The sequence below is a fragment of the Equus przewalskii genome, chromosome 18, assembly GCF_037783145.1.
Source record: "Equus przewalskii isolate Varuska chromosome 18, EquPr2, whole genome shotgun sequence".
NCBI lineage: Eukaryota > Metazoa > Chordata > Mammalia > Perissodactyla > Equidae > Equus > Equus przewalskii.
This window is the reverse complement of record NC_091848.1, coordinates 54979976-55247795: the sequence shown is the minus strand read 5'-3', so window position 1 is coordinate 55247795 and position 267820 is coordinate 54979976. Positions and strand designations below refer to the sequence as shown.

Below are 267820 nucleotides of genomic sequence, written 5' to 3'. Positions count from 1 at the left end.
AAACTCATGAGAAGTGGGAAGAAGAGAGACTGATGAAGAAGAGTTTATTGACTTTCATTAAGAAATATAGAAATAAAGTGACACTCATTTTTTTTGTTTTCATTGACTGTGGAAGATAGAAAGAGGCTCAAAAAATCTAGAGTGCACAGAACACAACCAACCAAATCTCCCTCATTATGTACCAACATAAGCTTTCCACATACAACCTACGAAGTGCAAAAAGAATGATAAAACGTTAAAAAAAAAAGATAACTGAAGGAAGGAGGTGGGAAGGTAAGAAGGAGAAATAGTATTCAAGCTCCACATGAGTTCAATTACTCATTCTTTCAATACAGATTTTAACACAATCTGTATTAAATAACAAGGGTTATGTGCAAGAAGTTGAGCTGGGTTAAATTCTCATGAGTGTAAGAATGAAATGAGGCCACAAAGGGAAGCAAGTAGGGCAGAAAGACAGAGCCTAGAGCTGCTGCCTTCTTGACAGAATGGTCGGACTCAGTCAGGGTGTCAATGTTCCACCAAAAAATAAAGGGAAAATCCTCCTTAACCTTACTTCTTCCTTCAGAATCTTTCCATTGTTTTCAGCTATGCTACTCGTTTTCACTTCTCCACATTTATCTCTTGTTTCCACCCTCATGTTTCTGTGGTATCCATGGAGTTCTGATACAGAGAATTCACTTGAACCAGCTTTGTATTTGATGTGTAACCAGTTCCATGGAAAACTACCAGGAGAGCTTTACTGTCCCAATGTTGGACTCCTTCCATAGATTCTCTGAGACAACTTATAAAAGTGGCTTGGGTTCCATTCCATATATGGAGAACAGGGTTTCCTGTCTCGATTCAATTAAGCAAATGCCTGTGTTTTGGCAAGGAAAAAAGACAAGCATTAATCATTTCCAGCTTATCCATATCAGGATGTTTACTCCCAAAAGACAAAGATTCAATTCATATCTTTTTTATTAGGACTTCCAGGTATTTTTCTCAATGTAGAAGATTCTAGAAAACTAGAAAAGATTCTTTGTAGACACATCCTTGCTCAGAAGAATAGCAGGGAGGCTGTAGCCGAAGAACACCTTGACCATGCTCGCGGATAACCGGCTGTTTGCACTGGTCTGCTGTGACTAGAGTCCATTCGTTATAGTGAATCAAGTTTGACAGTGGTCTCTGACGCTTCTGGCTGCTTTTGCCCTGCTCCCATCTCCACCCTTCCAAAGGTAGTAGGTTGTTGTCAGGGTTGGATCTGATCTGCGGCCATATTGAAATCCACCCTCTTCTCTCCCGCCTGAGCTCTGTTCCTCCATCCTGCAGGATTGCACCTAACTTTTTGCTTACCTGGGTTTCATGGGCTTAGATTTGACTCTCAATTCTTGCCCCAGTAGCTGCTACAGTTGGCTTGGTGGCCACTGCAACAGAGTTCCCTCTTACACTCTGTTTCAGCAACTGTATGAGCCGAGCTGAGGCTAGCACCCAGGCCGCAGCAGAACCATCTAGGTAGCGGCGGGCCTGGGCCACTTGGAGAAGAGATAAAGCCGAAGAAACAGAGTGGAAAACATGAAAATTCACGAGTCAATATGTCTTTAGACATACTGTCATTTTGTCTTCAATAGAAGACAGGGGCCCATGCTTGTGAAGGGCTGCACTTGTCACCAGTGACTTCCAATATATATATACCTCCCTGGCCACCCCAGCCACTAAAGGCTGTAGGTGGCAGCTGGGTATGCTTTTTTTCCTAGCCAGTTCTGACCACCAGTAAGAATCTTTAAGAGGACTGTGACATTTGAAATTACTTGCTAGCATTTCTGATTTGCAGACTCTATTTTCAGAAGGTTAGTTCACTTTCTTTTTTGGTGAGGAAGATTTGCCCTGAGCTAACATCTGTTGCCAATCTTCCTCTATTTTTTGCTCGAGGAAGATTAGCCCTGAGCTAATGTCTGTGCCCATCTTCCTCTATTTCATATGTGGGATGCTGCCACAGCATGGCTGACGAGTGGTGTAGGTCTGTGCCCAGGATCCGAACCCATAAACTTGGGCCACTGAAGTGGATAACATCGAACCTAACCACTATGCCATGGGGCTGGCCCCAGTTAACTCACGTTTTAATTAAACTAGTTTGGCTCCCATTTGGATAGTGATGGGGTACCTTGATTATGTTCTGGAACTAGGCATAATCTTTGGTAAACATTAGATTGACATATTTTCTTATCTATTAATTTTTTTCATAAAAATTTCTTTTTTAAACAAGCAATGCAACAAAACTTACTTAAAAGAAAATATTTAAAGTAATATGTATTTTAAAAGAAAAAATATGTGTACCTTAGTTACTAATCCATAACTGTTGATAAACACAGTTTAATCTGACTTTAGCTTTATTCTTAGATTTTGACTGAGTATTTCCTTTTATCTCACTCCAAATCTTTTCATAAAGTTGATACATAGAATTCTGGGCTCGTACAAGTTAGTCTGGTATTAAAAGCCGTTGTAGTTTCTCAGGACTGGCATGACACATCAACTTCCAAATAAGAGATTTTCTTGACTACCATCATTCATAACTTTGTGCTAAACAGTTCTTTCCTTTGTGTAACAGAATAACTAAAAAAGAGAAAAACATGAACAGCATTCTATGCTGATAGTACAAAAGCTTAACAGTTTTTGATATAATCACATGGAAGTGACTTTTGTCGCTAGTCTTAAATAAATGATAAATAACTAATTTCCATCAATTTATTAGTTGGAAGCTGGTAACCATATGTTACTCAAGACTGAAACATTATACAGATCTTTCTCCCTTGTTTTATCTCATTGTGTTCCTGAAACTATATTCTCAAGTTGACTGTGTGGATTCAAACAATACTTACGTATCATAGGATTGGATCTACGTCCAGAAAGAAAAAAAAACCTCACAAAAAATGCCAAATTCTTGCTCCACCCAGGCCACCCAAGTGGTTAGGACCTATCCTTGACTTCTACTGCATATGAGTATGTCTAGCCATACAGCCTTGGGCTTTTACAAAGAATTTCCAGACCAGTTGGTAAGATTTGTTGCTGAATGTAATGGATATAGCTTACATTTATAATTTGTAGGGTTTTTTTTTTTGAGGAAGATTAGCCCTGAGATAACATCTGCCGCCAATCCTCCTCTTTTTGCTGAGGAAGACAGGCCCTGAGCTAACATCTGTGTCCATCTTCCTCTACTTTATATGTGGGAGGCCTGCCACAGCACGGCTGGAGAAGCGATGCATAGGTCCGCACCCGGGATCTGAACCGGCGAACCCTAGGCCACCGAAGTGGAACTTGCAAACTTAACTGCTGCGCTACTGGGCCAGCCCCTAGAACTTATAGTTTTAACATTTACAAACAAAAAAAGGGTATTTTTTATTCACGGGAAGAGAAACTTCTCATGCAAGGATCTCAGGAATACGGAGCGATATTCATGGAGGCAGAAGCGGTTGGTTCTATTGCCCTTGTACCTTGCGTTGAGTACCTAAGGTCCTGTGCCCCATCAATCTGTTCTAGTTTACAGATAGCCACAGGAACTTGGCATTGTCAAAAATCAATATTCTAGTTCCCTTGAGGCGTCCTCTGGATTTCCTTTTGATCACATCCTTTAGTTACTTGTCTCCTTTTTCTGTTGTCTCCTCCTTCACTCCAATCTGGGACCACAGTTGAGAAGAAGTCTCATTTCCCCACAGCACTAGCACACGCTGCTCTGGGATTCCTCTCGGTGGAATGCTGGAGGATATTTGGAGACAAGATCCCTGGCGTGAGGGGTTGGTATCCCCAAAATAAACAGTGGCGGCAATGGGGTAACTCCAATGGTGTTAATGCCTTATTTCCTTTTTCTAAAAGAAAATAATTTATTTATTTAAAATATTAAAAAGATCACTCATGAGCATTTTTTTCTCATATAGAATCAGTGAATATAACTGATAGGAAGTAAAGAAATACAATCAAATCCAAGAAATAATGGCAGGCATGTCTTATTCTACAGCAAATGTTCATACTTAACAAAAAATATAAAAAACAAAAAAAAGAGAAACCCTCCCAAAATGAAGGGGTTCAATTTCTAGCTATGCTTTTCTGTATCACGCTCCTTCCTCTTCCTGCTGTGAACGACAGCAAGGTGAATAGTTGGCTTATGGGTTAGGGTGTCTGGCTTGTTTGTATGGCAACTTGCCTTTTTTTTTTTTTTTCAGGACTAGCTAGAGGAAATGAGCTGTTGGTGGGGTGTACCAAGGATATGAACAATTTAGCTCACGTGCTTTAGTTTTCCTTTCCAACAAATAATAAATGGAAAAGGAAGCTGAGTTTGTGAGTAAATGTAATGTGTGAATAAACATGTCTATGATATCAATCCTGCACTTACACTACTCCTGTCATGTCTGTGTTGATGGTCCCAGTGGACAAAGTGGTTGGAATTGAAGGCCACCCAGTTCAGGGATTAGTTCTAGTCGTGGTCCCAATTATTATTGTTGCTGTTGTTATAAAAACCGAGTTGTAATCCTCAGAGTCGAATGTTTTGATCCGTGTTATGTCAAGACAGCTAAGGCGGTCAAATTCCCCATATCAAGCAGCCATTTGGCAGCCATGATCATTATCACTCTCAGTGTAAACTAACTTCTACATACTCTGAGTAGATAGCTATGGGCTTTTAGATGGCTAAGCGAGCCTCACTTTAACTGAGGAAAGAAAAGAAAAAAAAGTTAATTTATCTACTGATTTCTTTCCAGGTTTTACTGAAAGTCAGGGCCTGATCTTAGTCAGTTTCCTGGAGTTTACAGGGAGCCTGCTTCTTTGCTGCAGTACTGAGCGTTCATTACCTTAAAGCAGCAAAAAGGACATCGGCTTCCTTATCAGCTTCTCAGTTCCTGGATTTGCTGTTTTTAGAATAGGAAAGCAGTAGCTGCCCAGAATCCACAATCTGAAGAGCTGCTGGAAAAATAGATCTTTCTTGTTTCTTGGAATCAGAGGGAGATATTTCTTGGCTTGCTGGTGCACAATTTTAGTTGTCTTCATATCTGTTCATACCAGTGAAAAAAATGGTTCATTCATTTCTTCTAGTATGTTCATGTATGTCTTTATGTGTGTGTGTGTGTGTGTGTGCGTAGCTGGGTGTATTTTCAGATCACGGTCGTCAGCATATTTTTGGAACATTAATTCTAAAGATGATTTCTGAACGTTGCACTGGTCTTACAGTATTTCCCTTCTTGAAGCTCCATAATACCTATTATTATATTAAAGACTCTAGAAAGTCCCCAAGAAGAGACATTTAACCTCGGTTTGACCCAGGATTTCCCCAACTTCATTTGCCCATGAAGTCCTTTTTCAGATAATGATTAATAGTATCTCAGTTCTGTAAATGTGTTTAGGAAATGCTGAACTAGATGATTTTTTTCGAAGGATTTTGATGGCTACAACAGCCTGTTATACAGAGACACACAGAGGAATGTGAAGACGTAGGCTGACGCCGGTTTCAAAGTTTCGACCGGGTTCTTTAAGCTTGGCTTAGCCAGTTTGACTTCTCCAAGCTGTGATCTCCCGAAGCGCTGCGAGACCATTAGACTCCGTGAAATTCTTTCTGTGCAAGTGGCAGCTGATAAACGGGCTTACTAAGATTTAAAAAAAAAACAAAACTTAACTGGAACGTTCCTTTTCCTGAAGTAAACTGCCAAGCCAATTTTATTAGGCAAATCCACAAAGCTATTTTCTGTTTCTTCTACCATTTGATACTTGGTGAAGCTGGGATCAAAAATATACAGGTTTTTTCCAGGAACATATGCTCATCCCAGGAAAAAAAAATAGAAATGAAGAAAAGTGTTCCTTAGGTATCTGAGGATTCCAATCCCTGGTGGTATTTGCTGAGGGCAAAAAGCAACATTTAACATGACAAGTGCTTTTGGTGCCTGAGATTACTCAGTGAACAGCAATTTGAGTCGGTTTTGATCAAAACTAAGGACAAAGCTTCCGAATTTTTTTGATCTTTGCCTGATGTTGAGAAAAAAAGGGTAGAGGAAAGGACAGAGTTATTAATTAACTTCTGTAAAAGGCATTTTGTTTGATTAATGGTTCAGAGTTAGGTTTAAATTAGGGCCAGGTGTACTGGATAATTAAGTACTTAGTCAGATTATTACCAGGAGATCCTGCCAGGAAATTTATTAACTTATAGGCTACTTCTGAGCCTATTTTCCTCCATCTTCCCCTTCCCTGTTTTTAAATATATGTTTTATAACTGACTTTTTAAAAACATAGCTATGACTTCAAGAAACAACAAAAAACAAACATCAACGAACTAGTCTATTGGGATAAGGCTGAAATCTTGATCAAGGACCCAACGTAAATAATTTTAGCGTGCTTGACGGTGAAAGCACAGATATATTCCAGGTTGTGCTGCACGTCTAGAGCTGTCTGACTTACTAAACAGAGACCGTCACACAGCAGTGACTTAGAATAGTCTGGATTAAATCAAAAGGCACAGACCGGTGATCTAGATAATAAAAAAATTCTCCTTTCTCCCCCTTATTTGTCATTTCGGGCAAAAATTTTATCTGGAGATCAGCTAGATAAGGATAACTATTGCCTTAAAAAACAATTTTCTTTTAAATTTTTATTGTAGAAATGTTTTAGCAAACAATAGTAGAAAAAAATAGTATAATGAGCTCCCACATACTAATCCGTTAAAACTTATCAACTTTTCCCAATCTTGTGATTTCTTTCCATTCCTCCTTTTTTCTCTTGAGTATTTCAAAGCAAATCCCAGAAATCACATCATTTCGCAGCATGCCTCTCTAACTGATAAAGCTTATTTCATAACAAGCATGCCATTACTCAATCCGACAAAATTGAAAATAATTTCTTAATGTCATCTAATACCTAAGTCCATATAAATATCCTCTGTTATCCTCGCAAGTTCTCCCCCGATCTAGCTGTCCATCCAGGAAGGAGAAGATCAATAAAGGGGATAAGTGGAGAGCATCTGTGCTCTTTTTTCAGTCCAAAGCTCCAACTTAAATCCATCATTCCCAAGTTCCCCTCTTTCTGAATTCTGCTGCACTACTTAGAGCCGTGTTTCAATATCCATGAAGTGAGAGCAAGGCCAAGCTATTTTGGTGACAAGCTGGAGATGGAATTCTAGAATTCATTCCTCCTTGAGCCTCCCTCCCAAGCCCTCGAGAGGCACTCGAGCAGGAAGTGGACTTAGCTGTTAGTTAAAAAGCAGGATTTCCTCAGAGGGAGTTAAGTATTTTCTTTTCATTAAGATGATATATCTGTTTACCTTTTCAAGTAATCTATGGTAGCCTTAGTTGTAGCGGGGTCACTAGTTCATACCTTCAATAAACACTTATTTAGTGCCAGCTGTGTGCAAGGCATTGTGCTAGTAAGGAAAATACAGGCTATAAAACAAAGACCATTGTACAGAAAATAAAACAAAGTACAGTGGGAATTCAGAAGCAAACTATTTTTTACTTCGATTGATGACAGACAAAAGGAGCATTTGACCTGAACCTTAAAAGACTTCTAGAACTTAAACAATTGGAGAGGAAGAAAGGCCATTTTGGGTGGAAGGAAGAGAGGGAGCAAGGCTACCAAGGTCGGAAAAGCAACACATGCTAAGCAAATAGTAAGCAGATCCGTCTCATGCATAGGACACGCTTCGTGTCAAACATAAGGAAATATGGTGCCTCGCTGTGCAGATAGGTGTAGCTGTTATGTAATCACCCAGTAAGCAGAGATTCCAGGAACTGCTATCAGCCACTGCTGCCAGGAACGACTAATCAGGCAGCATGTTTAGAATGTCAAGATGATGATTGTTAATATGTGACCAACCAAGAAAACTGATGCACGGTAGAGGCATCCAGTCCAGTGGCATCTAATAATTAATCCAACCGGATAATATTTTACCTCCGAATCCAGCTGAGTGCTCGGGTCAATAGGCAAACGCTGTTTACTGTTCATGCAAGGAGAATTCCTTGGCAGCTTTGGGGGGCTTGAGAAATGCAGGCTCCATTAAGTGAAGCTTCTCTGGCTGTGGGGCTGGAGCTTCCTTAGGTCTTTCCTGTGGCAACCTCATATGATCTTTTGGTTTCCTTCCTACAGGTGAAATGCTGAAACTACGTCATTAACCTAGAAATATCAAAATCCTCCTGACCCCACCCCCACACTTGCGATTGCTGTTATCTTTCAGCTAAAGAATAGAGTCACATGCTGGTAACACAGCATGTTTGCGTTTGCTCTGCTGCATTTGTCACGCAGCTAAAATGCCCGGATCAGATTGTGACTTCATATCAGACTAGTCCAAGGTCCTAGTCCAGGCCGTCTCTTTTATGCGGCCTGAGAAAAAGCCTCTTCTCTTCTTCCCCAATGTTAGCTAGAAAGGCACTTTAACTAACTTTTATCGTGTGTTTATTATGTGCAAGGTACTGTGTCAGGTGTCTCCCAAGGATCATCTGATTTAATCTTCATAACAACTCTCCGACAGAGGTTAATATCATTATCTCCATTTCAGAGATGAGGAAACTGGCTTAGAGAGGATTAGTAACTTAAACCAGGTGACACAGCTAAAGTGGCAGGACTGGTTTTTGAGCCTGCTGGTCTGTTATGGCAAGCCACAGAGCCCTGAGCAGGGGTAGAGGCCTGTGAGCTGTGATGGGAAGCCTGTGGGAAGAGCCCATTGCCTCCCGCTGCTCCCTGCCTCTTCAATTTCCACCCTGCTCTTCTTCTTGCTTCCTTATTTATTGCCATTTCTTACCTCAACTCATCTCCCTGTTCCTTGTATATCACTTAAAAAAATTTATATATTAATTTATTTTCTCTTTCACTTATTGATTTATGTCTAGAGTGCCAGGCCTTGTCTGCTAGAAAATGACAAGGAGAGCTAGCAAGTGAATGAATGAACACAGCACAATACAATGAATGCTGGATTAGGGTTGCTCAAAGAAGAAAAAAATCAAAATTTGATGCCTGGGAGAGGGTGTGTGACTTGTGTGCTGAAAGAAGAATTGGACAGGCAAAGAAGTGGGAAGAGCTTTCCAGGCAGAGATGCTAACGTTTGTATAGTCACTGAGTTGGGGCAACAGCCAGACCCAGCTGAGACCTGCCGTCCGTTGGGGAAGGCCGGAATGAACGCAGAGCACTTCCAGGGAGGGTTGAGAGATGAGGCCGGAGAGAAAGGCAGGGGCCAGACCAGGATGCACTTGTGTACTAAGTTAAGAGTTCAAATGTCAGCCTGAAAGTTATAGGAGATCATTGAAAGGTGTTAAGCTAGGGAAACACATGATTTTGTATTTTAAAAATAGCATTCTGGCTGTAATTGTCATTTGCATAGCCAATTTCTATGCCTGGAAAAGGAGACTCGAGTTTGCACGAAGACTGTCTACAACCTGCCTGGAGAGATGTCACATCCCTTCATCACCCTGCGAGCTTCTCTGACGGAGGAGCCGAGTCTGCCATCCTAACTCCTGACCTCGGAGGTCCTGTTCAGCCAGTCGCGAGGCACGATTTGTAGGCTGGTCGACGAGATGGGGTTTGTGGTAACCCCCGGCTGCCAGGCAGAAGGTGCTCAGGCTTCACACAGCCATTCAAATCCCACTTCCTCTCAGGACTGCCCCCACCCACATTCTCACGTCTCTCTAGGTTCCGGGCTACCGAATCCTACAATCATCTTTTGTGTTTTTCTTTTCTCTATTGTTAATCCTGAAGTCTGGGGGCATCCAGGTGGGCTGCTCTGCAGAGGGCAAGTCAAGTGAGGCAAGTGGGAGGATGTGTTGTCTGGTCAGGAGCAGCTGGTGGCATCACATGAGTCGCATCCAACAATCTGGGTGCCAACCATACAACCAACATACAACCAGCATACAACCAACATACAACCAACATACAACCATGGTCTGCTTGGAGCCAGGATGGCGGAGCATTTTTGCTCCCAGACCCCTTCAAATACTCGGGCAGCACTATACCTCATCATATATTTTGAAGTTGGCACCTACCGTTTTTCATTCTATGCTTAAGTAGTTGCAAATGTAATTTCCAATGTGGTGTACATATGGACATTTTACACTGCTATGGTTATAACAGTCTATCTGAAGCTGATGACAATCTAACTTCAAATGCATATGAAAGCTCTGCATTTTTACACTCCCCTCCCCACATTTTATGTTTTTGATGTCACAATTTACATCTTTTATGTTGTGTATCCATTAACAAATTATTGTGGTTATAGTTTTTTTAACACTTTTGTCTTTTAACCTTTATACTAGAGTTATAAGTGATTTAACCCTCTACCATTGCAGTGTTGGAGTATTCTGAATTTAACTACATATTTACCTTGACCAGTGTGTTGCATATTTTCACGTTACTAATTAGCATCCTTTCTTTTCGGCTTGAAGAACTCTAACGTTTCTTGTAAGGCTGATCTAGTGGTGCTGAACTTCAGCTTTTGCTTGTTTGGGAAACTCTTTACCTCTTCTTCAGTTCTGAAGGACACCTTGGCCAGGTAGAGTGTTGTTGGTCAGCAGCTTTTTTTCTCTGAGCACTTTGAATACCTCACGTCACTCCCTTCTGGCCTGTAAAGTGTCTGCTGAGAAATCTGCTGATGGTCTTATGAGGGTTCCCTTGTAGCTAACAAACTGTTTTTCCCTTGCTGCTAAGATTCTCTCCTTTCTTTTAACTTTTGACAACTTAATTATAATGTGTCTTGGCATGGGTCTCTTTAGATTCACCTTATTTGGCACTTTTTGGGCTTCTTGGATCTGGGTGTTTGTTTCTTTCCCAAGGTTAGGAAAGTCTTCAGCCATTATTTCATTGAATAAGCTTTCTGCCCCTTTCTCTCCTTTTTCTCCTTCTGGGAGAAGAGTGTATTGATTGGTTGATTGGTTGATGTTGTTTCTCTTTTTCGTTCTTTTTTTCTTTTTGCTCCTCTGACTCGATGACTTCCGCTCCCCTGTCTTTGAATGCATTGATCCTTTCTTCCGCTGACCTGGTCTGCTGTTTGCTGTAGAACCTCTCTATTCGGTTTTTCAGTCCAGTTATTGTATTCTTCAGCTCTATGTTATCTGTTTGGTATATTTTTATATTTTCTATGTCTTTGCTGAAATTCTTTGTTGAGGCATGCTCTCCCGACCTAGGTGAGCATCTTTATGACTGCCATTTTGACTCTCTGTTGGGTAAATCTCTGTTTCATTAGATCTCTTTCTGGAGATTTATCTTGTGTTTTTGCTTGAACATATTCCCTTGTTTTTTATTTTCCTTGACTCTCTGTTGGTTTCTGTGCACTAGATAAAACAGTCACTTCTCCCAGTTTTGACAGACCTGTGTTATATAGGAGATGAACCTTGTCAATCAGCCTGGCCTGAGCCCCTGGTTGTCTCTCAAATTTTTGTGATTGTCCAAGCTGCCATCTTTGTTCTTGTGGCTCCCAGAGCTGAGAATGTGCCAAGACCCTTCAGCATCGTCCCCTCGTGGGCTAGCAGAGTTAGGTGATTTGGGGGCTGGTCCTTTGGGTGGCAGCTGTAAAAGGTGGGGTGCTAGATGTGTGGACAAGCTCCTTCTGGGGAGTAACTGGTGACTTTTTCTTGTTTAAGGGAGAAGGAGGGAGAAGGTGGGGAAAGTGCCCACCAGCTTTTTAGGGCTCCAGATGGCAGTCTGCACGTAGATGCATGCTAATTAGAAGCTGGACCCTCAGGCAGCAGCTTGTGAAATATGCAGAAAAATCTTTTTCCATGAAAGACTAGGAGATGGGTATTTTTGCCTATTCCTTTTGCCATGAGCCCTAAGGGAACACCCACTCTGAGCACTCATGGTCCATGAAGAGCTGCTGCTTTGTTTGCTACAGTCTGTGGGACTCAAGCCCTGATGGCTTTCAGAGCTAGGAGCTTTGAGGGCCTGTATCTCAGGTGGTGGTTACAAAAGTTGGGGGACTAGATGTGTGGTCCAAACCCTTCTCTCTTCAGGGAGAAGCCAGGAGTAGGAGGCTCCCTCTTGATGGTATGGCACTGCACTGTGCGTGGGATTTATGGTGAGACTAAGTCTCAGACATTCCAACCCGTTTCCAGGTGGGTATTTTCTCTGTTACCCAATGGGTAGGAGTCACTCAGGTAGTTTCTGGATTTTTCTCAGGGTAATGGCTCTGTATGTAGCTTGTACATTCAGTGCATCCATGGGAGGAGAAAAGTGTGGGAGCCTCCTATGTCACCATTTTGGTCCCTCCCTCTGTCTGATGTAATTTTGTTAGCGTCTTAAACTTATATTTCAATTCCACTCTCCCTTCTTAATTTTACCCTAATATATTATCTTATTTTTGAAAGCCTTTTCTTAATTACCTTATCACACTTTTCTGTTACAAAAATATATACTGGAACTTAAATTATTTTTTAAATTTCCTATTACTACAAGACTTATATGCAAAAAATAAATAGCATACAAGTGACCAAAATAAAAATAATTTGAAACGTAATCATTTAATATAAAAGTAAAATCTTGTTGGAAATGCATCTCTTGTGGAGCTGGGTGGCTGCTATTTTTTCCTCAATTGGCCCCATGTCTGTAGATGATTGTGACCATTTTCTAGAATGAGATGGAGTTCAGCACTCACTTAATTACTATTTTTCATTTTCATAAATGTAAGTATTGAGAACATTTGTTTATATAAAAATAAATGGCAGTGGAAGGAGTTTCATGACAGCTGGGTAGAGCAGTGGGAAATGCGCAGTGTTGGGAGTCATGGCCCCTACTTCTGTTTTTGACATAAAAATGACATTTTTTTGGCAAATCACTTGCCAGGTCTTGGTTTCCTCATCTATAAAATTAGAGAGGTGGCCTAGAAGAGTTTTAAGTCTCTTTATAGCTCTATCATTCTATAATATGAAAAACGGCAGATTAGCTCTATTTAGGCATTATTAAGTAGGAAACATATGTATAAATAAATATAAATAAACGGAATTGATATAAATATGAGGCCAATACTTGCTTTCAAGATGATTATAATCAAACTGGGTAGCAAGTAACACTAATTCAGTGGGGAATACATCAAGATTGCATGTGGTTTGAGTGTTAAGTGCTGTGATACAGGCAAGATCAGTTACATTAAATGTTCAGAGATGGGCCTATTAGTGGGAGCTGAGCTTCATGGAGAAGGTGCAGTCTGAAGAGGACTCTGATGGTCCACATGGTAGAACAACATACAAGAAAGCCTAGAGGAGCCATAGACCACAGAAGCATGGTCTGGCCCTGGCGAGGTGGCTGGGGTGCACATTGCCTGCTATGGGGAAGAGGGACTGAGGTAATAGGCTTAGTACAGCCAGGTTGCTAAAGCCCCTGGGAAGCAGTTAGAGGCAATTCACAGTCAATCCTAATTATTCATGGTAAATATGTTCTGTAAAGTCACCACAAACACTGGATTAGCTCATACTGAACCATTGCTTCTAAGGGAAATGCAGCGTTAAGTTTCTGTGAGCCTCTGGTCACAACATTTTCTTCAACTGACCAATACATAATTTTATTTTATGTGTATTTCTGTTTAAAGCCATCATATTTAATATCCATTGTTGATTCATCTAGACTGAACTCATGGCCAACAACATTATAGCTCAGGCCTGGACAGAGATGTGGAACACGTGTGCTTTCTCCAAAAGGTACACCACAAGCTTCTCGTGCTTAGGAACTCTAGACAGCACTTCAGCACTACACTGGGGGGGCATTTTAAACAGGAAAATCGCCAACAAACAGCACAAAAATGTGAAGAACATAGCAGTAAACAGAACACAAAACGGACACTTGTTTATAGTCTGACAGCTAAGACGAGAAGGCAGAGCGTCACATTGTTCGAACTTAGCTGGGAACAAGCATGATGGGCAACTCTAGTTCATTACTGCTCTGAGCGTGTCTGTGCATGATCTTGAAAGTGCCTGAATATTTTAAATATTTTGGGATTACAAATAAATTTTAGCGAGTAGGTAAATTTGCAAATATAGAATCTGCAAATAATGACAATCAACTACGTTTTGATGAGGTAGGCGTAGTCAGCCAGTAATGAGACCTGAGCAGAGGAATGATGCGATGAGTAATATTTAGGAAGCTCATTCAGTTATTCACTCACTCAATCACCAAACGTTGAAGGAGCCCCCTCATTAAAGCAGGAGGCTTGTGGAGGGAAATTGGTCCCTCTTTTTCCTCATGACAGCTGTGTGCTTCAGCTGTCATTGTCATTATGCTCAGAATGATGACAACTGTGTTCTTGAAAATTAAGAATAAAATAAAACAAATCCAAAATACTAGATTTACTCCTGCGGGCAGATCACAGAAAGTTTCCCGATTCCACAGATCTTGTTGATTCTTACTTGGATTGGTTCTGAAAAGTTTAGTAACAATATTCTGTTTGTTGAGCTCAGGTATTCACACTGCCCAGCACAGTAACTTTGGTTAAGCAGCAAAGAACTTAACTGTTAACCTTCCCTTGGCACATGCATGGCTGCTTTAATTATCTGTTTTTATTTTCTATGCTTTTTGAAGATAACTCCCCTTGCCTTTAAGGCAAGAAGTACGTCACGTCTAGATTTGTTAATGCATAGCATCCTCCTGACGCTGCTTGGGAGGACCTGACAGTTCTCCTGGGTCTGTTACTACTGTGCTGACTCCCTGCACCCCAACAAGCTTCTGCTCTTACTTGGGGGGGGGGTGTCATAGACCAGATGGATGTTAATTTTGACTCAAGTAAATTCATCAAGTAATCACCCCTCCCTACGTGTCAGGCATTGTGCTAGACCTGGGGATGAGAAAGATGGATAAAGCTCCTGTCTTCAGAGAGCTGGTGATTGTCAAAACCTACAGAATTCTCCAGACATTAAAATGCTACTGAACACTTCAAGCTGCAGGTGCTTACCTCTTAGCACAAATGTAAAATGTGGGGCGAGAAAAGGCCGCCTGTCTTCTTTGGAGGAATGTCTATCCAAGTTCTTAGCCCATTTTAAAATCAGGTTATTAGTTTTTTGTTGTTGAGTTGTGGAAGTTCCTTATATATTTTGGAGATTAACTTCTTATCAGATATACGGCTTGAAAATATTTTTTCCCATTGCATAAATTTCTTTTTCACTCTGTTGATTGTTGTCTTTGCTGTGTGGATGCTTTTTAGTTTGATGTAGTCCTAGTTGTTTATTTTTGTTTTGTTGCCTGTGATTTGGTGTCACATCCATGAAATCGTTGTCAAGATCAATGTCAAGAAGCTATTCCCTTGTTTTCTTCTAGGAGTTTTACAGTTTCAGGTCTTACATTTAAATCTTTAGTCCATTTTGAGTTGACTTTTTGTGTATGGTGTGAGATAAGAGTCCAATCTCCTTCCTTTGCAGGGGGATATCCAGTTTTCCTAACACCATTTGTTGAAGAGACTATCCTGTCTCCATTGTGTATTCTTGGCTCCCTGGTTGAGGATTAGTTGACTGCATATGATTGGATTTGTAGCCGGGCTCTCTATTCTGTTCCATTGGTCTATTTTTCTGTCTTTATGCCAGTAACATACTGTTTTCATCACTGTAGCTTTGTATTTTGAAATCAGGAAGTGTGATGCCTCCAGCTTTGCTTTTCTTTTTAAATATTGATTTGGTTATTTGTGATCCTTTGTGATTCCATCTGAATTTTAGAATTTTTCTTTCTATTTTTGTAAAAAATGCCATTGGGATTTAATGTAAATCAATACCACAATGAGATATCATCTCACACCTGTCAAGATAGTTATTATCAAACAAAAAACCAAAAACAAAGACAAGAAGTGTGGCAAGGATGTAGAGAAATTGGAGCACTTGCACACTGTTGGGCAGAATGCAAAATGGTGCAGCTGCTATGGAAAACAGTATGGAGGTTCCTCAAAAAATTAAAAATAGAACTACCATATGATCCAGCAATATCACTTCTGGATATTTATCCAAAATAATTGAAATCAGGATCTCGAAGAGATATTAGCATTCCCATGTTCATTGCAGCACTATTCACAATAGACAGAATGTGGAAACAACCTAAATGTCCATTGATAGATGAATGGATAAAGAAAATATTGTATATACATATAATGGAATACTATTCAACCTTAAAAAAGAAGGAAATTCTGCAATATGCAACAACATGGATGAACCTTGAGGACATTATGCTAAGTGAAAGATGCCAGTCATGGAAGGACAGATACTACATGATTCCACTTATATGAGGTGTATAAAATAATCAGATTCATAGAATTGAAGAGCGGTGGTTGCCAGGGGTTGGGAGGGAGGTAGAAATGGGGAATTACTAATCAACAGCCATAAGTTTCAGTTAAGCAAGATGAGTAAGTTCTAGAGATCTGATGTACAACATTGTACCTATAGTCAACAATACTGTCTGGTACACAAAATTCATTAAGAGGGTAAGTCTCATGTTAAGTGTTCTTGCTACAATAAAGTAAAATTAAAAAAAGACAAGGAGAAGAAGACTGCTCAGCTGAGCCTCTGCTTTCAGATGCCTCTGAAAAGCTTTCACACTCACTGTGCGAAAAGGGCTTTCAGAGTTAATCCTTTAGGAGGAGAGGGAAGTCAGAAATCAAGTTCTGGAGGAAATGGGACTCAGGATAAGTATCTTTCCTGAAGAAGTTTTCCCGCTTCCCTCTTTTTATTCATTTATTTTTTTCTTCTCCAAAACGTTTAGCCCAGGAAAACACTCTGATTGTCTACTTTATACTATGAACGCTTTCTTGTTAGGCAATAAACAGCAAGCTCAGTGCATCAACAAGTAATGCAAATTTTCGCGCAGAAGCATAAACAGCAGTAAAACGCTTCAGGTTGGCTTCTCTTGAGGGCTGCCTCTCCGGAAAGAGCGTGACTGGGGAGTGTTCCATGTAGCATTTCACTTGCAGGTACATGCTCAGGGTTATTCTGTCCTTGGTTAGCTGGAGATTAAATTCTCATGTCTTTTCTTGGCTTGTATTACCAGACAACATGGTCTTTGTTTTGATAAATACCTAAGCCCATAAGGATTATTCTAGGAAGACCATGATACCAGTATATTTGAGGCGGTATCTCGTGCAGAGAAGTTTAAATCAAAGAAAATTTGTTCAAGTGGAGAATTCTGTAAATAGAACATTGTGGGTATTGTTGAGAAATGAGTCCAACAGGCTGTTTTAGTCATATGCCTCTTCATGTAGTTGCTGAAAGCAATATGAAATCATTTGGTCCCATCTCTGGAATGTGATGGGGCCTGTCTGCAGCAGGAAAGAGAAGGTAGCTGCCTGTGGGTGTGGCGAGGGGCGAAGGGGTCCACCCACTCAAAGGGTGAGTCTTTCTGGCCCTGAAGTCCCATCTTTCCAGTACTAGGAGTAGAACACTAGGCACTTGAAGGACAGTCAAATAGAAATTTCCTGCTTGGTGAAGTTGCAATAATAGTGATTTCTCTCATAGGATTGTTGCATATGTTAAATGAGCTCATCTATATAAAGTACTTTGTACGTGTGTCTATCTAAGCTGATGCTTTTATTATAATAATGCTTCTATGAACATCAGCCCTTGCACTTCTCGTCAGGATCTGAAGAATTTACTGGTCAAACCTCACTTCCTCTTAAGTGATGCCTCTTTTGTTTTTAAACAGGTTTATTGAAGTATAATTGATATACAAAACTGTACATACTTCATGTAGAAATTTGATGAGCTGGACATATGCACAGACTTGTGAAACCAAAGTGCTTGGTTCTTTGTTTTGACTGAGCCCCACCGTTGGTACAAGTCACTGGCTAAGCTCACACATGGGTGCAGCTGTGTCCAGCTGAGTAATATGGGTGTCCCATATTTTTCACTCTTGATGACTAGATGAAACAAGATCAACATGGAGCAATTCGAAGCCTGATAAACCATATCCCATTCCAAGAGATGTATTTGAAGCCTAATCAATCATACCCCATTTCCAAGAGACGTATTTGAAGCCTAGTCAATCATACTCTATTTCCAAGAGATGTATTTTGACTAACAAACTCCTTCCTAGGGTGTGAGTAAGCTTGGTCGTGTTTTTCCTCCAAGTCCATAACCAAGATCAGATAAAGGATGAGGATGTGATGATGTCTGGAGTGGGCAGGAAGGGGAATCTCGGGCTTGGGACCATGGGTGAAAGACTGACTCTTGGGAGGAGTGGCCCCATGGGTGCCAAGCTCTAGGCGCCTCCAGGACCAGGCTGAGGCGGGTGGCGGGAGGAGTGTGTGGGAGTGTACTTTGAGGAGGGCAGGTGAGTGGTGGATGTGTCACTGAAATTCCCCAGCAGGCTGCCTGTGGCAATCTGGCTGTGGGGCAGGTTGCCCATGCCGGAGGAGGAGAGATGTCAGGACTAGTTTGGAAGGCGGCAAATTAAAAAAGATTTATATTTTTGGCCAGTTTGATCTCTCCGCATCCAGTTTCTCCCATTTATTCCAGTTCAGCCCAGTATCCCTCCTCTCAGTCTCGGCTTCCCCTTCTGGGCGGTGAAATTAAAAAGAGACAGAAAAGGGAAGATGGGGAAAAGGGACAGAGCATTTCCTTCCTTTTCCTGGTGGAAAAGTAGATCAGACTTCTGGACCGCTTATTTCTACCTTCTGTTTTATCTTTACCACTTGCCCAAACCAGGTCTTTTAAAACCTATTCCTAGGAATGCTTACGGTCTTTTGTAATTTTTTTCAAATTGACTTTCTATGAAGAAATGGCCACTTTCCCTAATGGCTAATAGAAATAGTATCCTTTCAAAAGTCAACATTTTAGCCTCTTCTATGTGAGGTTAACAAGTTACCATTGGGTGAAAGTTTTATACTTACTTGAAAATCACAAGTGGTTCCCTTCAGTATGTCAACACAGGAGTCTGATATTTTAAAGAAAGGGTCCCAAAGAGTCTCTTGGGTTTTATAAAGGCAGCGTCTCTTGGCGTCCCCTCTTGGTAGGCAGTTGTCTTAGGAAAACCAGTTGGGATTTAAATGATAAATTAGAAAAGAAAAATAGATGTAACCGTGTGTGTCCCTCGGGCTGAAGTGGCTCAGACCACGTGTAGTCCCCAGCGGGTTATGGAAATTCTCTTAGGGCACTGGAGTGGTCGATCACCTGGAGGAAATTCAAAGAAACACATCAAATGGTGGGCACCAGGCTCTGGGGGCCATGCCTGTTGACAACAGAGAAGTACAGCGGGTTCAGAGAACATACCTGAGTCAGCTAGGTACTTACTAAGGATACTTTCTGTCAACTTGGAGAGAAGGATGAGCTGAACTCTCAGGAAAGACGCCAGACACAGAGAGCATGCTCAGCTCACTCTTGGCGGATGCACACAGGCATTCTCTGTGCCTACCGCCTGCAAAGCCCCCTTCCCAGCTCTTCTCCTCTCCCACTCCCTCACCACTCGTGAATGACTTCCATGTGGGCAGAGGTTTTGTCCGTCTTGTTCACGATTGAAACCCCCGGACTTAGAACAGTGCCTGGTTCCCAGTGAGCACTCAATAAATTACATATTTTTGAATTAATAAATGGATACATTTAAACTGGGGGGAATATTGAAGTTGTCGAATGACACAGTTAGGATCTAAAGAGATCTGCTGGAATAATAAGCTGAATCTACCAAGATGAAATTTAATAGGAAAAATTGGACAAACCTGCCCTTAAGTTAAAGAATCAACTATACAAGGTCTCCAAATGGGGAGCTATAACTTGGTGATATCTTATGTGAAAAATTTAGTTGACAGTAAACACAATATAAATTAGCAGTGTGCTCTGACTGCAATAAAAATTTAATATGATCACAGACCATGTTAATTAAGATATGATATCTAGAATAGAGAAGGTGACAGTACTTTTCTTTATGCTGACCAGGTGGTATTGGAGTACTATGTTCTATTCTGTATACTACACTCAAAAGAAATGTAAGTAAATGAGTATATTTAATGGAGACCAGCCAGAGAATGAGGGGATTTGGAATGTGAGGACTAACTGATAATATTGAGGACATTTTTAGTTAGCCCAACAAAAGGTTCCATGAGCTTCAATCTTCAAATATTTGAGGAGCTATTCGACGAAGAGGTATTAGATTTGTTCTCTGTGCTATCAGGGGCTAAAATTAGGGCAACTGGGCAAAGGTTTCGGGAAGATGGATTTTATCGTACTGCAAAGAAGGATTTCTAAATTTGTCTGAGCTCCAGGGAGCCTCGGCGGGAAGTGAATCTTCTGTATTTGGAAGTATCCAAACTGAGGCTGCACACAGTCTGCATGAGGCCTTGTGTGCCTGGCTGAACCCAGGGATCTACAAGACATCTTCACTAGGAGATGTGTGGGAGGGGAATCTGCCAGGAGCGGCGAGATGCTTCACCGATCTCAGGGCCAGCCCTACGCTGGAACTCTTGCCATGGACCACGCAGCTGGGCGGCACGTTAAAAGTATTCTAATTTGTCTGGCCTGGCTCTGGGACACCTGAATAATATAACTCAGATCACCTGGCATTTGTAAGTGGGTGCAATCATTCCTTTAACAACTATTTATCGGGCACTGGCTCTGTGCTAGGTACTTGCTGGGGGTTGGGATAGAATAATGAACAAGGTTAGGAACCGGAAGGCAGAGTGCTCACAGGAGCTCTGCACCACCAGTCCAACAGTGCAGCCTGGAGGCTCCACTCTCAGGCTTCACTGAGCGTTTGGTTCACTTCCTTGTGTACTCTAATCTCTATGCTCATTGGTGCTCCAGACAGACCGGCGTTTCCTCGAGGGCAAGGATTCTCATTGTCTTTGAATTTTCACAGAATCACAAAGCACAGAGCTTGGCACAACAGTAGGTATTCAATAAATGCTTGTGTAAACAAAACGAGCCATAGAGATCACTTCTTGGCGAATGAGTTAAGAACCAGAGCAACCCTAAGAAAGACCAGTGGAGGGATGGGGGCTTAAAAACTGGAGGAATCATTAAGAAGTCTCCTTCTAGGCCTTGGGGAGGGGAACTGGAGTGGGTTGGGGGTGCGTAGGGGCTGACAAGGCCAGATTGGCTGAAGGATGATGGTGTCTGAGCCACAGAGCCACCAGATGGGCCTCCACAAAGAAGCTGGTCTTTGCTAAGGGATCTCAGCAGCTTCAGGAATCACCTAGTCAGATGCATCATTCAGTGCCACACGGCGCACACGGTGATGGGTTGTGGAAGCTTTGGAACTTGCCAGTTTGTGTCATCCAGAGAGGAGCGGGAGGTAGTCCCAGGGCAGCCAGAAGCTCCAGGTTAAGTGGGGCAGGAGCCTTCCTTATTGCAGGGGAGGCGTTGGGCTCCAAGGCCCAGACCAGGGCATGAGAGGAGCCCACGATCAGAGGGCAGAGGCTGACTAAGAAGAGCGTTCGGGAGACGTTGAGGAGCCCACCGGATCCAGGAGCCAGGGCTTCTTGGGCAAAGAGTCTGCGTGGTTTGGTGTAGCCCCCAGAAGAGAGGATTGTGGTGAGGAGAGGGCCGGGCTGGGCCAGGCTGACGCAGGTGGACGCCATCACATTTGAACCAACAGTCTGTGCTTTGTGTCTTAATCCATCCGTACAGTTTGAATTTTGTTTTCTTTTCGTACGGTTCTCAGTAAAAATTCCTTTTGCGAAAGCCCAGACTTCCCGAGTCTTTTCATCAGAGCGTGGAGCTAAGAGCACAGCTCTGGGCTGCGGAGGTGGAGGGTGCAGTCAGACTGTTGGCTCTGCCGCTGACTTGCTGGGCGCCTCTGAGCAAGTCTCTGCCTTCCTAGGCTTCAGCTTTCTGGTTGTAAAGCGGAGGTGATGTAGGGTTTACCTCAGTGGATTAAATGTGAGGATTAAACGAGGTAATTTCTGTAAAGCTCTGAACACAGTATTTGAGTTCCTTCCATGTTAGCTCTGCGTTTATCAAATGCGACCCAGAGGAGGAGGAAGCCGCACTGCGGCGTTTTTGTCTCCAAGCTTCAAGGGAGACATCTTCACGTTTGAGAAGAAAGAAGGACAAGGTGTGCTTTGGGCATGTTGCGTTTAACAAGTCAGTGGGGAATCTGGGTTGAACTACAGCTAAGGGTCTAAAATTCAGGAGACAGGACAAGGCTGAAGATTTGAATTTGTGTGTCAAAATGCAGAGGTGGTGGGTAAATGAGAATGACCCAGAAGAGCGTTTAAAATGAGAGGGGAGGCAGCGTTTCCAGGGGAGTGTCTTCCATGTTCAAGGGTTACCAGAAGAAAATGGTTGTGAAGAGGATCAGAGGGAGCAGCCAGAGTGGGTGGGAAAACAGGAGAGAGGGATGTTGAGGAAGTCAAGGGGGTATGAACACGGAAGGAGGGCCAAGGAAGGTAAGTCAAGTGCACCGGGACGGGAGGCGGCCATCAGATCTGGCAATTACAGTATCACTGCTTTCTTTGGTCAGGGCAGGCAGTGGGACAGTGGTGGCCAAAGACCCAGCTGCTGTAGGTTGAGAAATTAAAGGGTATATTCATACTCTCGTATGGGCAAAAGCAGATCGCAAAGTCATATGTCTAGAAAGACCCATTTTTATTAAAAAATGAAAAGAAATGAAAGAAATCTTTGCACCAGTGATGGTCTTTGAGGCATAATAATTTCTTTGGTAATACCAACTGCTGACTGTGCAGAATGGAGCCCAAGCTTCCCCGACTCTTCCTTCAGTTTCGGGCCGCTCCTGCCAGCTTCTGCCTTGCAGACATTGCACCCAGTTTTCCATCTGCTCCAATCTCCAGGGCCGAACTCCGCTTCCTGTGCCTGCTTTTCGGTGCTCTCCAAAGCCGGAGCAATTACGCAGCCCTGGCCTTCCTGGGACAGACTGTTTCGAAACCCACTCCACCTCCACCCATCCAGCCTGACTCCTGGGACACACATCCCAGCAGGAGGTGGTGCTCACACCAGCCGCTCGGGGGGGGGGGGGGGGGGGCGGGGGGGGGGGCTGAGGCAAGGGGACCACCCAGGAGTCGCATGATGGAGACATAGGTATTTCTAAGGAAGCCTTGCTGGTTAGCAAATTGAAGCCCCAGCGAAATCGGACTCTCCTAAGGTTACCATAGGAGACGTTCCCACAAAATCACTTCCCGCTTTCCCACGCTGAGTCACGTCCTGGTTTCAGTTTCTCAAGCCAGATAACAACTACTGTCGATGACACAAAGCCGTGATATCACTGATTAGAGAGTTTTATACACTTGAAAACGAATTTTATTTTTAAGCCCAGTTATGAGAGAAGAAGCCAGCCCTGAGTTTTGGGAACCAATGTTTCTGCTCACCTCATGCCTTCACAGCACCCCACTGGTCTGCGTGGCTTTGGACAAATTCTGAACATTTCCTTGCCTTGGATTCTTATCTGTGAAAGTGAATGAAGACACCAACCTCAGCTATTTGTTGTGAGAAATTCATGTCATCATGGTGCACAGGGCCAGCACGGTTCATTGCTTTTTTGTAAGTTTTCTCCAACTCTCTCTCATCCTATCCCTAGAAAGTGCCTTAGCTTTTTCCTGACTGAGAAGTTCCATTCCATGAAAAGGGAAACGTCTGAGAACATACAGCCATTTAGGTGAATTGTAATCTCCACCTCAAAGTGTGCCTTTACTGCCAACCTTTCTCCTCCCCTGTAACTCTGAGCTCAGCCTGCTCGATTCTGTGGGGTACAATATGTTTGAAATATTAACCAGTGTTATTTTTTTCCTCAGGTCCTTCCTTTCCTCTCTTTGCCTCTTCCTCGCCCCCATAAAAATAGCTAGCCCATAGTCACTGTCTCAGGACAGGGGGACGACTTTGGGATTTTGTTTTCCCCTTAGGGATTAGGGGAAGAGAGAGACCCAGACAGAGGCGCCCTGAAGAGTAAGGAGCAGAACTTCTCACTGCCCACCTCCCTCCCCGCTAAGGATTCCTTGGGCTGTCAGAATAGAAACGGATGCAAAAAGAGCGGTGGGGGAGGGAGTGAGACAGGAGAGAAACGGCTCTGTAGTCTTATTCTAGCCAGATGGGACTTTGGAAGCCGCTTAGAGCTTCTCACACCGCGCTGTGGGGAGGGGTGTGGTCAGTGGTACCTTAGCACCCGCAAGTGGCCCAGAAAGAGTCTCTGCAGGGAATCACGCAGGTAGAAACAAAGGACATTTCTGCAGGCGCCCAGATGAACTGCCACCAAGGACAAGATGTGACAATGGAAGAGTCAGCAGATGCCAATGTGGAGAGATGAATTTGAGGTTCAAATGCAAGTGCTCCTTCAATTTCCCACCCCTGCTACAGACACATACAGACACGCAGACACACACACACACACACACACTCCAGCCTCACATGTACACATCAACCATATACGTATACAGTCTCAAGCAATGGCTACAGCTTCTCTTTGTTTCTGGCTCCTTCTGGATGACCTTCCTCTGTGTCCCAGTTCCCACTTGTTCCAGTTCCTGCTGGACCAGGTGGCCCAGCTCCTGGGCTCTGGTACCATCACCTCTTAAGGAGATGGAAGAAGAATGCTGTGAAAATGGCAATAAGAAATAGGGAGATAACTAGCTCATGTCTGGACCCAATGAGGGGAAAAACCACCCAAAATGGAAAGTGCCACAGGGGAAGTAGGATGCTCAGGGAGGGCCCTGGTTTTGGTCAGAGCAGGAAGGTGAACAAAACTGTAGCCTTCAGGGTCCAGTCAGGAGAAGAGAGCCCACACCAGGTAGCTTGTTTTCTTGTTTTATTTGAAGAACTGGTTGCAAAAGTATTGGAAGAGCTGAAAAGCCCAACAGGTGCAGTGAAGAAACTCAGAGATTAGCCAGCGCTGGTCCTTAGTGCAGATCTGGCTGGAGAGCCAGGAGGAGGAGGTGACGTCTCGCATCTGAGAGAAGACTAATCAGCTCACTGTGACTGCGTCTAGTTGGATCCTTTGTCAACAGCAACACAGCAAACCTCAGCAAAGAGCGTACAGACAAAGATAAGATGGAGAAGCACCGAGCTAGTCAGAAGCTCTGAGGTCAAGACTTAGCTCTGATGTCTACTAGATAAATGTATATAATTATTAGATAAATTAATCTTCACAATGACCCTATGAGGGAGGTAATAGTATCCTCCCCACTTTACAGATGAGGAAAGTGAGCTTAGAGAGTTTAGCACCTTGCCAAAGTTACAAGGTTGTGATTGACAGAGCCAGAACTCGAATCCAGCTCGGCCTCCACCGTGGTTACCTACCGCCTCCCTTGTACATAAAAGAGCTCAACACGGAGGCTGAGTTAACCGAGTTAACAGAGAGGCACCACCAGGCCCTGGAGAGCCAAAGGCTTCAATTGCTGACTCCAAAGCCGGTGACATATAGAGAATTCCATTTGGAGAACAAGACCTATTATGTCCATTGATTATCAATTCTGTGCTTTCAGGTGCTAGGAACAGGGAAGTTAACAAATTATGATGGAGAGGGATGTCACGTGACTGTAGCATCTGTGACTCTGGGCAAATGAAAGCTTTGCCTCTTGAGTCTGCATTTACTATGAACACCTTGCCAATCTCCTTGGGATTAATAACCCACAATGGACCTCTTTTTGTCTAAACCACTAAAGTAAGTTCTTTCCTACCATATGTGAGGTATTCATGAGTAACACCATCAAAAGAGAGTATAAGAATATAAATATTTGGTTCCTTTAAAGGTTCGTTTCCAAGCTTTTTAAGTGATCTGTAAGGTTAATTAAAAAAAATTACAAAAAGATTTAACTCTGCCATCTAGATAAATATATATATTTGTTAGATAAATATACATGCATATATATATATACCTTTACTATATATATATTTAAATCTTCAGCACATTACTTTGCTTTTCTGTACCTCAGTTTGTCAACTATAAAATGGGGATAAAAATGTCCTACCACACCTATATGCTAGAGTTTTGTGAAACTCAAACTGCATCTGCTCATTTGATTTTTAATATAAAAACATGAAAAACATGCATTCCAGAGAAGATAACCTCAACTCTCTATTGTAGATTTTGTTCAGTAAAAATGTAATAATGTAATAATGTTCAGTCAAATGTAAATAATGTCTGTTCAGTGGAACCTAAAGGTTATTGTTTATGGCCCTTTTGGACACTAACCAGTTTTGTGTCTAATCAAGAAATCTGATAAATTGCCATAAATCTAATAAAAAAAAGCAAGTCAGTCATATCACTTTCTGTAATATCCTATAATAATTCCCCTTTCATCCAGAGTAAGATCTAAGTCTTTACCGTGGCCTAAAGATTCCCTGTCACCTTGACCTGCCACACTTCTTTGCATCACTGCCCTTAGACTCTGCTCCCGCCACCGTGGCCTCCTAGTGGATCCTCTGTAAACCCAGCACCCAAACACCAGTTCTACTTTAGGGCCTTTGCACTGGCTGTCCCCTCTGCCTAGACGTCCCTTCCAAATGAATTCCTCACCTTCTTACAGTCCTCGTTCAAATCTTACCCTCACAATGAGGCCCATTGGAGCACTTATTTAAAATTGCAATGCCCTCGGCACTGAGTCACTCCCTTACCCTCTTCTTTTTCTATTTCTGTCACCATGGAACTCATCATCTCTTAACATTCTGTATAATTTATTTATTTGTCTGTTTAGTGTCTATCCAAACAGTCCATAAGTTCCATGTGGACTTTGTGTCTCCAGTAAAAAGAAACATTCCTGGAATGTAGCAGTTACTCAATGACGATGACTAAACGTGAAGGTTGACACACGATGTTGGGATTCTGTCTAATAACTCAGAGGAAAGGAAGGTCTTCAGACATCTTGGATGCATAAGAATGTCCTCTCATGGTGGGAAATGTTCACTTCTCAAATACACGTGGTAGATCAGTGCTATGTGTGGTGATGTGTAAGTGACAGAACTTGGAGTCTCTGGCCTTTATCGGGTCCTGGAGCAGTTCCATGCGCCTGTGGACCTCAGGTCAATCCCTCAGAAAGATGTCTGGCAGAAGACTTAGCCAGAAACTTCTGCCTGCATTATGCCTGGGCGCTTGGCGAGAATGAAAACTCACATCCCCTGGGGGTGGGGCTGATGAATCTGCATTTTGATTTAGCACCCCTGTGACTGTTTCAACAGGGTCCACAGTTAAAGAAAACTGCCTAATTTATGTACAAATCAAGGCCACTAGTTTTCACAGGAAATTCATATCCTGCCAGGGTTTTTTTTTTTTTATTGAGGTCATATTGGCTTATAACATTATATAAATTTCAGGTGTACATTATTATATTTCAGCTCTTTATAGACTGCATCATGTTCACCAGCAGTAGTCTAGTTTCCGTCTGTCACCATACAAATGTGCCTCTTTACCCCTTTCACCATCCCCCCACCCCCTTCCCCGCTGGTAATCACCAATCTGTTCTCTGTATCTATGTGTTTGTTTGTGGTTGTTTTTTATCTTTCATTTATGAGTGAAATCATATGGTATTTGCCTTTCTTCATCTGACTTATTTCGCTTAGCATAATGCTCTCAAGGTCTGTACATGGCAAGATTTTGTCTTTTTTATGTCTGAGTTGTATTCTGTTGTAGATATACACCACATCTTCTTTATCCATTAATCCATTGAAGGACATTTAGGTTGTTTGAAAGTCTTGGCTATTGTGAATAATGCTGCAATGAAAATAGGGGTGCATATATCATTTTGAGTTAGTGTTTTCCTGTTTTTTTGGATAAATACCCAGACGTAGAATAGCTGTATCATGTGGTATTTCTATTTTTAATTTTCTGAGGAATCTCCACACTGTTTTCCTGCCAGGGTTTTAAAGACATGGCTCAAGGTTGCTCCATTCCCAGAAGGGGGTGGGATGGGCTTCCCTGGGCAGTGAGGGGTGTTGGGGGACCAACTGTGTGACTCCCAGTTTCCAGGAAGCTCTCTTCACAACCTTTCCTCACAGATGGATTTCAAAAAGCAATTAATTATCAGGATGAATTCAGTTCTGGGCCTTCCATGGCCAATTTTTAGCACACAATTTCATCTCCATCTTGTCAAAAGAAATTCTGAGGAAAACCTGAGAGATTCAGAACAGAAGGTCCAGTGACAGGAGTTATTTTGGCCATATGAAGTGTCTTCAGATCCTGATTCTGAGCCAGTAAGGACTCCTACGGTCATACCTCGGAGATCTTGCAGGCGTGGTTCCAGACAACCACAATAAAGCAAATATTGCAATAAAGCAAGTCACATGAATTTTTTGGTTTCCCAAAACCAAAGTTAGTTCTACACTATACTATAAACTCTTAATTATACAATAGCATTGTGTCTAAAAAAAGTACATATCTTAATTAAAAAATACTTTATTGCTAAAATTGCTAACCATTTTCTGAGCCTTCAGTGGGTCATGATCTTTTTGCTGGTGGAGGGTCCTGTCTTAAAGTTGATGGCTGTCAACTGATCAGGGTGGTGGTTGCTGAGGGTTGAGGGGGCTGTGGCAATTTCTTAAAACAAGACAACAATGAAGTTAGCTGCATTGATTGACTCTTCCTTTCACGAACGATTTCTCTGTAGCATGTGATGCTGTTAGATAGCATTTTACCCATGGTAGGACTTCTTTCAAAATTGGAGGCAATCCTCTCAAACCCTGCTGCTGCTTTATCAACTAAGTTCATGTAATATTCTAAATCCTTTGTTGTCATTTCAACTATCTTCACAGCATCTTCACCAGTAGAGCCCACCTCAAGAAATCACTTTCTTTCCTCATCCCTAAGAAGCACCTCCTCATCCACTAAAGTTTTATCGCGAGATTGCAGCAATTTAGTTACACCTTCAGGCTCCACTTCTAATTCTAGTTCTCTTGCTATTTCCACTGTATCTGCAGCAGCTTCCTCCACTGAAGCCCTGAACCCCACAGAGTCGTCCATGAGAGCTGGGATCAACTTCTTCCAAACTCCTGTTAATGTCGATATTTTGACCTCTTCGCATGGATCACAAATGTTTTTAAAGACAGCTAGAATAGTGAATCCTTTCCAGAAGGTTTTCAATTTACTCTGCCAGGATCCAATAGAGCAATCACTATCTATGGCAGCCATAGTTTTATGAAATATATTTCTTAAATAATAAGACTTGAAAGTCGAAATTGTTCCTTGATCCTGGAGCTGCAGAATGGATGTTGTCTTAGCAGGCATGAAAACAACATTAATCTTGTTGTACATCTCCATGAGAGCTCTGGGGTGACTCGGTGCATTGTCATTGAGCGGTAACATTTTGAAAGGAATCTTTTTTTCTGAGCAGTAGGTCTCAACAGTGGGCTTAAAATATTCAGTAAACCATGTTGTAAACATATGTGCTGTCATCCAGGCTTTGCTGTTCCATTTATAGAGCACAGGCAGAGTAGGTTTAGCATAATTCTTAAGGGTCCTAGGATTTTCACAATGGTAAATGAGCATTAGCTTCACCTTAACATCACCAGCCTCTTTATCCCCTAATAGGAGAGTCAGCCTGTCCTTTGAAGGTTTGAAGCCAGACCTTGACTTCTCCTCTCTAGCTATGAAAGTCTTAGATGGCATCTTCTTCCAACGTAAGGCTGTTTTGTGTACATTGAAAATCTGTTGTTCAGTGAGACACCTTCATTAATTATCTTAGCTAGATCTTCTGGACAACTTGCTGCAGCTTCTGCGTGAGCACTTGCTGATTCACGTTGAACTTTTGTGTTATGGAGATGGCTTCTTTCCTTAAACTCCATGAACCAACCTCTGCTGGCTTCAAACTTTTCTTCTGCAGCTTCCTCACCTCACTTCTCTCACAGAGTAGAAGAGAGTTAGGGCCTTGCTCTAGATTAGGCTTTGGCTTAAGGGAACGTTGTGGCTGTTTTGCTCTTCTGTCCAGACCACTAAAACGCTCCCCTATATCAGCAATATGGCTTTTTCTCTTTCTTATCATTCGTATGTTCATCGAAATAGCACTTTCAATTTCCTTCAAGAACTTTTCCTTTGTGTTCACAACTTGGCTAATTGTTTGGCTTAACAGGCCCAGCTTGGCCTGTCTTGGCTTTCAACATGCCTTCCTCACTGAGCTTAATCATATCTAGCTTTTGATTTAAAGTGACAGACATGTGGCTCTTCCTTTCACTTGAACACTTAGAGGCCATTGTAGGGTTATTAATTGGCCTAATTTACATATTTTTGTGTCTCAGGGAATAGGGAGGCCTGAGGAGAGGCAGAGAGATGGGGGAATGGCCGATCAGTGGAGCAGTCAGAACACACACAACGTTTACCGATTAAGGTCGCTGTCTTATATGGGCATGGTTCATGGTGCCCCAAAACAGTTACGATTGTAACATCAAAGATCACCATAACAAATATAATAAAAATGAGAAAGTTAGAAATATTGTGAGAACTACCAAAATGTGACACAGAGAACAAAGTGAACACTGTTGGAAAAATGGTGCTGATAGACTTGCTGGATGCAGGGTTGCCACGAACCTACAATTTGTAAAAAAACACTATCTATAAAGTGCAATAAAGTGAAGCACCAGAAAATGAGGTATGCCTGTCCTCTTCTGCGATCGCCCAGGGTTCTTGTTTCACTCCTCGCAACTTCATCTCCATGCCTCCACCCCCCTCCCAATTTCTCAGTTAAGGGGCAAAGGTTGTTTCCGACATTTTCTGCTCCACACTCCTGCATATCTTGAATGTCTTTTGGCTTTGTTGTCTTTTTCTCACACTCTTATTTTAAAGGAAAAAGTCATGTAAATATTCTTCAGCTATAATCTTACTTTCTTTAATGGGATCCTGGAAGAGCTCACTAATCCACTCTCAACATCCATGAAGCTTTCCTCATTGTGCATCTTCTCTCTCTTCCCTCCATTCTATTTCTTTTCCCCTTTTCCTCCCTCCTCTGAACTGTCCTGGTTAGACATTTTCTTCTCCTCTATTTCCACTTGTCTCTCTGGATTTGAACCTCATTTTCCCCCCAGTGCCTTAGACTCAGATTGTTGAGGCAAATCTTTAGAGATCATCTGCTTCAAGACTCACATTTAAGGTAAATATGCTGAAGCCCAGAGAGGTAACATGATTTGCCCAAAGTCCACAGCAAGACAGAGGTAGGAATGAGCCCCATCCTCTGCTCCCACATCAGGGACCCTTCCCTTTGGGTTCTCTTTTCTTCTGTTTCCCAAAGGCAGAGCTTTCAAATTACCAGCTCAGGGGCCACATTTAACTCACGGACAAGTTTTCTTTGACCTGTGTATACATAAAAAAGAGATTTATTTGTTAATATTTAAAAATAGAGGATTTCAGATAAGATCTGGAGGTAGACAGTGTAGTGGTTAAGAGCATGACTCCCAGAGCCGAGAGCCCCAGGTCGGATCCCAGGTAGACGTCTTACTCACTGGTGACCGTGGAAGAGTTCATGGACCAAATCACCCTTCATTTTCTTCCTTTATAAAGTGGGGTCAACAATGGTCCTTACCTCATTGAGTTGTTAGAGGAACAAACAGTGATGTAAGTAGAGTGCTTACAACAGTGCCTGGCACTTGGCGAGTGCTGTTTGTGTCTGTTGTCACCTACTTTTTATCATTATTGTCATGCTGTTGTGTGTCTCACCCAGGGCCAGGACGGTTTGCCCATTGGTGTGACCTTCCTGGCCCCTGTGGGCAGCGCCCCTGCGGGCAGCGCCCCTGCTCACCTGTGTACACACTCTCCATCCTCTAAGCACCAAACCCCTGATTCTGGGTTCTCCAACAAGGCCTTTTAGGAACAGTGAAATTTTGCAAACTCATTCTTATTTGAAGGAACAACCTGTCTGAATTTTAAAAAGTATGGATTAATCTAATATCAAAAAAGAAGAGGGGCGGGCCTCATGGCCTAGTGGTTAAGTTTAGCATGTTCCACTTCAGTGGCCCAGGTTCAGTTCCAGGGCATGGATCTACATCATTTGCCAGCAGCCATGCTGTGGCAGTGACCCACATACAAAACAGAGGAAGATTGGCACAGATGTTAGCTCAGGGCGAATCTTCCTCAGCTTAAAAAAAAAAAAAAAGAGTAGAAGAAGAAGAAATGCAACTGTATTACTTTAGATACATAGAATAATGCTGTAGTCAGTGGATGCTGAGCTGGGCTACTGATGCCAGAACAGTGTGTTTCAAATTGCAGGTGTAGACTCAGTGGAAAGGGAAGTCAATTCAGGAAGGGGTGACTAGAATTTTAAAAAATGAAATAAAATAGATATACTGTATTATGTTCTACATAATAAAGGCAAAAACTGTTTTGTGAAACCCTTTCCAATTGCATATTCATGCGTTTATTGGGATAGGATGTAAAATGGATTTCCCACTGTGAGTCTTCATCAAAAAGTTAAAAAGCTGCCATGCTGGAGAATCTCGTATTTTAAGAACTAGACAGGAATAATTCCTAGCTGACTGCTAACTGATCGAATGGGATACTTTCTTTGAATTCTTCCCTTTTGAGAAGGCTCTTCTTTATGCTACCTATTTGCCTAACAAACCACTTGGTCAAATGTTCAGGGAGAACTCCGTTATCAGAGGATTGCCTAAGAGGCTTGCCATCCAGCAGATTTGCTGAATTAATCTAATTGTAACAAATTCTCAACAGTAATAATAACCTTGTACAATAAATGCCTTTCCTGGTGCTTGTTCACGCACACGAGGAAAGTTCAAGACGATGCATAGCTAAATGTCGTTAGGATGGTGGAGAGATTTGGCTGTTAACAATTCTTTATTCTACCATTGGGAGCAATTTCCTCATCCTGTCTCACTCAGCACTCACTGAGGCCCATACTGTGGCTACCTGGCAACAAATCCCCTAAACAGAACTCTCGCTGAACTTTCATGACACCCCCTATTCTTCCTTGTCACTCTCAGGCTGTCCTTAACATTCACTGCAACTTGATCTCACTTTCATAGACAGAGCAAAGGACGTCCTGAAGAACTGTTGAGAGTGGAACACGAGGCTGCTTTAAGATTCCACCCCTCGGGAGGCTCTCCATCAGATAAAACAGATTAGCCAGCTAGCCCCCAAACATGTACTTCTTTCATGGGAATATACTAGTATGCTGGTATATTCTACCTATTACAAAACACATACAAGAGCAGAAGTAAAAAAGGATGAGATGAAATAAGTCATATCTAAAAAAATTTTAAGTGCTAGAAATAATTGTCTTGCCAATAATAATAATATTTTTGTGGTTGAACGTCTTTATCATTTTAAAACAATAATAATATTTTTGTGGTTGAACGTCTTTATCATTTTAAAACAATGTGATATTGAGAATCAAAGTTCTAGTTCCATGGTTAGCTCATTTCAATACTTGGTTTCAGTGGCGTAATGTTATAGGTGAAATAGATACTTCAGGTCGATGTATGGACCCAAATGAAGGAGAATGACATTCGCTCTTATTGCTTCGTGTAATGCTCACTTCTAAATCTCGCACATTCATTATGCTAAAGTTTTATTGAAATCCAGTTTGTAATATCTATCTTCCCTTCTGACAATCAGTTAGCCTTGTAAAACTCATCAAAATGGGTTTGATATCTAGTGAAACACTTCATTTGGAGGATTTTTATCTGGGTTAAATAATTCTGTTCTCATGTTTTAAAGGGTGTAGATATGAAAGATATGTAGATATATAGACATACATCATCTATAACAACACAGGCTCATAATGGTGAAAATATTTCTTAATATGCACTTTCAAAATCTTGTTTTTTTTTGAAAATCAGTCACTTCCTCATCCTCATCTCAGATTATTTTAAATCAATTCTCAGGCAACATATCATTTTATCTATACATATTTCAGTATGTACCTCTACAAATCACTAATATGATGCTAAACACATAAAAATTAACAGTGCATTTAAAATATTACTGAAGCATCCCTTTTAATTTGAAGAGACAGGTTTTGTTTACTTGGTTATTTAAAAAATTACCTGTAAGGGTGCTTTCTACTGATAGCCACATGTCATTAAAGGAAAGTGCAGCAAATGTGGATCACTTGTCTTTTGTAGAAGAAAAACAGGTATTTCATCAGTAAGTTTGATATCTTTTAAGTACTTTGCTCTGGAATAACCAGGAGAATTTCATGAAGTACAAAAGATTTCCATGGTTACTCTCCAGCTCATCACAAAGTGTCGCAGAGATTTTGTTTCTGTAAAGTCAGCCGCATCAAGGACATTCTGTAGCACTTCGTGTGCTTCTGTTTCATCTTTGCTGTAATTGCTTGTCTCTGAAGGATAGAGTGCATACATTTCATGTGATCTGCTTTCTCCGTAATCTACTCCGGAATTGTTATTACTTTTGATTGCATTCAAAGCTTCCACTCCATCAACGGCTAGCTTAAACTATTTTCATATATACATTAGTGAAGTAATTTACTCAATAGAATAAGTCTTTGAATACATTTTTCCTTTACTTGTTCACAAGAAAATCAGTGCTTCATATATACCATTATTGGAAAAAATCTAGGATATACCATAAGCATAGACGTGTGAAAAACAAATACACTTCATCCAATTGTATAGCAAACTTCCCATACTGGGTAATACACATTTCTTCAAATCTGCAATGTTTTTCTATCTTCTAATAGCATTTTTGACAAAAGAACATATTTTAATTTGTAGCCATATTATTTCCTATGTATTTTCTCAACTGTTTTTACTGCAGGAGGACAATGTTTCCCAATGGTATGTGGTTTTTCTTTTGTCCTTATGTAAGAAATTTAATATGTATTACATATTTAGTGAAATATTGTAAAGCCTGGGTAAACTATCGCGTGGTATTTTGAACCACTACTAAAAAGACTGTGGACATTTGTCTTCATGTTCTGCACGCTTAGTGCGTGTCTTAGTAGCTACGATGGCTTTCAAACTATCATTAATTAATATTTCACAGTCCAATATCTACTTAGAGCAATATTAACCTTTAAAGAAAGTGGATAGAAGTGTATATTTCATAGAGTCTTCTTGATAATTTTGAATTATTTGGAGCAAATTCTTGTTAGGTTGAATTGCCATTGTTTTTACTTCTTAATAAAGCTAACAAATAACTTACTTGGAATAAAAGTGGAAAGTCTAACATTGTCTTATTGCCTTACATTATTTGAGGCAACCCATTTAAAATTTTTCCATAACTGTATTATGGAATTTTGCAAACACGTGCCAAATAGAGAGAAGACTATAATGAGCCTGATCTGCTTAGCACCCCATTTCGGTAATCACCACTGCGTAGTTTAATTTATTTCATCTGTATGTCCTCACTCACCTTGTCCTCTAATTGTTTTAAATCAGTTCTCAGACAACATATCATTTTATCAATATATTTCAGTATGTACCTCTAAAAATGACTGCAATACTAAACACACAAAAATTAACAATACATTTTACGTACTATTAAATACTCAATGTTCAAATTTCTTGTATGGTTTGTAATTTTATTTTTATTTTTGAAGATAAAGCAATGGGTTGAGGATGTGTTTTGGGAGTAGACTCTACTGTACTGTCTGTTTGTTTGGGTGAATGTGGGAGAAAAGAGAGAGGAAGAGTTTAAAGATGAAACTCAATTTTCTGGGTGGGTAGGGGTGTGGTACATTGAAATGAGGAAGAATGTAGAAGCAGTTAGGATGAGAAAATAAAGAGTTCAGTTTAAGACATGCAGAAATATCAAGCTGGCATTTGATGAAGAAATCTGGAACTCAAAAGGGGTGTGGATTAGAGACATAAATTTTGGAATAGATGTAGCATAGGTAATATTTAAAACTATGAGAATAAGGGAGAGGAATCAAGGACAGACTGACTCAAGGAGAGGAAGAAAATAAGAGAGCTCAGAACTAAGACTGGCCAATCCTAATGTCCTTAAAGAGAATGAGAAGAAGGGATCAGAGACAGTAGAAAAATTGAGAGTGTAGTGAGGTGGAGACCAAGAGAGAGAGGTTCAAAAAAGCAGTAGGAGGTCAACAGTGTCGGATGCTGCTGAGATGTTTCACACAACGAGGATCAAAAAACCCCTCAACCAGGTTGAGACCCCGCTCCTCCACTTGCAAACTTTCTGTTGTTCAGAGAGTCACCTAACATATTTGAGTCTCAATTCCATCATCTGTAAAATGATGCTTATGAACGGTGGTGTTGGACGGTGGGTCAGGAGGGAACGGGCATTCCATCAAGCGCTGTAAGGTGGTTGTGTGGAGGAGAGGCTGGAACAGATGATTTCCCACCAGCTCTAAAAATCTAGGAGGTCTGAGAATACAGATGATATTTAACCTCACAGGGCAGACGAAGGGATTTTCTGAGTCACTCTGTAAACTACTAAGTGCTCGGTAAATATAAGGTATTATTTCTGTTTACTGAGACTCTAAGTGTCAAAGAGAATTTTTGTTGGATACTTGTTGTGGCAGCTGTGCTTTAAGGCAGACATGACCATGATGGGGATTCCGTGCTGAAGAAGCTGGAGCCGGGACTGTCGGGGCTGTGATCCCGAGTGTTAGAGCATTGGCACCTTAGGAGATTAGAGGTCCCCGAGGCTTTGAGATTCCCTGCTGCTGGTGCTATTAAGTGATAGCCACTGGGAAATTTTGCCTTGTCCTCATACCGCAGAACCATCTGGAAATGATGAATAATCCAAGGCCCCCAGTACGGCGGTGAGCTCAGGACCCCATACAACCATCCCCTCAGCATAATTCTCAGACCCCCCACCCCTGTCCCTGTTATTTAATGCTGTGTAGGGAGATGGAGGAAAGCAGAGGAAGATCCCCATTCTCCGGGTCCTTGCTGTGGAGACGGCACTGAGGCTCCAGCTCCAGAGCCGGTTCATGCCTCGTGCTGGGAGGAATCATCAGGTCCTCTGGAAGCAATCCCTGCATTAGGGAAGAGACTCAGGGCTCTCCTGGGTCAGGAACTCAGTTGAGCTTGCTTCTCAAGTGCAGAAACCTGACTCTGGGTCCTCACACAGAACCTCGAACGCATGCAGTGAATGCTCAATAAATGCTGTTAACAAAACAAAACAAAACCAACGGCCATTCACGCTGTATGCATTACTGGGAGGCAAGGCCAGCCTCTGTCATTGTCCTCTGGTGTTGGCTCCGTGGGATGATTTTGAGGCTGCTGTCCATGATCCCCCTGCCCCATTACTACCTTTCTGGATGATTACAGTTCTGCTTTTGGAATCCCACCCGTTAATAGGCCTTGCTCTCTGTCAAAATGCAAGTGTGCCCAGGAGAGCGAAATCGCATCATCAGATTCTGTCTCACTGCATTTGAGTTCTTTGGATCTCTCCTGTTGCATTTTGACTAGGAATGTGGAGAAGAGAGAAAGTGGCAGTGATGGTGTCGGGGGAAAACTACTCGGAGAATGTTAGCTACAAAATATCTGATTGTACAGACTGCACAGCTGTGCCTAGAGCTGGTCCCGATTGGTAGCTTGACAAGGTAAGTATCCAAGGAAGAGGCGTATTCCCTCTCGCACATTTTTTCTTCTACATTCATCCCTTTACGCCTCACCGTGAATATATTCTATGAGCCGAATGCCATGTGCACAGGCAGGCACATGTTGTTACATCTAGATGCATAAAGACGATGCAGGTAACATTGTTTAGTCTCGTCTTACAGTTCCAGTTCCATGCAGTTGATTGATTAGCACAGTAACATGAGCAAACACCAAGCCCCAGAGCTTCAGGTGACACATTCGATTAACAGCATTCAGGCAGGCAAAGAAAGATAAGCATTCTGGGACCAGGCAGTTGCAAGTTACAGATTAATGAATGTTAATTTCTGGTTTCAGAGATTTTCCTATTTATTCTATAACACTGGGATCAACATTCATTATCTCAGAAGGGCCTGGGTGCAGGCCTGCCAGGCAAGACATCAATCTAAAGCAAGCTTTTGCATGCGCTTGATATGCATGCCAGACTGGATAGAATTACCAAGCTTAATCTGACCTCTAGTGGCACTTCGTATTAATGAGCACATTGAAATCCACTTCGAAGCTTTGCTGTGGGAATCCTGCCATCATTTCACCTTAAAACGGCAAGAAACCTTAGAGATGATCAGCTTGGTAAGCGCCCCACCTGCTGTCCCATTCTACAGGTGAGGAGCCTGAGGCCTGGAGGTGCTGGGTGGTTTGATCAAGTTTGAAGAGCTAATTGATGGAAGAATCACTAATGACGGAATCCAAGCTTTCAGATTTCTGTGCTGTTGTGACAGTGCCATCAGAGAAAAACTAATATGCAAATATGTTAAAATGTTGATAAGGACACACTTGGATATATAGAAATAGTGGCTTTCTGAATACCAGGAGTCAAAAGCATCAAAACATTTTTGGCTCAAAAGTTGAATATTTTAGCTTAAAGTATGTTTTTGGAGTTAACTGAGTCAAATTTACTGACTTCAGTGGCCATAATTAAATGGTGAGTTTCTCTGATGTTTTTCTCTTTGAATCAGCCGTTTAGAACCATCATGACAATAATCAACAAATGGGACAATTTTAAGGATTCAATCAGACAAACATTCATTCATCCAATTCAATACTCAGTTCCAAATTTGGGGAATGTTCAAACAAGGACAAGAGATGAACCTGTGCGTACTCAGTTCCAGAGGCTTTGATCAAAAGAACTCAGGCTTCAAGTCTGAGCAGACCCAGGTCAGAATTGGGTTGACCTCTGCAGTAATTTCTATTGTCGCTGTAACACATTACCACAAACTGAGTGGCTTAAAACAACACAAATTTATTCTCCTACTTTTCTGGATGTTAGAAGTCCAAAATGAGTCTTAAGGGGCAACAAGATGTCAGCAGGGCTGGTTCCTTTTGGAGGCCCAGGGGAGATTCCATTTCTTGCCTCCACTTCTGGAGGCTGCTGGCATTCCTTGGCTCCTGGCTGCCTCACGCTGGTCTCTGCGTCCGTGGTCCTATCACCTTCTCCTCTTCTATAGTCAAACTTCCCTCCTATGAGGACACATGTGCTTGTATTTAGAGGATCCCTGGATAATCTAGGACACTCTTCCCATCTCAAGATCTTTAATTTAATCTCATGCATGAAGCCTCTTTTGCCATACGAAATAATGGTCACAGGTTCTACGGATTCGGGGGCCACTATTCAGCCTGTCACTCCTCTTACTTGCTGTGTGATCCTGGTCTAATCATCTTAACCTCCCTTATAGAACTGGTTGCGAGGATTAAAATAGAGAACAGATAAAACATATCTAGCAAGCTGCCTGGTACGCAATAGATAATCAGCAATGTTCCCTACTTGTCCCTTAGTTTAATCAACAGATGGCATCTCTAACAGCAGATTATGCACATAACAGAGGAGTCACCTTTGGTGTCGTCCAGAATCTGGTTTTGGGAAGCAGGATTATCACCTGGTGGATGAGGGGACACCACAAGCCCCGGAAATGCGGTGCTGGATTCTCAGTCCTGGGCGTCCCAGGAGATGGGCTCCTCTCTCCGGGCTCCTGAATGGCCCATCTGGCATTCTGATTTTGCAAACTTGGTTCCTTTCTTCATCCTATTGCCTTTCTCCTAGTTTGCATTGGTAATTGCATAGATTCATTGCTGGTAATAGATTTGTCTTTTAAAGTGATTATGTCCTATGACAATCAATTACACAAGGCTACCAGATCACGCATAAAGTGGGTGCTGAATGGAACGATCATTGCATTCAAGCTTACCCTGTTGTAGGGTCTCTGCCACAGGCTTGGTCTACCTGGGAGAGACTCTTTAAAAGTGTGCTCTTGTATTTGGCTCTCCAGGTTTTTCTTTCCTCTTTTTAATCATTCCTTCAACACAGACTTAGAGATGGTGGATGTCAAAGAACTCAGCTTCTTTGATGGGATGTGATTCACCGAGAGTGACTCTGGAAGCCTTCCTCTGGAAATCTCCCTTGGTGACGCCATATGTGACCTGGCTGCCATCGAGCTGAACGGGGCCTTCAGAACTGGTCTTCTCGGGCAGCACAGGCTTCACAATTGTTAAGTTTCATGCCTTCAGATGGGTAAACACTCTGCAGTCTTCACAGTGGTAATACCTACCACTTTGTAGGCTCCTGCGTGTACGGTTCCAGACAATTCTGTGACCCATCAGCTCTCTGAAGGCATTTCTCCAGGGCAGAAACTGACATCTGGAAAAAAAAAAAAGTAAAGAAAGAAAGGCTGATATCTATTGCTCCTTTAAAAGATTTTTCTCCTGAATCAAAACCTCATGTCTCATCTCAGAGTCCTGTGGGCCTTGCTGCATGCGGCTGCCTTTATCCTGTGACGGCCCTTCCTTTCTCGGTGTGGCAGATTTGCATCAGAGTTGTCTGCTGATGGCTCTGGACTTAAGTGGTTTTATGACTGTAGGCAAATTACTGAAAGTACCTAGAGCCTCTTCATAGAATGAGAGAAGTGGAACTGGATGGTTTGCAAAAATATGCTTGCTCAAACATTCTGTGATTCTATACTTTAATAATTCTCTCAGTGGAAGAGGTAACTTTTTGCTGATGGAAAAAAAAGCCCTAATAAACATGGGGAAGGAGGAAAGGGCTAGAAAGGCAAGTGAAGTGATCTAGAGAGAAAGGAGAGGAGGAGCAGCTCGTAGAATCTGCACTGGGACTCTGGCCCGGGACTGAGTTCTTTGGTCCATATCTCTCGTCTTTCCTTTGCTCTGCTTTAGTTTTCTCAGATGGTCATTAAGATTTCCTCAGCTCAACAGTTCTTTGGTTCCCTATTACTGCTTCTCCGTTTGACTTCTGTGCAGGCGAGATCCCAGAGAGCACTCAGAGCCACACTTATGTGTTAGCAACAGCTTCTACTTGTGTCAGTTCTCTGTTTTATTTTTGTGTGTGTTGCAGTGCAGCAAAAATTGCTGGCACGATCAAAAGACTCTAAAGTAGCGTTTTAAATATGAAATACTGTCAACACCACCAATTTTACCTCTACTGCTAAATCAACATGTTCAGAATGTGCAAATCTAGCCCTGGGCAGAACGCATACCTCAAGGTATTGGATTTCCACAGCTAAGTGGACACTCTGCCTCGTGAGAGGCAGGAGGGTTTTCCAGGCACCAAAGCCTGAGCCGACCTGCTGTTACAGACCCAGAGAAAAGCCCGTGCTGACCGCGGATTACGAAGTCAGGGCTGCAGATGACGCTCCATCCACTAGATGGAGGCAGAGGAGCACAGAAAAAAACCGACTTGGGCTGTTAATCAAGTTGACCGCGTAGACGCTAAGGGGGAAGCTGATCTGTCATTAGGTAAGATCCACAGGTAAAATTTATGGATTCCGTACCCTCAAACGCTAGCGAAAAACATTGGCTTGAGGCATAAGGCTGTTTGTAAGACCTTTTGATTTTCTGGAAAAATTCTGCTCCTCCACCGCCGTCAAACAGCAGGTTCTCCCTTTGCCCGGTTCTGGCATGTTTCAGCTGTTTACGGCTACGCACGGGCTTCGTTTTCAGCCCAGGCCAGCCCTGGTCCCGAGGCCGTGCCGCAGCAGGAAGGATGGCGCGCCGCGCGCAGCTGCGTGTGATCCGCAGAGGGGAGGTCGGATACCGAGGGGCATTGGCAGCTTCTCAGGGGGGATGTTTCTGCCTCTTACCACGAGAAACGTGAGGAATTCATCCAATAGGAAAAGGACTTGGATGCTGGGTCAGGCAACAAATGACCATGATATTGGAATATCGACCAAGACTAAATTCAGGTGGTCGCTCACAGTTGGTGAGACACTTAAGCACTGACTAGTATCCCAGCTTACTTCCCTTCTTCCCCTGACTCCCCCTCTCTCTTCCTCTCTTTTCCTTCCATCCGTCTCTCCCGCTCCTCTCCCTCTCTCCGGCTCCCTTGCTCTCTCTCTTCCTCCTTCCCCTTCTCTCCTTTAGTGAATCTTGGTACCCTTCCTGCTTTGGCGTCTCTAACAGTTTTCTCCCCGGCTTCACCTTGCGCAGGATTCTTCTACTCTGTCCTTGTGCGGAACTCCGCCTGGTCATGGGAGCCTTCGTACCCAAGCCTCCATCCTCTGCTAGGAGGCTATAGTCCTAGGAACACGAACAGCTCATCTAAGTAAAACTGACCACTGCCATGTCTTGCCCATGTGCCTCTGCACCTAGAGTGCATCTCCTAATGTGGGCCATTGTCTGGGTCACACCTGAGCCCTTTAGTGAAGTGTCCAGTCAAATAAATACCCCACCCAGGAGGGGGCGGAGAGGAGGAGGCAGAGTCTGAGACATAGCCTCAGGTGAGACTTCTCCAAAAGACAATTTTTTTTGAGTGCCTTCTCTTTTATTTAAAAAATGTGTGTAAGCTTGTATTGTACTAATATGCATCCATGTTTGTTTTAATATATTAAAATGTATTAAGTGACTTTATTATTTAACAAAATTGCTCCAGGGAATGCATCATGTTTATTCTGTGACTTTGAGTCCTTCTGGCCACGTTGATGATTACCCCTGGCATTTGAACTTCCCGGTTAAGTTTAGGCAGGAGCAGTGGTAAAGATGGTCGGTGTTGGAGTCAGACGGAACAGGGTTTATCCCAGCTACTATAGTTCACTGGTTGTGTACCCTTAGGCACAAATAGCCCTTTCTCAGCCTCATATTTTCCCATCCATAAATAGGAATAATTGTGACTACATGGGATTACTGTGGGGATTAAAAAAGTGGGCTGGCCCGGTGGCACAGTGGTTAAGTGCGCATGTTCCGCTTCCGCGGCCTGGGGTTCGCCAGTTCGGATCCCAGGTGTGGACATGGCACCGCTTGGCAAGCCATGCTGTGGTTGGTGTCCCACATACAAAGTAGAGGAAGATGAGCATGGATGTTAGCTCAGGGCCAGTCTTCCTCAGCAAAAAGAGGAGGACTGGCAGTAGTTAGCTCAGGACTAATCTTCCTCAAAAAAAAAAAAAAGAGAATGTGCACAAAAGGACAGAGTATTTAAAGCACTTAGTCTAGTACCAGATGCACAGTGAGCACATTTAACAAACATTCTCCATCGTTATTGTAAGCCATTCAGATACATTAAATCACCCATTTCTCCTCATTTGCTGCATGTGAACTTAGTCTTGTCAATAGTGTCAGGTTAAAATACGGCTTCTTGTAATGCAAAGCCAACATGGAAAATATCAGAGGTTAGATCATATTGTTCTGTATGGTTTGTGCCTCTTTCCGTAAAGCAACCTACAAAAATAAAACATCTTCAGTTTAGAAAAAAGGAGTGGAGTGGGATGAGGACAGGGCTTGTGTTTTACTCCTGTAGCTAAGCTGTTTGGCTCTGGAATGATGGGTGATTTAGCAGTTGGCAGCTAATTGATGCCATAAGCTTTATAGAAACCTGGGCAAAACAGCATTTCAAGGAAGACAGACAGTCGGACTTGGTTCTGGCTCTGGAACTTGGTTTTTAAGTTTGGTTTCTAATCTCTTACAGTGATGATATTCCCTTGATCACTCTTTGCTCCCAACAAAGCAGGGAGGAAACCCTGGAGGGTTCAGGGACCAGCTCATCTTCATGTTGGCTCCGTAGATTTTGGGAGAGGATCTGAGATATGGTCATCTTAAATGATCTCTTGAGTAGAACTTTTATTAACATAAGGGAAGGAGGGAAATGTGTTTTGGTTCTGACCTGGTTCCAGTTTGTGCAACTAGAGTAGAGTAGTGTGAGTAGAGATAGGCTGCCGATGTCAAACACAAATGCCACATAGGTACCTACTAGGTTGAAGGCATTGCCTTGGATTCTCTGGGATATAGAGAAAGCTCACCTCCTGGCCTGGGACTCAAAAATACCTTACATTTGAGTGGGAGAAACAGCATATACCCCTGCAATGCTCTATTTAATACAATCGCCGATGTGAACTCCTTTAGCACAAGGACTCTCTTAGTCAAATAGTTCAACAAACATAAAGTATATACAAGGTCTGAAGCAATGTGGAGTGGATTTGATTGAGCAAGGTGTGGCTCTTGCACCTAAAGGTCTCCTAGTTTAGTTGGAGGGAGACATATCTAAACAGATGATTGCGCTGCAGCCTCTGCAGGGCGGGGCTGGCTCTGCCTGAGGGCCTCTGTGCAGGCCTCGCATCTTGGTGGAGTCACGTCTTTGGAAGACTTGTGGTTGTTTTAAGCAGAGTGGATTGGAAGAGGTCTGGTACCGCTGAGGGTTGGGCCTGGAGATAGAAAGGAAAAGGTGATTGCTTAAGCTGTTTGAAACTTTGGAATCTAAAGGAAAGCTTGTGGTCTCTGCGACCCACTGGGTAAAGAATTCCGGGAGGGGGAGAAGTCCGTGATGATTCCAAGGCAGACAGCTGGGTGGGTGCCCAGTAGAATGGTGGTTTCATGGCCACGGAAGAAGAAGAAAAAGAGAGCAAAGAGTGCTCAGCTAATTAAAAGTAAGATAAGTTTAGGGTTTATAGTTAACTTTGAGATGTAATTTCTAGGTACATATTAAGGAATTTATTGGTGGCTAAGGCTATTGGGGAATTATTACTAGATCTTTACTCTCAATATCCACTAACAATCCCTACCATGTTTAAATTTGTAAAATTGAAGTATACTTGGGTAGGGTGATCGTAATATGTGAGGAGGCAAGTTGGATTGAATAAAGGGATTTTGCAACATTCACTAACAGAGACATAAATCAAGGAGACGTGGAAATGCTAATGGAACAAGCAAAGCGAGAGAAGCTAAAGATAATTAAAGTGGTGTGCCCCCAGAAGACTTTTGTGACAGGAATCATTAATTTCCCCAAATATTCTTGACATTATTTCTTGAAAGTCTCTCAGATCTGTCTCCTTGTCTTCAATCATGTTTCTAGGATTTAGTTCAAGTTTTCTTCTTCATCTTCTGGGTCGGTAGGAGACGACTAACTTTCCTCTTTGCTGTCAGTGGCAGCCTGCCCTCCGCACCCTTACCTGAGTGGTCCGTCTGAAGGACATGTTACCCCAGCACGCTCTCTGTTTCAACTCATCCAATGGCTGTCTTTCTTCTCTAGAGTCTAATATTTGTACTTTCCACAGCAGATTTGGGCCCTTGAGAGTTATATACACATCCATTTCCCCACACGAAGGTATGTACTTTTTGAGGCCAGGGATCATGGCGCATTCGTTTCTGTATTTCCTGAGTCTGGTGCCATATCTCTCTCATATTAGGTCTCAATAAATATGGGTTTGTTATGGACTTAATTGTGTTTCCACAAAAGTCATATGTTGAAGCTCTAACCTCTAATGGGACCGTATCTGGAGACAGGGCATTGAAGGAGGTAATGAAAGCTAAGTGAGGTCACGTGTTTGGGGCCCTAATCCGACAGGACTAGTGCCCTTATAAGAACAGAAAGAGACACCAGAACTCTCACTCCGTGCACATACACAGGGAAGGGGCCACGTGAGGGCACAGTGGGAAGCTGTTGTCTGCAAGCCAAGAAGAGGAATCTCAGGAGACACTGAGCCTGCTGGCACGTTGACTGTGGCCTGTGAGCCTCCAGAACTGGAAGAAAATAGATCGTGTGAGCCACTGGTCTGTGGTGGATTGTCATGGCGGCCTGAGCTGACTATTACAGGGCTGAATTAGGCAGATGTGGTGGCGGGGCGCTAGTGGCCATTGCCCATGAACGGTCAATGGCAATCCCTCTAGGGTTCTTGGTGTTGCAGACTTTCTCAAAGCGGTGTGAAAAAACAGAGCAGCAAGAAAGTACGTCTGTGGCTGTGGACTGGAGGCTGATAATAGAGCTTTATCCCCCAGTAAACGTCCAAGACAACATTCAAGTATTTTAAAGAAATGTACTCTATAAGAGAGGCATTTTATTTCTCCTGTAACCCTACTTTTTCTACACAAACTGCTGGGATGTGATAATGACCCAGGGGAAGCTGACGTTGTTAGAAGAAAGAGCAAAAGAAGAATTGCTGGGAATCTGAGAATGTGTCTGTATGTGTCAAGACTCCCAGGGTTTTATAAGCTCATGAATCGAGCCCGTGGCACCCCGATTTTGATTTAAGATTATCCACTGAGGAGCAAATTTTGTTTGAACTTTGCTTAAACCTTCCTGAGCAGAGAGATCTTTCAGATGTGCACTGTGAACTTCCCTGGACGGCAACATGGGACGCTGGGGGAGGGATGTTTCACATAATTTACTGCATATGTCGGCTGGACGCACATCGCTGCTCACTGCACAGCGGAGCGGTGTGGAGAAAGGTGCTGCTGGCGATCTGGACTCTGTTTTCTGTTTGCTTGCTGCTCCACAGTTGTTCTGGGAATTAAAATAGAAAGAAAATCAGAGAATTACAATGTAAAAAACAAGGATAAGGGGCTTCATTAAGCTGCTTCACAAACAGTGAGCCCTCAAACCAAAAATTCTCGGGAAGTGTCAGAGCTGAGTCTTACTCTCACAGCTGCCATAAGTTTTAACTTCTGTATTTCCTCATCTAGTTGATTTCATCGCCGTGGTCAAATTGCGCGCGTGGGTCTGTGATGGAGCTCTCCTCTATAGTGGTGTTTGTGATGTAGCTCTCCTTGTTAGGAGAACAATAATTCTTGAGCTTTGCAATGATTTATAATTTTCAGAGTGCTTGTCCATCTTCTCTGTCATTTGCTTTGCGCATTGGCCACCTCAGGTTTCCGGTTGATGTGAGGAGAGGACTTGTTTTCTTGAATTCACCTCCCATTGCTGCACGGCCAGGCATGCTCCACATTTATTCACCAACGATTCATCCCATGATTGTGGTCGGTTTTAGGGAAGTGAAAATTCTGGGCATCTTTCAGATAAAAGACCAAACATACTCCATAGAGATGTTTTTTTTATAAGCACCTGAACTGTAGGGAACTCAGATAATCGAGAAACCACGTGGTTTAATACTGGCCCTTTTATTTTGTTTCATGATTTAGTCAATTGTTGAATTTTGCTTTGATTTCTGACGTGGACTGGGTATCATCTCTGTCAGAACAACTGAATGTTAAGACTCAGGCGCCACAAGGGTGTTGAGTCTCTTGTCAATTAGAAATTCTCAGAAAAAATTCAACCCATGTGATTATTTTGTATGATATATAATTGAGAAGTTTGTACAAAAAACAAGAATTAGTATTAGACCCTTTTTATGGTTCACGGAATTACAATAAATAGTGGGGATGCTATCAGTTTTTTAATACAATTCCATCTTAGTTTACTGCTTTTTTGCTTGAAATTTAGCCTAAATTTGAAAGCTGTTTCATTAGATAGGGCTGTGGGTCATAACATTATGCACAGATGACATCATTATCAGGACTTAGCCTATCCCTGAGAGTGCAAAATAATTTATTTTTCCGTAATTTTACATATTATCTGCAAGAGGAGAAGTACGGGAAAAAATAGAAAATGGTTACCAGCCATTAAATGAATTTTGTTGCCCAGAATTTTGTTTAATGCTAGGGGGAAAAAAAACCCAACCGTGAGTTAATTGAATTCTATAAATCAATTACAAATGTGATCAATATCATTAGTAGGACTATGTCTATGGTGTTATAGCAATTTATGAGCACTTCTGCAATCCATGTTTCTTATCTCCATTAACAATGCCTACATGTTCTGATGGTTGCATAGACAAATATTTGAAGAAAAGAGGGAAAAAAAGTGTCATTGCTTTAACTGCCGCTTGCACTTCTTGCCTAATTACACTTAAAGTTCAATCATTCCATGAAAGAAGCTAAAAATAGCCGACCTAAAAGGTGCATGGATCTCAAACTCACACAAAGGAAGAAAAGGGTAAGGCTGCTTCTGCCAGGTGGTGGCCACCAGATGGCAGTGCACCACAAGGAATCGGGGGAGACGCTCTTCTGGCCCAGAAATCTGGCAGGAACGCCAACTATCTGGTCTACGCTAGAGATATGGATGAAGATCTGAAAGTGTTCAAGGATTTCAAATCTTGCAGAAAACCTGGGAAAAACAGCCTCTTGCCAGCTGCAAATGCTTGATTGCGGAGATTGAATCTTGGATGATTCTAAATGGAACATTTATTATCAGATGCAGATGTCAGAACCAGCCGCAGCCCAGCCCGGGGCATGTTGTGGGGCTCTGAGGGGGCCTCAGCTTCTCATCTTCTATATCCTCTCCTCTCGTGAGGGGAATCTCATCAACTCCAGTGCTTCCAGTCTCCTCTACACCGCTGATGATGACCCACAGACCCATCCACTGCTCGAACACCTGCCCTTCGGTGTTTCAGAGACATCATCAATTCCCCTGGTGCATAACTTAACTTTATTACCTGCTCCGCCAGCTAACTCCTTTTATACTGTTGGCCAGTTCGTCCTCCAAACTAGTCCCTAAAACTTGAAATCGGAGTTCTTTTCAAACGCTTCTCCCTCTCTCACACTCGATGTCCCTTCAGTGGTTGGGCTTGTTGAGTCTCTCCACCTCCAGGTTTTTTACTACTCTGCCCACTTTTACGGTGTCTTGGTCCCGACCCGTGGTCCTGCACAGAACTTCTGAAATAATCCCTGGGAATCCATTTCGCCCCCTTCCTGTCCATTCTCTGCTGCTAGAGCGACCTTTGTAAATGCAGATCGGATGGTAACACTTTTGGCCTTGCTCTGATCTCTGTCCCTCTCTGCTCACTCTCTGTGGGCCAGTACACTGACTCACTTTCCATTCCTGCTTCATTCTTATCAACCTCCCAGCCTTGGACTGTGGTGCTACCACCATTTGGGATGCTATTTCTCTCCTCCTTCTCTAAGCAGTATCTTATCTCTCAAACCTCACCTCAAACATCACTTGCTCCGGAGGCGTCCCTGACCCAGAAGATGGGGTTAGGCCTTCCTGTTGATGGTTTGCTGCTGCCCCTTGTTGTACTTATCCACTTATAGTCACCTGTTCATGGTTTCCTACTATCAGCACTGTGAGGAAAGAGCCCGACTGTCTTGTCCATCAGTGTATCTCCTGTGCCTGGAACAGTGCCTGGGGTATGGTTGTCATTCAGCACCTATTTGGAGAATGGATGACATTATGAATGGAAATATTTGTGAGAATTGAATGAATGAGTTAACAGACATAATTTAATTCTTTTTAATGGTGGCCATTTTAGTAGAGTATTTTGGGTGGAATAGGGATGGAGTGGGCATGCTTCAAGACTCTCCTGTGAAGGGAGGATGTGGGGCATGGTTAGAAAACTCCAACTCTATTTCTCCTGGAGTGTGCCCAGGTCCATGATCCTCCTCCAGCACTGGGGGAGGTCTTACTAGATCCTAATCCAGGGGGCGGGGGAGACAGGAGGAGGCTCTTGAGAGCAAATGTGTGGTTGGCCCATGATTTTATCTTACGGGACTTAAGTCAATTGTGTTAAGAATAATGATGGGATAAAGAAGGGCCCTTTGCCTCTTTTCTCACAAGAATTTAGGGGAGGAATGTAGTTTATTTAGAAAGTCTAGAGTAGCACCTTCCAATAGAACTTGCTGTGTTAATGGAAATATTTTGTATCTGTACATCCACTATGGTAGCCACTACTCATATGTGGCCTTTGAACCCTTGAAATGTATTCAATGCAAATTAGAAACTGGATTTTTGATTCTGTTCAGTTTAAGTGAATCTGTATCTAAATTTTAACTAATTTATATGTAAATTTAAATAGTCATGTGTGGCTAATGACTCCTGGATCAGACTGTATTAGATGGGTCTAGAGGATGCGGGTTTTGCTGACATGAAGACAGCTGAATGTGTCCCGTGTTCGGTACTGGAGTGCCATGCCTTACAAAGATCTGAGTTATGGATTTGAGTTGCTTTTATTTATACTGATGCTCCCTTTCCAACAAGCATTAAAATAAAATCTTTCTGGAGAAGAAGTAAGATGTGGATGTTTTCTCAATAAGAAAATGTAAGGGGCTATTTGACAAGCCTGGCTTCCTCTCATTCTTTGAGTTTGCTATCATCTTCTAATTCAGTGTGGTGGCTTTCATTTCCCATCAGATAAAAACATGTGCCTCAAACCTATTCCAAAAGTCAGTTTCAGAAGGCAGTGGGTTGAGCTATCCTCCCGGGATACCAAATAGTCTTCGAAACAAAGCAGCACCCTGCTGCTTCTAGAATTCCAGTGTCTTGTTAGTGTTGATGTCGGACCACTTGATGCTTTTAGGACATGCTTCATGACATCAAAGCACTGTACAAAACTGAACTCGTGTTTCTAACACTTGTTCAAGTCCGCTCGATTGGTGAGAACAGCTCTTGTTACTTAATCTTTTTATGTAGAGTACGTGGAAAGTCCATAACCTTTTCCTGTGTGCACAGAGACCATGCAAGAAATTCCAGCCTGTGTTTTCATGGCTCACCAGGGTAAGTGGGCAAGGCTGCACAGGGCTGGAGCAGGCTGGCTCAGGGGCTTTGAATGATGCAGGCCCTGCCCATCTCTGATGAGAGCTGAGGCAATTGTTAGCCCAGCACAGCTGTCATCCGTTTGTTGCACTGCAATTGGGAAGCTCTGTGGATGTGGTGCTCGTGAGGTCCAGGACACTGCTTCCTAAAATTTAATGTACACATGAGCTGCCTGGGCATCTCGTTAAAAATTCAGATTCCCAGTCAGTCGCTCTGTGACTGGGCCTGAGATCTTGCATTTCTAACAAGCTCCCAAGTGGTGCTAATGCTGCTGTTCCACACACTTCACTTTGAGCTGTAAGGTGCTGGAGCATAAATTTGATTTACACTTTGATCAGTTTTACATTGAGAAGTATTCCTCCATCCCTATGAAACTAATTCTTAAATTCTGCCAACTGTGATACTGTGTCATCAGTCTGTAAGAGAGGATGAAAACATTGACTCAAGCTCTTTCCTGGGGCTGGAAAAATGGCTCAGTACATACTGATGGCTAGTTGGTGGCCACGTGTTCACATTATGTTTGGAAAACAGTAGACAGGTAAGAGTAGCATGCTCAAACATAGGGTTCAACAAACACAGGGTTCACCAGCTTGTGTCCAAGCCACCTCTGACGCTCAGATTGGAGGAGCTGTGGCAATAACTGGACCAGGAAATGGGAGGCCTGTGTTCTGGAGTTAATTCTCCCCAACTGGCTAACTGACTGTACAGGTTAGAAAGCCTGTGTCCTCATAACCACATGCAGGTGACAAATGAGCCTGGGTTGTCCAGGACTGTCAATCTTTTCTTCAGCTCTCAGTAGGATCTGTAAACTTATGACCTTAAACCATAACTTTCCAGTTAATGATAATCTCTTTATTGCTTATACAGTAAAACAAATAAGAAAAAAGTCAAGGGCCATGCATTTGCACAGGTAAATGTGGACATTTGAGTCAGTGTACACTTGTGGGCGTTTAAACAAGAAAATCGGGAAAGAAGGTGATCAGTGAGGCATAAGTATGAACCGTCCAGAATCTCCCTACTCTCAGATTTAAAAATAAATTCTAGGGCCCATGAGGACTTTCACTTTTTAGCATTTTTTTCTCTTCCCGTCTCCCTCCCCTTAAATGAAAGAAAATGATTATTTTGGTCATTGATGTATAATTAAACAATTTTTGTTTTGGAAGCTAAGAAATTGCTGCATCTCCCACTTTATATCAGTCTCTGCTTTGGTAAAACCTTGTCACAGTTGACATTAGGATGCTCTAGATTTGAAGTAGCTGCTAGATTCCGGTCAATTACTTATCATTCTCTGACAAATTTTTCAGATAACATAAAACCAATTAATCCAAGCCTGATTGGCCTTTGACAGAGGTTTTCTTTTAAAGATAACACAGCTTAAATTTATATAGCTCCTTCCCCTAAGGAATTCAGACGGCTCATTCTTTCCTTACTAAATAATAATTGCATTATCATTTCTTAAAACTTGCTCCTCTGTTGCCTTCCTGAGCTTGGTTCACAGCTGTGTCCCAACGAGGGTCTCCTGCATCAGAAACTCCGGGGGGGGCGGGGGAGGGGGGTCAGTGTGCGTTTTAACAAGACCTGCAGGCCACTCTGAAGCCCGCTCCCTTCTGATGTTTGAGAAGCATGCTCTACTCCATCGCTTCCCACTGGGCTGCCTAAGCAGAAACCTGGAAGGAATTCTTTCTAATTCTTTCCCCTTACCTCCCATATTAAATTCATTTGCTCAAAACTCAACCTTCAAACATAGCCTTCAAAAATCCCTTTTTCCTCTCCATTTCCACATCCACTGCCTTGGGTCAAGTCCTCCTAACTTTTCTCATGGCCCATGGCAGCGGCCTCCAAGCAGATATCTCTGCTTCTGTCTCGCCTCTCCAGTCCAGGCTCCATGCTGTCACAGAGTAACTGTAACACACACGTGGGGCTGTGCTTTTCATGGCAAGGTCACTATGTATCCCCAAGTCCAAGCCTGTGGGCATAGCTTATGGGTCCTTTCTCCACCAACTCTTCCTAACCTTGCCAGTCGTATTTTAATATCCCTTCAATCCTGCCCATCGCTTGTATCCCAGGTTCTAATTACTTCAGGCTACTTCAGATTTCCAAATACAACATGTTCTTTTATTTGTCATGCATTTTCACGTTGTTCTCTCTGCTTCACTTTCTTTGTCTACTTGGCATCCTCCTAATGACTCTTCAAGATCCATTGCACAGGTCACCTTCTTTCTGGAACTTGATATCGCTTCCTCCTGTCCATCTTTCTCAGCATAATTAATTCCTTCTTATCTGTATTCCCAAGGGACCATGTACATAGTTCTATTACCGTGCTTAACATGGAATGAAATTTATGAATCTATGAGTCTGTTTTCCTCAAGACTTTAAAATCTCCGAGGGTAAGGATCTGTTTTATTCATCTTTGTATCTCCTGTTTTTGGCACTTAGTAAAATACTGTATAGTTGTGTGTTGAATTGGATGTGTCAGACCTTGTCCTTTTTCCCTCTAATATGTGAGGCAGACACTGCCACCTCCGTGTTATACAAGAGGGGAAAGTTCTTGTCCCAGAGCCACAAGCAGGCCCAGCAATGGCCTCGGGAGGGATCAGGAGTAATCAGTGCTGAAAAACTGACCTCGGTGCTGAGGACAATCGCAGCTCCAACCGCTCCCCTGAGATGGCCTTTGATCTCCCGCCCCACTTGCCTGAGAGCTTCTTGAGGACAAGGACCATGTCTCTTTTATCTTTGTGTCCCCAGATCCTAATAGTATTAGTTTTCAGTTTTCTGTTGTTGCTGTAACAAATTACCACAAGTTTAGTGGCTTGAAACAACACAAATTTTTTATCTTATAGTTCTGGAGGTCAGAGGTCTGAATCGGGGTTAACTAGGCTAAAATCAAGCTGTTGGCAGGGTGGAGCTCGTTTTTGGAAGCTCTAGGGGAGCATTCGCATTCTTAACTTTTCCAGCTTCTAGAAGTCCCCACATTCCTTGGCTTGTGCTGTCCATCCATCTTCAAGGCCAGCATTGGCCCATTGAGTCTTTCTCACACCGCATCACTTTTACACTTTCTTCACTGCCTTCTTTTTCCGTTTATAAGGATCCTTGTGATTATATGGGACCTATCCAGATAATTCAAGATAATCTTTCCATCTCCCGGTCAGCTGGTTCTCAACCTTAATTCCATCTGCAACCTAAATTCTCCTTTGCCATTTAACCAAATATATTCACAGGTTCTGGAAATTAGGACCTGGACATCTTTTTTTGGTGTGTGTGTGTGTGTGTGGCAATATTTCACCCACTACAATGCTGTAGGGTCTTAGGAGATACATAGAATTTGAAGAATGAATGGACAGAGTCTACTGTGAGTTTGGCCTGGCTTCAACCCTCAGGGCTGTCAGAACAACTGTGATTGGGGAGCGGTTGGGGGGTGGTAAGGGAGAAATTCGCTGTGAGAGTGGAGGGCTTCAGCTACAGGGCCTGCTGGTGATATTGCTATTAGGGGCCAGTGTAGCAGACTGACTCTAAGGTGACCCCCAGTGAACCCACATCTTGATGTTCACAGATTTGTGTAATACTCCCCCCTTTACTGTGGGCAGGACCTGTGATTTGCTTCTAAGCAATTGAATGTGGCAAAGAAGATGGGATGTCACTATCATGATTAGGTTACTTATATGACAAAGGTGATAGGATGTCACTCCCGTGACTGTGTTACATTACATGACTTTGGTCTTGGTAGATTGGTGATGGAAACTCTCCTGTGGGCTTCATGAAGTCAGTAGCCATGTTGGAGAAGCCCATCTTGCAAGTGGCCTCTGGAAGTGACAGATAGCCTTCAGGACCTGAGGGTGACCTCCAGCCAATAGCAGCAAAAAGCCAGGGCCCTCACTGATACAGCCAGAAGGAAGTGAATCCTGTCAACAACGTGAATGAATTTGGAAGCAGATTCTGCCCCAGCTGAGCTTCCAGATGAACGTGTAGCCCAGCCAACAGATTGATTTCAGCCTTGTAAGACCCCAAGCAGAGGACCCAGCTGAGCTGTGCCCAGACTCCTGAGCCACCGAAACCATGAAATAATATACGTGTGTTGTTTTAAGCAGCCAAGTTTGTTTTAACTTGTATACGGCAAAAGAAAACTCCTGCAGGCAGTTTGGGAATTGCAGAAGAGATGGAGATGGAGCTGCTCAGCCCGTGCTTGTCGGGGAAAGAGTTCCTGACTGTCAGTTTACCTTATTTCACAGCTGGAAAAAAATGAAGAAAAGCCAGTTGAAACCCATTTCTCTTTATCCAGTGGTCAGTGGGAAAGATAGGAAGAGAATGTATTCTTCTGGCGTCCGCTGGGCTTCCCTCCAGCCCTTCCTAAGGCCACCAATTGGAATTGAAACTCATGGAAAGGGACTTTGCTTCATTACTGCTCCCAGCAGTGCTCTGACAGAGGCTTCTTGCGGGCTTCTTGAGCTTCCCTTTTCTTTCAGACAGAATCCCAGAGAGGTTCCACCTGTCTAAAATCATAGTAAAGATTCAGGGAAATAGCTGGGCCTGGATGAATAACACTCATTATGCGTAGCAGTTAACTTATTAAAATTGTGTGGGCCAGCCCCGTGGCCGAGTGGTTAAGTTCGTGCGCTCCGCTGCAGGCGGCCCAGTGTTTCATTGGTTCGAATCCTGGGCGTGGACATGGCACTGCTCATCAAACCACACTGAGGCAGTGTCCCACATGCCACAACTAGAAGGACCCACAACGAAGAATATACAACTATGTACCGGGGGGCTTTGGGGAGAAAAAGGAAAAAAATTAAAAAAAAAAAGTTAAAAAAAAAATTGTGTGCTGAGCTCACTGAATATACAGTTTAATACCCCTGTCCTCTAGCTGCAAAGATCAGTCAAAAATCAGCTTGGAATTTTCCAAAAAAAAAGTATTTGAAGAGACTATTTTAAATTCATTAATAATATTTATCATTATTATCTAATGATCGATTGTTAGACATGTAAATGACTTTAAAATCCTTCTGCTCAGCCGCCCTCCTCATTTCACAGTTGGGATTGTTCAGTGCAAAAAGATTAATTGTCCCTCATGGTTACACAGCTAATTCTTACTAGAATCTAGTTTCCAAGCTCAGAGTGTCGTATTGTTTTTACATATAAACTCTAGAATCAGGATTTATGGAAGACAGTGACAGTCTCCAAAGTCCGTACTCCTGCCTTAAACAGAACCAAATATACATCCAAAGCACCCCAGACACGTCATGGTTTCTCTTTACAAAGAAGTCCGTGGAGGGATAACATTCTTTGGTGCCTCAGCTTCGATTTCCGTTGATGTTTGCTGGCATTTTGAATACTAATATCCTTGTCTTCCTTGGTTAGGTGTCGATTATGGTCTGAAGTGTAGTGCCATTTTTTCCCAGGCTTGTGCACTCTTATTTTGGACTGAGGGATCAAGGACACGGGGCTTGGGGTCATACCGTCTTTGCCCTGGGTTGGAACACCAGGTTGGGATTTGAAGCAAGGCTAAAAGGGGTTCTTTTCTGTGGGTCGGGCATCCAGACAGGCTTCAGCGTGGACTTGCTCCACGGCAGCGTGAAGGTTGTGAGTGTGGTGCGTGGGTGACGAGCTGCTAGGTCGCTAGATGCTGGCTCAGGAAGGGGCAGGGGTGAGGTTCTGGCATAGCTGCCTTCCAAGCCAAACACAGCCTCGCAGAATGCTAGAGCTGGAAGACACTTGGAAATTTATCTTGTTCAACCACACGTTTTACAGATAAGGAGGCTCAGGCTTAGAAAGATGACCTGTCCAAGAACAACTGCTAGTTAGTGGCAGGCTTAGACCTTGGAAGCCTTAAGTGTCATAACTATTATTTGTTTGTTTGTTTTTATTTCCTCCCTTTACTACTTCAGCGTTTTTTATCCCCCCCACTCAGTTATTGACACAACACGCAGACACACACATCTTCGCTCCTCCACCAAATTACTGGAGTTGGTGGGGGTGCTGATATCCAAGGTCCAAATCCACAAGAATGTTTGGAACGCTTCTCATGGCAGTAGAGTGGTAAAGCAGGAAGATCTCTGGATTCGCGGTTAGAAGACCAGGGTTTGTCTTCAGTTCTCACGGGCTCCTAAATACAGGAGAATCAGCTTTTCTGAGTCTTGGTGCCTTCATCTATAAAATTCAGACAGAGAGTTAAAGGTGACAATGGTGGCGGCTTGGCAGCTCTCCGGGTGAGGCTGGGACGGTGGGGGCCAGCGGTGATGTTGCTGGGAGTTTGGCTGCCTTGAGAGCTGCCTGAGAAAGTGCCTTGTGTATTCCAAAATGCTCTACGAACGTATCATATTATTATTACTCCCACATACTGGGCACCATGGTGCATGCGGGAGAAATATTGCCTGAAATATAGTCCTTCCTCCAATAAGGTTACACTAAAGTTATAACCTCAAGGTATAACAGGGTAGCGTATGCTGAACGGCAGGTCAATGGCGAGGACAAATATTTAAAAGTGAGGTGACTGAAATGGGGCAGTGGGTGAGACCTCGTGGAATTACGGCTTGAGCTGGGTAATGAAGGAAACATGGCAGACGGTAAGGGACCGTTGCAGGCAGGAGGAACACGTGGAGCCAAGGCATGGAAAGTTTAAGGAGGATGAATATACACAAGAGGAAACATGTGAGAAACCTATGTTCAAGGGTAGGATTACGTCATTGTGCATATTTACATCCAAGCCTCGCACCTCATTATGGAGGCAATAGGGACCCATGGGGGGTGTTTGAGCAGATTAACGTGTCTACTGTAGTGGTTTAGGAGCCTCCCTTTTGCAGGGGTGCAGGTGGCTTATAGAAGGTGGTACAGGCAGAGAGGGCTGCTGATTCCTTCTCTTCCTCAGCACCTCAGGGCATTTGTGCTGCTGACCTTTTATACTGACACTTAGGAAAGGGTGGAGATTACACTAGGCTCCTCCTGTAAATGATTTCTGGAACACCTCCACCTCCCGTCCCTGTGTAGCCTGTAAGTCCTGCTCCTTACTAAACTGCACAGAACCACGAGGCTGATTGCCTTGTCTTAGTTTTGAGCCAAATGACTTTAATGACTAGCAATTGCATTACAGAATGACTGACATAAAAAAGGTCACTTTTTGTCAAGATGGAAGGTAAGGAGATAGAATTTTGAGCCATCAAAAGAAAAAAGGGGAGGAGACCAGTTCAGGTCATCACATCCATTCCTCACAGAGCAGGGTTTTGCTCTCCTCTGTGCGTTTACTGTGCTTTATACACTCTCATTTACCTGTCTGAGCAATGGCTATTGTACCACTTCTGGTGGACGATTTTTCAATAGGTTAATTGTTTCACTTAGCAGTGTTGACATTTTTCTGCTTTCAACCAAAATATTCACGTAATAAAAAACTCGATAATATTCCTGGTGCCCGTTATGTAAAAAGCGCTATTTGAGTGAATATGAAAGTGATGTTTTCATTTTGGGTGCTACCAGCTTAAAAGCTACAATCGATGAGAATACATCATTTATATTTTGAACTTTCTTCTTTCAAAAGCACACTAGTCACCAATCCGGGATCGAATAGGGAGAAAAAGAATTAGTGTGCTTCCAATCATTGAGGTGACAAATGAATCTAAACTTAATGGGGCAGGAGAAGAATAACTCAGTGGGATTTTATTTTTATTCAAATGAAAAAATAAAGATAGAGCTTCATTTTCCGTATAATTAAAGAGCATTTTGAGTTGGAGAACCCTGCTCTGTGATTCATTTAACACCCCTCCTCCCTTTAGGAATCATCAAGGTCTCTGGCTTAGATTTAATAATGACACCTTCACAAAGACAGGGAACTTTTGAAATCAGAAAATTTCTTGAATTACATTCACATTCAATGGACTTCCTTTATTCTATATTACTTTAATTTCTTCCATCAGATTGATCATTCTTTCTAGTCCTTTCTTGTCCATCAGTTTATCAGCGTAAGTGTCTTAGTTGCTTCATGTGAAAAGTGAGGTCAAAGCTACCAATTCTCCTTTCAAAGATGTTGTTGGGGAAAAGTGGTTAAATGAGAAGGAAGATCATATAATTTCAAAGTGCTCTGCAAATTCTTAATAACAAAAATTAATTCATGTAACTCTGCCCCTGACAAAATGCTTTGTCAGCTGAGAACAATTCTAAATGTTAAGAAATGAAGCCTAGGGGGCCAGCCTGGTGGCGTAGTGGTTAAGTTTGTGTGCCCCACTTTGGCGGCCCAGCGTTCACTGCTTCGGATCCTGGACGTGGACCTAGCACCACTCATCAAGCCATGCTGTGGCAGCACCCCACGTAGAAGAACTAGAAGGACTTAGGACTAGGATATTCAACTATGTACTGGGACTTTGTGGGGGGTGGGGAAGGAAGATTGGCAACAGATGTTAGCTCAAGGCCAATCTTCCTCACCAAAAAAAAAAAAAAGAAAGAAAGAAAGAAAAAAGAGCATATCTTTTTTAAAAGAAGAAATGAAACCTATGAGAGGAGAGATTATTATTTTTTATTGTTTTCTGATGCTTGTGTGACCTTGAGCAAGTCACTGAACTTCTCTGACAAGCTTCACATCTGGACCTTTCATGGGCGTGTGTATAAAGCCCCAATTCTGGTGTGCTGACCTCCATAGACCCCAAATACCTGCCTCTCGACATTCCTGTACCAAAGAGATATGAAAATGAGCAAGTTAAAAGATAGTTTCATTGCACTATTTGTGCCCTGATTTGGCATCTCAGACGGGCACCATACCCATACCCTTCTCAGACCTAGAGAGAGGAGCAGTAATGTCGTGTCTCCACCTGCTGACACGGTTTTGCTTCCCTTGCCTTGAGACCGGGGCTCCGAGCCCAGCCGGCCACCGATAGCACCGCAGGCTGTGCACCGTGACTTCCCACATTTGCACTCCTTGGGCAGCTCTTCTGTGGCCATCTGTGGCCTTGGTTCTGGCATCAGGCGGCAGGATGTGGTGGTGGCAGCAGGACAGGGAAGATCCTGAGCGCCCCAGATCTCTGAAAGGGGAAACACACTGCTTGGGGGCTTCCTACCGTGAGCCTTGTGTTTACCACAAAGTTGTGAAGAGCCGAAGAAGAACCGTAGGTCAAAATACTTTCAAACCATTAACTGCTATGGAGAGGTCACATTGACTAAGGGTCTAATTTCAGCGACAATCTTCTGATTTTCCTTTTAAGTTTTTATTCATTAGATTTGAAATGAAGCAGAAGTAACCTTTGTACCTCAGTGAGTGTTGACACCACCCTCTCTGGCTTCCTTAACATTCCAGAGGATGACTCTGATATCGCCTTATAGATAGTTCCAGGCCAGTCCAGGGAGAAGCTCAGAGCAATATTTGGCAATGGGGAGCCTTAGAAAATGTGCCAGGACTGTAATCTACCAAAATGGAAATCAGAGAAGAGTTTCCTCGGGTTCTAGGGAGAAATGGTAAAACACTCGTTTTACCATAGTGAGCATTCAGCCCTGGGGAGCCCCAGTTTGGAAATCTTTTTCTGAGCTTCATAGTTCTTTTGCTTCACTGCTTAGCAAAAAAGAGAGACATCAATATGCCATCAGCAGTTTCTAAGGAGCAGAGAAAAGCATGAACAGAATTCCAAAAAAATATTTTTTTTGGTGGGAACTTTTTAGAGGCATTCTGAGAGAATAAGTGTCTTGGAAAGAACTGATTGTTCCAAGGTTACAGTTTGGGAAGCGGAGACAGGAGCTGGGAAGAGAAGACCCCTAATTCAAATGCTGAGGACCAAATGGACTGAGAATAAACCGGAAGGACTGCTGTTGTTCCAGTTCAGAAATTCATTTATTTTCAAGTAAAGTGTTGGCCAAGTACATCCTTAAGTACAAAATCCTTAAGTACAAAATCCTTAAGTACAATATTTTAAGCTTCAAAACAAAGCAAAACACAAAGCATACTCAAAGAAATTATTTTCTGTGATGGTACAGGAAGGTGATGTATATTTAAAAGTTTTTAATGGTGTATTTATTTCAGATTTTTCAACTGCTCTGTAGCCTCTGGCTGCTGAGAACCTATTGGAAAATCTTTGTGACCTATGCTAGTAAATCTCTGCTAGCTTGCCTATCATGTGTCGTATAAATAAGGCCGTGCAGATGGCTGGAATATTAGAGCTGGCTGTTGCTTGCCTCAGGAATGGTGTTGGAGAGCAGGGTATGTAGACTTATGAAGCATGTTTGTAAAGACTTAAACACTAACAAGAAAGATATGGCACTTGCCCCTATCAGCTGGTCACAGGTGTGTCTCTTTAGTGGCTCCCTTGACCTGCTGGCCATCTACCAAAGCTTTTTTTTTTCCCTAACCCAAGCCAACTCCTCAAATTCTACATCAAGCAGAAGGAGAAGTTGAGTTAAGACTGTGAATCCCCCACAGTTTTCTCCAGTATTTGCTTCCCTCATCGAGGTCCCTTGTATCTAAAGAATTTACAGACAACCGCACAAGGAAAGCCAAAAGTGAGGTAAGTGATGGATCTGACACGGGATTAGCACACATCCTTCCTTTCCACCCATCCAATCTCGAACTGTCTTTCAAAGGTGTCCTAGTCAACATTTTCGGGGCAGCCTTTCCAAGATCACTCAAGAAACTCCTGAATTTTTCCTCCTCTGAATTCTTATCATATCAAGAATCTACCCCATACTACTAGGACTGGTTGAGTCATGACCTTCCTAATCTCTGGTAGGCATATATTAAGTAATCGTATATCTCAGTTTGAAATTATAAACTCTGTGAAGACAAGGACATCTTATTCTTGTCTTCTATCTCTGCACGTTGCAGGCATGCAATAAATGCACTTGGATGCTGGTAAATACTGCTGAAGCAGAGAAAGGCCTCAAAGAATCTCACTAAGTAGTGGGGACATTTAATACATATTAAATATCATAGCACTATGAAAATGAGGGAAACATTTCTCAGATTCTAACAGAATCTCTGACTTTTCTGTCTTATTTTTGATCAATATTTCCTCTTGCTGAAAGTAGCAAGCACATTGTTGGGCTAGACATGATTCTTCCATTTAAAAGCAACTGTTCTGAATCAAGAAAAACAAAATTAAATAAACCTGAGAAGAGAATGAGCGATAGTAACAGGCTCAGCACCCCTTTGTTAGCGGATTAAAGCATTAATCATCCTATTATCTGCTATTTTGAGCTTTGCTAAATTTGCTGGAGGTCGATAGGAATTAGTTGCAATTAAAGAACTTTAGAACTTTCCCTCTGATATCACCCACTGTTTTGGATTGAAAGAAGATGGATGATGATAACATGGTCCCGATAGTCTAATTGCAGTTTCTTTCCGTTTTTGCTCAGAAATTGTAGAAAAGGTCACTTTGGATTTAAAAAATTAAGAGCTTCATTGTCAAAAAGTATCATTTAATGCATATAATTACTATTTTAGGTTTTCAAGAAGGTCTAAGGACAGACATTTTATTTTAATACTCGCTATTCAATTGCATTAGTGACATTTGCTAATAACCTAAGTTACCTACTGTGGTGGTGAGTTTTGGGTTGTACAGTTCGGCATTTTGACATGGGATGCCAGTGCTGTGTATAATGCACATAAAGAGAGCAAGAATCGATAAACATGTCATTTAAAAAATGTTAAAAACCTGAAATATTTCCCAATAACTCCATTAGGAAAGACAAAATGTAATGGTTGGTAGCAGTTTCTTCTTGACAGGCTGCCCAATCGACTGGTTTGAAGAATTGCGAGTTCATACTTAAAAAGTTGGGAGAGTCCTGGCAGATTCAGGTTGGCAGGTAAACTAATTCTGCAAAGTGGTAGACATGGGTAAGGTTAATTGCTGAAGCTTCCAGATAAGGTCCTTCGGAGCTGTGCTTCCTTACCTGGTGCATTGATTAAAAACAAAAATTTCAGTATTCTTTCAGCCTTTAGAGAACTACTTTGTATGATTAAAAAAATAGTGGGTAGTTAATTATTCAGTCTTTGATATTTTTCCATTATTCCTCAAACATCCTTCCTGGGCAGTGAGATGAAAGCTCAGTGTCTCATCACCAGATGTCAGGTTTATTTGTGCATATTACTAAAGCACTTAATGGCCAGTTTATTTTGTTATTTGGGGAAAGAAGAAAGATGCTCCAGTCTTGGAGCTTTGCTCTGCTCCAGTGTGGTGCTTTGGCTCAAAGGACGTGGTCTAGAGCCTCATGTAGAGATGAATCTACGCATTTTGCAGGGTGGGCTTTCAGGAGCGCACATTAAAAAAGTTGCTGTATTTTTCTGATTATGAAAGTAACAATGTTCATCATGGAAAATTCGAGTTGAAAGGGAAGAATAAATTCCTGGAAATCTCATCATATGAAGAAAACTATTAACATTTAATTTTATTTTTTCACTTTTTCTGTGCAGAGCTTTTTTGTACACATTCATCTGTTTGTTCAGTTTCAGACATTTTTTTCCAGCTTAACATTATAACCTAAGAAAGTTCCTATGTTAACTCAGATTATTAACAGATATGTGGGTTCTATTGAGTGGGTGTTCCATAGTTTGCCTAGCCATTATCATATGGTTAAATACTTGAATTTTTCAACTGAAAACATTTTCACTTTTTAAGTGAAAAGTTTTCAATTTTTCACTATTTTAGTGGAGCTGCAATAGAAATCTTTGTGAACATGGCTTTTCTTTTGGGTATTTTGGAGTATTCTTTTAGAGTTGATTTGCTAGAGTAGAATTTTTAGTCAGTTGGTATGGTAGTATAATGAATGATAAAATGGAAGTTTTGGCCAAGATAACAAAGTACAAGAAATAATATATTCCATAGGAGATATCAGACAAGGTGCTAAATTTTAAAGAGATTATTAAAAGCCAGTTACATTTGTCTTAATTCTCTTATAATATCAAGAGTATAAAAGGGTCACGGTTTGAATATTAGAGGGAATTTTGGGTGTAAGCTTTCTTTGCTGTCAGTCTCTCTTCCCCTCCAAGGAAATGAATGGGGTGTGCTTGCCCCTCACCTCACCTTAGATAATTTAATAAAGCCCTTATCGGTTTGAATGACAGGTTAGACCAGTTTCTGACTCAAACCTGAGAGATCTAAGAAGTGAGTGACTCTCTGGCTAAATGCTGTGATGAGGGCACAAAGGAGAAATTGCCAAATGCGACAATTTGAACTCCCAAAGTTTGTCCAGGAAAGGCTGTGTGAGGGTTTCTCATGGGCCACATGTTGGCAGTTACATGAGAGAAAGCCAATGTAGCTTCCTCTTTGGCCCTGTCCAACAAAGCTGTTTGACACTGTAACAGATTCCTGGAGGCTGGAAAGGTAAGTGACACGCTTGCATAAAGATGCATTTGCTATTGTTGAGGATACTGCAGGTCTCTGAAAACCTTGAAAGAGAAAGGAGGAAGAGGGAAAACAGATATGGCGGCATAAGAAGAAAAAACTTTAAATTTTGGATATGTTAGGTTTAAGGTACCTGTGAGACATCCAGATGGAAATGCCTTGCAGGCCGTGGCGTGCACAGGTTGGAGCTCAGAGAGGCCTTGGCTAGAGATGTGGATATTGGCTCAGTCACAGGCGGAAGAATGTTGGAGGCTTGAGATGGTCTAATGAGGGTGGAGAGTGAGGTGAGAAGAGGGTCAAAGGCAGAACCCTGGCTTATGTCAGCATGGAAGAGGATGAGAAACTAACAAAGGAGACTGAGAGAAAAAGAGAGAGACCCAAGGTGATCCAGGACCAGCAGTGTCATCGAAGCCAAGGTGGGAGAGATTCCAAACAGGGCGTGGTCATTAAGGAGGCCAAGTAGATTGGATTTTAAGATTAAATTATTTTTGGCAAGTAGTGGGACACTGGTAATTGTATCTGGCTAAGCCTCATGGTAATGAGGGAGATAAGGGCATGAACCGAAATGAGTTGAAGAGTGAATGGTAGAGAAAGGGAGATTTTGAGTGAAGACCATTCTTTCTAGCATCTTGATTGTGAAAGGAAGGACAGATACATTCTAGTGAGAGAAAAGCTTAAAAGATCAAGAGAAAGACCTGAGCAGGTGTGTATGTCATGGGGAAGGTGTCAGCGGAGTGCAGAAGCAAAATACAGGGGAGAGAAGGATTAGCTAATGGGCCCAGATCCCAGAGAAGACCAGGGGAGATTAGATTAAGAGTCTCCAGGCCCTCTGAATTGGAAACTGTTAAACAATTTAAGGTACAGAAAGCAAGGAATGCTATGCATTCTAAAAAAGAATGATATCGTTCTTCAGCGCTGATATGGGCCAGTCTCGAATACATATTGTGAATGCAAAAAGCAGGGTAAATAGTGTATTTAGTATGCTACCAGAGCTACGACAAATGGCTGTGCAGATTGTGTACCAATATGTGAATGTCCCTCTGGAACTGTGCATCATGCGATCCTCTAGGTCACATCCCTCTGGTGTGAGAGAGCACCTCACATTACCTTTGCTGGAAGACACTTTTCAAGATTCTCCATATTCCTGTGTTCTGGTCAATATTCATAAGAGTAATCTAATCTTTCAATCATTTAAATTCCCACTTATCTATTTATTAAAGGATATTCACCAATCAGACTGATGGATCAGATTCTTTGTTTTGCTTGATAACTCTTTTTTTAAGTTGAACATTAATAAAATGGCCTTCCAATGATAATTTGCTTCTTTGTGTCCCTTGTTCACAGGACATGAATGTGTCAGCATGCTGATATGAGTGTTTCTGCCTGATGGTTGAGCCTCTCCCATTGATAAATTGTCATTCTGGTGTATAATATCGGTCTGTAAGAACTTGATTAATGAGACCCCACCCCCCCAGAGTCAGACCTACTTCAGTGTGCTAACGAAACCATACATCTCTCCCTGTTCCCGCAAGTTAGAGGCCAGTTCCTAGACTGTGGGGAACAGTAAGCCCAGTTTTACTTGTGCAGGCTCATTGCAGGCAGTCATCTGGGCTTTCCTGTTGATGCTGTTAAAGAAAAAAATATTCAGGACATTTTTTGAAGATGGTTTGGAAGACTTTATTCAAGTGGGGACTACCTTGGGAGGTGTAGGGACCACTGCAAGGGGATTTTGCAGTTGGGGAGAGAGATTGAATTCAACCCCAAATATAGCATGAGCAAGTGGGAATTTATAGCCAAAGAGCAAGGTAGGGGGTCGATGGATGGAAAATTACTAAATGGAAACCTCAGAAGTAAAGGGGGATCCTTGCTGAACTGACCTAACAGGATTCTTGTTGAAGGCAGGCCAGGGTGATCAGATATCACCTAGGGGATGATGAGGATGAGGAACCCAAGAAGATACTGAGGGTGAGCAGATGCTGAGGTTGGAAGATTCTGGCTAAAGTGACTTGGCAGGATTTCTGCCAAAATTGGACAATGGAAGAGACTAAAATACAAAGACTAAAATACAAGACTAAAAGTCAGGGTCTGTTTGAACCAGAGCTCAGAGGAGCCGAGTAGAGTTTGGTCAAGGAGAGAATCTTTTTCACTGTCCTTTTGTTATGTGGGCCATTGTCTATTCAAATGCAGTGACTTTTTGGTCTCAGTCTTCTCTGTAAATAAACAGGGAAAGTCACGTGCCTTGGGGAGTGTGGGGCAGTGGAGAGGTGTGAATGTGTGGAATGGGAAAGAGACTGAATTGGGACACAGCAAAGATTGTTGAACCTTGTTAAGGATGTAGCTAGGGTCTCCCGGTTGGCTAAGTACTGTTACACTTTTCAAGTTCTACATCCCAGGAACCTTTCAGTTCCAGGCAAACCAGGACCATTGGTCACCTTAGATGCAGCTGACATTGGAAACTAAAAATTTAGAGAAAAGCGAATCTGTAGGATTCAGTGATTTCTTCTAGAAGGGTTCAGAGCCAGAGAGTGGAGCCAAGAAGATGGGTGTTTGGGTTGATCCCACATCACAGGGAGGTTGCTAGAAAAAGATGCCCAATCAGGGATGTTGAGAGAGTTGAAATGATCTAGATGGGGCAGGGCAGGAGGTGAGGTCAGGTTGGCCACGTCTGGGTGATCTCATGAGTCTGCATCTCCTGAGCGTAGTCTCCTGTCCTGTGCTGCAGGGAGACAACACTGACTGCAGAGTAGCAGACCCTCCTAATTGGGTAATCTCATTTCTCCATCAGTTAAAGTATGAAACAGTGCTCTGGCAAGAGAATTTAGACCGGCAAGCGCAGGGGTCCCTCAAGAAAGAAGCACACCAAACAAGAGCCCTCCTTACATCATCCTTTAAGGTTCTGTTAAATCATGGAATGTGGGAACTTGAAGGTTCGACCTCAGCATTCATCTGGTCCACTTACTTCCTTGGATGTCTGGGAAGGTTAAAATAGTGTTGCCAACACAAGTGAGTATGTAAGGATTCATTGACATTTTCTCTATAACTGTGAGAGTGATTGAAGCAATCACTGAGAAGTTCAATTTGGTGAAGAAGAGAACAGAAATAGCCACAACTAAAACTGTTAGCCAGGTTATTGCAGGTGTCTTGATGAGATTGCTCGAGCGCTTGCTTACATTTTGATCCACGGCTAAGATAAGAGCAGACTGGAGAAGAGTTAGATTGATTCTACATACTCTATAGGCTGAGATTCATGCCAATCCTGTGGCTACCGATAAAAGAATGATCAATATTTTAAAAAGTAAGCTTGTTGCTCAATATGGAATAGTCTTTTGATCAGTGTGTCTAAAATAGCAGTCTGAGTTGTTATTAAATTCAATCTAGAGGCAATTATTAAGTGTCTATAATTGTGAGCTAATACGTAGATGCTGTCGGACAAAAATTAACAATTCACTTGGCCTGCATGGGTTAGTCGTGTGGTAGGCAGAATAATGCCCTTCTCCCCAAACCCCTCAGAGGATGCCCATGTCGTCATCTCAGGAACCTGTGAGTATGTTATGTTTCATGGCAAGGGGAAATTAAGGTTGTAGATGGACTTAAGTTTTCTAATCAGCTGACTTTAAAATAGGCAGATTATCCCGGATTACTTGGGTGGGCCCTAATGTCATCACAAGGTTTCTTAAAAGATGGAAGAGGAAGGCAGAAGTCACTGTCAAAGTGATGCAATATGAGAAAGCCACTGCCGGCTGAAGGGTGGAAGGGAGTCACTAACCAAGGAATGCAAGAAGGTTCTAGCAGCTGGAAAAGGCAAGGAAATAGATTCTCCCCTACTGCCTTCGGAAGGGAATGCAGCCCTGCTGACACCTTGTCTTTAACCCAGTGAGACTCATTTCGGTCTGACCCCCAGAGCTGTGAGATAATAGATTTGTGTTGTATTAAGCCGCTAAGTGTGTAGTAATTTGTTCCAGCAGCGATAGGAAACTAATGTAGCAAATAACATAAAGAACTGAAGGGTGTCATAGAGACAACGTGGAGTGGTGGCGCTGTGGCAATCCAGAGAGTGCCCCCCAACCATGGCTGCTGTTTAGCTCCAACCAATTTCTTAGAGAGAATATAGGCTAACAGTTGCCGAATTTTTCCATTTTTCAAAAGAAGGTGAAGATACAGATTTCTATGTGAAAGTTAGTGTTTTTATTTAATTACTCGCAAGTAATTCAAATAATAAAAACAAATTTGCACATGTACACAAATAGATGTATATGACGATGCTCATCACAGTATTATTTGTGACAGCAAAGAATGAGAAACAAACTAAATGTCTCAAATATGGGTATAAGTAAATAAATGTAAATATAGATGATAAAAATGCATTCTTTAGTCAAAAGCAATGAACTATATATTCTAAACTTGTTAGGTAAAAATGTAAAATGGAATGAGATATGTAGCATGCCACTTCATTTATTAGTATAAAAATATGCTCATAAAAATAATATATAGTTTAAGGGGACTGATCTGTACAAATAAAGAGAGGAATGTGATCAAGAATGATAGCAGCGTGCGTGCAAAAAGCCAGGATGAAAGAGATAATAATAAAGGGGGAATGTGCATGGCTGATGATGACCATGTGCTGCGAACTGAGGCGCCCCCCTCAACTTTGATCACTGTGTCGGCCGGAGCAGAGAAGACTGTGCTCAGGTTACACCCCTGGCTTCACACTGGGGATACAAAGGTAACCAGACTATAGCTCATCCCTGCAAAAGTTTAGTAGAGAATGGGGAAGAAAGATGTATAAATGAGTCAGAATAAAAACAATGCAGTTATAAAAAATGAATATTAATTCATTTGCTCATTCATTCATTTATGTATTCAACATTCATTCAATTATTTATTAAGCGCCTGTTGCACTCTGAACAGTTTGTTTAATCATAGCGTGTCTATGTAGTATAGGATTTGGTTGTAAGATAATAAGAGCTGTGTTTAATGTTGTTTTTAAATTCCACCCAGCTTCAACCCCAAGAGGAAGTCCAATAATAGTGGCATGACAGTTGGCCTTTCTGAGTCTTGGCTCCCTCCTTGGCACAAAGGACATTACTCCTATTCTAACTCTGTGTAGGACTGTGTGAGAAAGTAAGTGGGAAAGCTCTTGTGTAGGGTGAAGCGTTCTGTAGATGGGAGACACCTGTACTGGGCTTCTTTCTCCTTCCAGCATGGCGCTCCTCTGTACCTGCACTTCTCTCACTGGTCCCTGCCATTACCTGGTCCAGGCCCTCATTGCTGGTGCCCAGGTCACTGCCATGGGCACTCATGCTCCTGCCCCATTGCCCTTCAGTCTGGCTTGTGATTTAAGCCAGATAGATATTCCTAAAACACCAACTTTATGAGTAGGTCATAAACTCACAGAGGAAGGATTTCGATGGCTTCCTCAATCTTGTGCACATTGCAGGAATCCCAGAAGGCTCACCTTGGAAATTTCGTCTTTGTGTATGCTTCCAACCTTTCCATTAAAGTTTTCTAAACTGCCTGCTGTGGTGAGGATGTGGTCACAGTTTTCCTTTGTTCTAGACAATTCCTGTATCCGTGTTTCACCAATTGAAGCAATCTTCTCCCCTACAGGCAGTTATGAAGATTCATTTGTGGAAAAAGTTTTCCTGGAATAGAAGTATTCATTCTGTGATGTTTCCCAGAAAAAAATTTATTCCCGATAATGGGCCTCAGAGTGTCTGAGTAATTCCCACTGACACACATCTGCTCCATAAAGAGACGTCTCTTTGGAATCAGTGGGGTTTTAGAACCACTCATCAAAGGAAGTATGAAAATCTGGTTGGGGGCAAATTTTCACTTTGGAGACAAATACTTCTATCAGAATAATAAAACAATCCGTATGTTGCGATTTATTAGCTCTTATTGACAACTTAAAACCATGAGCTTCTGATGAAATGAAACATCCACCTAAAAGTTATGTGAAATGGCTCTGTTTCCTAGTTGGAGCTCTTGAGTCTCTGTGGTGTTAAAGCGATGCAGGGTTATGGGAGGATGCCAGCTATAAACTGAAGCTGTTTCCTGCGGGGAATACATTTTGCAATAACTCCCATTCCACTGAAGTTCTTTGCAAACCAAGAAAGAGCTGAATTCCTCGTATTTACTTTTTATTGTATGAAAATTGCTATTGCATTGCAAGTGTTATAGATGTTTGGGAAAGAAGAATGGGGCATTATTAGAAACATATCCCTGGGGCCTAATTTAGCATTACTAGTAGGAGATGAAAGAAATGGCTTCATACTGAAAAAGCCATGTCTGAGAAATATGATCAGTAACATGCTACTAAAACTAAAGGTTGGACTGATTAGAATCAGCGGGAGTTTGGCTACATAAAAACGACATTATTAGAATTTGTGGAAAGAAGGGAACCAGGAAGTAGCTGTATTGATAAGGTAGGTTGTACTGGGATATTCCATCTGCTGAAGGGTGAAAAAAGGGTTAATAGGCCCCTTGCAGAGTTGTTACACGTCAATTTATTTTCTAAAGGACTCAGTGTGCTTTACGAAGTGTAAATATGACTCATGGACTTCTGGGGCATTCTGCAGATGGGAACTATTATAAAGAGGAGCAAAATCACTAAAGTTTTGACTCACTTATGGATGGAGAAAGTTGAAAGTGAAGTTTGGACTTGAATCCAAGTTTTCTTTTTTTTCCTGGAAACTATTTTCTTGGCAATGTGAGGTCTGAAATATTTTTTGTACAAACTGGGAATTCACTTCACAAAGCCTTTTTTTTTTTTGGTGATCCCAGCTCAGGGCCAATCTTCTTCTATTTTTTGTATGTGGGATGCGGCCACAGTGTGATTTGATGAATGGTGTATAGGTCCACGCCCGGCATCCGAACACACAAATCCCAGGCTGCAGAAGCAGAGTTCGTGAACTTAACCTCTCTGCCACCAGGCCGGCCCCAAAACATTTAAATTATAGTCTTGATGGTCTTTCTATGTTTGTTCTGACAACGTAAATTATTTTTATCTCCAGATAGTTGGAAGGAAAAAGAAATTAACCTAAGTGATTAGGACAATAAAATATGATTTGATTTTTGGGATCATACCTTTTAGAATCTGGGTTAATTAAAAAATATTTTTGTTATTTGAATTAGTCTTTTAATTACCAAAAAAAGTAAATCATGCACAGAATAAAATGCATGATTAGTTTAAAATGGAAAGTGAATCTCTCTCTCCCTGACTCCTGTCGCCATGCCCCAGAGGTTAACTATTAACTTTCTTTCCTACGCCTTCTACGCTCCTGTGACATCATTTGACTGTGGGTATGCAAGAATTTGTGACAGCGATTCCATATCGCTTGGATTATACAAACGGAACGATTATGTGCATCCTGGTTTACGCATACCTGCCTTTTTCACTTCCCAGAATATCTTGGTCATCTTATCTTCCCAAATCAGTGCATTTATACTTATCTCTTTTGAAACAGTGGCACGTTGTTCTATTTTGTTTTCACTGTGACTATTTAATCAGTTCGCTAGTGTAAACATTTAGGTCATCCCTCCTGCTGTGTGTGTGTGTGTGTGTGCACGCCTAAACATGCATGCCTGCTAAAACAAACAGTGCCACGGTTATCTACTTGTATCTATGTTTGCACACTCATATGAGGAAAAATTCCTGCATGCAGGATTGCTTGGCCAAATGGAGAACATATAGATTATATTTTACCAGATATTTCCAAATTGTCCTTACAGAGGATGTGTCAGCATCTGCTCTCTATCAGAAGTGCAGGAAATTAACTGCTTGCCAAATCCTTCAATGGAATTGTGTATTATCACACTATCTGATAGTGAACGATGGTATCCCATTGCTGTATATAGTATATCTGTAATAAACAGTGCGGTTGGGGACATTTCTCTGTGTTTGTTTTCTTTTTAAGTTCTTTTTCTCTGAAATGCTCATTCATGTCCTTGGACTAATTTTCTAATAGGTTATTTAACAATTTTTTTTATTATTAAGGAAACATTGGTTTATAACATTATATAGATTTCAGGTGTACATCATTATAATATGACTTTAGTGTACATTAGATTGTGTTCACCACCAAAAGTCTAGTTTCTATTTATCACCATACAAATGATCCCCTTTACCCATTGTTCACCCCTGAACCCCCATCCCCTCTGGTAACCACCAATCTATTCTCTGTATCTGTGTGTTTGTTTGTTGTTGTTTTTCTTATTAATTTGTCAGACCTTTTTATATATTGAAGAAATCATTCATCACTCTCTCATATGCTTGGAAAATACTTTTTCCTAGTTTGTTCTTTGCATTTTGACTTTGTAATGACTGTGTTTTGCACAATGAATTTAAAAATTTTATGTACCAATATTGATCAAATTCTTTTAGGGTTTCTAAAGTTTGTTCGATGTTCAGAAAGTTTTTCCTCACTCTAAGTTTATAAAAATATTCACTCACATTTTATTCTAGTTCTTTTGTATTTTAAAAAACTAGAATATTCTTTTTATATTTAAATCTTTGATCCATCTAGAATATATTTGGTAGTAAGGAATAAGGTAGGAAATTATTTTAATTCTTTTTTCCCAAATGACTAGTTTGTTGTCTTAGCTTACTTATTGAATAATTTATCATTTCTCTAATGAAGTAACGTTCCATGTTTATTAGAAATAAAATTCCTATGTACATTTAGCTTTACTTTCATACTATCTCTTCTGTCATATTTTTCTCTGCTAGCACCAAATAATTTAAATCACAGTTGCTTTAAAGCATGGCAACTATCTCGTGGGGCTAGTTCCCCTTCCTTCATGGAACTGTCCTAGGTAAACAGCTGGTTCATTTTTCTAGATGACCTTGATCATCATTAAGAGACATTGCAGAACATTCAGTTGGATTACATTGATTAATTTGAGGAAGAAATTACTGTTTTGCAATATTGAATTTTCTTCATATTAATCTCGTAAGGTTCTTGCTATTTTTAGTTTTTTCTCTTTTTTGCTATCATAAATGGAGTATTTTCTTTTACTATATTTTGAATTTTGTATTGCATTTAAAAATCAGATTGGTCTGCAGTGATGCATGTCTGTGTATAAACTGCGATCTGTTTATCTAACCTAGTTTTATAGCTGTATTATTCTTTGTAATAAGAGTTTGAAAATTTGCCTTCCTTTCCATGATCTAGATTCTTTAGCTTCAGAATTATGTTTCTTGAAGGTACAATAAAATTCACACTATGTGGCCAATAATTTCATCCACATTTCAAATGTATGTGCACAGTATAGAGCAATGAATCCTCCTATAATTCAGTTTCTGTGTTTCTGTCCCATATTTTACATTTTATTTATCTTAAATAGTTTAATTTTTTAAAAAATTTGTTTTTATTGGATTTTTGAAGGAATTAGCTTTTGGATATATTCGTTTGCCTAATCTGTCCTTTACCTATTTCACTTTTATTATTTTCTTCCTTTAATTTTCCTTAAGTTTTTTTGTTCCTGTTCTAACTTTTTGGTTGAGTTATTAATTATTTTTAGTTTTCCTTGTTTGGTAATACATTTTAGACTGTGATTGTCCTAGTAGCACACGCTGTTAAGTGGATTTTATAGGTCCTGATGTGTAGGGCATTTACAACTGTTATTTGCCAGATATGCTACAATCTAAAATTCTGATTTTTTAAAAAAGATTTTCAAGTGGTTGGCGTTTTCTTTCTTTTTTGTTACCTGTTACTTTTATTGTATTATGGCCAGCGAATACTTTCTATACTATTTACACTTTGTGTAGGTTATTATCGCCTTCTCTGTGGCTTAATATGTGATCAGTTATAGTACATGTTCCATGGGCCCCGGAAAAAAGATGCATTCTGTTTTTGGGAGATATAGACTTCAGTGAACCATTCATTCGTTCACTCAATAAATAATTTATAAATGAGCATGTATTCATTTTAAATGTAAGCATTTCTGTGTGCCACCTTCCATTCCAGGCACTGGGACGGTGCAGTGAACACCACAAAATAAATCTCTGCGTTTGCGGGGCTTTCATTCTGGTAAAGGAGACAGAAAGTAACCCAGCAAACAAATGTAGATCATTTTCATTATTGTCAGATGCTTTGGAGAGAAGCGAGTCAGGAGAGGAGATGGGGATGACGAGGCTGAGGAGGTGGGAGGGCGCGATGCTAGGGTCCTCAGCCAAGGCCTCCCAGCGAGGTGAGAGGTGACGTTTGGGCGGGAACTCCCAGGAAGCGAGCAAGGGAGCAAGTCGTGAGAGGACAGCACCTTGGCAGCGGAGCAGGACTGGCGGTGATCAGAGCAGGGTCCTGCAGGAGAGCAGCGCGGGCCGTGTGAGCCGCGGGGAGCGAGTGGGGAGGACCGTGGCAGGAGGGAGGTCGGGGTGGCGGCAGCAGCCGCCGGAACGTCGTTTGGAAGCCACTGGAGATTTTCGGACCAAGGCGTGACACAGTCTTATTTACGTTTTTAAAATGTCACTCTGGCAATGACCTATTGAGTCTGCTCTATTATGATATTCAAATATTCTACGTATCTTTACTTACATGCTTTTGTCCACTTGACTGGTCAAAGGTTCAGCGAGTTGAGGGGGAGACTCCTACCACTGGGCTTCCTTTGTGCCTTTCTGTTCTGCATGCCATGCTTTCTTTACATGCTTTGTCGCTCGGTTGTTAGGGATAGCAGTTTCAAGTAGATCACATCTTCATTGTGGATTGTGGCTTTATTGTTTTTAAGATCTCTTCTTTTTCCTGTGGAATAATTTTTTCCTTGAGTTCACCCGTTAGGTGTTAATTTTGTTGGCATTTGCTTGGTCTTCCTTTGTATATCCCCCTTCTTTGTTTTTAAAAAACATTCTGAGTCATATATATTTTTTAAAGTTTATGTTTTTTATACAAATGGTTGGATTTAAAAATCCAATCTATGTTTTCTTCTGTTAAATGATCTGCTTTTGCTTTGTGGTTTTTTTTTTTTCATTTTATCATTAGGAAGATTTCTAATCTGTGTTGAAGTGTTTGCTGGTGATCTAAATTTGCATTTGTGTTAAGTCAATTTCTTGACTTTCCATGGTTTGTATCGAATCATCACTGAAATTTGTCGAAATTGACGCACTCACACTTCACCACCACTTCTCCTCTTAATAATCTACCTCCTTTAAAAATATCTATGTTCTGCTCTACAATTCTAATCCCCTCAGTCATTTAGACATTTCCAGTTTCTTCTTTCCACAGCAAATTTCCTGAGCTCTTTGTTTTAATTATTTTTTGTTTTTACTCAAATAGGTTTTTCAAAACATTTCAAGAAAGCCTCAGAAGCTTTTTATATCTATTGTATTCTTGCTTTTCTGATAAGGTCTGTCTGTTGCCTTTATTTTTAAATAACTCTTGGCTACAGGTACAATTTTGGGGTCCAATTTATTTCCCGTAACAGTTTATAGACATTGCTGTAGAGAATTTGAAAAAATTTTTCTCTAATACATCTTCTTCATCAATATTAATGTAAGTACCAAGAGCCTCCATGTGACTCTTCCCAATCTATTATCTTCTCTCTAATTACAGCATCTTTTCATCTTCTTGATTCTGTTCTCTCTGACTATATTTTCAAAAGCATCTTCTAATTTTAGCTGCTTCTTATGTGGTTTTCATTTCTGTAATGATTTTATTTTATTTTTTGCTTCCATTTATCATCTGTCAAATTACCTCATTCTCTCTCCTATTTTTTTTGGTCTTCTTTGAGCTCTTTTTTTCCCCCAGAGTCTAAGTTATCTTTATTTGGAATTTATTTTCTTTGAAATTTTCTTCTGTGAATTTCTTTGTAATGCCTCTTGTGATGTTTAGTTTCCAACTAACTTTTGCTTCTTATATTTTTCTCCATCTTCCCTGTAGTACCTTAGCATAGAACTGGTGCTGGTTCCTTCGGTCTCTTGTTCATCTCTGAGTGAGTCCTCCGGGGCCTGGGCCACCTGCTTGCCTGGCAGAGGTGGGGGAGGGGTGGGAGGAATGACCTGACCTGGGGTTGCAGTCTCACACGCTTTCTTACCAAAACCCTCTGCCATCTTCCCTCTTGTGTGTCTACGCTTAGTCTGTGTGCTTCTCTTTCTGGGGAAAGGGGATCCTTGTGGGCTGTGGGGAGGGTGTGAATGTCTGAGTCCTCCTTGTGAATACAGCATGCCTCTAACTGCTCATCTGACTTCCACCAGCAGTAGAACTGCAATTGCCCTTTGCCCTCTCCTGCTCTCTGCCCCTCCTCTGGCCTGCTTCCCCCGGTAGGAGGCGCCATCATTGTTTTTGGCAGCGATTCTTCCTAATTTAAGGTGCATTCCCAGTTTCCTTCCAGATGATGCTTTCTTCACATTTTGCTGCTTTCCGTGTGCTTTGGGGAGGATGGTAAACAAAAAACCATTCACTCTTCTATCTTTAATTGGAAATCCCCACACCAGCGGTTTATAGTTTTCTCAGTTTAAACAAAGCTCATTATAAATGTTTTAAAGCATTCATAGTGACCTGATTGTGTGAAAAATTTATCAAAATATAAATCCACTAGGGAATCAGCAAAATCACTGAGAAAACCAGGGTTTTCCAGCTGGCAATAGTGTCCATGCAAGTTCATATTCCTAAATCATTTATTATTGAATCATTAACTCATAAAACAGTGGGTTGGAATGTATAAAAGCAAAATTTGGGATCAGGCTGGAAAGTTGTAATTTTAGTCTGACTAGTTTTCGGATTATTTATTAGGGGATGAGGGAGTCATTAACGTCTTTACCAAGGAAGTCATTTGCTTAGAACTCTGTTTAAGAAGATGGATTGGAGAGAAAAGAGGGAGCAGGTAACAGAGAGGAGACTGGTTAAGAGGCTCTTGCAGTCATGCTTTTGGAATTTGCATCATGTTTCTCACTCACTACTTCAGATTTGCCCATCTTGAATTAAATAGAGCGTAAAAAGAAGGAAATATTATCTATATTTTGGCAGACTGCCTAGTGTAAATGACATTTCTCATGGTGGCCCTTCTTGCCCGTTACTAAAATACTACAAGTTCTAATTTTTAGTCAGATTCAGTTAGTAACTACCTGAGATACGTGTAGACTCTGAACCAAGATGGTGACATAGGGATCTCCTGAATTTCCCTCCTCCGGTCAACATGCTGAATACGTAGCTACATATGGAGCAATTCCCTTGGGGAGAAAGAAACTAGTGGAAAGACTCCTACATTTTGGGAGACTCAGTGAACACACACATCAAAATGGGTAGCAGAGGCTGAGACATACTCTTTCCTTAAACCTCACCCCCAGCACCACACAGTCAGGAGGGAACTTCCAACTGCCAAATTCTCCCTGAGGAGTGAAGGGTTAAACCACACATATCCCCCAATTTTTAAGGCTGCCACTTGGGAGACAGGCTCCCAAATCACCTAGCTCTGAAAGCCAGCAGTGCTTGTGTTCATGAGTCCCACAGGACTATAGCAAACAAAGAAGCAGTTGTTAAGAGACATGCAAACACTCACTGTGGCTGTCCTCCCAGGGTTCAGTGCAGAGAAAGCAGGCAAAAATGCCCATTGCATATTGCCAATATACCAGGGTTTATTGTGGCATAATAATAATAATAATAATATAATAATAATTATTATTATTATGTGTAAATTATGGCATCAAAAACATAAAATGTGGGAGGGGGAGTGTAAAAATGTAGAGCTTTTGTATGCATTTGAAGTTAAGCGTTATCAGCTTAAAATAGACTGTTTTAGCTATAAGGTGTTTTATGTAAGCCTCACGGTAATTGCAATGCAAAAGCCTATAGTAGATACACAAAATATAAAGGAATCAAAGCATGCTACCACAGATCATCAAATCACAAAGGAAGAGAGAAAGAGAAGAAGAAAGGCACAAAGGCACTACAAAACAGCCAGAAAACAAGAAACAAAATGGCAATAGTAAGTCCAACCTATCAATATTTACTTTAAATATAAGCAGACTAAATTCTCCAATCAAAATATATGGACTGACTAAATGGATAAAAAGCAAGACCCAACTAAATGTTGCCTGCAAAGAGGCTCACTTCAACTTTTAGAACACACAGACTGAAAGTGAAGGGATGGGAAAAGATATTCCATGCAAATGGGAACTGAAGGAAAGCTGGGGTAGCTATGCTTATTTAAGACAACTTTAAAGCAAAGACTGTAACAAGAGCCTAAGGAGATCATTATATAATGATAAAGGGGTCAATTCATTAAGAGTGTATAACATTGTAAATACTAATGCACCAACATCAGAGCACCTCAATAAGGCAAATACTAACAGAGCTGAAGGAAGAAATAGACAGCAATACAACAATAGTAGGGACTTCAAATACCCCACTCAACAATGGATAGATCATGCAGAGAGAAAATCTATAAGGAAACATTTGGCTTAGAGTGCACGTTAGACCAGGTGGTCCTAACAAACATATACAGACATATACATTTCATCCAACAGAAGCAAAATACACATTCTTCTCAAGTGCACATGGAACGTTCTCCAGGATAGATCATCTATTAGGCCATAGAACAAGTCTTAATAAATTTAAGAAGGTTGAAATCATATCATGAATCTTTTCTGACCACATGCTATGAAACTAGAAATCAATCACAGGAGGAAAACTGGAAGATTCACAAATATGTGGGGATTAAACAACATATTCTTGAACTACCAGTGGATCAAAACAAAAACCAAAGGGGTAATAAATATCCTCAGACAAATGAAAATGGAAATACAACATACTGAAATGTATGCTCTACCACAAAACAGTTCTAAGGGGGAAGTTTACAGTGATAAACAGCTACCTTAAGAAAAAAGAAAGATCTAAATAAACTGTCTAACCCTACACCTTAACGAACTAGAAAAGGAAGAACAAACTGAGCCCAAAGTTAGTAGAAGGAAGGAAATAACAAAGATTAGAGTAGAAGTAAGTGAAATAGAGACTGAAATACATATAACGATACATTTATTAGTGATATATGCCTACTTTGGAGAAAGCACTGTGAGATATTGTGGGGAAGAAATAGGAAGCAGAATACTGTTTTACCCTTGAGAAGCTTACATTGTTTAGTACAGTGGGCAGAATCATGGGCCCCCAAAGATGTCCATGTCCTAATCCCCTGGAATCTGTGAATAGATTACTTTACATGGCAAAGGGACTTTCCAGATTTGATTAAGGTTAAGGACTTTGAGATGGAGAAATTAGCCTGAATCATCCGGGTGGGTCCAAAGTAACCACATGAATCCTCAAATGGAGAACCGTCCCTGGCTCTGCTCAGAAAACATGTGATGATGGAGGAAGGGTCAGAGACATAGGATATTTCTGGCTTTGAAGGAAAGGTGTCACAAGTCAAGGAATGTGAGTGGCCTCTAGAACTGGAAAAGGCAAGAAAATGAATTCTCCCCTAGAGATTTTAGAAAGGATTGACTCAATTTTAGCCCAGTGAGAGCCATGTTAGAGTTCTGATCTATAGAACTGCTGGATAATAAATTTGAGTTGTTTTAAGCCACTAAGTTTATGATAATTTGTTATGGCAGCAACAGAAAACTATACCTGTAAGAACAAAAAGTCTAATGCATGTATATTAGAATTGTGGCACAGAATATGGCACTTCTCATATTTTGCCATTCAATTTGGAGCAAAATATGGGACATGTCATGTAGACATGATCAAAACCCTCTAAGAGCTGAGAGCAAAAGAGGGATTAAGGAAGACTTCAAGAAGGAGGGGGCATTTGATCTGGGTTTTTGAGGTTGAGTAGAATTTGGAGAAGTGGAGATGGGGAAGACAGATTCCAAGCAGAGGGAATGTGATTAACAAAGGCAAGCAAGTATCAAAACACGTACTGCGTTTGGGAAAATGATGGATAGATCAGTCTTGTGGCATGAGTGATTAGATTAATATTGCTAGACTATTTCTTTTTACTATTGAATATTTTTATTGAATCACAAATTTATAAAATATTCAGAAAGCAATGATATAGAGAAGTTTAGGTTGGAACCAGGTTGTGAAAAGTTTTGACTATTATTTTTATTTAACATATATTAAAAATAATGTATGCAAATATTAAAAATATGTTGCTTTTTAAAAAAAATGTAGAACCTTGGTCAAAGGTCACTTTAAAAAAAATTGGCTGGGGAAGAAAGGGGAGAAAGATTAACTGGCAGGAGAATAGTTAGGAGGCCACTGAAGCTGTCTAAATGGGGTGGTGGCATCACCCGATGAAATACAGCACAGATACCAGTGAATTTTTGCACCCATTTTCCGGAGTATTTCTTTCAAGGACTATTACTCTATAGGCAAGCTGCCCTATCTTGTGGACCTTTGGGCATATGTGATGTGCAAGACAAATACGCTTAACGTAAAATCACATTGACAAGCAATTTAACTACCTTGAAACACATGACTTCAATGACTGGCAAACGAAGTTGGTAAATCCCTTTCCCCCAAGCTCACATAGTTCTGATCTTCAGAGCCTGCCTGCCTCGTTTGGTTGGATGGGAGGAGAGTCTCCTACGCTTTCCACCTTCGTCGGTGTGGTCGTAATCCTTCTTGATGCTCTACTAAGCTCCCTGTGACAGGTCTGCTTCTGCCTTTATGAGATCCATTACCTGTGTCACCCGATGCTGCTGCCTCAGCTGTGGGCATCTTGTACTGCACAGATCTTGAAAACATGCCTGTTTCCCCAGGAGGAGTAGACATAATTTCTTTGAGTTTACTTTTGCTCTCTGCACCTTTCTTCTTACCAACTGTCTCCTGCTCTTCCTCCTAGCATCTCCTGTTTTCTGTGGAGCTCTTTCTTCACCAACCATTCCCCAGACTTCTTTCTTTAGGCCAGTTCTCACAAGGAACAGTCTTCTGCTTTATTTTCTGGTGCTGTTCTAGACGTGATTGGAGTGATGATTGATTGGATTAGCATGAAAGGGAGGAGTAAACAGAGGATAAAGATGGTTGGGATTTTCCAGCCCGGGAATGGGTGCCTGGGAGAATGAGATTTGCTAACAGATGATGAAAAGTAAGGAGGAACTGGCTTGGGTGGCCAGGGTTTGGTTTATTGGACATATTAAACCTGAGGCTGTAAATGCCTCATTTCAGTGGAGCTGTATAGTGGACATTTGGAAATAGCAGTCTGGCTTGTTAAAATTTGCTGGTAGATACGTAGAGAAGATAATTTTAGAGATGAAATATAGGAAGAGAGTGAGTTTGAGAGGATACATGGAGAAGGAAAGAGGACCAAGGAAAGAAAAACGTCATGGGCAGGTTGCTTTTTCATGATCTTTGACTATCTTCTTTCCCTTCTACTGGCAAGTAGTCTAGTCGACTCACTGAGGGTGTCCTCCTGGCCAACTTTGAGCAATGAGAAGTCACCATTCTTACTTTCAGACCTGCTGCCCTTTTCATTGGCCTGGGATACGGGGATTTGACAAACCTATTCTCCAGTGGACTATCTCATTCAGTGCCATTTTGCCAATAGAGTTAAAAGTCCCCAACCTGAGCTGCATATCCCAAGTAGATATTTTGCCTTTACATCATTGCAAAGTTCCTCCAAGTTAACCCAGAGAGGGAAAACCCAAGCGCTCTTTCTCTTCTGAGTCTGCAGCAACGAGCAGCAATGGCAGTGTAGTCTTTGTGATGAAAAAAATGCTCTGCACCACGTTGGTGTGCTCTGGGACTACTTCAATGCTTCCAAATAGCTTGTGCTCTAATATATTTCTTTATAGTATTGGCTATCTCAGCTGCACCCATGTGAAAAGCTTTTAATTTGGTTAAATTTATGCTAGGAGCTGTTGGAAATTGGAGCTTTGTAGGGGTTCCTCTTCTTTTCTCATTGTAATTCTCATGCGAATTTCTCCCCTGCAAAGTTATGCAGCTCTCCATCTGGCCATACTCATAAGCCATCTTCCTCATAGAACTTTGATAAAATGCATCAGCTTCCTTGGAATTAGATTAGCATCTCCATCTGAGAGCTTTCCAGGCTCTTCCTGCTGACAGGAGATGAAAGCCTCATAAATAAAGATGCTGCTTTGTTTGCCTCTGTGTTGGGATGGACCTTGTGAAGAGGAAGACAATTAGCTCTAAACATCTTTTCATTCGATGCTACAGATATTCTCTTCTTCCATGGCTTGACACTAACGCCATCTCTTCCTGTGTTATCTACTGTGGAGATTGTACAGTAGCACTGGATGGTTATATATCAGCCTTCTAACTAGCATTTGCTTCTTTTAACTACTCCAGACTTTTAACTACTAACTTCTAACTACTTCTCACTGGAGTATGAGGGTTCTTTGTGTTTCATTATCAATTACCATCCTTCTAAATAAGGTAATAAATTAATTTATTTTCTCCTTAGATTTTTCATATCCAAAAATAGTCAATAGTAATTGACAGTCTATTGGGAATAAAACACCATCATAAAGTCTGCGTATGTTAGACTGGAAGTAGATACTTAAATCTGTGTCTTTATTTAGCATAGATTAATAATTTGTAGGTGACTTTCAAGCACATGGACAATTCTGGGACACAAGATTCAGACTTAGGATCCACTGTCTTGAGATGTCACTGAATAAAGTTTTGAGACGAGTCTTGACTTTGTCAATGTGATGTTTGTGATTATTCTAGTTTTGTATTAAAATGATTTTGAGGAAGGTGAACTTTTTGTTATCATTATTACTATAATCATGATAAAGTTATTGGTCATAATAATTTACGTTATTTAAGAATAAGGTGGGTAGGATCTGGAAGAGGACTGTGGCTGTAACATTTCAAGAAATAGCAGAGTCACTGTCTCTGCAGTCAAAGTTGAAGAGATTTAGGGAGAGAAGGAGAGGTATGCGATATCAAGAACAGAAGGATGAAGGACATCACAAAGAAGAGTTTTGGCTGGAGCGTAACTCCCTGGTACCTTAGAAAAATAGCTGTGATTGAAGGATGAGGATGAAGACAGCTTAGTAATAATCAGACTGATTCAAGAAGGAGCTGATGGAGAGCATGTGAAAATGGCACTAGAAATAATTTTGTCATTGAAGCATATTCAAACTTCTCACATGGCGATAATATGAAATTTTAAAGTTTTTCTGAAAATAGAGATTTAAATATGACATTTGTCTCATTCATATTCTCAAGACTGATGTCTCTTTCAAGTTACTTTCTACTTTTCAATAACTCACATTTATCTTACACACCTTTTAAAAACAATTTTTAAACAAATTTTAACAGGAAATAGCTTATCTTATTTTCTAAAGTATGGAGAAATTTATTATGCATTGCCTTTATATATGAGGACTTCCCAAAGTTTAACTCTATTTCAGGGAAAACCAACTGCCTAAGAAGGTAGTTGAAATTTCAGGCCATCTTTGGTTAACAGTTTATGCCTGAGTTATGCTGCCTAGTGGTGGAAAACCAAGAGTAAGTTTTCTTAAAATACTAGCTATGATTTCAGAAAATTGTCACTCTAATCGTGTTTTTATTATGGGAAAGAATCCTAATTGCAACAGAAATGAAAAAAATGGACAAGAGCCATATGGAACTTTACCCATTTGCTGCCAAGAAATTGTCTTCCATTTTAAAAGCCAAGACATTGGAGATATACGGCAGGATGTAATCCTCTGTATACAACGGTGCGTCTGATTGAGTGACAGCGATGGGAAAGATGGAATGAGATGTTTGTTTTTAAGAAATTATTTAAATGTACCGGTTGTGAATTGAATTATCTTAAATGGATTTTCTGATCATATGATTTTTTTTATTTACTTTTGTTAGCTTTAGATTTCCATTCATGAGCACACTTCAAGTTGGCGCTTGTTAACTTTTACAGGATTGTGTATGTGAGTGTGTGTGGTGGAGGAGGGAGTTCTTGTTTAAACTGGAGAAAGCAGAGTGATTTTATATTTTGTAAGATATTTAAAACATATATGAAATTAAGATGAAATAACTCGGCTGTAGTAACTTATATTGGCTTGAAATCACAGCATGAAACTGAGTATTAGAATCAAATAAATTTGAGTCTTATTAAATTTAATATGCCAACTCCTGACATGAAAATTAAGATTGAGGGACAGAGAAAGAATTGGGAAACAGCTCCCTGTGAGACGTGGTATTTAGAGTGTAATAAGGCCAGTGGGTAGGGAACTCTGGGCAGGAGGGCTCCGTGTTAGCTCTGAGGGGGGCGCATCTTCTCATGTTAGAAAATGGAGGCTGAAAAGAAGTCATGGAGCAAACTCACAGTTTTCCTGAGAAACAGAAGACCTGATTAGCTGCAGTCTGACCTAGTTCATAGATTTGTTCAATAATTGGTGGTGGTTGTGTTTTTGTTTGTCCAGAAGAGTACACCTACCATAATCGTCCAGCTCTGGTTCAGGTGGGAGGTTGCTGTAAGAGGGAGAGCCTGCGTATGTGGAGAAGCAAGAGAAAGTCTGAGTCAGTGTGGGGAAGTTTGGGCATGCTTTCAAGAAATAGAACCAGACAACTTACAAATGCAGAGTAGAGGAAAAAGAAACACAACTTTAATTTTGCAAGGTGGCCTGTATATTTGTTTGGAAGCTTAACATCTGTTATCATCTGGTTGTGGCCATCCCTGTTGCTGTGGCCCTTCTGCTGTCACTCTGTCACTTTCATAGGTCTTTGGGAATTTATCACCCATTTTGATGGCATTCTTTTTCTCTATAGTGGTCCTGTTATTGGTGCACTGGGTTCCTGTTGTCCCCCAGGATAGAAATCAAGAGAGACAACAAACAGGAGCAGAAGAGTAAAAGTTTCTTGGCTTGTGCACAGGACAGGCACAAGGGAGGCAGTGCAGAAAGGAAAAGGGCAGGTGACCGGCTCATTAACAAGCAGGATTTTGGGCTTTTATCAGGCAAAGGCTGAGGAGCGGGGCCTTGTCACGGCATGTGGAGACTGGGTTGTGCTTGTGCTTGCGCTGTTGTTCAACATGCCACCACATGCGTTGCATCTATCATTAGCATGCTAGCTCTCCACCCCTGGGTGCAATTTTTACTATGGTAATGGCGCTGAGGTCACCTTCAGTCAACTCCTGGGTGCTAGGGCGCATGCGCAAGCCCTGGAAAGGCCGGAAGCTGCAGAATGTGGATTTTGGCGGCCTCTGTCTGATTGTCCTGGCTTGTCGATTGGTTAGAAGCCTTACCTTGTTAGGCCAGGGGCCTTGTGGACCACCACGTCTCCTTAGGCGGGTTCCTTTCTCAGTCTTTGCTTTTCCTCCTATCCTCAAACAGTTTAGGATAGGCACTCCCCCATCTGTCTTGTATTTCCTTCTTTAGAGTCTAATAAAGGGCCTCATTCTTTGTTTCTTATGAAGTCCCTTGGGTTAAAACTCTTTTATTTAGCTCACTCTTTCAGTTTCTGACAGCTTCTCAGGGGGGTGTGGTTTGTCTTAAGATAACTTGAGGGATGCTGTATAATTCAGCGCCCCAAATCATCTCTTGCAGTATGTGGTTGCAGATGACCCCAAATGGGTATGGAGCACCCGGGCGCTCTTACCTTGCAAGGAGATCCCTGCCCGTCAGGCTAGAACTTCCGGGATGAACGTGGGTAGATTAGCTCTCCACGGTGCCTGGGGGCAGAGCGTCTACCACCCCAATGGACAAATGAAGTGCTGCAAATGATTGAGCCTTAGATAGGTTTGCTGGGCTGGTTGTTTTCCAAGTCGAATTCTCCTTTTCTCTCTCTTCCTCAGTTCATGGGTAAACGAATGAATGTGTGTTTGTGTGGGTGACTCACACATCTTCATGTAGAAGTTTATAGAAATGAATTTCTGTGAGATTATTTTTTTAAGCACGAGACGACATCAAAGAAAAAGAAACACTCTTTAACTGTTGACTGATTTTCGCCACTTATTATGTGAGGAAGGAAATGTCAATAACTTAAAAGAAATTTTAAGATCAATGTGTTTGAGCTTTTCTTGTTTTAAAATTCTTTGTAGAAACTTGTCAAAAAGATTATGCAATGGAAACAAGGAAGCTGAAGCTTTTCAGGGCACTGGGGAAATGTCTTTGTTTTCCCTGATGATACGAAAGTGGAGTCTTATTCTAGGGAGACCCACAGCTGGAGGTGCCGCCCGTGTTGGTTTCGTGCAGTTATTGCTAGTTTAGGAACTACTGCTCTGATTGACATGGAAACACAGACTGGGCCACTGTGTATTCATGAGAGCCATGGTGGAATAATTGGTGAGGCAAAGGTGGTAAAGGAACCAATTGTTGGGGTCGCTCAGGCCTAAACAGACTTTCTGCTGAGGTTACCTGAATGCCTTAATTTTTCCTTTGTTCCAGTTGTATAAATCTGGTCTTAGAATGCGGTGGAAGGCCAGCTTGTCAGATTGTGACTTTATTCTGTGCCTTGAAAAACCACGGGTGTTTTAGAAAGTTAATTGGCTCTCTCCAGCAGGACGCCACTCAAGTTCGGGAACACAGTGTATTGGGGACAAGTTACCCTGAGGATGGACATGGTTTCATTCCTGTTTCATTAGCTTTGCTGCAGAGAAGATGATGGATAAACTTAGTTATTTGCTGCTTTTCTTAGTAAGAGTTTTATCCATTTCTTGTCAATGTAGAAGGATATGGGATCCTAAATGTGATTGCTGAGATGTGTCATTTTCAGTAGCTCAGGGATCTCCCTGAAGTAAACTAATGGCATCTGCTTTCAACGTGCGTGTCTACAAAACTACAATGAGAGGGAAATGTGTGAACCTTCGCAGCCCAGACACTGCTGCTTTCGAAAGAATTGTTGCTCCGAATCTTGAAATATTTTCCTCCTGGTCACTGTGTATGCTTTTATGTGTGCATGTGTGTCTGCTCCGATGTATTCACCTAGTCAGGAATTCTGAATGCAAGAACTTTGCCTTAGAACTTTTGCTTTCTTGATTGGATTAAGATGTAGGACTGAGTTAGTATTTTAAAACAAGCTACAAGTTGTGTCTACGTGATTAATGTGAAATGAAAAATTTAGCCTAGTATCCTATTAACACACACACATTGTTTATGGAAATTAGAAAATATATACTTCCATTTTGAGAAATATTTTTTACCTCAAAGCAATTTCAAAAATTGATCTTTTTCTCTCCTTTGCCATTCTAAATATGCCTTATTAAACAGTGACTTTTTTTGTGATGTGACACTCCCATTCAAAATGAAATAAGATGAAATGAAATGAAATAAAATAAAATAAAATTCAAAGGTACCCAACCTTTCTTTTCTGGTAAGCAGCGTCTGTGGTGGAAGTTGCACTGGAATGAATCTGAGGACAGCAGTTCTGTGGGTTGGAGTTGATGCCACTTAAGATTTTTGGCCTTGGTTCCTCTCTTACAAAACTAAGGCCATCCAGGAATAATCTCCATGGTCCCTCCCCAGGCCCCTCTAGCTCTAACACTCTATTTTGCTTTCTCTCCTGTGCACACGCCACCATCTAACATTCCCTTGGGAATGATACTTCAGCGTGTAGCTCTGACTTCAAATAGTATTCAAGAGAGAGAAAACTCTGAGACAGCAGATCCAGCATTTTCAAATTTTAAGGCTAAACTGAGAAGAAAAGAATTCATCCAGAGAAGGGTATCAATTCCACGTGACTAAATCTTAGCACTTTCCACAAACCTCCATTAGGGAGGGGATTGACATCATGAAGATTTTCCCATCTCTAATGGCTGTGGTTGAGTCTTGATTGTACAATATTTTGACTCGCACGTCAGAGTTCCTCAATGCCTCCGTCTATGTCCATGGGTAGCTCTCTAAATACAGCAGCTGTGCCATCTGTTTCAAATATTATTTCAGCCCTCGCTGTTTTGGGATAAATTTCATAAAGTGTATTGCATACACACACATTTAATTGAACAAACGAGAAGCCTTTCCAGTTTAAAAAGCTTCCTAAATGACAAGAAGTGTCCAATTTCCATTCAAATGGTTACTCCGGGGCTTTAAAATGTGTGAATTCATCTAACAGAGGCTGGTGGTGTATTTTGAGGCAGATGGCTTGATTCTGGGAAGAAAAAAACTTAAGTGGATTTTACTATCAATCTTATTTTTTTTGGCAAAAGACTGACATAATAAAGATGTGTGTATTACTGAGAATGCTTTTTAATAATGATTCTACCTTATGTTTTCCCCCAAGAATATGGTTAACTGACTAGGAAAATCTATTTAGAGATTTTATGTCTATCCATAATGATCAGCTTAGGAAAAAAAAAGAAGCCCAATAACAAAATTGCTGAAATACAAAAGGAAAATCCCTCTCTACAGCTTTCTACAGGAGTCCAAGAGGAAAGGAATGCTGGTTTATCTGATATTTCCCCTGCTAAAAAGTGGTTGTGGCGTCAAGAAGTTGAAGATTTTGAAGCAAAGAGAAAGGATTTCATTTCTTGTGAGAATGTCTAGAGAGGAGTATCTTCAGTGGGTGTTACAGGTGTCTTGTCCAAAGCCCTTTGTATATTTTATACCAGCAGTTTTAAATCTGAGTCATTGGAATAATTTGCAGTCACTATTGCTGTGCAATTTCAAATTTAGAGTCATGTTAGCACGTGTCAAAATTGTGTCAAAAGTTCTGTGCTCTAAAGGTCTTTTCAAGTCTTGCCTGCTTTATGGAACATTATAATTTACCCCCCAAATCCGCTCTCTTTTTCTTCCATTTGTAGTTTGCAGAACTGACTGAACACTTTTGTTAGTTCCTGATTAGTTAAAACCAAACATATGTCTTATCCCTCTTGGATATGATTGTTCAGCAACCTAAGCCTAAGCCAATCAACCCATTTCTTCCTTTGGCACCAATTATGGGTTTTGGGATGGGATGGGTTTTGGGATGGGACTTAAGTTGTCCCAATCAGTCAAGAAGAAAAAGCATTTCTTTGATAGCTTGGAAAAGGTGCTCTCTCTCTTCCAGGGGACATGGACAGAGAAGCATTTAGCCTTTATCGCTCCTGACAACTTCCTGGAATCATGAGGAGAACCGACCTTAGGATGAAGTGAACAATGTGGCTAGCAGAGTGACAAGTAGAAAGAATCTGCATCTTTGATGACCTAATTGAGCCTTTGGGTCCACTGCCCTGAATTCTGCCATGCCTCTGGACTGCCCCTTATGTTGATCAATGCTCATTGTTAGAACAGTTCTTATGGTTCATGCCAGTTGAGTCAGGCTTTTTGACACTTGAAGCTAAAAGCATCCGAACAGATACACCTGAGGATGTGGCTTAGGGGGAGGCCACGCCAGGCTTAGTTGTGTATGTCATGAGACCTTCTCCCAGACATGGGAGGTCGGTCCTATCTCCCTGCTCTGAAACTACTGTATTGGTTTTGATATGAAGGACGTTAGCTGGAGGAAAATAATGCTACGGAATGATGTAATTAAGGTGGGTTACTGGAGTCTATGTAGTAGAACCTAAAGCTTCCATATATTCTGTGATTGACTGAAGGTGGCAATTTCCTCACTAAGCCAGTGGTTCTCAAAGTATGGTCCCCAGAGTGTCCTGACTTCTGGTTTCCTCCCCAACATACATAGAAATTGTCACTCTTCTCTTCATAACAAGAAAAAAGCTGAACCAACTGAATCAACAAGTCTTCTTAGACCCATCAGAGAATTGAGGTGACAGAAACCACCGCCTAGAAAACTACAGAGATGGGCAAACACAGAGAATCACAGATTGCTAGGAGTACAGGCTGCTGGAGCCGGCAATGGGTAGAAACACATGTAACTGAGAAACTGCTGAAGGGGAATGTGGACAAGCTTAAAAGTTAAAAACTCCTGGGGACCCAGTCTTAGGGGAAATCCTCACATTTTTATGAGATTTATCAGTAAGAAACCCACCAAGTTCTTACCAAGTGAAGGTCAGAGAAAATTCCCTTGTGCTGTGGGCGAGGGCAAAAGTAGCCATTTTAAAAGATGCCCAGAGTGTTCAGCAGAGCAAAGACCTGTCCTCAAGGGAAACAGCTTTACAAGAGCCTCCTTAGACATGGAGGAAGGCAGTGAGGCAAGTGGGCTCCCTGTGGACTATATGCCTCATTAAGGGGAGAACAAAGGCTAATCGTTCTGCAAGTCATGACTCAAGGATTCAGGTCTGTTTAAACAAATGGAGATTTAATCATAAGATTATGCCATATGTAAGATTATGTCTTACACCTTAACAACACATCAATAGGGCTCCTGTATACCAACAGTGAATTACAACAGAGAGCTGAAAGACACAGGTTCTATCTATGAAGGAGTTTCTAGGGAAACTCAAAGAAAACAGGGGAGACAGAAGCAAGGTCCCTAGAGGAAACTGAAGCCTCTGACAGCTACAGCTACAGCAAACATTAAACGTAGCCTAACTCCTAGTTGGATCAACATAAAGCCTCACACTACAGGCCTATACAGCTCAGTTCCCGTGTTCCAGTACATCATGTCCAGCTTTCAACAGAAAGTTACAAGGCGTCCCAAGAGGCAAGACAAAACGCAGCCTGAAGTCAAAGTAATCATCAGAACCAGACTCAGAAATTTTGGAGTTACTGAGGTGTAATCCCAGGATGAACAGCTTCTGCATCTTTGGGGAACCTAGTAGAAATGCAGATTCTTGGGTCCTCCCTAAACCTATTGAATCAGAAACTCTGGGTGCGGGTGGGCAGTAGCCTGTGCCGTAACAAGCACACAGGTGACTGTGTTTGAAGACCGCTGCCTTAAGCATATCAAGCAGATGTGAAATTTGTAAACTCTTACGTGTCCTTAGGTTTCTCAGAAATAGAATAATACATGTTATCATGGTAACAAGGTGATTCAGATGTAAGGAACCCACTGAAGACAGTGTTTCTGAGTTTGGCTTTTGGTGTTGTCAAGCAGTATCATTGCTGATGAATTGTTTTGGATGATTGCATGTGGTTTGGAGTTACGCCAATTGCGTGTGTTTCTGTGAGGCTTTATCCCCTGTCCTGGGAACCTTATCGCCAGTGGACAACCTGGTGATGGGTGTTTAAGTCTGGATGGGGTGTGCAGGACCTTGGGGAGTTTCTCTGGGTGGGGTTGTCAGGCCCTGTGGCCCTGGAGGATTTTACCTACGTTGGTTTTTATGAAGTGGGTTTAAAAAAGGCAGAGGGTGTTAATATAGGTCCTTCTGAAAGCAAACTGTGTTTTCATCTCACTCTCTGCTCATTCAGTGCTCAGCTGCCCTCTGGCCTGATTGCAGTTATGCCGTCTCCCGACGGTCCGTTGTTATGCGTAATTATGATTGCTTTGAACTTCCCTGAACCTCTGATGTCAAAGGCATTCTTTTAGGTTTTGAGCACAGTTTTCTATCCTAGGTTGCCCCTTACATGGTGGCATATCACTGCATTCCTGCTCACATACTGGAAGCCTCTCTCCTCTTAGTGCCTCCTGTTGAGTGATGATAAATGCTTTCTGTCCAGCCCAGGAAGAACCATAACTTGCTGCTACTTGCAGAAGCCTCCTAATTTTACGTTGGAGAAAGCCAAAGTCTGGGGAGGAATGGCAATTTACTTCATTCATTCGTTTGTAAATACTTATTGAGCACCTATAATGTGCCAGGCACTGTCATAATGGCAAAGACATGATTAGAATAAAGGAATCATAATTCCTATGCCAGGGCTCCTGTCACTGGCCTGCTTCTTAAAAGACATTTGAATAAAACAGAAAACAGAAACAAGGAACTAAATAAAAAGCAATGAAATAAAAATAAATAAGAAAGGAAAAAAGAAAAATAACAAAGAGAAAAAGTCCTTTGGGAGCTAAGTGCCTTCTGGATGACTAGGCACATACATTTACATTTCTGTCCCTAAAGTTCCATTGGAATGCGTGAATAAATATAAAAATAAGAAAAACAACGTAATGTAATGGAACAGCACTAAGAAACATGAAGGGTGATACCAGCAGAAATTTTGGAAGATAGAAAGCAGATGGGATTGGATCAATGGAATAAGCTAACAGAACTGATAAATGCAGCCAATACAAATGAAAGAGGATAGTAATGGAGGAAGAAGGAAGGTTTTTTTCTTTCAAACAGAACTTTGGAAAAGCCCCGAGATCATAATCTTTAGGAGCTAGGGCCGAGAATCATCTGTTGGATGCTTAATAGGAAGACCAATGAAACTAGGACATTCCAAGCACCTAGAAAAGGCATACCCACGCAGCTCCAGCAGAACTGACACAAACAGTTTGAGAACTTATATAGGTGTGGATGGATTTGGCCACTGGGGATGGGCAGGGGACTTTTGAGGTGAGTAACGGAGCTAAAAAGAGAAGTTGGGGGGCTGGCCAGTGGCGCAGTGGTTAAGTTCGCACGTTCCGCTTCTTGGCAGCCCAGGGTTTGTTGGTTCAGATCCCGGGTGCTGGCATGGCATGGCTTGGCATGCCATGCTGTGGTAGGCGTCTCATGTATAAAGTAGAGGAAGATGGGCATGGATGTTAGCTCAGGGCCAGTCTTCCTCAGCAAAAAGAGGAGGATTGGCAGTAGTTAGCTCAGGGCTAATCTTCCTCAAAAGTAAAAAGAAAAAGAGAAGTTGGATAGGGCTCCCATGTAATATTAGCTACCAACAGAGTAAACCTTCCCACATCCTGATGGCAAGCTCCTACCCACCCTATCAGAGAGGAATCTGATGACAGACCCAGCTCACTCACCATAGCCATGGCTTCTGTCACTTGCAATCAAATTCACTATCAAGGGAGTGCCACCTGTATTACTCATCCTAAACTGTCACTTGTAAGTGAACAATTAAGAATCTCTAGATATTTAAGGAAAAATAACAGCATAAAAATGAGTTACCAAACTGAGCAAATCGAAGTAATTCTTGAGGAAATTGAATTATTGGAGAAATATAGAAAAGATGATTAAAACAACTTTGTCAGTATCTTCAGAGAGGTTTGGGGGACACTGTATTCAGATAGCTAGAACAGGTTGCTAAGAAAAACTGAAGTAGAAGAGAGAGTTTATAGAAATTGAAAACCCCCTACATGATTGTTGAAATAAATGGAACAGGGCAACAGATGATGTAGAATGTAAAGTTCTTAATTCCCCGAAGCTTCTTCATATGTATGGAAAAGACCAGTCACTCTAGAGCTAATTTTTATTCAGAAAATGGCCACTTGAATGGACACAAATGACCCACTGCCCAGGTGAAAGAGGATACCATGAACTTCGTTGGCTGACAAAAGCTGTCTTCAATCTGACTTTGGAATGCTGAGTTGATTACTGGAGAAGAGATGGGAATATTTAGTTGGGGAAGAAGGGATTACCCAAGAGGAAAGGTCAACGCTTTCCCTTTTGAGGGTCAATGTTGTTAGCACCTCTCTGACTGACCAGGTCTGTGAAAAGTCTGGTGGCATAAAGGACATCAAGGTTCCCAGTGAGGAATTCACCATCGGAGAAGGTAGAATCTGGACAGGTGAGCAAGGGTGAACATTCAAGTGAAATATTAACTTGAGGAGGGTTGGGTGTGGGATGTCATGCGGCTGGGACCAGAAACACCCGTGAACCCAGACACCCTGGAAGATTGGTTGTGGTAGCAAAGGATGATTAAGCTTGAATATGAGCTGGAAGACCTATCTTGGAGTTTAAGTCTAGGGCATCAGTGAAACTCATGCAGGGACCTGCACCTCTGCAGGCATGACTGCAGTGCTGGACACAATGCAAGAACAGAAAAGTGGCCCTGTGTGTCAGTGACAGAAACAACAGTATGAGCAGACTCATCATACTCAAATTTTCTCTATCAGCTGGTTGACAAAAGGACTAAGACTTTAGACTAGAGTGAACTTTTTCTATTGTTGTGAAATTTAGGGAAAAGAAGGACTACCTCAAGAAAGGGTTAGATAGGTGTCAGGTAAAGAGCAATTGAAAAATATAAAAGATGTCACTAAATTTATACTCCACAACTGCTGAAGCAAATCATACTAATTATCTAAAAATCTTAATAAAAAAACTGAATAGTAGAATAGATGTGGTTGAAAACCAAATCAGTTTTATGGAAGATCAAGCCAAGAAATTTTCTTAGAATGTAGTGCAAAAAGACACAGATGAAAACCGAGAAAGAAGTTTGGAAGTATATCATTCAGTATATGAGGTGTAAATATTCACAAGACATGTAAGATGTTCAGAAATCCCAATATCTTCCTAGTAAAACACCTGTAAGGAGAAACTCGAGAGAATGGAAGGAATGATATAATCAACGTAATAATAGAAGAATACTTTTTCCCTAGCTGAGAGAAGATATTAATCTTTTGATTAAAAAAACAAAAATAGAAAATAAGTTTTGGCAAAGATGTGGAGAAATTGGAGTACTTGTTCCTTTCTAATGGGAATGTAGAATGGTGGAATGACTATGGAAAATGGTATGACACTTTCTCAAAAGATGAAATGTAGAATTACTGTATGATCCAGCGATTCCACTTCAGGGTATATATCCCAAAGCCATGAAAGCAAGGTCTTGAATAGATATTTGTACACCCATGTTCATGGCAGCATTGTTCACAATAACTGAAAGGTAGATACAACCCAAATGTCCATTGACAAATAAATAGATAAACAGAATATAGCATATACACAAAATGGAATATTATTCACACTTCAAAAGGAAGCAACTTCTGACACATGCTACAACATAGATGAACTTTGCGGATATTATGCATCATTTTACTTGTGTGAGGTACCTGTGGTAATCAAATTCATAGAGACAGAAAGTAGAAGGGTGGTTGCCAGGCACTGGGGGAAGAGGGTAGTGGAGAGTCAGTGTTTAATGGGCACAGAGCTTTATTTGGGGAGATGAAAATGTTCTGGAGATGGATGATGGTGATGGTTGCACAAGGCAGCACAAAGGAGAGTCATGGTGGAACGATTAAGAATGTGGCCTGCATTTGAGTCCTGATGCCACCACTTATTAGTTCTGTGCCCTTGGACAAGTCACTTAATCTCTCTGTACCTCAGTTTCCTCATCTGTAAAATATGGTGTATAATAGTAACTACCTCATGTGATTGTTTTGAGGACTTTATTATTAATGAGAACAGCATGTAGAAATAATACAAGTCTATGGCCTAACTTGGAAACATCTATTAAAATTTAAAATGTACTTACCCTTTGATCTATCAATTCCACTTTCCCAGAGTCAATATTCAATAAAAACTAGTTGTCTAGTTAAAGAAAAAAAAGGACAGTGAACACAGAAAAACAATATTGCAAAAAGGAACTTAGGACTATCAGGATGAAATTTATGCAATACTAGGAGAAAGACAAAATCTTATAATTTTATGGAAATAAAAGAGAGGTTACCTACTAAAGAAGGAAAATCAGAATATTAGTTTTTTGCAACCCCTAATGCTACAAAAATATGGAGCAGTATCTATAAAGTCCTGAAGGATTTGAATCTTGGATTCTCCATTAGGCCAGCCGTTATTCAAGTGTGAGTGCAAAATAAAGACAATTTTAAACATGGGAAGTTGATCCTCTCTGAAAAAATAAATTACTATAGGATGTTCTCTAGCAAAATGCAAAAGGAAATAAAGAAAGAGAAGACTTGGAATATGAGTGGGGAGTAAAGTAACCAACATGACAGCAGCAAGCCTGAATAGTCGTGAGCTGTTCACACAAACTAGGTGTGAGTTTAGTGCAGTTGTTGAGAAAGAGCCCCTAGGACAGAAGAAGCTTAAGAAGAGTTGCTTTAAGGATTAATTTAAGTCATTTGGGAGATTTCCGGTAATAAAAACTTACTCTCTATAAGCACACATCTAAAGGCTGATGTATCTTAAGAATATAAGCCAAGAAAAACTATTATAAATTAAAAATTAAGCTGAAAAGGGAAAATTGGTTGTATAATAAATAAAAAATGTAGTAATCAAAACCCCAAGAACATATAGTGAGACAATGTGCTATTATTAGTAGCTAATCTTATTTGAGGACTTATTACATGCCAGATATTTTGCCAGATGGGTGCTATTATTGTCTCCATTTATCGATGAGGTGACTGAGCATAGAGAGATGAAGCAATTTACCCTGAGTCATCAGCTGGCAAGGGGCAGAGCCAGGCAATCTCACTTCATAACTATGCTCCTTTATTTTTTTTTTTAGTGAGGAAGATTTGCCCTGTGGTATCATCTGTTGCCAATCCTCTTCTTTTTTTTGCTTGAGGAAGATTGTCGCTGAGCTAACATCTGTGCCAGTCCTCCTCTATTTTGTATGTGGGATGCCTCCACAGCATGGTTGTTGAGTGGAGTAGGTCTCCGACCAGATCTGAACCTAGGAACCTGGACCACCAAAGTGGAGAGCCAGGAACTTTAACCACTCGGCCACAGGGCTGGCCCCATAGCCACGATCTTAATCACTATACTAAATATTATGTCCTTGACCCCTTATTGGAGTATAAATTGTTCAACAATGACTCCATAACAAAGAAAAAACAACACCATTTTGTACACTTTGCAGGCATTTTTCCAACATGTGTCAGATATGTTTCTTATACTCTGTGAACCCTGGAGTACCAGTAACCTATTGCAACAAAATTCTCTGGAACAAACCACCTCATATGTGACAACATGGAAGAAACTTGAGGACATTATGCTAAATGAAATAAGCCAGTCACAGAAGGAAAAATATTGCACAATTCCGCTTACATGAGGGATCTAAAATAGTCAAATTCGTAGAGTCAGAGAAGGGAATGGTGGTTGCCAGGGCCTGAGAGGAGGTCCAAGTGGGGAATTACTAATCAACAGACACAAAGTTTCAATTAAACAAAATGAATAAGCTCTAGAGACATACTGTACAACATTGTGCCCGCGGTCAATAATAATATATTGTGCACTTAAAAATTTGTTGAGGGCAAATTCATGTTAGAAGTTCTCACAGCAATACAATACGTGAACAAACCTCGTGACTTGAAACAGCTATTACTTGCTGTCATGGCTGTGTGGATCACTTAGGGGTTTGCTCTAGCCTGGGCCTAGCTGGGGTGGGTTGGCTAAGTTCCATTTGTCTTTCATCCCCCTCTTGGGACGAGAGGCTAGCCTGGACACGTCCTTTCCATTGTATGGTAGAAGCACAAGAGGGCAAGCCCAAACATGCAGCTGCTTTTCAAGCCTTTGGTCCCATCACATCTGTTAACATTCCATTAACCAACCCACATGGCTGTGAGGGAGACAGGAAAGTCATATGGCAAAGGACGTGAATACAGGGAGGGGCAATGAGTTAGGGCCAATAATGCTACGTAGCATTGCCAATCGCCAATCTACTTGTCTCATAGTTGTTACTTGCGGGAAAAAATCATATAGGCAAACCATATATGAAGATTTGCAAGAGAATGGGCTTGTTGAGGAAAACGTAGATGTTACAATCACATTAGTACCTCCAGGGGCTGAAAAGAGAATCTGTAAAATGCCACACTCTTAAAAATGTTGGATAAAATTATTACTATTCATTCATTCAAAGAGAGCCTTCCTTAACCAGTATGACCCTTGGGGGATGAGAGGCCCTGATCCTGCTTCCAGTTTAGTACTGAAACTATTGTCTGCGGCAACTGAGGGAGAAGGTGAGGAGGGGCAAAGAGTTAAAATATCTAAGGCAGATATATCTTTACCTGTATCTCTATCTCTGTATCTGTATATGTATCTATATCTGTATCTATAGATCTCAATATTTCTATCTCTGTGTCTATATTTGCCTTAGATATTATATATATATATCTCCTATCCTTAATTATTAAAAAATAAAATGATGAATGCATAATTGTGAGTGGGATGTCCTTTTTTCTGATTCTAGGTAGGGGTGTGGGAAGAACTTTACAAGTAGTGGAAACAGCACTTGATGGAATAGTCTGGAAGCTGGCTTTTTGCCCTAAGTCTGCCACTAATAAAAGATAAAACCCAGAACAAATTCCATAGCTTTTCTGAGTGACAATTTTCTTATCATTAAAATTGGGCTGGAGGATCTCTAAGATTCTTTTCAACCCTAAGGATTTAAGAAGGAAATTAAAAAAAATGGAAATATGACAACAGTATAGATGGGAATTCATTGAAATGCATTTTGTAAAATTAGGAGCAGCAGCTGATTTATAGGAAGCAATAACATGTTCTCTAAAATGATTAATTATAATTGAACTGTTACTATTGATATAGGGATGGCTAGATCTTATGAATAAAATTGTAAGGCTCATTCCAAACTGGTGTGTTTTTCAAACAAAAAGGAACAGTAAGTTTCTTTAAATTTTTTTAAATCAGTACTAGATAAATTACGAAGAGAAAAAACTAAAGGTTATAAAGCATATACTAGGTTATAAGTCGCTGACTAGTCTCTGATTTGCAGTGAAATACTAAAAGTTAGAAAATAAGAAATGTCAGTGGCCTTGTCCTAGGATGTGTCCTTTCTAGTTGACAATACTTCCTGTGTTGTATTATGGCAGAGCATAGTTACATTCGGTCCATCAACTTAGAGGCTGTCGTCGTGTTCCAAACATCTCCACCTTCCCCTGAGAAGTAGTTATGAATCCACAATCCACTAATGTACATGAATATACATTCCACTAGTGTATGTGAATTTGCATTATAGATTAGGTTTATGTATACAGAATGACTCACTTCACCAACTAGGAGTAGCAATATATCACATCGTCTTTGTTATGCCAATTAATCATTCAAGCAACAACATGTCCTTAGCAGCAGGAAGTCCAGTATCTCCCATTTGAGGGCTTCTCCTTCCCTACTATCCCGTGTTGTTCAGGTGGCTTTCTCAGACCAAAGGCTGTCAATCGTATTTCCAAGATAACTGCAAGTTTACATTGGCCATCTACGTATGGCTTCTCATTGCCATATGGTGTCACTATAGAAGGTTGGTCCTATCCAGTTCCATAGATGCTTGTCACTTGGGAATGATTCTTTTCTAGTCTAAGTCCTGACATTGGCTTCCCTGCGTACTTGGGTTCAGTGTGTAGAGAGAGTGCCTGGTTAAGATTCTGAGTTCTGGAGGCTTGTACGCTGGATTCGAATTTTGCCTTTGCTTCTTTTGAGCTGTGTGACCTAAGCTGAGTTCTCTAACTTTCAGAGCTTCAGGTTCCTCATCTATAAAGTAAAGATAATAGAGTTTATCTCATAGAGTTGTGAAAATGAAATGAGACAACACATAACAAGCAGAGTACCTGGCGCCTACGAGATTTGTAGAAAATATATGTTCCTGCTATCATCTTGATGATGACTCCTAGTGTTAGTAATATAGTAATCATTTCCGAAAGTGTGGCAATATTGCAAGGTTGCTGTGATGCAGAGCTTGTGATTCCATTATTTCCTCTTGGAGGAACCTGGGCTCCCTATACAAGTTAGTCTACTTCACCGAGAGCTCTGCAAACCAGAGCAATTGACCTCCTGGTTGAGTGCTTCTCTAAGAAACATGGGCAAAGTTGTGAACAGGCAATTCATGGAAGAGTAAATTTGAGTGGCCGATACATATAATCTGACTAGTCCTCAGCAAAGTTCAAATTAAGATAAAAATGAGATAACTTTCTATATGCAACAGATCTACAAAAATACACTTCCAGTGGCATCAGTCTGTGGGGGTATGAAGCAAAGGTGACCCTCGTGTGTTGTAGATGAGAGGGAAAATCATCACAACCAGTGTGGCTCACACTGTCTCTAAGTAGCAGGCACTGGAAAATAAACTGTGATTTATTTATAAAATAGAATGCTACAAAGTTTTAAAGTGAATGAAGAGTGTGTGTGTGAACATGGATGCATCTGAAAAACGTAACGATGAGTTAAAAAAAAGTTGCTAAAGGCTACTAGAGTATACCATTTACGTACGTTTCTTAAAACACACAAACATGTACACAAATGTATGTAATAAAAATATGAAGACATGCAGGCTAAAGATACATCCCAACTTTAGGATGTTAACTACTTCTAGGGAATGAAGGGGTGGAAAAGATACAACGAGGGGTAATGGTTTTCTATGTAATGCTTTGTTTCCTTTGAAATTTTAAGACAACGTGGTAACACACTAACATCTGTTACCTATGTGTGATGGGTTCATAGGTGTCTATGAAATCACTTTTTGCTCCTTTCTGTAAACATAAATATTTAATAATATGACATAAGATAAAGAAAGTTAGAGGGAAAATAATAGCTCATTTAGCCTTTGGGATAATTAGAAAACATTTGTAGAAGAATAAAATTAGATTTTTACTTTACGTCATATACAAAAGAAAATTCCCTATGGGTTAAATTTTAAGTGAAGAGAAAATAGATCAGATGATACTGTAGGTGATTATTTGTCTGATCTTAGGTAGGGAAAATTACCTTTAAGCATAGTGACAAAAGAAATCTAGACGAAAGAAATTTAAACAAAAGGAAAAGATTAATACATTTTTCTACAAAGAATTTAAATTTCCTTTACTCTTCAAACCATAAACAAAATATATATGATGAACTAAATTGATATTCTTAACATGTAAAGGATTTGGAGAAACAAAAGATATGAAATCCTCTCAGGACAAAAATATAATAATGACATGAACAATTTGCAAAAAATAAATACACATGAACAACATGTGAAAATGTTCGACAACACAGTTATCAATTTATTGCCTCAGCTCTGAATTCACCCTTCAGTAACTGCTCTGCAATAATGGACCGTGTTGTGTACACATTTCTCTTTACAATGAGCACAATGTTAAGCTTTGTCAATAGGACAAAATGTCACAGGAAAGACATTGTTAGAGTGAGGGATCTTCTCTTACTGGTGTGCTGTGTTTTGTTTTTTCTTGCTAATGTTGCATGAGGAGTCAGCTGTACAGGAGTGTGGGGACATCCAGTGGGCTATGCCCTAGGTGTGTGCCCACAGAGCACACTCCCTCAGCCATCTGGCTGCTTCAGCCTAGACTTGGTGACCACATTCCTGTGGTTCTCCTGATGAGGGCACTACACAGGTCTAGGTTGAGCCTGCAGAGGTGCCCCGAGTCCCACTGCCTGCCCAATCCCCAGCCACGGCTCATCTGTATTCTGGAGGGTTGCTTCTCATGGCTTTCCCAGACCAGGTAGCACGTGGTCCAGGCCTGTGGCCACAGTGGCACTTTGGTACTCCTTCTCATACTTGCCCGCCCACCAGCCTTGGCTCACCTGTACACCAGAGGACTGTTTCCAGGTTGCTAGGTGACTGAGGACCAGCTCCAGCTTGGCTAACCCTGTGAACTTCTCTGTGGATTTTTAATGGACCCAATAAATTTTGTGTTTCATGGCAAAGAATTTAGTATGAAATATTGTCCTTTCTTTGACTTTTATAAACATTCCCAGATGATAGTGTGTCCCATACGTGTCATACAACAGAAAGAAAGGACTTGATTCTACAAATCTTTAGTAATTTTAACTTAGGACGTTTTTAGAACCAAGATTTAAGATCTTATAATGAGAAAACATAAATGCTACTGGTAATCTTCACTTGAAGTCCTGCTTACTCATTTGTATTCTAACTGTAATAAGCAGATATTGACTGCAGTTGATATCAACAATCAAGATTTACTGATCTGAGCTAAATATCACCTAAAATAATGTTAAGGTCAATATGTGTCAGAGAGACCATTGATCTTGTATGAAGACTAACAGGTCATCAATATCTCCATTATTGCACCCATGTATTATAAAAATTCTATTATAAATTTTAGTTTTCAGGAAGTATGTAGTTCATTTGAAAGAGAACGAGAAGATTATTTAAGACCTGTTATAGTTATGGGCGTGGAGACAGAACAAGAGTGTAGTTCAGTGGAACTTCGTGAATTCTTTCCTAAAACCATTTCTCCAGCTTACTTGCATTTTGGTGACTGGACTTTTAAGTGGGGTGTGGCTAGAGCTAGGGTGGTTCTGTCATCATTATAAAAGGGCTAAAGAAGTGGAAAGGGGATGGGTTCAAGAATAAAGATCTCAGAGCAGAAGTGGAAAGAGGAGCAGAGTTGAGAGGAGTCATTTAGATTTTCACTTTACTAACACTTTGCTATTCTGCATAGCTCTGTTATGCATGGTTCTACTGTAGTTAGCAGGATAATGTCACGATGTGCACATCAGAAGCAGAAACATTAGAGGATGTCATGAAAACAAATTCATATTTTTTATGATAGAGAAAAAATTGATACATGTGAACTAAAACAAGGTTTTGATAGTACAAATTCTTTTTGTAAAACAGTACAAATTCTCTTTTTTTGGCTTAAACAGGACTGACTACTGGTTAGAGACGAGCAAGAAGCATCAGCACTAAATCATAGCAAAGAAGGACCTGGGTAAGCTCAGAACAAAAATTTGTTGGAACCTTCCTTCAGTCGTCCTAGTGAACTGCTAGACCTGCCAGGAGCTCCCAGCGCCAGATACCGGAAAATGTGCTTGATTTCATTGCCAGGGCGATCCTTCTAAAGGGAGCGATTCTAGCTGGAGGCTCCCAGCGCCAGATACCGGAAAATGTGCTTGATTTCATTGCCAGGGCGATCCTTCTAAAGGGAGCGATTCTAGCTGGAGGCTCCCAGCGCCAGATACCGGAAAATGTGCTTGATTTCATTGCCAGGGCGATCCTTCTAAAGGGAGCGATTCTAGCTGGAGGCTCCCAGCGCCAGATACCGGAAAATGTGCTTGATTTCATTGCCAGGGCGATCCTTCTAAAGGGAGCGATTCTAGCTGGAGGCTCCCTACAGAGAGGCTAATAAGATACTTTACAGTGGTCTGGTCTATTTGGCAGCAATTAGGAAATCATTAATTCTTTCAACAGATTAATATTAAAGTAATTGTGGACGTACATAGCTGATATATATGTCTATAGTGTCATCACTGAATGAAGGAGAAACCTATGGGGATTATTAAAAATACATCAATAACTGTTACAAGTCAATAAGAAAATATAAAGTCCCAAGAGAATAAAAAGGCAAATACTTTTACAGTTAATTCATAAAAGAAGAAATACAAATTTCAACATGTGTTAAAATGTTCCCTTCAGTAATAATCAAAGAAAAGCTAATTAGCATCATTACTGAGATTTTTAAGGAGCCTTCCAAATTTTAAGAATACAAAAAATTACGTAGTGTTGCTAAGAATTTGTGGAAAATGGGCTTTTTCATACAATCTGTTAAGTGAAATATTTATCAAAGCCTAAAAAAACCAAACAAAACTATTGAGCATACCATTCTATTTCTAGGAATTTATCCCAATTGAATAACAAGAAACATAGACTTTTAAATACAAGATGGCTTACTGTAGTGTTATGTAAAAGGATAAAGAAATTTAAGTGGCCTAAATGTCCAACAATTGTTGGAAGAGGAATCCACCATGGGCCCCGAGCATCCACTCCTCCACGTTCTGCAAAGTGCGCCAGATCGAAAGGCTTATATGTCTTGTGATATTGAGCAGTTTCTGTAGCTAGTCACACGAGCAACTAAGTAGGTCAAGGTGACCATAGCCTGACTACCGTGGGACAGCATGTTCCTTGAGAGGAGGGGACAAGCTTATCTGCTGCTGGTTACAATGACTGCTGCTTGTCAGAAAGCCCTGGACCTTTGGCTCTGGGTTCTTCTCCTATAACACAACCTTTTGTGTGTGCAGGTATCAGCTATATGACACATCTTTGTGGCACTTGGACGAAAAGGAACCAACGCAAATATACTGATGCGCCTGCTGCCTGCTGTGCTGTGAGTGAGAAAGTCTGTTTCCTCTGACCTGGGAGTCTTGTGTCTTCTACTAGCATCCGTGAAACAGTAACAGGCTAACTTGTTAGCTTACAGGTCAGGTAAAATCTCAGATCCTTCCTGGTTCTTGACACAATAGGGAATTTTTTTTTAGCAAATTCTGGTCTGTGCCAGTGATAGAGTACTGTCCTGGTCAGTGTGGATTGCTGTAACAAAATACCACAGAGTGGGTAGTTCAAACAACAAATGTTTACTTATCACAGTTCTGGAGGCCCTGGCAGATTCAGGGTCTTGTGAGGACCCTCTTCCTCGGGTGTAGACTGCTGCCTTCTTATTGTATCCTTACATGGAGGAGAAAGAGAGAGAGCTCTGGTCCTTTTATTAGGGCACTAATCCTATGGGATCTCCCCTTTATGACCTCATGTAAACCTGATTACCTCCCAAAGGTCCCACCTTCAAATAGCATTGCACTGGGGATTAGGTCTTCAACATACGAATTTTGGGAGGAATACAAACATTCAGTCCATAGCGAGAATTAAGCCACCATGGAAAGTTATGTTCTCAAAAAATCATCAATACATGAAAATGCTCATGATGTATTGATTAGAGGAAAAATAAATTGCCCAACAGTACAGTTTGATATATTTTTTAAAAAGTGTATGCTCAGAAAAATTTCTGGAAGTGGGCATGTGAAAAGATGAGTGTAAGATCATCTTGAAAATGATTGCATCATTTCTTAGTTCATTGTTCCTAAACTTTAGCATCTGTCAGGATCATGTAGAAGGCTCTTAAATATAGCGTGCTCGGTGTCACCCCTACAAATTCGGAGTCAATGGGTCTGGGTGGGGCCTGAGAATGTGGATTTCTAACAAGTTCCCAGGTGCTGCTGCTGCTTGTCAGGGAACCCCACTTTAAGAACCACTCTCCTAGTCCACGTGGCAGTTTAGTGCAGTAGTTATGAGCATGGACTCTGGAGCCGCCTTCCTTGGCTTTGCATTTGATCCTGCCACTCCCTAGTTATGGGACTTAAAGCAAATTTTAAACTCTGTGCCTCATTTTCTGATCTGAAAAATAGCAGTTAACCCATAGTATTAAACTATAAAAAGCTTAGCACAATGCCTATGATATTATAAGTGCTCTTATGTTTTTATGTTATTGTCTAGAAATTATAAATCTGTTAATACTAAGAATTTTACTATTGGCCCCACCAAATTCTGTGTGTGCAGGGAAAAGAGTGTGAGGAATTAGAATCAGGCAGACTGTGCAGACGGTCACCTACAAGCTTTAGTTTCCTCGTCTATAACAAGGGGCTCTAATTTCTCTCCGGCATTACTTTTGGAAGGATTACAGGTGATCACACGTATAAAATACCCGGCAAGTAACCTAAGTCAGTTAATATTAATCGTCTTAGTTCCCACACCTCTCCTGACTAAGTCTCACTCATTTAATTAACAAAAATTAGTGCCTGCTTTATTCCGTCCTTCTTACTGCTTTAGCTTCAGGATTACATCTTTTCACAGGACCTAAATGGCCCGCTCTCTCGAAACTTACATTGTATTGGGGGAAAATTTAAGATTTAGGCCTAAAAGCTAGAAAGACAGAATGTTGTAATGGAAAAGCAACATCAGGGGTGAGAAAATCTGATTTTTTTGCTATTCTGCTACTAATGTAATGTTTGGTGTGAGCAAGTCATTTATCTGTGCCTCATTAGTAAGATGAGAAGGTTCCGCAATATGTTTCTAAGATCCTTTAAACTCTAACATTCTTTCAGTCTAAAACTTCTAAAGCTTTATAAATTAGGTGTTGAAAAGTGAAGTGCTTTGTGGGCCCCCTAGGTAATAGAAATGTGTAAAATGGCAGGCTAGCTACAGAGAATGGTGGAGACTGGCAATTTGGGGAACTCATGCCTGCCTGAAGACATTTACATTAGAATTGTTTTTAAAACATTTGCTTGTCAAATAACACACACTGGCAGGCTGGATTCTGTAACAATTGGTCTAAGGATAGTCTCACTTAGCCATTCAGGGCATCATACCCCTCCACGCTTCAGTTTTCCTATTTTCACAGTAGACCCAACAACTGTTAATCTTAAAAAGAATTTAAAAACTTTTGAAATAATTATCTTCTAAATGCTTTTAGTTAGAATAAGGAGAAAGAATGAAATTCTGCTTTTAAATATGAAAATGGGTTAATTCTGTAAAACAGAATATACTAGGGCTGTCACAAACCATTCAATTGTTTGCACTACTCATTTCAGCGTAACTGAAATAACAGTGCATGTCGAGCAGATAGATCAGCTCTAGGCAAAGAATTAAAATCTGACTGTAAAGAGTCAGCTTGTACCTGGAGGTTTGAGGTGTGTCGGGGGGTGTTCTGCACTCGCGTGTGATTCACTGATGGTTGAGAAGCACATTAATCACATTGTCTGTGGGAAACAATAAAGAATGGAAGTGTTTTACATGTGTATACACATTACAACACTGAATTCCTTGAAGAAAGGATATCCTTTGGAAGAAGGTTTGCTGAAAATGTCAGGGATCATGAAAAGAAATAATAAAATAAAAGATCTTGCTTCTGATTAAAAGAGAAACTGTCCTAATAATTTTCTGATATGTTACTTTCCTAGACTTACGATTTTGGAAAATGAGAACAGAGATAGAGTATTTACTTGCATTCTTGCTTTGATTTAACTGAGAATGTTCGGTTAGGTTTTCATGAAGGAAAGTGAATTGGAGAGTGAGAATTTCCAATGAATTTTGGATATACAAAATACAGATTACTCAGGAGAAAAAAAAGTTTACTTTGAAACCATCTAAAAGGAAGAAGCCTTCAAATTGCCCTCCTTCCCTCCCCCACTGTTCCTCAGGCACCACTGATGGGTTCTCTGCCATTATAGGTTAGTTAGTCTGCATTTTCTGGAATTGTATATAAGGGGAATCATACAATAATACTCTTTTTTGTCTGACTTCTTTCACTTAATATAATTACTTTGATTTATTCGTCATTTTGCCTCTCTCAATAGTCCATTTCTTTATACTGATAAGTAGTAATTTGTTGTATGGATATGCTAAATTTATTTGCCATTTAGTTTCCTTAAAGTTTTTGCCTATTACAAATGAAGCTGCTATGATCATTTCTTTGCACTTAAAAAAATGAAATACTTGTTATAAATCTAACAAAATATGTACAAGAGCTACATAAGGAAAACTACAAAACTCTGATGAAAGAATCAAAGAACTAAATGGAGAGATATTCTATGTTCATGGATAGGAAGATCCAATATTGTCAAGATGTCAGTTCTTCTCAACTTGGTCTGTATATTCAATGCAATCCCAATCGCAATCCCAGCAAGTTTTTTTTGTGGATATTGACAAACTGACTCTAAAGTTTATGTGGAGGAGTAAAAGACCCAGAATAGCCAGCACAGTATTGAAGGAGAAGCGGGTTGGAGGGCTGACATTACCCAACATTAAGACTTAGTGTGAAGCTACAGTAATGAAGACAATGTGGTATTGGCAAAAGAATAGACAAATAGATCAACGAGAGAGAGAATAGAGAGCCCAGAAATAGACCCACATAAATATAATCACTGATCTTTGACAAAGGAGCAAAGGCAATACAATGGAGCAAAAAGACTCTCTTTGACAAATGGTGCTGGAACAACTGGACATCCATGTGCAAAAAAAAAAAAAAAAGAATCTAGACATAGACCTTACAACCTTCATGAAAATTAACTCAAAATGAATAACAGACCTAAATGTAAAACGCAAAACTATAGAACTCCTAGAAGATGACATAGGCGAAAACCTAGATGACCTTGGGTATGGTCGATGGCTTTTTAGATAAAACATCATAGCACAATCCATGAAAAGGGAGAGAATAGATGAAAAGAAAAATAAACAATTAATATACACAGGCTCTGTTTTATTTGTTGTACTTATAATAATCCTATAATTGACAACAACCCCTAAATAATCCCCATTTAATAAGAGAGAAGGCTGAAGTGTAAACAGGTGAAATGACTGTGCAATCTCGGTAGGATGTATAAGAGAAGCAATTTTCACTCTCCTTGGTCTGATGCCAAACCCCTTGCTTTTAGCACTAGACCAATGTGTGTCCGTATGAAATGGAAGCAATGAGAGTGGCTGGCTGAAGTCTGTTTGGCAGAGCCAGGCGGGGCAGTTCAGAGATAGTGTAGGGTTCTCTCAAGAACCTACAAACGACTCCATGAAACAGAAAGCCAACCTTTGAAATCTACAATGCCCAGCTTCTATCAAATAAGAACTTTCTGACCCTTGTTTCCCGTGCCTTCCCTGCTCCAGCTTTAGAGAGGCCAGATGCAGTCTAGTGAAACAGGATGAGGAAGCAGAGGAGCAAGGTGGGGAATAAAGATGAAGGTCCCAACTCAGCTCTGCCCCTGAAGCGGCCCTTAGAGGGGGGAGGGAGGAGTTTGACTCAGACCATAGAGTGCAAGTGATGCCATTATATTAGACAGCACTTTCTGTTGTCTAAAAGTCACTAGAAAAGCTGTAGATCTTAGCAAAGGTATCATCTAGGGGTGGAGAAGATCAAGTCAAGGGGTTAGTGGTGGGAAAAATTAAATTTGTCCTATTTTTTCTGAGTTTATCTCATTTAATAAACTGGTACATTCATATTATTTCCTGTTACAGAAGTCTGAAAAATCAGGATACACCTTCAAAAGATTCAGAGATTCAGGGGCCAGCCCGGTGGCACAGTGATTAAGCTCACACATTACACTTTGGCGGCCCGAGGTTCGCTGGTTTGGATCCCGCGTGTGGACATGGCACCGCTTGTCAAGCCATGCTGTGGTAGGCATCCCACACATAAAGTAGAGGAAGATGGACACGGATCTTAGCTCAGGGCCAGTCTTTCCCAACAAAAAGACAAGGATTGGTGGCAAATGTTAGCTCTGGGCTAATCTTCCTCAAAAAACAAAATAAAAAAGATCCAGAGATTCAATTTGGTTTAGATGAGTATACAGATTATTTCATAATGAAGGAAAAAAAAATCTAAGATTCCAGCCTCCTCAAGTTCTATAAGCCCCTAAGTCTTAAGCCTTACTCCTCTGTGAACTTGTATCTACTGAGTGTTTCACTTTTGGCGGGAGCTTCTTTGCTGGTGCTTGCTATCTGTGCGGTGCTCTTTTTTTGTGTTCCTGTTGTCTGTTCCATGATTTTATGGAAGATCAAGTAAATCTAATAAATATTAAAAGTAAATTTAGAGAGTTGAGGTCAAGTATTTCTCTCTTCCTTGAATAGCAATGCTTTATAAAAACGTATTTGATAATATTTTGAACTTTTCTCCTTGTATTGCTTCCATAGCTAAAGTCTGGGTAACACCTTGATTGCTTTTCTCTAAAATGGCACTGCCCGAGAGAATTTGTACTGTTATGAAAATGTTCTATATTTGTGCTAATATGGTCACCATTTGCCACATATGGCTATGGAGCATTAAAATATGGCTGTGTGATTGAGGAATTGTTTAATTTTAAATTAAACTAAATTTAATTTGAATTTAAATAGCCATATGTGGCTAGTGGACACTGAGTTGAATAGCACAGCTCGAGAAAATACTTTCTTAAAATTGAATAAACCTTGGCTCCCACACAACCCCTTGTGAACTTCTCATTTAGTTGCACTTATTCATTTCACTCTAAAGAATATCACAGAGAGTATATTTCTTTCTTTTTCTTGAAGGTAACAGGTAGGCAAGGCTCAGCTTGGGGTAGAAGTACTTTGGTAAAAGCTCAATATTTCAGGCCAAAGTGTCCGTTCGTCTCCAGTACTGTCTGGCTTTGAAGTGTTGCTGCCAGTGGCACTAAATGAAGCCCAAGTTCCATGCTTTGGAGATGGTACTGATGAACATTAGCACACACTAATGTGGCGCACACAGTGTGGAGCAAACAGCCGCAGGCGTTGAGGTGTCTGCTTAGCCGTCTTCCTCAGGATCCCTGCAGATCCTTGAGTATCCTCTTAAAGACTCTACTGTCTGTTCTAAGAGCTGCAACAGCTGCATCTTTCCATCCGGTGCAATCAGCAAGGTTCAGGAGCTGCAAGGCCAGACTGCATTCATATTTCTTTCACAGTGCTGTGTACATCAGTCGTACTTAAACCAGCCTTCTCAAGAGTGAGCATCTCTTTTTTTAAACGTTAGTTTCTATTTTGGCTGTTTGAGATCAGGAACTAGTAAGTTTTCACGTGAGTGAATTTTTTTCATTATTTATAATCCTTTTTAATGCAGTGCTTTAAGGTATACTAGTATTTCTACTTTAAAACCCAATTTTCAAGAGTTTCTGTTTTTTCTTCTTAACTCCTTTGAAAACAAGACAATGATTTTAAATTAAAATAAATTTTTTAGCTCACAGTATTGTCTTTTTTTCAGATGTAATATGCACCTTGGACTGTGGATAGGAGTATGAGAAAAAATGTCTACATATACGCACATAACTTATTATATATATCACACATACACACACAAATCAACTCTACCCAGTAAGTGAAAGCAACAGCCCCATTACAGTGCATCTGTGTGCTTACATGCATGTGTAAATATACAATATAGACTTGTAGCTTTGCTTCGTAGATGACATAAAATTGGGCAAAACCCTTTAGATGACAGAGAACTGAACTCACTAAAATTTATTCAGTTTCGGTATATATTTTCTTGGAGGTCGTATATTCAAATTCTCCATACAGTGCCAAAGTCTCGTTGACAATAGGTGTGATTGGTTGTTTTTGCTCCGTCACATGGGCGTTTCCAGCGATAGGGAGCCCACTGCTTCCCCAGGTAGCCCTTTCTTTTGTCAGCTAGCTATTGTTTTTAGAAAAGTGTCAATATAAGAGTTGGGTCTCCCTCCTTATATCATCTATTTCTTGGTTCTATTTTTGACCATTTTGATAAGCATTTTTTATTTAAAAGATATGCATATACCAGATCAAAAAATCTTGTCTATGCGAATGGATAAACGTATCTCAAACAAATGAAAATTCATGTAAAGTTCTAGAATTCTTAGTGACCAAAACGTCTGCAGACAATATAAATGAAGGTTATACTTTGTACTAAGTAAAATTCCATTTATGAAAATCTTAATTTGTAACAAGGATAAAATGGAGGACTTTGATCAATTCTCATATTTTTTTCCATCTACACATGGCTTTAGTATTTTTCTAAATAGCATGTTGTTTTATTGCACTAAAATGTAAATCAATTTATAAAAACTCAATTCACTCAATTTTCCTTATGTATTAAGTAAGTCATTAATTTAGTTTATATCACAAGTCAGCCTGCTGACTTCTATAAAGCACTAGCAAATGTTCCACATGTTCTCTAGCGGATGTTGGTGAGAAAAAATGACTTCTCATTCTGTGTTGAAACTTGAAGTTTTTTCAAGTTGGAACTTGAACTCAAAGAGTTTTTCTGAAAGATACTTTTAATTAAAGGCATACAATGACCACTGATGTTTGTAGCAAAATCAATAATTTTAAAACTATGCCAAAACTATTTATATGCATTGGTTTGATTATGACTTTTTATTTTTTAAAATTCATGGAGATATCACTTATCTTAAAAATCTAGAAAACATCTGAATGAGCAAATACGTATGATGACATCCACTTAAATTATATATGTATTTTTCTACTAGTGCTTCCTGCTAAGGGGAAATTGTTGCACAACTTTATTTAAAACTGTGCTACGTACTAAGAAACTATTAGAACTAATAAACAAGTTCCCCAAGCTTAAAGAATGCAAGATCAATATGCAAAAATCAATTGTCTTTCCATACAGTGGCAATGAACAAACAAAAAATGAAATTAAGAAAGCAAATCTATTTATAATAGCATCAAAAAGAATAAAATACTTGCAAATTAATTTAACAAAAGAAGTGAAGACTATACTCTGAAAACTATAAAATGTTCAAAGAAATTAAAGAAGATTCAAATAAATGGATAGACATCCCCTGTTCATGGATCAAGAGATTTACTGTTGTTAAGATGACAATAGTCCCCAAATTGATCTACAGAGTCAATGCAATCTCTATCAAGATCCCAGCTGACTTCTTTGCAGAAATTGACAAGCTAATCCTAAAATACATAGGGAAATTCAAGGGGCCCCGAATAGCCAAAACGATCTTAAGAAAGGAGAACAAAGTTGGAAGACTCACACTTCCCAATTTCAAGACTGACTGCAAAGCTGCAAGAATCCAGAGGGTGTGGTACTGGCATAAGCATTTTCGACAAGTGTACCAAGATGATTTAATGGAGCAAGAATAGTCTTTTCAACAAATGGGCTGGGATAACTAGACATCCACATGCAAAAACAAGCAAACAAACAAAAAAACCCGAAATGAGATAGGGCTGCTATCTCATATCATATACAAAAACTTAACTAAAAATAGTTCAAGATCTAAATGTAAGAGATAAGACTATAAAACTCTTAGAAGAAAACGTAAATGTAAATCTTTGTGACCTTGCATTAGGCAATGGTTTATTAGATCTGACACAAAAAATTATAAGCAATAGAAGAAAAAATATATAAACTGGACATCATAAAAATTAAAACCTTTTCTACTTCAAAGGACATAGTTCAGAAACTGAGGGGCTTGGCCCCATGGCCGAGTGGTTAAGTTCGCTTGCTCCTCTTCGGCAGCCCAGGGTTTCTCAGGTTCGGATCCTGGGTGCACACATGGCACCGCTCGTTAGGCCATACTGAAGCGGCAGCCCACATGCTGCAACTAGAAGGACCCACAACTAAAATACACAACTATGTACGGGGGGATTTGGGGAGAAAAAGCAGAAAAAAAAAGAAGATTGGCAACAGTTGTTAGCTGGGGTGCCAATCTTTAAAAAAAAAAATTTAAAAAAAAGAAAATGAAAAGATAACCCATACACTGAGATAAATATATTAGGAAATTATATATCTCCTAAGATACTTGTATCCATAATGTATAAAGAACTCAAAATAAGAGAGAACTCAATTAAAAAATGACCAAAGAGTTTGAAAAGACGTTTCTCCAAAGGTATGCAAATGGACAATAATGATATGAAAATATGCTCAATGTCATTAGTTATTAGGGAAATGTAAATCAAAACCACAATGTGTTAGCACTTCACACTCAGAAGGATGGCTAACATAAAAAAGACAGTAACAAATATTGTCTAGGATGTGGAGAAATTGGAACTCCCATTTACTGCTGGTGATGTTGTCAAATGGTGCAGCCATTTTGGAAAACAGTTTGACAGTTCCTTAAAATATTCAACAAAGAATTAACATATTGCCCAGCAATTCCATCCCTAGGTATATACCCCAAATAAATTAAAACACACGTCCACACATGAACTTGTACAGTCTGTTCATAGCAACATCAGATATAATACCAAAAAGTGGGAACAACCCAAATGTCTATCAACTGATGAATGCATAAAGAAAATCTGGTATATCCATGCAATGGAATATTATTCAATGATGAAAATGAATCAAGTATGAAACATGCTAAACATGAATGAAACTTGAAAACATTATGCTAAGTGAAAGATGTCAGTCATAGACTACAGATTGTCATGTTCCATTAGTAAGAAATGTCTAGAATAGGCTATTTTACAGAGATAGTAAATAGATTAGTGGCTCCTAGGGGCTGGGGGAGGGAAGAATGGGGAGTGGGTGCTAATGGGTAGAGTTTCATTTAGGATGATGAAAACATTCTAAAATTAGATAGTGATGGTGGTTGCACACCTCTGGATATAATCAAACCCACTCTAAGATATACTTTAAACCATACTTTAAAAGGATAAATTGTATGGTATGTAAGTTGTATCTCAATACATCTGTTATAAAAAACAAAAGAGAATTGTATTTTGTTTAAAACAGGTAAAAGATGTAGTCCCCTTTGAGAAGGATCTCAGTAGAGAAGACTGCTGAAAACAGGCAATAAATTATGAAATAATGAGACTTCATAATATGGTAATAATGTGTTTCTATTTAGAGAGGGCTAAGGAAGAGTGTAAATAGAGTGGAGAAAAATTAATTCTTTTTCCTGATTAAAGGGGAAATGGTCATGTATATTGAAGAGGATCCATTCCAGTTGATCTTCTTAGCATCCTTTTGTTATGACCTCAGAAGGGAAAGGGAGGAAAAGGAGCAAGTGAACTGAAGAAGCTTTCTATTACGTGTACAAGTTTTAAGCTTTTCCATAAAGTCACAAGCATTAAGCTAAAAAATGAGTAACTGACAGTAAACTGAGTGTAAGCTGAAGATTTTTCTTAGGGTTCAATAAAGTAAATCAAGTACTAAATTAAATGATGATTATAAACAATTGTAACTTAAGGAGACAAATTTAAGCCAATGTAAAACTAATATGAGACAAAAAATTGGAAACCAATATTCCTCATCAAATAGATGCAAAAATTCTTGACAAAATATTAGCAAATAAAATCCAAAAATATACGCAATGCACAATACATCATGGGTTTATTTTAAGAAAGCAAGTTTAGTTTAACATTGAAAACCAATCAGTGTAAGACAACACATTAACAGAAAAAAGATAAAATTTTTCATTTCAATATGTGTAAAAAAACTTCTGACAAAATCCAACACCAAGTCATCATACAAACACTCAGTAAGTGGGAGTAGAATGAAACTTCCTTAATTTATAAAGATTAAGATAAACTGTGAAAAAGCTACAGCTGACACATACTTCATGGCAAAACCTTGCAGACCTTGCCCTAAGATCAGCAACAAGAAGAGGATGCCCACTCTCTTGCAATAAAGAAAGAAAAGAAATTTAGAAAACATCCAGATTAGAAAGGAAGTAGTAAAATCATATTTATTTTATGATGACATCATGTATGTAAAAACTCCCCAGGAACCTCCAGAACAACCGCTAGAAATAATACGTGAATTTATGTGGGTCTCAGGGTGAAAGGTCAGCATGAAAATTCCACTATATTTCTATATACTAGCAACAAACAGTTGGAAAATTAATTTAAAAAATATATTTCTAATAGCATCAAATTACATGAAATATTTAGGAAAAATTTAACAAAATATATGTGTATCCATGAAAGCTACTCCAAGACATTGCTGAGAGAAATGGAAGAAGAGCTAAATAACGGAATGGTAGACCACATTAACATCACAAAAGAGCTTTCTTTTTTTTTTGGTAGAAGTGGACAAATGATGCTAATACTTAAGTGAAAATGCAAAAGTCTTGGAATCGCCAAAAAAATTTAAAAAGAGAACAAAGTTGGAGGATATATACTACCTGATTTTAAAATTTATGCTAAAACTATAGTTATCAAGGCAGTGTGGTATTTCAGAAAAAGATAGACATGTAGCCGATGGAATAGGACAGAAAGCCCAGAAATAGACCCTCACTTATGAGGTCAAAGTGTCAAGGTGATTCAGTGTGGGAAAAGTATGGTCTTTTCAACTACTGGATATCCATAAGGAAAAAAAATGAGCCCTACACATTTCCTTATACTGTGCACAAAAATTAACGCAAAATGGATCATATATGTAAATGTAAAAGTTAAAACTACAGTATTTTGGAGGAATAAACAGGAGAAAATCTTCATGATCTTGGGGTATACAATATTTCTTACCAGGACACAAAAAGACCACTAGTCATAAACGAACAAAATAACTGATAAACTGGATTTCATCAAATTAAAAAACTTTTGGTTTTTGAAAGATACCTTTAAGAAAATGTAAACCCAAAGCACAGACTGGGAAAAAAAATATTTGAATACATTTATATGACAAAGAACTAAATATCTGGGCTCTAACAAACATTTGCTACTTGATAATGAATGTATAAACAACACAACAAAATTTGGCAAAATGTTTGAATACACACTTCACAAAATAGATATACAAATGACCAATAAGCATATAAAGGGATGCTGAGCATAATTAGTCACCAGGATAATGCAATGAAAACCCCAATGAGCCATAACTATATACTCCTGCGATGATCAAAGGATTTCTTTACATGTTGGCAGAGCGGTAGAGCAATTGGAAGTCACCTTCATTGCTTGTGGGAGCATAGAAATGTATTATTTTGGGAAATATTTTGTCAGATTCTTGTAAAATGAAACATACACTGAACATATGACCCAGCAAGCCCACTCCTGGCTATTTAACCAAGAGAAAAGAAAACATATGTCCGCACAAAGATCCGCACCGCAGTGATCAGGGCAGCTTGAATCAAACAGCGCCAAACCGAAAACACCCAAATGTCAACAGGTAAATGGCTAAACAAATCACGGTAAATTCATACAGTTGAAGAGTACTCAACAACAGAAAGAGCTAACTAATAACACATGCAACAACATAAGTGAATCTCGAAGAGTCATACTGGGTAAAAGAATTCAGACACACGAGTATAGACTGGATAATTCCATTTACATTAAATTTTAGAACAGACAAAACTAATTTGTAGTGACAGCAGATCAGTGTTTTCCTGGGACCAGGGAACTCAGTACCAAGGGTTAATAGTAAATGGTTTGGGGTGCTAGAAATGTTCCATGTCTTCGTTGTGGCAGTGGTGGTTACCTAAGCATACTCATTTGTCAAAGTTCATTATCATTACAATTAAAATGGGTGAATTTTTATCATAGCTAAATTGTACTTCAGTAAAGATTAAAAATAAGGGCAAGTGTTCCATCTTTGACCTAAAGAACTTACAAAACGTTCATTTTGATTCCATGATTTGGATGAAATTATTAAGCCGTTATTGGAATTAATCGATTTTCTGCTTGTAGCATGCTATAAGACTGAGATACAATTGGCATCATTTAACTATTTACAATGTTTTACAGTTAATGGAGCCAGCCCACTAACAGCTATCATTTCACATTTCATAGGTTTACAAAAATAAGTGAAATTAATTTATAAGCCTAATCTTGATCTTAATGAAAAGTTATGCTTGATAGAGTTGTGCAGCTGTACATGTTAAACTATGGTCTTTGAGCAATTTTTCTTAAAATAGCTATTATCTTTTGGAGTAGATGCTGATGATTCTTCAGCAGATTCTGACATCCTCTGGATTTCATGGAGTCAATGAAATCACCATGGTTCCAAATGCAGATGGTAAACACCGGCAAGCATGTTACAAATTACATGTATATCATCAGTTTTCTTGTGAAATGGAACTTCAGTGCTTATTTATTTTTTTTGAGGAAGATTAGCCCCGAGCTAACATCTGCTGCCAATCCTCCTCTCTTTTCTGAGAAAGACTGGCCCTGAGCTAACATCCATGCCCATCTTCCTCTACTTTATATGTGGGATGCCTACCACAGCATGGCTTGCCAAGCGGTGCCATGTCCTCACCTGGGATCTGAACCTGTGAACCCTGGGGCCACTGAAGCAGAATGTGTGCACTTAACTGCTGTGCCACCAGAATGACCCCCTTCAGTGCTTATTTTTAAAAATAAACATGCGCTTGTGCCTTTTTAGCCATTATCAATGAAGTATTAAAATACTTCACTGGAAAACAAATTAAGAAGCATTACAAACACCAAAATAAGTAAGCATGCAATAAACCTCCAACCCACTGTGGTGCAGTGTTCAGACGGCTCTCTATGCAGCAGAAGAGCTCAGACTCTGCTTCCCACACATATATCATGTGCACCTAGCCTCTCACGTTTCCCAGAGATGGTGCCATATAGTGGCAACATCTTGCATTTGTCCAGGTCAAGTCCAGGGCCAGGTCTAAGGGTACGTGACAAGTGCATTTGCACACGGCCTGCTCTCTGAAGAGCCCCATGCTTGTTAAAAATGCTGGGGTTGCCCTCTTGAAATTCTTAATAATTTTATCTTTGAAACTGTGTTTTGTAAGTGAGATCTGAGGGGATAATAAAGCACGTATATGAGCAGTGGAGTAGTAAACAAAATGAGATTAAAAAAAATAAAAGCAATACATTTCTAAACGTGGCAGAAAATTCTGATATAGTTTTCCTCCTGACAAATAAAAATGGCAAGCAATAGGATATATTGGAGTGTATGAGGAAGCCATTTGGTATAAACCTAATTCGGCCTGACTTTGTTTTTTCCAAAAGGGCCTGACTGTGGCTCTTGAGCACACATTGCATATCTGCTTAGACATTTCCTATGGCCAGAACAAAGGCCCTTGAGATAAAGGTGCAACTTCCCCCCACATTAGCATTTCCTTAAGGATAAGCATCTTTCCTTAGGCTAGGAACTGATTGCTGCACTCACCTTTGACCACCCAGCTCACCTGTGACCACTCAGCTGGAGACAACAGACTGCCACCCTGCTGCGTTCACTGAGACAGAAGACCTACTTGCTATTTCCATCAATCGCTGTGCTGACAGAGCAGTCTTGCGACTATTGTAAAAGGGACATTTCAATCCTATGTGAAACATCCTCTCTGGGGGTATATAACCAGTCTGTGCACCCCACTTCTTTGGTGCCATTTCTTCCTTCGGGAAGAAAGGCCCTGGGTTATAATCCTCAGATTTAAGCTTAGAATAAACTCACCCAAATTTTCATTTATAGATTGGTTATGGATTATTTTCGTCCACACTCCTAATCGTGACCACTAAAGGCTTTCATTTCCGTAGACTGAGGCACAGTACCAAGAGTATTTTTAAATTCTGGTACTGCTGTTTCTCCCAGTTCTAAAGTGTCTTCGTTGTTTTGGGGGTATAGCTGTTCTGGGGATTGTAAAGCAGTGTTTTAATATTTAATTTGCCACCCATCATTTACTCTATAAAAGGGTTGCCATGTTGGAAACAAGCTGGCCACTTTTTCAGAAAGAATATTTGTTCCTAGACCATCATTTTTTATCAAAATTGATGATTTTAAATTGTAAAAGCAGCACACATTTATTGTGAAAAAAAGAATACAGAAATAGATGAGACATAAAAATTGAAAAGTCATGCTCTTACCCCTCTTTACCCCATAATTCTGTTCCTAGATGAGCCACAATTATCCTTTTGGAATACATCTCTGTGTGTGTCTCTTCCTGTCCTGTAACTTGCTTTTTAAACCTCAACAACATATTGCAGCTATCCTCCCATGTCAATGTATGTGTATCTACTGTATTTTTATGACTATATTACATTTTTTATACCAACCCCAAATTGATTATTTCAAAATTTTCAAAACTTAAATAACTTGCTATGAACTGATTTTTTTTTAACATTTATCATTTATAATATTAAGGACATAAAGTGAAATAGAAATCCTAAGGATGTGAAGTAGCTATATGTCGTTGTGAATTATTAGCTCTATTATGACAAGCATCCACCCTACTTGTGCATCCTATTGAGAAGCGCATCTTTCTTTACCGCCAGGTGAGAATTACTGCTTTAGGCTAGTCCACCACATCTGAAAACAAAGGTTCTGCTGCATTGTTCTTAACACTAAGAATGATAATGAGAGTGATAATCACGAGTTTACTTTGATGGTTGCAAATGCCTGTCCTTAAAACCTGGCCCCTGCTTCCCTCATTCTTGAATTAGTGCCTCGGGACCAAAGATCAGAGACTCCCCTGCAGAGTTGCCTTAACGATGTTCAGTGGGTAGTAGGAAAAGCTTAGTTTTCTGTGCCTAAGGCTTCTCACTTTTCCGAGAAGTAAGATCAGAAGGATTGCAGCCTGAAAGGTGTTCTTCCTTAAGACTCCTGTGCGGCTCTAATTCCGCACATGCTGAAGCTCTCATTAAGGCTGGTGTTGTGGTGCATGCCCAGAAGGAGAGGATTGACACTTATTTTGATCAACCAGGTTGACAGGTTGGATTTTGTCTTTTGTGATGGTGTTGCTTTAACATTCAGCACAGTGTCTTCCAGATGCTTCCTGCCAGCACTCTTTTGAAGACTGCAGATCTATCTGGTGGGCGCTGGCTTTGTGCTTCCTTTGACCACTGCCCCATCCTTCCCCCTTCCCATTCTGGGTTGAGTCATTATCTCTAGTCCTACTTTGTATCAAAGAGATCTAAGAAGACTTTAGTTCTGTCTGGGCACTAGGTCTGCTTTTTCTGACATCAGTTTGAAATCTCGATAACTTTGCAAGCTTTCCTCCCTCCCCAACACATCAATCTGGGTGTTGATTCCATTTCTGCTAAGGAATCATCTTCTTTCTGTCACTTCTGTCAACTCTTTTCCTTAGCCTTTCTCTGCAGTCTGTTTTTGTTCTGGAAATTTTAATCAGTATCAAATAAAAACAGAACGAGACTTGGGTAAGGAGAGCCTTTATTGTAAGCAGAGAGGGACTTCTGCAGTAGGGAAGGGAGACAATTGCCAAAGGAAGGATGCTGGGCCGTGAGCTCTGCAAGCATCTCAAGGGTTGGTTAGCCAGAAAAGGGCTTTGCCTTTAGAAGGAGTCCACAAGGCTAGGAAGAACCAGGCTAGGGAAATTGAATGAGCCAGTGTGGCTGTGAAGATGATACCAGCTCAACACAATGTTGACATAAGGGAAGCCATGTTGTAGAAAAGAAATCATATTGTAACTTTGAGTGACCTCTGATTGACTAGTCCAGATAAGCTCTGTAGATTTTATGGCCCCTTCGAGCTGCTTTAAGATGATAACTTTGTTCTTTTGAGTTCTCTAGGGATGCGATGACCCCAGGGCATAGAGCCTGTGCTAATAGCCATCATCAATGACAACTGAAAGATCAGGGTGTAGGGCGTTGCTCCATTCTCTGATGCATATCCAGTAAAACAAAAGACTATCAGGAACTGGGACCAGATGTCTGCTCCACCCAGAGACCAACCACCTCCCCTGCCCAGAGACCAGCCCAGTATATAACTGGCCTGTAGTCTTTGTTCTGTAAGATAGTTCTTTCAGACTTGAGTTGGCCATCTTCCCTCTTGCTAGAAAGCTGTAATAAAGAAACCCTTTCTCTCCTACTACCTTGCCTCCTGACTATTGGCATGTCTTGCAGCAAGCAGATGACCCTCCTTGGGCGGTAACAAAGAGACAGTAGATCAGAGAATGTCTCACTTTGAGATTGGTTTGTTCTCAGGAGGGGCCCTTAAGAGAGGGTTCTGTGCTGGCTCAGGCTGAGGGTGGATCAAAAGCCAGTGGCCTGGAGAAAGGAAACAATCAATATTTGGTCAACAAGCATTTTGTTCTGACTTATCAGTGGGGATGAAATAGCTGCTCATTTATGAGGCAAAGAATGGGAATTTGGAAGGTCTCTGTCCACCCTTGTCATAGGTAGACAAGGGAGACAACTGTGAGTCTGATGCAACTCATGACAAACAAATGGCAAGCAATAGGGTATATTGGAGTATATGAGGAAGCCATTTGGTGTAAACCCAATTTGGCCTAACCTTATTTTTCCAAAAGAGCCTGATGTGGCTGTTGATCATGCATTGTATATCTGCTTTAAGCATTTGCTGTGTCCCAAAGACAAGAACAAATGACCTTAAGATAAAGGTGCAACTTCCCCAACTTTGGCACTTCCTTAAGGATAAGCATCTCTCCCTAGGCTACGAACTGTTTGCTGTGCTTACTTGTGACCACCCAGGTCGAGACAACAGACCTGCCACCTTGCTGTGTCCATCAAGACAGCCGATCTACTACCTACTGTGTCCATCAATCTCTGTGCCGACAGAGCAGTCTTGTGACTACTATAAAAGGGACATTTCAATCATACATGATACATGCTCTTTGACAGTATATAACCACTCTGTACACCCCACTTCTTTGGTGCCCTTCCTTCCTTCGAGAAGGAAGGCCCTGGGCTAAGCTAGTCCTCAATCATATGAGAAAAGGTGCTTCTTTGCAATAAGACATTTTCTGGAACACTAAATGTAGAGGCATTTCTTTAACTGCTGCTGGTTTCCAGAATCACAGAGTTTAGGTAAAATTCTGCATTGTCATCAGTTATCCTCATGTCTTTTTCCCTAGTCTGACTTCTTTTCAGAAATGTGCTTTCTGACTCCTTTGTGTCTGTATTTTAGATCCACTGAGTTTGTCTTATCTCTCAGCTCTTGTCTTACACAATTTTTTTCCTTTAAAAATTGTATTGCTATTATTAAAAAATATTTTTAACTCAAAAAACTAAAAATCTAAAAAGAATAGAAGTCTATGGTAAAAATGAAAATACCACTTTACCTCGTATCTCTAAATATGTTCCCTTCTCTAAACCAATCCCATATATGTGAGAACATGGAAAAATAAAATTAACTGTGAAAAATTATCTTATATTGTAATATTGTTCTGTGATGTTAAATATTTTCATTAAGCAAAATGAGCATTTGGCTCTCTGGAATCCAGGGGTAACTGAATAAAGGCTCCTCAGGATCCAGAGCTCCTGTGAGGGTCTCTGAAATTCGCCCTCTGGGTTCAGGCTGGGCTTTCCTCTGCACTGGTTTCGTCTCACCTAATGATGAAAAAGACGGCCTTTTGCAGTCCTAGCCTGCATTCCACTTGATGAAAGACTCTGGATATTTTTCTCCAGTTAAATTCTGGGCTTTGATCTCATCGTCCCCACGTGAGCCATGTTTTGATCGCTGAACTGTCAATCTGACTGCCCAGGTCTCTGTCAAGAGCTGGGAGTGAGGTGGGCTTCATGGGAGCCGTATCAACCAGTGTTTGATGGGTGCCTTTCAAGTGACAACTGAGAGCAAAGAGCTGGGAATGAGAAGGGCAGGCTGGTAATCCTTTTTGTTTTTTTGTATATATACATGATTAAGTGAAAGTTTTAAATACATACCATTTTGGGGAAAAAATAATTTTTATATAAAAATGAAATACATGCTGACGATACCAGCAGTCTTTAAGAAGTTGTAGTGAAAAGTGATTGACCTTGCGTACTTACTCCCTTTAGATCCACTATCCAGAGACAACGTTTTTTACTCTTTTACTTGCTTATTCTGTTAGTTCCTCCTATATCTTTTATTAATATGCTAATGCAAGCACTTCTTTGTTTATCAGTCTAAACAGTGTCTATTAATTCCCTGAGAGCTCAGCACTACATAGTGCTGGATCTCACTCACTTGATGAGCTGTTACTTTGTGTCAAATTGATAAACAGTATATATTACGATGACTATATAAATATTTTTATTGAAAAATCCTATACTATTATAACATTTCTTTTCCTGTGTGGTTTGTGCTTTTTCGCTGGGGTTCGCAGTTACTTTTTCATCTTACGCTCATTGCCGTGGGCTCACAATGAAGCCTATGTTTCTCTGGATCCTCATTACATCTGGTACATCACTTCAGCCGTGTTTTCCCATGGTCCTGGGGTCCTCACCTGCCCTTTTCCAGTCTGCACCATTGAACTCCGTGAGCACTGCACAACCGCCAGCCAGGAAGTTTTATTTTTCCCTAGGTTAGATCCACTATTTCCTTGTCCTTCTTGGTATTGTTTCTCCTTTTGCAGAAGACACATTTTAAGTAACTTCTTAAGAAAAGTTGGGTGGGAGGTACATTTTCTGAGTCTGTTTTCGCCTGCTCCTTTATGTCATCAATAGTTTGGATAGGCGTAGAGGTCTGGGCTTCAGATCGTTTTTCCTCATAACCCTGGAGGAGTTACTTCCTAGCGGTGGCTCTCTAGCCTTCAGTGCTGCTGTTGAAAATACTGCTGCCGTTTTCTTGCCAGTTCTTTGTGGATGGTCTGTTTTTCCTCTGGATTCGTTTAAAACCTCTTTTTACTTGGTGTTCTAATATTTCACATATATTTGCTTAGGTTTGGGTCAATTTTCATTCCTTTGCAGTGTCCTTGATGGGTCCTTCAGTTCTAAATATTATTTCTGTAATAACTTCCTCTTCTCTCTGTCTTTTTAAATTTTCTGTCCCTGAAAATCTTGTTGATGGAATATTAGGTTTTCTGCATTAATCCTCTATGTCTGTAATCAGAGGAGATGGTATCTTATATCTCTTTTTCTTACTGTTTGATTTCAGGGAGATTTCTTCAATTTCATTGTCACTTTATTTATGAATTTATAGTTTGGGTGATGGTATTTTTTATTTCTAAGAAATGGGAAAACATTTTTGTAATATTTATATTTATGATTGCCTTATCTGGAAACATTAATATTTTTAAAAATTGTGTATTTATTTTGTTCTTCTTTGTTCCCTGAGTTAACTCTGTTTCTGTTTCTTGGAGTCGGTTTTTCCTCTGTTGGTTTGTTTCTGTCTCACTTTTTATTTATTTATTTATTTTATTTTTTAATGATTTTATTTTTTTCCTTTTTCTCCCCAAAGCCCCCCAGTACATAGTTGTATATTCTTCGTTGTTGGTCCTTCTAGTTGTGGCATGTGGGACGCTGCCTCAGCGTGGTTTGATGAGCAGTGCCATGTCCATGCCCAGGATTCGAACCAACGAAACACTGGGCTGCCTGCAGCGGAGTGCACAAACTTAACCACTCGGCCACAGGGCCAGCCCCTCACTTTTTTATAAAGCAGGTTTTCCTTGAAAGCTTGGTAATGTGGGGACCTGGAATTGGCCACCCCAAGATATGTCTCTTTGGCATGAGGATTATTTGGGGCTGGTTACTTTTAATAAAAAGCAGACAGGAAAGCAACTGAGGGGTGGAACTTGCTTGCCCTTTGTTAGGAGACATTTACATTGTAAGGGAAATCTCCATCTGTAAAGGTGCCTCCCTCTCTGTACCAGGAAGAAGAGGGGGATGACTTTATTTCTAGAAACTCTTAATCAATGCCAAAGGCAAGGACTTAAATCTGCATTTGTTTACTGTACTTGTGTGGTAATCTGCCATGATCCGCACCCCCTCCACCCCCAACATCCTCCTTTGTCTTTAGCTGGATATGATATTTAAGGTGGGGGCTTCAGCCATTTTGGTGAGTTGCTCAGCTTGCCTGACCTCTCCCATGTATACATGTTATAAAGCTTTGTTTAATTTTCTCCTGCTATTCTGTCTCATGTGAATTTAATTCGTTCTCTGGCCAGAAGAACCCAGAGAGGGTAGAGGAAATGTCTTCCTCCCCTACAGTAACTTTTGTTTGTCCTTATTTACAGATGAAACAATAAAAAGCTGATACTTGTCCACTGTAGGTGGATTAGGTTTTCTGCTGGTGGCTTCATTTCAGAGGACTGAGGGGCCATTTGGCTGTGGGACTCTGCACATGCCATGATGTCTCTGGAGCTTTTCTTTTATTTTTAAAGATTTTATTTTTCCTTTTTCTCCCCAAAGACCCCCGGTACGTAGTTGTGTATTTTTAGTTGTGGGTCCTTCTAGTTGTGGCACGTGGGATGCCGCCTCAGCGTGGCTTGATGCATGGTGCCATGTCTGCACCCAGGATTCGAACTGGTGAAACCCTGGGCCACCAAAGCAGAGCATGTGAACTTAACCACTTGGCCACAGGTCCAGCCCTCTGGAGCTTTTCAATTTCTTTAGGGAGGAACATTTTGGTTCATTTCCTGGGAGAAGTGTAGCTGATAAGTTGGAGCTTTAGGTGTCAGATCAACTCTTTTATATGCAAACTTTCAATTTATCTCCCAGTTCTCAGCCTCACTTCTTACCTTTGCCTTCCTAAGTACTTGACATTTCTGAATGGCCAACCTCTTGGGATTCTGCAGGGAAAGTGGTTTCCTCTCACCCATGTGTCCTTCTCTGAGTGCTCCAGGCTACATTGCCTCTGTCCTTGATCCCTGGTTGTATACCTCCACCCATGCCTCATGTTCTAGAGGTTTCTTGGAGTCTATTCTCTATTGATACTCCTTCCTTAACCTCACTCTCTCAATTAACGTTTATACCTTTTTACTTCCTATACCTTCATTTACTGGGGTCTTGGGAGAGAAAGGAGATAATGGTGGTCAATCTTAAATCAAATGTGTCTTCGTGTAATTCTAAACATGAAGTTTTCGGTGTTTCAAAGCTTTGTCCTTGAGCATCAACAATCTACCTGGTCTAGTTGAAAACTCAATCATCGTGATGCTTTTTAAATATATCCATTCAGGAATTCACAGCAAAAATTTGCAAATGAAAGCTGTCATCTATTCATTTTACTCAAAATATATGTAAAAATCTACACTTTATATTTAACATTAATATCATTCGACATCCTGTGTTGACATTCCCTAAATTAACAACATTCTTGAGCCTGAGACATTTTGCTGCTCACGTTTTCCTTACAGTGTTCTCATTACAAGGTTCTCATTATGTAGGAGGCAAGGTACTGAGAGTGAGATGTCTTCAACTGGGATAAGTCTTTTTACTGTACTATTTAAGTTTTGTGATTTGGATATATTATTCAGCATCATTTAGCTTCAGTTTCCTGGAGAGGTTGGATTAAAAAAGTCATTTTTAAAGTCCTTTTCTCACTAGAATTTCATATTTCTCTAATTCTAAGTAAGATAAGATATTTAGCTTGCATTCTACAGATTAGTCAAATGTCAAGAATTCTGCCAAGGTCTGGCACACAGTGAGTGTTACATAAATTTTCCTGAATGAAAACAATTGGAATTGGAATTTATATTCACTCATTCAGTCCATCAATGAACAAGTATTTACAGAGTGCTTCCTCCTGCCAGGCACAACTCTAGATTGGGAATGAAGCATGAGAGCATGAGATTCTGCCCTCATGCAGCCTACATTCCAGAGGGAAAAGACAAGTAATAAAAAAGAAAGAAAATATGCATTCAAAATAATTGAGATAGGTCCTTAAGAGGACTAAATAAGGTAAGAAAGCTTTGGTGGATGGTTGTGCTATTTGAGATAGAATGTTCAGAAAAAGCATCTCTTATGAGGTGATATCTGAGCTGAGCCTCCAAGGAGGACAAGGAGCCTGCTAAGTAGACCTGAGAAAGAATGTTACAGGTGGAGGAAAGATTAGTGCAAAGGCCTTAAGGCAGAAACATTTAGAGTTTTGAGAAATGGATCTAGTGATGAAGGAGAGGTTGGAAAGGTATTGTCGATGAAAATAATCCATAACCAATCTATAAATGAAAATTTGGGAGAGTTTATTCTGAGCTGAAATCTGAGGAAGGAAGAAAGGGCACCAAAGACGTGAGGTACGCAGAGTGGTTATATCCCCCCAAAGAGGATGCTTTACATATGATTGAAATGTCCCTCCCACAATAGTCACAAGATTGCCCTGTTGGCACAGCGCTTGATGGACACAGCAGGTAGTGGGTCTGCCATCTCATCGGGCGCAGCAGGAAGCAAGTCTGTTGTCTCAAGCTGGGTGGTCACAGGTGAGCGCAGCAATCAGTTCCTAACCTAAGGAAAGATGCTTAATCCTTAAGGAAATGCCAACATTGGGAGGGGGAGGGAAGTTGCACCTTTATTTCAAGGGCCTTTGTTCTTACCATAGGGAATGTCTAAAGCAGGTATACAATGCGTGCTCAACGGCCATGGTCAGGGCCTTTAGGGAAAACAAAGTCAGGCCAAATTAGGTTTATACCAAACGGCTTCCTCATATACTCCAATATATCCTACTGCTTGCCATTTCTATTTGTCAGTATGCAGGAGATAGAGTATGAGAATCTTCTACACCAAAGTAAGGACTTTTAGATTTTAATCTAGGTTTAATGTGACTCATGAGACTTTTAAGGTATGCAATGATCTGAACTGATTTATACTACAAGAAATTATAACCCTCTGTCTGCTGTGTCAAGAATGGACCCAACCACTCTACATTACAACCTATTCTCACCTGGCAATCGCATTGCCTTTGTTTGCTTAATTTTCCTCTCTAGTACTTATTACCATCTGATATACCATACACATTTAATTTTTATTTATTGTGTGCTGTTCCCACTGGAATGTAAGTACTATAAGGATTGGGATTTTTGTCATTTTTGTATCTCCAGCAGATAGAAAAGTCCTTAGCACATAGTATGCTTTTAATAAATATTATTGACTTAATCAATGGATTTTTCAGGGAGAGAGGTAGAGCTTAGACAATAAGATCAGATAGAAAGCTACAATAAGAATCTATGTGGGATATATATGGTGTTTTAGGTAAGAATTGTAGGAATGGAGATGGAGAGAAGTAGAAAAATTCAAACTTTATTCTGGAGGTATAATGGATACTATTTGCTGCTGGGTTGAATACAAGAAAATTGGGAAATATGAAGACATAGGAATGGCTTCCTGGGTTTTTACCTAGCAACTGCATAGGATTATGGTATCATTTTCTGAAATCAGAAAGTTGAGGGCAGAAGCATGTTTTGGGGAAGAAGTTAGTGGGAATCAAGATGCTCATTTGATAGCTACATGGAAATGTCGAGTACACAATTGGCTATATGTATCTGGTACTCAAATAAAAGGTCTTTGTGACGTATAAATTTGATAGCCCTCAGCATAAAGGTGGCAAAAAAGCAACAACTATTGATGAAATTACACATAGTGAGAGTATAGACTGAGAAAGGTAGAGGGCTCAGGAGTAAGAAATGAGTCATTCATATTTACTGGTGAGGCCATCAGAGGAGATGAAGAAGGAAGCTTGGATGTAACGAGACTGGGCAGAGCTCTGTCATGGAAGGAGATCAAGGAAGGTGAGTCAAGAAAGGCATGAACAGCCCTGTTGAATATACCTAAGAGGCAATGAGATGAAGACATAGAAGTGTCCATTGGTTCTTGACAAGAGCAAATGAACTGGAGTGCTTTGAATGACAGCCACACTAGAAATGACTGAAAGAGAATCAGAAATGAGGAAGAAGACAATTTTTATTGTGAATAGGACCAAGAAATACGGCAATAGGTAAAGGGGAATATGTTGATCCAGGAAAGAGGGAGACTTACCATGGGAGTAAATTCTTCAGCTGATAGCGGATGATGGGAAGGTACTATGTGGACACAAAATAATTGTTTTGAAGAGATGATGTTTTTATGTGTCCCATTAATCAAGGCTATTTAATTACATTATTTCTCAAGCTATCTTTAACTTTAACGGTTCCAATGTCACAAGGTCGACTTTTCTCCATACGCAAAATGAGCTATGGCAATTATCTGAATCTCAGGCACTGTGATTTACTGTCACAATGGAGCTTTGCCTAGAATCTTGGCTTTTCTGGGTACTGGCCACATGACTCTCTGAGCCTGTTTTTATTCTTCTATTGAATGGGAACAATAATATTTACTATTCAGGGTTTTTGTGGACATGAAGTGAGAGAATGTCAGTATATGGATTGACTTGAATTATTTGTGTCTGTACCAAATGATAAAATAGACATTTGATGAAATATATATGACAGTAGCTAGTTGGTCCTAGTGCAGTTGTTGTTTTTATGCTCTAAAACAGTGCTAAATAAAAAATGCCTTGAAGGAAGAAATTACATTTTCCCCATCTTTGTATCCTCAGTACAAAGCAGTGTACATGGCTAAGAGTTGGTGCTGAGCACATGTCTGTTGAATTAAATCAAAAAAAAAAAAAAAAAGAATGAAACACAAAGCAACTCCCTGCAAATTGTAGAGCAAGGCAGAATTAGGTCTGACTATGTTCACTTTGGCTTTGTAGTTCTGCCCTTGATACCGTGGCATGTGGAACGGTTTCCTTACTAAGGATCCATTTGGCACTTGAATTAAAAGAGCTGCTTAGGAACTCCTGTGTATAGTTTTCTTTCATATCTGCCTGAAGTCACACCACAGTGTTTTAGCTTCTAATTTCCTTAACTGTTTCCTCGTTAGTCATCCATGCCTGGACACAATAATTCGTTGCAATTTTACCGATAATCATGTTTTGATACGAGCATTTCATTTCAGTCCTGAAAGTTTGTTAAAAAAGGCTTTGGGTTTGATTCTTACATGTTTTACTCCTTCATCACATGTTCCAAATGAATCCACTGTGTTCATGAGGACATGAAGCTCCACGAAACATGACCCCAAAAGCACCTGCCATTGCCTCGACTTGTTGGAATTAGGTCTGAAAAACGTCTGCAGATTTTGGTCTAGTTGTATATCTCTGTGTGCTCGTCTGTCTTATTTTGTCATTAACTCTCCTTTCTTGCACCTGCTGTGCTCTCTTCATGGTTTCTCCTGTGTGAAGTCTGGGGTAGTTTAAGAATACAAAATGGGAGCTTCAGCAGTTACGCTTTCCTCGATCTGTAGGTACGGGTCTGTAGTTTCACTGTGTCCTGAGCAGGGAGATACGTGGACCTCTATTAACAAATTAGACTTTAAATTAGATTATTTAGATTTAAGAGCAAGTATCTCTTCATTTGAGTGGAAACAATTGAAATTAATGGGACAAAATAGATAAGTTCAGCATTTATCTGTTGCCCATTGAAATGTTTCTGCCTTTAATAAAATCAGGTTTTAAAAAAATGCAATTTTCTCTAAAAACCAGAAAAGGGACTTTTACTGCCTATTAGAGAATATTGACATATCTATAAAAATTATTACAGAATTTAGTGGGGTTAAATTATGTATTAAAAGATGAAAATATAAATCCTGGATCTATTTCAAATCCTGGTGTCAGATCACCAGAGTTCATTAGGTCGGAATTGGTTTTCAGAGAATTTTATACACATGGGACCGGGAGTGGCTCTCTCTTTATGTATCAGATTTATGAGGCTGTATAGTAATAGGCAATATATATTGTTTAATTTCCCTCCTGAGGGTAAGTCCTGAGTAAAAAATCTGAATTGCCTGCCCAGTCTCCAAAAACCAACACAACCAACGAATTCTTCAAATTCTAGAAAGATTTAATGCAGCATCAATTTAAAATAGTGAAAAATGAAAACAGTGTCAATAGTCAAAATAGGGAAGGAATGAGGCGAACTATTATGTAGTCACTAAGAGAATGTATAATGAGATATTTGTAATAAACTGGGGGAAAGCTTGTGTTGCATATTAGATATGAAGAGCAGTCACAATGTTATATATAGAAGAGCTCAACTAACTAAAGCATATGCAGAGAGAATAGATCAGACGGAAATTCCCCAACAGTCGTCAGTGATTATGCCTGATGATTTAAAGTTTTTCTTTATAACTTTATATGCTTGATTTTTCTACAATGGACAGGTGTTACTTTTATTGTCAGGAAAAACGTGAAATAAAGTTGCATTATCAATAGCTCAGTGTAGTGACGATGATCTGTCCTCCCACAGTGGTGACTTGTGATTGCTTCGTGATGTGGTGTCTTCCTGTCTGAAAGTATGTCTTGTGTTCTTTAAACCCTTTGATCCTATTCACTTTGAAAGCAGTATGACCTTGCAAGCCTGGGGTTTGCAGCTTTCTTAGATGAATGATCTTTAGACGTGATTTTTTTTTTTTAATCAGGTGAATTTTGTAAAATGCTATTTTCCCTTTGTATCTAGAAATATATTTGTGCTAAGAGTTTAACCACAAGCCAAGAATGAAGTAATTTGGTCTGGCAGTTACTAAGCTCTTGATAAATGTCTGACATCATTAAGTTGAATTTGCCTTTTAGTTTCATTCTGAAAATGGCCTAACTTTTCTTGCAAAAGTGAACTTCATCTTTAGCTGAGATTGAGACCGTGTACTACCTGGCAAAATTGTAGTAGAGCCCAACTACTTCCAAAAAGGATTTGGTACAGAATTACTGAATATATTACTGAGCTTCCTCCGGAAAGCCCTAAAATATATACTGACCTATTGAATCTTTATTACATAGTAATCACTATTTCATTCCTCAAACTTTGGGACATTTATGCATTCATGCATTCAACAAACATTTAACGAGCACCTATCATGTGAGAGATGCTATGGCAGCACTAGAGCCGATATTCCAAGGTATTTAGTTATATTAAGATTCTAGTCCATTAGCTAAAAAAACAGAATACAAGAGAAATACATATTTTGATTTATATGCAAATATATTTAGCTCCACGAAGGCAGGGATTTTTGTGTTTTGTTTTCTCCAGCTCCTAGAATAGTCCCTGGTAAATAGAAAATGTTCACAAGTATTTGCTAAATAGATGAATAAACGAAGTGAACTGATACGGAGCTCTAAAAGGCATATGGATAACAAGAAGGGGACATTTTGTCAAAAGACCTGAAAGTGGGAGATAGGTAAGATAAATTGGAAGGGTGGTCACCACTGACTTGTGTCTAATTCCCCAGGAGAATGGAGAACAGCAAGTCCACCTCCGTCTGTGCTGCCAGTGTGTTCTCTCGTTGCTTTCTCTTAGTGCACTGCTCCCCATGTCTCCCGATCTTTCCACATGGCAGAGATGGACTGTGTTCGTGTGGAGAATTCATTCCCACCCTTATACACCAGCTTTGTACAAAGGGGTGCTGTCTGTGGCTCTTGGCCTCCCCAGGAACTTAGTGTGAAAACTAGTCTCTCTATTTCTGCTTGCTCTCCATTCTCTTTGAGAATTAGACACAGCCAATGTTTTTAAAAAATTAGGTCTTAAGTTCCATAACAGACTGGAAGACAAAGAAGTCTTTTGATTAATTAAAAACACTGGTATCCAGCAATCCCATTCTCTGGTATTTACCCAAGAGAGATGGAATCATATGTCCACAGAAAAATTTGTAAGAGAATATTCACAGCAGCTCTCTTCATAACAGCTAAAGGTGGAAGCAATCCAAATGGACGACAAGAGAAGGGATTAACAATTGAGGCGTACTCATACATATAATATTATATGGTAATAAAGAGGAATGAACTACTACGTGCAACAGTAGGTTTCTCAACAATATTATGTTAAGCAAAAAAGTCAAATGCATAAGTACATAGTGTTTGGCATAAAATTATCCCATTGATATGAAATTCTAGAACAAGTAAAACTAACAGGGTGATAGAAATAGGCAAGTTATTGCCTGATGGTGGAAAGCAAGGAAAAAAATGATTGGAAGGGGCAGATGGGAATTTTCAGGGGTGACAGAAGTGTTCTATGTCTTGTTTGGGGTGACGTGTATACAATTGTCAAAACTTTCTGAAATAAACACTTGTCTGAGTATTTTGTTTATGTAAATTTACCTTAATTTTAAAAAATACAAAAACAGGTAAGTTACTTTGAGAATTAAAATGTAGGACAATTAAGCTCAAGTAATAAGTATTTACCAAGCATCTCTGTCTCAGCTGCCGTTCCAGGGGCTGGAAACGTCAACATGAGTAAGAAAGAGTACCTCCCTGATGAGTTCACCGTTTAGAAAGGAGAACAGATGGAGAAAAATGGACAGCAGGGGTAGATGCAGATGTTGAGAAACTGACAAATATTTTATTTACACGAACTTTTCAGAAGGATAATGTGTTTCCAGAATATATCTAGGCATGAACTGGATTACATTTTTAAATTGTATTATATAATAATCATCTTAGGTAAAGACTGTTGTGTGAAGAATATTCAGTCTGCCAAATCCTGCAGTTATGCCATGGTAGACAACCTCCAACATGGCCCCCGATTGTATTCCCGACCTTGTCCAGACCCCTTCCACAATGTGCTAGGTTTGATCTTTCCCCCAGTAACATATGGCAGAAGTGAGGGTAAGTTATTTCTAAAATTAGGGTATAAAAATGGCCGTGGCTTTTGTAGAGGGTCCTCTTTCTCTCTCTTCAATCGCTTTGGGAGAGGCCAGCTGGTGCGTGTGAAAATACTCAGGCAGCCGTAGAGAGGCCCATGTGGAGAGAAATAGAGACTTGTGGCCGACAGTCAGCAAGGAAATGGGGCCTTCCTACAACCACATGACTTAGCTTGGAGGCACATCCTCACCTAATCAGGCCTTCAGATGAAACTGCAGCCCTGGCTGATTTCTTGACTATACCTCCTGGGAGACCTTGAGCCAGACCACCCAGCTAAGCTACTCCTGAATTTCTAACCCACAGAAATTATGAAGTAATACGTATTTATTGTTTCAAGCTGCCAAATTCTGAGATAATTTGTTATATAGTATAAGTAACCAATACATGTGATCTTTCTAAAATGTAGAAGACACGAGTTCCTGGCTTAGTGAATTATTTCAGACTACAAATTGATCATCTCAATTTCTCAGTTTCAGTGAAACACTAATTAGTTAATAATCGTTCAAGACCCAAAAGATTTCTGAAAATTTTGTACTGTTTAATTCGCAATTTGTAGTCATAGTTTACTGAAAAAATTTAGCCTTTTGAATGAAAACTTATGGCATATACCAATCTAGCTACCAAACTAAAACATGCAAAATCATGATTTAATAAAATTTAATTGCTTCTCAAGTATGAAAGGTCAATTTTATATTATTGAATTTACTAATGAAAAAGTCAATGAAAATTAAAATGAATTCAAATTATTATTCACAAGTAATCTTCACTTTGAACTTCAAAATACATAATATAGTTTCAAGTCATTAGAGCTTAGAGACCACAACTTAATTAAAAAAAAACTGTATGGGTGATTTAGGTTGATTTTTAGATTAAGACAACAGAATATGAAGTTTGAGAGTAATTGAGATTATTGCTCTGTCACTTTGAGATGACCAGCCTTTACTCTTTCTTGAATCTTTAGATTTTACAATTATCCCACCCATGAAGGATGTTATTAGCGTAGTCTAAACACATTTCTGCATTAAGGAAACAGACCATGGTGGCTGTCAGTGGAGGAGCGTGGTCTCAAAGCATAAAGAGACCCCCTTTTCCCTCCAGCTAAGCAGAAACTAAAGAGGATGGGGATCCTTGCCTAAGAATTCCTACCAGGGCTTCCCTCTCAAGTTAGGGCAGCTAAAGGAAAGGTTGGAAAGACTTGAGTGGGCAATGGGATCATTTCTTATTTCTGGGAGGCTGGAAGGGGGTTTTGGAAAGCTACTAAGATAATGTGAAGTTTGGTGTTATTCCTTGTTTGGTTCCAGACCAGTGGTTCTTAAACATTAGTGTGCCTTCAGATTACATGGAGGGCTTGTTAAAACACAGCCTGCTGAGCCTCATTCCTAGAGATTCGTAGTTAGTTCCTTGGTGATTCTCTTACTGCCGATCCAGGGACCACATCTTGAGAACTGCTGATAGATTGATTTGTTTCTGTTTGTCTTCGGGAGAGCTGGGTTTGTGTTTGTGTGGTTGACAGGAGGGAGCTCAACTATATTTATCACACTCTGTGGTAGCTCAATAGGGCCTTGAAAGTGACTTTTGGCCAATGAAATGTGGGTATAGTGTTAAAGGCCACCTCCAGGTCTCACCCTTTAATGGTCCCATGTGATCTTCCATATTCTTGTCACTTTTTGGTCAGCTGAATGCAAAGGATTAGTGGAGGCCTGTGAGAAAACCTTTCATACTCTCTTCTGTTAACTACTCTCTTTTGAAAAAGACTATGGGACCTAAACTGACCACTGTGAACTATGTGTCATTTGACTACCAAGTCATGAATTTGGCTTGGGCAACAGAGCTGTCTCATCATGTAGAAGTGGGTGTATGAGATCAGGCTCAAGCATGTCTTGAGAGCATATGAATGGCATGAGCATGTGGCTAAGAGGCTCAAGCCCTACTCTTACTTTATTTCTGCCTGTCCCTTGCCACATACCTATGGCCTCACAGGGTGTTCTCTATGACTGGTTGACAGAAAGGGAAAATATATTTGGCCTTGTTTACAGACACTTCTGCATAATATGCTGATGCAACTGAAAATCAACTACCCAACACTAATGTCCCCTATCTCTGCGGGCAGAACTTTGAACGCTTTGTTTTACTTGCTTGAAAAGGGGGATAGCCAAAAGTATGTATCTAAAGTGATCATGGGCAGTTGGTTAACAGTTTGGGTAGATGGTCAAGAACTTAGAAATCAGGGGATTGGAGGACTGGTGACAAAAAGATCTGGGGAAAGAGTATGTGGTTAGGGGACTGTGACGGTTAATTTTAAGTATCAACCTGATTGGGCCATTCTGGGTGTGTCTGTGAGAGTGTTTCTGGAAGAGATTAATATTTGAATTGGTAGACTGAGTCAAGTAAAGTGTCCTCCTCAATTTGAATGGGCCTTATCCAATCCATTGGAGGCCTGAATAGAACAAAAGGGAGTAAGCGAGAAATTGTTGTCTCTGTGCAACTCTTTTCCAGCTGGGACATTGATCTTTTCCTGCACTTAGACTATGGCTAACACCACTGGCTCTTCTGATTCTCAGACCTTCAGACTTAGACTGGAACTAAATCACCAGCTTTTCTGGGTCTCCAGCTTGTAGACCGTGTATTGGTGGAACTTGTGAGCTTCCATAATCATGTGAGTCAATTCCTTATAATAAATCTCTTTCTACCTCCATATATATATACATTTTCTATATATATAGATATAGATATACAATATCTATCTATATATATCTTATCGGTTCTGTTTCTCTGCAGAACCCTGAAAAATACAGGGACATAGAAATGATTTATGTCAAATATGAGTGCTCACCAAAAGGAAACCCTGCAGGTAAGACTTTTGATTATCAGGCTTTTGATGGTCTATTGATACATGGCACTCAGCCTCTTTTCTAGCCATCTTGTTCTTGCTCCATGGGCTAATGAAACTGCCTATGGCTGCAGGGATGGAAGTTATTATTCCTGGGCTCAAAATTATGAGCTTACTTTTACCAAGACCAAACTGGCTATCATCACTGCTGAGTATCTAGCCTGCCAGTAACAGGGTCCATTTTTGAGCTCCTGATAATGCAGCTTTGCCTGTGGGGACCATCTAACCACCAGGTGGCATATTGATCACATTGGGCCTCTTCCATCATGGTGGGAGCACAATTTGTCCTCACAGGAAAAGATACTTCTTCTGCTTTTTTTGTTCTCGATGTTTCTTCTACTATCATCATCCAGGACTAACTGAATGCCACAAGATAGCCCACATAATCTCACTTTTGACTAAGAAAGCTATTGTACAATAAAAGAATAGAGGCAATGGGAGGAGTGATGTCAGCATCATGGTGGAGTGAGCTGTCCTATAAAATTTCCCCTCTAAGATACAACAAAAAGGACATTCATATTCCAACAGAACATCCACATAACTCAAAAGATACCTGAGAGAACCATGCAGCCATACGTCAGAAGGTGGAGATGCTGCAGTCCTCCCCATCTGAGGAAGTGGAATGATGTACGAGAAAGCTTCTCTTCCTCCCCAAAGGGTAGTAACTCAGAGATTGAGTGTGGCTTCTGAGAGGAAAGGAGGAAGGGGGCAGTGGCAGGAACACCATAGATGTTCAAGGTCCCTTACAGCCCAGGGGAAAGCTCAAATTCTAGGTAGCAATTGTGGGGATGTGTTCATCAAGCCAAAACACCAGGAGAACAGATAGTGAGAGCAGAATGAGAAGCCCCCCAAGATCATGCAGGAGAAAGAAAGCACCCCTCCCCATGCCCAGAGCCCCAGTGCAGCACCTGGGAGCTGTGCTGTGGATTGAGATGGGCTCAGAATACACAGCTCTTGACCCCCATCCAGTGGTGACAGGTGGACATGGTGGTCAAATACTACCACGATGCAGAAGCACCAAGCCACATTGTCTAGCAATATGAAAAAATATATTAAATTTCCAGACCAGAAGGAAAATGACAAGTACCCAAAAATCATTCCTGAAGACACAGAAATCTACAACCTAAATGACAGAGAATTAAAAATAGCTATTATTTAAAAATGCAACAAGTTAAAAGAAAATGCAGATAGACAGTTCAAAGATTTCAGGAGCTACTTCACAGAAGAGATTGAAACTATAAAGCAGAAACAATCAGAAATATTGGAGATGAAAAACACAATGGATGAGCTAAAGAAAAATATGGATTCCCTGAACAATAGAGCTGATATCATGATGGAACAGATCAGCAATATTGAGGACAGAAATATAGAAATGCTTTAGATGAAGGAGGAGAGAGAACTAAGACTAAAAAGAAATGAAGAAATTCTCTGAGAAATATCTGACTCAATTAGGAAATACAACATAAGCATTATAGGTATTCAGAGGGAGAAGAGAAGGAGAATGGAGCAGAAAGCTTGTTCAAAGAAATAATAGTGGAGAACTTCCCAAACCTGGAGAAGGAGATAGAAATCCAAGTGAAACAGGCCAACAGATCTCCTAACTATATCAATGTAAAACGACCTACTGCAAGGCATAAGTAGTGAAGCTGACAAAAGTCAATGACAAAGAAAAAATACTAAGGATAGCAAGGCAGAAAAAAATAACTCACAAAGGAACCCCTATCAGGCTTTCAGCAGATTTCTCAGGAGAAACCTTACAGGCTAGGGAAGAGTGGAATGATAAATTCAAATCTTTGAACGACAAAGGATTCAGCCAAGAATACTCTACCCAGCAAAAATATCCTTCAGATATGATGGAGAAATAAAAACTTTCCCAGATAAACAAAAGCTAAGGGAGTTCACTGCCACAAGACCCCCCACAAGAAATCCTCAGGAAGTCTCCCATACCTGAAAAAAAAGAAGAAAGGGGTTACAAAGCATGGAGTAAGGAGATAAATACATAAACAAATCAGAAAATTGTAGCTATCCATCAGAACAGGTTAGCAAACCCTCAAGTATAACATTAAAGATAAAGGGAAGGAAAACACTGAAAACAAAGATAATCTTGTCAATTTAACCACAAACTAACAACACAATATGGAATAAGATGTGACTAAAACAACTTAGGAGGGGAAGAGGAGGGGACTGAATCAGCTTAGTCTAAGGAAATAAGAGGCCATCAGAAAATGGACGATCTCATCTATGAGATTTTGCATACAAACCTCATGGTACCACTAAACAAGAGAGTAGGACAGAGACACAAATAATAAATAAGGAGAAAACTAAGAAAACCAGCATACAAAACTACCTAACTGAATTGGTAGTCCGAAATACATGGGACGAGAAACAAAGGAAATGCAGAAGGACTGGCAAACGTGTGATAAAATGGCAACATTAAGCCCTCATATATCAATAATCACTCTAAATGTAAATGGATTGAATTCTCCAGTAAAAAGACAGAGTGGTGAGATGGATTAAAGAACAAGACCCAACAATATACTGCCTCTAGGAAACACATCTCAGCTCCAACAACAAACACAGGCTCAGAGTAAAGGGTTGAAATATGATACTCCAAACTAATGGCAAACAAAAGAAAGCAGGTGTTGCAATACTTATATCCATCAAAATAGAGTTCAAGATAAAACAGGTAAAGAGAGACAAAGAGAGAAGGTATATAATGATCAAAGGGACACTCCACTAAGAAGACATAACACTTATAAATATCTATGCACCTGACACAGGAGCACCAATGTACATAAAGCAACTATTAACAAGCCTAAAAGGAGACATTAACAACAACACAATAATAATAGGGGACCTCAACACTCCATTCACATCAATGGATAGATCATCTAGGTAGAAAGTCAACAAGGAAACAGGAGAATTAAATGACAAAGTAGATCAGATGGAAGACACATCCTTAAGATAAACTTCAACAAATTTACGAAGATTGAAATAATAACAAGCACTTTTCTGACTATATGCTATGAAACTATTAAATATAGGAAAAAAGCTGAGAAAGGGACAAAGATGTGGAGACTAAACAACATGCTATTGAACAACCAATGGATCATTGAAGAAATTAAAGGAGAAATAAAAAAATGTCTGGAGACAAATGAAAATGAAAACATACCATTCCAACTCATATGGGATGCAGCAAAAGCAATACTAAAAGGGAAATTGATCACAGTACAGGCTCACCTTAACAAACAAGAAAAGTCCCAAATAAACAATCTCAAACTATAACTAACAGAATTAGCAAAAGAAGAACAAACAAAAGCCCAAAGTCAGCAGAAGGTAGGAAATAATAAAAATCAGAGCAGACATAAATGAAATTGAAACAAAAAAGACAGTAGAAAGGATGAATGAAACAAAGAGCTGGTTCTTTGAGAAGATAAACTAAATTGACAAACCCTTAGTCAGACTCACTAAGAAAAAAGGAGAGAAAGCTCAAATAAATAAAATTAGAAGTGAAAGAGAGAAATTACAACAGATACCATAGAAATACAAAGGATTATAAGAGAATACTATGAGAAGCTATATGCCAACAAATTAGACAATATAGAAGAAACAGAAAAATTCTTAGACTCTTACAACCTCCCAAAGCTGAATCAGGAAGAAATAGCTAATCTGAATAGACCAATCACGAGTAAAGAGACTGAAACATTGTTCAAAAACTTCCCAAAAGACAAAAGTCCAGGACTAGATGGCTTCCCTGGAGAATTCTCCCAAACATTCAAAGATGATTTAACTCCTATCCTTCTCCAAATATTCCAAAAAATTAGGAAAGATGGAACACTTCCTAACACATTATATGAAGCCAACATCACCCTGATACCAAAACCTGACAAGGACAACACAAAAAAAGGAAAACTACAGGCCAATTTTGCTGATGAACATAGATGCAAAAATCCTCAACAAAATATTGACATATTGAATACAGCAATACATCAGAAAGATGATACATCATGATCAAGTGGGATATACCAGGGACACAGGGATGGTTCAACATCTGCAAATCAATCAATGTGATACACCGCAATAACAAAATTAGGACTAAAAACCACATGATCCTCTCAATGAGATGCATTTCTCAGATGCAAAGAAAGCATTGGACAAGATCCAACATCCCTTTCTGATAAAAACTCCTAACAAATGAGAATAGAAGGAAAGTACGTCAAAGTACTAAAGGCCATATATGACAAACCCACAGCCAACATCATAATCAATGGGGAAAAACTGAAAGCCAGCCCTCTGAGAACAGGAACAAGACAAGGCTGCCCACTCTCACCACTCTTATTCAACATTGTACTGGAGGTTTTGGCCAGAGCAATTAGGCAAGAAAAAGGAATAAAGAGAATCCAAATAGGAAATGAAGGAGTGAAACTATTGTTGTTTGTAGATGACATGATTTTATATATAGAAAAACCCTAAAGAATCCATCAGAAGATTATTAGAAATAATCAACAACTACACCAAAGTTGCAGGGTACAAAATCAACTTATAAAAATCAGTTGTATTTCTATACTCTAATCACAAACTAACAGAAAGAGAACTCAAGAATACAATCCCATTTACAATCACAACAAAAAGAATAAAATATCTAGGAGTAAATTTAACCAAGGAGGTGAAAGACTTATACAATGAAAACTATAAGACATTAATGAAGGAAATCAATGATGACATAAAGAGACAGAAAGATATTCCATGCACATGGATTGGAAGAATAATCATAGTTAAAATGTCCCTACTACCCAAAGAAATCCACAGATTCAAAGCAATCCCAATGGGAATCCCAATGACATTCTTCACAGAAATGGTACAAAGAATCCTAAAATTCATATGGGACAATAAATGACTACAAATAGCTAAAGGAATCCTGAGAAAAAAGAACAAAGCTGGAGGCATCACAATCCCTGACTTCAAAATGTACTACAAAGCTATAGTAATCAAACAGCATCGTACTGGTGAAAAATAGGCACACAGATCAATGGAACAGAAGTGAAAGTCCAAAAACAAAACCACACATCTATGGACAGCTAATCTTTGATGAAGGTGCTAAGAACATACCATGGAGGAAAGATACTCTCTTCAATAAATGGTGTTTATTTACATCATTTAATGAATGGGAAAACTGGGCAGCCACATGCAAAAGAATGAAAGGAGACCATTATCTTACGCCATGCTCAAAAACAAACTCAAAATGGATGAAAGACTTGAAGGTAAGACCTGAAACCATAAAACTTCTGGAAGAAAATATAGGTAGTACATTCTTTGATGTGGATCTTAAAAGGATCTTTTCAAATACCATGTCTTCTTGGACAGGGGAGACAAAAGAAAAAATAAGTAAGTGAGACTTCATTAGACTAAAGAGCTTCTGCAAGGCAAAGGAAACCAAGATCAAAACAAAAAGACAACCCACCAATTGGGGGAAAATATTTGCAAATCATATATCTGACAAGGGATTGATCTCCATAATATGTAAGGAACTCACACAAGTGAACAACGAAAAGCAAACAACTTGATCAAAAAATGGGCAGAGGATGTGAACAGACGTTTCTCCAAAGAAGATATACAGATGGCCCATAGGCACATGAAAAGATGTTCAACATCACTAATCATCAGGGAAATGCAAATCACTACTACACTAAAATATCATCTTATACCTGTTAAAATGGCTATAATCACCAAGACAAATAATAACAAATGTTGGAGAGGTTGTGGAGAAAAGAGAACCCTCATACACTGCTGGTGGGAATGCAAACTGGTGCAGCCACTATGGAAAACAGTATGGAGATTTCTCTAAAAACTAAAAATAGAAATACCATATGACCCAGCCATCCCACTACTGGCTATCTATCCAAAGAACTTGAAATCAACAATCCAAAGAGATTTATGCACCCCTATGTTCATTGCAGCATTATTCACAATAGCCGAGACATGGAAGCAACCCAAGTGCCTATGGACTGATGATTGGATAAAGAAGATGTGGTGTGTGTGTGTGTATATATATATATATATATATATATATATGCAATGGAATACTACTCAGCCATAAAAAAGACAAAATCATCCCATTTGCAACAACATGGATGGACCTGGAGTGTATTATGTTAAGTGAAATAAGCCATACAGAGAAAGACAAACTACATGATTTCACCCATATCTGGAAGATAAACAAATACACGGCCAAAGAGAATAGTTCAGTGGTTAACAGGGGGAAGGGCGCTGGGGTTATCAGGGGAAGCAGGGCTGCTGCTGACAACTGTGGTGAGGAAGAGCATGTGGAACCAAGCGATTCTTCTAGGTATCTCTTGGTACTTCCACAATCAGTGGTACAGTTAATGGATGGCTATAGTACCTTTCAGTCAAGCTCAAAAGATGACAGAGAAAGCTGATCTTCGAGAGCATGGACCTGGATCCTTGGGTATGTATATAAAATAAAAGGGACAGATTAGATGCTTCCTAGGTTCATTTTCACCTTTAAGTCTCTGTAACCCCCAAGCAGAAGGCCCCTCAATGCTTCTGATCCCAGGTCATTGTCGTTACTCAGGGCATCAGGGTCGCTGGGATGTGTTTCTTTTGTTGAAACTCTGTCTTGTTTCTTCCACTTCTTTTGACTTTAACAAGCAATCGGCTAGTTCAAATGGGAATCAGATGTAAAAATATAAGGTAAATTACATGGGAAAGGTATTACAATGAATGAGGATCTTGAGTGTTAAAATTTGAAGTGAATTACATGGTAAATCATCTCTATATACTGTCTTGTCATTTGAATTAACTTGAATGGACTTTATTAACTGGTCTCTCAATAGGCTGCTTCTCTAAAGATCTTTCCAGGTTAGTAGATCACTCATTAATAGTCATGTTTGGGCCTGCCTGTCTTTGCTTGCTGGGCCTCAGACGAACTCTGTTGTTACCTAAATGCTGACTTAGTGGTTTCTAAGAAGTTTCCCCAATATCTACCAAATAAAATCCCTTTGCAAGATAATATGATCTATCTGTAAAAAAATGTATGTGCTTCCCTCTTGCGTGTCTTTCCAGCTGATTTGCCTCTGGACAGTAGCACGCTCTTTTTTGATGGCTACTGTATGACCTGCCCTTGTCAGTCTGCCCTTTCCTTTTGAGCTCCTTTTTCTGTCAGGCTTTTCTATTTCCTTTCGTCCTTGATCCCAGTGATTACGGAGCTGAGCTTCCCCCTCACTTATTTTATTCACAGGGAGCTGAGCCTCCCTGGTGACATAATCCAGGGAATCCTAACACATTTTTTATATGCACAGTAATTTTTTTAAAGATTTGTACCTGAGCTAACATCTGTTGCCAGTCTTGTTCTTTTTTTCTTTGTCCTCTTCCCTCCCCAAAGCCCCCCAGTACATAGTTGTATATTCTAGTTGTAGCTCCTTCTGGTTGTGCCGTGAGGGACACCGCCGCAGTATGGTCTGATGAGCGGCATGCACAGTACTTTATAGCTTTTAAACAATTTAACCACATAAAGAATAATTACGCTTAAAAGGCAATTATATATTCTATTCAAATTCACACGTTTTTAAGAGAAGATTTTACTACATTTCCCTTTTCCCTGAACAGCTGTTGTTAAGATTGTTCCAAGAGACCAAAATACAGCATATTTTCTCTTTTAATTGTAGGTAGGCAAAGTCATTTTTGTCTTCAGTTTCTTACAGATTTTGTTTTCTTTCCTGAGAAGTTTTTAGGATACCCTAGAAAGTGGTAGTATAGCGACTTAGAACAAAAATATTTTCTGAATATGACCCTTTGTTCTGTAACTCCCCATTCAGGCAGTTTCAAATTTGCTGACTTGTATGAGGATAGTTATTGTACCTATATATTGGATTAACTTTCTTGGTTTTCCATGTCTGAGGCAGCAGCCCTGCTAATGATGGAGCTTGTCCTGCAGTCAGTCTATTGGCAGCTCCGGATCAAGGATGGTTAAACTCAGGGCTGAGGGCTTTCACTAGTGGGTGAAGTTTCAAAAATCTCTGGATTAGTCTGGGGCTCTGCACAAAAGCCACATATCTGGACACGGAAAGTGAAAAATTGAAACAATTTATGGATCTTGATAATTCCAATAAATATTCTAACATTTACCTCGATTATCTTGAATTTACAAGAAAGTGTGTTCTTATGTTTGAATTAGTGTGAAACTGCCTCAGTGTTTTATTCTAATTTACATGTCCAGATATACCTTTTGGGTAATAACAATAGTGATGGTTCCATGATGTCCCAGGTACTTTGGTAATTTTCATATATTATTTCTAACCCTCATATCAACTCCACAAACTGGGCGCTGTTATTGCATTTTTACCTATGAGGAAAGTAAACTCATAGAGGTTACAGGATTTATGAAGAGCTTGAAGTAGTAATTTTCTTTGAAGATAATTGGCAAAGTGATGAAAGAAAGCAATATATGTTATTAAGTCTCAGGAAATGCATAAATGCTGGCAACATTATTTATCAGTTTGAAAAGACTAGAAGTAAGGTCTTTGTGCCTCAAGTAAAGTCTTCACTCCTCTTGCTTGGCCATCATATGATGGTGATTTTGGTCTCTGCCTTCCTTTCTTTGTTGACTTTAGATCATTATTTCTATGCTTGTTTTTTCTCTTATTTTTTAAAGTTTAATTTTATTTTCCAAATTTTCAAATGACTAAGTTGAAAGCAAAGGCTTAAAAGAAGAAAGATTTTGTGCTCCATGTAAAACAGCATATGTTAAAATACCAAGTTACATCCTCCTTCTAAGGCAATAATTTGCACAACCATGCTATATTTGAATGCATTAACTCGCTACAATTTTGATAGAGGCAGCCTGTGTGCGCAAATCCCTCGAATACTGATGGGATAGTGATTATACTCTGAAAAGAGAAGAGTCTGAATACAAATTTTAGAGGGCCAGAAAGTGTTTAATGTCTCATTGTTTGCATCGAGATTCTAAATCACATTCAAGTCAATGACTCTGATCTTCATATCAATGCACAAATGGAACAGAAGAGAAAAGCCAGGAAAGCGATTTTCTGAGTGAAACACTGATTTTGTTCTCCTGTTACCAGCAAGAGACCATTTGGGATATTTAAGCCTGAGGTTGAGTGCTTCGCATTTGTTAGAGCTCCTCAATGTTTGAGATGGGTTTTCCCTTCAGGGAGCCTATCCATTTGGACAAGTGCTACATCAGATCAAAAGACATGGGAAGAGGTATTTTGCGCACAGATTGAATTTTTTTCTGGCAAAATAACATAGCCTTTTAGCACAACATTGTCTATTCTCTCCTGAGTCTCCCTTTTTTTTTTTGATAGTTGGAGTCTGTTTTCCAGTAAGTGTCAGGCTTTTTTCATGTGGCAAATTGGCTAGCAGCCACCTGGAGATGGTTGGAAATGAAAGCTGGAGATATGGGATTTAGTTTCTCAGGTCCAGCTGGTATTGTTTTCCAGTTTATGAACTGTTGTTCAAATTGCTTATTGAGTTGAAATTATTATTTCTCTAATTTTTGTGTTATTTACTATTTGAGAAACAAATGTAAATCTTTTTAAACTTTTGGTTAGATTGATATTTTGTTAAAAACGTCATGAAACTACTAAAAAAAATCCTATCTGTAGTTTTTATCTCTTTCAGTTGAAAGAAAGGCAGTGTCATCAGCACGTTAAGGCTATCCTCACTTCAGAATGGTTGAAGGGAGGTATGGTACACCCAGACTGCTATTTTAACTGGAATGGAAGGTTAATCCAGCCCTGGAAAGCAATGGTCATATGCTATTTCTGCATGCTGATACTGATCCATTTTAGGTGAACATTGTTTACAGCAGCCTTGAACATGAATCTGGGCCCGTGTTCCATGGTGACCCAATCCCAGGTAGTTGGAGATGGCACCAGGAAGAGGGCCACTTTGGGGGAAGATTAGGGAATGGAGAAAATGAGGGAAAAAGTGTTCTATCTGCTTTCCTCCACCAAAGCATCTAGGAGAATTCCTGGCGTGACTGGTCAAGTTTTCCCCTGTTGTCATTAGCAATAGCCATCAATCATGGCTAATCGTCTACTTCCAAAATGAAAAGAGAGCTGGCCAAGGTGCGGTTGGAACTACTGCTGCTGCATCCCTGGGGATGTCACTGGAAACTTTGCAAATTCCTGTTTCCAAACTACTGTCTTCTGACACAACATAATGGAAAATTGGAGCAATTATTCAGATAATATGTGCAAACAGTACATTTTCACCTTAGGTTTATTGAAGAAAAATCTCCATCTCTTAGTTACAGTGTTTCCTGACTTTTAGCACTTCTTGCTAGAAGCATTAGCTTTTCTGAAACTACTTAATTTATGTTTGAATCCCTCTACATCTTGCCTTCTACAGTGCCTGGAATCATTAGTTGCTGGATAACCATTCATTATTTTTAAAGCTAATTATTCTCTTTGTAAATATGCAGCAGTATAGCATAGCAGTTAGGAGAATGGGATCTGGTGTCATACTGCTTGCGTTCAAATATTACCCCCTCCACCTGATGGCTGTGTGGCTTTGAACAAGTGACTCATCTCTCTGGGGACTCATTTCTTCATCTGTAAAATGGGGATGATAGTATGACCAATCTCAAGAGCTGATATTCAGGTGATATATACCTGTGTACCATTTCTTAAAGCACTGACATGGTTCCACACTGATTGGTAAATAGGGGCAGCCCCCAGCCCCCTAAATGCCTCCCCTTACCCCACTGCCTCAGTACACCTTTGCTCTCCTCAGCCGTTCTGCAAGGGCTTCTTTGCTCAGTAGGTGGCTCCAGGATCCTGGCCCAGTGCTATGTCCAGCATCTGTCCTCACAGGTCAGTGCCCATGTTGTGCCTGTTGATAAATGCTTTTAATATCACCCTCTTTATAGAGTAGTTGTGAGGATTAAATTAATTGATATTTGTTGATATATTTAGAATAGTAGCGGATACCCATTAGCACTGTCCAAAGTGCTATCATAAATAGATGGTGAATTTTAGAACTTATTCATCTTGCATAACTGAAACTTTATACTCATTGAACAGTAACTCCCTATTTCCTTCTTGCCCCAGCTCCTGGTAGCCACCATTCTACTCGCTGCTTCTATGAGTTTGGCTATTTTAGGTAAGTGGAATCATGGAGCATTTGTCCTTCGGTGACTGGCTCATTTCACTTAGCATAATGTCTTCAAGGTTCATCTATGTTGTTGCATGCTGCAGAACTTCCTTCTTTTTTAAGGCTGAATAATTTTCCATTGTTTGCTTATACTGCATTTTCTTTATCCCTTCATCTGTTGATGGACAATTAGGTTGTTTCCACATCTTGACTATTGTGATTAGTACTGCAATGAACGTGAGAGTGCTGTTGTCTCTTTGATGTTCTGATTTCATTTCTTTTGGATAAATATCCAGAAGTGGGGTTGCTGAAACATATGGTAGTTCTATTTTTAATTTTTGGAGACATCTCCATCTTTCCATAATGGCTGTACCATTTTGCATTCTTACCAATAACGGGTGGGATTCCAATTTCTCTATATCCTTGCCAACACTTATCTTTTTGCTAATAGCCATCCTGACAGGTGTGAAATGGTATCTCATCGTGGTTTTGATTTGTATTTCCCTGATGGTTAGTGATGTTAAACATCTTTTCATATACCTGTTTGTCTTCTTTGAACAAATGTTTATTCAAGTCCTTTGCCCATTTTAAAAATCAGGTTATTAGTTTTTTTGCTGTTGAGTTGTAGGAGTTCCTTGTGTATTTTTGAAATTAATCCCTTATCAATATGACTTGCAAATATTTTCTCCCTTTCCATAGATTACCTTTTCACTCTTTTGATTGTTATTTTTTTGGCTGTACAGAAGCTTTTTAATTCCCCTTGTCATTTTTTTCTTTTGCTACCTGAGCTTTTGATGTCATATCTGTGAAATTATTTTTATGAACAATGTCGTGAAGGTTTTTGTCTATGTTTTCTTCTAGGAGTTTTACTATTTAAGGTTTTACTGAAATTTAATCTATTTTGAGTTGATTTTTATGTATGGTGTAAGATACGGTCCAATTTCACTCTTTTGCATGTGAATTTCCAGTTTTCCTAACACCATTTGTTGAAGAGACTGTCCTTTCCCCTTTATGTATTTTTGGCTCCCTTGTTGAAGATTGGTTGACTGCATATGCATGAGTTTATTTCTGGGCTCTCTATTCTGTTTCATTGGTCTATATGTCTATCTTCTTGCCGGGACCATACTGTTTTAGTTACTGTAGCTTTATAATATATTTTGAAATCAGGAAGGGTGATAACCCCAACTGTCTTCTTTCTCAAGATTGTTTTAACTATTCAGGTGCTTTGTGGTTTCAGATGAGTTTTAGAATTGTCTTACATTTCTGCGAAAAATGCCCCTGGGAGTTTGATAGGAATTGCATCTCTAGATTGCTTTGAGTAGTATGGATATTTTAACAATATTAAACCTTCTAATCCACGAACACAGATGCATTTCTGTTTATTTGTGTCTTTAATTTCTTTCATCAGTGTTTTGTAGTTTTCAATGTACAAGTCTTCTTAGTTAAGTTTATTCCTAATTATTTTCTTTTTGGTGCTATTGTAAATGGGATTGTGTTCTTAATTTCCTTTTCAGATAGTTCATTTTAGTGTATAAAATGCAACTGATTTTTGTATGTTGATTTTGTATCCTTCAACTTTACTGAATTTGTTTATTTTAATAGTTTTTTAATAGAGTTTTTAGTAGGTTCTACATATAAGATCATGTCATCTGCAAACAAGAGACAATTTTACTTCTTACTTTCCAATTTTGATTCCTTTTTCTTGCCGAATTTCTCTGACTGAGACTTCTAGTACTATATTTAATAGAAGTGGCAAGAATGGACATCCTTCCCTTTTTCCTGATCTTGTATGAAAAGCTTTAAGTTTTCACTGTTGAGTATGATATTTAGCTGTGAGCTTTCCATATATTGCCTTTGTTATATTGAGGTAACTTCTTTCCTTTCCTAGTTTGTTGAGAGTTTTTATCATGAAAGGATGTTGAATTTTGTCAAATGCTGTTTCTGCATCTATTGAGATGGCATCAAATGATTTTTATCTTTCATTCTGTTAAGGTAGTATATCATATTAACTGATTTTTGTATGTTGAACCATCCTTTGCAGGGATAAATCTCACCTGGTCATGGTATATGCTCCTTTAAATGTGCTGTTGAATTCAGTTTGCTAGTATTTTATTGAGAATTTTTGAATCTATATTCATCAGAGATATTGGCCTGTAGTTTTCTTTTCTTGTGAAGTCTTGTCTTTGTCTGGCTTTAGTAACAGGGTAATGCTGGCCTCATAAAATGAGTTTGGAAGTGTTTCCTCCTCTTCTATTTTTTGTAAGAGTTTGAGAAAGATGGGGATTAATTCATCTTTAATGTTTGGTAGAATTCACCAGGGAAGCCATCTCATCCTGGGCTTTTCTTTCTTGGGAGGTTTTTGATTACCAGTTCAATCTCCATATTAGTTATAGGTCTGTTTAGACTTTCTGGTTCTTTATGATTTAGTCTTGGAAGGTTTTATGTCTAGGAATTTATCCATTTCTTCTAAGTTATCCTGATTGTTGGAGTATAATTTTTCATAATTAGTCTCTTATGATCCTTTTTATTTCTGTGGCACCAGTTATAATGTCCCCTCTTTCATTTTGGATTTTCTTTGTTTGAATTGTCTCTTTTGTTGGTAAGTCTAGCTAAAGGGTTGTCAATTTTGTTTATCTTTTCAAAAAACTAACTTATGTTGATTTTTTCTATTTTTTAAAAAATTATCTATTTCATTAATTTCTGCTCTTATCATTATTTCCTTCCTTCTGATAACTTTGGGCTTAGTTTGTTCTTCTTTTTATAGTTCCTTGAGGTATAAAGCTAAGTTGTTTATTTGAGATCTTTCTTCTTACTTAACGTAGGAATTTACGACTGTAAACTTCCCTCTTAGTACTGCTTTTTGCTGCATACCATGAGTATGCCAAGATATTTTCTAATTTCTCTTTTGATTTCTTATTTTACCCATTGATTGTTCAAAAGCATGCTGTTCAATTTCCAAATATGTGTGAATTTTCCAATTTTTTCTCCTGCTATTGATTTTTAGTTTCATTTTCATTGTGGTTGTAAAAGACACTTGTGTGATTTCAATCTTCTTAAATTTGTTAAGGCTTGTTTTGTGACCTAACATGATTTATCCTGGAGAATGTTCCATGTGTGCTTGAGAAGCATGAGAATTCTACTGCTGTTGGGTGGAATGTTCTATATAGGTCTGCCATTCATTTATTCTTTTATTCATTTAATGAACAAAAATATGTCAATTACCTTCAGGCACTGTTCTAGATATTTGGAAGAAATCCATGAACAAACCGGACAAAGATTTATGCTTTCATGGAACTTGCTTTCTAGTTAGGAGAGACTGAAAATAAGGAATAAACACGAAAAATAAGTAATATAGAGTATGTCTGAAAGTGGTACATGTGTTGACTCTTAACTCTCCAAAAGACTATGAGAAAACCTGTTGATCAAGCAAAGTTAAGTTTATTTGACTTACTGCAGTAAAGGAGAATACTACTTTGTTAGAGTTTTAAATTAAAAATCAATAGTAGAAGAAAAAATTGGAAAATTCACACATATTTGGAAGTTAAACAGCATGCTTTTGAACAACCAATGGGTAACAGAAGAAATCTAAAGAGAAATTAGAAAACATCTTGAGACAAATGAAAAAGCGTCTCAAAAAGTGGCAGATTAGTAAAGGGTGTTTTTAATGTTTCGCACCTGGGATCAAACTGCTTAAGATGTGTCTTTCAAGGTGGGAATGCACTGGGATTGGGCAGAGTTCGTAATATAATAATTAGGATTGGTGGAGAGATTCTTCAAAAATAAACTCTTCTTTGATAAACGTAAAAAATCTGTTGCCTGATGGGAGAGATAATTGCCTAGATGAGTAAACTGGCTTAATCAGTTGCGTTTCCTGAAGCAAAGAGTGAAGTTAATTATTGGATTACAGTGTTATCTTCTGCATCAAAAATGTTCTGTGTTATGTTCATATTGGGGCTTCAGGTCTCAGTCCTGATAGGTCAGCTCTGTGGATGCAGATGTCTCAAATCTCAAATGTTCTGGAGAAAAGAAAATGGGAAACATCAGGATAAAGTGATTGAGATGCCAGGGAGGAGGCAAGTTGTAGTATTAAATTGGGTGGTCGTCATTGGCCTCGTAGTGAAAGTAAAATTTGATTAAAGACCTGTAGAAGATGAGGGAGTTAGCCAAGTTGGATATCTGGTTTATTTGTCTACTTTATTATATTTCTGTAGATTTAGCCTGGGTCAAAGTTTAATCTAAGCTGAGTACTATTTATAGTGGTTAAAAATCCTATACAATCCTTAGTGTTCCCAAAACATTTCTAATGAAAATATGTTTTGGGTTTGAATTTTCTGTAAATTCCCTCAATATAGAGCCTTATTCCAATTGGAGAAAGCTGATTTAAACGTAGGTAAGCAACAGTCTCAAAGAAGGATGAGGTATTAAATTTAGACTTCGTCATGGGATCACTTTTAAAATTCTTTTCTCTTTTTGCATCTACCTTTTAGTTAGCCAAAGTGTGTTCTAAATCTGAAAAGAAGCCATTTTTTATTCTTCTAACCTGCCTTCATTTTTCTCCATTAACAATATCCCACTGGAAACATCCATTCAAACAACCAAGTGTTCATTTTTGCTTTTGTTTAACAAAACACTATACCCTCCAATTTTGTTTTGTCCCCATAACATTCTTAGAAATTAGTTTGAACTTTTGCATTTTAAGAACCATTATTTCATGCTGTGGGTAATTTTTCATCTTTTTCAATCTTACAATATTGGTGACCACTTAGCAGGAAGATTTGCATTGTTCCCAACTAGTATCGTGGGAAAATCTACCCTGAAATGGATCCATTTAATTTTATCAATAGCTAATGTAAGCCAAGCGGATACTTTTTGTTCTTTCCATAAGCCACTATATTCAAAAAGAAAATAATTGGAAATGAATTATTCTCATTTATAATTCAGCAAGAGACCTTTTTAAGTTTTTCTTTCCTTTTCACAATAAAGAATAGTTGTCATAGCAAAGCTAAAAACCAACACACTGCAATCCAGTGTTTTTATCTTTGAGCCATAAATGGACTTTTCTTTATTGGATAGATTACTGAAACATAGATGCACTCTTTCCACCAACCAGATGTTATTAAGGCACACTGTGTAACACTGAGATTTCAAATGAAAGAGACAACACATATATTAAATCACATCAGATGTGGGCTGAAGAATTTGGCTTCTGACTTCATTCTTCCTGTAGATATAACTGTATGAATTCATCCGAAGCCCACAAAACAGTCTTATTTGTCTCCCAATAGAGTATGAGTTAAAATTAGAGCAGGTGCCAATCTGCTAATTTGCACTGCTGAACACACAGTGGGCACTCATTAAATAATTTGTTAAGTGTTTGATTAATTGACCTCCGTTCTTACAGTTGGGGAAGAGGCAAGTGATACAGCATCTTGATTTTGTCCTTGGCTCTGCCACATGCGTTTATGCCATTTAGTTTTCCATTACCATGTACCTCCTAACCTCATGTATCCTTGTGAGCCTGGGCTTGAGGTCAGAAATGAAGAAAATTTCATTGTCACATGGAAACATGCATTTTCAGACTTTTTCAATTCTCCTTAACCACTAGGTCTATATTTTATTGATATTATAATGTCTAAATTCATACTTTTTATTGTCTAGTAAAATTTTATCTAAATGTTTTCCTTTTGGCCACTATCTGTCTTACATTTGTTTTGGTTCTCATATATGTAACTACCACTGATTGGAATCTTTCTAAGTCTCACAATAGCCCTATCATTACTTGAATTTTCCAAATAAGGAAGCTGGGAATTAAAGATGGAAAGTCAGTTGCCCAGTTTCATGAATAAAGCTATTATTTTTTCAAATACTCTTTATGTCAGAAGACTTGACCTGAGTTGACGCTGCTAATATGATTGTCCTTGTTCATCCAATTGCCAACCATGTTGCCTCCAAGCTCCTCAGCGACAGTGGGGCCTTTCATCTGAATGGGGATTTAGATATCAGAGGAGGACCACTTTTATTTCATTTTTCTTTGGTGGCCTAACTTAGTTTCTCCTTTCCAATCAAGAGGCATATCTTACATTAGAAAACAAGAATCAATAAACTTGAGTAACAGAGTCTCCTCATGTCCTCAGGGTTTGTAGAACCCACACCTAGGAGAGGACTCAGAATCCTTAGTGCTTCCTAAAAGATTGTCCACTGGAATTTAGTCTGTACACTGCTAGGCTAGATCTCTGGGCTTGTACAGCCAGAAACCAGAATGCTCTGAACTCACACATGCTTGTCATGGTCTAACCTCTCAGAAGCTCTCTCTAAAAGATACAGCAACCCCAGGCATCAGCCCAGTCAACATCTGTTGGTAAAACGGTTGGGTAGAATCTGTGACCTGTTGCTAGCTAGTTCTGCGTAAGCTGTCTGCAGCAAAGAGGCTCGAGTGAGAGCTCCTCTGGGTAATCCAAAGAAATAAAAGCCCATATTAATTTTGTTGCTTGTGTACGCCAACAAAAAGGGAACTATTATGAAATTCCACATAATTCTAACTACTTGTTAGGTTAAAATAAAATCTGTCATCTTATACATTCCTTGGCCAGTTATTCCAACAAGTAAAACAGTTGCCATGCATCTTGGAAAAGAAGATTAATACTTTTACAAGTCGTATATTCCATATTTACTTGCGTTCTATTTTCTACTGATTACTTTTTCTTTTTGTTTTTTGCTTGAGGAAGATTAGCCCTGAGCTAACATCTGTGCCAGTCCTCCTCTATTTTATATGTAGGTTGCTGCCACAGCATGGCTGATGAGTGGTGTTGGTCCACGCCTGGGATCTAATCCAGCAAACCCAGGCTGCTGAAGCTGAGCGTGCAAACTTAACCACTAGGTTATGGGGCCAGCCCCTCCAATGATTTCTTTGTTCAACTTTACCCTTGTGCCCCTGGGGCAATTCTAATGTATGTTGTTTTGAGAAACCGTCATAAACTTCTGGCATTAAAATCACTTACAGAAATATGAGTGCTGCATATTCAAGTTCTGTATGGCTACAAGTTCTAGCCCAGTAATTACTAACGCTAGCCTTCCTATTAGGAACTTTACAGTGAGAGTAAAGAAAAGTAAACAAAATACATTTTCATGTCAGAAATGGATTTTACACTTGTTCATGGTTAAGCGACAATGAATAAAAAATACATGGGCAGAAATAACATTACTTTATTTGCATTTAAGAAATTCAATTATTGCCCAATGTGTCCATCCTTATTGCAAATTTTTCCTCAAGGTTCCTGAGTTCCAGGTTATCTGGGCCAGCTCAGGACAAAGTGATAAAGTAGATGAAATTTGCCTTCACTTCGAATTTCTCCTTCTTCTGCTCTTAGGCTTTTTGCCATAATTATTCTTTTAATCTATGCTTATTCCTTTATTGAATTTACGCTGTGGTGTGATTAAGTTCTTGTATAACTTTTCTGGCATATTTTCATTTCGACTCTTCTCTCTGAAGATGTTACTGGAGACTCTGCCTCCAATTCCAGGAAATACTGGGATTCTGATATAGTATCTGTTATGTAGCTTCACTGGATATATTTTAGTATTCATTTCAAACTTTCTCTAATTTCTTAAAGGAAATGTATAGTATTAGCTTCAGTTTCTCTCCTAATATTCTCTTCTCATTCCAGATTACACTATGACTAAATGCATATTTATTTACTTTAAATTAAAAGAATATGATACCTTCCTGTATATCAGCACCTCAATCAGCATTTTTCTCATCTCCCTTCACATTTCACCTTAAAATAAATAGCCTCTTTCTTTTGTAAACTTTGGTTACGCCCCTTTTTGTTACATTTGTACAAATCTGTTATTTTTTAAGCACTTTTGGGTGAGAAACTGCATATTCTATAAAAAGAAAGGCCTCTAAGTATAAGAACTTGAATAATCTCTTAATGGTCAATAGCACATTAATAATAATGATAAAACATAATATTTATATATTTTTTTGTTTGTTTGTTTGTTTGTTTTTTTGGAGGAAGATTAGCCCTCAGCTAACTACTGCCAGTCCTCCTCTTTTTGCTGAGGAAGCCTGGCTCTGAGCTAACATCCGTGCCCATCTTCCTCTAGTTTATACGTGGGACGCCTACCACAGCATGGCTGCCAAGCGGTGCCATGTCCGCACCCGGGATCCGAACCAGCGAACCCCGGGCCGCCGAGAAGCGGAACGTGCGAACTTAACCGCTGTGCCACCGGGCCGGCCCCATAATATTTATATTTTTAAGGGAGGACATAGATATCAAAAATAAATTTTGATAGGGATAAAAATAAAGATGCCATTATGCAAAGAGACACATTTAAGTTAGGAAAAAAAACATTGAATTTTGAATGCTTTCCATCTTCTCAAATGATGACTACCATCGCATTATTGGTATGAGAACTCAGCAATTTGGGAAAAAAAAATTGCCCCTCTTTCTCTGTGCTTTAATTAGAAGGGGCAAATAAGGTAAGCATTCCACTGAAATACAATGAAGTTCTTTTCCTTTCAAAATGCTTACATGGTGGTGCCCACTTTGATTTCATCGCGGTTTCTCAGTCTCAACCGTCAGGCATGGATTTGTTGCTCTGATCATTAATATTGAGGTACAACCATCAATACACAGGCTTACTTCTAAAAATAGGATCAATTTATTCTCAAAAATTATGGAAGATAAAATGCTACATATGATAGCAGTCTCTGCTTCTCTCTCCAGCTTTACACACCCCCCCACACACATAGTCACACCAATGAGACCCTGAGAATGTGGTAAAGCCCCAAGTTCACTATAAGATGGAAATGATAGCCCAAGTGTACCAAGAAACAGGCTTTTGAAGGGAAGAGGCAATACCTGCATGCCACAGCTCTTAAGCAAACTGAGAATGTATTTGCACTATGTCCACATGCACTTATGTCAGAGGTCTGCTGTGACTTATTTTAAGAAGGATTGAAGCTCTGAAGCTGAAACTGTTTCTTTTTTAAGAACTCAGCTTCCTTTGAATTTTCTCCTCTCAACTTACACAAAGTCATTGTTCTATCCCGTATTCTCAGGTGATGTATTCCTCACTCTCTGCACACAGTGTCTCCATGTAGGTGTCACACCATCTACATGGACTCACATCCCAATCCCCCTGCCTCTGCCTGCCCCAGCTTCTCCACAGGTGACTCACTGATCTCGCCACGTACAGGCCCTTGGCGTTTCAGATCTATAATTTACCCCGTTTGCCTCAGATTGCTCAATCCCTAGATACCATGCTTACCTTCCCAGATGGTTCCTTGATCAAAACATGTTGCAGGGGGCTGGCCTGGTGGTGCAGTGGTTATGTTGGTGCTCTGCTTCGGCAGCCTGGGGTTTGCAGGTTCGTATCTCAGGTGTGAACCTACACACTGCATGTCAAGCTGTGCTGCGGTGGTGTCCCACATACAAAAATTAGAGGGAGATTGACACAATGTTAGCTCAGTGACAACCTTCCTCAAGCAAAAAGAGGGAGATTGGCAACAGATGGTAGCTCAGGGCCAATCTTCCTCACAAAAAACAAAACAAAACAAAATGTGTTGTAATTAGGAAAGAATTTAGGGATTTCCAACCTACCCATTCCAGTTTGACTGGGTCTTTTCGTTGCATCACCCTCCTTCCTGTTCTGACTGAGGATACTGTCATTGAGCCGTTCTTGCTGCAAAACTCGTCTGGAACATCTGCCGTTTCCCTGTTGACTTGGACTCTCACATGGCTTTTACATCTCACTTGCTTCTAACAGAGAACGGGTCTGTTGTACCTGATTTCCGGAATCCGGGATCACTCTATGTGCCTCAATTTACAGTACTGGGCTTCTGCACTGATCGCCATTTCACATTTTGTGATAAAATCCTGCATCTTCTCCAAAGACCCTGTAAGTTCTGAGAGACTTGCTTCCTTCCTGGGGTTGGAGGCCAGCTCCTAACACCCTGCAGACGTCCCTAACACCCAATGCCAATCTGGATTTTAGAATATCAATACCTCCTGGATTCTCTCTGTGCTGTTTTTCACCCACCTATTGTCACATTTCATACTCCTTGGAAACTGAGTGCTTACTAATTACGCCAATTGTGCTTGAGATTGCATGATCCCTTGGCCACCAAGCCCTGCTTTCTCAGACTCTGCCAGCCTCAAAGCTTGTTCCTCGCTTTGTGGGTTTTGTGTCAGGTCCCATCACCACCATTTCTCACTTGACTGTCTTCCTGTGAGTAAACAGCTATATCACGCCAGTCAGGTGTTAGATATGGAACACACGCCTTAGCTCATATGTTGAAACCATGATTATATTTCATAGCAATTTGAATGTATTACTGAGATAGAGATGGACTTCTTTTTATGAAACTCATCAAAGAATAGAATCATTGAAAAAGCCCACTTAGCTCTTCCCTGCTGCTGTTGTCTCACCCTCTTAATCCACAACTGTGCTTTCCTGAGTCCCCCATCTCTGATAATGCCCAGTGTCAGCGGCTACCATTCTTCACCAAAGTCAAAGATGCATATTTGCTGGGTGGGCAAGGCCTTGAACTCTTCCTGGAATGAAAATTTGATTCAGAAACATCTTTATCCTTCATTCAGAACAGGAGAACTGTCCATCTTCCTGAGCATCGTCTCAGTCTGTCTTGTTACTCAGCTCTCTTTCTTTAAATTCAAGTCTACAGTTGTAGATTTTTAGCTGCCTAAGTTACTGTATAAGTTGGAGGAAAGTTATCCCAATAAAAGAAAACTTTTCCAGAAGGATACAGCAATCTCCTCTTCAGGAAGCCCTGAGAATATGCTGGCAGAGGGAATTGGATGGAGTGTTAGTCTATTGACTGCTTCGTTTTTTTGTACAAGGAATGTTATTTTTCATAATTTTGAAAAATGTATTCATGAAAATGACCTAAGATGCATTTATTAGGTTGACAAAGTCTGTAATATGTTCCAATTATCCCAAATTATTATAATTATATTATATATGTATATGATAATTATATTTATTTAAAATATTATATATAATTTCAATATTATAAAAAGATTAAAAATTTAAAAAACTTGTAAAAACTAGTATCATTGAAATATGGTACCAGAAAATATAAAAGTATGTCTTAAGATGATACAGAAGCAAACTCATTTCTGGAATTAGAAGCTTGATCCTCTGTTTACAATGGCTATGTGTGTATTGCCACCATAATGGGTTCTAAGTCAAGGTTGCTTTTTATAAAACTGAGCATTTGTGGGATTCATGTGTTGATATCTAGACATATCTATGAATTACTTTCTATTCTGAATTATTTCTATTCTCTGCTACATTACACATATTAACAGCAATCTTCTAAAAGCATATTCAAGAAAATGCTATCTTAATTTTTCATCTGTTAGGTGACTGTTGAGGAAACATAATGAATTAAAGTTATAGAGTTTACTAGTTTATCAATATATTAGTAATTATAAAATTAATTGTATAGAATTTGTCAATCTATGGATATATCAGTAGTTGTGAAATTAAAAATATTTAATGGTTCTACCATGTGTTAAGTTTTACCATGTGTTGGATGTTTTGACTGTATGAACTGGGTCCATCCCCACAACCACACTATGAGGCAGATAATGACTTTAATTATTTTACAGATGAGGAAACCAAGATTTAGAGCAGTTACAGATCTTGACCAGATCATTCAGATAATGGGAGGGGACCTGGGACTTTGCCTGACTCTCCTGTTTTTCACATTGTTTACGTCATTACTGAAACGGTCCAAACACAGAGCCAAGGACTAAAGCTCCATGGCAGCCTAGTAACATTGAGGACATCTACACATCACCATGTCATGTCAGAAATCTGCAGACAGGATCCAATCCTGGTTAAGAATGTAACAGAAGTGATTTATGATTCAATACCACTATCAAGTAGATGAAGTGAGAACTACACAAAGGTATGAGATAGAATAGCCAATGACACTCTACACTAGACCTCATGAAACTTTCACTCCAGATCAGCATGTCAACCAACGAACAGCACAGTTCACAGGGGCTGCCGTGTTAAAAGCAGCAGAAACTACACTCCTACCAGCCATTGGAGGAGAATAGAGTGGGGAGCACAGGGATGGGTCTGTTTGTCAGCTCACCACCCACCCCACCCCAGGGGGAGTCTAAGATAAAGCCCACTAAATGGAGAAAACACAGTAACTGCTAATGTATTCCCCATTATTAAGGCCATTAAAGAGATGTAAAAAGCACAACAGCTAACCACATTCATAAATAGTAAACTAGCCTTCGAGAGGCAGTAAGAGCTTAGTCTCATAAGTAACTGGATGTACATTAATTTAATTTTATTGTAAAGAGAAATAAAACAATATGAAACAGTGATCACCATTTCAGGAAAGATTTATTTTACATATATGCCTGCAGAGAGAAGGAAAGCTGTTTGCTTTTGGTGATCTTCCAGCCCCTGCTTCATTCTTGATCATGAGGGGGCTGCATACCTTCCATATGTCCATAGTGGATTAGCCCTGGTGTGGCCATCCTCTGCTTTTGTGTGTGCAGCCAGAATCGAATGACTTTTGTGGGAAAATGGCGGTGAGTGTGGTGTTTGTGATAAAGCTATTATGCACCAGACCTCTGGGTCAAAGAGTCTGATCCAAGAACTGTGCCTGATGCCCAAGTTATTATTTCTCTCCTATTACACATGAATGGACCCCTTTCTTTTTCCAGCTTTTTTGAGATATAATTGCCATATAACATTGTGTAAGTTTAAGATGTACAACGTGATGATTTAATATACATGTATGTTATGAGCTGATTGCCACAATAAGGTTAGTTAACACGCATCACTTCACATAGTTACCATTTTTTGCGTGTGTTTCGTGAGAACTTTTAAGACCTACTCTCTTAGTATCTTTCAGGCATATCATACAGTATTGTTAACTACAGTCACCATGCTGTACATTAGATCTCCAGAACTTATTCATCTTATAACTGGAAGTTTGTACCCTTTGACCAATATCTCTCCATTCCCCCCAACCCCCACCCCTTGGCCACTGGCAACCACCAATCTAATCTCTGTTTCTATGAGTTCAATTTTATTAGTTTAATTTTTTTTTAGATTCTTCAGATAAGTGAGATCATATAGCATTTGTCTTTTTCTGTCTGACATTTTACATAGCTTAATGCTTCTGAGTTCATCCATGCTGTTGCAAATGGCAGGTTTCCTTCTTTTTTATGGCTGAATGATATCCCATTGCGCGCGTGTGTGTGTGTGTTTATGTATATATATATATACACACACACACACATGCACACCATATTTTCTTTATCCATTATCCACTGATGGGGACTTGGGTTGTTTCCGTGTCTTGGCTGTTGTGAATGGTGCTGCAATGAATGTGGGGGTGCAGATATCTCTTTGAAATAGTAATTTCATTTCCTTTGGGTATAAACCTAGAACTGGAATTGCTGGATCATATTTTAGTGCTATTTTTATTATTTTGAGGAACATCCATACTGTTTTCCATAGTGGCTGCACTAATTTACATTCCTACCAACAGTGTACAAGGGTTCCCTTTTTCCACATCCTCACCAACACTTGTTATCTTTTTGATAACAGCCATTCTAAAAGGTGTGAGGTAATAGCTCATTGTGATTTTGATTGGCACTTGTCTGTTGATTAGTGATGCTGAGCATCTTTTCATGTACTTCTTGGCCATTTGTATGTCTTATTTGGAAAAACATCTATTCAGGTCCTTTGTGAATGGGCCCCTTTCTAAGAAAACATGCCTTTCATAGGAATTTGGTTTTCTGAATTCCTGACTGACACAGGTCAGTACCTACGTTGTATCCCAGTTGAGGAAATCACTTTCCCATTAAGAGTGATTGAGAAGTTCATCTAATATATTGATAAAAGATAACTTCAGCTTGAGTTTTAGCCTACTGGGGTCTATTTATATCAGGATTTTTAGAAGTAAAAGAAAATTTTTAAACTTAAAACTAACTCAAGCTACCCAGGAAATAACAGTTTTACCTATACGCAGACCACCATGTATAGACAATCCCAGAGCAAAATCCAACACACCAAACCTGAGGTCAAGAAGGGCTGTGGAGAGGAAGCTGTGGCTAGTGGAATGCCACTGGTCTGACTTTTTCTTATACCAGAAAATACTCAGCCACAAACTCAATCACAGAAAAAGAGTTCACAAAAGGCTGGTATAAAGTAATTGCCTATTTTTAGAATTGTTTGGTCATAATTTTCAAAATGATCAACTCCAAAACACAATTTCTTGATTTGGCCTTGCTGAAACTCATTTTTGATGGAAATATGCAAATTACATGTATTCTGTAACACGCATTTTTAAACTTGTACAAACGAGAGTCTTGCTTCTTGCTCAGGAGATGATAAACGTATTGTCACTATCTTATTATTGCTCAAGACATTGCTGCAGCTCTCATTAGCCACATCCTTTGGGGAATTTCCTCCTGAAAAACTTCAGCAGAGGTCATTCTCTTTTTTTTCTTTGAGCTTTATTGAAGTATAATTGAAAAATAAAGTTGTAAGATATTTGAAGTGCACTTTGTGGTGATTTGATGTACATATACACTGTGAAAGGATGCCCCCCGTTGAGTTGATTAACACACCCATCACCAGCAGTTATTCTTTGGTGGATCCTGCGCTTCTGAGGAGGGGATCAGATAATTTATATGGATGGGTGTGGTGTTTTGTGTAGTTTGTAAATTAGCTCTGAAAACGAATTTCCGAAATGAATTCTAATCAAGGTTTGAATAACAACTTTCATCACAATAAGTAGGTAGTTCTCAAATGTATGAAATTCTCTGGAGGACAGAGCTCACTGGGAAACATATTTCAGCATGGCCTTGTTCAAAATTTACTTACTTAAAATCATTCAGTTTAGCAGGACACCAAAAGCTATGCATTGAGCTGAGAGTGTCTAATTTTAACTTTCAAACTCCCCCTAGTGTAGAAGTAGCCATCGCTTGCTTAAGGATGGAGTCTGTCTCCTGGATTAATTTCTATAACCCTGGAGACAAATGTTAGAAAGCACTATCTTTTGTGCTTATAGTGACTAAAGCACAACCCAAATTACAAGTAGTATTATCAGTGTACCAAAAATGCTGCAGGAATTGCTTTATGACAGTAAACTTTGTCTTCTACGAAAACGACTCTAAGCGCTCCTTACTTCCCAGAAAAGGAAGTGAGATTTATTCTCGGTTGAAAATTAGCCAGAAAAATGTTGCTGCTTCCAAACTATAGGTAGGAATTGAAACACTTTGATAATACATTTTTAAAATGTTTACCCATTAAAAAGTTCTAAAGTGCTTTTTAAAGAGCAGTAGAATTAGAATATCCTAAACCACACAAATTGAGGGGTAAGAACAGCGTCAAAATAACAGACACAAATGAGCTGTTTATGAGGATAAAAGCTAATGCCTGCTTTGCAGAACGTCTAGAAATGCTCAGATTCTTTACCCAAATGCACTGGGTTTCCCAAGGGGGAAGCTTCACATGACCTCTGAAAACCAGTGCTCTGGGTCACCCTGCAGTCCTTTCCGTGGGCATCCTCTTCAGTTGGCTTGTTGTGGAGGAGCTCCTGTGGGCTCTAGAGCCAAAAGCCTGGGCCAGTTAGGCTTACTAAGGCCCAGTCTACTGTCCATAGTGCGTACCCGTGTCTCAGAGGGATTTGCTGACGCTGATAATGCTGACACGAACTTTCTCATAGAGGTCCAACTGGGGGGGAAGGAAATTTACTTTTTATTCTTCCTTTTAGGGTACTCCATTCTAAGACTGGAGCAAGAACTCGAGGGCTGGACCAAAGAGCAATTTGAGCGAGATGCTGGCAGTGCTCAGCATCACCCTGCCATCCTCTTCCTGGCGCAGTAGCCTTGCACCAAATGTGTGCGCCCAGCTCTTGCTTTTCTAAGGATGAGTTGCTTTTTGCCCCTGAAAGTACTTTTCAGTCCCCTGGGCAAATAAACCTAGGCTGTTACGTGTTACCAGTTATCCAGAGCAGATGTGCCCAATCCTAGGATGGGTGAAACCTAGCCTGCACGTGCTAAGATCCCTGATATAGCGTTTTCACTAATGACCTAGTCTTTACTGACCAGGACTTTGTAACATTGAGAGGTTGTTGTCACTGTAATAATGAGATATCATTCTCTGACAAATTTTGCTTTAACTACTTAAGGATACAAGTCAGAGAAATTGTAATAAAAATCATAATAACTATTACACTAGCATTTTACTAAGTCCTACCATGTGCCACACATTATTCTATATTGTATTTTACATTGATTAACTCTTTTAGTCTTCTCAATAACCCTTTAAGATAAGTGCCATTATTTCTCCCATTTTACTGATGACACTAGGCACACAGAAGTTAAGAAGCTTGCCAGAGGCCACGCCGACTGGATTTAGAGCCTCAGAATCTGATGACTAGGGAGAAAGGGGAAGGAAGAGCAGTGAAATTTTATCTTCATTATATCTGTTCTCTCTTCCTAATTTCAAAAGTAATTACACGGGATAAAAGACTATTTCTCTGGCCTTCAAAGGTAAATCCACCAAAGCAGCGGCCGTGCCTATTTTCTCTCTTCAGGCTATTGCTGGCACCTAGTCTGTGCCTAGTGCAAAACAGACACTCAATAAATATTCATGGGACAAGTGAATGAATGATCTACAAAACTTTCAGTTGTTTTTTTTTTGTGTGAACTTCATTCTATTTCTTCTCTTTCCAATTTCGGTGCTCACTTTAACCTGACCAGAGAATTACTGAACAGGGTCTGGGTTACAGCAATTCAACACTTCTTGTCAATAATTTACACAACCTTCAGTTGGCTGTAATTGTCCACAGAAGAATTGGGGCTCATTTCGGAGATGAAATTAAGACGGTGTTTTCCTTACAGCGTCATCAAGATTTCTCTGAGATGTGTTATGAGGAGCAGACTGAAATCTGGAGTCTGACTCTAGATGGGTGAGCCACAGCTTCACAACATCTGAGAGGTCTTTCACTGTGTACTATTTTATTAATTATCCCTGGCAATATGAATAATTAAACAAAATAATCTCTGGTTGTATGTGCCAAAGTTGACAACACTGATGGAGCTATGCAAGTTATATATGATGAGCTCTGTAAGTTAACTTACAAAGCTACTTAATGAGTAACACGTATGGAGTCCATGCGAGTGTGTGGCTCCTGAACCAAACCAAGGCCACATGGAAGGAAATATATTTCAGTTCAGGTCTTTGTAGTTGCTAAAAGTTTATTTGGTTATTAATCCTATAATTCCTCATATTTTCGTACCTTTTGACCATTTTTACCTTCTTGGTTCTTATGAGACAGCGTGCTAGCCATCTTCATTAAAGGACTAATGAAATACCTTCATTTCACAGAATGCTTTCTTTTAAACTCCTTGATAATGTTGGGTCTAGGCTAAGCCACCCCAAAATATCCCACAATAGCATATTTATTGATTGATTATTTTGAATTAAAGTTACATGAGAAGCAAAAAAGGGCTTTCAGACCCTCCTGTCTCTGTTCCCCTGAAAGCAGGAAATGAATCTCCCACGTGAAAGTGCTCTTCCTGCATCCTTATCTCCAGAGCTGGGGAATCGGCCGAGAACCCTGTGTAAACAAGCCTTACTAATTTACTACCTCAAGCCCAAACTCTGCTTAAATTCCTCACTAATTACTACCTCAATCCAAGTCCCTTTGTCCCGTCATTCTTCACAAATTTATTGTTTCTCTGTGTAAAAGATGCATATCCTGCCTGCTTTGTTTACTCTCTGAGCATCATTTCTCTATGATCTCCAAAATGTAGGTATTAAACTGGATTTTTCTCCTGTTAATCTGGTCTTGTGTGAATTTCATTGTTAATCCAGCCAGAAGAACACAAGTAGGGTAGTAGAAAGGGGAGTCTCCTCCCCGGCAATAGCATTCTGGAATTTAAAAACATCCATTCATAAATTATTCTTATAATTGGACCTTGATCAATTTCCTTAAACTTAGGGTACCCTCTTCTCCATGGGCAAATGAAAGGATAGTCTTGACCCACTTTTCAGAGGAGCCAATAAAAATGATTACTTGAGCCTTCTTTATGGAGTAAAGTCATGCATCGCTTGATGACTGGGATACATTCTGAGAATGCAACGTTAGGTGATTTCGTCGTTGTGTGAACATCATAGAGTGTACCTACACAAACTTAGATGGCATAGCCCATTACACACCTAGGCTGTATGGCACTAATCTTAAGGGACCACGGTTGTATATACAGCCCGTTGTTGACCAAAATGTCATTATGCGGCTCATGACTGTACTTTCAAAAATATAATTGCTCTGAATATAGGAAAAACTAATCATAAATTTAAAAAAATGTTTAGAAATAGCAGATGAATAATCGAGGATGAAAACAGGGACTTGCTAATACTGAATAAAGCAAAAGAACATATTTTTTCCAGTTTTACTAGTTTAAGTAAAGCCTATTTAATTATGAAAATCTATTTAATCAGCGGTGGAGTCATTTCATTTTAGTGAGTGTCTAATTGTAGGGGAGCTATGCCACACAGTCATGCCCTCCTTCTGTTGTGCTCAGCGCAAGACCACCTTTAATGAAACGTGACAAGGGAGCAGTTCCCTTGATTAAAGCACTTTAATAAATAAATAAGTAGCCAGATGAATTTACCAGCTAGGGAGCAAAAGGAGCAAATGGAGCTGTAAACCCTATGAGAATAGTTTTATCGTTTTCAAGATCTTTTATGGATTATTTAAATTGTGCTTGTCTAATTACAATAGTTTATAATGTTCCATTTTGTTTAATAGCATTCGCTTTGATTATATCATTATCATAGTTAGCAAGTTGCTTTAATACCTACCTTACAGTATCTTTCCAGTAATGTGAAGGATAATTGAAGGTATGTGAATGTGCTTTCCTTTTCTGTCCCTGGAAAGAGACCATAATAGTCAGAGTTTGGAGAAGTTTCATTTGTAGAAAATTTGTATTTCGTAGTCCCTACCCACTTAACAACATTTCAGATTTATTTATTAGCAGTTTAATTTGCACATTCACCCATTCTAACTGCCCCCTCACAAATTTTAGTAATCTCATTCAGTGTTGGCAGGATAGCAGCAGCGAGATAAATTTTCTGATTTTCGTTCTTTTTGGGTAGATCCACAGCTCTGTAGAGCCAGTTGAAGAAAATTTCAGTCTTCTCATAGGCCAAAATTTGGAGAAACTTCTGATTTTATGGTGCATCTTAGTCCTCCAGCTCTGATTTCAGAGGGTATAACCGGAGAGGTCCCTCACCCTCTGTCTGGCTTTGTGTGGTACCTTGGGCCTACTGTCCATTTATGCACGTTTCCTAGGTTGGTTTGAGAGTGAGCCAAAATGTTGTTGTTGCAGGAGTCAGGCGGGGCTCAGAGCCTGTCGTGGGAATGTTTTGCTTTTCCTGCATCTTGTCTTTGCTCATACATCTTTTGGACTCTAGGTGCGTGCGTTTGAGTGTGTGGGTCTGTGTGTGTGTGAGAGAGAGAGAGTTTATCTGCTCTAATAATGCCATAATCACAGTCAGGTAAAACATCCTTTATCAATTCTCTGGGAGTAGCTGCAGTTCCAAGGAAAGGAAAATGGTGTGTGGCACAGTAGAAAGAACGGACTTTGTAGAAAGAAACATTGAGGTTTAAATTCCAGCTCTGGATTCTCAAAGAATTTGCTTTAATTTGCTTTGTAAATTCATTAAAGCCATCTGAATCTATTTTCTCATCTGAAAAATGGGAATAATAATACAAACCTCATAGGCTTATTGTGAGTGTTAAGTAAAACATGGAAACTGTATGGAACATTATACGTTTTCAGTAATGAGTGTGTGCTCCTTAGCACTCTACTCAGGTGGCTTACCATGAAAAACAGAAATAGGATAAACAGTTGAAGCAGAACTATCGACACATGAATAATAAAAAGGAGGGTCAAACAGTGAGGCTGAACAAATGCCTAATGATGTTCACTGCAACTAATTGAAGTACTTAGCTCGCAGATTCCTGATGGGCAAGGTGACAGGATGAACACAGTAGGTTACATTATTGCTAATGTTTGAGAAAAGAAAATAAGATTCCCAACTTTTTTTCTGTACTAATTTTTTTTTTGATTTGCACCTGAGTTAACATCTGCCAATCTTTTTTGTTTTTCTTCTTCTTCTTCTCCCCAAAGCCCCCCAGTACATAGTTGTATATTCTAGTCGTAGGTCCTTCTGGTTGTGCTATGTGGGACACTGCCACAGCATGGCCTGATGAGTGGTGCCATGTCCGCGCCCAGGATCCAAACTAGCAAAACCCTGGCCTTCAGAAGCGGAGTGGGTGAACTTAACCACTGGGCCACAGGGCCGGCCCCTGTACTAATGTTTTTAATATTAAGTGCTTTTACTCTTAGCCAGCCCTGGTGGTCAAGTGGTTAGGATCCAGCGCTCGGCTGCAGCCCTGGCTCGTGTCTGGTCAGGGAAGCACACCACCATCTGTCGGTGGTCATACTGTAGAGGCCGCATGTTGCTGTGATGTTGAAAGCTGTGCCACCGGGATTCCAAATACCTGCAGGGTCACCCATGGTGGGCAGGTTTCAGTGGAGTTTCCAGACTCAGACTAGGAAGAAGGGCCTGGCCACCCACTTCCGAAAATATTGGCCATGAAAACCCTGTGAACAGTAGTAGAGCCTTGATAGAACTCCGGAAGGGGAGAGAATGGCACAGAAGGACCGGGCAGGGTTCCCTCTTCTGTCCACGAGGTCGCTAGGAGTCGCAGTCCACACCACACCACTAACAATAATGTTTCCAAATTCCTGACAGATATTAATCTTTGGGATTTACCAATGAGAAATTGGAATTCTTGGGAATTCTACAAGTCATGAATGATCCTTAAAATATTTCCAACATTCTCCATGGTCTTTATAAATATCTAAACAAATTATTACAAATGAAATATTAAGTTTAGTAGCATTTACAAAGTACAATAGCCTATCGTGCACTTTCAGACACTGGTAAACACCAGTGAGAAGTATTGGGTTATGTTCAGCAATGTGACATTCTGAATCCTAGCAAGGTTAACATCACTCACTGCACAGGATCACGTGCTGAAACTGCCAACGTGAGGACTTATTTTGTTTCTTAAACGTGTTATTTCTTAGGACAGTACTCACAGGATTTGCTTAAATTATACTCTGTGTATAAATTGTTAATATTTACTTTATTTGTAAGCATGGCTCATTGTTAGTAGCAACAGGGCTATGAATACACGCTTACAACATGGCCTTAGCCACAGACCATGCCGTCCGATGAGATCAGGAAACGCGCCTCCTGCCCTTGCTCAATTCCCAGGAACATCGACCTCAGCCTTGGAGTCTCTGTTCCCTGCTTCCACTTTCCACTCAACTAGTAGATTTCCTTTGAACCAGTGGTGTCTCTATGTTGATTGTTACCTTTTAATTCTTGCAAGAGAATTTTCATACTTCTTCCATTTCTCGACTGATTTTTCTCCTGATTCCCAAGGGACGTAAATTACCCCAGAAATGCTAGGAAAGTGTATCTTATGGAAACACTAAGAAATAGCCTCTCTCTCTAGGTCAGTGGTTCTCACCCTTGGCGGAAATTTAAATTCAGATGGATGTTATTTTTGAAATACCCATACCTGGGTGATGGGCTCCAGGGAGTTATTTTTTCAAATACAGTTGATTCTGTTGTGTGGCCAGGTTTGAGAAGGTCTCCTCCAGGGACTACCTACTGGGTTATTCCTCATTCTATAATTCTATGAATACACTTAAAAGTATTTTTCATTCTTTCATTGTAGGTGAATTTATATTTGTATCCTCCTAAATAGTTTGTAAAATTCTTGAGGGGAGATATATTTACTGTTGGAAACTTATTTTTGATCAACCATTTCAGAACCTAAGAGGTTGTTTGTTTTCCTAGATACTTTAGAAGTAAGTTGCATAAGACGATATCTAAAAAATAGTCTGTAGATCTCATAACCCCAAAGCTAGGCTTCAGCAGTAAATGGGTATAAGAGAGACAAATTGAAACCATAATACTTAAGAGGTCAATACATTAAACATTAACACTTTTATTATTACATTTTGGAAGTTATAAGTATTTAATCGATCTTATTTTTTTAAGTTATCGAAGATATATGTGCACATTTAAAAAATAAAGTTATGCAGAATTATTTATAATGAAAACAAGCCTTACCTACTCTACTCTCCCTCTCCAGAAATATCCATTTTTCATTCTTTCAGCTGTTTGTCTCAGTTGTCATCTTAGCATTTCTAAGTAATATGATTATGCTGTTATTTCTTGATGAATTGTTTTTTGACATGTTCTATTTATTTTCTGCCGTGATAGCAAGGGTTTAGCCATTTACTCTCCCCCGTCATTTCCTCCATCTTTCCATTAAATTACATTATTAGTTTTCAATCCTCTACTGGTTACTTTTCTAATTTTAATTTATATTTTTGCCTCATTTTTTCTTGTACATTAACTACGAACTGTATCTCGACTCCTCACTTTGTAAGATGAGGATGTTAGCACTACGCCCTTCTCATCCACTCTCCTGCATCTTCCAACTTCTGTCATTTTTACTGTTGCATGATCAAGGTTGATGAAAACATATGCCATTTTACAACGATATTTTCTGTGTTTTACCTCTAAATTAGTTTTAAATTTTGATAGCTAATAGACATTTTCACATTATTCTGACTATGTAAGAATAATAAATTGAAAAGCCAATCAGGCTTTTGTACATTGAAATGCCCTGCTTCCATTTCTTTGCTATTTGCTTCTGTATCCTGTCATCATTTAAAAAAAAATTGTTTCTATTAGGTATTCTTTCTTGGCCCTTTTCTCAGAGACTGCTAGCCTCATCGCTAGCTACTTTTCCTGCTCTAACCGTCTAACTGATGCTTGACTCAAAGCTATGGTTCTGGGACTTCCCTTTGGGTGAAGAGTCATTTTCTCGCCTATGTTGGAGGAATTACTGTATCATTTTCTAGCATCCAGTATTGATAAGTCTTCTGCTGCTCATTTCCCTGCATTTGTAGGTACATTTTAATCCTCCCTGAAGCATTTTGAACTTTTTCTCTTTCTTTGGCACTCCAAAATTTCACAATAAAGTGTCTAGATGTAGGGATTTTTCCATTGATTATGTTGAACACTTAGTCTGTTGTTTCAATCCTGAGATTGTGTCTTTCAGTTCTGAGAAATTCTCACTCATTTTTCCTTTGGTGACTTTCTTATCTCTGTCCACTCTGGTCTGATCATCTCAACGTTAGCTGGTTGGACATTGGTCTTCTTGGATTGATATACTCTCTATATCTTTTATGTTTTTCCTAATTTTCTGCCCTGTTTTTCTAGTTTTTTGGTAATATTTTAAAGTATTGTCTCAATGATTTTTATTAACTTTTTAAAGCTATCTTTTTAAAATTTATTTTTTATATTATTGGATTGCCCCACAATATGTCTACCTAACTATCTGCCTGTCTGTCTATCTATCTACTTATCGTCTTTATTTCCTTATATACTAAATTATTTCTGAGGATATTATTTTCATGGTTTTAATGTTCTCTTCTGCTTCCTAAATTATGTCAATTTCTCCTGGAACAACATTTTTCTGTTTAACATTAGTCTCTCTATTTCATGTTGCAGGCTTGTCTCAAATATCTCATTTTTCTTTGTTGCTAGTTCAGATCTAAAAATAAAACAATATAAAATACATTGAAGTTCAGCACATAGTTGGGACTTTTGATAAGTTTACTTTAGAATAATTGGGCAGGTGTGTCACTGTTACAACTGTTAATGAGTGTCAGAATTTGAGACAATCTTTCTGGCACTCAGGAAATCCTTTAGAGCACAGACTGTTAATTTTTTGGTCTGAGCAATAGATAGCTTGCTGCCAGATCATGATAGAGAAATGTGGGAGCTTGACTTGTAATTAATGTTCCTATTTTTACCCTACGTCTTACCCTTGTCTTGATGTTTAGAGATCCCAACCTCCACCCTCAGCTGTATCTCTTTCCAAAGTTACTTTCCTGAGCAGTGGCTTCTTTGCCCCACACCATCATTTCTGTTGCACTACCTCCCCTTGGTGAATCTTTCCTTGCTGTGGACACAGGCCCCACACTCAAATGCCCATACGGTCCAGGCAGGTAACTAAGTGAATGAAGAAGGCTGGTCCTTAAGAAATAAAAATGGAGTTGTTATGCCCTGATATAGGAGAGATTGCCACTACTTAGTTTAAGTTATTATGTTTTATTCCTTTACAATTAATTTAGTGAATTTTCTAGAGGCAAAAATGATAAGCACATATGGTTGGCCTGTTATCTTGACTCAGAGGTCCTCCTAGGTACTAAACTCTAAAAGAAATTTATTACTTCTTGGTGTGGAGCTTTAGGTCCCATTACTTCCCATCAGACTCCTCCAAGCTACCTTAACTGAACGGAGATTCTAGGTTAAACCACGTCCTTGCCATGCCCAAGCAACCTCAAGCCACAGCAAAAAGGAAACGTTGTATTTCCTATTCAAAAAATTTCAATGTAGAAGGCCCTGAATAATCTAAAAGGCAGTAATTCTACCTTGATTTTATAGTACCATGGCAGCATGCTTCATGTTTCTTTCTCATTTGGACTCTAGGTGTAAATTTAGGGCTGAATATTGAGACATAACTCAGAGAAAGTGATTCTGCATGGGTCTAGGTTAATGTAGTTCATTTATATAGCTTTCTGGTTCTATAACTTGATTCAAAGATAAAACTGGGTTTAATATATAACCCGAGAACCTGATGGATGACATGTTCTCAGATGGTCACTTTTAATATCATTTCTCTTGCCAGGCCTTTAGATAATGCAACTGAAAGTTAACAATTACATTCTTAGATGAGATCTTGAGTGTCGTGGTTTTCTGATGCTGATTGAAGAGGAATTATTAGGAATTATTTGCATCATGTGATGATGGTAGGGTTGATAGTATACTGGATATTGAAAAAATGTAAACGTATTTTGGACTTGAGTAAGGCTTCTGAAGTGATGCTTGTAAAAGAGGCCGAAAGGGTTATTTAATTTGTCACACCCTCCTGGTTATATTGGCAAGTTTATCAGTTTTCAGAGTTAATGCTGAAGAGTGGCATAACACGCCAGCTCAAACTATGACTGTAGGAGTTCAGGACACGCCACCTCAAAATATGCACCTTTGTTATATTGATTATTTTGAGCTGTAGGCACTTGAAAAACAGCAAATGCAGGGAGAGGCTTTGTCTGAATTCCCCTTATCTGCTTAAAGACAGATACTCTAAAAGGAACTCAATTTTCATCAGTCCCTTCCAGGGGAATCACACCACTCAGTGAAGATTGACTCATCACAGGAGGGGAGACTAGGAGTTGACACCACACCCACACAAACTTTGTCACAGGCTATCATATCTCCTATCTAGTCTTCTAAGGGCCCATTCATCTTTCCTAAAAATCATTTACTGTCCCATCAGAGGCCTCCAGCCCCCCTCCGTTTCCCCTATTAAGATGATATTTAAGCCTGAATTCTAAACCACCTCAAAGAGTTACTCATTTTTCCCTGGGGATCTCCTATGTAAACATGAAGTTATGCAGGTTAATAAACTTCTGCTTGTTTTTCTCATGTTAATCTGTCTTTTGTTATAGGGGCCCCAGTGAGAAATTAGAATGGTAGTAGGAAAATTATTTTTCCTCCTCTACAATGCCAAGGCGTGACTTGATGCGGGAGGGGAATTAGGTCCCAAACATCTCCATGAGACTTGCCCAAGCCACCCCAAATAGATATACATCTATGTTAAAACCATGTGCTTTTCCCACAAAGAAATTTTAAGCCGTAGCAATAAACACACAATGTAAGAACAGTGTGCTTTCTATTCTAAATATTTTCAAGACAAATTCCCAACTTCTACCCCAACCTAATTTCTACCCTTAAGTCCTCTGGTTTAGAAAATTTGTCAGCACTATCATATTATCAAAGGAAATATTGTAACAGCATGTAACCACAATTTGTACTCATATCTATACTCACAATCTGCTGAGAAATAGGACATATGTGTTTTAAAATCCATAAAAACATGTCTTGAAAGCTTCAATTCAGCTAAGTCTGGCTTGCTCAGATATTTAGAGCAAGCCGCAAGTTTTTACAGTGTTTGCATTACCCTAACCATTCAAGAGGATGCAGATGTCTCCATTAAGCTTGTCGGCTCCACAACTGAGCAGGAGAAAATGAAATCGAAGCTCCACAAACATGAAGCGCATGGTTTGCTGCTATGGGTCTCGATGACGGGTGTAGATCTCTCAACAGTTGATAAAGTTGTGGTGTTCTAAATTGATTGCTGAGATGGGCAGTGGTGCACGTCCTCGCCTGTCTCTTCCTTGCTCACACTGCTTGACTGGTCACTCGCAGCCATGTGTCTAGATCAATATCCCAACATGTAAGAGATGATTGGGATGTTGCAAAGCAAAGCAATTTAAAGGGAGGTTTAAGCTGCTGAAATTGAAAAGCATCTCAAATAATAAACACGTACGTCTAGTGATAGCCGAGACTCCCAAGCAGAAGTGTCAGAAAGGGACCCCGTGTCCTTTCTAAGTTACAAACTAAATTTTCAGTCTCCTTGGGAAACCCTCCAGACGGGAAGGATCCATCTGACATATGCTCCTCTTTTGTTATGCTGATGTATCTTGACAACTCATTTTACACAAGCTGACCCTCTGCTGGTTTTTTGGTGAAAGAAGCTTTGGAGTTTAGTTTCCAAACTTAAATCTTGCAACTAAATACATTAGACTTGCAGAATGTTTTATGAAGTACTTCAAAGGCTTCTCTAAGACTAGGCTATAAAGGTATATTTTATTTACTGAACTTTGCCCAAACCTGCCCGCACTAGAAGCAAGGAGAGCACACTTAATCTGCGGGTGCCAAGGGACAAGTACATCTTTTTGAAAAATGTGCTTGGGTGCTGTGAGATTGTACAGTTCCAAAAGGGCCATGACAATGTCTCCCATTCCACATTGCCTTCTTTGATGCTCCTCCTGTCAAGAGGTGGGCTGTCCGTGTTCCTTCTCCTTGCCTCTGGGTGGACTTGTGACTACAGCCGAGGTGCTGTACTGAAGCTGAGTATAAAAAGCAATACAGCTCCTGCTTTGTTCTCCTGGGACGCTCAGAACACAGTCATTGTGCTGGAGGAAGCTTAAGCAACTCCATGGAGGAGCCCACTGCAAAGGACCAATAGCCTGAACCTTCTCACCAGCCCTGAGTGAGCCGCTGTGGAAGGTGACCCCCCAGTTCCCACACACTGTCATGTGGCACAGCAGTGACTGTCCCCATCGAGTTCAGTCCAAGTTGTAGTTGTGTGAGCAAAATAAATGATCACCATTTTACTTTAGAAGTCTGGATGCTTAGTCAGGCAGCAAAGGATTGCTGTGCTAGGAAATTATACTTAACCTGTGGGGACTTAAATTCGGTAGTGTTTTCCTTTCCTCCATCACAGGACTTGCAGGTTAAATTATGTATCGTCTGCATGGTCTGCAAGCTAAATTATGGCCCATAGCTAAGAATGGTTTCCATATTTTTAAAATGTTATTGAAGAGAAAAACCCCAAATAAACAAGCAAACAAACAAAACACAAAGAATATGTGACAGAGACTGTATGGGGCCTGCAAAGACTAAAATATCTGCTATCTGACCCTTTGCAGAAAAAGTTTGCTGACCTCTGCTCTACAATAATCCATCTTCTCTCAGGTACTACGTTGGAATTAGTGCTGCTGGTTTTATGCTGGAAGAAAAGTCTGGCAACAAGAGGAACTCTCAGAAATCTTCCTCTGAGGACCCTGCTGTAACCGTCTTTGCACAACCAACTTAGACTTTGAAGTTTACACATTTTACCCTCTTGCAAAGGTGTTGATTTCCCCATTAAGATGCAATAGACCATAGTTCAAGAAAATGTATTCAGGGTGTTATATACCTCAGAATCAGAAATTATTGGTTAGGAAAGTGTTGGAAAACATTTGCTTGAGATCAGGAAAGAGACATCCTACCTTCTTTTCTCTGCCTTCAAATATGTACATCTGGTACATCTGTCACTTCTTACCTGAGGCTGAAATAATATGAATTTAAGGGAAAGGATATTTGCACACATTTGCATTGTATATTATGATCATATATTGGAACTAAATGTTTCTGAGATTGAAATTGAACTACAAAATGTGAACACGTAACACCAGAAATTTTAGCATTTCTTTCTTAGATGACTGAATCGATAAATTAAGGCATCGTGTCCAAGTCAACTACTGGCCCAGAATTGTATTAGCAGCTGTGCTGTTCCGGGGGCTCAGCGTGCCAGTAATATCACAGGATCTGGCCAAAAAGTCATTTCCTCATAGCTGCTCTTTCACCGAACAGATATTTTCATCATATCTCTAATTTCAGATTCAAAAATTGTTGATATCTAAACCCTTATCAGTGTGTTGTGAGAAATGAGCATTTTAGTATAATAGTGTTTGGATGTAGACAGGAAAATAATGGAAGTTTGGGATTTTGCATCCTGCTACTCTTCTCCATTGAATTGTGGGTGGGGGTGTGGAGGTGCCTGAGGATGAGTAGATGTGGCAGGAATCTTCCATCCCTGACATCCCTGCTCTTTGGAGTTTTTTTTTTTTTTTTTTTACTTTTGATGAAACTACTTATTATACTCAAAAGCTAGAGTTTTGAGTTGGTAAAAATTTTAATTAGAAATATTTTTGACATTTAAACGACTATCATTTTGCCATTGGCCAATGAAATGAGTCAGTGGAAAATGATGATTATGAAAGAAATAATTTTCACAATTAGCATACCTTTAAGTACTGACTCCATCTGTCCTTTACCAGGGGGCTTGGTGGATTTTAGAGAAAACAACATAATGCAGGCCTTATCAGGTTGCATTTAAGCCCTCCATAGGTTGGAATTGCCCTGGAGCTTTAATTTTTGAAATATGTTTCCAGCGCGAGGTAAAATTGATGTGATGACATAAAGAGGCAAAACAAGTAACAACCTTTCAAAGAGATTCAACATAATTGTTACAAAGTGAGAAACCTTTTAGAACCACCATACATTTCAGCAAGAACTGTGTCGTTTTCCATTATGGTTTTTATAGAGCTTCTGTAATATCGGTTCATAAAATGTGTGTCTGCAGAAATTATCTACGGAAGTTGGAAGTAGGAAAGACCTGCTAGGTCATCTATTTCATTTACAAGCCATCAATAACTAATGTAAGACACGACAATAATGCAACATTGAGGCTATATATTTAAACACAGAAGTCAGGAAATGCAAAAATCAAGGATCTCATAATAACATCAAACACCCACAGTGCACAGATAAAATAATTTTGATTGCTAATTATACTGTTAAGTGTTATACCTTAAAATGAAGCACATGAAATATGAACAAGCTAATGTTCCCTTGAGATACTTAACTTGCATTTCCTGGCTTTTACGTTTAAATTGGAAACTTTCAAAGTTTCATTGACATAGATTTTTGTTTTTCATTTCCTTCCTTTATTTTTGAAGAAAATGAAAAACAAAATGTTGTCCATTGATCACTGATGTTGTTAACAGTGTTAAGCATTACTCTCAGTCTCCACAGAGCTTTCTGAAGTGATTTTAAAATCGGACTGGTAAAATTAACTAGAACCCTGGCCATGGTCCTCAGGATGCGGTCATCTATGTTTCTGAGCGTGGACCCGGTGCTGTGGTTTGATTCTTTCATTTAAACGTGGAGCTGCCTTCTGCAAACAAATTGACTCTGTGCCACATGTGTAGATTTCTAACTTTCACAAAGAACAATTTGAAAGGGAATAGGAGGTAGTGATAGGTCCACATCTGTTAAATTTTGATTTGAGGAAGGCTTTTCAAGAGGGTAGAGTCTGCATTTCCATACAGTCAGCATCTAATGATTCTTCTGATTTTCTTGAGGCTGTTGGAAATTGTGTAGTTTGGTCTTGACATGCTGCTTTTCATAACCCACGCTCACAATTTCTTTAGAGACAGATACTGTCATTTCGAGGTGTTTTGTTTGCATTTGTTTCTTGTTAATTCATACTTCCATTTGTTCTTTAATTGAATTACATGTTGTTGGAAGTTTAATAGCTTCTCTTGAAAACCTAGGAGAAGCATTTGTCAGGCAGATGCTGGTGCCCCAGCGACAGTCCTTCACGATGCATGAATCAGCCCTGCTATGCTTCACTACCTTTAAAAGTCTCATGATTTATTCTGAAACACAGGCAATGTCTCCTGTCTCTAATTGCATTACGTGGATGTGATAGTCTTCTGCATATTCAAACCGTCTCATGGTCCTCATAGTGTAATCTTTTTTGAAGAACTTTAAGTGACAATTAGAGATTCACATTTCAGCGAAAATTCAGTTGCATGTGATGCTACTAATGCAAAGAACTCAAATGAGTTAATGGACAAACACCTTTTAGGCAGACTAGTTTCCTCCGCTCAGGACAAAAACAACTGGGTGGCATCTTTCTCTTTTGCCTTTCAGCTGAAAAGATTATGTTATATTGATTATATGACACATCTTGATTTTTAGAGACATCAAACTAAAAAAACTTGCCCTTTGGGGATCCAGGAAGTATGGTAATCATATGAATAATAGCCAATACAACACAGTTCAGATGGGGAAACTGAGTCTGGGAGAAGATAAATAACTTCCTCAAGCTCACAGGGTTAGCAGGTAGCAGAGGCAGCATTCAGATGGAGCGGTACTGGCTCTCTCGAGCGTGGGCTCTTAACCACTGCTCCTCCTGGTTCCCTATCCTCTTCCCACAACCTGTACCGAGCCTCTCAGTGATCTATGAACATGCTGTTCTCTTTCCAGCTTCTGTGTAGCTGGGCACATGGTCTCCACTTCTCCATCTGGCTCCTTCTGAAAGCAGAGTGGCTAAGGGAATGCGCTCTAGACTCAAGTGACTAGAGTCCTGGGCCCATCACTTACTAACTAAGCCTCAGTGGCCTCATTCCTAAAATGCAGATTACTTACTTCTTATCTCATAGGTTTCTAGGGAGGATTAAGTGAAATAATAGAAGTAAAGTGTTTAGCAACAATGACAGGCGCATAAAAAATCATTATCAATGAGAAGAAGGAGAAGAGGAAGAAAGTAAGAATGACCCGTGTTCCTTTCTTTACAATAACTTCTACCACTCCTCACAGTGTATTTTTCATACCGGTCAATTCAGTTACGGGCGGACAACATTTTTTGAATGTTGACTTTTTGCATGTCCAGTCCTAGTTTTACTATCATCAGGGTAATTAATGGTGTTACAAGAAATGTAAAGATGCTGTGTAATGGGGAGAGCTCCTACATGGTGTCAAAGAGAAACAGAGCTGGACACTAGTTAAAGTTGGTAAAGACAGAGTTTATTCCGTATTGTTGCATAGAGGAAAGGAGACTTCAGTATGGAACTGAGCTCAATTCCTAACACAACAAGGACAAATGAGGATTTATAGACAAGAGGCAGAGTGAGAGGGTCAATGGATGGAAAATTACTAAGAGGAGACATCAAGGGTAGAGGATTCCTGCTAAAACCACTTAATAAGATTCTGGCTGAAGGCAAGATGCTCGGATATCAAAGTGGGGGATGAGGAACTTGATCAGATATCAAGGTTGATCAGATATTCAAGGTGTGGGGGTGACTTTGCAGAGTTCTTGCTAAAACTGGGTTCAGCAGGAATGGACACAGAAGGCCAAGATGGAGGCCTAGTGGAGAAGAAGGCCCACTGAAGTTTGGTCAAGGAGGGAGACTTTGTCAGTGGGACTCAATGGCAAACTGTGAGGGAAGTCCTCTTTCCCGCTCTATGTCTCTTTCCTCTTGCTGCTTTCGTTACAGTGATATTTAATGGCCTCCCTTCCTTCGATAGACTTATGTAGAGCCCCTTCTTTGCAAGTGAGTGTTGCTTGGAGAGGGAGGGTGGACAGGAGACTCTCAATCAATGTGTCACTCAATCTTGCCCTGAGATCCCTCCCTCAGCTGAGGAGTTGGAACTGAGTAGAGAACTCTGATGAGGTATTTTAAGGATTAAAATCTCAAATTTTGAAAAGTAGGAATATTTGATCTTTATTATGTAGGTCCTTCCTATTCGGTGCCAGAAGGTGCATCTCCAGGTCCGGGGCAGCATCGATTCAGAGAGTCCGAGTGAGTTACTGCTCCTTGCTGTGGGGCAAATCTAGAGTCTGACCTTATCCACTACCTGTCCTGGGTACCACTTCCCTCACATTTCCCCAATCTGAACATGCACTGGGTCTCAATGAAATTATGCAGTGTTTCGCTGAAGAATCTTAAATGACTTTGCGTTTTGTTTTCAGAGGGTAAGCTTTTCGCTTCACTAATCACCATGGCTTTTAAATTCTTACATTTACTAATTACAATACTTCCTCTGAGATATTTGTAGAAATCTTTACTTATTCCAAAGATATGGTAAACTAAATGATATTTTCTCTTTAGAGGCATGTTCTGTGCAGTTGAGTTAATGGTGACAGATTACTTTCACCCCTGAGATAAACGTGTGTGTGAATGCACACACACACGCACACACTACGTAGACACATGTATGCATGGAGATCAGCGGGAGCAAAGAGGAATAGTTCAATGCCATTTAAATAAAAGCTTTGATTTTAGAAAAAAGTGGGAAATGAGAGACGAATCTCAAAGAAGCGAAAAAATATTAGAACTTGGGAGAAACCGCTATTTTCTCTTCTCTCTGACCTTTGGCATATTATTTATCTAGTGGGTTGCAGTCAGCTTTAATATCTGAAAAAGGTCGTATGAATAGTGAGGTTCGCGTCCCGTAATTGAATAATGCAGGCAGCAGGGATCCAGAGAGCTGGACATGTGATTCTCTCGCCGGCTCATTTCTGCCCCTGTTTGTTGTTTGACCTGAGGCAAGTCCTTCTCTTCTTTGTCTGTCAGGGGTGATAATGAGATCTCTCCCTTCTCTTTCTAACGTCGATGTTGTGAAGACGCAACCATCTCCTGACTGGCCTTTCCCCTTCTATACACCTCCTGGAGCTCCCTGCTCCCTCCCTTCCCACAAGGCTGCTCTGCACCCTGGTCCCTGTTCAAAAATCCCCAGCTCTTTCTCATGGTGGTCTCCAAGGTCCTCCCCATTCTAATCCCAAGCAATCGCTGAGCATCTTCAATGTGCTAGACATTGTACTGTGCTCTTTGGATACTAACTCTTAATCTTCATACCACCATGAGTATAGCTGTTAACGCTCACAACCCTTTAAATATAAAGAAAATAAAATCTTTAAAAGCACACGTTTGAAGGCAAGTCTGTTGGATTCTTGGCTTTTGCTCCTTCCACATGCATATTCACGCTGTTGCTATGTAGCTTGTACCTTTATCTGCCACCCCCCACCCCCAACCCGCCGCCCAAGTTCCATACAGAGGATAGAGTGACTGTTTTAAAACACAAACCATGGCATCTGCTTAAAATATTCTATTGGTTCCCATTATATTTAGGATACAGTGTCACTCTCTACCGTGACCCTCAGGGCTGTATGTGACCTACGTCACACTTAGATCTTGATCCTCATCTCCCCTTCCTTGTCTACCTCACCTCAGTCATTGGTGGCCTTCTTAGAACAGTACCCCTGGCCCAGGGTGTCCTGCTGTTGTTGTCACCCAGGCGTGGCGCGTTCTAACCGTCGACTTCACGTGCGCACCCCTCCTCCTCATTCGGTGTCAGCTCCTCGTTTGCTAGTTCCAGGTCGGTCTATGTAGACATATACAGTCCTTCTCTTAGTGGCTGCATGGTATTTATCATACGGACATACCTTAATTCAGTTTACCTGTCCTCTGCCTAGAGGCATTTAGGTTCTGGCCACTCTTTCACATTTACAAAAACGAAAAAACCGTGATATGAAGGATCACGTGTACACATTAACACACTCAAAGGAGATTATTTATAGGAATAATTGCCTGAGATGGAATTGCTGGATCAAAGGGTATGGGATAATTACTGTTGGTAGATTTTGCCAAGCCAGAGAGTTTAAATTTTTTTTTCAGCTTTTTTGAGGTAAAATTGACCAAAAAAACTGTATATATTTAAGGTATACAACGTGATGCTTTGATACACGTATACATTGTGAAATAATTCCCTTAATCAAGTTAATTAGCACATCCATCACGTCACATAGTTATTATTTCTTTTGATGTGTTAAGAACACTTAAGATCTACTCTCCTAGCAACTTTCAAGTATACAATACAGTTATTAACCAGAGCCACCATGCTGTACATTAGGTCCCCAGAACTTAGTCATTTTACAGCTGAAAGTTTGTACCCTTTCACCAACATTTCCCCATTTTCCCCACCCTTTAGCCCTTTGATTGCCACTGTTCTACTCACAGAGTTTAATTTTAAAGCATAACTCAGTGAAGGTGTTCATGATATGTAGGTTCATGAAGCTCTAACTTGATCCAAGGATAGACCTTAGACTTCAGGAGCGGACGTCATAAAAGACTTTCCCTGATGTACACTTTTCTCAGCAGGTCTTTAGATAAGAAATTTTTTCTGAACACAGCCTCCCACACTCCTGTTGCTAACTAAAGGGTGAGCCACAGGCTTAGGAGTACTGGGATAAAAACAAGACTTGACCTCCTGCTATGCACCCTGGAAAGCCTGAGCTGTATTTTTGCCTGGTTGGAGGGTCCCAAGCTTCTCTATGAGGATAAACCAGGGGGCTCCCTTTACTGAATATGCACCCTCTGCCTTCTTCACGCTCAGAAGGGCTGGCACCAAGGTTACGTCCTCCAGAAGTTTTCCTGACTATACAAAAAATGCAATCTTTACCTTTTCTTCACTCCTTCCACACTTACTGGCTGCACCATTTACTTGGTCCTAAAAACATGCTCTACTTGATCATTTCTTATTTATCTCTTTTCTTTGTCTTCCTCCCCTCACTTGGGTTGTGTGGTGCTCAAGGGCAGAGATGTTGCCACATCCCTCTTCCTATTTCCAAACCTAATTCAAGAACTCACACATTCTAATCCAAACAGTAACAGTGATCATGCTGCTGAGTGTCCACTGCTCCCGACAGGCCCTGGACCTCTCACCCCTCTTCTAACCAGGCTCCCTTTGGCCTATAATATTCCAGCAGGAGGCAACTGGCTCCAAGCAGGAGCTGATCTCAGGTGTGGAATATTTTCCTTTCATATGAATTTCATACCAGCATGAGTCTGTGACATTGGCTTTATTAGTTGTTTTCTAACCAACTGAACCCATGACTAAACATTTTTAGGGCAAAATTTCCATTACAACTCATTGTTAAGCTGACTCTAAGAAGAAAACAAACTATAGCCCTGAAGGAAAAAGCATCAAAAACTTGCCAGTGAGAGAAAATTGGGGTTATACGGTCAGTCTGCCTGCCATGTCAGCTACAGTACGCTTCCTCCGTAATGAGCTATGCAGCGATCCATAAATATATGATCCATATATATATATGAAAGACTGCTGAAATCAAATTTTTAGAAGTAGTCATTATTGATGTTTTCGTGTCCTGGCATAGTAACATTTGACAGGCCTGCATAATTTTGTGCTTTTACTGCTGCAAAGCTAAGTGTCTCAACAGTTGTGTATGAAGTACACACAATGCAAGGAAGTTTTTGTTCTCATCTCTTTGGTTTTGCATATTATGGGCACTCATTCTGTTTGATTGGCAGGTCGTCTTCACAAGATACCTTAAAAGGTTGCAGGCACTTCTTTTGGCTTTTTCCTGGGGAGAGAACATTGACAGTGTCTTATGCTCCTTGAAATGAGGATTGGGCACCTAGGTACCATGAGTCATGAGAGGACCAAAACCAGCTGATTTTTCCTAAATCTTAATTTATTGCTTGACCTTTGACATTGATAATTATTGATGTGCTAATCTTTGTTATGAAAAGAAAGCCATTGTGTGGAATGCTTAGTACAGACTTGGCCTAGCCCCTTGTTTACAAATGGTTAGGATTATTTGAGTTCTCACACTGTTTCAGCTCAACATTTGACACACAAACTGCAGTAAAGGGAGGCAAAAAGTGAAGGAGAGATAAAAAGTAATTATTTGGGCAATTTAGACTCCACGACCTTTTTGTCTCATTTTAGGTTTTGAAGTTTAGATCTTTTGAAACCAGTTTTAACCAAAGTCAAACTTGATAAACTAAGGTTATCCCCATAATAAATGTATTATGGGCAAGGGCAATTTTTCCCCCAGAGATTTGACTACTTCTTTTAGCAGCTCTTAAACCAATAGTCCTTTTCAGAAGTAAAAAGCATTGCGTGTAATTTTTTAAACCCTCAATATATTGTGGCATTTCTTGGCCCACAATAACTCCATAAATGCTTTCTTGTGAGCTTAATTTTAAAATCATTACAAATGCTGTTTTTTTTTTTTGCTTAAATATTTTACTGCTTTTCTTTACTTCTGTCTTTGATGTCCATTATAAAATTCTTTTAATCATTTGAATATCTTTCTTCTACTATTCATTCATTCAATAGACATTTACTGAGCACTAACTAAGCCTTTCTCATATAATATGAAAACGTGCCTGCTTGTGAAGCAATTTCACCCTTGTTTGAGATGGTACCTGATGCGGGGTCGGTGAGCCAAGGAGTCGAAAGAAAGATTTCCTAGACTCTTAAGATCTGGCAGTAGTGCTCTTTTATTTTGAGAATAGATTAGCATGGGGACAGGACCCATGGGCAGACAGAGCTGCTGCGTGGGGACAGGACCCACGGGCAGGAGGAGCTCTGCTGCCCCCGTTACTGCTGCAGACATGGGTGGGGAGTAAGGCTAAATTTAAGGCATAGGTATGTGAGTCATCTCTTTACAAGACAAAGGAAAGAACATGTAAAAAAGTTAAAATGGTATCAGTGCAGGTGGGGTCTGGCCATTGGGTGGTCCCACAACTTTAGATACGAATCTGGTCATACAGATCGGCATGTAGGTGAGGATGCCCTGGTCTTCTCTCCCTGGGGCAGCCCTAGTTCATACCATAAAAATCCACTGGGTCATATAGTTTGGCATGTAGGCCAGATCACCTTGGGCTTCTCTAGCTGGGGCAGCCTTAATCCACATCAGTACCAATGCCTGAACATCAAGAAAACATTTGTAGAAAGACTTAGTATGTATATATTGGTACTTTAAATGGGATACTGTGTAATGGTACAAAAACTGAGTATTCCTAATCTGAGAATGCTGGAAATAGTAGAATAAATAAAGGCTAAGTCCTTAGTGAGGGGACTTGGATAAATCCAGAGGTGCTCAGTTTATTTAAGTGGTATAAAGAAATACATACAACACTGCAGACCAAAAAAACTCTCACAGTGCAGAGCTGTTCATTTGTTCAGTTCATTTCGGACTTCTTGAGGCAATAGAATAATATTTGATGAGGATGGACAATCTTCCTTAATGACCCATCTTTATTCAGGCAAAGCTCAGAAGCTGAAAAATGTCAAGCTGTTTCCTTCAGGTTGGGCTGTGTGAAGGTGACGTCTTCAGCCTGCATTGTTAAATGTCAAACATATGAGTGGACTTTAATCGTGATCTTCATATTGATAAAAGTTGTGGCTGTGGGTTGGTGATAAAATTGAAACAATTAGCATTTTTAAACATTTTATTTTGGGAAATTTCAAACACATAAAAAAATAGAATAGTGGAATGAACCCCTATGTGCCCATCATCCAGCCTCAAAAATATCAGCATTCAGCCATTCTTGTTTTGTCTTCACTTCCACTCACTCCCCACACCTACTTGATTATTATTATTAATATTTACAGTTGCGAGATACGACTTAGAGCAATTGAAATGCACAAATCTCAGCTGTACAATTTTCACAAATAAGTACCCTCTTGTAACCCACCCCGTGATCGGCAGTGGGATTTATGTTTATTATTGTGGATGCTGTAACTTCCGTAGGTACTCACATGGAAGAGAGGGACTTTCTCCCTCCATCTACTTGCTGATGCTCAGGCCCGTTGGTTGAGTCTTATATGTGGGCTTGAAGGACATTAGATGGATGAACTTTTGCTTCCTAGCTAACAGCTTTTTAATATTCTTCTCAATTACAGGCTCTCTGAAATATCCTCCCCTTCCGCCTCTTCAAGGTGCAAGGAAGAGGAGGTGGCTGTCATGAATCAGAGAAGGGAAAAGTGGAGGAAGACTCTCCAGGTCCCATGTCGATCCTCAGGGTTTTTCCTTTGCTGGAAAACTGGTTGAAATTAGAGTCAAATGATCTATTGCAGGCTTTTACCTAAGTGAGAAAATATCTGTTTTTCCTTTGATCCCTAGTAATTCGTTTTTGAGCTGTAACTTAGTAGCTTCATCATACTGTTAGATTTCTATAACCTCGTGATGAATCAGGAAATTAATAAAATTTTAGTTTTTCCTGATACGTCTTGGCTGTGGTTATCAAAGTCGCGTCAGTGTGGCTGAGTGGAAGGTGGGACATGGTGGGATTCCTGGGGCATATTGGGGGCTGCAAGCAGCAGACTGTGTGGCTTGAAAATGTGCTGCTCTGTCTGTTTCCTCCTTCTGGCTTTGCTCAGCCCAGTTCCTCAGCAGTGAGTAATAAGCACTTAATTCAGTGTACCAGAGATATTCACAATATTTCTTTCCTCTGTTCGCATTGAAGGTTATAAACCAGTACAGAGATATTTAAAAAAATGAAGTCAGAATTCTTCACTTGTTGCCAAGATATTGTTAGTTATTCATGGTCAGTGCCTATTTGCAAGGTTGATCATTATAATTCTGCAGAAAACTGCCTGGATTCCTGTGTCATTCTTGAATAATCAAAATCCAGAGCTTCAGTAAGGGTGCTCCTCATTTACAAGGTTAATTTCTGCAATAATGATGTCTACAATCTCACATACATTTTAGAACTGAGAATTTATTGCATAGGGCACAAACTCATAGGCTATGCAGTGTAAATAACCTTATTAAGAAGGCAGTGAGAAGATATACATTACTGTTCCGTTGGGTCAGAAGGGTAAACTCAACAAGAAAATGAGGCATTTACCACTAAGTAGTCCAGCTGATTTATTTTACTGTGCCTTTTTCATTTTGAGCCTTTTGAAGCACAGGCTGCCTAGGTACTCTGCCCTCACCTAGGCATTCATTTAGAATGTGGGAACTGTCCCAGGGAACAATGCCAGGGGCTATGTGTTAACCGAAGTTGGAATTGAGGTAACATGTCAGGTAAGGGTGATTTGATAGTAACCTGCTTTTGCTTTGTGCTCCAGGTGTTTCTGTTAGGATTCAGTATAACATATGCTGGAGAACTTCTTCCTGTCAGCACCAGCAAAACTCATTCGATCTCCATGTAAGCAGTGACTCAGCACTGAGTAGAGACCAGAACCAAGACAGAGTAGCAGATACTAACGCTTCAGCTGTCTCCTGTAGAGGGTTGGATTTCCAGTTCATCTCTAATTGCTTTGGAACAGGAAAGTTGCTCTCTACTTCTTTTCTGCCTAGAGGCAGCATCCTGTATAGTGGTGTGCCAGTGGAAGAAGTCTGTCAGCCAAGTGGTCTTCTGAGAAATGAGGTTACATTGTATATGACAGAAAACATCATATCAAAGCTGTAATATCCTCACGGCCCTTCCCTTAATGGTCACTTAGTCTAGCAGTATATACTTTTTCTAGTCCTTGAATCAACAAAATAGTTTTAGATATTTTTAGGAAGGTATCAGTGTCTTTCAAGACAGTAACAGCTGCTATAATATTTCTTTACCTGACGTTGATAATGATTATAGATTACTAATTGCTGTATTGAAAATATTGTAAGCTGGAGTGGACTCATAAGAAAAGCATTTTGTTTTATAATGATCTCAAAATGTGTCATACTGAGTATATCTTATAATCTGTACATTTATCTAGATAAATTGCTTGTTGAGATTTACTGGTTTGGCTCATTCTCTGGTTTGCCTGGGAGGATGGAGTATGTCCCTTTCTTTCACCCAGCTCCCTGAGCTTCATTTTTGGCTTACTTTATCCTAGTCACACTTATCTAAAGAGAAAAATGGTTTCTCAATTTTCGTTGTTCCAAATCTCTGCCTCATGGAAGCAGAATACTCACTTTAGTTACTTAAATGTTCAAATAAAATCAGAGCCATGTTGACCATCGATAGCAGAAAGCAAAGAAACATAACTGACAGAAGATGGGGTCGTGCAGTGAAAGGAACAGGAACCTAAAATTTTGAGAGCAGGTGCACATCTCTCCAGATTCAAGTCCATAAAGGTGAATGTATTCAATAAAATTTGAAGCAATTTTCATCAGTGTCACCTCCTTATTCATTGGAGACCAAGTAATGTGACCCACCCCATGTGACTTTTGTGGTGCTGGATTCTTTTCTAAACTTTACTAACCTGCACCATCAGTGTCAGCTTCAACTTGGACAGAATAGCTGTTCCTAATTCTGAATGTACTTTTCAAAATCTGAACTGTTGGTGAAAATAATTTCTCTGTCTTATTCAACTCTTTTAAAGGGTTAGGAGTGAGGAGGTGTCAGCCCCATTCCTTGTCCTGGTGCTAACTAGCCCATGGTGATGTTGGGTACTTAGCCCCTTGGGACCTCGGTTTTCTCTTTGTCAAATAAAAAAGGTTGGCTACATAATTAAGATTCCTTCCATCTCTAAAATTCTCCACTCCACATCTTTTTTAAAAAATTATTTTAATTCTCATTAATTATATAATACTTATTAACAATGATCAACTGTCCCCTCATCTTGAAAATACTAGAACTGAATCTAGAAATGTAAGTCTGTGATGGGATCTGACAAAAACACGTGGCTTCCTAACTCCCATGTGTTGCCTTTAGGACTGATGTGCTCAAGTGTGGCAGCCATGGAGTGGCACACGTGGATCTTACTTCAAGAAAGAACTTGTACTTAGCTGACCACCTCCAGCAGCAGCTCCTGAGGAACCACCTTGTGTTGGATCTGAGGCCCGTCTTCCCAGGTAATCCTCAGACCCTGTGTGAGAGTACTGGGGCCACCCATCTCTGCCCAATGTGGGAGCTCAGCTCTCCAACCGGCTGTCTTCGCTCTGGAGCTCCCGCCCAACTCCTCGCATTCCCTGAGACTCTTTCAGTTTTACAGCGCTCTGAGGCGTTCTCCACCCATTTCTTCCTTCTTCTTTCTTTCGTTTCACGAGTGCTGGATCTCTGTGATGTCTGAAAGTGTGTCCTGCTCACCTCTGCTTCCTCCTCTCTTGTCTTTCGCAGGCACTGCCACCCTCCGACCCCCAGGCCCAGTGGGCCTCTCGTACTTCCAGCTCCATCTCAGCATCTGCCTCCCGGAGGACCTGACCTGACACATTAGGGAATCCATGTCAGGCCAGAAGTAAAAAAGGATATATTGAAAAGATACATTTTCAGATCTATTTGAAAAGGGCCGTTTTGGTTATGTTTCTTTTTTCCTTTCTATTTTCTCTCTTGGAATTGAATGCTTTTAAAATTTTTTAGGATCTTAGAGACCTTAATATCAACCTCTTGATTTTTGATGGATGAAGAATGAGAGAGATATGAAGTGACTTGTCCAAGGTCATACTTGGACTAATTAGTAACCTGATATCTTAGACTCTGTGTTTTAGTGAAGAGGTGGTCAGGACAGAAGACTCCCTAACCCCTCAGACCAGGCCTTTACACTCGCAGTTCATTGTAACTCAGAATGTTCAAATGCACATCCCCAACTTGATCAGTAAGGGGTAGGTTTGGTCCTTCTTGGCGGCATCTTTTATAGTCAGAGATGAGAGCCTCACATAGAGGAGAGGATATTTGAGCCATGGGGCTCTTTTTTTTAAGCTGCTTTCAGCCTGGACCTGACTTAAGTCTTAGAGGTCAAACTCCCCCTTCCTGCACTGGAGTGACTAGAAAGAAACATCAGCATTCGAAGTGAGTTTTAGAGAAGTGCCGTACCTTCTGCTGTTGGTGTGCTGTGGGAATTTGTGCATAGCAATTAGGAACATAAATTTCTGTAGCAAGAGCAATATGAATACAGTTGAGGGCAAGTGGGTACAGAGCAATGGCAGACAGCAAAGCTTAGGGTTCTCTGCAAAGAGCACATCAGCACAGAGACCCAAAAGCAAACAGACCAGCCCAGGGATGGTAGAAACAGATGAGGCAGATGAAGTGAGGGCCAGGGGCAGCAGACTTTAACTGCTTCTACCTTAGGAAGGGCCAGGTTCATGGGCATGTGACTAGAGCAATAACACAGGGCTTGATGTTTAGGGTTTGATGCAATGTGGTCATCCTGAAATTATTAATAATTTTGTCTTTAAATTTGTATTTTGTCATCAAAATTGTCCCATTGTAATGACGGAGTATGCGCTGGGGTCTTGGAGCTTCTACTCACAGGTGGTCCTGCCTCCTGTCACCTCCCTACCTCACCTGGTCGGGTGCCCAGCAGCCCACTCCCCTGCCTCCACCCTTTGACTTCTCTTGCCCTCAGTCCCCAGTGGGGGCCCAGGCATGAGTGTGGAGAGGGCATTTCTGAGGGTCTGCACCTGACCAGCAGGTAGTCTCATTCCCAAGGGAGCAGGACATCAAAAGCGAGTAAAAATCACATGACAGGTTGAGAGATTGCAGAAGAACAGAAAAGCCTTTTTTCCCTACCTTTGAATAAGGAGTCCACTTTTTCATTTGCGCTGAACCCTGCAAATTACGTACCCAGCCCTCGCCTCAGGCCTTCATAAACATCTTTCTTTGCAAGGATGACAAATTAACAAGAGCATGACCCTTTCAGTATTGCTTCGTGTACTGTATAATATATAAAATATATAATGTATAATTACAGGTATAATATATAATGTAGTGACAGTTATGGTATCACTATGGTTCTAAATCTTATTTCTAAGTTTTGTAGGTTCTAGAACTTGATTTTATCTTTCTCTGTAGGTATTAGCTTCTGGAAGACTGATTTATGCCTACTAAACTGCAAGAGCCTCACGAAGAATTAATTTATTTTGAATTGATAAGTGGTTGGAAACACTGACATGGGAGGATCACCACATTTTCTTCTCAGAAGTGATGTCTGTTTGGGAAATCAGATGATTTTAAGAAAACTCAGACCAAAAGTATTTACATGATCTTTAGAAACAGTGTTAATAGATTGGCATGCACCCTTCTTTACTACAGGGACACACCTGTTGAGAGGGCCAGAGGCTCGCACCTGCCAATCAGGGCGCCCTGTTCAGTGGAGTGTGCTAGAGACACAAACACACGGTATTTACTTCTCAACTCTTGCTGACCCAGATTTTACCCTCCTGAAGAAGGCATTGGGTTTGGCAACCTTCAACATCCAAACGTATAGCTTATCTTCTATCAGTTATATTTAGTTGATACCTTCCCAATGGGATTTTAGTCTGTACCCTCTTATGTACAGTTGCAACACATTTGTAAATAATCTTTTAGGATGGCTACCTCTCTAAATGGTTGACCAAATATGTTGGTTATGGTCAGCTTTGCTTTCAAAAGTTTACATTTTGTTTACATTCTCCTCAAATTCTATGTAATTTTGACTCATTTGTTACGATGGAATTTAAAAAATACATGCTACGTTCAGCAGATCTTAAAGGAGAAATGATTTTTACTGTAAACCTTGGTTTAAAATTTTTGATGTTTAAGAGAATGGTTCATTAATTCCAGCCATTCTCTAATCTACCATCATGAGTCAGAATCCAACTTTCTCTTTGAGTGAAATCTTTAAGAATTACATTTAGCAAATGTTTCTGGTGTCAATACATTTGTTTTGTTTCTAAAATGAGATGATTGGCTGGAACAAATTGTGCAAATGTTCTCAGAAGTAAGAGCTCAATATCAACTCCACCAAAAGGAAAATTACCATTTTTGGAAGCTATTTCTCAGTCTCCAAGTGGATGTCGCTTAACAAGTCTGCTGTGCAGGTCCTGTGGAGTGTGTTTTGGGAATAACTCATCTTGAATGCCATTAAGGTGTAGTCCTCCTCATATTTAAATTCTTGTCAGTGCTCAGGTGGTACTCAAAGATATTGAGAATTGCTAAAGTAGGCTCTTTTAAAGTTTTTCAGTTAATGTAGGATTCGGAACTCTGAGGATTTACTTGTGTTCTTGTTCAGACAGATGGGAGGAACTAAAACTGCTTTTTGAGAGAGGTCTTCATCCTGCTCAACTCAGCTGCTCTGCAGCTGGGCAGGAATACAGATAAATTGTTCAATATTGATATAGAATATAAATCTCATTAACTACACAGCTAGTAGCTAAGTCATAAGGAAATTAGTTCATTATAAAAACAAAATGTCTTAATTTGAGGCATTTATAAAAACCTTTATTTTCAAATATATGTTACGTTAACTATTCTTTAGGAGGCCAGCTGAGATAATCATTTCTTCTAAAATTTGTAATACCCCCTCTGCTTTAAGCCAAATCAGTAGAAAGCTACACAATCCAGCTCTCCAAAATATTCTCATTTCAGTGATTGATTCATTTATTCATTCAACTAGTATCTATTGATCTCCTACTAGGAGCTCTTTTAGACACGGGGCATAAACATAGCAAAGACTCTGGACTCACAGACCACCATACAGTGATGCAGATACCTAGTATCAGATGATAAGAACTATTAAAAAAAGGAGATATTAGGTTTTTAATACTATATTTATTAATATTAACCTGAATGCCAACATGAGTTTTCTGGATCAGAGAAGATTTCTTGTTATTTATTTATAGCAGGTAATAACGTGCCAGTTCCCTTGTGCTACAATGTCCTCCTTCTGGGGCAATGCGGTGAAAGCCAGATGTCACTCTACACTCTAGACATTTCATCCAAAAAATGCATCTGCACATTTACCTAGGAGTGAGAGGCAGCTGTCTTCCCTCCTCTTTTGATGGAGTTTCCTTGGAGAAGTAATGAGAAAGATCCTGGGTCTTCACCACTTGGAATGTCTCCCTGGTCCTGGATTGCATCTCCCCTTGAAATGTACAGATACCTCTGGAAAGGTAAAGCTCTCTGGAGTTCTCGTTTCTTATTCAGTCATAAGTCTCCCTCTAAGGATTGCGTTTCAGCCCAGATTCCAAGTTCAGTAAGGTTTTCTCAGGAAGTCCTAACTACACAGAAGCAAAAATATTTTCTTTACGGCCCAAGATTATGGGATAGAGGGCTTGGTGAGGTCCTTTAGATTCAATTATCAGCTGTGACCTCTCTGAGGAAGTGATCTAAACTGAGATTGAAAAGGCAAGAAGGAGACAGTTGTGTGAAAACCCATGGAAATGGAACATCTAGCACGAAGATCTTAAGGTGAGAATAAGCTTGGAATGTTTCAGTAACCGAGAGAAAGCCAATGTGGCTGGTGCATACTGAAGAGAATGGAAGGAGAAAGATCCAGAGCAGCGGGGAGTAGCTAGATGGTACGGGCTTTACAGAGCATGTAAAGGATTTATTCTAAACGTAATGGGAAGCTAGGGAAGGGTTTTTAAGCAAGGAGAACTCAGGGAGAACCATGAGGAAGCTACTAAAATAGTCTAGGTGAAAAAAAAAAGAGGAATTCTGGACTATGGTGTTAGTAGTAGATCTGAGAGAGGTGAGTATTATAGTAATTCAATCATTTCTTCATTATTCCCATGTTCAACAAATGTACTGTGTGCTCACTATGTGTTGTGTAGACATGTGCAAGGTTCTAGACACATCATTGATTGAGACATTGACACGACTTCTGTCTTCTTGAAATTTATGATGTCATGAGGGACAGAAAGTACTGTGTTTGGGATCATAGGAGATGCCATAGAAACAAGAAGGAACACCTGAACCAGAGCAAGAAGGGTCACATAACGGAATTCTAAGAGTTAAGGTCATACTCAGCTATATGTCACAGAAACTCAGTCAGGTCCTTTATTTTATTTTATTTATCTTATTTTTCACGTAATGTAGAGTCTGGAGGCAGACAGTAGTCCACGGTTGTTATGGTTACATGACGACATCAAGGTCCCAACCCCCCCCTAGCTGTCAGCATTGTCATCCTTAGTTCAAGGCTGTTCTCTTCATATTGACCAAAAAAGCCATTGCCCTTCTAGACATCACTTTTCAATTCTAGGAAGGAAGGAAAGGAAAAGGGCAAGAGATATATTGAGTAGGTTTGCCTGGTTTGTCAGGAAGACCGTAACACCCTGAAAAGCCCAACCTTAACTTCTGCTTACACCTCTTGGCCTAGAACTGGGTCACATGCCTGTCTTCAGATTCATGGGAGTGTGGAAAGCCAAGTATTTTAAAGTGGAAACATTACCCACTGAATTAATTTGTGTCCTATTAGAACGGGAGATGAAGAAAAGAGATATTAGGAGGGCAATTAACAATGTCTGGCACAGGGGTGATTTCTGTAGAAAGTGAGGACTAAGTCTTGAGAAAAAGAAAAATTCCCAGAAGATGATTGAGACACTTACAGAAAAGAAAAAATTCCTATCACTTAACATTTTCTTCTCAAGTTTTTTTTCCCTGAGAGCAGTGGTAAGAAATAGTATAAAAAGAATGGCTGTTTTCTTCATTTTCTATTAAGTTGCTGTTGAAGATATGCTCCTATTTTACTCAGCGTTCCTTTACGGACTCTTAAACTAAATCCCGCTTTCCCTGTTTGACTCTTGTACTTTACATTTTTCATAGTAGCTTTATTGTATCTATTCTTCTTATAATATCCCTTAAATCAGTTTAGAAGTGGGTGGAAACCACCTACTTCAGCCATGACTGAAAAAAATAAACAAATGTAATAATACAGTGAGCTTGAGGAAAAAATGTATTTGATCCTCAAGAGATTTTCTAAATATCTAGCACAATGTACCTTGGGGACAGTCCTCAATAAACAGGATACACGGCTATTGACAAAAACACACTCACACATATTGCTGGCCAGAACATTGCCCTTGGTAATATAAAAGTTATACAAAATAAAATTAATTTGAAAACATGTTAACATATCAAAGATATTAATTTTATCCTTTAATTTCAGTTCTATGGAGTATTTGTTTCCTGACTCTTCTGAATCTTTTTAACTTGCATTTCTTAAAAATGGAGGAAGTCACAACCTCCTTGAAAAGAAGGAAAATCCCTTAGGTGGAATATCAGTGAGTAACCCTTGCCTATGGAATTTCCATGTCTTACTGAAGTAGGGATTACAAACTAACTCTACCAAAGTTGTTAATTCCAGCAATGCCACTTCTTGATTTCAAGGTGAGAGCTCAACTGTGGCCCACGTCAAATAAACCTTCACAGATAATCTTGCGTGCTTGTGTGGTTCAAATGTGGCTATTCAGCAGTCCCATGCCTCAGAGGGCACAGGGGATGCTGGACAGTGCTCAGTACAAAAAATCACCACCAAGATGGCACCAGACAAGGTTTACACAAGATGGCACTAGGCAAGGTTTATACAAGCCTAACACTATCGATTGGACTTTGCACAAATTATTCTTGGGAACTCATTATATCTGTATAGAACTCATTTTCCAGATGACTGATTATATTCATTAAAGCAATAGTTTTACTGTTTTCTCTCCTGTTTAATTTCATGTTTGATAATTTGGAGAGTGCCCCATTCAGGGTGAGTTATGTTTCCTCTTTCATCTTGATTGTATATTGATCTGATTGAACATGAGTGTGTGGAGCCATTGCTGCAGTTTGGCTTTTGGTATTTATAGACTGGACATTTATAGGTGCACTCCCATCCTGAGGACATTTTACTTTTTATAGTCAGACAATGAGTAAATATTTTCTTAGAGTAGAGTTAAGAATCAGTATTGGGCAAATACATGCATTTCTTTACTTTTGGCTTTCTGTTACTACACAGATTGCTATTAAAATTACAATAATTTAATTTAGACCTGAAATCAGGTTTAAACATTCCTCACATTCCTCATTTCAACCTGAAATCACGGAAGAGCTGTTTTCAAAAAACGAAGAAAAGCTCAAAAATGTGTATGTGCTTTTAATGCAACAGATTGCTAGCTATTCCAATATTTCATACACACACACACACACACACACAAAATTATTACATCACTCACTCAATCTCTAAAGCCTGTTAGTCTCCTGATGGTACAAATGAAGTGACCTTTCAGCAACCTAACACTGGACTTCAGAAATGGTGAAATCAGGAAGCCACTTAGAGTTTAATCCCCTCTCTATTCAGAATTCTTTTGGAGAAACACGAGACTTGCTGTTTGGCACCTACCAGTGCATAGGAAACCTGTTGAGTGGAAATTGGCCCAGGGCTGTAAGTCCTGAATGGATTCCTTGTTCATGAAAGGCTGCTACACATGCCTGTGTTCAGAAAGAGGGTGGGGGATGGAAAGGGTGGTCAGATAAGAATACCAATAGATTTCTGTCATATTTCAAGATGCAATAACGGTCACCTTCCAAAATATTTATTGAGCAAAAGGAAAGAATTATTTGACCTATTAATTGTTTATATAAAGGTTAACAAATGTTTTAGAAAATGCTTTTAAAGGACACCAGATTCTAAGAAAGAATTGTGTCTGTTTGAGAAATACTTTTCCCATGTCCTTGATATACCCATCTGTGTTCATTGTTGGGGAGAAATACATTGGGTTTCAAATAACACAAAGTGGTTGTAAAAGTTTGTTTTAGATAGACAGAGTACTTAACTCTGGGTTGAAAAGATGGGAGCTAGAGGCAAATTGGATTCCATTTCTCCAAAGCTGAGAGTATATAAAAGAAAGCCTTCACTCAGTAGAATTAGCAGATGGTCTAAATTCCCTTGGGGTACATGGGCTCAATTCAATACTCATTTGGGATTATTTATTCAAAGGGTTTTGACTCTTCTGAGAATTTAATAAGCTAGGTAAGAAAAAACTGTGTCGTTCAACTTGAGCATTCTAATTTGGCTAGTATGATTCAAAATAGCTATTAAGGTAGCTCTTACACTTGGGAAAAACAGTAACAACACTCACATTGGCTCTGGCTGATGTAGACCATTTCCTTAGAAAGTCACGTAACTCTTACACTGATCTGACTTCAAAAGACAAGACTTGACGAAGCAAGTATGATTCTATTCTCTGTATCTTACATAAACCTGGGCAGACAGTGAGTATGTGGGAGATCAGAATCAAGCCTTCAAAATATCGTTCAGCCAAGAATAACGAGTTGGCTCAATAAGATAAAGTTTGTTGTGAATAAGTATAAATTTTCATTTTTGGTGCAGACAAAAGAATAAAAAGAAAATAAGTAAACAGATAAGTAAAAAATAAATAAAAAAGATAAAAAGAAAAAATCTGTAAAGTTATAAGATAGGAGAAATGGAGTTTAGTAGCAATATGTGTAAAACTAGCTGTCTGTATTAGTCAAGTCTTCCAAAGAAACGGAACAAATGAGATACATCTCTCTCTCTTCATATATATATAGATAGATATACATATAGATATAGGTATAGATAGACTCTCATTGTTATATTTAATGTCGGTTATATGGAGAGGGCAGTTAGAAGGTGGAAAGAATTTCTTTAAATCACAATGGAGAAACACTGGTTAACGGCTTCATTCATGAAGAAGGTGTAGGGAGTGAATATTTTTCCATATGTGTTGCAGTTTCATCCCTAACTGATATGTTTCTGTAGGTCAAAGCCATAGGTTTAAAAGACTAAAGCATATTAATTTTGTTCTTCATCTCTTATCCTCTGTTTTGTTAGGATAATGGCACCGAATATCTTCCTGAGTGTGTCAAAAAGCAACTATGATGTTATGACCAATCTACTTTGAAATGATTATAATAGAACTAATATCAACATGGCACATTTGGACTTCCCATTTTCCTCTTCAAGATGTGGTGACTTTTTATGTGATAAAAATATATACGTGAAACTGAGATGTTGGGTCCCGTAGACATTCAGTCTAATGAATATACTAACGGGCATAGGAATTTCCTCTGTGACTCAGGAAAATGCCTCTACTGGGTAATTGAGCAGTACTGTCTAAAAAGAACAAGATTTTGGCAGGAAGCTATCTCATTTTTTTCTAGAAGAAAATATCATTGACTTTTCAGAAGTCTAGACAAGGTGGCAAACTGGTAGCTCAAAGGTTTAATTCAGTCCAAATATGTGCAAAAGATTTAAAAACATGAAACAACATATAAAATTCGAGTGGTTGCAAATAAGAACCTTAGTCTGCTCTTTTCTTGAGAAATTGGAATTTCGGGCAACATTGGCCACAGTTTGAACTACTTACTCGATACGCACATATGCCCATTCACCAGATGGCTCACATCACTTATTTACATTACCTTCCAGCCCTCGAAGGCCTTAAAGTTTGTTCAACCAAGGAGTTTGGGAGAAACTGCCACCGTCCTAAAATGTGTATTGAAACTATTGTGTTAGCCTATGTTTTAGGCTTAGAAATGTCTTAGACCCTTGGTTTTAAAAAGAATGGGCCCACCTTATTATGGCAATAGAGATATTATGAGAACAATTTTTCCTGCCATTATCCAATTTGTGGCTTTCAACAAAGATTTGCTGGAAATACAAACCACAGTTTCAGTGCTTTTATTGGCAAATCGCACTGTATCGGTGAACTGATACAGTAATTGCACTTTTATAGCCGTCAGTGCTCCAATTTACAATTATTTTACATTTAATGCTTTTGATCAGGCATTTCCAGAAATGAGTGTGCTTAAGTAATCCAAGAAACAAGGAAATGCCTTATAAATCTAGGGGTGATTTAAAAGCTTTCTTAAAGTTATTCAATATCAGATACCTAGTAAAGCTAGTTCCTGAAATTGATCATCTGTAAATAAATAACTACTAAGAAGTTATTGTACTGTAAATACTGTAATCACCATGAATTCTTCATTGAAAACATCTAGAATATATCAGTTAATGTTTACATAAGAGGAATCTCTAAAAGTACCTGAAAAAACAAACAGAGGCTTAGTATCATGTGATATATGAGCCACAATATTATCAGTATTTCCACTGATGGTCTTAAAATAATGAATTCAACATTCCTTTAATAACATTTTCCCTTTTTGTGGTACAAAAATATCTTCAATACAATAAAACGACGATAAAGCTAGCCTTATAGCTGCTTGCTAACTTATCAACTAACAATTTATGCTGATCAAAAAGTAAGGCTAATTTATTTGGCTTTTAGACTCTTGAGATTAGAAATATTTGGTTAAATTACTTGTCGAGCTGGGAAATCGATTGCACTTATGTATACAGCTTGATTGGGTCCTCTTTCGAGTGTGGCTGAATCTGCTTTTGTAATTTGTCTACAATGCTGTGTGGCCTGAAATCCCATTAGGACGTAGAGCCAATTTATTTATGTATAAGAATACATGGGCTACAAGTGATTTTGTGAGGATCTGAAAAACCTACAGCTCTCCTACAGTTCAGCTCTGCAGTATGAAAGCCCTCAGGCTGCGTCCAGGAAATGCCCACATGCCACCTGAAAATGAAAACTAAAGTAGCTTGGTAGGGAGGCATCTAGGATAATAAAAACTATTTTCTGGCTGCTGGATTGATTCTTTGAAGCAAAACAAAAAATAAAGGTATGTATATTTATGAATCCTTTATAGTATTGAGTTCAGGGCCATTTTAAAACAAAAAAAGAACAGAAAGTGAGGCTAAACGTTTGGATGGTACAAATTTCATCAAGCATAGAGGTTTAGACATACAAAGCTTTTATATTTATTTTGTAATACAATTCTTTAGTGTGAAGCTAAAATTTTGCTTTAAAAGAAAATTATGCTAAAACTGGTCTTACCTACTTTTTCCTTTAACTTTGAGAAAAACGTATTTCCCCACTTTCAAATTGTAATAAAGAGTTATGTACATCTTCTGTAATCTCTTACTGTGTTTTGTCATTCATTTACTCAAAATACATTATTGACTGCTTCTTCTATGCTGGATGTTCTTCTGGGTACTAGGGAGCATTATGCAGCAAGGAGACCCCGCAGGGGGATTAGACTCAGGTGTGTGTCAGCAGGGGGAAGACCCATAAAATAAGTTATGTAGTATGTTAGAAAACGACAAGTGCTATGAAACTGGATGGGATGGAATCATCTGGGAAGTAAGTGTACACAGCAAAGATAGGGCAAGGACAGCCCTGGGTGCAGTTGCATCACTGAGAAATAACTGTGAGACTACAGTGGAAATCAACCTTCATCCCTTATCCGTTACGCCAACTGCCACTGAATGCCAATTTCATCACTCTAGGTTTGACTCTAATAATGGAAACACGAAATCTCACCTTCATGTCCCGTATTGAAATGATACTTATATTGAATGATAGAAGTAACTCTCCTATAAGCAAGATTCTGAAGTACTGACTTATTAACTATGCTTTGCTATAGCTTTATGTGACAAGGAGGGATTTTTACTTTCAATTTTTTGCTGGAGCAATCCAATCATTGAGGGTTTAGTTATCTGATTTTTAAAGGAAGTTGGGAATGAACCATCTAGTCTAAGGAAATGGTTACTAGTCAGGGCTCCTGCCTTGTCTAAATTCAGCTTTCCTTAAGAAGTAAAGGGCGTTGGTCTCCTGTCTTCTGATTGTGAAACATTCAGTCGTTTTCTGGACAGGATAGCTGCTCAGATTTCCACTTCTGGTCCTATCAGCTACTGATGAATATTTTATATGGCTAAAATGATTCCCTGATACAAGCATATGCTGCATCTATGGTTAATCAAATATTCAGCCATGTCACACAAACTGTAAGGCAAGAAATCCCCTTAAGAAAGGGCTCAGAGTTTTCAGATAACTGGCAAAATTTTCCCTTGAAAGTTTGTGGAACGTATGACATAGCTGTTCACTACATTTTGGAAGCAAAATAGTAACGAATAATGTCAGCTACTTTATCTCAACTATTTTATCTTTTCCTTGCTGAAAGCCTCTAATGGAATTACTGTCTTTTTAGCTAACCAACTTGTAGGGTATGTGGGTAGTGGTATTCAATATTTATGAAATGATCCTTTTCTCATAGGATGGAGGCTACTGATTTTTTCTATAAATGACAGAATTTATTAATTGCTGCTTGAACCTGTTGCATTTTCGTTTTAGCTTTTAAAATAGTAGAGAACACAGCAGATATGCACTCCAAGTAAAGCCTGAAACATTGCTTGGAAACACCAAGCTCGAAAGCCTCATTATAGAGTAAAACAGCCTGTGCAGAGTGAGGAAAAGCTGCAGTTCCTGTCAACATAATTAGGAAGACCTAAAAGAGGTTTCCTGGAATCATTTTTATGTTTTTAATAAGAGTTCTTAACCACAAAAATACAAGGAAATTTATATTAATGATATTCAAAAAATCGGTAGATTCATGTATCTCATATTTACTCATGAGTAGAATGGTATTATAAGTTTGCTTATTTATGGGGCTGACACTCCCCTGGAAAACATGAGCCTGGTTTTGTTTGGGGTGGAAAACATGGAACTCTCTTCAACACTAAACAGGAGATGGAAGGTTCGTGACTTGCCTCTGGCTGTTATTTTTCTGGTAGTTACATTAGCTTTAAATTCACTTACCATTCAGGGGAAGCATTTGGTTCAGGGGAGTGACTAGAAATCTTAAAAGGCTGAATTCATGGGTTTTAATCTCAGTTCACAGTGGCCAAAGGCAACATGCCTCTGTCACAGAAGTAATTGAGAAAGTAAATGTTGTTAAAGTATCCTGAGCCAGTTGAATAAAATGAAATTTTAGAAAAGTATATGCCAGTGGTATTACTGTGAAAGCAATGTGCTTTTTCAGGATAGCCATACTCGTTACACAGTCGACGTAGCAATAGAAATCAACACAACGGGCTTCAATCTTCTACATGGTCGTCCCTAAGCACAGTAGTGCATAAAGCTTTACTATGGTCAAAGTATCTCAAAAAGCTTTCCTTGTGGCACCTGGATCCCAGCTTCCCACTTTTCTTCTCAGTGGGAAATCATAAGAGCTGTTGAGGTGGAATGCTTAGATGACGTCCAAACTGGGCCCAAGTTCCAAAGGCTGGTGGAGTGAGAGTTGTTTGGAGGCCTCTAAACAAAAGCAGAGATTATGAAGCAGGTTCAGCATCGAGCTCACTCATCACAATTGGGTCCTGTTGGGTTTTTGCATTGACGGCCCCTTAATCATCATTATCCCACTCAAACCAGTTTTCACGATGATATTCCATATCCCGTTTTCATCGCTACATGAAATGCAGTGTTGAAAGGACCAGGCATCTTTCACGAAGCACAACAGGACATTGATAACCACGCAGATTCACTCCGCATCCAATCTCAGGCCTTATTTCCTACTTTATGATTTTTCTCTAGACCAGCAGGCTTTCCCTCATCGGGTTGGTGATGGCTCACTTCACACATACCACTCAAGACTTCTGTGCAGTATAAAATAGAAGATCAAAAGCAAGTTGGAAAAAGGAGTAAGGGAATGAAACAAAAATTGAAAGAGACGTAGCTGGAAAGAAACAAAGGTCTGTAAAGATGAGCTCAAGTTTCATGTCGGTGATGATTAGTCTTGCAAACCTTCTGAGACCTGTGGAGCGTTTGCTTGTCTAAAATCCAGGTTTCTTTTTTTTTTTTTTTTTAAAGACTTCTCATAATGAGCAACTCTTCTCTCATTTGAAGGGTTGAATCTTTTCTGAAACAGTTTGGTAAGGCCAGGCATTTGAACACTCAGTCACATGCAGCAGAACCAGGCACATGGAGGACAGCTGACTCCACAGGACCAGGGACTTGGGTAAGTGCCCAGCACTGAAGCCACCTAAAGTGACTGCAAATGCTGCCTTTTTAGTAAGCACAGAAAACTCATTTTAATTTAATCATGTTTTTTGATACAAGGCAACCTCCAGGAAAATTCTTCTGGTGGTGTGGTCCCAGTGATGGCTTAGGGTTGGGCTAGGAAGTATCTTAAATATAGCAAAAGGAAGCGAAAAACGTCTTCCCATATTTGGGTGCAGAAAAGTAAAAACAAAATTTTATTTTGTGAACTGCAATCCCATCCCTAATATTTTGATCAGATTTGGAGAAGGGACTGACCCTTTCTGTAGCTTCTTCAATTTTGAGGTTAGAGCTTGAGGTCAAAAGTTGCTTAGGATTTGCCACACCATTGTATTTCAGACTTAAGTCCCATCCACGGTCCACTGCCAGTGGGCTGTGGCCCACAGAAGTTCCATTAATGGAAGCAAACAGACGATTTGTATTTGAGATTTCTTACCAGGGTTCTATCACACTAGAGAAACTGGCTGAATATGGGTGGCATCGTCTCTAATTACAAAGATGATAACGATAGTTGAAAATAATTATGGTTTGTTTTTCTTTTAAACGAAAATTATTTTAACGATTAGCCTAGTATTGTTAGAATTGACATGGAATCTCACATAACCTGGGAGAAGTCCTCCATGATTTAGAGGAAACATTGTGGTTTCCATTTCTTGGGTGATCGCTTAGCCTCCCTCTATCCTAAGATTGCCCTTGGTAAAAGCAGCTGTTGTTGATGTTGAGAAAGAAACCTCACTTCTTAGCTTCCTGTATGTGAGACAATAATCTTTTTGGTTCTTAGGAATGTGACATTATTTGTTTTGCCACTCTGAATTGGCTGCTTATAATTGATTTTTGGGGCCAAAGAAAAACATCTTTAAACTGTCAGTTTAAATAAATTTGATAGCAAAAGCAAAGGGATTGAATTCAGTTAAAAACTTAGTATTTCTTTTAATACATAATAGATAATATCTCTTTATTATTTCATTTTTCAGTCACTAGCTTTATCTTTTGAGACATATATCAGAACTATTATTTGAACCATTGCTTCTAGTTATACATTTTTTAATGTCCCTAAGTGATTTTTTATTTTTCTTTACTGACTATTATAATACTTAGCTGGATATAAAAATCTGGAAATATGGCGTATGTACTTTCACTTTTAGAGACTTTCAGAAACGTCCTCAAAATAAAATATAGTCATCTTTATTGTTAACAACTGCATAATATAATAACAAGATCATGTTAGGTATGGCAGCAAATTCTACATTTCTTTCAGACATTTAAAGCTTTTTTCCCTCCCTTTAAAGAAGCTCTATGATAATGATGCAGAGATACTAATCATATTTTTCTGCTAGGAGATCGTATTTTAAAGGTATGTTTTGAACCATGAGCAGATGCTCAGACTATAATCTATTTACTTATGGCATCAAACAGTAAATTACTGAAGATTTACGTTTTTGTAGCTTTTTCAATAGCCCGGATAACATTAAGTTCATTAGTAGAGAATAATAATCTTTTGTATCATTAGCCATGTTTGCTTGCAAGGAATTCAATTTTTTGGTTAATGTACCAAATTTGCTCTTTTTTCCCCCTATATTTAAGCTGGAATTTAAACTGGGTCAAGACTATAAATTAAGCTTGATGTGGTCTGCTGTGCTTTGTCTTCGTTACAAAATGGTGTAGCTGGAAGCCAGGCACAATGGCTTTACTAAGACATGATACAGTCAACCTTAGGCTAAGTTTTACAGGTTCAGAGTCTTTGCCGATCATCAGATTTCTACTCCCCTGCCCAACGCCAGGTCTCCCCATTTGCATACCCATCGTATCCGCTCTAGACTTCCAATAGTTCCCAAAGGTAAGTTATTTTACACCTCCATGCCTTTGCTCACTTTGCTGCCTCAGTCTGGAAAACTCCTCTCCACAGGACCATCTCTCCGTTCAGTATTTCAAGAATCAGCTCACACAAAGCTCTTCTTTCAAAGTGTTCCCCTAGCAAGACAATTCTTCTTGCATGTAAAATTGACCACCTCCCCTTCTGTGTTCCCACCAGGGTCTGTGCACCATTCCATAATAGCACTCTTAAAATGAGCTGCATTTATATCTAGGTTTATCAAAGTCAACACCACTGACCTTTTAGACTGGATAATTCTCTGATGTAGGATGTTTTAACAGAACCGTAAGACGTTTGACAGCATCCTTGGCTTCTGCCCACTACACGCCAGGAGTCCTCCGCCTCAAGTCATGACACCCAAAAATATTTCCAGACACTGCCAAATGTCTCCTGGGGAGCGAAATTGCCCCCATCACTTAGATGTATACCTTTCTTCTCCCCTAATAAACCTGTAAGCTTCACGAGGGAAAGAATGTTACATTCACCTTTGTATTTAGTATCTAGCAGAGTGCCGGGTCCTCTGCAGATTCTCAGGAAATGTTGCTCAGTGAATGGTTATCTTGTTACAAAAGGGATAGTACCATACTATCAAAATGTAGAAGATCAAGTGTATCAGCAACTAGTCCTGATCAAGATAATGCTTTAATTTTAATTTTTTTTTTTTTTGGAAGAAGATTGGCCCTGAGCTAACATCTGTGCCCATCTTCCTCTTTATCTGTGGGTTGCCTGCCACTCCCGGGATCTGAACTGCCAAACCCTGGACCTCCGAACCGGAGTGTGCGAACTTAACTGCTGCACCACCAGGCCAGCCCCACAAGATAATGCTTTAGTTTTTAAAGATTACATCACTAGTGAAATTAAAATTTTCAACTTTAATGAAATATCAGTTAAGTTAAAATCCTCAAATCAATTCATCCATCACTAGAAGTAATTTATATTGATTTTTATATGGTTTTAATACAAAAGAAAATCAGATTTGGGGTCTAGAAGTTGATTTGAAATTACATCTATATATGTAAAACTCTTGGATTAAAAATTGATTGAATTTAGTCAGTTAATTGATTCAGCTTTTTAAAAAAATGTTCGTACTTTTATGTTCTCTAGATAGTTTTAATTGCTTCACTTTTTAAAAAAAATGGTCAGCTAGCACTTTTTATGACCTGTAAATAATTTTTTTTAATTTTTAAAGACTTTTAAACTAAAAAGCATCCAACTTAAATAATACAATTGCTTGCTAAGTCTCCTTTTCACTCCATTAGCATTGTGGGCACGTATTTCTAAGATAGAATTGATAAAGCAAAGAATTTTAGAAACCTGAAATATACTACTTCAATTTTAACTGCTTATTCAAAATAAATTTCTGAATAGAATTTCTGTACCAGAATTCAAATACATGAGCACAAATACACATAATACACAAACGCACATAAGTTTTAAAATGTATAGATTCTATGGATAATGATCTAAAAGTCTCTAAAAGATTAGTATTTTTTAATTATGCAATTATTTTAACTAATTATATCTAAATTATGATAAATTACATTTGAATTAGAGAGACAAGCTGGCTGTGAATTCTTGCCGATTCCATATTACATCTTATCTAAAGAAAAAACGGTTTAATTTGAAAGTACGATTCATGTAATGTGCAGATTACGTTCAGTGGTTTAATGATGGTGTGTTCAGCTGAGGGTGTAGTTATGTGAACTGTGGCTATTTATTAGATAAGAATATTTGAGCAAATATCATACTTCAAATTCTAACACAGGACAATAAGTAGTCTTCATCCTCTCTTACTCTATCTAATGATGCACTTTCATATTAAATGACTATGATGTTAGTAAAAGTTTCAAGTTAATCTCTTTTTATAGAGAATCTTAACTTTGCAAACAAAGCAAGTCATTGACGTTTTCATTTGGCCTCAATTAGGAATACCTTTTGGCCTCAAACTAAGAATATCTTTCGTATTTAGCATTTGGATTTTTCACGTATATAGCAATAGAAATAACAAAACTGTCATATTAATCTAACTTTAATTTTGCTGTTCTTGAGAGGCTTAGCAGCATTCTTTTTTTCAAATTTTGGCTCAAAGGTATTTTCTAAATGTTTTTGTCACTTTAAAAATCCATAAAGATCCATGCATATAATTTGGCTTTTTGTATTTCTTGATGTGGTGGTATATCTTATTTTGAGTTCTAGAAAATTAATACTTTAAACCAGAGGTCAGTGAACTGAGGCTTGCAGGCTGAATTCCACTCATCACCTGTTTTTGTATGGACCATGAGCAAAATCAGCTTTCACGTTTTTTAAATGGTTGGAAAAAGTCAAAAGAAGAACAACATTTCATGAAAAGTGAAAGTTATATGCAATGCACATTTCAGTGTCTATAAATGTTATTGGAACACAACGAACACTTGTGTGAATATTTTCTATGGCTGCGTTTGAGCTCCACGGGCAGATTTGAGTAGTCAGGGCAGAGACTCAGAAAGACTAAAATATTTGCTATGTGGCCCTTTGCAGAAACGTGGGCTGACTCTGCTTTAAACAATTAGTATATGACTCTGCTCACATACAACGCATAAATCTGGGGGACAGGAGACAATATAAGTCTAAGGGGAATTCTTTCAGACAACAACATTTTATTACTTTCTCATTAATATATTTTTCTGTAAGCATTGGTAAAGGCCATTGGTCATTAGCAATAAAATACTTACCATCATGTTCATTCAATATTTGGAAAAGTATCATTGAACTGGTCGCATTTACTTTTTTAAGGTGTACCTTTCTTTACCTCATCATAGAAATCTTAAGAGTTTGGAATTCCTATAATTCCCTGCTTGAAATCAACTTAGATATCTTGGGAGCTTTTTCTTCCTCTTTTTTTTTTTTTTTTTTTTTCTGTGTCATAGAGTTGGGTTTTCTCCTGGAATGTGTCGGAAATGATGAAGGATTTCAAGCTGGGACATAAGACGATCAGGCAGTCTATTTGTAGGATTCATCAGCCATGGTGTGAAGTGTCATGATTATTTAAGGAAACAGAAAATCCTACATCATTTGATCAGAGAAGAACCACAGGAGGAAAACGTCTCCTAGTGGGAAAGAAGGATCCTTACTTCTTTACCTATAAATGTTTGCTTCTGATTCAATACCTGTCAATTTATTTGTCAGAACTATATCAAAGCAATAAAAACTTAACCTTAGTTCACTTTCTGTAGTTTCCTAAGTGCATTGTGCTGCTCATTGGCAACGTACAAAATATTAACCTCACATTTTTGTTTGACTTTGCAATAGTTTATTTTTTAGATTTTCTCCAGTAAACTTAGCTTCTTGTTTCCATTAAAAATTAAAATGAATTTTATTTTTTTGAGCATACACCGACTTTCAAAGGGTGGCTTTCTGGCAGTGTTACAGAGCAAGAAGGAACTCATCTACGATTTCTTACATAAAATTCACAGGTTGGATAAGTCCTACTAAGCAGCAGAGAGAGAACTAGAGATTTGAACATGGAGTTTTGGACAGAATATTTCTACTTTTAAAAGATCTTATTTTGTGCTGCCCAGCTCTGTGATTGGTTGGTTAATGAGACTAGTAAGCTTGGTGCAATGAAGGCAAAGCTGAGAGTTTGATCTTCCTAGAGCCCATTCTCTGTTCCTCAGCTGTAGATCATACTCCGCACCCTAGACAGCTGCCTGGAAAATGTGGGATTTTCCTGCTAAAGTGCTGCAGGAGATTGTACTGTGCTACTGTGATTGTACTGACATGAATTCATTCCTGTAAAAAGTAACTAAAAATGCAAGCCCTGACCCTTTGTTTACTCAACAGATAGTTATTAATTATCTGTTCTGTGCGAGGGGATGACTTTTTTTTTCATTGATCAGGAAATACAAAGGAAAAGAAGGTTCAGTCTTCATTCCTTGTGGGTTATTTGTAACATTATTCCAGTGAGCAAAGGAGAAAACACTGTTATAAATTGTCTTCTCTCTAGATTCTTGAATGTTTTCCTTTGGATTTGTCTTCTTTCCTATCAAAGCATTCTCTTTGTGAAAAAATTGCCTCTAGATACTAATAGCCTTCTAGTTACCTTCCTGATTTTCTCCTTCAACTCTCAACCTTCCTTAAATGAGTATCCATTGCCTCTACTTCCTTAATTTATATTTTTAACAGTATCCTCCTAAGACATAAACAAATAAATAATCAGTCAGACTCTATAATCAAATTTTGAGTCCTGACTCAGAACATGTGAAATCTATTTTCTTTCAACATTATTCTTATGGATAGTTCAGTCTGGGAATGCTTTTGCTTGCTTCTTCTGTGAGACCAATCAAAACATGTTTGTGGGTAGGGACTTTCAGCCTATGGGAACTATGCTGCTACCTTGCTCTAAACCAATGGCTTTCAAACTTTTTGCCTATGACTCAACTTCAGATACTTTATATTGTGATCTCATACACACACACCCTACACACACACCATACGTACAGCACGAATCTATTTTACAAAAACAGTATATTCCATTCCATTTCATTCCATTCCATCCTATACCATCCCATCGTATTCTATTTCATGAGAAATGCTGTTCTTGACCCACTAAACTAATGTCCTAGCATAATAATTATTCCAAAAGAATCTTCTATTCTAAACCTATGATTTCCAGCAGGGCCTGTGGGGCACAGCATCCTTCTCAGGGGACCAGGGAAACTCTTAAAGGGTGTGCAGAAGTTTTGGAAACAAAGCTGTTCTTTGTTCCATTGCTTTGATTTGTGTTTAGTGAATAGAGTTAATTTATTTAGATTTTGAAATATCATGCATAGGAGAAAATGAGATTATTTTACGCTTCTCAAAGATCTAATTCCTGCTTTTCTTCAAGTCCCATTTGTATTTTATCTTTTTCATGGAGTCATCCAATGAACGCACCAACTAAACACTGTTGAAATTCACTTAGCAATTAACTATGTATTGCTGGGTGACATGTTCTGTGTAAATCTTTGGGTCAGAGACATTTTTGCATTTATGAGCCTTGGTTTTCATGTTCTTGGTAGACCATTTACCAAAATAGTGTGAAATAGACTCTCCTGAAGAGGTGAGATCTCCATGACTGTAAGGATTTATGTTAAAATTGCCAAAAGCCCTGATTTATTAGCTATACTGTAACATTATCTGCGATCTCTCCACAGTAATAATGCATTCTTCTGCTCACTTCCTTCCCTCTGCTCACCTCCTTTCCTTCACTTACTTTTGACTGAGAACCACTGCAAGGATGGGTTACCTTGCCTACTGTGGCCCACAGCCATCTCTAGAGCTTGTCTGGTGCTTCAGATCCCAGAGGCCATTTTAGTTTATGAGATGGGAGGTGAAAAGTTGTGTCTAGAGTTATGTCTTATATTCCTAACTCTGGCTATGGCAGGGCTATGATTTTGTTGGAATATGTTCATCTCATCCAAGACACAGTGAGCTATCTTCTTAAGAAGTGGTAACTTTCCTGTCCTCCTGGACTCTCATTTTCCAATGTCTTGACATCATTGACTTTGATCCCATAAATAAGTTGGGCTGATTTCTGCCTCTTTCCCCTAACCCTACTAGATAAAGGATGAAATGTCCTTTTTTCAAAGGTTCTGTAACCTAGGTATAGTTACTTAGTCACTTAGATTTTGTAGGTCCTCATTTTATAGATAACAGGAGAGTCCAAGAGAGGCAAAGTGAGTTACACAAGGTACCACAGTTAGAATAAGTTACCTAGAGGTCACTTGATTTTGAATCTTATTATGATAAATTTCAAATACGTAAGAGATCGATATAATAGCATGTTTTTTAATATTTTGCCACATTTCCTAAACACGCAAACTTTTTTTGATGAGTCATTTTAAGTCAGAAATACTGCAAAGTCAGGGGCAATGCCTAATTCTTTCCGTTTAGTTACTGGTTTTCAGAGTAAGGATTTGATATGATGATCACCTTCAGTAATCTATGAATGGCCTTTTTAATTCATAAAACAGAAACAATTAATACGCTGCTAATTGAAATGTTTAAATATACATATTTAAATTTTAGATTCTTCCTGATTTCAACATTGATTCTTAAGTAATCCTTTTGTGTATGTAAGTTACTTGATCGAACTGGCTAACACTTTTATGGATCTGATTTCATCATGTCCCAAAGTGTTCTAGTTTGTGGATACAATTTTGTTGTTAGCAAGCAGCTAAGTTGGAGATATTAGAAATTATTATTTCAGGAGCTGCTTTTAGTTATCTTCTTTTATATTATCTATAAAAAGCATGCACTACCCGGGAAAAACATGCAGCCACTTGGCAACAATTCCCACGTCTAAAAAACAAAGGCAGCTCTGTTGGCTTCAGTGTATTCCTCAGAGTGATGTCATGAAGGTTAATATTACATCCTGAAACAGCTCGACAAATAATAAAAAAAAATCATGAACGTTAATGAGAACAGGGTTGAAATGTATTTGAAGCAGAACAAACTGCTCTTATAAATTACCAGCAGCCTATTTCATTTTGTGATCATTGCTTCCTAAAGGCCTTTGAGACACAAACAAAAATGTAGATGCAAGGGGAAAAAAAAGTATAAAACTGATAGCAACTGATTTATGTTTTTTTCATGTAATTTTAATCTAACCACGTTGTCTGTGGAAGGACACAGCTGTCTGAAAGCGGAAGGGCTAATGCCTCCCTTTACCAGCACTGAGATCAGGCTGTGAGACCTCCCACTGATTTTATTTCTTATAAAATGACAAGAGGTCGATACAAGGGTGTCCTGGATGCAACATTTGCCACCTCATCGAGTTGTGGACAGGGCAAGAAGGCAGGGGAAGATCTCTGAAGCCTCTGATGCAGTAGAGTGTAAATTCTGATAAGGGAGGTGATGTTAGAAGGAAAGTCCCTGGGGAATTCATCACTATTTCCCCGCAGTTGTTGAAACATGGTGGTTTCATTGGCTCCTCATAGCTGGAAGCCACCTCAGTCGACTTCTAGTCAAATACTTCATGTCACACATGAGGGGACTGAGAGTGAGGCACATTATGTGACTTCCTCAAGACCACACAAACAATCAGTGATGGAATGAGAACCAGAGTCCAAGCCTCTGGTTGTGTTTACTCAAGGGTGTGTCAGGGTATGTTGCACAGATGTCATGTTATGTGAATTAATAGGTAACGTGAAAATGAAAATATCTCAGTGAGCCTCTAGAAGTGAGTTGTTGGGAGGCCCAGTGTACAATTTATGATGGTAAAATAATTTTTTTCCTATGAAATCTTTCATTACCTCAAGATCAGAAAGATATTCTCCTAAATTAACTTCCAGAAGTTTTAATGTTATTAATGTAATTATTATGAGGCTAAATTATTTCCCTGTTGATGAAAACCTTTTTGAGGGCAGAAACACATTCAGAAATGTATATCCTGTGCATGTTGTAAAGTCGCATCAAACTGGCATTTACCATCAGTGAGTTCAACTATATAATCTTGGGGAAAAAAGAGAAACGCAATTAATTTAAAATTATGTGTGGTCTTCCTGTTATTCCAGTCCATGAATTTCTTTATGACTCTACAGAAATGTGACACAGACAGCATCAAACTGACATTCTTCGTTCCCCTGTCATGCTCCGAGTGTAAGCATTTCAACACGTGGTGTATGATTTTAGCGTTTAAAGATATGAACTCTACATCTAAGGTGGTTTCCGAAGCAAAAAACCGACTTCCTCTTTGTTTAGTGTGAGGTTTTCTGGTGCTCAATACTGAATAATTGAAAAATATATACTAAAATTTTTAAGGATGAATATTCAATTAAAGCTATAAATGACCAAATCTAGCTATCCTTGAAGATTGTAAGTTCAAATTCTGACTTTTTGTCTGTAAGTCTAGTAGACTTTAACAAATATTTTTAATGGGTCTTTGAGTAATATTTGATTTTATATGCAAAAGTAGTTAATTAATGTACTAAAAAGGAAACCAAATATACCAAATTTTTATAAAGGGAAATTTAATATATTTGAAGGAGTTTGATTATCTGCTATAACTAACATCTGAAGTACTTAATGCTTAAAAATAAAAAAGAGATTTTTAAAATTTGTTCAATCTTACTTTTTCTTTAAAATCTGAGTAATGTATATAATCTTGGTAGCATGTCAATTTTAAATAAAAGTCTAAATTGTTTACTCAGTTACACATCTTAAATCAGAATAAAAGGACTAAACTTTCAGTTAAATAGGTCAAATTCTCTAACATGTTTGAATTACTAAAAATACCAACATGCATCGATTCTTTAAGATAATAAAAAATTCTCTAATTTTTTGTTATCTTAAATACTTCTATGCCTACATATAATAAGAGTAGATTCTTATTTGTAACCATCATGCAACATAATCTTATTTACAGCCTATACAAGGGCTTTGTAAGTTAGAGAAATGGTTGGTCTTGTTGGTGTAGCCCACATAACTCATCAGCCCATGTAATCCATTTCTAATGCTCTTTAAATTCATATTACACATTATGCAATTCTCTCTGCAGCCCCAACCATGCAGCTCTTAATGTTCGATTAAACTTTGCGTTTGTTGACTCTTAAGATATTTGAATGAATTTCATCCAGCTTTAAATATTTCTGATTTTGATAGAATCTTGCTGTTCCTCACATTCTTTTGGTCTGGTAGGACCATAGAATTTTTATGGATGTAACATGACATCAGAGCAGTGGGATTTTCTACATTACAAGAGACTAATGTGCTGTAACAACCTAAATGCAATGAATAAATCTTTGCAGTTAGTTGTATTATCTCTTTCATCTCTTTTTTTGGATCCTGGATTGGGGAAAAATCAGATATAAAATGTATTTTTGGTGAATTGGGGAAATTTGAATATGGAATTGATATTAGATGCTTTTACGAATTAATTGTAATTCTCTTGAGTTTGGTGACGGTTTTGTGGTTATGTGGAGAAGGTTCTTTTTTTCTTAGGAGATGTGTGCTGAAATATTGAGCATCAAAACATCTGAAACTTAGTATCAAATGATTCAACAATCACCATCACCACCACAACAGATAGAATTGATGGATGGATAAAATAAGTAAAACAAAGATATGAGAATAATAATATCTGATTGGAATCTCCACATCTCAAGGCTGTGTTAGAGTCTGTGGTGGCCTCAGCTTCTGAGAACATAACCCTGGTTATATAGATCTCATCTCCAAAGATAGTAATCTCTTTAATTGTGAGAAGAAAAACTAGCTGTGAAGAGCTCACGGGTAATGTGTTTCTCCGTACAGGGTTTTGTACATAAAATTAGTTTGCATCTTGGATACATTCAAGTGAAATTTTTGTTATTTCTCTTTAAGTGAACTCAGATTACACAAGGGACTGCTTTTTGCCAGTGGCAGGAAACATCTAATCTTACCATTTCAAGATAACTCTGGTTTAAAATTTAGTTTTTTGGGAGTTAACTATTCAGTCATGGTCAAGATTCTCCTCATCCCCCTTCTAACCTCCACATGTTTCACGTATGGAAAGGAAGGGTAGGGAGACAGTACGGCGCAGGTTTAAGAGCACAGACTCTGCAGCCAGATTAACTGGGTTCAGAGGCCATCTCTATACCACTTCCTGGGGGGAGTGACCTAAAGGAAGCTGCTTAACCTCTCCATGCTTCAGTTTCCTCACCTGTAAAATAGGGACAATTATAGTACTCATCTCTTAAGATTGCAGTGAGAATTAAAAGGTAATATTGGTAAATTATTAAGTATTAAAAATGTCAATAATAATTATATAAATTTTTAAATCTATGTAAATAAAATAAATAGTAGTCATTATTGTATACATTAGCTACTTAAAAAAATTCTTACTGTCCTGGCATTGGTGAGGTAAATACGTCCATTTACCATCTTGTGGTCCTAACTGGCCTTAGCGGAGACTTCTCATCCATTTGGTTTTTGGGTGTCATCACTGCCCTTGCCGTGTCCACTATGGCTGGCATAACTTATGATTTCTTTTCTCAAAATGGTGAAGGCACACTGGTTTATCCTATCTCCTGCCGGTGACTGTACCTCCTCCCTTACACATATAATCTGTTATTGGTGCTACTGGAACTCCTAGCTCCTAACACTTTCCCCAGCTGTCGCCTGGCTTTGGGCCATCCATCTTGCAGCTATCCACTACCTGCTAGCTTCCGAGTAAAGTACAACATATGTCAATTTTCAGTTTCTTCTCTGTGTCTCTTGAGGGGTATGGAAGCTTTGTAAGATATCTCCATGCCAGTTGGAAGACTATGGGAAGCAATCTCAAGCCTTCTCTTTGTCTAGATCTGTCCCATCACCACTGCCTCTCAATTCTGACTTGCCCATGTTGGCGTGGGTGCTCTGACAGATGCTTCCTACCAGATTTTAGACAAAAAGCCAGGCGTATGTCCCTTTTGCGTCTAGATTCCATGTATCTGCCTGGATGTTTTTATCCAAAGTGAGGAGCAGAAAGAAAACCTCACATCAGAATCTAAACGCTCTTGCTTTTCCTACTCCTCTCCAAGCGGCTTCGTGTGGGGCAGAGCATCGCATTTATGACACATCCTATCTCACATCTTTTCTGTGGGCTTTAGTACAAACACTGTGCTTGGTCCTCCAAGCCTGGCTCTTAAAGTTAAAGCCCAGATGTTGGAAAGCCAAAATCCCCTTTGTCTCTAGCAGTTAAAACCCATGGATTTTTTATGGCTATTTTCTCTACTTTGAGTTTAAAATAAGGATATTTGGAAATCAGAATTAGGAAATATTTTCCTTTTCATATAGGTTCTATTCTCAAGGAGTGGGGCAACAGAAGTGATCAGGAGGAAATCCATTCAAAATATCGTTCTATTACTCCTGAATCCCACATAAAGATGGGCATTTTAAGGAATTTCAGGGGGTAATTTTGATTACTTGAGGTAGCTGTAGTTCCCAACTGCTCAATAAGATGCTCTGCCTCTGAATGTGTTAGAAACATTCTCCTGGTAATACATACTATGTTTTATAAGACCCTCTGTGATAACCAACAGAAGCTTGCTCTTGCAACTTAAAACAAGATTGATATCCTGCCTCTTTCTATTCATCTTTTATGATACCTATATTTCTGTACGGAAAACTTAGGTTGCAATGCATTTGACCCTAATCCACTGATATCTTGGTCTCTTCTCTGTCCTTGCTCCCATTCCAGCAAATGTTCCCTCCAGATTACTTTCCATCTCAATACATGGTACTACCATTTACCTGGTTGACCAAGACAGAAACTTGAGAGCTGGACCTGGTTTCCCTCACTCACTCAGCACCTAGAATTCAACACCAAGTCCTGTTATTTCCTGTTAAAATAATATTTTAAATTTGTTTACTTCACTCCACTCCCGGTATTACAATCCTAGTCCTCATCTCAAAGGCCTTCAATGCTTCCTGTTCTACGGTGCTCCATGGTCTCCTTGCTCATACCTTCAGACTTATGCCCTGGCCCTTTCCTCCTTGCTCGGCATCATGGACCTTCTTTCAAATTTCACAAGACATTAACTGCTTTTATGTTTTGGGGCCTCTGGTTATGGAGCAAGCTCTACCTGGAGGGCTGTTTTCCAGACTTCATCTGACCAACTCGAATTAGTCCTTCAATTCTTATCAATATGGCACATCTCAGAAAGTCTTTTCTAGACACCTCCCATCTAAATTCAAGGTCCTGTGGTTTTACTTTCTTGAAGCACACTTTACTTCCTTTCATGGCACTTACCAAATATACTTTGCAATTATATTTTTATGTATGTGACTGTTACTTAATGACTACTTCCCTCTCGTCTGTAACCTCTATGAGAGTAAAGACCATGTTTGTTTTGCTCACCACTAGATCCGCATGCCCTGAGTCTGACACTTAAAAACTACTCAAGAAAAGTTTGTGGAATGAATAAACAAATGAATTAATAAACAGAGGAATTTCAAACAGTGGCATACTAATAGAAAGGGTTTTTTTTTTTATTCTTATGCAAGATTTGACCAAGGTATGAAGTTATCTTTGCATTATCATTATTGATTCCCATGCAAATACGTCTTTTTGGAGGGGAGTGGGCTGATTTTCAGCCAGAATATATCAGCATGGTGTCCCTTCTGAGTGGCTGATTCCTGTGCTGTGCCTGCTCATAAATATTTTGTATATCATCTCTACTAAGAAAGAAATAAGTTCATTCTAATATAATCATACTAATAGTCAATTATTTAATTAATTAGAGGGAAACAGGCATTTAAGTTAAATAGTTAAATTATCGCTTTATTATTAATTTATCACTATATTTCATGAAAGGAGGAAAGAAGTCAATATACAAACGTATCTTCAAAGCTTCTTCAGAAGAATAAATAGTACATGTATCTTGAAAATGAACCTGATGAATTATTGAGAAAAAGCTTTTAGAGTGACTTTGTTCAATCTGTCAGTACCCCAAAACTAAGGAGCTAGAATAAATGTTCTAAACTAAACACTGTAGATCATTTAAATGTTATAGATTACTTGAGAGAACCCTCAACGGAAAGACAAATGAGAAAGGCAGGCAAAGGGAAATAAATGAACACTCACTTTGTGTCAGAGAAAATTGGAGTGGATTTTCCTCTTAGGAACAGCCTGGAGCGTTCATATTTCCTTATGGTGAACAGCAGCATCTTTAGAGTCATAAAATTTCTGAATGTCTTCCTAATGGCTGAACGTGTTTCCTTCTTTGTTTGAGGCATTATTCTGAAAGTACATGGTGTGTTTTATCCTTTGTTTAGCAAGACAAAGACACTCTAGGTTAAAGAATGTATGTGTACACAATAATGGATATTTCTGATGAAAGTTTTATACTTTCATTTTCCTTTTAGTATATATGTTGTCTCTACTGTCCAAGCGCAACATAGAAATGAAAAGCACAGAGCTTCAGTCTAGACACTCCATCAGAAAGCATGTTTCTTCATTGAATAGTCATGGCACTTTGGTGATTTTGGAGGGTGCGTCGATATGTCCTTTTCTAGAGGCGAGACTGTGTAATCCCGTGAGTCTCGGAGGAGCAACAGCTGTACAACTTGAGTGCCTCTCTGGCCCTGATCTCACCTGGGTCCTGTTGGTTGCTTCAAAAGGCTTATTCCTTTAACTTTAACTTAGATCTCTCTTAAAATACATGCATTTCTTGTCTTCGCCTTTCCTCGGAACTCTTTAAACTATTTCCAGTCCTTGAAAGCATCCAGAAGTGTTTCTGATCTTTTCTGAGGAGCAGGCTTCGGTGGGTGAGCCAGAAGCTCCGGGAAGGAGGGGCCGGCCAGCCTGGGCAGAGTAGTTGCTCAGTAAATGCAGAGGAGGCTGAGAGTGGGAGGGCTGGGCAATCACCGGTGCCAAAGAGCCCGTTCGTATTTTGTGAATATGTGTGACAAAAAATCAGCTTTAGTTTAGTGAAAAACACATAAATCTTAGAATGATGATTGAACATTTGAAGAAATGATGTTTGGTTTGGATATTCTGTTTTCCTTCCCAACTAGAACAGTATCATACAGACCAGCCTATATGAAGGCAATAAAATGAAGGAAGTATGAAACTTTGATGAACTGTTGAGCCAATTTTTTTCCGCAAAAGTTATTTCTCAAGAATAGATAGAGGCACTTTTGAACATGCTCACTTTTTCTCAGTTCATAGGAGTGCTATCTAATAAATTACTTTTCTCAGGCACTAAGAGCCACCTTTATTCATTTGAAAAGGTTAATGCAGCTGTTCAAAGTGTCCAACTTATTCCCAGAGAATAATTTATGCACTAAAAGTCTGTTTTATTTGGGAGATGCGTAATAGCCAAAAAAAAAAAAAGAAGAAAAAAGAGAGAGATAGAAGTGAAGTACAAATTAAAAACAGGTAGACCTGGTAGTTCATAACTGAAGCAGTGTTCTTCCCCTGGGATTCATTTCTATGGATTGATTATATATCCCTGACAACCCCATTTAAAATTTCCATACTCTCTACCCTCCACCCCAGAACTTCCTATCATTCTTTTTGCTTTATTTTTCTCCATAGCACTTATCACAAATATATTCTGTATTGCACATACAAATTTTGTTTTCTTCTGACTTCCCTCACTAGAACGTCTGTTCTATGCCAATAAAAATTTTGCTAATTGCAGTAGCTCAGCCCCTTGGACAGTGCCAGGCACATGTAAGCATTCAGTAATGTTTGCTGAATGAATGTAGGAATAAATCTACATATATTGATCAACCTTACCACGTAATTGCTACATTTCCACTTGGTTGAGTGTTATAAGTGTCCTTTTCTGGAAGGTGGTGTCACATAACAGTTGAATGTGGTTTCTAGGGTCATTGTGCATTGAATCTCGATTCTAACACTGGTTGTCTGTTTAACCTTGGGCAAGTTACTTAACATTTCTGCGCCTTAGTTTTCTCACCCTCATAGTAAAGAGAATGAATTACATATCTCATGGTTAGAAAATATGTGTGAAATACTTAAAAAAACATTATGGTGCAGTCAGCCCTTAAAACTCACTAGTACTGTCATTACATCCATTTGTGAAGAGAATAATATTCTTTATGCACTCATCGCCTAAGTGAAATAGAGTCAAGACAATTGAAAATAGTTTGACACAAAGATTTGAATCATTTAGTGTAAGGCATATTTTAGGCATACATTATTAATATAATTTACTTTCTGAAAATTAGCAGGGCATTAATTTTATTTATTGGGCAAACTCCAATTAAGTCAAACAGAGTAGTGCAATAATTCCAAAGGTCAAGCTTGGCTTTGAGTTCTGCTCTGTTGTTTACTAGGTCTGTGACTCTGAGCAGAGCAATTAAGAACTTTAGGTGTCAATCTCCACATTTGTAACATGAGTCAAAATTAAACCTCTGTTAGTAGTTGAATATTAAACACAACACGGTACCTGGCGCATGACAAATTTCAATAAAAGGAAGGTCGAAAAAAAGATTACCAAATATATAAAATCTTGAGAACAATGTTTCTGACAGAAGTATATCAATTTACATAAAATTGAGTAAGACTTGAAAGCGAAATGATATTTTTCTGACTCAAGGTCAATCTCAAGCAAACAAATTAGAAACTCATATTCTGGAAGACGTTATCATTTTAAAAAGAAAATTTAATATTTGAAGTATTGATATATTTGACAGAAAATCACTTAGCATATGACTTCCTTTGTATTGCTAAGTATGAAACATAGAGCCTATTAGTATCAATTTAAGAGCTGGAAATGTCTCTTTTAAATCGATACTTCTGAATTCCTTAAAATTCAATGTGGTGCAGACAATCCTCCTCTTCTTCCCCTAATCCCGGTCAGTTGAACTTTATGAAGGTACTAAGTTAAGACCTGCGAAGACCTCGTGCATGCCTATCTTCAAGGTCATTATTATCTAGGACTCTGTTACTAGTATTTTGTAACACTGGCTGCGTTCAGCATCCTTGTCCACCCCTGTTAGCACCAAAGTAGGGGCGTTGGTTGCGGCACTTAGTTACAGTGGAGAAGATGGGAGAAGATGCCTCTGCTCAGGTTCTCTAACCAGAGTTTGCTGGAGCCACAAGGGGACGGCAAGCACCTCAGGTCACCCCAGAGTGGATCACAGGCATTGAGTTCTGCCTTGTGACATGAAGCTCAACTAACCTCTTTTAGCCAAGTCAGCACTGGAGTACACATGTCTAGATTTACACCTGCCCAGGAGCTAGGGAGCCCAAGCTAACGGGGCATTGTGTTTTGATGATGTAAAGAGTCTCAACATAGTCTCCGAATCCCAAGCAATCCCATTTCAGAAAAGAACTTTAGGACTGTGGCAAGTAGCACCTCAACGCTTACTACTGTGAGCTGATTCTCACTTTTTCTGGGTGCAGAGGAAAAGATGGAGATAAGATTGAGGATGGGAAGTGTTCAAGTTAATAGGTCATTTTGTTTTAACTTGTAGATGGAATATCAAGAGCCTCCCAAAGTCTTTAAAATGCCATAAGCACTGCCAACGTTATAGGGATCAAAATGTGGATACCGCCTATACAAGAGATGTGGGTACCTTTTTAAAATTCCCTGCTGAATGTACCTTAATATTAAAACACAGACCAGTACAAATATCGTTGTAAATACAATAATGTGATTTAACTAGCCCGTGGGACAGCTTTGTGCCCAGCAGTCCAGCTTCAGAGCCCATGGTTTGTCCAAAGGAGCAAACACAGACCCCATCACTATCCCCCTATACTGGATGCCCTTCTGCAGGGCACAACTCGCCCTTCAATATGTTGTGTTCCTGAAACTACTATTTCAAGCCTGTGTGTGTCCAGACTGTGCTGCGTTCTTTACACACTTACAGTTTATAAGGTCCTCTGATCGTCATCTTGATTTTCAAATGGGAAATTTAGAGAATGGCTGAGAGGGATTTGAATCCATATCTACCGATATCAAAGTCAATCTATTTTCTGCTAAAGCAGCTGCCTTTTACTTCTACCTTCTTTTCATCAAAAAGTGTTTATTAAGAGTTTTAATCTCTGTGGCAGTGCTGTAGGTCCCTTCCAAAGTGTGAAGGAGAGAACCGTGCCTCTTTTGGACAACCTCAGATCGGATCTAATGTTTTAAAGCTAAGACTTTACTGCCGCTGTCATTACGTTATTTCAAACAGGTTGAGTTTCTCATCCGGTTTTGGTAAACACAGACCTGTCCAGTTTAGCCTGTAGTGATAATTCTCACTGTTTTCACAATGAAAAGCTCTTCTCCTCTTTTTAAAAATAGTCTTCTCCCTCATAATGCCCATGTGATAAAATACACCTACTAAGCAAATTGTATTCACTACATAAGAATATGTTTATCCATTTTCAGATGAGAAGACCTACTAAAGAGTACATAATTTAAAAAGCCAAAGAAAGCAGCTAATGATAAATGGCAACAAAAAAACCAGTGAGTTTATTTAATAACAGATATTTAGGTAGTTCATGCAGCAAACTTTATTACCAGAGAGAAGTGGACTCGAATTCCTCCGCTTGACCTCCTTGAGTTCCTCCGCTTATTTTCCATGTTACTTGAACTTCCTGAGCCTTATTTGTCTTTCTCTATACATGAAGTAATAATTCCAATATTATCTAATTATTATAAGGAATATGAATGAGGGACTATAGGTAAATGATCTGGCATACCATGCCTTCTTTGTGCACAGTGTGCACTCAATAAGTGTTGTCTCCTGTGAGAGAACATAAAAGCTAGAGAGCATTTCAGAATTATAAAAATAACTCACCAATGAAAATTCTTGACTCTGTGAATCCCTAGAGGTGGGAGACGTCCCTAGATTGGAAGACAACAGTGTGGGTCTAGAGTCTCCAATGCTTTCTGGGAATTAATGGGACACATCATGAGGAGGGAATCTCAGGGCAGAGAACAGGTGTGTGTGTGTGTGGTGGGATGTACCATTCAGAAACAAGCTGCTCCTTTTCCTAGTAGTCTTCCAAGACTCCAGAGAAGCAGGGCTATCTTAATCTATTTGAAGTGTCTTGAAGAGCCAGACAAGGAAGGCATAGGTGTGGCCAAGAGAGCCCAGAGTCTGAGTCAGCCGTGTGTGAGCCTTTTGTTAATGGAGTGTCCTAGGGATCAGAACTAACCAGACATGTGGCTGTTTTCCCAAAAGTCATTAGGTTTGTGCCTAAGGAGTATGTTATAATGCCGAAGGAAGGAAGGTCCTGTTGAATTAATATTTTTTCAGTCTATTTTTGAGAGTAAACTCTTACCTTCCTTTCCCACATCCTCACCAAAGTGACTTTGTTCACCATAAACTTGTTATACTAAAATGATGATTCAAAAGCAAGATGTATTTCCTTCCTTTTGCTAAAGACTTGATTAATCGTCTGAGAGTAGATCTTTTAGGACAGCTGAAATACCATTTTCGCCCAAACCCCAAGCTTTTAAAATTGCACTAAATTATTTGAGCAAACCATTTATAGTTTTATTTTATTTTTGCTTTTTATGTATAGACCAAAACCACCAACCCAAAAGATTTTTTTTCAGTGCACAAACTATGCTCTGAGAATAAGTTGGATACTTCTGGAAGATGTTTTAACTTTATTAGGCAGATGAAAGGGCATTCGGCAAAAAGAATTAAGCACTACACTGACTGGTGTTTAAGTATCAAGGTCAATTTATATTTATTTGTTCAATCCACACTGACAACTTAAAAAGTCACCTTCCATTACTTTCTGGTAGGAAGTCAAGGTTTTCATATGTCTGTAACATCCCTTATTATCCACCAATGGGCAGTCCTTGGAGGATCCAGGATGTCTGTTCCATGCATAATGTTTTTCTGTTCTCCCTTTTGCTTTATCTCTGTGTTTCTTGAGAAAATGGTATACAAACCATTGAACTGAGAAGTAGCATTGATCTGGAGTTCCTTTGTTGAGGGGAACTCTTTGCTGACATTATGTGGTCATTAAGAGTATTGAGCATTCTCTGAGAATCATGTATTGAGTGTTAAATTCCTTTGACTTCATGTATTTGGGTATTTTCAAGTATAGAGTTGTCTCCAAATTCATCAGTCTGCCTAGCTATGCTCTTCTAATCTGCCAAGTACTTAGTTGGAGTTCTTCCTATTTATAATAAAGAATTTTGCTTTTGCAAATTTTACGATTTATACCTTAGCTCTTCCACTACAAAAGCCTGGCTTTGTAACTCTTAGCAAACTGAAGCCAAAGAATGAAAATAATTTTGAAATATTGTGACCAAAATCTCTGCCTCATTGCTGATCATTATTGCTGATAATCCTTAGACCTTTAATGACCTTGACTGCATGAATGTAGACTGCCTGCCTATCTGACAGCGAATGAGATCAGCCTCAGTCTCCCCAGCAGGAAGAGTGAAGGCTGGTGATGCCCACATGATGAGACGCTGTTTTCTAGGTTTTGCAATGGAACAAATATGCTTGCTGTTGCTTCTAACAATGAGAGTGCTCCCGGGGTCTGCTCAGTTCAATGGCTACAACTGTGATGCCAACCTCCACAGTAGATTTCCTGGTAAGTCTGAACCTAATCTTTTCTCTAATTGTATCTGGAAAGAGTGATTATGTTTGAATGATAAATTATTTAAATACATATGGAAAATAGGGGGGATATCCCTCTATATTAAGTAGATATTAACAAATGGCAAATGACAAAAGACATTTTTCTGGAGTTATAATTTATACCTACATTAACATACAAAGTGTTCATCATAGTTAATATTATTATAATGGCTGCTCACAGATGTGAAAAGTATTGGCTAGTGGGTGATAAAATTGAGAGGCTAATTTCATTCAAAATTTGCCTAATTGATGCCTTTTTTCTCTATACGTTAATTTGAATGTTCAAAACTGCCCTTATATGCTAATAGATTTATTTAGGAATAACACTTAAAAGAAAATGATTGTGAAATATTATGCAATACTCAAAAAATATTATCTCAGTGAAATGTTGGTCACCACTAAAGTACACGGGCCAGCTTCAGAATGCATTTCACAGCAACCCATCAATATGGTGATAGATATGAGATTTTGACCATATTAGTGGACAGTCCCACAGGTTCCTAAAATCTGCACTCTGTGAGAAGTAATTCAATGTTTCATTTAAATATTTGCCGTTTTATTCAGGTAAAGTGAGAGAGCACAGTTCAACATTTACAGAATAAAGGTTGGACAATCTGAAGCTGCTTTTCCAAGTCTGCCATGCACACTGAAACGCCTTTTGACCTGTTTGACATTCTCCAAACCTGCCAGGACTGCTATATATGTGTATATGTGATGGCAGCAGCCCATCTACTTAGAGCAATCAGGAGGTAGTTATGTAGTTGATGTGAGATTGCCAAATTATCTGAAGAGAGGTAATCTGGTTTGCTCCAGAATTAAGATCAGAATGTGTGGGAATGTCCTCCTGAGCCCAGACCTAGGGCCAGTGAGCGGCTGATGAAGCAAAACGTGGAGGTCAGGATGGGTCTACAGGGAAGTCTGGAAAAGTATGCGAAGGGAGGGTTCTTAATGGTTTCGAATACCGCAAATGATGGTTTGTGGGGTACATTTTGCCGTTTTTATTATGGAAAACTCCAAACTTATACAAAAGTAGAGAGTAGGAAAAAGAGCACTCATATTGCTCATCCACCTTTGTTGGTTATTAACTTTTACAAATTTTGTTTCATCCCTCTCTCCTTCTTACCACCCCCATCTCTGGAATATTTAAAAATAAATCCATTATTCATCTTTCATTGTGTGTATCTACTGGAAAAGAACTTAAATAAATCATTGCACTTCATGCATACATCTAACGAACGTAGCAATAATTCCTTCATGTCATCTAGTACTCAAGCAAGTTGCTCTAATGCACTCACGTGGTGTGTTTGTTGATACATGTCTTAGGTCTATTTTAATTTATAACAGTTCCTCTCTGTTTCTTGCTTTTCTAAAATGCTATTTATCTCTTTAAGTAATTTGGTCATTTGTTTTGTAGAATTCTGACACTCTGGATCTGCTTGGCTGCAACTCTGACGTGTCATTTAACATGCTCCTCTTTCCTGTATATCCTGTAAAGTAACTAGAGCTAGAGGTTTCAGGAAACTCAGCTTCAAATGTTTTGGCAAGAATACTTTGTGCGTTGTTTGTGTAATGAAAACATTTGTCTTTATTTTGTAGGCAATGAAGAGCTATTGAGTTTTTGTTTTTGTTTTCTTTTTTGTTGAGGAAGATTCACCCTGAGCTAACATCTGTTGCTAATCTTCATTTTTTTCTTTTTTTTCGCTTGAGGAAGATTAGCCCTGAGCTAACACCTGTGCCAATCTTCCTCTGTTTTGTATGTGGATTGCCATCTCAGCATGGCTGACAAGCAGTGTAGGTCTGCACCCAGGATCCCAACCCATAAAACTGGGCCACGAAAGTGGAGCACACTGAACTTAACTGCTATGCCATCAGACCAGTCCCCCATTGAGGTTTTTTAAACACACCTTTTTAAGGGTTTGGTATGGTCGCATTTTGTTTTAGACAGCAGACATTGGGAAAAGTATAAAAGATAGAATCACGTTTGAAGAGACTGGAAGCCGAGAGAAATATCCTGAAGGCAGTGGCAGTGGGAGCAGCAGAGGACCCAGCTATCAGGAGATATTTTGTGGTGAACTCAGCAGAACTTGAGGACTGGTCCAGTTTGGGAAGTGAAAGAGAGGGAGGACTAGAGGGTGTTTTGAACTTGGATAGCTGGATGTTGATTCTGTTAAGTGATGCTAAAGATACAGGACAGTTGCCTGTTTTAGAAAGGAAGTTTGGATTTGGAGACAATGGGTTTGGGGAGCTTTTAGAACTTTTGGTGGCAGCCTCTATCCAGTAGTAGGAAATATGGGTCTGAGGAGAATGGTTGAAACTGTAGGGGAGGAGGACATGTCCTCTCCCCAAATGGGGGTTCGTCTGGCTGGAGAACGAATTAAATTCACATGAGACAGAATAGCAAGAGAAAATTAAACAAAGCTTTATGAGGAACCATGGCCCAGGGCCTTTCTTCCTGAAGGAAGAAAGGGCACCGAAGAAGTGGGGTGCACATAGTGGTTATATACCCCTAAACAGGGTGTTTCACATATGATTGAAATGTCCCTTTTACAATAGTCACGAGGCCTCTCTGTCAGCACAGCGCTTGATGGAAACAGCAGGTAGTGGTCGGCTATCTCGGTGGGCGTAGCAGGAGGCTAGTTGATTGTCTGGAGCTGGGCGGTCACAGGTGAGCGCAGCAATCAGTTCCTAGCCTAAGGAAAGATGCTTAATCTTTAAGGAGATGCCAATGTTGGGAGGGGGAGGGAAGTCAGTTACAGGAGGTTACCAGACCAGCACAATAAAATGCAGATTTAAGTCCTTGCCTTTGGTATTGATTAAGAGTTTTTAGAGAGAAGGTCATCTCCTTTCTTCTTCCTGGTACAGAGAGGGAGGCACCTTTTACAGATAGAGATTTACCTTACAAATGTAAACGTGTCCTAACAAAGGGCAAGTTCCATTCCTCAGAGCCTCCTTCCCTGTCCCAGTTTATCAAAAGCAATGAGCCTCAAATAATCCTGATGCCAAAGAGACATATCTTGGGGTTGCCAATTCCAGGTCCCCACAAAACCAAAGACAGCCATGTGAGAGCTGAATCCCTGGGCAGTGAGTGAGCAGTGAATGGGGGTAGAAAATGAAAGGTATGAAAATAGACAATTATTTAGGAAACTTTGGTGGTGAAGGAAAGAGAGGAGTAACCAGAGCCAGTAATTTAAATGAGGAAAGAGGACTTTTTAGATTACAGGACTAGAGACCTGAGCATACGTGAGTAAAGGGAAAGTATTCAGAAATTAGAAAGAAAATATGGAAAAGATCAAGGTATAAGTGAAGGAATTGATCTGGAAAAGCCGTAGCCGTTTCTTTGATTTAGGAGAGAAGGAGATAAAAGACACAGGCAGAGAAGTTGAGAGATGCCTATTGTGTTCATCTCCTCAGCGACGCGGGAGGCAGTGGCCCCTAGGAGAGTGAGGGGCCAGAGGCCTGGGAAGGACAGTGAAGCCTCACCCTGTTATGTGTGGAAAAGAAGGCCGAAAAGTAAGAAGATGGCTCAGCAGAGAGGACCCGGCTGATGCCATAGTTACACACTTGTAAACGTAAAGAAAACTTATAAATGAGCAGGAAGTGACTAGAACAGAAAAAGGAAACACTTTTCATATGGTAAATTAAAAAATTTATGTCAAAACATCCATTTACAATGGCGCCCACTGACCACCTGTATCAAAATCACCTGAGATGTTAAAAGTGTGGACTCCACTGCTTCCCTCCAGATACATAGTGTCAGAATCTCTGACTGTGAGGCTGGGAATCTGTGTTTTAAACTCTGCAGATGAGGCCAATGCACATTTATGGTTAAGAATAACTGACGTAGGTATTCTATTGGTATCTTGAGTCCATTATTCCAATTAAAGGCATAGTCAGGTGTTGGGGAAATAAAAACGAAATCTTCTCCCATTCCAGAAATCCTTTCCACAAAGATAGTAGAGATGAAAACACTTTTATTATTGAATTAGTGTTAAACCAGAATATGATGCTCATCACAGGCAATTCAGTAAGAGATTGCAAAGACAGAAAGAAATCTCACCATTTTATACAGCCAACCAGATACAACCTATTACATATATGTTTTCAAAATAAACAATAAGTGGTCCTCAATTAAGAGGACTTGACAGCACCATTTGTCACATATAGTTCAGCCTAAATTTACCTGGTAATTGTGGTGACCACCTGTGTTAGCACATTGGCTTATCCAGAGGAAAAATAAACTCACATCTCTATGAAAGAAGGTACTTTTGCAATTTGGAGCAAGCCTCCCACCAAAGTTAGGTTCCTACCCTCTCACAGAAACTGTGAGATGGGGAGCTGTCTAACTTGATATTTACATTTCAAGAGATGGCTCCCCCTCCTGACAAGACATTCCTGGGTCATAAAGCCGACAAAAGGCCTATCTAGTTTTCAAAAGGAGAGGAGAGACTACTTACAATTACAAGGTTTCTGATGTAAATGCTCTAAGAAAAGGGAGGAAAGAGAAGCCTTTTACCTTACTTTCAACACGGAGAATTAAGCTCTTATTCTTAATTTGCCTCAGTCCTTACACGTTAGCACTTGTACTACTATCTGACAACAAATATCCAAACTTTCCAAATGTACACACACACACACACACACACACATCATTGCAATTTTAAATCTATGTTAAATAAAAAACCCAAATTCTTAAATCCAGGTAAATCAGAAGTCCCAGGAGAGGCTTTGAGTTTATACGGGTATTGTTTTCAAGTAAGCACCTTTTCGCAGGTTGTTTGCAAAAGAAGACTAGAGTGAGCAAATACAGCCTAAAGGTTAATTGCCCACTCCCCTCCTGCCCTGCTGCGTCTCTTCCACAGCAGGATCACCCTGGAGGGCATCAGGAGCTCCTCAAGCTGCTCAGCTAGTAAGCAATGGGACGGAATGAGAATGAGTCTGGCAAAGGAGAGGGGCTATCTAAATGCAAAGTACTGTTAATAATGATGAGAGTAATCATCTCACCCTATCTGACCTTTGCTGTTTCATGACATTAGAACTATTTTCTTTAATTTCCGTGGCATTTATCCTTGGGCAAAGGGAACTGCCGTGGTCTAATTCATTTGAAATTTAAAGGGTCCTAGTTAATTTTAAAGGTAGTTAACTCCTGGATAGCGAAGCCAATAACAAGGAACAGACTCATCGCCCTGCTGAAATTATAGTTGTTCTCCTCGCAGAATAAAACTCAAACCATGTTGACTTTTAGAGTACCAAAGAATTATTTGGCCAGAGTACGGCATACAGATAAGAGCATTTGACCTCTGTGATTGATGGATACCTTCTGGAACCAGAGCACCTTTCGGAAAGATGGTAGTGTATAAGGGTTAGGCTAAACTTTCGAGCTTCTAAAGAAGTCTTTAATGATAAAGGCACAACCAAGGTGAGATTAGGCTCATGGCACAAGGAATTTTGTGGCCTGACATTGTCTTATGATGGACTAACCAGTCATGGGAAATTGAACGTAGGTCAGTCACATAATTCGTCATTTTGTAATCTGTCTAAAACAACACTAATAAGGAAGGAAACAATAGGTCCCACGTATTGAGTGCCAGGCACGTTACATGATTCTCTTTCATTCCTTACGAAAAACCTACAGATTTTTTTCAATCCTCGTTGTACAATGCGGAAATTGAGGATTATAATTCAATGTTGCAAAGGTAGCAGTTGACAGAGATATAAAACTAGAAATTTTTCTGTCAAATCATGATGCCTTAAAGTGAACTTTGAATACTATGTTTAAAAAATGCTGTATAGGGGTTGGCCCAGTGGCGCAGCGGTTAAGTTCACACATTCCGATTCTCGGCGGCCCAGGGTTTGCCAGTTCAGATCCCGGGTACGGACATGGCACCTCTTGGCACGCTATGCTGTGGTCGGTGTCTCACATATAAAGTAGAGGAAGGTGGGCATGGATGTTAGCTCAGGGCCAGTCTTCCTCAGCAAAAATAGGAGGACTGGCAGTAGTTAGCTCAGGGATAATCTTCCTCAAAAAAAAAAAAATGTTGTATATAAAAAACAAATAATCCAATTAAAAATGGGCAAAAGACCTGAATAGACATATTTCCAAAGAAGATATTAACACAGTCAACAGGTACATGAATAGGTGCTCAACATTGTTAATCATTAGGGAAACGCAAACAAAACTGCGAGATATCACCAGATATCACCACACACCTGTTAGAATGGCTGTTATCAAAAAGACAAGTGATAACAAATGCTGGTGAGGATGTGGAGAAAAGGGAACCCTTGTGCACCGTTAGTGGGATTTAAATTGGTGCAGCCACTATGGGAAACAGTACAGAGGTTCTTCAAAAAATAAAAAATAGAATTACCATCTGATCCATGAATTCCACTTCTGGACCTTTATCTAAAGGGAGCAAAATCACTACGTCAAAGAGATATCTCTGCTCCCATGTTACTGCAGCATTATTTACCACAGCTAAGACGTGAAAACAACTGTGTCCATCAACAGATGAACAGACAAAGAAAAGGTGATATATGTATATATATATGCAATGGGATATTATTCATCTATAAAAAAGAAGGAAATCTTGCCATTTGCAACAACATGGATGGACTTTAAGGAAATTATGCTAACTGGAATAAGTCAGACAGAAAAGGACAAATGCAGTATGATCTCACTTATATGTGGAACCTAAAAAGAACAAACAAGCAAACTCATAGAAAAAGATACCAGATTTGTGATTATCAAAGGCAAGGAGCGGGGAGCAGGGGATTAGATGTTGGGAGTCAAAAGAAGGTATAAGCTTCCAGTTATAAGATAAATAGGTCATGGGATGGATTGTACAGCATGGTGACTGTAGTTAACGATACTATACAGTGTATTTGAAAGTTGCTTAAGGAGTAAATCCTAAAAGCTCTCATCACAAGGACAAAAATATTTCTTTCTTTTTTCTTTGTGTCTATATGAGATGATGGCTATTAACTAAACGCATTGTGGTAATCATTTTGTAGTATGCGTATGTCAAGTCGTTCTGCTATAGACCTTAAACTTACACATTGCTGTATGTCAACTACATCTCAAGAAAACTGAAAGAAAAAACTGATGCACAAGTGGAGGATCACAATGGAAATTTCCACATTAAAGAACCTGAAAAATCTCATGTAGAGGAATTTGTTTAGCCTTTCCAGGATCTACCTGACTGAGGAAATATTTTTCCAGTAATATTTGTTAATATTTCAATGAACGCCAGTCTAGCACAGGAAATAAAATAGCGAACCACCCATTTAATCAATAGAACTGATGGATGGATCAAGCAAAATGAACCATCTAATCTGTGTTAGGTTTTCCTAACCATTGTATTGTTCTGTGCCCAAACACAAAGTAAGAGTGGATAATGGAATGATTACCCCAGGGACTATGTTCTGGCCCTCTGTGTAGATAAGAAGGGCCAATTCTCCTGCCTTCCTGTGTGGCAGTGTGTTTCGGTCTCCAAGTTGTCAAGAGGATGTCTGCTTTCTGCTCTGCACCAGTGACTGCGATTGCTAGACCAGATGAGGCAGAAGAACTGATCCAGTCAGTGACTGCTGATCACATCCTGATTAATCTAAGGTGATAAAGTGCAGTGGAGAGAAGAGCAATTAGTCAGCAAGTTCACTGACTGACTAATTCAGAGTCCGTACCCTTCTTTATTTTAAAAGCGAAGTTTTTTATTGCATGAATTTTTCTCTTCCTCTGCTTATATAAGAAAAACCCGTATGCATTTTTCTGCCCCATAAAGATGACCAAACTCTTTTGCTTCCGAGGAAGGTGGAGAAGCAAGTGTGAACATAAGTCTGCAAACTTCGCTTCAGACTGCCTATGAATTTCCTACAGCGCTGGAAATAACAGCTTAGATTTACTAACGAGAAACAGATGTGAAAAACTAAGGTGGCAAGAAACCTGTTCCATACAGAGAGGAAATTTGAATTCCTAATCCACTTTAAATTCTTCATCAGCTGCTGGTATTTTGTGTAGATGAAATATCGATATCCCTTTAGGACTTCCTGCTCTTTTAGCATCAAAACCTCAATAGTGTATAAAAACTTGTTAAGAGGAAAAGTAACTTTAAAAAATGAGTTAAAGCAACGAATATAGCATCTGTTCTCTAAGCAATTTTAAGGTTATGTAGTGCCAAATATTAATACTCTCATTTTACAGTGATAGAAATGGAAATAATGTAGACATTACTCTTATAATCTGGTAAGCTGTTATAATCAGTTTTGGAATATCTGTTGGAGTCCAGGAGGGAAGTTATTTCCAGGTGAGATTTCTGTGGCACAACGAACGAAGAAGTGCACTCTTCAGCGTACAGAGAAGCCTCCTCCTGGTATGTTGAATAGGTTTTGGTTCATACTATCAGTTTTAAACCAATGCTACTTTTAAGTGTGTATAAACTGGTCCATGGGTACGAGTGCAATCATATTCGCAGGAATCCTGCATGTGAACCGCACAGAGCTTCCAACTGCTCACAGCAGACTCACCCACCCCCACCCACGTCTCCTCCAGATGTTTCAGAGAGTGCCCAGGGCATAGTTTCATTTGAGGTGGACTGAATTGCTCCAGTCATTAAACTGCTGTGGTTTGTGGAATGGGGTAGAGGTAGGGATAGGAGAAGACTGATCCTGTTCCCAATTCTGTTTCACACATTGCCACCTGAGCACTAAAGTTAACTTATTTAGGCTCAGGCTCATAGAGCTTTTCATGAGCCCTCCTTCCTTGAGATTCAAAACATGTTAGTTCCCCAGACAAGGAAGGGAGTCAGACACACACCCACCTCCTTCATGGTTCTTGTCACTGTCTATCTCTCGTCCATAAAATCGGAATCCACCAAAGGGTTACCTCCTGCCCAGTCAAAAGTATAGTTGTGATCAAGAAGTTCAATTGGTTAAGAGACTTGCAGCACTGACATCACCTGGGAGCTTGTAAGAAATGCACAAATCAAGCCCCACCCCAGATCTATGGAATCAGAAGAGGCATTTTAATAAGATTCCCTGGTAATACATATGCACTGTCAAGTGTGAGAATTGTCGGTCAGAGTGTAGTACTCAGGATGTCCGGCTGGCTTTGTGTTCTTATATAACTGCAGTGTTTATGCCAACCCTAGCTGACTGTCTTGCACTTGCTTGCTATTAAATAGGGATAAGCAAATCTATCAGTATTGAGGGGAAATGATTTTTTAAAAAAATTATTATTAATAATGAGGCCAAATAATTATTCTCTAAGACTGATGCATTTAAAAGGTTAAATACCTAAACAAATAAAAAAATTCATTACTTTCATATTATTTAATGGGCTGAATTTTCTCAACTGGAAGTCAGAAAATATCTGACATTAAGGATTTTGATGTTTGTCTAACACTTTGAGAACAGGAATCATCTCAGAGCTGGCAGAGTACAGATGGGAAATAGGAGTTCTGGATGGACAACCAAGATGAGCTCATGTCAATTGGGCACATTTTTTTTTTTTGCCTGAATCTTGGAACTTGATACTAAAATATTAGAAACCATGCATGCTGTTTGTGAAAGAATTGAACCATGCATATTTTAATAAACATTTGCTAAGTATTTGCTAGGCACTCTGAGAAAACCCAGAGCTTTCAGTGAGTTCCTAATCTAGTGGGAAAGCAAATATCCACTCCCAGAAATAATGTAAACCATAGAGTAGACTCACAGAGTGACGCGGGATAGAGCACAAGGCAATGACTATATTCCATTGGGGAAACGAAGGAAAGTCTCATTATGGGACAACTTACGTATTATTTTTCTGTACTCAGTTGATTTCTTTCCTTACCTGAATGCTCCCCTGGGTGTTTCATCTATTATTATTTATAAGCGATATGCTGAGTATTTGGTGATTCTCAAATTTATATTTCTCACTGTTTTCTATCCTCCAAATATTACTCATATTTTCAGCCACCTGCCGTACATTTCTGCTTGAATGTCCCATATGAACCTCAGCCTCGCAAAAACTGAGCTCATCATCTTTTTTTTTTCCTGCTTTTTCTCCTCAAATCCTCCCAGTACATAGTTGTATATTTTAGTTGTGGGTCCTTCTAGCTGTAGCATGTGGGATGACGCCTCAGCGTGGCCTGACGAATGGTGCCATGTCTATGCCCAGGATGTGAACCAGCGAAACCCTGGGCCGCCGAAGCGGAGCATGGGAACTTTAACCACTCGACCACGGGGCTGGCCCCCACCATCTTTTTTTTCCCTGTATTTCTTATCTCAGGGAGTAATCCACTCAGTCACTAAAGATAGAAACCTGAGCATCAGTTGATACGACCCCTCTCTTCAGGGCATTATCTCATCCGTTTCTTATAAAATGTGACCAGCTGAAATGGTTTCATTTCTTCCCAACAGTCCTTCCAAACACCTTTGCCCTAGCAAGACATAGTTGTATACAACATTGCACACAAACCTCTGTTGTATCATCCTCAGGCTGTAAGGTCGCTGTGTCCTCTACTCAACAATGAGTTCCTTGAAGTAAAAGACTCTTGTTAATCTCTTTATCTTCAGAGTCTAGCACAGAGACAGACACATAATATGTATACAATAAATGCTTTATTGAAATACTTTGCTGATAAGAAGTGGCATGTAGTTTAGATCTTGAAAATAAATAGGACCAATAGCCTCTAGCTTATATAAAAATGACGCTAATTGTGTGTGCTCAGTTTTTGTGCACCCCATCTTTTTTTACATTATACACTTGACCTCCTCCTCCCCCGAATTGCCTTTCCTACAGATTTTTACTTTTTCAGATCAATGGCAAAGGAACGTTTTGAGCCACTGCACTATAGTCCTGAGTAGCTGACGGCCCAATTTTGGGGTGTTGCCATGTGTATTTGTATTGCAGAATGCATATGTGCAAATTATTTGAATAATTGCATTGATCCATGCCCTTATTATTATTCTAGGTAATAATTAGAAAATGTTAAAATAAATATTCTGGTGCTAGTGAAAGTAAATGTAGGTCTCAAACTTAGTTTTGAAATGAGATGAAAATCATTCAGTGTATCAAAAGCTGGGAATCTTTAGTGTCATTTGGATGCCATTGGATTTAAGCCAGTTGAGCATGGAATTGTTGAAAAGAATAATAAAGTTAGATATACATGTTAGATGTGTGAATGAAATGCTGCAAATATGTTGTCAGGAATTGTGTCTAAAGGGAAAATTGTAATTAGGTGTTCTAGGAATGGAACTTTATTGAAGATAAAGAAGTAGAGTGATATTTTTTTCATATATTTAGAATTGGATCCATCCTCTCTTTACTCTCATTTATATGGTAAGCATATTCTGTGAACACAAAATCAGGACACATTTTTATACATGGTAAGATAGGTGGTTGAAAGTGTGATGGGATATTTAAAATTTGCATAATTTTAGAAAATCTGAGACAAACTCATTACCTGATTGATAAATAAGAGGCATGCAGAACATTTCTTTATTTTTACCTGAATTCCATTGAATACTATATTTTAAAAAATTTCTGTGAAAAGCTTAGCTTGGTTAAAATATCAGGGGAAAAATTGTCATTTTGGTAACATACCTGCACATAAACTCTGTCAGAAGGCTTGTCATTTTAAACATACTTACAATCTTTAAACACAAAACACTAAAAATCAAACATCTAAAGGTATTTATTCCTTGACTTTTGGTTGTTAGCTTGTGCTCATTGAATTGTTTAATACTCGAGTATTGTCCAAAGGGATGTCACAATTCAGGCTAGGATTGGACCATAAAAAGGCTAAAAAATTTTAGCTATTGAGAGCAACTGTTATTCAGTAACTCTGAAAAAAATTTCTCTACTTTTGGCAGAAATTGCCCTTTGGAAACTTGAAGTATCATTTTTTTTCCCTTCAAAGCCTCACAAATGGAAAAGTTGTGCTGAATAGATGTCTTTAGTACCTACAACCAAGAAAAAATGTGTTCCTGGGAAGGAACAGTGAAAAGTCTTTAGAAAACTGGGTTAGGATGGATTTGAACAGATCTCTTTTCTTACACTGCAAAAGGCTTTTATTTTGTTTTTGTATCTCCAAGTGGCATCAGCTTGTAGCAAATGCAGTTCCGTTGCAAGGGTTCAAGTCTTCAGTTATAAAGCAGAAAACAGAAGAGAGAGCTCTACCTCTGGACAAAGTAATCATTGCCATTTGTTAGGCTATTGTAAGCATGAATTAATTCCTCTAAACAAAGGTGAAGAAGCTAAAGTCTTTAGTTGATGTAAATTAAGGAGAATGGTACCTCTCTTTTGTAATATACTTAATATGGCCTCACTTTGATACATTTAGGAGATGCCAAGTACTGCAATGACGCTCATTCTCCATTCACTAGGCATAAAGAGAGTTCTTAGTGAACTCTCTAGTAGTTGAGAATTTGATTTGACATTCAGGAGGACGTTTTGTTACCCTAAAGAGACCATTTTGTACGTGAAGGTCTCCCGTGATCTTATGTATGGCCTCATTCCCTGCCATTTCCTTCTTTACTTTTTAAATTCTAATGAAAATGGAACTATCCAGCTCCCAACAAGCCTGAGCATGTTTCACACTTGTGTCGTTATTCATGCTGTCCCCTCTGTGTTACAAAATTTCCACTCCTTTATGTAGCCAACTCCTACTGATACCTGAAAACTCAGCTCAATGCCATCTTCTCCAGGAAGCCGTTCTCAACCAGCTGGTCGGCATGAGGCTGGCTGAGGTATAGCATGAAGATGGGGAAAAATCAATAGATTTAAGGTGCATTTTGAAGTTGGTAAGCAGTCACTATATATTGTTAACACGAACTGTCTTATTTTAGTAAAGAGCATTATTTAAAAGTGATGGTTGCGTTAAAACAGTTAATGTTGCTGAAGGCTAATAGAGATATTCTCCCAGATGTAAGTGGTATTTATTATTTTCTATGTTGGAAAAGTGAATGCCATAGTGAATTCGTTTTATTTTTCTAGTTGCAAAGGAAATATTGCTTGGAGTTTTCTATACGAACTAGCCTAATACTGCCTTTTGGCCATGAAAGAGATTTCCCATCTTTCTTTCCATCTTTGGCCATAAAAAGATTTTCTTTCTTTTTTGTAATGAGTTTAAAAGCATAGCCAAACATAGAAATTTCCATATTGACTTATTCATTTCCCCAAAATATGACTCACTTTGCCAGCAAAAACCAGTATAGAGAATGAATACTCCAAAGAAATAAGCTATTGACCACTCTACCCTTATATCAGAACTGTGGGATTTAGGCAAATTCATTCTATGCCAAAACATCTTGAATGACACATTTACATATTGCTCAGGTGAATATCCTGTCATTTACCAAAAAATCTTTTGTTTTGCTTGTTTTTCCTTTTTTGAACAATCAAGGTGATTTCTCCCAACAGCCTAATCAGCTTTTGTCTATTTCCACATTGTGAAAACCTGATGCTTGTTTCATATGATTTATCTAAGTGGTAAAACAGAGTGTTAAAAAGTGGCGAGGTTCCTGTATTAATTTCCCAGGGCTGCCATAACAAAGTGCCACAAACGGGGTGATTTAAACAACACAGGTGTATTGTCTAGCAACTCTGGAGGGCAGAAGTCCAAAATAAAGGTGTCCGTGGGGCTGCGCTCCCTCTGGGACTCTGGGTGGAGCCCCTCCTTGCCTCTTCCTAGCATCTGGTGGCTTGCTGGCAAGCTTTGGCATTCCTTGGTGTAGAGATGCATCACTTCACTTCTCTGCCTTCATATGGCATCCTCCTCGTGTCTCTGTCTTCACATGGCATCCCCTTTACAAGGACACCCATCATATTGGATTGGAGAGCCACCCTACTCCACTAGGACCTCATCTAAATTAATTACCTCTGCAACGACACTATTTCCAAATAAGGTCACACTCTGAGGTACTGGGGGTTACCACTTCAATGTATCTTTTTTCAACTTATAACAGTTACCAAAACCAATAAGAGTAAAAGCTTCTGCCACTGGGGAATTACCTAGCAGTCAACTTCTCCGCTTTTTACATATATTTTCTTCATTATATGTAGAAAAATAACTAAATAGAGATATGGAAAGCATATGTGCATGCGTGTGTGTGTGTGTGTGTGTGTGTGTGTGTGTGTGTGCAGGCTTGCCTTTACAGACCTAGAATGGGTCCCATCACTGATAACTCATAGAGTCACAGAAAACACTGCAAATCATGTTTTACATTTCCATGCCTGGCTCATTCCTTTGATTAAGGCATAGTCATTGGCAAAATATTCTTAGAGAAGGCTATGCATTTTTGTTTGTAATATCAGCACACCATTTTTCATCTTCTCTCTCTCTAGTGTGATTTAATATAGGCAAAATAAAATGAAATTCTGATGGATGGCTTTTGTTTCTACATCCTGGATAAGATAGGTTACAAAATACCAAAGTGCTCCACAATTTGGCTTAGGATGGATTTTAACCGCTTCTTCCCTACACTTGGGAAAATGCATCATTTGCAGTGTGTTTCACTACTTTAGACAGGTGATCTGAATAATTCAGTTACTCTAGTTCTGAATTTGCTCAGTAGCCCGATTTTTTCTGCTCACTTCTCTAATCATTCAACAATATGCTCAACTGACATTTAATGCACGTACACCATACACCAGACAGGAGAAACAAAGATGAGCTGTAATCTCTACCCTCAAAGGCCTCTCTCTAAATAACTAAATCAAAGAGTTTTTTCCTGGCTACTTTTCTTGATAACTTGCACATTGGATTATGGTGTTTTCAAATATAGGGATGAGACTGAGAGGATGAATAAGTACATCAGGAGATGTTAAAGTTATTCTTGTACCTTCTACTGTGATTTTGAGACTTACATTTGTTTTTTATGTATTTTTATTTCAGCTGAAAGAGACATCAGTGTCTACTGTGGGGTGCAGGCCATTACGATGAAGATTAATTTTTGCACAGTACTCTTCTCTGGTTACTCTGAAACAGATCTGGCACTGAATGGAAGACATGGGGACTCCCATTGCAGGGGCTTCATCAATAATAACACCTTTCCCGCCGTGGTCATTTTCATCATCAACCTCAGCACGTTGGAGGGCTGTGGAAACAATCTAGTGGTAAGATCAGGGTGAAATTGTGTGCTAGACTTGGGGTCATTACTAAAAGATCTCCCCATTTCATGAAATAATCAGAAGCTCAATCTGTCTTTCAAGAAAAAATTCCAAGAATACTGAACCAATCACTTCCCTTTGCCTGTTTGAGGATTCTGCTCCCAAACGTACAATTGTATCTTCCAGTAATGGTTCTGTTTATTGTATCTGGCAGTTGAGGGGTCTGAGATCGGCTGTGCTTCTCTAAGCAACATTATTTTGTTTGAGTGACATTGATGAATATTTGTCTACAGTTTATCATAGCTATGTTCCTCATGCTATTTATGGAAATACCTGATCATACAAAAATTGTTTGTCCCACTGAGATGGGCAACGAATCACTTGGCCTATTGCTTCTTAGTGACCTCATTCAGAAAGAAAGATGAAATATGGAAAAGCAGCCTTAGAATTTTCTAGGTCTCGTGTTCACCACTGAATGATCCCCACCAGTGTTTTATAAAAGAAGGCTGTCATTATTTCTGGTGTGAAATTCTTCACTGTGTGGGACTGTCCTTTGAATTTCAACATGTTTGTCATCCCCAATCTTACACATAAAGTCCCAGTGGCATTCTCTTTCCAGTAGCACACTTTCTCCAGTGAAAATCAAAACACCGCTTCAAATATTTACACCCTGAATAAGAACCACTCGTCTATGCTATTTATTTATTTATCCATGCATCGAACACCAAAAAATAGAATTGAATAAGGAATTGACTCTCCTGGGAATTAAAATTAATTGAAGTTAAAATATTGTGGTTTTGGGAGTGTTACGCTGAAATTCATTTAGTACGATCTTTTCGTTTTGCTTGTTTAAATTAAACATATTGGTAAATCCTAGCACAGACAAAAAGGAGATACCATGGGCATGACAACTTAGCCCAGTGAAGAAGGAGAAATTGGCTTTTCCTCTCCATAAATTATTGCTTGGCACTAAGGCTTGATTATTCTACAGGCAGGGTTTCTGAGACGTGGTGAGAGTTGGGAGACAGGAAGAAGAGATTTGTCTGCATCTCCTTTATCTGTTCCCAGAGGGAGGGCAGTTAGAATATTGTGCCCATGACCCTTTCCAAGCCTGCAGCTTGAGTTTTGTTGACTCTTTTTATTAAAAACGTTTATTCATCTCTCAAGTTGTGTGCAGAGAGGTTATGCAGTGGGCCGAAGGGAGAGTGAGTATCGCGGGGCTGCGTCTCCCTGTGGAGGGAGGGAGCCTGCGGAGAGCAGCTGCCCTTCCCCTCCTCCCGACACAGCTCAAGATTTCTCCTTCATGGCACTGTCTTCTCTGGATTTCAGTCATCTGACCCTACCGCCAAGAAAACAACTCAGCAGAAAAGCCAGGAGAAGCATGCCTGTGTGTGGATGTGTGTTTTACTTTCTTCAGAGCTGCGTAACTTGTATAAAATGATATATATGTGGGGTTGTCTTTTTCAGACAGAATTGGCATGTTTAGGTAGCCAGTCAGGCAGGTGGTGAGAGGAGGGAAGATTTGCTTGGTTTTCATTATTGCCTTAGATGTCACCAGCTTTGGTGTCTGCTCCAAGGACAGTCTTTCATGGGAAGAATTAAGCAGAGTACTAAATCACTGGATTGGAATCGAAATGTTTTCATTCATGACGACTCTGACTCTGTTCATGAATTAGCTGGATAATTGCCTCTCCTTTGCCCATGTGTTCCTGCGTTCAAGCATAAAGTTTATTCTATTGTTGAAAATTGGGTATTACAGGTCTCCGTAATATCTGCTAAAAATATTTACTGAGCATCATATTGTATTTGATGTGGTAGGAGAGGCTATATTCCTCTATGGCATTGTGAAGTCAAGAACATCATTGATTATTCCTAAAACGGTGGCTCTTAAATTTAGTGGGATTGGAGAATCCAATGAAAGCTAATCAGTCCCAGGAAAATACACAAATGGATAATATTTTTATATGACTTCTGGGAGTTCATGAAACCCACCTGTGGTCTACTGCCCTGGAGGGGATGAGAATCCCATGCACCGCAGAGGAAGACCCGGGAAGATCAGCCCTCAGAAAATGTCTGACCTTAATGCATCTGTTCAGAATTTGTCTCAGGGGCTTGAAGACACTGGTCTCACAGTGCTACACTGACGATGCAAAGGCAAGCAAGACTGAGAGGGCTCCCTACCCACAAAGAGCTCTGATCACGGCTGAGGGGACTGCCCAGTCAGGGGCTGCTCATGCACAGTGACCCCTGCTGTGATGGGGAGAATCAATGCATGTGGAGGAGTCAGGAGAAGTTTCCCAGGGAAGATGAGATCCAGGGACGAGTAGTGAAGTGGGGGAAAGAGAAAGCAGAAGGAGGATGCACGAAGGCCAGAGCAACATGGGCTTTGGGGCCGGAGCATTATTAACCAAGAGTGGGAGCCTGGAGATATGAAGCTAAAGCGGAAAGCAAGATCAGATTAACAGGGATCATTTAAGCCATGCCACAGAATTCAGAGTTTACTTGTGACCATTTTCAAATTACTCACTGTGAACATTTGATCTTTCTCTTTTCTTATTTATGAAATATGAATAAAATGTTTTTGGTAAATATGAAGTTTCATTTAGTTAAAAGACATATATAATCACTTATAAATAGCATTATGAGTGTATAATCTCAAAACCATGCATGTTATAGTTGGAACAGACCCTAGAAATGGTCTCATCTAATGTTTTGTTCTTGTATATGAAATGCCTGTATTTATATATATCTATTTAATCATTGAACTTGATCTATCATTCTAACAGGTATCTACAATTCCTGGAGTCAGTGCTTATGGAAATGCAACTTCAGTACAAATAGGAAATATTTCGGGATATATTGATACTCCAGACCCACCAACGATCATCAGCTATCTACCTGGGCTTCTTTACAAGTTTAGTTGTAGCTATCCGTTGGAATACTTGGTTAATAATACCCAGCTTGCTTCGTAAGTTTGCATTTTATTCTTGCTATCTCATATTGTTTTTATGTTTGAGTCATTTTTTATCCTTGAGGGTCTTATAAAGATGGCAGGATTTATTGAGAATAGTCAAACTCAATGTAATGGAAGCCATATTAAGCCTAATATTTCTATCTATCTATCTATCTATCTAATCTTTCTATCTATCATCTATAATTGTTATAACCCATATCAATAGTTCAGGGTGTATATACATTTTATTTCCCCCCCAGATTAAAACTGGTTCAAACTAATTAGGGGGTTGCCTTGGGTTCTCCTCGCTCCCTTCAGAATTGTCCAAGAACTCTGGGTGCTTACGCAGTGCAAAAGGGCCTATCATGTGTCCATTGTGTAGAACATTCAGTCACTACGTTGCTGGGTCCTGCTTGGCTTCAGTCTCTGCCACATGCTCTCACTGTTGGACTCACTGACCCAAATCTGGGGTCTCCATGCCTCCTGCTGAGGTGTCACCTGCACAGGTGCTGAGGATTCCCAAAGGAAGGTGGCATCACCCAGAGCCAGAGAGCTCCAGGCATGGACTGAGGTCACAGCCTTTTGTTTATAGTCATGTCATGATGCACTTGTTATCCCCAAAACACGTACTCTGAGACAGCGCTATCTCCACATTACAGCAGAATCATCTGGATTTGTCAACTATTTTTGACAAAATGGGGCGATTGAGTGAAAACTTTCCCTCTCCAATTCCAGGGTTTATGATCACACAGGTGTAGTTATTGTTTAATCTTAGTCAAGAGGGAACATGGAGGCCACATTTTGCTTCAGTTAAAAAACATTCACAGGGGCTGGCCCTGTGGTTGAGTGGTTAAGCTCGTGCGCTTCACTTCTGCTGCCCAGGGTTTCACCTGTTTGGATCCTGGGCACAGACATGGTGCTGCTCATCAGGCCATGTTGAGGTGGCGTCCTACATAGCACAACCAGAGGCACTCACAACTAGAATATGTAACTATATACTGGGCGTCTTTGGGGAGAAGAAGAAGGAAAAAAAAAAAAATCGATTGGCAACAGATGCTAGCTCAGGTGCCAATCTTAAAAAAAAAAAGAGAGAGAGATAGAGAAAGCATCTTTAAAAAAAAAATTCATGATGGTTTAATGTCACAATGGTGATAAACACCTTGGTCAAAAGCAAGATTTTGATGTGGAAAACAAGACAGGAAAGACCTTGAGTCAAAAGGATGCAGATGTAGAGGGAAGCAAGCCAGTAGGGTGTCACAGTCTCTCACTCCGCTCCCCCAGTAAACACATTCCTGAGCTTCAGTGTGCATGGCAATTTACTCATTTATTCAATAAATATTTATTATACACCTACTAGGCACCGTGCAATGTTCCAGCAGTGAACAAAGTGAAACAAAATCTCCCATCTCATGAAACTTTCATTCTAATTGAATTGATGAGAAGTTATTTGCGTCAGATTCAAATTCTTTTGGAATGACATTTTTCTGCAATGTAATGCAATATGGGAAAAAGATGCCTTGACAAATGAAAAGATCATCAGGACAGTTCGTCTTTCCTTGGTCCCTCTTGCTTTTTGATTATTTATCTGTTCAGTGATTTAAACAGTACGCCAGACCTACTTAAAAGCATGCCAGGCTTACGCAAGAGTTTTAGTGACTTAAATCTAACTGAAACTTTTAATTTAAAATCTCATCAATGCTTTCCATTTTCCAAATCTGTTTTAGATCCTCAGCTGCTATTTCTGTGAGAGAGAACAATGGTACATTTGTCAGCACTTTGAACCTGCTCCTTTATAACGTAAGTTGATGGGTGAAGGATGTTATTTTCTCTCTCACTGTTCTGAGGAGCCATTTATGCGAATGGCTTTTACATAAAAGTCTACCGAAAGCCACATTAACCCCGTGATACTTCGGTAACATTTATCCATCTTTACTACCATTTTCATATATCCTAGTGATGAAGGTATACTAAAAACTCCATTATTTTCTAAAAGTTGGTAAATGATGTAAATTTATTTTATAAATGTGATTCTGCGTAGTTACTTCATGTCTACTTACATTTACATGTACATATTTATTTATATGAGTATGTGTGTGTATAGTCGTAGTCAGGATCAACATTTTGGGAATAATATTTTTGTGATAAAAAGACAGGAAAAATCCAACTGATGCCTCTCTTAAAGGTGTGCATGGCGATGAATGTGTTAATATTTTCAATCTGGGTTTTGGTCGACGACAATTCTATCACATCTGAAATAATTTGGGGTGACTACATAGTATTGTTTAAACTTTTGTCATGTAAATATCGACAGTGACAGCAAAATGTGAAAAATACATGGATTTCTATTTATAACTCTAACATTAATCCCCCAAATGATATTTTCATGTTGATTAAAAATTTTTATTCATACATTTTAAATGCCTGATTTAAATATCAATTTTTCAATCTATCAACCAACATTTTTGTAAATTATGAATCTGATTTTTACATTATTATTCATGTCATCATGGCACTGAGTTATAATTCATGCAACTGATTTAAAAGTCAGTGCTTTATACTTTGCATATAATGAGCTATAAATATTGTAGTAGGACATTTTCCAAAGGCATTTAGAAAAATCATGTTTATAAGTTTGTAGTCTGACACCACAGAGTTCTAAACAACAAATTAAAATGTGTTGGAATGAAGATTGCCTTTCCGTCATTTCTAAACTTTCTCCTACAAGGAGAAGCTGCCAAGTTACTTGGTTCTACAATACTCAGCAAATATGTGCCAATATTCACTCCCAGTATGGCCAGATATTGTTGTTGTGAGCCATATTTTTAAATTAGAAGTTTCTATCTGTTGATTTACATGTGTGAGCTCCTTGAGGTGGAAGGCAGGTTTGGATTCAGTATTGTTTATTATAATTAAGTGAAACAAAGAGGAGAATTCCTGATCTTAAAAAATATACCCACATGGCATTTAATGATACCATTATTGTCTGTGAAGTTAAATTATTCTCTCACTGGAAAAGCAGAAAACCAAAATTTATAAGTGCGGATTTGAGGAAAGCTTTGCTGTCAAGTTCTTTTCTTTGTCATTAGAAACAGTATTGTAGTCTTGCTGCTAAATAGACATAATCCTTCAAAAAGTTTCTAGAATCTTAATGCTAAATAAAAGCCTATAATTTGATGATAACCTTAAGATTTTAATTCTATGGTAAAAGGGTAACCAATTGTTTGATATCAGACTATAAATAAAACAGGCAATGCCAAAGTACTTCTCATTTTTCACCAGTTTGCAACAAAAGTATTACTAATGGTTGAATTAAAAAATTAAATGGAATTTTTTAAAAGTTATTTATTAACCATTTATTTAATACAATTTAACCATTTCCTTACAAACTAGATTTTTTGTTTAATTAACAGACTTTATTTTTTTAGAGCAGTTTTAGGTGTATAGAAAAATCGATCTGAAAGTACAGAGAGTTTCCCCAGACCTCCTGTGTCTGCACACAGTTTCCTCTATTGTTTACACCTAATATTATGGGGTACGTCTGTTACAGTTGATGAACCGATATTGATATATTATTAACTAAACACAGCAGTTTGCATTTAGGTTCACTCTTCACGTTGTGTATTCTCTGGGTTTTGACATTTACATGTGACATGAGTCCATCATTCCTGTATCCCACGGAATAATTTCACTGCCCAAAACTAGTTTTCTAATGTGGCTCCATTGTAGTATTTCGCCACGTGACGGGGCATTAGAAAACTAGTGATTTACACTAGAAAGAAAATTTGGTATGCTTTCACTAATTGAATCCAAAATCATATTTATTTGTTCAGAATGCTAACATTCAGCAACCCAAATGTAATTTTATCGTAGCATTTCAAATTAACTATTATTTTACGACCATGTCTTCCTATTTCCCGTGCAGAGTTTTTGAGTTTGAATTCTTAGGAATGATGGAAAGTTACATTACACACTATGCACCCATTACCCTTATTCTCAGTTTAATTATTTGGAGAGGAAAGTTGTACCCAGTTTGGATTCAGTGCAATTGTTTATTTCTATGTGTTCTGGGATTCAGTAAATGTACTTAGGCAAATTTTATTTATAAAAAACAATGACTTTTATTGACTATGCAATTTCCATATACGCAGATTATTTCAAGTTGATGCGGCCTTATTTTTGTGTAACACAAAGATACGAGTTTTCTCCTATGTGGAAATAGAAAGTGAGGCTGACTTTGATAATACCTAAATATTAATAATAATACCTAAAATAAATAATACCTAAATATTAGTGTGTTCTGAGCAGATACAGAAACAGTAAATCTGAAAGAGAGTTATGGCAATTAGAATATTTTTTTATAGTTGAAGAAAAATTTTAAATAAAAGTAATTCACTTTAGGGACTATACTGTACTAATGAATAAAGGCAACTATACAAAATAAAGTCAGAAAATTACCTTTTAGAAGCAATTTTAAGAGAAAAATTTGATGAGTCGTGATCAAACCACAGCTGAGTCATATCATTTGCAAATGACTTAGCAATATAATACTTGTAAAAAAGTAAGTAGTTTTCTGGACGATATTGATGCAAGCATAAGATGAAAGAGTTGTATAGTTAATGAAAGGTGGATTATATGGCGAAGCTGTAAAGGGGAGCCAGAAAGATAATTAAATAAAAATATTACCTATCAGAAATGGTTAGAGGAGCTATTATCATTTATCACAGAAATATAGAAAATACGTACAGCATATAATCCCTCATTTATCCGGCTTTATGTGGGAATGAAATGTTCCACATAAATGCAACTTTTTGAAAAGTGAAGCATTCAAACTATTATTGTTTTAAGCTAAACAATTCAAAATCTGTTGCTTTCTTCCCAGCCTTGTGCTGTATTTTGCCTTTGCTTGATGACTTTGAGATTTTCATAATGAACATTAAAAATTTCCCTTCGCTGCAAAGTAGCAATATCTTCAGAGTCACTCAATTTGGGGGAAACAATTTTCCTCCATACTTCGTGATTTGACAGCTTTCGTTTTTAGGAGTTATTTTGTGCATTCTATATTTTTTTCTCTGTTTTTCTTTATTATCAAATTAAAGCTGTCACTTCATTTCTAATCTGCTGCTTTAATATACGTAGGATGGGGAGTAATATAAATTTCTCTCCAGAATTGGTCTAAAATAAGAGTAAAAAGATAGAAACGAAGTCCTGAGACGACCTCCTCTAAGTAATCACCAAGGAATTTGGTGCAGGAACCTAACAGCATGCCTGTTGGCAACTCGGAGAATATGTTGGTCTCTTTTTTGATTTTCTATTAAATTTTGATAATTTCAAATTGCCAGATATGTGATTTTGGGTAAATGAAAGATTATCAAGAGTATAAAGACCTATAACTCCAGTGGCAAAGAGCTTAAACTTAAGCAGATATACTTTAAATAAGTGAAATATTAGCCACTGATATAATTTAAATAAAGAGAATATTAATTTAAATAAACTGCATATAGACAATTGACAATTAAACAAATTAAATATTAGCCACTGACTGTTAACCATAGACTATAATTTAAATACACTGTACATCAACCATCATATATGGCAAACTCTGGAAACAAAAAGATTTGTGCATGGAAATGAACTTGTTACTTGGGTTTGGTTTAAGAACAGTTCTGCCAAGAAACTAGAGGACTAACTAGGTTCTTTCTGGAGTTAGATCTGTAGATTTTATGTTGCTTTGCCCCCTCTTTTTTTTATATGACATTATTGATTTAAGTAGAAATGTGCTGTTGTTGGGAAGGCAATGATGGAGTCATTATTTATTTTTTTCATCATTAGGATTCAACCTACAGTCAGCAGTTAATTATCCCGAGTACAGGATTACCTTTGAAAACCAAAGTATTTGCAGCTGTACAGGCCACTAATCTGGATGGCAGGTATTTTCCAACTCTTATCTTTGGTTGGTTAAAACAGTTTGGCTGCCTAAAGCCTCGTGAATCACAAAGTTAGCTCATTCATTTTTAATTTAAAAAATACTGCCATTGCTACATCATTTAGGAGTGCTAATGAATAGAAATAACAAATTACAAAGATTAAGGGATGCAACGCGTTTTATGTCATTAATTAGAAAATAACAAGTCTTCCCATAAAGAAGCAGGGGTAGTGACTGGGAGAAGGCATGGGGAGATCTGGGATGTTCTATCTTTTCATCTGAAAAATGATTAATCAGATGCAGTCATTCTGTGATCACTTATGATTTGTGCACTTTCCAATGTGTATGTTACTATTCAATAAAAACTTCTTAGAAAACAAAAGAACCCTCCTCACAAGGATCTGAGCCATAATGATATGAAACGACCCCCAGAAACATCTCTGTAAAAAATCAAAATCAATCAAGGTTCATGTGATACTTAGAAAATCCAGAATGATCAAAAACGAAAGGGAATTCAAAAGCTAGAGATCCAATCTTGCCCTATAAAAAAATTGTAACATGTAAATGGTTTATTTTGGGTTTCTCATGTGCTATTATTTAAACTTTGCAACCTGAAGAGATTAATATACTCTAAAAATTTGGTTCTATTTAAACTTCTCCCTTTCCATCTTCTTGGTATTTCTATTTTGAATATATGGGATTCTTTAAAATTGTCTTACTAAATGCAGAATTTAAAAAAAATTTATTGGCATTCACATCCGATGGACTAGTAATTTTTATAACACCGGAGTTGGGATAAAGTGATGTATAAATCTAGGCACGATCTGGCCTTCTGGGGGAAGGCTGTGCATTTGCCTCATGGCTTTCTCCTGCCTAACACAGTGTCTATCGTGAACTCCCACTCCCTCCCTGACTGATTCTGGCATAATTTACAGCGTATAATTTATGCACGAAACTCCTTTGCTATATGTGTTATTATAATATCCTCTGTCATGTGTTAGAGACAGTAACTTCTAGAAACAAAAGGCCGTTATTCACAGTGAACATAGAAGCACCTATGTAGCTCACTTCTGGGGTTTACTTCTTGAGACTTTGACCATTCAGTTGCCCTGAATACAAATTTTAGCCTTACCCCACTTTATGTGGGATGGCAATTTGGTGCAGATTTTTAAACATCTTGAGTTTAGGCGAATCTTTTAATAAACAAGAAGCCTCTGCAAATAACTAAGAAAAAACTATATTCCGTGGGGTGAGACATTTGTCAATATTTACTGCCCTTGGATTAGTAACAAATACCCGACAGAGAATTCTGACTCTAGATCATTCTTACCTCTTTCTGCAGATGGAATGTCTTAATGGATTACTGCTACACGACCCCATCAGGGAACCCAAATGATGATATTCGATATGATCTCTTCCTTAGGTAGGTGTCTAAGTCTTGTATTCACAGCAAAGACTGAATTATACATAATTGAAATGGAAAATCCAAGTCAGATAAACAAATTATAGGGCTCTTTTATTGCTTTTAAATTTAAAATTTTACATTTTGAACTTTTAGTCCTTACAAAGCTGGAAGTATAAAAGTCAAGAACAGTTTTCAACACAAAATGCTGATAAGGCTATTGTTGAATGAGAATTGCGAGTAAGTTAGGTCCATCAAAGATGTTTTATTCATGTTTAGGACATCTAGGAATATTTCACTGTCTTAGGAAAAGCATGGCTAGGACATTATTGGCAATAAGAGAAAGGCAGTGGGAGGGCACTATTTATCTGCAGCTAGGCTGTCTCATCATGTCAAAAGAAGAGTAAAATTAAAGTAATGGTCTAGACAATTTAGACCCCAAAATGCTTTTCTTCATTTATCAGTATTTAATACGAAAGTATAATATAGCCTACCACTCCTTTTTTATCAGAGCCAATAACTTCAACTTCATTCCCCAATAGACAGTGATGGAGTGAATGTAATCTACATTTGGGGGAAAAGGACATTGATCATAAAAACATTCAATCATCCCAGCTCCCTTTCAGCATTTTTATCTGACAGCAGACAGACCTGAGAGTCAAGCAATAGCTTCTCCTCCTGCTTATAAAATGCAGTTGGCTCAGATCACTGCTGCTCATGGACACGTGATGGGAGTAATCTGATGGGAAATACCAAAAGAAAACGTTTTATTGGCTAATCAAGGCTAAGATGATGCTCAGAGGGTATGGTCAAACTGACCTCGTGTACTCTGTTGCTGGAAGTGTTAATTTGGACAACATTTTTTGGAAAAAAGGTCAGTATGTATCAAAAACCTTAAAAGATTTCATATTCTTTGATTCTACTTTTACAAGTTGGGAAACACATTCTAAAATATTGATGACTTTCTGGTCTATCAGTGCTATTTGAAATAGTAAAACATGGAGCAAAGTGGGTGTTCAGTAATAAGGAAATGGGTAGATGAATTATGGAGAATCAGTAAGTTGAGGGCTCACACAGGTTCTACAATCATATAAAGTTATTTATAAAATGAAAAAAAATGGTCAGTTCTATATCTCCCCCATTTCTATCCTTTCGATATTTCTATGCTTGGAAATATATGGTTCTTTAAAATTTAATTGTATTAAAATATGAAGTAAAAAGGATCAGCACATACAATTGTGTGTACAATGGACATCATTAGACAACGTATGACAGACAAGACTGTGAAGAAATACATCGAAAGGTTCACAGTGGTTAAATGATAGCATGATAGGATTGTGGATTATTTTGCTTGGACATTTTCCAAAATTTCTGTAATGATCACACATTGATAATCTGGAATACCATCGTCAGACCTCGGTTATGACTATGGTGGCAGCTAAGTTCTGAATCTTTTCAGTTTTTTATTGGAAACTATAGAGAGTGAAAGGAGTAGCTAAAAAAAGTCCCCCAAATGCCACTTTCAGTGAAACTAAGAGGAAAAGAAAACCTAGAAATTCCAAAATATGTGTTAATGTTGATAAAAGCAATTAAGATCAAGAGAAAATTGTGCAGGGGGAGGCTCGCAGGAAGCAGTGCGGGGAGGGGAGGAGAGGGAAGAAAAGTGAATGCTGAGGGTCCTGGGGGTGGCAGATCCCAGAAACAGCCTGGAGACAAGTGCATCTACGAGGAGAGGGTCCCACTCTGAGCAGAAGTTGGTAGGAGCAGGGCTGAGCTCCAGCAAGCCACCAGGGCTGGGGGACACGGAGAAGGAAGGCGTGGAGAGAGGCCAGAGCCTCAGAAGTGGCAGATCTCATAAATTGCCAGCAAAAGTACACCTTCTAATGGTGACGGACTACCTGGGAAGACAGGGCCTACCTGTGGTGGAATAGGTTCCTGAATGAACCTGAGGAACACAGACAGAGCTGATGACAGAACCCTCGAGAACAAGCTCAGAGAGGCAGAGAAAACTCAGTTACACGGTTACACCAGAAGGTCGTTATCATTCCATACTGCCCCACAGTCTGCTGAAAATAGCAGGTCTAGGGAAATCCAACTCTTTCAGTATGAATGGTGAGCAAATGAAGGCATTTCTTGCAGTGTTGCAATATACTACAAGAAAAATGCGGAAAATAGCAGAAAAAATTGTAAAGATGAATTAACTTACTGCAAAAATGTTGCCATGGAACGGATAAGAATGTAAATAAACATTCCAACATTAAGTTAAAAAATATTACAAAGTAATTATAGCTATGAAGATAGAATTATACGAACTCAGGTAAGAAAGGCTGGGACAGTGAAAGGTAAGCCGACAGGAATGTGCAGAGGGCACTGGGAGAAGGTAAGACGGAATAGAAAAAGAAGCGTCCTCCAGAAAGGAAGACATAATTTGAAGGTGTTCAGGGGAGAAGAGACAGCAGAAAGTGCAGAATGGGACAGAGAAGGTAAAAATCAGAACTGCAAATCAAAAAACAAATATAAAGGAAAAGATCAAAAAGATTCGAGAGGAAAGAAACAAAAGGTAGGCAAAGGGAATTCAATACACGCCTATGTGTGATTGGAATCCCCCCGAGAGAAACCAAAATAATATAATAGAACAAATATTTTAAAATATGATCCAGGAACACTTTCCTAAATTAAAAGAAGACATGTCAATGCAGTGAAAGGATGCCTTGGATCAAATTGAAGCTTTCATCAAGTGAAAGCTAGGGAAACCGTAAAAAAGACTTTGAAGAAATATAATAAGTGGGACTTGAATTCCCCTCTCCAGAAACAGTTCTAGTGGAAGGACACAGAAGAGCTAAGCGACATAATCAATAAGTTATCTATTGAGAGCTCTCAATTCTAACAATAGCAAAAAACAGAAAGTCACCATCGCTTGGAAGTTTAAAACTCTTAAATGACGGTTGGATCAGAAATGGAAATCTGAACTAATGTTTTGCAATAAATAAATAAAAAGTAAGTTTTTTGAGAAAACAAATAAAATAGAGAATCACAAGCTAATTTAATCAAAAAGGGATAAATGACAAAGCCATAGAATACAAAAAAAAAGGCAGGGGGAACCACATGGAAAGGAGCAGAGTATAGCCCTACCAGATATTATAGTTAATAAAGACTCTATAATTATTAAAAGGATGTGACATTATGCGAGGCTAGACACATAGAAAAAAGTTTAGAATAGTAAGTTGAAAAATAGACCCAAAACATATGGGAATTTTCCATATGATAGAGTGTGATAGCACACAAATCAGTGGGATTATCAGAGATTTTTAAAAATAGAGCTGGGCAATGGGTAATTATAAAGAAATAGCACTGGATCTGTACTTCACTCAGTGCACCATGACAAATTTTATGTAGATTATTAATTTAAACATAAGAACTATGGGTTTACAAGTCATGGAAGAAAACATGCAAAATACAATGCAAACTTTGGAGTAAGAAAAATCTGTCTTTAGCCCAAGTACTAGGGGCCATAAAATAAAAGATTGAAAATTAAACTACATAAAAATAAAACTTCTATGTGGGCACATGCATATGTGCGTGCATGGGCGTGTGCTCGCGTGCACACACACCTACACACACCCCGTGAGGAATGTCCAGAGCCAAACAACAAAGTCAAACAATTTGCAACTTACTTAACAAGCAAGGAGCACTCTTCCTAACATATCAAGAATTTGTTGGAATCAGAAGGAAAAGACCAACAACATAATAAAAATTTGGGCAAAGGGCATAAACAATTTTCAGATAAAGAGGAATAAATGGCTCTATTGTATATGAAAAGATGCACATATTCATTCACAGTAAGAAAAAGGCAAATTAAAATTATATAGTGATAGTTTGTTTTTTTCCTACCAAATGGAGAACAATCCAAAATTTTATCTACGCACTTTGTTGATGTAGCTCTGAGGACAATATGGATTTTCCTCATACATCACGGGGGCAGTAAAAATGAGGAAATATTTAGAGAGAGAGGGCAATGTGGCAGACTCTATTACGTGATCCTACAGCTGTATCGTATAGATAACCCAGCACATATTCAAAATGATGTATTAAAGACTATTCATTATTACTTTGTAAAAAGCAAAAGATTCAAAACAATGCAAGGGTACATCAGTAATAAACTGGTTAGATAAACTCTGGCCTGTGTGCAGGATAGAATACTATACAGCTGTGGAAAAAGAATAAGGAGGCTCTCTAAATATTGATATGCAAAGATCTCTAGGATACCTTGCTAAATTTAAAGAAAGTCAAGGTATAAAACAGTATAGACAGTGTGCTCTTGTTTGTTTAAGAAGGGGGAGACAATAAGAATTGCTGCTTCTGCTTCTATTTGCATATGCCCTGCAAGGATGGAACGACAGGTGAGCTCACCTTTGGCAGGTGTGTAGGTGGATGTGGGATGGTACCAACAAGGGCGAAGGGGGGACAGAGACTTTTCACTAGATATATTTTATACTGTTTGGATTTTTGAACCATATGAAAATATAATCCTTCTAAAATCTGGCAGTAATATTATAATTCTATAATAATACAATTCTGACAGAAACTGACGTTTAAATTCTGTGATCTAGGTCACTCGTCATATTTATTGAGTTAGCTTATTCTTTTATTAAATATCTGCAACATGACATGATTTTGATGGCTCTTAATGTAATGAGGGTGCTCTTCATACTCCAGAAATTAATTTACAAGTCACAAGGGGTTGGTACTTTCCAGTAATGCCGTGTTTTCACATTCCCTAAAATGTAGCTGTGACAAAGATCCTCAGACCACCGTCATTGAAAACGGCAGAAGCCAGCAGGGCCGGTTTTCCTTTGAAGTGTTCCGATTCGTGAAACACAAGAATCAGAAAATGTCCACCGTCTTCCTACACTGCGTTACCAAGCTCTGCAGAGCTGATGACTGCCCCTTCCTGATGCCAGTATGTTTTTAGCAATTTCATTCTAAATTGTTGAATTGATCTAAGCTGAAAAGTTATCAAGTGGTAGGAACTAATTTCTATACAGAAAGTGGATATGCATTAGGTCAGACGGTTTGAAGTAGGGCTTTTTCATTCATCAAGTAAAAACCTAGTGACTGCCTGCTTTGTGCCAAGCATAATACTGGGAATACAGACATGTGTGCATGAATTCTGAATTCAATTAATTTATCCTTTAGGAGCATGAGACAGTCATAAATGAAACAAAGACGAAAAGGTTATGGCGCAAAGGCAGATATATATATGAGTTGCAGTAGAGAAGCATTGTTCATTGTGAAAAAAGAGCAGGAGAGGTTGGGAGGTTTGGTGGAAGAGATGAAACTCAAACTGTGACTTTGAAGATAGATGAACCCCAAAGAGACAAAAATCAAGAGTGTGAGAGACATCCCGTGCCGAGGAAATGGTTAAAGACCCATAAAGCAGAGTCACCAGGGAACTTCCGGTCCTTCAGCAAGGCTATGGAGCAGAGAAGAGGATGATGGGAAAACCTGGGGAGGGGCAGGGCTGGCTCTAGAAAGGTCGAGTGGGGCCTGATGGCCTGGGAGTCCCTTGGATTAAAAATTGAAAGCTTTAAAAGGTGAGGATCTGAACTGCTTCCAGTCATTAAAAGATAGACCCATTTACTAGTGAATAAAAAACATTCTATTTCTGAAGGGCCTCCTAGGGTCACTTCAATATTAACCCGAGAAAAATGCAGGCAATTTTTTTTGATGTGAAATAGCTTTAATATGTTTGTATTGATGCTCAAATTCATGCATTTCTTCACCACCCTTGTTTACTTTAGTCCCAGCTAGCTATATCCGAGGGGGTTAAATGGAGAGTCCACGTTACCGTGGCTCTGTGCTGACCAACATTTCAGAGAACGATTTATTAAAGGCTTGAGAGAAATAAAAGAAGAGTTTGATAAACACAGTTCTTTTTCAGGAGAGCCACTGAGCTATGTAAATTAATGAGGCAGTTCACAATTACAACGGGAGAAAAGAAACGTGGCCGAAGCCAGGATAAGAAACCGTGTAGTAGTTATATGCAAAGTAATTAAATAAATGCACAGAAGTGAGTGAATAAAACTAAACATGTGGTATCTCTTCCAAAAGAATCTTCTTTCCAAATGGCCATAAAGAAACAATTTCGTGGCGGTGTGGAATTTCATTTGTTTCCATTAACACCTCAGATTTGCGGCCACCGAGAAAGGAGAGATGCGGTGGGGAGGACCACCTGGAGAACCCAGAGCACTTCCGGGAACGCCATCCTCTCTGCTGGCCCCATCATCACTCGGAGCGGTAGGAGCGCTCCTCCTCCCGTGTGTAGTAATAGACGGTTCCAAAATGGCTTGTGACTTGCCTTCTAAGGAGGGCTCAAAGTGGTTCCTAAACAGCACTAATTAACTGTGAGACAAGATAAACTGCTAAGCAACTTTAATTTCACGGTAGTTTCCTGTTTACTCAACGTTCACACAAAGGGCAATATTGTTTTGACCACATTTCCCTTTACACACACACAAGTATACCGTGCTGGACATGGTTCCCTCTACCCTGCCCTGCCGTGCTCTCTGATCTGCATCCACCAGCTGCCTTGCTCTCTGGGCTCTGGTTGGGCCTGGCCAAGAGGTGGCGCCATCAGAGGATGCGAGTGAAGGCCACAGAGCTCTTGCCAGATGACTGTCTCCCAGAAACTACTCTCAAAGTTCTGAAAACCCTCTCCTTAACCCATAGCCCAGGTAACTTGACTTTCTCTTGTGAATTCCCCACGTCTTTATAAATAGTCCTGTTAAACTCTCCCTAAATCGCCCAATTTGAGTACCATTTGTTTCCTCTGAGGATCCTGAATATTACACCCCCCTTCCAGTGCACTCATTCGTGCTCATGAATCTAATGGACACAACTGTTTATCCACATATATTCTCATGTATACAAACATTATTGCATGCATGTACAAACACAAACACACACTCTCTAAAGGGCTATTGCTTTTACCTCAGCATGATCCCAGAGACATCCAGAATCAGGTGGATAAAACACACATGCAGTATAAACAACACAGAACATGAGTCAGAAAAACTGATTCTAGTTCCAGCTTTCATCCAAACAGGCTATGTGACTAGGAATTTTAGTTTACTTCTCTGGATTAATAATGAGTGTTTGAAAAAGTAGCCTTTAAGATTCTTTCTGACTCTATAGTTCTAAACTTCTCTTTAAAAAAGCAGAATTCTAGTTTGGATTATGCCCTAAAAATTTTTTCTCTATTTTATATTAGCTGTAAGGCTATTATTATGTTTGAGATCGTCTTTACCTTTTCTCCCACGCCTCCTGTCCCATAGTAAAAAGAAAGCTTTGCCTGAAATTGTTAATTAAGCAAAAAGTAGTTTGGGCCTGAAAAATCCTCATAATTGGTTTAGTTATTCACTCCTCCATGTTTGTGTAGACAGCATTATTTAAAAACAAACTGATAGGTCTTTAAAATAATACAGAAATTTATTAAATATGAAATTTCAAACTTAGTCTATACTCCCTGAAGCCTCGGTCTGTGTTTCGAATGGTTTGAAAATGACTAGTTTGTGGCTTGTGAAAGGCCAGTTCTCACCTCTATCTAGCTGTCAGAAATAGCTCACCGAATTACACTGCGTGGAAACTCAGCTCCTGTTGCTAATAATAGGAATGCTTTTGGGTAGGCACAATCAAAAATATTTTTATTTCTATGGAGCACATCTGGAGTCAGTTTGCTATAAGAAAAGCACCTGGAAAGCAACATCTCTTTGTCCATGTTGAGTAGATGGCTTTTCCTCCTTATTAACCTCCCTGCTTCCTTCTTACCCAGCCCAAATCAAATTTAAATTTTACAAATTTTAAATAATTTGCTAGTGTAAGATAATTTTTAAACAGACAAAAATTACTAAGACTTCCAAATTTACTCTCCATTGTGTTATGTTGGTTATTGGTCTGTCTCTACCTTTGAACTTGAAGATCCCTGAGGGCAAAGACCATGGCTTTCTCTATTGTATTTCCTGTTCTTGGAAGATCCCAAATTCCAGTAAAGATCAACAAGTAGAAGTTTCTAATTCTACCATAGCTAACCAGCTATCCAGGTATGTGGGTTTCACTCACGCCATATCCAGTCGCCCAAGATATCCATGCTAAAACTAATGCTAAAATCCATGCCTGACAGAGCTAATGCCTTCTATAACAATGCCTCTGGTGTTATGCTTGGATTTCTTCTTTTCCAAGTTTGATTTGGTTCCACCTCAAGGATCACATTTGTCTCCCGACACACTAGGGTTGTCTCTTAGTGACATCAGTCTCTCCACCTGTAAAGCTCCCAAAGGATCATGTTCAAACCTTCATGTTCATTCCTTTCTCGCTCTCTTCTAGATTATTTTGTAATTTTGGTAAATAGCCATAAGATAGTCCTCATTTTTGGTTGATCATGGTGGCCTTACAGCATAGAGGACCATATGTAACAACGTCTACAGTATAATACTGTAATATCCATGCAAAGAAATTTATTTTAAATTCCACATAAACAAGAACTCAGAAATCAAGCCATGTCCATCCACAGGCAAATCCTACGTAAACTTAAGGTTCAGCTTAGTGACCAGGGCTACTGTCTGTCCTTAGTTTCACTTTGTTTTTACCTTAGGTCATCTAGAATTTATCTCCCCAGGACCTGCGGTTGATTTCATATAGACAAGTTCAATTTCAGGCTCGATTTGCTCTCTGCAAAACTCTCTGATCCTTGGAATTTTTGCTCAGTTTACTCATTGACCCACTCCTTTCCCCTGGGCATCTGGCTTAGGTCAAGTTTCATAAGTTGTTAAAACTCAGAACTTCTGTTTGTTTGGGTTTTATAATTGAAATCAAACACATTCTGGGTATTTTTACCCAACATCGTTAATCCTCTTGATAGTTGATTTAAGAAAATATTCGCATCCTCAAAATTCAAAATCCTCAAAATTCCTGAAGTGTTATCTTAAGCAGCCAATGCTAAAACTGTTTGGTAGGGAAATGCTTATGGGGGGAACAATTCTGTAAATTCAAAGATACAATCAGTGGAAGACAATAGTATCTAATTTTTCTTTTTACATAAATTCCCATGGAGAAGTCCAAGCCAAACTCTTGTTCAACTAGTGTTATTGAGTTTTATGGGTAGTCAATGATCCGTTTGAGCATATTTATTTAGTCTTTGCATGGAACAGCCACTCTGCTACGAACTGGAAATACACTAGAGAAAGCCGTGGTCTTTGCCTCCGGGAATCTTTGAATTTAAAGGTAGAGAGAGACCATTAACCAACATAATACAGTGGCAAGTAACATGTTTGGAGGTTCTGAACTTTGAAATATGTCATCCATTTTACTACAAAAGTAATTGAAGATTTTTCAAACAAATAGTGAGCTTATGTTAAGAAAGGAAAAATGTTCGTTCTGCATATATCTTTGCACTGATGTTCATTTTATCCATTTATTTCAACTACTTGCATGAGAGAAAAGCAGAGAATGACAGTTTATCTGCCACTTCTGGCTTTCCAATAGCTGTGGTATTGCTGCTATCACATTTGTCCTGTGGCTCCTCAGCTAGCTGTATGTTTTTTGAAGCGCCCACCAAGTTTACTATTCCAATCTCTTCTAATTCCAGAAGGTTTCTTTTTAGCATATATGTATATGTTAAGACCAAGTGTGTGTGAGAGAAAAACAGAAGTGTGTGGCGACAAAAGTCTCCTGGAAATTATCTGCTTCCTCTTTCTGGGCTAGACAGTGCATTGCTTTTTTTTGCAATGTTACTAAAATTGCAGGATACCAGAAACAACCACCCAATAATGCTTTTCTCTACCTTTATCCACAATCAAATACAGTTCCAAACAATATTCAAATATTACACGCTTTGATTGCAGCCACCTGCCAAAGGTAGGATGCCTTCAGCTTTTCTGAGTCCTGGAACCTGGAGCTGGTATAGCTCATGTGGCATCTTTTGTCCCCACACAGAGGTTTTGTCCACAACCAGGTCCTCATGGGTGACACCTGGGATATTGTTCTTACAGAAGTGTTGGCAATAACATGGGACAGGAGGGGATATTCTGACCTCTTTTGTTAATCTCGAGGTACAGAAAATAGTGGGTGCATCCAGTCTTAGCACTTTTGCCTAATTTGGGACAAATAGGAGGAAGGAGTTTTCTATTCTTTAATAGAAACATTTTTTGAAAGCAAATAACTGTATTTCTAAGCAAAGAATAACTTTTAAAAAGGCATTATATGTTCTTCCCACGTCCCAGTGAGCCTGCTGGTTTTGGAGAAGGGACATGCGAATCTTCTGGATAAGTTGATCACAGTCCATTCATTCCATCTATTTTCATGAGAAGGAACTGTCTTTATGAAATGGTGTTGGTTGGAGGTTAGGATTTTCCTAAGGGTGTCTTATAAGGAAAATTTGCGCTGTTTTTCTTTTTGTCCTATAGCAGCGCACTGTGCCATTCTAAAGAATCCTGTGAATGAGTGCTTGATTAATTTTGGGCCTTGTACTTCAGCATCAAACAGCAGAACCATCATTTTGCCAAGACTCACATGTCTGAAAAGAAATGGCATCAGCTGATTTGTAAATGTCTCACCAGGTTCTCCCATCAATGTTTCAAACACTAATTCTGGAGTTCCACAGCTCGAGATATTCTTCTCTATAACCAAAAATATTTTCCATAGTGGCGAGTTTACATTATTTTAGAAAAAGGATTCTGGAAAAACTGAGCTTTTGTTTAAACGTATGTTTACTATCATGGAGGCTGTGACAGATGGCAGTTTCTTCATCTGTAAAATGGGGATAGCAATAGTATCAAACCCTATGACTATGAAGAGGATTGAATGTGATGACATATGAAACAGCACATTATAAACTGTATGGCATTGCATACATATTAATTATAATAATGTTTATATTCTAAAATCAAACAGTCAACTGCACACATTTTATGGTTCAAATAACAAACATACACACCCACATACTTAAACACAAATGTGAAATCCACTCGTTGTACAAGCTCAGGGGTTAATTGCTACATGATTACAGAATGGGTAATAAAAATTGGGAAACCAAGTGAATGTGCTCATTGCATCTATGATGACATTTGCCAGGGGAAAGTGAAAAATCAACAGCGTCAGTCTGTTACTGAACAGATGAAAATAAAACCACAACTCCAGCTCAGGAGTCATGCTTTCCTCTCCTTTAGTTATTAAGTGTGAATTTATCTTCTTGGAACTTAAAATGATGTTTTTGCAGATTACGATGGGCAAATTGGCAACACTTCAAATAGAATGGCACTAAATAATGAATATTTCTCTATAACAGAATAACAAATGGCAGGTTATAGGGCTATAAAAAATGTAATAGCTATTACCAATTACTGCCCCCACTAACCCGACTAAAGAGATAATGATGAAGCAAGGTTGGCAGGAAAGAGCACAGCACAGTGTATTTTGTGATCGTGTGTGTGTATCCAGGGCAGTGGCCGGGTGTGGGCTTGGGACACGGTTAGATGATGAAATCTCAGGCACTTGGAACAGAGGATGGGAAGCAGAATGGTTTAGGAGGATTTTCATTACTGCCTGCCCCATGGAGCTTGTGGGTGCAGGTGAGGGGACGTGGAGGTAGAAAGTAATTCTGGAATCACAATAAACATAGATCAATATTTGGAGACACGATATTGTTTTCTTTCTCCTTTTTTTCCCCCCTAGATGAGACTCCAACCAACAATTCACAGCTTGGTAAGATAATTAACATATATTGAAAATAAAAGTATGATTTTTAAAAATGTTAAGTATTTTTTGGTGGTCATTTACAAAACTAATCAACTAAATATAATGAGCTCTGGTTTTACAAGTTTGTTATATGTTAAATAACGGATCACTGAGGATTTCTGAACTCATATGTGACCTATTGGTCAATTTTTTTAGCATTTTATGGATTTTGCGGGGGGTCTGCCCAGGGGATACCAGGCCACTCTAGAGCGCATAGTCCTTTGGTTATTGGATTGAATTATAGTCACATAGGTTGCAGCATGATCCATTGTCATGCTATTCTTCTACGAGATACTGAGGACAGATGTTTTGCAAGTGTAAATTGGGCTAAGGTGAGCTAACTCTGCCGTTGGACCTTTCCACTGTGTGTGTTTTATTTCCCGCAGGTTCTGCAAGTGCAGCTCCTTTTCAGCTGAACGCCGTCACCAGCGCACTGATATCGGGACTGGTCGTTCTGGGAGTCACGAGCTTTTCCCTTCTCCTCTGCTCACTGGCCCTTCTACACAGGAAGGCACCCAGCAGTTTGGTGTTGAACGGCATAAGAAACCCAGTCTTTGACTGACTGTGACAGGTCCCTGTCCTCAGAGAAGGCTTCACTGACTATATCGCCTGTGACTGCAGTCAGTGTCCTGTCTGAATTGAATGCCAGCCAGCATTTGATATTTGTAGGTTTGATAGATTTCACAGTGTAGCTCATCAGCATGATGATAGTGAAAGAATTTTGATAATATTGCTCTTGTCACCTATGTATGTGGTCAGTCCTATTTGTATGGCACCAATGGGTATACTGACAATAAGCAAACAATATTCAGGACTTAGATCTTACAGGATCAGTTATGTTTCATTTTATTTCAATTTTTAAAAGTTATTGGTTATAGAGATAAAAGGTGGGAGTAGAAGAAAATGAATTTGTTGCATTTTTTCCCCTTAAGCATTAAAACCCAATGCGATGGCATTTAGATTTACATATGTGGTCCTCCAATGAAAGTTGCTTTTTGTTTGATTCCAGCTTGGGGATATGTTTTAATTGGAGTGGCCGACTTGGACACCTGAGATTTAATTGCTCATTCTCTGACCTCCTGTGCTTTTGGCTGATTTCCATGTGTGACGACATTCATTTAAAAATAAACTCTTGGGAAATGTATCTCAACCTGAAACATCCATTTGTGGAGCGAGCAGTAAAAATAGTCGTTAACCTCCACAGGATGCGAAGTGACCCCAGATCATTATTCATTTAAATAGAACTGGCTGGGATTAGTTTTCTCCTTCTGGTGCAGGGAGAACATCGCACAAGCTGACTCTCCCCGCAGGTAAGCAGCTCCGCGGCTGTCACAGCCTTGCTCCCGGCGGGGTGGCCCTGCGAACAGTATTCTTAATTCAGGAGCCATTCTATGCGAAAGCAAGCGGTCGCTGTGGCAAGAAGGCATTGTCCCTGCACATAAGCATAGCGTTCCTAGAACAACCTAGGTTCCTTTTTTTCTAGAACAAAGAGGAAACAGGTTAAGTGTGTTTTGCAGAACTTTGTTGGTGTTTCCATGAAAAAAATGTTCCTTTCCTCACAAATTTCTGATGGTGGCAAAACACACTGGAGGAGGCCTACCCGTTAAGGTGTCTTCTTGAAGGTGTCATGATGACCACGGAATAAAGAGTATTTTCCGCTAATAGTAAACTGCAAGAAGCATTTGATCATTTAGCAGTTTTGTAAAAAATTTTAAAAAGCCAAGTTTTAAGCAGCCTATATTCTTACAAAATAATCAACCCTCCCTTTGTTCAATCGAACCACACAGTTGAACAAATAATTCAATGACAAACACCCAAACTGAGCATGTGCAGCTACCAGAAGTGCTGTGTTAATTGGAAAAATTGTTGTAAAGACTAATTTCTATTCAATATTTGTGACCCATTATTCAGGACTCAATTTACTATACCACATGCAAATGACTATGCAATTTTAGATTTGTTTCAAGTGAAGCTCTGATGTTAATAATTAAGTCAATCATCAAATCGAAAACACCTTTTCACTAATTTGCCTGAATAGTTCAGAAGAGAGTGTTTATATTATGATAATTAGCTATGAAATTGCCTCAGCTTTCCCTTTCAGGGTGCAGACACAAAGTGAAGTGGGATCTGGGACGTCTCCAGATAATTTCTTCAATAGAAAAAAGTCTAACCTTGGGGCCTGCCTGGTGGTGTAGTGGTTAAGTTCCCACACTGCACTTTGGTGGCCTGCGGTTTGCAGGTTCAGATCCTGGGTGCAGCCCTAGCACTGCTTATCAAGCCATGCTGTGGCGGCATCCCACATAAAATGAGGAAGATTGGCGACAGATGTTAGCTAAGGGCCAATCTTCCTCAACAACAACAACAACAAAAAGTCTAACCTTACAAGCCAAGGTCCTTTTCCCTGTATTAGTTCAAAATAACTTTGAAGTGACCATTCTGAACTTTATCTGTGTTAACAAGTTTGTTTTTGAATTTAAAGGGAAAAATTCTACAGAAAAAAAAAAAAATATGGACTGTGCTCCTTACATGACCCTATAGGCAAGTGGATAGTACTGGAATATTCTGGTAAATCGATTTCAGATACTTTAAGTGAATTGCCATTGATCTGAGGATTAAATCCTGTGAATAGGCCGTTACATCATTGAAGCCGGCTTGTCAGTTTGATTTTTGTGCTTTGGGGCTGGCTGCTGTTTCAGCCGTTGACCTTTAAAATTCCATACCCCATTTTATAAAACTGGATAATGGATGTATCATTTTGAAAGCAACTTAAATCTCGTATTAATTTTTGCCAACCTTTCATCATAAACGGGAGAATAAGAGCTACAATGAGACAAACCAGGTTTGTTTTCTACAGCTTTGTTCCTATAAACCTGCAGTTAAGTGTTGTACTTAGTTATACTGAATCTCCCAGTTACTCTAGTGTGAAAACCTTACGAAATATGTGCAAGTGTTCTTTCAGTTTTAATACCTCAAACTGTTTTTTTTGCACTTCAGGGGTAAGGTCTGATGACATGTAGAAGACGATTGTTTAATAAAATAATTGTAAATGAAGATCTTTAAAACAGTGACCTTGTTTTTCTTAAGATATTGCTCCTTCCTGCTCTCAACATCCTATTCCTACTTTCGCAAACATTGAGGGAGAAATAAGCTGCCTAACGCAACAGGGAAGGGCAGCAATCTTTGAAGCTGGAGGAAGCTTGCCCTCTCCATATGGAGCTCCCCGGTTAGGGCCCTGTGTTGGGAGCCATATCCGCGAGGCCGCTGAGGGTAAAGAAGTACACTTCACCTGGAGTTTGAGCTCTGGCTAAAACTGAGCCTACAATTTTAAGACTTTGAGAGGAAAGTAAAAACTGGAAAGACAGGGAGCTCAGCTTCTGCCCAGAGTTGCATAGTCTTTCATGACAGTTCCCCAAGGTCTGGCTGTCATCCCTTGTTTTGGGATGTGACACAGACTTGAGGAGAAATCCTTTTCCTGACTTAGGGAGAATCCCACCTTACAGAAGCGAGTGCTACTCTGGGTCCTCAAGTGTCGGCAAATAGCTCTGGGAGCCTCACAGACATGATGGGTCATGAAGGTGCATCGTCAGCTGTGGAAAATATAAGCCAGTCAGCTTCTGGAAGTGGGAAAAGAGCAGGAGAAAAAGTCCATGGGAGACACTTGTTTGTGAGGCACAGTGTGAGGGATTCCCAGAGAACTTGGCAGGACAGACCTGTAACAGGATGGAGAGTAGGGGCCATTAGCCTAGCACGTATTTGCTTTCATCTCACATTTGTAAGGAAAAAGCAAGCTGACCACAGATCAATTGCTTTTGAGAATGACGTTCCTCAATTATTAGCTAGTGGGGAGACAATATAAAACAAGCCAAATGTGTGATTTAGAAAAAAACATACTCAGGGAGTAAACAAAACAAACAGCAGAATTAGCTGATGTATTAGTCAGGGGTCTCCAGAGAAAAAAAACTAATAGCCGAAGGCTGACAAGTCTCAAGATCTGCCGTTAGCAAGACCCGGGAGGTCTGTTGGTGTCAGTCCAGTCTGAAAGCCAGCAGGCTCAAGACCCAAAAAGAGCCGTTGTTCAGTTTGAGTCCAAGGGCAGGAATAAACCAGTGTCGCGGTTCGAAAGGCAGTCAGGCGGGAGGAGTCCCTCTTAGCCAAGCAAATGTCAGCGTTTTCGTTCTTTTCAGACGTTCAGCTGATGGAATGTGGTCCACCCACATCAGGAGGGCAATCTGCTTTACTTATTTATTTAAATGTTAGTCTCATCCAGAAACACCCTACAAAAACATCCCAAATAATGTTTGACCAAATGTCTGGGCAACCCATAGCCCAGTCAAGTTGACACAAAATGAACCATCACAGCCGATAAACTTCTATATCTATCATCAATATCTATCTATTCATCAATATCTATCATGCTGCTGAAAACCAAAAAGTCCTAATCCATCCAGTAACAATAAGGGAATGAATAAATTGAAATGTTACCAAATTTGACAGTCTACAATTGAAATGATTTTGAAATATTTAATGGCTGAAAGTAGGGGCTTATGAACAGAAGGTCCTCGTTTATATTAGCTAACAATATGGGTCCAAAAGAGAAAAGACAGGGCCATAAGTGGGTGGGCAGTGATGAGCTCCAAAGTCACACCAAACGATCACACGTCATCAGGAGAACCAGTGCAGAGGAGCCTTGGCATGGAGGTGCTGATGGCCCCACCTCCTTCGGGGTTGGAGTTGGAGCAGAGTGAGTGAGGACGTCAGAGGTGACAACAGGCCAGCAGCAGTGAAGAATGCGAAACAGCAAAACAGAGACAAGGGGGCAAATGCAGCCAGGGAGGTGCTGGGCACGGGAGCAGTGGCGGCTGCTTAGCAGGAGGGAACGTGTTCCCTGGAGGAGACAGAAGTAGACTCCTCGGTAGCTGTTTCTGTATTTCTCATGATGGTGGCCCGTCTCCTCCAGAGGCTCAAAGGCAGCAGAAACTGGATGAACAAAAGCTATATTCTCATGTTTGTGAGAATATCTTGCCTGATAGCTTGTTGGCAAACAACATCTGTCTCTGCAAATTTGCGTACACAGGAGATCGAAAATAGCCTTGATGGATGCCACTTTCGGCTGAGAGAGTGAGGAGAGAATTGGTTTGGGGGCCTTGTGCTCATGGGTACTAGACAGAGTATTTGGAAAGCTCTGCTCAGTAAAATGCATTTATCAAATGCTTTGTCTTCTTGGCAAAGTGAAATTGAGAGCTCAGATTATTATCTGCATAGTTCAAACCTCCAATCCCCTCTGGCCTCAAGTATCTGGTTATTTTCTGTTTTACTTAAATTGCTGACGTAATTACCTCAATTTTCCTTTTCATTTTCTCTGTTGAAAAGAGAAGCGCCATCATGATATGGTGGTTTAGTCAAAGGCAATGTGGCCCACATTTTGAGTTTGGTTTCCATCAGGAGCGTAGCTATATTAGCATTGCCCCAAGCAGAAGTCGTTATGAATAATCCTGCTGGTTTGGCTAATGGACTAACACTGGGAGATCCTGGGAAGGCTGTGGTTTGACAATGGCGTGAAACTCTGAGTCAAAGTCACACAGGTCCCGAAGCGATTTCTCCTCTTGTATGTAGTTTTGTAACTTTTTTTTGACAGTCATGAACAATTGACCAAAATGAGAAACTATCCAAGAAGAAATATAATACTTTTTGGAAATTATTTACCACTGAGCAATTGGAACTGATTTGTTTTTGAAAAGCTGTTGTTTTCCTAACATATATTTTGTTGTTGATGAAGTGAGATGATGCCAAGTGCCCATTGAGAGAGAAATTGAACTCAGTAATCACTCTTAAATCCTATAAAGATAAATCAAGATTTTTTTTTGCATCACTTTCACTCTTAAAATACGATATGGAACAAAGATGATTCACTCTCTCTCATTTGAAGATTTATCAAAACTTTAATGCTTTCTGGGGCCAGCCCTGTGGTGTAGTGGTTAAGTTCAGCATACCCTGCTTTGTTGGCCTGGGGTTCACAGGTACAGATCCTGGGCGTGCACCTACACCACTCATCAAGCCATGCTGTGTCAATGACCCACATACAAAATAGAGGAAGATTGGCGCAGTTGTTAGTTCAGGGCCAATCTTCCTCAAGCAAAAAGAGGAGGATTGGCAATGGATGTTAGGTCAGGGCCAATCTTCCTCACCAAAAAACAAAAAAACACCTAACAACGTTTAATGCTTTCTTTCTAGTTTGTCAATGGATACATAATGAGAATTTCTCTTATTTCATGCTTTGTTATCACTGGTCTGTAGCCCTTGTCCTATGGCCCCAAATGGAGAAAGGTCAAAAAATAGGGCAAATGGCACACACCATCAATAGTTTAAGGGTTTCCTGGAAGCTGCCACAAGACACTTTCTCTCGTATTGCCCTGGCCAGAACTTAGTCCATGTGGTCATACTACCAGCAAGGCTGTCTGGGAAATGTACTCTGAGTGCCCAGTTACTGAATAAAATTCTTTGTCCCTAATTTAATAAGCATACACATGAAGGAAAGAAAATCCAAACCTTTCTGAGATATCGTGAACATGCAACTAACTACTTTGTTTATACCTAACATTTACTCAGTTGTTAATTCTAACATTTTACTCAACATGAGGTGATCTGCAGTGCATTTCAGATTGTGCCATGGCAGATTATACCACGACAGACACAGCAGATCTGGGGGAACGCTGGCTTCTGTTGACAGCAACGAATGAGCCATCTGACTCACCGCGTTTCGTTAGTACATTTGTTTTTCCCACATCACAGGCATTCATTATGGTCACACAGCCAGGCTCACACCAAGAACGAGTTTATGCTCTGGGAAATGGTTGAAAAGCGTCATCATCTCCATTATGTCAACAATGAAAATGATATTTGCCCATGCTCTCTGGAGTTGATGGCTGGGATGTTTGAAAACAACATCCAGGCATTTTCTCTCTCACCCAGGGGAAAGAAGATATCCATGTCAGTTATTATTTGTTATTTTCCAAATAATCTGTTTTCCCCTTGCCCTTGAGAGCTGAGGAAACCTTTATGTAATGAATGCTATTTGTACATAAAGGCAATTTCCAGAATGAGTCTAACGCCACCGCCTGTTGATTCTTGAGAGAAATGGCATGTGAAAAAGACACAGAAATTCTCTGGAGGACCCCTTTCAGTTGACCACCACCCATAGTTTGAAGCAAACAAATAGCTATTTTCTGTGCATTTTCACCTCGCCCCATCTCCCCTTCAGAACGGTGATAATTGCTTTGTCGGCTTTTCACATTCCCTCTGAAACCTGTTAAGTATTTCTTAGAATGAGTGGCTGGGACTCCCTTGTAGATATACCTGTTAGGTCCTGATTCGTACAGGTCTGAGGGAACAGGCTGTGACAGATTTCTTCCATGAACTCATCAACTCTTCGAGTTAAATTTTTCCTCAAAAGTGGATCTTTCCTCAAAATGGAAATCAATGAAAGTAACTTTATACATACCCAGAGGGTTAGAAATAATGCCTCAAAGACTGTGTGATTTTTCCTAAATTGTCAACTGTACTGTTCAAAAGGCATTGCATTTTGCCTCATCTTAAAATCAACATTTTGCTTTCTTCTAATGGGATTAAGAGAATAACAGAGCCAAAGATAGCACATCAATGTGGCTCTTTTGCTCTTCAGCGTAACTTCCTTCCCGCAGCATCTAAACTCTAGGCTGATTCTAGATGGAAGGCAAGAAGCAAAGAAAAATGTGCTGTTTTAAATGTAGATGGAAGATAAGATGTTGAGACAATTTTAAAAACCACACCAAGATATATTCATTCCACTCTCACATTTAAATAATGTTCACATTAAATAATTGTTCCAAAAGAACTGTCAAGATGAAAGTCAGTCATAGCTCTCCTTGCTGAGCTCTGACAACTAGAAAAGTCTAAGGTTCACAGTGAAGCTATGAAAATTATTTTTTAAAAAATTCATTTGCAAAACATGAGCAAAACTGTACATCTATGTGATTATTCGCAGCAAAATGAACATGCTCTATGATATTGATTAAGTGAAGCTTTTTAGATTGTAACGATTATGCAGGGCTAGCCAAAGGAGCCTAAACCATGTAGGACAAAATTGCAAAGATATAGACATTATTATTTTTAACTTTTGTTTTAGTTTGTCATCTATATCTGGGCTTTTTATGCTCAGGAAAAACGTGGAACTCACTATGAAATGCAGAATCTCTGCAAATCAGTCCCGAGAGCCCCCACGAGCCTTCACTGAAGTCAAGGAATCGAACACTCAGCTCGTAGAGCGGATTGCTCATTCCTCGCAGCTGATATCACATGGGGGCCTACACTGGTCTGGAGTAAAGAGAAATAAATCGGAAACTTGCGATAACTCTAGAACCATGGTCCTTAAAGTACGGCTCCCCAACCAGCACCATCAGTTTCACCTGGGAACTTGTTAGAAATGCAGTTTCTCAGAACACAGCCCAGACCGGCTCAGTCAGAAG

At 39.4% G+C, this 267820-nt stretch overlaps 1 protein-coding gene across 2 annotated transcripts; it reads left to right on the top strand.

Annotated features, from left to right (window-relative positions):
• The first annotated feature begins 40857 nt into the window (after window positions 1-40857).
• ZPLD1 (zona pellucida like domain containing 1) lies at window positions 40858-260476 on the top strand. Of its 2 annotated transcripts, XM_070582878.1 has the most exons (14): window positions 40858-41087; window positions 101586-101650; window positions 102957-103042; window positions 187337-187476; window positions 222003-222116; window positions 237037-237257; window positions 240038-240219; window positions 241929-242001; window positions 246034-246131; window positions 247470-247550; window positions 252318-252489; window positions 253718-253826; window positions 259257-259286; window positions 259706-260476. In XM_070582878.1, the coding sequence occupies exons 3-14, from the start codon at window positions 103020-103022 to the stop codon at window positions 259879-259881; spliced, it is 1419 nt and encodes a 472-aa protein (XP_070438979.1). In that variant the 5' UTR covers window positions 40858-41087; window positions 101586-101650; window positions 102957-103019; the 3' UTR covers window positions 259882-260476. The 2 variants fall into 2 exon arrangements, with proteins under 2 accessions (XP_070438979.1, XP_070438980.1); XM_070582879.1 differs by lacking the exon at window positions 101586-101650 and having other exon boundaries at window positions 40979-41087.
• Window positions 260477-267820: the final 7344 nt, after the last annotated feature.

What these genes read in the sequence shown, in the direction of transcription:
- ZPLD1 (XM_070582878.1), top strand. Translation starts at nt 103,020, where the DNA reads ATGCGCCTGCTGCCTGCTGTGCT. An exon ending in CGCCTGCTGCCTGCTGTGCT is followed by an intron (nt 103,043 to 187,336) that starts GTGAGTGAGAAA and finishes TGTTGCCTTTAG; the next exon opens with GACTGATGTGCTCAAGTGTG. An exon ending in ACTGCCCCTTCCTGATGCCA is followed by an intron (nt 252,490 to 253,717) that starts GTATGTTTTTAG and finishes TTAACACCTCAG; the next exon opens with ATTTGCGGCCACCGAGAAAG.